The sequence below is a fragment of the Phyllostomus discolor genome, chromosome 13 (assembly GCF_004126475.2).
Source record: "Phyllostomus discolor isolate MPI-MPIP mPhyDis1 chromosome 13, mPhyDis1.pri.v3, whole genome shotgun sequence".
Classification (NCBI taxonomy): domain Eukaryota; kingdom Metazoa; phylum Chordata; class Mammalia; order Chiroptera; family Phyllostomidae; genus Phyllostomus; species Phyllostomus discolor.
The window spans coordinates 42,211,085-42,487,737 of record NC_040915.2 but is presented as its reverse complement, the minus strand read 5'-3'; the positions used below and the strand labels follow the sequence as shown (position 1 = coordinate 42,487,737).

General features: G+C 64.2%; 4 protein-coding genes across 4 annotated transcripts; 2 read left to right on the top strand and 2 right to left on the bottom strand.

Annotated features, from left to right (window-relative positions):
• Positions 1-46,366: 46,366 nt before the first annotated feature.
• TMEM132C (transmembrane protein 132C) lies at positions 46,367-176,431 on the top strand. The gene is made up of 9 exons (XM_036014931.1): positions 46,367-46,666; positions 108,406-109,300; positions 126,955-127,101; positions 144,871-145,054; positions 162,828-162,971; positions 168,225-168,430; positions 170,224-170,500; positions 171,554-171,745; positions 173,685-176,431. Exons 1-9 carry the CDS (start codon positions 46,582-46,584, stop codon positions 174,867-174,869), a joined length of 3,315 nt encoding a protein of 1,104 aa, XP_035870824.1. The 5' UTR covers positions 46,367-46,581; the 3' UTR covers positions 174,870-176,431.
• Positions 176,432-188,107: 11,676 nt separating this feature from the next.
• SLC15A4 (solute carrier family 15 member 4) lies at positions 188,108-199,324 on the bottom strand. The gene is made up of 8 exons (XM_028503654.2): positions 198,754-199,324; positions 193,887-194,182; positions 191,748-191,919; positions 191,253-191,330; positions 190,974-191,142; positions 189,644-189,799; positions 188,765-188,923; positions 188,108-188,541 (listed from the first exon to the last, which is right to left on the bottom strand). Exons 1-8 carry the CDS (start codon positions 199,285-199,287, stop codon positions 188,384-188,386), a joined length of 1,722 nt encoding a protein of 573 aa, XP_028359455.1. The 5' UTR covers positions 199,288-199,324; the 3' UTR covers positions 188,108-188,383.
• An 8,674-nt stretch (positions 199,325-207,998) lies between these two features.
• Positions 207,999-238,052, top strand: GLT1D1 (glycosyltransferase 1 domain containing 1). Its single transcript, XM_028503653.2, has 12 exons — positions 207,999-208,223; positions 211,043-211,191; positions 213,081-213,186; positions 214,814-214,865; positions 220,166-220,202; positions 221,771-221,827; positions 224,362-224,457; positions 225,046-225,095; positions 231,987-232,030; positions 233,527-233,647; positions 236,986-237,084; positions 237,784-238,052. The coding sequence occupies exons 1-12, from the start codon at positions 208,156-208,158 to the stop codon at positions 237,952-237,954; spliced, it is 1,050 nt and encodes a 349-aa protein (XP_028359454.1). The 5' UTR covers positions 207,999-208,155; the 3' UTR covers positions 237,955-238,052.
• A 10,323-nt stretch (positions 238,053-248,375) lies between these two features.
• Positions 248,376-274,026, bottom strand: TMEM132D (transmembrane protein 132D). Its single transcript, XM_028503652.2, has 6 exons — positions 273,842-274,026; positions 260,512-260,655; positions 253,616-253,821; positions 251,710-251,983; positions 250,246-250,437; positions 248,376-249,593 (listed from the first exon to the last, which is right to left on the bottom strand). Exons 1-6 carry the CDS (start codon positions 273,998-274,000, stop codon positions 248,418-248,420), a joined length of 2,151 nt encoding a protein of 716 aa, XP_028359453.2. The 5' UTR covers positions 274,001-274,026; the 3' UTR covers positions 248,376-248,417.
• Positions 274,027-276,653: the final 2,627 nt, after the last annotated feature.

Below are 276,653 nucleotides of genomic sequence, written 5' to 3'. Positions count from 1 at the left end.
GCAGCCGTCTCAGACTGCTTTATAGCTCAGGCAGGGTGGCCCAGGGCAGAACACCGGTGGGGGCTGGCCTTGGCCTGCACCACCGAGGAAACCCCAGAGCCTGGGCACCCAGTGGACAGCTGCAGACCATGCCAGAGCACTCCAACCCTGCCCCCGCACAGCTGACCCTCCACGGAAGGCAGAGGGCGGTGGTCAGTGGTCTGGGTCGGCTCCTCCCATAGACTCCCATGGAGCCCTTTCCTTCCCGTCAGACTCAGGTCAAGTTCGTCTGTGAGCGTGACGGCCCAGGGCGCGGGGGACGCAGCTGGGGGGAGGGTGCCTGGGAGGGGGTTGAGATTGGTGTGTCCTGTCTGAGACGGGCGGGGTCACGCAGAGGTGCCCTGCTGTGTGCTTGTCCGGCGTCCCGTGCTGGGGACACAGGGCGATTTCTGGGGGTGAGTCATCCTCCAGGTCGTTTCTCTGGGGTGGGGTGATGCGGCCGTCCCTCCCCGGGGCCGGGTCCTCTGCAACTGTGCCCGCTTTCTTCCTTGTCCGCCCTCGGGGCAAGCCCCCGGTGTCTCAAGATACCTACGCCCCATTGTCTTCTGGTGTTCCTCCTTAGAGAGACATTGTCTTGCTCTGATGAATAAATCATCCCCTTGGGATTGCTATTCCCCTTCCGTTCAATCGGCAGGTGTGGCAAAAAGAAAAATCTCGCCCTGGCTGTCGGCTCCATGTGTTGGAAGGTTGCACACCGGAGGGTTGAGGGTTCGGTTCCTAGTCAGGGCACGTAGGGGAGGCGACCGATGGATGTCTCCCTCCCTCCCTTCCCCCCCTCTAAAAAAATCAAAAAACGCATCCTCCGGTTAGAACTTTTAAAAAAGAACTCGTAGGGGATGTTAGAAAACATGAAATTTTTTCAGACTCTTCATCTCTTCCGATGGGTGGGGATCTCACGCCCCCTCTCCAGTCCGGGAGGAGCCCCGCCCGGTCCCCGCGGCTCAGGGCTGACCCAGACGCACCGCACACCAAGGGCGTGTCCTCTTGGGGTCCCCCTCAGCCGGGATCCGGGCTGAGAGACTGCAGGGTGACAAGTGTCGCTCGCACCTGACCGAGGAGGCAGCCAGGAACGGAGAGACACGCCTGCCCGGGGGAGAAGCACCCGGGGGGCGGGGAAACAGGCCGGCGGGCCCTCCGCCGCCACGCGGACAGCCTCCTGGTGGACACGGTCCCGCGAGCAGGCCTGAAGGGCCGCTCCGAGTCTCCCGCCCAGAAGCGGCACTTCCCAGAAATCACTCCAGCCAATCACGGGGGGCAGGCGCTCCCCCACACTCACGGTATTTCTGCTGCCCTGGCGCGCGAGGGGGGCTCAGGATCTGGTGAGGGAAAAGGCGAGTGAAGGTCTCCCCCCCCGGGGCGGGTGTGTACGTGACTGCGGGAACCCGGGCCCCTGTGAGACCCGTGATCCTCCGGCGGGCGGCAGGGGCGGGGGCCGGGGCCGGTTTCCCGCGGGACGAGGGAGACGAGCCCCGTGAGCCCGAGCCGCCGTCTGTCGCGGAACTCGGACCCAGCGCGGATTTACGGCATCTTCCAGGGGCCGGTCCGCCCCCGGGGGCTCTCGTGGAGAAGTGTCCCCGCTTCCGGCCGTGTCACCGACGCTCGTTACTTTAATTTATTTTCTCCACAAACGAGGAAAGGAATTTGTCGCCGCCTATGGTGTTGCACGCTCCCTGGTGGAACGTCTTTGAAACGGACGCATTTTTCTCGCTGGGACGGGCGTCCTCAGGCCAGCGCACGGCCCACAGGTGCCACCGACCGCCGTTTGGAGGCCCGACGGCCGCTCGGCATCGCGGTGAGTCGTGGGCGCGGCGTGCACGCCCCGTTTCTTCCCCCACCGCGGAGACTAAGCAGGCAGCAGTCGGGGGGCACCTCGGCCGGCGGGAGGCCTCTGCTCCACTCCGAGTGTGTCGTCGGGGCAGGTCGTGTGAGTGCTCGGGTTCGGGGAGGCCGCCGTGGCTGTCGCTGAAGAGACGGTTTGTTTCCCCCAGGAAGGGCCACGCCCGGCTGTGCGGGGCGCTGGGGGGAGGCCTGGGGCCGCCAGGAGCCCAGGGGGTGCAATCAGCGTGGGCAAGGCCCTTCCTCGAGGTTCCCGCAGGGGAGGGGGCGACGGCCGTGAGCAGGACGGGGACTGGCCCGGCGGGAGGGACAGTGTCTGAGGGCTCTCGGGCTCGAGGCTGCCACTAGCTGTCGGGCACCAGGCCTGGGGTGACGCGGGCAGGGATGCCCTCACCCGGACGAGAGAACCCAGGAGGAGGGAGTGGGGTGCGGGCCCTGGTCCCCCTCGTTCAGATAAAAGCTGCGAAGCCCCCGCTACCTCTAGGAGGCAGCGAAGTCTGAGAGGGGCGGGCCCCCTACTCAGCAAAACCCCAGATGCCGTCCCCCCTTTGCCGCCAAATAAAAGCTAATACGAAGGGTCACCCCAGCCGAGCGACCTGGGAAGGGGACTGGCCCACAGCGTCTGTGACTCTGAGACACGCACACGCCCACACCCGGGACAGTCAGGGCACAGAGGTCGGTGGGACAGAACACGGGACACTGTGACAGGCCTCTGGGTGTCCTCCCCGGCCGACGTGGCCGACTCCATGGCCTGCGGGGGCAGGCGGCCGCTCACACCATGACCCGCTGCATCTCAGCCAGGCCCAGGAGCCCCGGAGCCCCGTCCCTGAACCCTGGGGCCTCTCACCGTCGAAAACCTGCCCGTCCTGGGAGACTGGGCCAACAGGGCTGTTCTGGCTCTTCCTCCATGAACCTGTGCGGCCGGTGTGAGTCCCGTGTGCAGGACAGGCTCCGAAATGGGCCGTCGGGCACGGCGAGAAGTCTTACCGGGAAACCCTCTGAATAAGTCACTGGTCTTGAGTGCGAGGCCCTGCCAAGTGGCAGGGTAACGGGCAGCGATAAAGTGACGCATGCTCCTTCCCGACACCGCAGCCCCTCCCGCTCCACCGCCACCCCCTCACTCAGGAGCTCGGCCGTCTCCCGGGTGGGCTTTCCCCTGTGCCCACGGGGGACGGACAGAAGCTTCGGGAGTGGGGGCGGCCGGCACCCGCACTCGGGACCAGGTGGGGGGAGGGCAGGCGGCCTCAGGTGCCCTTCGCCAGGTGAGCACGTGTTTCCGGGTCGTGCAGTGCTGCACACACACACACACACACACGCCAGACACTGAGACTTCACATGATTCTCAGGCATCGCAATGCAGCCAGTGTGCCAGACACCCAGTGTGTGTGTGTGTGCGCGTGTGTGCACAATGCAGTGGTGCAGCCGTCCCCAGCCTTTTTGGCACCGGGGACTGGTTTCACGGAGGACGACTTTTCCACGGACGGGTCCCCGTAGGGGTGGGGGGGGACAGGAGGCGGAGCTCAGGCGATAATGAGAGGAAGCTCTGCTCACTTGTGCCCGCCCCCACCTCCTGCCGTGCAGCCGGGTTCCTAACGGGGCCCACGGGCACCGGTCTGTGGCGTGGGGGGTGGGGACCCCTGCACAGTGGGCTGGACCGCCACCCCTTCACCACCTGTTCTAAAACGAGAGGGCCTGTCCCCAGGGACCCTCAGTCTCATCAAAACGTTCAGACACGCACGGTCGCCCAGGGCGTTGCCTGCCCTCCTGTGGCCCAGCCACCGTGAGGTTAGAGTCTGGGGGCGGTACGTGGGATTTTGTGGGATAAACGGCAGCCCCCGGGGAAAGACCGGGAGCGTAGGTTTGGGGTGGACACGCCCCCTCCGCAGTCCGATTTCCACAGCTACAGGCTTTGTTGAAGCTACGGCTCTGAGCGCGAGCGCTTTGTCTGGATGAGAGTAACAATGCACCACACGCTCACACTCACACTCACAATGCACACACACCCTCTTGTGAGGCCCTCATCAGCCCTGCAGAGCAAACCCTCCCTCACACCAGGAGCCAAACGCTGCGCCTCCCGCGTACACAGCGCCCCTTCCGGTCCCCTGGCGGCAGCCGAACCCCTAACCTGCTGAAGGAGACGTCGTCCTCCGTTTAACCGAGGCTGGACCGCGAGCAGAAGCGCTCCTGGCAGCCGGTTAAGCCGTGTTTATCGCTCCGGAACTCGGGCTTCCTCGCTCCCGCCCCCGCGCAGTCCCTCTGCACGTGCGCGCTGCGTCCGGCGCGCTCCCCGGGACGACGCCGGTGTCTGAGGGTTTGCCAGCCGCGCGGAAGGGTCTGGGGCCCTTCCCCTGTGCTGAGCCTCCTGTCACATGCGTCCCACGCGGCATTCCATGAGCGCCCCGAGAGCGGCGGGGGCAGGCTGCGCCGTCCTCTCCGGGGACGCAGGGACGCACAGGGACCCCGAGGATGAAGGAATGCAGAGAACAGGCCCGCGGCCAAAGCCAGCACCGGCCAGAGGCAGGAGCCGACGGCTGGCTGGAGTCGGCAACACTTTCCCTGTTCGGACGCACATGCAGGAGAGCCACGCGGGGCCTCATCCTGACGCCGTCACACCCTGGCCGTCTCTGGGGGGGCCTTGGTGCGTGTGGCTTCGGTGGGAGGCCCCCGTCCACTCTCCTCCCAGCTTGGCGGCTTGGAGAGGCGGGTCCCTTGCTTGGGACCTAGGAGGGCCTGTTTTTAGCAGTGCGCACGGAACCCAGGCCCTGCGGCCCCAGAGCCCCGGGCGACCCCAGGCCCCATCCCCTCTGGCCCCCTGTGGCCGCGACCCGGCTCAGTGTCTCTGAGGCGGAGTGATTTCTCCCCGCAGTGGGCACTCAGCGAGGTGTGGAGGTGCGTGAGGCTGTCACACGCAGAGGGGACGCTGCGAAACACCCTCCCGTGGACAGGACGGCCCCCACCACGAAGAGCTGCGTGGGCCGTGATGTCGATAAAGCCCAGATTGATCTAGTGGAAGCATCGCAAACAGACGGACTCCGAATCCCTCTCCTCGGCCCTGATTGGCTGATGCGGTTGCTAGGGAGACCAGGGGATGCACGCGCGGATGCACATTCAGTGACCGCGCGCGCGGAGGCTTCAAGGTCAGCGTGAGGGAGACACACGGAGGGGCCGGCCCTGCGGGTGCTGGCTCCACGGTCCCTCATCCCAGGCGCGGGGCCGGGAGAGGCCCCTCCGGCTCCTGCGGAATCACCTGAGAGCCGCGGGCAGCAGGGACACCGCCTTCCCTTCTCACCGTGCTGGGGGGGGGGGCGGGTCCCCACAGTCAGAGAGCGGGCGGCGGCCCCTCCTCCGGAGCCGGGGCATCACGGTCTGGGGTGGGGGCGGGGCAGGCCGCGGGGAGAGGCGGGCCGGAGACACGGAAGGAGCGTGGCGGTCCTCCAGGCTGACAGCGGGTCGATCCTTGGCTCCTTCTCGCGGGGAGCTGGAGGCTGCAGCCATCGCTCTGACTTTTCTGGTCCCTTTCTGGCTTTCATTTTCTCCGTTTGACTTTCCTGTTACCTTTAAGAAGGCATTTTTAAGAAAACTTGGTATTGATCTCCCTATCAGGGAGAATGAAAAATCGCCTTTAGCACAGGACAACCGAGGCGCAGCTGTGCAGAGAGAGAGCTCGGTCTTCTCCAACGATGATGCACTCCCGTCCCTCTCCCCCTCCCCCACCTCCCCCTTTAGCTCCAGTGTCTGTCTCCCTGCCTTTCTCTGTCCGAAAGCTCCCACCAAGGGCTCCCCCAGCTGCCGTCCTTTCTCGACCCGAGGGACAGGTAGGTGAGCACCCCTGGGGCGGGTGTTCAGTCACCCAGACCCCACCCGGTGTCCTGGGAGGGATTCCACCAACGCGGTCTGACTGCTTGAGCAGCTGTCACCGCTGAACAGGATCTCACAGGGGCGCATGTCCAACAACCCCGGCACGCTTTGGAACACAGTCAGCCACCGACGCCTTGAAACCATTATTCCCCCTCGGAGTCCGTGTTTCACCCGGAAGAACACAGCCTAAGGGAACGCCGTCGGCAGTGCAGAAAGCTCTACTTCCCATCCGACGGGCAGTGGGCACCTCGGCCCCATGTGGGCGGCCAGCCACGTGCACCGGGGTGTCCCTGCTGCCACTGGGAGGGGGACGCGGGAGGCCGTGCCACCGTGGCAACGGGTCTGAAAAGTGTCGCTCTCACAACACATGTGCTAGGAACAGAATGCAATTAAATTAGCATTCGCTGACAGAAAGTCTTCAGAAAATATGCAAATGTTAGACAATTAAATCGCTCCTTCTGAATGACCTCGGGGTCAGAGGAGAAGCCAAGGGGAGAGAGGGAAGACTCCTGAACCGAATGAAAATGGAAGGCGGACGGCGTTCCAAAGCCTGAGGGTGCTGTCGTTGCAAGACTTTTAAAAGAACTTGGACCTGAATGTGTGCCGTTACTGCGTATGTGAAATACCACAGCCATCTCCAAACACACCTGGAGTGTTTATCAAAGGGCAAAGACGAACCAGTGGGGAAACGAGAGTTCCCTCGGCCAGCGGCCCCAGAAAGGGCAGACACCTGCGTGTGAGGAGCAGCCACAACCAAGGCGAGGCCTTGACCTGCACCTCATGCCGTACGCAGAGGTGACCTTGAACCAGATCGGAGGTCTGGAGGCAGAGCAGGGGACATGCAAGAAGCGCTTCAGGGTTGAAAGGTTAGACCGCGCTTGGGGACCTCGGGCAGAGCGGGCTCCGCAAAAACAAGTCGATACACTGCGCCTCGTTATAATGATTAATTTGTGCTTTTCCCTGAGACATTCCCGGGAGAGTGTGAATGCCAGCCACAGCCTGGGCGGGCACATTTGCAGGTCACATGTCTGACAAAGGGTTTGCACCTAGAATGCACAGCCGGGTCCTCCAGACTCGGTGAGAAAGTGAGCCGTTTGATTCAAAACAAGCAGAGACAGGAACAGTGCTCCACCCACAAGGACCTGTCGGCAGCGGGGGCACCGGAAGACAGCCGGCACTGTCAGTCACCAGGAAAAGTGAAGATGATGCCGCTCTCCATCCTCCCCAACAGCCGGAGTCGGCCTCCTGGCCGCAGTGAGGGGAGGCGGCGACCGGGAGTCTGATGTGTGGCCATGGGTGTGGGACGCCTTGCAACCATTTCCAGCTCACGCTGGGACAGTCTGGGGAGGGGCAGGGGGAAGGGACGGATTATACAGTGGCCGGGGGGAGGTGTGTCTTTTGGATGTGATGGGCATTTTCATTGTGGCGGCGAGGTCACGGTGCACACATGTCCCGACACCCGCCAACGGTGCGGTGTCAATGTGCTCGGTTTGTGGCATGTTGGTGATCTCCTCGTAAGGCTGTTTCACAAAGCCCACAGTTTCTCTGCCTCTCCCGCTGAGGAATGGGAGCCACGGAAAATGCTTGCGAGGAGCGACATGAGTCACTCACACAGCCAAGCGTCCCCTCCGACAGCGTCCTGGCCAAGTGCCTTGAGGGGCCCCCGGGAGAAGAGGACAGTCTGGACGTTGTCCCCTGGAGGCCCGGAGTCCAGTGCCCGGGCTTTGGAGGAGGTGCCACTTCATCCCAGCCACGCACGAACAACGCACAGACCCGTGAGCACGGCTGGGTCCCGATAAAGCTTTATTGACACCACCGGCAGCAACCGTGCTCGGCCTGAGGGCCAGCGGCAGCTCTGGATGAATGGCAGCTGTCACGGGGCCGTGTGGACGTCCAGACGGTCCCTATGCGGAGTGCCCGGAGTGGTCCACACGGGTCAGTCATTAGTGAAGATGGACACTGTCCGGGGGGACCTGGAAGGTGACGCGTGGCTTTGTCCGGACCTGTCACGGGTCCCTCCGCCCTCGTTTCTGTTGCTTAACTTTCAGGCATTGCGGAGGCAGAAGCAGAGGTCACAGAGATGCAGCCACGAGCCAAGGGCTGTGAGAAGGTTCTAGAAGCTGAAAAGAGGTGAAGCCACAAACCCTCCCCTAGATCCTCCAGAAGCGAACGGGCCTCCAGCCCCGACCACACCCTGATTTTAGCCCGGGGAGGTCCGTGGTGGACCGACCGGCAGAGCTGGGCGTCACAGAAAACCGTGTCGCTTTGCGAGGGAGTCAGTGGCGGTGGAGTCCAGCAGCCGAGGGAGGGAGCGCAGTCGGGAGCGAACCTGGAACATTCTCTGTTGGTCACACGCAGGTTCCTGCGCTCGCCGGCTGCCTCTCAGGGGGCCGACGCCTGCTCGGGCTTCCTTCCCCGGTGTCCTTCCCCAGATGACACTGTTCCCACCACACAGCGTGCCCCTGCAGCGTGGGCCCCAGAGCACGGGAAACGCTCAGCCTGTGTGTGTGACATGAACTCCGTGAGCACGTTACAAACCGCAGAGAAAAGTGCTCATTTCCCCGGACAGGGAGCAAGATGCATCATCCTTTGCTCTGCTCGGGAAAGCGAGTGAGAAGTGTCCACTCCGTCCCTCCCTGGCCATGTGGGGCTCCCGGGGTCCCACCCTATCCTCTAAGCCCCGCCAGGCACGCCTCTGCCTTCTCACTATGGGGCCAAGCGAGACCCGAGAGGGTGGCTGCCCGAGGGCCCAGGACCTGGCGCGCAGCCTTGGGGCCCGGGACCGCCTGCGTGTGCCGGCTCAGCTCCCACAGCCTTGGCTTTCGGCTCCAGTTCCTCCATGTGCAGTGTCTGCCGCCCTGCTCTAGGCTGGGAGGGCTGTTTGGGGGGCAGCCTGGGAGCGTGGGGAGCGTCTCACACCCAGCGAGCGCTGGCACAAGGTGGGCAATGACGTGACGCGGTCACCACTGTCCTGGGGCTCCGCCCCTGTGGTTTCAGAGCCTGTGGCAGAGCCGCCGCTGCTGCAGTTGGTGTCGGTGACGATGGTCTGTCTTCCGTTTACGGCCGTGATGCCCGTCGGGCGTGACTTCCATGCTGGGAGACTCGGGTCCGTCCCCGCCAGAACTCCGACACCTCGTCGTGTCCTGGGGCCACCTATGGGCCACCTGGCGGTGAGGATGGGGCTCCGGGGACAGGTGGGGCGCGGTCCCTGACGCCCGGGGAGCGAGGTCTGCCGAGGGGCCCTGTGGGGAAGCAGGTCTGCAGTGTCCGTGAGGAGCGCCCGACACCTGCTGGCCGCTCTGCGCCCGGCCCTGTGCTGCCTGCGGCTCGGAGGCCCCTGTGCGACGCTGAGCCGGCCCGAGGAGGCCCCCAGGGCGGCCCAGCCGGCGGCTGGCTGCTCCGGAAGCTGCCCCGCAAGCCGATGGACAGGGAAGGGAGCTGGAACCTGGAGGAGAAAAGCTAAGGGTGGGCCAGCGGAGTGGCCGTGCACCCGGATGTTGGAGCCCGTCCCACAAGCAGGGTTCACCCCCCAGTGGCTCCAAAAAGCCGTTTAATCAGTCCGATCTGCTGCCCTGTACACGTCACAGGCACAGAGCTGGATTCCCGAGTGGCGCCGGGAGGGGGGGGGGCTCTGCCGAGAGGGACGCCCCTGCAGTTTGGGGCGATGCCCCAGTGCAGGGCCCCTGGTGGCTGAGCCTCCAGCTCCCTCCCCAGAGCCCTGTGCTGGGATGGAGCAGAGTGACTGCCAGGTGAGGACACCTGCGGGGCCGTCTGTGTCACTGGCGGGGCTGCGTGCGGAAGGTCAGAGGGAGGGAAGGACAGGACAGGAGGTCGGTCAGGCAGCCACGAGCCGCACGCTCAGATATCGTCACACGAGAGAGGGTGTCACTGCTGCCCCATGTCCGCCTGAGCGCCAGGAGGTCACGGAATGCGAAGGCTCGTTTTCATCCCCCCCCCCACCCCACGAACCTCACGCCAGCATCTCCTCGGCCCGCCAGGCGGGCTCCCCGCAGAGGCCGCCTCCCTGGGACACCGGCCAGGGCGGCCCCTCTGCAGGCCGGCCCTGGGCTCACACCTGGGAACCCCACGCCCCCCGTCTCCGGGGCGTAGGCCTTGCAGGAGCCGCCCCCATTCCTGAACCGATATTCCCCCCGCCGGCCGCCTCACCACAGAACTTGCAGCCCCTCTGGGTCTGAACCCGAAGGACATCCAGGTGGACGAGGGTTTGGAGGATGCCCCGTGCAGGCTGGCACACCACCCTGAGGACCGAAGCCCCTCCGTCGGCCCTGGACTTGCCCCCCCCCCCCCCCCCCCGCCACCGGCCTCTCTTCTCCTCTGGGCTGGGTGCTGCCGTCTCTCTCTGAGTCTCTCCCGAGAGTGTGTGTGCATGTGTGCGTGTGGGCATGTGTGTGCACACACATGCATGTGCATGCACATGCTAAGTGCATTGTGTGCACATGTGTATGTGTATGTGTGTATGCAAACAAAATATTTTGGATGACGTCCAGAAAATCCTCTGGAGAGTGAGCGCTTTGGTGGCAGAAAGATGTACATGCCGATGAAAAATACTTTAAATCCTCACATCCTGCATTTCTATACTTTAAAAAAAGATGTTGTTTCTTCATTTCTAGAGAGAGGATACGGGAGGGAAAAGAGAGGGGGGGAAACATGGATCGGCTGCCTCCTGCACACACGTCCCGGGGACCGGGGACTGAGCCTGCAGCCCAGAATGTGTCCCAGCCGGGAATTGAACCGGCAACCTTTCACTTTGCGGGATGACCCCCATTCACTTGAGCCCCAGTGGTCAGGGCATTGCTACGCTTTTCTTGCACAAAACCGTCGTGCTGCCCAGTCGGCAGGGGGCCAGCCTCGGCCTCGGTGACAACACCCGTGTATCCCGCCGGAGGTGTCTCCAGCCACTGCGACCGAGCGCCTGGGCCGAGGGGCGAATGGCGGGATTTAGCAGCAGCGCTGGGAGCCGTGAACACGGCTGCACGTGACACTGTCTTCCTCACACGGAGGAGGCTCCCGGCAGCTGAAGCCCCTGATCGATCTGGTACCGTCTGCGCTCTGTTATTTTCTACAACAACGACAATGCTCAGATAAAGAAATCATTTCGACGGATGGAAATGCCACTTGTGACGAACAGCGATGACAAGTGGCCGATCTGTCCTGTTTTCTGCACCACGTATGCTCGCGGTTCGAAATGGCAGAGGTCCGCGTGACCAACAGAACCACCACGTGACCCAGCACTTCCGTTCCCGGGCATGTGTCCACAGACACCCGGGCCACTGGTTCAAACACACGCGTCCCAACGTTCCCTGCGGCTGTGCTCACAGCGGCCGAGACGCAGAGGCCCCGCCGGCGTCCGCCGACAGGTGAGCGCACGAAGCAGGTGTGGTGTGTGCACCTGCACTGGAATGCTGTCGGCCGCGAGACGAGACCGTACCGTGTGGGACGACGCGGGCGGACCGGCCGAGAGGGGGTTACGCTGCGTGAAAGGAGTCAGGCAGAGGAGGGCGCGTGGCGCACGGTTCCAGGTGTGCGCGGAACCTGAAGCCACGAGGTAAGTGAAGAAATGAAACAGGAACAGACTGGCCGGGGCGGGAACAGCAGACGAGAGGGGCTCTGGGGACGTGGAGAAGGGGGAGGGGCTGAGAAGCACGGACTGGCGGTTCCGGAACAGTCTCGGGGACGCGAGGTCCGTCACAGGGAGTGTTACCCACAACACGGTCGTGACTGCGTGTGGTGCCGGGTGGGGCTGGGCTGACCGGGGCATCGCTGCCTAAGGTATATAAATGTCCAGTCACACTGTGTGCGCACCTGAAGCTAATGCAATCTGCAATGTCAGCCATCACTGAAAATGTTAAAAAGAAGAGGACCCTGAATCCTAATGATTATCATCCTCAGCGGGAGCTGGCGTTTGAGCAACGTCGGAAGCGGAACCTGGAAACACCTCCGTCTGCACTTCGTTGCTCCGCATGGCTGTGTCCTGGCGGCGGGGCGGAAGCCAGCTGGACCCCCGGCTGTGGTCCCCCCACCGCGCCGCCCGGCTCTCCTCCCCCGCAGGGACTCGGGCCAGCCCTGCTCTGGGATGGGGCCACACCCACGGGCAGAAGCCCCCCACAGAGAAGGCCGGAGCCTCCCCGAGTTTGGGTCAACAACGCACCCCAGACCACCTTCGGGGAAACCCTTGGGTGGGGGGGCGAGGGTGTGGGCGGGAGTGAGGGTCTGAAAAGTGCCGTGGAGGGTGTGGACCTCTGGTGCGAAGGGGGGGGCCAGCCCCTCTCCGGCTCCCCTCTCTGCTCCTGGGGGGCAGTTATTTGACGGGGTCAGGGGTCAGCACCGCCCCTCGAATTCACCGCCACTAACCTCCTGCCTCGTGGGCTCCAAGGGCTCTGCCCCTGCGATTCTCGTTCTGCTCGTTTCCTCCAGCCGAGCTCCGGAGATAAAGGCCTTTTAGTTCCCACAAATGAAGTCATTCCGTGAGCCCGTGGCGTGTCTGAACGGCTCGCTTTCGGGCGAGCGTTATGAGAACTCAGCGCAAACCTTATTAGATGTTCCTGTTTCTTTTCAAATCTCCGTAAATCACCCTCCTGGGGCCATTAGCCTTCGCGATCAGACGGAGCGGATTTTGCAGGCTTAGGAAAACACATTTGCCCAGACCCACAAATGTGGGGCCTGTAAAAGAAGCCAAATATTTGAAATTGCTCATGGGAACTCGGGAGCATTGGTCTGAGAGGGCGGGGCTCCCCCCAGGACTCGGGGGTCTCGGGAATCTGACAGTGCGGCCGAGGCAGGAGCGGGGGGGACAGAGCGGGGGGCCGGGCCAGCTTTGCCCCCTCGCAGGGGCCTCTCGGTCGGTCCAGCAGGGCGGGGTCCCGATGGCCACTGTGCCTTTCCATCCCATGCACTGTGCTCGGCTGGAGCGAGAGCCTGTCGGGGGGTCACGATATGATTGAAATGAGATGACCCTGCACCCCAGACTCCGTCCCCAGACACCCTCTTGGGGAGGCTCAGAGAGCAGGCCTCGGCGGGCGGCGGGCTGGAGCTCAGGTCCGGCCTCGGTGTCCGTGCCCAGGAGGCCTCAGCCTGCCGGCCCCCGATTCCGATTTTATTTCTGAAGCGATGACATCCCCCTGCCAGCCCGGCCACGGAGGGTCCCTGGCCCTGCCTGCAGATTTAGCCCTGGGCCTGGCACCTAGGAGGCGCTCCGTCTGTGGCCCCATCCTCACCCCTGCTCCGGCGTGGTTTCTGAAAGGCCTGGGAAACGGGAGCACCGGGGAGCCCCCCAACCCCCCATTGGGAGGTGGAGAGTTACAGGCTACGTCCTCCGATTAAATGGCCCCTGCCCTGTTTCCGGGGGGGCCAGCGAACCAGGGACGGCTTGTCATCATTAAGGAGTTACAAGGCAGGGGAGGTAGACAGTGGGACAGAAACAGGCCCTGGACCACAGGGTGTAAAGTTTCGACCAGCCAGCCAGCCCTGTGTGGACAGCGGGGAGCTGGCCGCCGGGGGGGGGGGGGAGGGTTTCCATGAAGCCCCCCCCGCCAACAGACATAGGGCTCCTGGCCACGCCCCGAAGTCCTTCCCTCTGAGTCTAGGAAAGGCAGGAGCTCCCTGCCAGGAATGTTTTTAAATTTAAAAAAGATATCAGGAGTGTAAAAACCAAACAAGCATTCTGTTCATGTTATATTTGTATACACACACACGTGAAAAAAATCTATAAGCATCTATCGGAAAACTATTAGGATCCAGAAGTAAATTCGTCTGAGCAGCTGCTATTATCGAATCGGCCCAGAAAAGTCGATTGAGAATCCGTGTATCCGTAATACACCACGGCTGACGGTGCTGTCGAGATTTATTCGTTCGTCTGGAAGTGATTTCTAAATGCCACCACAACGGCATAAAAATGAAACAGCTAGGAATAAATTTAGAGAGAGAGGTGTCCGACTTTCACATGCAAACGACAAAACGTTACTACGAGAAATTTAAAAAATACGCAAACGGGTACGCGGCGCTCCCGTACTGACCTGGGTGACGGGACACAGGTGTCAGCAGCCCCAGATGACGGTCGGCGTTGATGACACACCCAGTCGCACCCAGTAGGTGCTTCTGGTCAAAATTCACACGTTGGTTCAGAAACGCCCACGAACATCAAAACGCCCACCAAGGAAGAACATTCCGAAGAAGCCGTACAAGTCGGGTGACGCTGTCCCCTGAGAGGGAGGCGTGTGAGTGTGGCCGGGACTGAGACGGTGTGACGGTGGCGTGAGACGGGCCGGGCCGGCCGAGCGGGGAGCCTGGTGGCGTGCTCGCACAGGGCACCGGCGCTCGGTTCCGACAGAGCCGTCGGCACAGAGACGCGGGGAGAGCTCCCCTCTTCACCGCACGATGCCGGCCCGTGGGCGCGCTGCAGGGAGGACTAACCCCACACTCGGTGGTGAACTGCAGCCGGACTCTCGAGCTGGGGGGCCCAGCGGGCCAGCCGGGCTTCTCAGAGGGAGCAGCGGGGGCCAGCGGCTCGCCCTCCGTGTGCGCAGAGACCCCTTTAGGAGGACCCCAGAGCGGCAGCTGGAACATTAAAGATTCACACGTCAGACCGTGTTAAACCTAGCTTCTACACGGAAGCCGGAGAGTGGGAGAAGCTCCTTTTGGTGCATCCGTTCACTAACTGGCTTGTTTCCAGAATGCAGAAGAACTCTGAAGTCAATGAGAAGTGGCATGCAGCCCCACGGGGAGAAGAAGGCAGTGAATGGGGACCGTCATTTCACAAGGCGCCCACATGTGCTGTCACTGAGCCCATGTGTGCTCATCCCCTCCCACCGTGGGGACAGTGGAAATGGAAGCCACAGCGGACAGCCCCCGGACCCACCTCTGGGGCTGAGGTTCCAACGCAGGGAGGAGACCTTCGATGCCCAGGTTGTTTCTTCTGGGAAGTGGGGTCGGTGTGACCGCCCCCGCATGGTGGCGAGAGTGAACCAGTGGCGCGTTCCCGGACCCCGCTGGCCGGGAGAGAACGCGCATCTCACAGGCTGACAACGTCTCGCCCGCCCAGGGAGAGCGGGAGGGTGGTTCCCCCCCCCCCCCCCTGCCCCGTGAGCCGGTGCCTGAGACGTAGCTCTGGTTGTTTTATTCCGGGCAAGGCCGCGTGTCCATGAAAGGGAAGCCGTAACTCAGGCCCACACTGTTAAAGGCGCTGACCTGCTCGTAGTGGGTCCGGACAATAACGTTCGCAGGACGCGTGGCGTCTTCATCGCGAGGCTGTGGCCGGGAGACACGCCGCCCTGTTTCCCAGGGGCCCTCGGAGAAGCCCCTCCCGTAGCCGGGGCTGGTGTAAGGTCGCTCTCCGGCGGCCGGCGTGTCCTGCCTCCACTGTCCCCACGGCCGACAAGGGCGCTCCTTTCCACTTCCAGGCGAGCTGTCCCGGGGACACGGGCTGACTTCTGCTGCTGTTTGCAGAGTGTTCCGATGGGCTCGTTGTATCTGTCTTCGAGAACAGTAGCGGGGGGTGGGGTAGAAGGCACCACAACGCTGATTTCCAGTTCGTCTGCGTGCCGAAGCCTCGATTTTCTCAGCGATCCAATGCGTACTGTGAGCGGGCACACGTACCGTGAGATGGTGCACATGCATGTCCATCTGTGCTGGTGCATGCACCCTAGTGCACACATGTGTGTCCATCTGTGCTGTGCATGCACCCCAGTGCACACATGAGTGTTTATCTGTGCTGGTGCATGCACCCCCAGTGCACACATGCATGTCCATCTGTGCTGTGCATGCACCCCAGTGCACACGTGTGTGTCCATCTGTGCTGGTGCATGCACCCCAGTGCACACGTGTGTGTCCACCTGTGCTGTGCACGCACCCCAGTGCACACATGCATGTCCATCTGTGCTGTGCATGCACCCCAGTGCACACGTGTGTGTCCATCTGTGCTGTGCATGCACCCCAGTGCACACGTGAGTGTTCATCTGTGCTGTGCACGCACCCTAGTACACATGTGTCCATCTGTGCTGCACATGCACCCCCAGTGCACACGTGAGTGTCCATCTGTGCTGGTGCACGCACCCCAGTGCACACGTGTGTGTCCATCTGTGCTGTGCACGCACCCCAGTGCACACGTGTGTGTCCATCTGTGCTGTGCACGCACCCCAGTGCACACGTGAGTGTCCATCTGTGCTGGTGCACGCACCCCAGTGCACACGTGTGTGTCCATCTGTGCTCACCGGCACCGAGTGTGGGGGAGGACAGGCCCGGTTCCCATGACAAGCACCGGGGATGGGGCGTGTTGTCCACGCACTGTGACACGTGATGTCAGAGGCCCGCGTGGACGGACGGGGCCCGAGGGTGGGAGCCTCAGCACGTCCCCAGGGACGACGGGAACCTGCAGATCTGAAGGACGTGGGTGTGAGGCCGGGTCCTGAGGGATGTTCTTATGAGGAAGGGAACGGAATTCGCCCTTGGCTGACGGAACCGGGAACTCGTCCTTCGATCCAGAACTCCACCCAGGAGCAAGTGCCCTTCCTCCGCGGGAGGGGGCGGGGGCTGCTTCTGAGCCGCCTTGGCGCCCTGGGCCGCCCGAGGCAGGGAGGGGAGACGGACGTTTCTACCTGCCCGAGGGCCCAGGTGAGGGCCCTGCTTCTCCCAGGCCTCACCCACGGTTCAGGACAGACTTTGTGCCGGAGTCTGAGACACCCGGGCGTTCTATTTGGGTTAAAGTAGACTCAGGCAGCGCCCCCCCCCCCCCCCAGTAAAGCCCTGGGTGGACACACCCACGTCATGCAGTGTCGGTGCCGGCAAGGGGTTCACGTGGCGGAGTCCCACGCAGGCCCCGTGGGAAGAGGTTGGAGGGACCAGGCATGGAGGCGGAGACTTTCCTCGGGCAGCGTGCGGTTGGTCATGAGCGACGGAGGCTGCTCCGTCGTCCTGGTGAAGTGTCGTTAGGGGTTAAAGCGGGCTTCGCCTGTGTGGGCTCCACGGGTCAGAGCCAAGGCCGCGGGACCCCACAGGTGTGTGTGGGACTGGCTGCTGTGGGGCCCGCGTGCGGCCTCCAGACAACAGATCTGAATGTGGTCGGAGGACCGCACTCCGCGTCGGGTGTGGTTTTTCTAAGAAGGCGGTTCTCGGTCCCCAGAGTCCAGGCGGAGTCTCGCTGAGAAGCCGGGGCAAAGTGGCGACGGGACACCTGAGAGAGTTTTCAGGTGCTTACTGGTTTCGGCAGAAGCTGGCGGGTGGCTGCTGCCTTGGCGTTGACCTTGGGGACGTCACGTGACAGGGGACATCATCATCATCATCACTCTCTGCTCCAGAGAGAGCAGGCCCCTGGACTTCCTGCTCCCTTACGGCCACAGGGTACACCGGACCCCAAGTCCCAACTCAGATGCGAAGTTAAAGGGCGTGACATGGTGGGAAACGCCAGGGGCGGGGAATGTGCCCACCGTGGGCGGGGGAGACTGAGGTTGTACCCTTGCACACCGTTGCACACCGTTGCACACGCACACCAGAACTACAGTCTGAAAAGGACTCAACCTCTGTCATTTCAAAATTCAAGCCAGGCATCCAGGGAGGCGTTTTAGACACTTCACATTTCCCCGAGCACTAAAAGCCAACCACTTGTTTCATATAAAATGCGTTTCGGCGTGTGCGTGTCCGTCACTGAGCCCGGGGAGAACGGCAGCTCACAGCCAAGAAGCGCGGGGCGGACTCAGATTCACTCCGGGCCATAGACACCCGACTGGAGCCGCGGCGAAGGGACGCGAAGTGGCGGAAGAAGACCGTGGGGCCCGCGTCTCAGTTACCCGGGCCGGCCGCAGTTTGCCGTGCAATAACGCACACTTTTCTGCCCAGGTTTCTGCGGGGAAATAAGGACGCACATTATACAGGGGTATGGCAGTGGGTGTAACGATCCCGTGTATAAGGCACACAAAATGTGGGTGGGCATCATACACAGCAAAATGCGGCATTTCTAGCGCACCGAACAGACATCGAACGCACTGCTTATCGAGCGGGTGACGGAGCGACTGCCGTGTCGCAAAGCGCCTGCGTGAACCGGGGCACAGGAGAGCCGCGCTGTGAGCAAAGACTCGGAAGCTTGCGGTGGGTGACCCCTGAGGGCGCAGGCTCCGCCCCGGGTCGTGTGACCACGTCACCTCACTACACTGTCCGAGGGTCGTCGGTGAGGCCTGCTCCTCCGGGCGGGGCAGGGACAGGCGTGCGGAAGTGCCCTGGGAGGGCCACCAGCACAGATGGGCGGGCCGGGCACCGAGCCACGGGGGATGTCATGCACGCCACACCGCCGTCACCGCGGAAGTGTGCCCTTACCACGACACTGGTCTCGCAGGGGGTCTAAGGAGGGAGTGGCTGACCCTTATACACACTTAGCAATGCTGTTTGGGGGGGGGCCGCGCTGGACTGGGGAAGTCAAGTGACATATAATAGCATCGAAAGTTCTACTTGTTTATTTTCAGGTCGCTCAGAGCAGAGCCGCCCGGGACCACCCCTTGGAGGCGAGGGAGAGCGGCTTCCCCGAGAGGGTCGGCTGGGGGTGGGGGGGCGCTGCTCACGGGCGGCTTTTCAGCTCATGTGTGAGGTGCTACCTTTACCACAAAGAAGTCGCGATGCCTCACACTTCACAAGGGCCTGAGTGAAGGGACTCCGTAGTCACAAACACACAGGGTCTCCACAGGGTCTCCGAGACAGGAAGGTGGGGTCCGATGTTGCACCCGTGAGCTCACGGGCCCCAAGTGCTTCCCCAGCTTCTGCCGCCGGTGCCGCCGCCATACGCTGGGGAGCATCCGTGGGCCTGCGGTGGGCTCGGTGGGTGGGGCCTGCCGCTCGGCCGAGTGCTGGCTACGTCTCGTCCCCGAGCCTCAAGCGCCGGCGCCCTCTCTCACTCTCCCATTCGCCGGTGGTGACGGTGCAGGGCCGGCCACCGTCCCCATGGGGTCATGTGGGGACACACAGCAGGTCAGGGGGACAGACAGCACCCTTTTCAGATCCACGTCCCCCCACCATGGGCCCTCGTTAGCTGTGAGGAAGGAGCCCCCAGCCCACCGAGCCCACGCTCCGCCTCCCCAGTGGCGCCTAACGAGCGAGATCCCGCTCAGGGACCCGGCACGGGCTCCGGCTGGGAGGAGCGTGTGCTGCGTCTCCATATCAATCCCCAGGCTCTCCCGGACCCGCCTGGAGAGGGAAGTAATGGAGACAAATTGTTTTAAGTCCAACTTCAGAAATGGGATTAGGAACGACCTTGGGCAGCTGTGGCTTTGTTTTTTTTTAATCCTCACCTGAGGCCTTTTTTTTTTTTTTTTTTTTACTGCTTTTAGAAAGAAAGGAAAGGGGGAGAGAGGGAAAGAGAGAGAGAGAGAGAAATGTTGAAGCGAGAGGAGCAGCGATTGGCTGCCTTCCTTACAAGCCCGGCCCGGGGCAGCAGAGCGCACCCCAGGGATTGCACGCACCGGGGTCAGAGATCCAACCCGCAGCCCAGGTGTGTGCCCCGACCGGGAATTGAACCCACAACCTTCCGGTGATGGGATGACATTCCAACCCACTGAGCCGCAAGGGCCGGGGCCGCTGTGGCATTTTATGTGCAGCTGGAAGGCACGGTCGAACAGAGCTCGGAACTGTTGGCCGGATCTGCGAAGTCTCTTTCTCCCCCTCAAAAGCTGTTCGCTCACATTCTTTGTCCTTTTCCGCAAGGGTCCAGAATTAACCGGGGGTGGGGGGGAGGGGGGAGGGAGCGTGGGCCCCTTTGTGCTGGAACGTGGGCTGTGTCCCTCCTGGCACACGGACGTGAGCACCTGCCTCTCCCGTCTCACAGACAAACAGGCGAGAAGGAAATCTTTCTTCCAGGAAAAGAGAGAGGGGGTTTAGGGAAATGCTTGCCCCTGGAAGGGAAAAGCTGTTGGCCACTTCACAGAGAAAAAGCTGTTCCTATCCCGCCACCCCTCCAGAGAGCTGCAGAGGGAAGACGCCTTCGTTAAACGTGGGCATGGCTTCTGAAGGCAGCGCCTGATCGCCTTCCAGGACCCAGTCCAGCCAGGCGTGGCCGCCGGCCACCCGATCCAGCCCGCGCGCGGCCGCCGAGTGCATGATTAATTACCTCCCGGGAGGCGCGGGCGCTGGACGGCGGCGCAGGTAATAAACACCGGGAACAAATTAATTACCGTGGCCGCGGCTCTCCGCGGGACTCCCAGGCCGCTCAGGGGCGGGGGCGGGGGCTGGTCCTTGGGCCTTGAAAGGAAAAATGTTTTGAATGTCACTTGGAAGGAACGGTGCGTCTGACTGCTGCCCACGGATGGCTTCCAGCCACGGGCAGGGAGGAGAGCCCCCCCCCCCCCCCCCCCCGCCTCCCTGAACTTTCTTCAGTTCTGCGCAGGCACCAAAGCGAGGCCGCGCACTCCACGGGCACGGAGGCAGAGCCGGTTCCTGGTTCGTAGACTCCTGGGGAACAAAGACGGCCCGAGAGAGGGGGGTGCGACTCGGGACACCGGATGCTCTGCTGGGACGTGAGCCCCGCCGGGAGCTCACAGGCTGGGTCCGGGGAGTCCCAGAGCATTCGCAAAGCGGCGTGGACCCCCAAACTTCTCCCTGAACGTGGCTGTTTTGGGGATGTGGGTGTTGTCGACGAAGCCGCCGTGAGCATATCCACCCCATCAGTGTCACACCTGGAGTGGAGTACGAGGCATGGGCGTCGCTCGTGGGCTCTCACCACAGGCCCTTCGGTCGGGGTCTGCGGGCGGGCGGCACCCCAGTGAACCCGGAGCAACGCCACCCCGTGGGCCCTGACGGAAGGGGCTGTGACTGCACTTCACGCGTGTCACCGTTGTCATCACGTGTTTCCCTGCCTCCACCCTGCGGCGGGAACTGAGTGACAAGGCCCCCCGCCCCCGCCGAGGCTCGGGGGAAGGTGTGGACGTCCCCCCCCCCCCCCGTCCTCATGCCGGGGCCCGAGCAGCGCCAGCCCGCGCCTCCGAGCTCACGTGGACACCGGCCACTTCCCGTCTGTGGGCCGCGGGCGCAGTCTGGGTTCGGCACTCGCTGGGGAGCGGCCGGGAGCCAGAGCGCTCGGCCCTGGGCGGGGCTCCCGCGTCTCTGCCTCATTCCTGTCTCCGCCACCAGGTCTTCGAACCCAGAGAAATGGGGCGCTCTTCCCGTCAGCAGATCGTGAACCGCCTTAGGAAGGCTCAGGGGATCGTTCCCAGAGAGGGGGACCCCAATATTGACTGCTCCTGTAAGGAGGGGGCGCGGAGACCCCGAGGGCTGGCCCCCCGCAAGCCTCAGGGACCTCGGTGCCCCTGTGGAAAGTCTGCAGGGGGCGCGGTGATGGCATCCTAGACGCCGGGGTAGACCAGCCGGCCGGGAGTTAGTGGCAGGGCCCAGGGCTCCAGGTGTGCCCAGCTTGCTTTATCTTTAAACACCTGAGCTAATCCCAAAGACACTTCCCCGGGGCCCTCCACGCCCCACCTGTCCGGGGTCCAGGGGCTCCCACAGAGACCCCCAGTGTCCACCGTGCGGAGCAAACAGCCGGTGCACACGCCGCCTCTTCCTTCCTGCGTGCTCACGTGAGTGTGTCTGTCACTCTGTCACGCCCAAAGGGGAACCAGGGTCGCCCAGGGGAGCACCTGCAGCCACCTCTACCTGGTCTCACTAATCACACTTCCGACGGCCCTCAGATAATTGTGCAAGTCGATGAATGTTCTCAAACACTAAGTGGTGACGTTCCCATGTGCCGTGTTTGCTTCTGCTGGAGCCCTCACAGGCGTGACATAAAAGCTTGCACAAAAATACCGTTGTTCACACAAAAATAAAACGTCTCATTAGCTCTCTCCGCCTGTGCTGGTCCACCGTTTGGGGCCCCCGGGACGGTGAGGTGGGGGGCATCGGCACTCAACCAGGGAAAGCCCAGGCGGGCCAGCACGAGCCCCTCACCCTGTTGTGACATCAGCTGCAACTCATTCTAAAGCTTCGATTCGTGGGCAGGAATTCATTTCATCGTGATTTCTTCTTAAAATATTTTATTTTTATTTATTTTTAGAGAGAGGGGAAGGGAGGGAGAAAGAGAGGGGGAGAAACATCGATTGACTGCCTCTCGCACGCCCCCAACTGGGGGCCCTGGCCTGCAACCCAGGTGTGTGCCCTGACCGGGAGTTGAACCGGCGACCTTTCAGTTTGCAGGCTGGCGCTCACTCCACTGAGCCACACCTGCCAGGGCTCGTCATTATTTCTAATCTTGACTTTAAGACTATTTTTATAAGCAGCTGTGTGATTGATAGAAGAAACGAACCCACTACTCATTAAAACAAGCAAAATGTTATACGTGTTCTCCCTTTGTATCTCTGAAGGACTTAACACTTCCACAAACCACAACTGTTGTTATTATTTAGTTGTTGCTCGAGATCTCTGCAGCTGGCAGAAGCTGTGGGAGTTGGAGCCAAGACCCACAGACCCTGGCACCCCCCTCCCAGTGGAAGGAGCCCCCCCTCCCCCCTCCGGGAGAATCCAGGTGGCCCTTGTTGACATGCTCACGCCCCACAGATGGAGGAGGACGGGGCCCTGCACGATTTGGGGGGCTCCATGAAAGAAGCGCCGGCTTCCACCTCGCTCGCGGGAGCAAACGCGCCGGAGCCCACACCACCTGGCGAGCGGAAGCCCCGCTGGCCCTGAGGCGGCCATACCGCGAGGGAGCCCAGGCCGCGGGGTCCCACCGTCTCCAGCTGCGGCCCCAGCCGACGGTGGATGGGGGGATGGGGAGCAGGGGGGTGGTTCCAGCCCCCGGCGCTCGGCTCCTCCCGGGGTGGGGGGGGGGCCCCGCACTTCCCGGGGCAGAGACCAGCTGTTCCAAGGCGCTCCGTCTGAGCCCCTGACCCTGAGACGCCCCGGGGAAAGTAAAATGGTCGTTGTCCGCCACGAAGTATCGGGGTGCTTGGTAACGGGAAACGATTTAAAATCTCCAGAAATGGTGAAACGAGTGTGGATTCACAGAAAAGTGGGAAAACCGGCACAGAGGGGCACGTGTGTCCTCCAGCCAGTGTCCCCCGGGGGGGGGTCGCACTGTGGAAGCACAGTCCGCTCTCAAACCAACGAGGGTCACGCGCGGCTCAGACCTGGTTCCCTGGCTTCTCCGTCCCACGTCGTGTCCTGGGACACAGCCTGCCGCCCTGTGCACGCAGGAGGCTTCCTGCTGCCCCTGCACCCGCTTCCCTGGAACCCCCGCCCCCAGCCCGACCTCTCCCCCTCCCTGGGGCCACGTCTGAGGGGCTGGCGTGGTCACCACCTCCACCGAGTCCTCGGTGTTCCCATGGTGCCTGCACACTCCCCGCCGGTTCCCCCCACACCATCTGGCCCCCACGTCTGTCTGCATGTCTGTTTCTCCTGCCGCCACGGCGTGGGGGCCTCGGGGCGTGAGGGCGGGGTTGGGACCCCTGCATCCCTGAGCCCCCACCTCCTGTGTGACTTACTCCACAGCGTAGAACACACACCGAGGAACCCCGTTTCTAATTTATTCTGGAGAGAGACGAGTGGGGTGCTAGAGGGAGCCATGCAAACCCACGCATCCCTCCTCAGCGAGCTCAGAAGGCCGGCAGCTCCGCTGGACTCGGCCCGGGGGGGGAAGAAAGCTGTGTTCCCGACGCAAGCCACGTGTGAGCGGCGAGCCTCGAAGCCACGAGCTCGATTGGGTCAACGAAGACCTCAGGAAAAAGAAAAAACAACCGTGTAATTTACCCAAAACACAGCGCACGCATCCCTCACGGCCCAAGGCACTTAGAATGCAGAGCTGGTTCGGCCTGGCAGACGGGGCGTTGGGACGCGCCTGAGTCGTTCAAACCGAGGGGCCCCGGCTCGCTCTCCGCCCGGACGGGGAGCACGACGTCCCCGACAAGTAGAAAAACGTGTTCTGAGCTTCACCTCCAAAGAGGCACGACAGCAACTTGAAAAAATTGTTTGTTTGTACAACCCGAGGGGAACACAGGCCAGGAGAGCGAGGGCTGTGTGAAGAGGGAAATTCTGTCTGGGTTTGAAAAGCGACCTGTTTTGGGGCTGCTTAAGCAAAGCGAAGGAGGAGGAAGGAAACTATTAGCAGGGAGGGAGGGGAGGAGGGAGGAGGAGGGAGGGAGGGGGAGGGGAGGGGAAGAGGAGGGAATGAAGGGGGGAGGGAGGGAAGGAGGAAGGAAGGGGGAGGGAGAAGGGGGAGGGAGAAGGGGGAGGGAGAGAGGGAGGGGAGGGAAGGAGGGAGGGAGGGGGAGGGAAGGGGAGAGACTGGGAGGGAGGGGAGGAAGGGAGGAGGGAATGAAGGGGGGAGGGAGGGAAGGAAGAAGGGAAGGAGGGAGGGATGAGGAAAGGAGGGAGGGGAGGGGCAGGGAGGCCTACCCAGGGAGCACCTCCCTGGTGGAAGCAGAGGGGACATTCTCCTGGGGACAGTGACTGCACGAAACTCACTGTCTTTCATCGATGTCACTGGAATTAGAGAGGAACTTGGGGGAGTTTGGATACACACACGGGTGATAGCCAGGAAATTTAAACCACTTTCAATCCAAGTGCTTCACAGGAATTGCACAAAAGCTCCTCCCATACTTCTCTGTTTCCAGGGGGCCCTTTCCCGGGGTCACCCGGGGTCCCCTGGGTCTGCCTTGTGTGACCAGTGTCCTCCATGTCCCCCTGGAATCCGTGTTGCCTGCCAAGTCAGCACGTGACCGCACGTGGACGTGAGAGTGGTGAAACCGAGGCCGGGCCGGAGCAGGGTGCGCCTGGGCAGGGCGAGGGGGGTGCCCGTGAAGAGGGGCACAGAGACGCGGAGATGCAGGGGGCAAGGCCGGATGTCCGGGAGACGCGGCCACAGGCCGGGGGGCCCCAGGCGCTCCCAGAGCCTGGACGGGAGTGGGAGAATCCTTCATCTGGACCGCGGTGGGGGGGGAGCATGGCCTGCCTGTGTCTTCCCGCGGACCCCCGGCCTGGAGAACGTGAGAGGGTGAGCTCCCGCGGTGTCCGCTGCCCGGTTCACCGTGACCTGGCCGGTGAGAGCGGCCACACGAGACTCACGCCCGCTGGTGGTAGGGGTTTCTGGGGACCCGGGGGCACCGAGGTCGGGAACGGGGACAGCACGTCCCCTTGTCAATTACTCTCCCGTAGTCCCACCCTTGGATGCCAACCAGGAGGGGACGACGTCTCCCTTCCCTGAGAATACTGGGGGGCGGGGGGGGCCTCTCTCGCACAGGAAAAGGGGAGCACATGTGTCTTCAGGGCAGGTCCGTCCTAAATCCTCTCCGCTCTGGGCCCGACCCCGCCTGCTGAGAACAGAGACGAGCCGGGAACGAGGCCGACCCTTGCACTGTCCCCCGACGGCCCTTTGCCCCACGGGGGCACGCAGCCCGGAGCCCCTGCCGGGGGGGGGGGGGGGGGCGGGGTCCATGTCTGCCCGAGGAGCCCGGGGAAGGACGCAGCTGCCCCCCACCCCTGCGTGTGTGCGGGGCGGGTATCGACAGGGGCCCCAGGGGCGCATGGACCAGGTGCACCCACCAGGTGGGGGCGCGGCAGAACCAGGAGGGAGGGGAGAAGGGGAAAAGAGGGGTCTCTCCCACTGAAGTTGTAACAACACATGAAAACAAGGAATTGGGGACCGAGGTCCACGTCCAGGGCCAGACACACAGTCTGCCACGAGGTCGACAGCTCTCTGAGGTTCCACGGGCCGCGCCGGGGTGACGAGCGCACCCCTGGGGACTTGACCCACCCGTCTAGCCTTCGACTGCACGTGCCTGGTGTTCGATGCGCTGAGCGAGGGTTGGGAACCTTCAAGTTCAGGCTCCAGCCCCCGCTCAAGGACGCCAGCCAAGTTCTGCAGGTGGCCTGCCTCCTGTCACCTGGGAAGCGCCCCCACCTGGCCAGCGAACAGAGCTGGGAATGTGTGAACCTTCAGAAAGCAGCGACACCCCCGTCTTCGTGGCCCGTAAAAACGGGGTGTCTCCTAGTTCTCCCATCAGCCAGACCTCCTTGCTTCTCGTGCGTGGCCCTGGAGGCTGCCGGGGGGTCTGTCCTGCTTGGCGACCCCGGCACTCGCATCTGTCACTGCCACGTGGGCAAACTTGCTTTCTTCAGTGTCCAAAACCTCCCGCAGCGCCTTGGACCTGCAGCCCCGCTGTGCGGTGAGAGCAACCCCTCCGCCCCGGGGCGCAGGGGTTCGTGAGGCCGGGCCGCGTCTGGCGCTGGCGTGCGGCCGGGCGGGCAGGGAGGATGGAGAGACGAGCGGACAAGGCGCCCCTGTTTTAAAGCAGAACATTCTCTCCCCCGTAGCAGCCACGCGCGGAGCGGGGAGAGAGGCCAAGGAACGCAGGCTGAAGATGGATCTTTGTTGACAGCCAGGCCGGGCCACTGCGCGTCTATTTTTGGCCGGAGCTGAAAACAAGGTCTGGCGCTGGGGAGAGGGGGCGGGGGTTGCCTTCGCCCTTTGTCTTGCGCTCAGGCGTCTCCGGCAGGAAGGGGGGGTGGGCTGGTTTCGTCTGTTTGTGCCCGCGCTCCGCTCTTGCCTTCGCTCTCTGAGACCCAGACCCAAAGCTCCGGCAGCGCTGCGCCTGCCCCGGGGGCCAGGGGACAAAGGAGGCAGCAGGTTCCCAGGTTCCCAGAGGGCCGTCCTCGGCCACTGGGTCCCGCCCTCTGGGGAGCTGTCACCTGCAAGGCCTCGTGCTCACCACTAGCACCCATACCGGCTAAGGTCTTGCCCCAGGTAAGACCCCTGGGAGAAACCACGCAAAGGGTGCAGGGGGCCTCTGTGCACCTCTCCATGTGCCCCAGGGCCACCGCTGACAGCAAGGAGACATGGAGGCCGCCTCGGTGGTCTCCGGCCACGGCGGGGTCCTGGAGGCTCGTCACTGCGCAAACCCGTAGTCTCGCTCCGGACGCAGGAGGGCGATAGGGCCTGTGCCCGCCGAGGGCCTGTGTGTCTGTGACCCCGGACGGCGGAGGGCCCAGGCGTGGCCGGCACTCGCTAACTGTCTCGGACACAGTCCGTCCTTCCTGCCTGACCTCAGGGGCTGCACAGTGTGCCCGCTCACCTCTGGGCCCCCTCTCTCGGCAGACCCTCTTTTTCCCAGCGTGCTTTGCAGCTGGGGTGGTCATAGGACCCCTGGGTATAAGGCCACCATTCTGCCAGAAGGCTTTGGGTGAAAAGCTCCGGCGACAGGGATGTCCATTTATTCTCCTCACTCCCTTTGTCCTGATTGTCACAGTGTCAGGGGGACCCACTGCCTGGGGCCACTTCTGCTCACTCGGGACCGCGGCCGAGGCCGGGAGGGCAGGACACCAGTGGGCAGACGGAGAGGGGGCAGGGGGGAGGGGCTGGGTGGCCGGAGTCAGAGTCCTTCTCTGACAACCCTTTTCTTGAAAACCAGACCGCTCGTGTTCACTGCGAAACCGTCACAAAACACGGAGAAGGGAAGGCAAAACCGTTCATCACCTGCAACCTCACGACACTGTTTTTCTACGTTTTACTCTTGACCCCGCGACCAGGGAACAGGGTCCCATCTCTCCCACACACGCCAGCCCTCCAATTCCCACGTGAGAAAAACCATCCCCTCGAGAAAACCCCCAGAGCTGAACGCCGCCCAGGCCCTCCCGGGGCCGGCCTCCGGGGGGCACTGTGTCCCTGGGGGCGGGAGGAGCCGCGCCAGGGGCCGGAGGACGCTGGAGACAGCCGCTCCTGAGCCCCCTGTCCGAGACAGACTCCGAGAGGGAGGAGGGGGAGGCTCAGCGGGCAGGGTGCCGGGAAAAGCACCCCCTCCCACATCCCCTTTCTTTGTTGGGATTTGGAAACGCAGGCCTCCATTGAGTTCAACCACAGCGATGTCTCTGGGAAAAATATCTCGTTTTCATTGCTTAACTAGGAAATAAAAAAAAAATCAATCTACATGACAAGGGCATTTTTAAAGTCTAATTTACCGAAATTATATGAAAAACGTAGAAAGTCATTTTTTCCCTCCTAGTATGGATCTTAGTTCTATTTATATGCAAATGTCGGCAGCCTGAACCTATTTCATGTTTTACAGGTTTGCAATAGGGCCTGTTCCGTGAGCCCCAGATTAATGAGGCCCCGATAAAGGACGGAGGCCGCTTTGGAAGATAACATCCCTGCCAGTGCCTTTCCCTACAGGTGTTTCTTTCCCCGGCGTCTCGCCGCCATGAGTAACGTTCAGATGTAATCTCGTCTGGTTTTTTTCCACATGACTGTACGAATGTGTTGATCCTTTAAGAAAAACAAATGTTAAGTTTGAAAAAATAAACACCAGCCGTGTTTGTAGCCGCCTATCCAAGCCCCCCGCGCCCCGCCCCTGCCTGGCGTTTCTCTGAAGAGTCGAGGAGTGGCGGGGTTCTGTTCAGAGTCTTGCTTTAGCTCCTCAGCACTCCCCTGGGTGCTCGTGGGTTCCCCGGGTGTGACCCGCACTCAGGTTCCCCCCCCGACCCCGGCCCCTGGGAGAGGGGCGTGTGGTGAGCATGAACCAGACTTTCTGTTTTCAGTCCACAGACGCGTGGGGAGAAAGGGGCGTGTGCTTGGGGGTGGTGCAGAGAGAAACATTTCCGTGGCTCTACCTTCCATTCCGACGGCAGAGTTCCCCATCAGCATCCCCGGTGGGGGGTGGACGGGGGGGATCCGCTGCCCTGTCGGACAGAGACGGCAGGCATGCCGCAGGAAAAATCGGTCCCCGGTGTCAAGAAGGTTGGGGGCCGCCGCTTCAGGATCCCAAAGAGAAGCCCCTGCCTGCTGGCTGCCTGCCCACCTGCCAGGGCCGGTCCACCTTGGGCCCATGGCCCGTGTCAGGCTCTGCGTGTAGCACCCCCTGCAGGAGGATCGAGTCCCTCACCGGCTGCAAATCTCTGAGCTTCCCTTGGTCCCCCACTGCGGTCTGCTTGCTGTAAGGGCTGGGGTGACGCCGATCATTCCGCCTCCCTCTGCCTTAAGGCCCTTAGGTGACCCTTCAACCCTGGTTACCGGTGGGCCCTCTGGCTCTGGACAACCGTTCCTTCATTCACAGGCTCCAAGGGCCAGGGCCTGGATGTCCCTGGGAGCCGTCCCGCCGCCTCCCGCCCAGGAGCTGCCTTGGTGTCTCTCGGAAGAGCCCTGGTGGTTCGAATGAGGCGTGAACCACGCAGACTTGTCCCCAGGAGACACCCTGCTCAGGGGCCGGGGCCAGGCCCACGGGGGGGAGGACCGGCCCTGGGCTCTGACGTCCCAGGGGTCCCGGCACCCACCGAGGTTGGAGAACCACCGGTGTGGTGCGGCCTGGCCTGCTCCCCAGGGGCCCCATGGGGCCTGCCCGCCCCAGCCCCAGGCCCGCCCCTCGCAGCTTTCCCGCGCGCCCGGGGAGCTGTGCTCCGAGGGGTCGGGGAGCAGAGCAGCAAGTGCCTGCCCCCAGGGAGTGGTCACAGTCAGTCAGTGAGTCAGTCAGCACAGGAACCCCCCTGAAAGGCCACCAAACCCTTCCTGCCGGGGCGTTGCAACAAATATTTCAGGTGTCAAGCGGCATATAACGTCTCTATCATTTTTACAACCTTTGAACGTGGAACCTTGTTGCACAGGAGGTAGGACGGTGGCCCCTCGTTTTCCAGGTGAGGACACTGAGGCGCGGGGAAGCCCGTGTGATTCCCAGCGAGGACCAACACCCAGCCGGTCTGGCTCCCGAGGCCACGCACGCCGTCTGCACGTGGCGCCCACAACACGCGTGCAAAGGACAGTTATCACGATGCAAAAAGCCACGCTTCCTGGCCACGTGTGGGCGCCGCCTCGGCGTGACGGGCACCAGGTCTAAGGCCGTCCTCACGGCGACCTCCTGAGTTGTTCCCATGTCCCTGAAGGACACCGAGGCACGGAGAATTCATGGGACTCATCCAAAGCCACACGGCTGGAGGGGACAGTGCAGTGCCCCCGGCCCAGACCCTGCCGGGCGCCAGAACCTTCCCCCGACGTGCACGTGTCTCTTCTCCCTGCCACCGTCTCCTGGATACAGAGTGGCCCCCGACGCCCAGGCCGGCCCGGGCACCGCAGCCCCGGCCCAGCCCCTGCTTGCAGAACAGCCTCGCTGGTGGGGAGGAGAGACAGAGGGACCACGACCGGCTGCCCGGCAGGCTCCGGAAGTGCTTTGCACACATACACACTCACACACCCATGCCCGCACCCATGCACCCACAGGCACGCACGCACACACGGGAGTTTCAGCGGAGATCCCACTTAGGGCACCACACGCCAGACGGGGCTCCACCCCGGGCGGGTCCCTGCTGCCTGGCGCCTCCTTGGGTTCGTCAGCAGACTTGTGAGTCCCTTTCTCCCCGGTCCCTGCTTCCGAAATGCCTGCCGTGATGGAGAGCTCATGAGAGATTCCCCCCGGCCTCTGCGTGGCTGCATGGGTGCCTCTCCCGGAATGCTAAGTAGCCCGTCCCCGACATCTGCCCTGGCGCTGGGTTTTTAAAGATCTGACATTTATTGACAGACAGTAATTAGTCTGGAGACGCTGGCTTCTGCCCAGGCTGACTTCCGAGTCACCGTCCCTCCCCCTCCCCCTCTCCCTCCTTGGCCTCACTCACCGGGAGGCAGACTCTCTCTCCGGGGCCCCCTCTGGGCCGCGTGGGGGAAGGAGGCCCTGCACGCGGTCCTCCGGGATGGTCTCCAGGACGCGACCCTGGAGAAGGAGGCCCAGGCCGCTGGCTCTGAGGACCTGGTCTCGGGGGAAGCCGGCCTGTGAGCCCAGCACCCCTGAGAATCGGGGTGTCCAGAAACCGGGTGCTTGCCGGCACCCCAAGGGGGATTGCTCAAGTTCGAGTCCCAACACGGCAGATCTGAGAAAGCAACAGGACACTGTGAACAAACGGGCTGTGAGTGTGGACGTGAACGGGGCGGCCCTGGGGGCGGGGTGGGGGGCCAGGAGGTCTCAGCTCCGCACGTCAGTGGGCAGTCCATTCCCCCCTCAGGTGACTCCTGTTTCTGTGGGTGCACTGGGGTCCACTCCAGCGCCGCCTCTCCGGCAGAGACTCCCCGAGGTCCGGCCCCGACAACGTCTCCCTCTTCTCGGCCCTCACGCGGGTTCCGTTGGCCCAGCTCGGCCATTCTCAGGGGAACTGAGTGACCTGACCCTGGCTAATGACCACGTGCATTCTAGGTGCACGGCTCTGTCATCCGATGTCTGTGCACCCCATGGCGCACTCGCCACGCCCCCCCCACCCCCGAGGAGTCTGGTTTCCTCCTTCACCCCGTGTGTGCCGTTTCTGGGGGCAGACGGGAGAGACCCACTTTGCCTGGTGATTATTTTCCTTCCCACTTTCTACGCAACCCCACTGACTCGACGCTTTTTAAAGAGCAATTTGCGCAGTCGCCGGTGGCTCCAGAGCAGGGAAAAGGCCGGCACATTTTTTTTTTCCCCTCCACACACTCCTACTTCCGTGTGCCCCCGCCCCCTCCCTTCTGCCCCATGTGACTCTCCCACAGTGTTTTGTCATTGTCCCCGGGTCCCCATTTTACACCTCACTGAGTTTTCTCATCTGGGCCAGCACAGGTGAGCACCCCGATGGGGGCCAGGGGCTCGTCCTCCACCCCCATTGCCCCGGAGAGGGTGTCGCGTGTGGGGCGGTCTGAGAAGCGTCGGCTGGGCTGTCTGGCCCGGCCCCCAAGCCCTGTCACTGGGCTAGATGGTGCCACGGGCGGCGGCCTCAGAGCTTCCCAGGGGCCCATGGCCCGCACGCCGGCACTGACGCCCGCGGCTTCTGGAGCCGCCCCCGTGGGTCGGAACCCCTGGCAGAGGACCATTCCGAAAGGTCCCGCGACCTGATTTCTACCGTCGCTCCCGACATAAGGGAGGGATGCGCCGGAGGAAGGGGTCCACCCGGCTTCCGAGGCCGCCCGGGGACCACAGCCATCGGTCATTACGCGGCGCTGCTGGGGAGTAAGTAACCAGGGCAACGCACCTCGCGTCCTGAGATCGCGACAGCAACAGGCTGGGGGGAACCCAGAGAGCCTCCACGCACGGGTTCGAGCCCTGTGTTCGCACACGCAGCGCGCGGGGACGCTTCCCTTCGCCAAGGCAACCCTCTCCCTGGCCAGCGATTGGCTTAGGGACGCGCACGTGACCCCATTCTGACCAATGTGATGGAAGGAACCTGGGACAAGGGCCCTTGCTGATAAAAGAACCCGGAGTGGTCCTGGACCGTAAAGGGAACCCTGGGGCTTCAGCGGCCGTCCCCCCGAAGTCGGGGACCCCCCCCCACCCCACGAGGCCAGGCTCCCGAGTGGGAGAGAGGGGCGCAGAGAGAAAGAACTTGACTCCCAGGTGCTGTAAATCAACCTGTTCTCAGGCCCCCACCTCAGGACGCCTTGAGATGCTAGGCTTTCCTTACCGTTGAGCTGTTGTCTTTTTTTTTCTTTCTGGAAGGATCTTTACTTAGACCCTGCACTGCCTTAAAAAAATAAATGCCCTCGGTCGGACGTACGAGAGATCTCCCCAACGCCCAGCTGGAACAGCCACGTGATTCCCGAGGACATTCGGAGGGTCCTCCTCTCTCTCCCCTTCGCTGCAGCCCCCGCGCCAGGGCGCGCCAGTCGCCAGAGTTCTCTGCCCCGTCCCCGCCTGCTCTGTCCGTGCACCCCTGCCCTGTGCGGTGGGCGTCCCGCCCCGGGGCGCACGTGGAAGACACCCGGAGAAGCGCCGGGCCTGCAGGAACGTCACCGGAGGCTTCGCAGAGGCTCTGCACGCAGGGCTTAGGTGGTGACACCTGCCACCTCTGGAAGGGGAGAAGCAGGCGCTGGGCTTCGAGGCTGCCTGGGTCCCCACCTGAGAACCAGTGGCCAGCTTCCCACGGTGGGAGGAAATCCTCCCTGTGGAGAGAAGAATTAGGATTTTTTTGTTTTGTTTTCAACACAGAGCGTGAACATGTTAAGACTGGATACAAATATTTTACAAATTCGAGCTTTGTCAGCACAGCCAGAGGAGGTCCGAATTATTGGAAGGACTTTGGGAGGAAAAAGAACATTTATATTTGTGTGTTGTTTGAGCTTTCCTTTGTGTGTGAGTGTGTGTCCATATAGAGAGGGGAAGGGAGGGAGGAAGAGAGGGAGAGAAACATCAGTGTGTGGTTGCCTCTCACACGCCCCCTACTGGGGACCTGGCCACAACCCAGGCCTGTGCCCTGACCGGGAATCGAACCTGCAACCCTTTGGCTTGCAGGCCGGCATTCAATGCACTGAGCCACACCAGCCAGGGCTGAGCTGTCCTCTTTGAGAGGGGCTCAGGGACTGTCTGCGGTGCTGAGGGGGAGGGAGGCGTGTGCCTCTGGAGAGGGCCAGTCCCATGTGCCCACCGGGAGCCCACCCCGGCCCCGCACACAGTGGGAGGCACTTGAGGACCCAGGGGGACGAGGGAGGGTGCTCCCCTGCAGGGCCAGTGCCGGCAGGGGCAGGACTCGGATCTTCCCCAGGAAAGCCGAAAGCCACGTGCTCTTCCGGAAGATGAAACGCCAGTTCGGAGCACGTAGTTCGGGAAATTGAGGTCCTTGGCGTCCCTGTCAAATGTGTGGCCTCGGGCTCAGAGGGAGAAATTCAGGACACGCAAATGGGCTGCAGATTACCCTCCACACCGTGATGCATGGGTCCCCCTTCCCTATCGGGCTTGGCCACCACCTCCGGCGTGCGGGGACCCGTGTCCTTCTCGGGGTGGCTGATCACCGGGAAAGTGTCTCCCGATGCCGCAGACAGGCTTCTCACCGTGGCCTGGGTCCATCACACCACCTTCCTCCTCATGTGGGGCCGCCCTGGGAGAGATGAGGCCATCGGTTACGCGCCGGTGCTCGGGAAGTTCACGGCTGAGCCGGAGCGTCAGGGTGTCCTGCGTGGCCGGGTGATGAAAGGGGAGTATTGATTTTCCTCCAGAGAGGGAAGGGGAGAGAGGGCCCGAGTTACAGAGAGCACCTCGGAATATCAGTCTGCTGTCGCGGCCATGCAAGGGGGCTGCGGTGAAAGCAGGAGGAGTCCTGCTTCCCCGAGATGACCGCCACCCGCCTTCCCCATGGGCCACCGCCCAGGCCGCCCCCAGCTGGGCTGCCCGGTGACGCCCATGTCAGCAGCGGTGACAGTTCCGACCCCCAGACTGTAAGAGGATAAACGTGCTGCCTCCGGCCAACAGAGGGACGGCAGTTTGCTCAGTAGCGTTGGGAACCTGACCCAGGCGTCATGCTGCCAGTTTGCCGCAGTCCCCGCCGCTCCCTGTTACCACCCGCTACCCACTTCGGTTTTCCATTCTCTGTCCAGCTCCGGGAGGCGCACACACATGTTCGAACCCCACCCCCAGCCACACCCCTCTCCCTGGAACCTCGGCGGCTCCGTGCTCTCTGACGGTCAGAGCAGTCAGTGTATTTCCTTGCAGTCTCCAGTTCCGTTTGGGAGCAAAGGGATTCTCAGAAAACGCGCGCTGACCGACCACATTATCTCTCTCTGCCTCCGTTCTGGCGTCCTGAAGGATTTCCCGATGTGCCACCCCGGCGTCCCAGCACCGCCCCCCCCACCCCCCCAGCTGCTTTGCTCCGCTTGGGTTTTGCCAAATAACGAATCTTTACGGCCAAGGGTCGGGCTGTTTTCCCGGCAGCCGGCCCACGGAGAGGGAAGGGGTGGTTCACAGCATGAGACAGAGGCCCCGGGGGTTGGGCTGGGCTCCCTTAGCTGGCGGCCCTGAGAAGGCCCCTCGGGGGCGGAGGCGGGCGGCTCGGTTCCGCTCCAAAGACATAGCACACAGACACTCCCTGAGGCCACGCAGTGAAGCAACCACAGGCAGAAACCCCTCCCCCCACCCCGGAGTCCCAGAGGCTCCCCGAGTCCCGTCTGGTCTCGCTGCTGTGACGGGGCCCCAACGGCGACACTGCTAACGCCCCTCCGGCGGGGCGCAGCCGCCCACCCGCCCCAGCGTCTTCCTCCGCTGACCAGATCCTCTATCGTATCGTCGGAAACACAGGCGCCGACCGAAAGGCTCCTTAAATAGGAACGGCTTGCGCTTCCTCGACCTGGGGGGGAAATTAAACCTCTCCGCGATGAAGCTGGAAGTGTTACGGGCGCCCAGAGACGGCGCTGCCGGGGCGGAATCCCCAGCCTGGCTTCTCGGGCGGAACGCGCTCGCACCGTGAGGGCCTTAACTGTAAACGAGCTTTGCGGGTGATGCCCCGAGGACGCGGAAGCACCGGAGGAGGCCCCGAGGGCCGTCTCTCCGCGAGTTCACAGCGCAGCCGGCTTCACCGGCTCGCGGAAGACGGTGCGCGCAGCCCGCCGCCTCTCCGGAGACCGCGGCTCGCGGCAGCGGCAGCGGCGTTAGGATCGGTGGCCGGTGCTCGGGAAAGGAAACGCGTCCACTTGAAAATATTTATGAGCCCTGGCTGGCGTAGCTCAGTGGGTTGAGCGTGGGCTGCGAACCAAAGTGTCGCAGGTTCGATTCCCAGTCAGGGCACACACCTGGGTTGCAGGCCACGGCCCCCAGCAACCGCACATTGATGTTTCTCTCTCTCTCTCTCTCTTTCTCCCTCTCTTCCCTCTCTAAAAATAAATAAATAAATATTAAAAAAAGAAAATATTTATGAAACTTCATCATTCAGCACAAACCATCACAGTCCACTGAATTCCCTCTTCACAAAAACACGGGGACTGTCTGACAGGTACCAGGTCCCCTTTGGGGGCAACGGAGAAGTCTGGGAACCCGAGGGGGGTTGGGGGGGTGGGGACGGCGGCACGCCGCCCTGAGTGTGTTCCCAGTGGCCACTTGGACACGGCTCGGGCGCCTGTGTGGCTGCGGCAAAGAAAAACACGTGAAAACCAGGTGCCGAAAAGCGCTGCAAACCTTTCCCACGGAGACAGGTCTCCTGGCGTCGGTGCGCGAGCCCAGTGCCGCTGCGCTGGACTCGGGGACGCAACCCGGCCCGGGACCACAGGGCGGGGCTCTGCGTTGTCAAGTCCCCCGCGTGCCCCTGGGGGACAGCGACAAGCCTTCGGAGTGACGTGGCAACGCCAGGGCCCGGGCAGCGCGGGGCACAACCAGGTGACCTGCGGCCGCTGGAGGGAGGGCGGGAGACGGTGGCGCCGCCGCGGAGGACCCGGCTTCCTTCCCCGCGGCGGAGGGAAGCTCCCGAGGAGGGCGTGTGGGCGGAGAGAGCGCGGGGTGAGGCCCCCTGAAGTGGAGAAGCGGGAGGAGGGAGCGTCCCCGACCCAGAACCCGGAGAGGCCCGTGCGGGGGTGGGGGTGGGGGGAGAGGCAGGACCCCCAAGCCGGTCGTGCCCGGCGGTTCAGCTCTTTCCTTTGGAGGAAAGTGGGCCTCTGACTGGCGACGAGCCCCCCGCCCCACCACGCCCTGCAGACTTCAGGACTGAAGGGTCCCGAGCCCGGACTGGGGGGGGGGTCTCAGCCCCGGGACCCCAGGCCCGGCAGCACCTGCCCCCCCCCCCCCCGCCCGCCTGGCCTCGCTGACCCCATTCCTGCTGAAGCTCAGTCCCACTCACCGCGACCACGGCCCGTGGCCCTTCGCAGCTGCCTCTTGCCAAGCCCATGAATCCTCCCCATAAGCTTATGCGATGGGATGTCCATCCACCCCATTTTACAAGACGGAAGACCGAGGTCCAGAGGCAGCAAGGGGCAGCAGCCTGCCCGGAGTTTCACAGCACGCCAGGGACCGCAGGGGCGGACCAGCCCCAGGCGGTCTCGGCCGCAGCCCTCACTGCCCTCCCCGGCCCTCCATCCCCCACTCCGTCCATTCCCCCCTTCCCTCTGGATGGACAGGAGCCTCCCTGGCCACCGGTAAGGGGCGGCGAGGCGCGGTTAGAAGCAGCGAGGACGAGGGTGGGGGGGGCCGCGCTCGCTCCTGCGAGGTGGCTGATTACAGGGCGCTTCCGGGCGCCCCGCAGCTGTTCCCACAGAAAGGCAGCTCCGCGCTGCACCCCAGCAGGGACGGCTGAGAGGCAATCAAGCGGAGTCTATTCATTCCGGCCTGCCGGTGTAGACACGGCCCGCCCCCTGCACACCGCGTGAGGGAAGGTGCGGGGGGAGGGGAGGAGCCAGCGGATGGCTCTCTCTCAGTGCCGGTCCTCTCCCGGGGTCCCAGACACCCACCAGCCCCCCACTTCTGGAACGTTCGCCTGCCCCTCTACCTGGAGAAGGAGTGGGCACAGGCTGTTGCTGGGGGTGGCCTTGCCCTCAGAGCTGCAGTCACACCTGCGGCTTTCACCTGTCCACCCAAACCCGACCTCCCCCGTGGCCAGTCCGTGAGGGCTGGGAGGCAGCGACGGCCCACAGCCCCGCCTCAGAGCTGGGGTCAGCGAGGGGGGTTGCCCGGCTCGGGCCCACGGCCCTTCCTGGGGCCCTTCCTGGAGTCACTCCTCCACCCCTGGCTCGTGGGCTGCCGGGCTGTGAGCCTGCCGGTGTGGCTCCCCTCCGCCCCGGCCTGCAGGGTGCTCCTCACACTCATGGGTGCTCCACACGGGGCGTGGGGCTCTGCAGGGCCCGCCGTCCCCCGTGGAGACACCTGGCAAGGTGTGGTCTCACCCACTCAGGAGGAGCCGCGCCCACTTGCAGGGTCCCACCCCACGTGCTGCCAGGACCAGTCGGACTGCATTTCCCGCCCACCCGTCCGCCCGCCCTCCCCAGGGTGGGCCCGCGCCCTGCTCCCAGGCCCCGCTGCTGTCTCCAGTCCTGCCGTGCGCGTCCAGTGCTGGTGGCCACTGGTTCACGGGGCCCATGTGAAGATGCTGGACCCATACCCCGGCCGTCCGGGATGGACAGGACGGGACAGTGGGACCTCAGCGAGTCCAAGGAAGCGCACCCGGGGCTCGCCCCTCGTGTCTCCCGGTGTGGAAGGGGGAGGTTCCTTTCCCAGTGGGTGTGCGCAGGGAGAAAGGTGAGGCGCCTGAGGCCGTGAGCTCCTAGTACAGGGCCGTTCGCACCTGGCTGGCGTCCTTCCCGGCCGGCCAGGCAGCGGGACTCTCCGTGCTGGACTCTGTCCGTGTGGCCCTGCGCATCCGCCCCACCCCCCACCCCGGGCTCTGAGTGGGGAGGGGCGGCAGCTCCTTGTGGGCTCCAGGCCCTCGGTGTCTACCTGTCTGCGGGGCACAGCGCCACCCCAGCTCTCTCTCTCACCGAAGGCCATGTCTCCTGTCCAGTGGCCTTACCCCGGGGACCAGGGGGCACAGGAGACAAGAAAGCACCTTACTAGCCCTCCCCCGACCCTGCAGTCAGACCCTTGGCGGCTAAAGCCCCCAAAGCCAGCGTCCACCTGGAGCCTGAGCAGGACGTTGGCTGGAAATCAGGTCTTGGCGGGAGTGACTAAGGTGCCGATGATGCAGGTGAGGCCACTGGGGATGGGGTGGGAGCGCACCCCAGCAAGAACATCCTTATGAGAGGCAGCGAAGGACACGCAGAGCCGTGCAGGGGCGTGGGGCGGCCGCGAGGTGACAGGGGCAGGCCGGAGTGACGGGTCTACCCCTGAGGAGGAAAGGCAGGCCCCTCCCCCTGAGCAGCGTGGGGTCACCTGTCCCAGTAGCCCGAGGACACCCACCCACACAGAACCACACGCCCCCCTAGATGTGGAAGTGGTTCACATGCAGCGGGGAGCCTTGCGCCGGTGAAGGTGGGGCCCCGGGAAATTCTTCTTTCTTCCTCCCACCCCGGGGGCCCCCTCCTTCTCCCACGTCTTGGAAGCGGGGCCCACGAGGTCAGTAGTCCCCCCCGCCTCATACCCCCTCCCCTTCCTCCCACCCCCAGCTCGCACGGCCGGACACAGTTGGCCTGTGGGGACGTCACGGTGGCCGTCCCCCATGCCCCTACCGTGGACGCCTTCGGGAGGGAGGCTGGACCCGGAGCCTGGGTGGATGTCACGGGGAGACACGTTCATTTCCCGTTGCTTCCGTGACACACGCCACACACGCAGCCACTTCCAACCACACGCACTGGTCAGCTCGCCGTCCCGGAGGGCAGCAGGCCCGGCGAGCGCAGCTGGGCTCCGCGCTGAGGCACCTCGGGGCTGGGACCTGGGTGCCAGCCAGCCCGAGTCTGACCTGGCGGCTCTGGGGAACCAGCTGCCTCCAAGCCCAGGCGGTCGGAACACTGTTCCGGGTGGCGGTAGAGCTGCTCTGTCCCCGTCTCCTTGCCCACTGTCGTCCAGGGCCCAGGGGTCACTCCCTCTCAGCGCCCAGAGATGGCCACATCTGATTGGGTCGGACCCACCCGGGAGCCTCCTTCTGATGAAGTCGACTGAGTAAGCAATCTTGGTTACATCTACAAAACTCCATTTATCCTGTAGATGTAATAACCAGTGCTCATCATAGCGACAGCATCTGCGGTCAGAATAAGAATGTTTGGAGGACTATCTCAGAGTGCTGCCTACCACAGAAGGCCTTCTGCCTTTTCCCCTTCCTCCAACCTGGAACACAGACGTGACCCCTGGGAGCACAGCAGCCATTTTGCAACCAAGAGGCAGCCAACGGCTAATGATGGCAGAAAAAATAGAATCTGGGTCTCGTCTCATAAGGTCTTGTCATGTGCTTCAAACGAACTCTTATTTGGTTAAGCTATAGTTAACTGGGGGTTCTGTGACTTGCCCCAAGCACAATCCCCTCTGACACACCAGGACTGGCCCTTTCTGCTTTCCATAGACGGTGCTCTTAACCCAGGATGGAATGGGGTGGTGAGAGCCAGGGGCAGACCTGCTTCTCCTTCAGTCGGCCAGGGCTCCAGGGGCGGCACCCGCCCAAGGCCAGGGGAGAGGGAAGACACCCCCCCAGCCCTGAGTCCAGCCTCGACAGAGGGCACAGTCCAGCCGGGGTCACAGGCGCGTCCCCAGCCCCCTCCACTGCCCCCCCACACACACATCTGAATTCAGAGCACCGGCTCACAGGGCAAATTGCATCATCCCGCTCCATCCATTTGCTAGCAAGGAGCCTAACGAGGCCAGACAGGTAATGTAATTCTCTGCGCTCCGAGCTTGCTCGGGAGAACGGAGCTTGATCTGATTTTTATTTCATAAAGTGGCCTCGGCGTATTGGAGCGAGGGCGCTCACCTTTGGTTTGTTTGTGTAATGAAGTAGCAATCCTGGTCTTTCCGCCGAGCCCGGGACCTTACGCCTCCGCAGCAGGGACTCGGCCCCCGACACAGCCGCAGAGCGTTTGGGGTCTTGGAGCTGGCCTTCTTCACCCGGGGGGACGGGGGCTTCTGCACACACTGGGGCCTCAGGGCAAGGCCCCATGGGCTCAGCCCCTGGAGCGGATCTGCACCTGGTCATCGAGGCGACTGTCGCGATTTCCACGTCGATCTTGTCTCCCTCGGTTGCAGGGCGGCGTGGTCATTGTTAACGCGGACTAAGGGGAGAGAACGCTGTTGAATCCGAGACCCGGGCAGGCTCCGTCCACGCCCACCATTACTGGGGTGCTCACGCTGAAGCCCGTTTCTAATTCCGAGGAGACAGCAGGCCAAGGAGCCCACGCCCAAAGGCACCGACCAGACACCTTTAGTGGCCTGACCACATGGGTGGAGCCACGAATCAGGCATCTGTGGCTTATGAGTGGCCGTCTGGCAGTATCGTCGGCCGGTTGGCTGAATGGCCTAATGGAGCCCAGGGCTGGTGAAAACTTACCAGACAGACGCAGGTTTCTGAGGCAGAGGCCGGGGCAGGGCGGGTCTGCAGGGCGGGTCTGCAGGGCAGGGCTCACTGGTGGTGCGGGCTGACCTCTGAGCTCGCTGAGAAGGAAAATCTCCAGGTGGCAGCCGAGAGCCCGGGCACCTGCTGGCTCCATTCTCTGCTCCCTCTGAGCATCTTGGTTTTACGGTCCTGTGTCCTCCGTGGAAAAGTAACTCAACTCCGCTGAGACCTGGAAGTGTCTGGCGTGGGCGAAACATTCTCCAGGGTCTCCGAGAGGGTGTTTCCCCCTCCCCTTCCTGAGACGGAGGGGATAGCACAGTCACAGGCATGGGCATCTGGGCAGGCCAGGACCCGGTGTCCCGCTCTGCCGCCTTCTGGCTGTGTGATCCTGGGCAAGTGACTCAGCCTCTCTGGGCCTTGGTTTTGTCATCTGTAGAGTGGGCTCAGTCCCCGCCTCGGAGCTGCCTTCAGGGATGGGTGTGGCTCAAAGGGCTCAGCGCGTCCCAGAGATGCACCCCCTCCCCTCTGTGCACTCCGGGTGGTCGCCACAGAGCAGCGCCCCCTGGGGACGCCTCGCTCGTCCATCCCTGAACCCCAGATACTCCACACCATGGAAACTCCCACGTCAGGGGTCCCATGGGCCCTGAGATGGCCTCAGGTGGCGCTGTCACAGGTCAGAGTCCCAGAGGTGTGCCCAAGGTCACCGGCGGGCCGGCCTTTGTTTGGCGTTTTACACAGCATTTTCCGTTGTCCCCTGTGTGACAGTGGCCCCAGGGGGGCATTCACCCAGTCACAGTGGAGGCTGACCCCTGCCACGTGCCCCAGCACTATGCCCTTTGTGGAACCCCGCTCCGGGAGCTGGACTCGGGAGCTGGACACGCCTGCCTCTCCGGACGCCCCGTCCAGGGCTGGCTGGTGGCCTCCCCGAACGCTCAGCCCGTCCCCAAGTCCTCGTCTATTGGCTGCAGGGAGCCAGCGGTGGTGTCTGCTGATCCTCCAACGCCCCCTTCTGGAGCCTGATTGGTCTGCACTCAGGCCCCAAAATTACAGACGGCCTCGCCCGGCTCCAAGTGCCTCTGCCCCCTGCCCCCGGGGCCTCCCCTCACTCAGGAGCCCCCTCGGTACCCATCAGGGCAGCTGGAATGAGTGTGGGGGCAGGGGGATGCGACTCCTCCCCCCCACCCCCACCGGCTCACTCCTGGCCCCCGCCAGCCAGCACTTTGACCTCTGAACTCCCCAGAAAGATCAGGTGTCGGCCTCCTGAGCTCAGTGAAGGTGAGTAGGAACAGTCTGTCTGGAATCTCATCAAAGGTGCCCCCCCCCCAACCCCGGAAGGATCACAACTCTGTCCCGAGGCCAGGGGTGACCCCTGCTGCCGCTTGAGGAGACGGACACCCCTCAGTGTGAAACGCAGCTGAAGTTCATGGTGCGCTTAAGACAGGTCTGCATTTGGCTGACACCCAGGCATCCAAGCCATTTTTCCGGGCCCCCACCGCCAGAAGGAAATGCCGCTTGCCGCCACCAGGGGGCACTGTTTACCCTGCAACCACGTACAGCCGCCGGCGGGTTGGGGAGCAGGGCTGGTTCCCACATAAATTAATAGGACTGGCGGTGCATTGTTCCAAGTGGCAAAACAACGCGGTTCTGGCAGCTTTCCGTTGGAAGCTCAATCTTCTCCTTAACAGGCCATCAGAGAGGTTTCAGACCAACACGCAGAGTCTAGCTGCAACGCTCCCCTGGTTACCCGGCTCGTCTGGGCCCGAGAGACGCGGCCAGAAACAGCCAGTTCCACATAAGGGTTCCACCTGCCTGCCTCCTCCCCAGAAACGGGCAAACCTGCAAGGAACCCCGCACCTCGGGCTGGAGCGCTGACCACAGTGGGCCGGCAGGGGCTTCGAAGGCAGATTAAGGCCCTGGGCGGGTGGCTTTGCTGGTTAGAGCATTGTCCCTGTATGCCAAGGTTGTGGGTTCGATCCCTGGTCCCCAGTCGTGGGGGGGGGGAGGATGAAGATGAGGATGATGATGCAGCGCATACGATTGAGAAAATACCAGTGTGGTTGCTTCCCTTTGCAGCCTCCCCTCAGGCTTTCACAGCTCAGCTCCTGTGCTACTTGGAAGTCACGTGGCAGGTGCTTTGTCGGTGTGGGCTCAGAGCAGACAGGCCCACCAGCGAGACCTCCCTAAGCCAGGGCCCCAGACACCTGGCGCCGGGAGCCAGGGGTGGGCAGGGCTGGGCTCACACAGGCTGGAGGGCGGGCTATAGACGGCCCGGGCCCCGTTGCAGAGTCACCGCTGCCTCGCCGGGGGGCCTGGGGAGGCCGCTTCGCCCCGTGGCACCAGTCTCTTTGTCTGTAAAGTGGGGCCCCGAGGGTGCGCTGGCTCGCAGAACTGTCTGGCAGCTAGCAAGCACCTGGTCAGTGTGATCGCCGTAAGGGTCATCTTTGCTGGCATCGTCGTGACGGTGACTCGTGCCGGTGCGGGGAGCGAAAGCAGCACGTGTGACTCGGTGTCCTCGGTGGTAAGACGGGGCTGGTGATGGACAGCTTCCCCGTGGGTATTCACCAGGCGCCGGTTTGTTCTCGGCGCCCGTACCCGTCGTCGGGGCTGGGCACCGGGGGCAGGCAGGTCAGACCTCACCCCCCCACCCCACGGACGTGGCAGCCAGCACAGAGATGCTTCCGGGCTGCTCCTACCCCCGTAGTCCAGGCCCCCATTATCCCCAGGACGCCTTCCCCCGGGCTCCTGATTGGGCCCCGGGCTCCTGATTGGGCCCCGGGCTTCCTCTGCTGCCCCCTAGAGGCCGCGTTCTCCAGGAGGCCAGTGACCCTGGAAGGAAGGCGAGAAAACGAGACCTTGGCTCCTCCCCCTTCACCCTCCGCAATTTCCCTTCTCTCAGCCGGCAGCGCTCTTCTCCCGCTCACGCCCCCACCCTCCCTGAGGCTGTTCCCCCAAACCAGACCTGCCCCTCACTCCGTGTCATGCTTAGTCTTACGGGGTGCGCTCAGCCGTCTGTTTCCTTTGTGTGTTTTCCAGAACATGAGACGCACAAGGTCACGGCCACCGTCTGCTTGGCTCACCGCTGGGACCCGTGCCTGGGCCCGACGAGTGGGAAGCAGTCACGAGTGTTGGTTGAATGAATGCATGAACACGGTAGCAGGACCCTGCTGGTGTTTGGGGGAGGGTTCGAATGAGGGGGCATAATATATATAATATGAGACCAGCAACGCTGGCATGGAGTGTTAGCACACCCCCTCCTCCGCCCTCTCTTCCTTCTGCCCACCCCCCCCCCCCTTCTCTTCCTCTTCCCGGTCTCCGACAGCAAACGCAACCTCAGACCCGCCCCAGGGCCATAGCTGCCTCCTGAGGCCAACGCGTAGCCCCCGCTCCCCACCCCCTCGGTAACACACACCTGTCACTAGGTGCGCCGGCGGGGGGCAGCCTGCAGGGGAGCTCCTGAGCGGACGTTCACAAGTGGCGCGCCCCCTGCTGGGCAACATTAGGAACTGGGAATCTAAGCATCCTGAACACAAAGGATTCTGGGGTTGCCTCTTGGACTGCGGGGCGCCGGGCACATGGGGAGCAGACGGGTTCCTCTTCCCATAACCCTCCCCTCCCGTAACCCGCGCTAATCAACTCCGTGTGCCGGCGGCCCGCGGGGAGCTCCGAGAGAGAGAGAGCCTTTGAGGGGATTAGCCGTCTCTGATGTTTGTCACGAAGTTCCCAGGAGCATCTGGAAGTAATTCAGGTTCAGGAGTTAATGTTTCGGGGTTAAATAGTACCTGCCTTTAAAAAATAAGTAAGTCCAGGGAGCGGTTAGTCCCCAAGCCTCCAGGTTCACGCCTCTATGTGTGCGGGGTTTCCTTTCAAAAGATGAATTGGCCACATCATCTCTTTGATTGGTTTGGTTTGGGTTGGCAAGCAATTTTTTTTCCCCGGTTGTTGGAGGGTCTGGTGGTAGAGGGTGGAACGGGATCCTGAAGGGAGGTTTGCAGAGGAGAAGGCCGGGTCCCCCGGTCTCCCTGGGGCCGGCGTGGAGGGAGCAGCTGGGGCGCGGAACCCCGAGCACAGCAGACGCCCTCGGCCCGAGAGGGGCAGGTACCCGGCCGCTCCTTCCTTCCCTCTCCTGCTCGGTGGTTACATTTGTCACAGCGGCTCATCCCGTTTTCCTCTTTCTCATTGTTTGAGCCTTGGAGTCCCGGCCTAGGACCTGCCTTTGCTTTGTCCGATGAGAGGGCAATCTTCTGGGCAGAGAGGAAAGGAATTATTGTTTTGAGGGGCGGGGGGGGGGGGAGAGTGGAGGGCGTGATTGGGCATCCTTGTTCCTGTTAGCCGCGGGGAGGGAGGGAGGACGGAGCTGACCCCGCCCCTCCGCCAGGGAGAACAGCTCTGTTGTCTTTCTTGCTACAAACCTGTAAATGGAACATGTTTACTCTCCAGTGACTTCCAGGCTAACAAATAACACTGCAGGGCGGGTGTGCCCTCCGGTTTCGGAGCTGGGCTCTCCTTGAGGGCGGCTTCCCAGGGCCGGGTCCGCCCCGAGGGCCCGCACCGAAGACCGGGCGGTGGGTATGAGCCCAGCTCACCGCCCGAGCCCGGCAGCCCCGGCCTTCCGCCGCCCACTGCGGCCTGGCTGGTGGCCCTCTCCCCACACCAGTCCAGCAGACAGGGGGCCCGTTCCAGCCCTCAAAGTCTTTGTACCCCCCGACCCCGAGGCTCCCCCCTAACCGAGGTGGGGCCTGAGAAACGGGGGTTGCTGGGCTCCAATTATCTGTCACTGTTGTCTCCCGTTACCAGTCAAGTGGTTTTTTCTCTTCCATTTGCAATCCTTCCCGGGTCTAAGCGGCCAGGAGTGACGATGACCCACGGCACAGGTGGGTTTCTCTTCGGGAGGCGATTGAGCCAGCCCCGGGGAGAGCCCGGCCGCTAGACCCTCTCCCTCCTGGGGCCCCACTGCAGAGGTTTTGGGGGAGCCCCAGGTTGCGGGGGAGGGGGGTAAGGGGCGGGGGGCGAGGGCTGGGCTTCCAGGGCGAAGCCTCTGGTCTTGACCGGACCGCCCTTCAGTCGCAGCCCCAGGGGTCCTGCCCGGGTTGTTCGGGTCATCGCGAGGCCACACCAGCCTCGCAGGCGGGTAACCAGGGCCCGGCGGGGAGGGCGGACGCGCCGACCACGTCCGAGGGGAACCACAGAGGCCACCGAGTGGCACGGCCGGTGCGGCCTCGCCCTGTCTGGATTCGCAGGGCGACCCCTAGCGCGGGAGCAGGGCTGGCCCGGAGCGGACACCCCCTAACCCCCATCCCCCCGCAACAGCTAATAAACACACATGGGGAGCACCCCAACACTATGAAACGACACACGGTGACAAAGGAGCCTTCCCTGCGCCCCGGCGTCCCGGCCCCCCTCCCAGGGAGCCCGCTGCTGTCTTCCGCTCCACACGCGCCGACGCGCGCAGGTGGGCACTCGCCTCTCCCAAACCCGGGTCCCGCTGTGCACGGCTCCGCGCTTTGCTCCTCGCCACCCAGGAGCTCTTCCTGCACCAGCTGCCCGGGACTCTTAGTTCCACGCCCCCAGCTCTCCGGGCTAACCAAAAATCGGGGGGACCACCCGAAGTTCAGGCGGCGGGAGGGATGACCGGCGGGCCTCCGCGACCACCAGAGGGCGGGAGGGGGAGGGTCCCGCTCCATCTCGGGCACCTGCGCAGAGATCGCCGGGTCGCGGAGGCGGGGGGCTGGCAACAGCTGCGCGGCCCCGGGGTGCGACCCGCTGGCCTCCCCCCGCGTCCGCTTTCCGGCGCCTCTGCCGCCCAAGCCCGGGGGGACGCCGCACCCCGCCGCTCGCGGCCCGGGGAGCGTCCTTCCTTCTCCGCAGCCGCAAAGGGCCCCGGGCCCGGCCTGGGGGCGGGGCCTGCGACGGCGAGGGCGGGCCCGAGGGCGGGGCCCGAGGTGGCGGGGGCGGGCCCGACCGGGGGCGGGCCGGGGGCGGAGCGGCCGCGGCTGCGGCGGAGGCTGGAGAAAAGTTGTCCCGGCCAGAACGCTCGCTGCCGCGGGATCCGGAGCCGCCGCGGCCCGCACCCGGCAGGGCGGGGCGCCGCCACCCGAGCCGCGCCGCGCCGAGCCGGCCGACTCGCTGCCGGGGTCGCCCCGGGACATGGAACAGCCGGCGGGATCGGCTGGCGGGCGCTGCGCCCCAGGCGGGCGGCGGGCGGCCTGAGCTGCGGGACGCAGGATGCGCTTCGACGGCGCGGCCCCCGGGCCGGCGGCGCCGCTGTGCGGGGCCCTGAGCCTGGTGCTCGGAGCGCTGCTGGGCAGAGGTAAGGCCGCGGCGGGCGTCGGTCCCGGGAGCCGGGACAGGGGAGCCGAAAGGCGAGGTGTCGTGAGCACCTTGGCGAGGGCGCTGGTCCGGCCCCACCGGGAGCGCCTGTGGCAGCGCGGGGCTGCCCCTTCCCCAGCCGCGCACGGTGGACGTGGGTTTGGGGCAGATTCCGGAGCTTCTCGGGGCGGGGGGGGCGTGGCTAAGGGACACTGTGTCTGTCCCCCCTTAGCTCGGCGAGGACTGAACCCAGCTCCGCTCCGCTGCGGACCTGGGGGCTCAGCCGCCGGCACCGGCTGCTTGGCCCCCGCCTCCGCGCCCCAGCCGCGTCTGCGGGGCCTGGCGACCCAGGAGGGCCGAAGGGGCCCGGGCACCCCCTCCCCAGCCCGGGGGGTTGAGGAACCCACCTCGGCCCACGGAGGGACGCGCGCTCGACGCGCAGCACCCGGAGCCCTTGGCTTGGCAGGACGTGGACCCCGCGGCCCCCCGAGTTTGGGGGTACGCGAGGGCGGGGGCGTCTGTGGGACCCAGACCGGCTTCCCCGCCGGGGTCCCGGGTCCCCTCCCTCGGTCTCCTCACGTCTGCAATGGGAATGCCCAGCGCGCTTGACGCTGAGGGGACCCCGTCAGGGACAGCGCGGCCCCGGGAGAACTCACGGAGGCCGCCGTTGCTGTCGTTTCGTCCGGCGGTTTTCTGTGCGTGCGGTCCGGGCGGCCCCCGGGCTGAGGGGCGGGCGCGGTGGCCCCCGAGGCGGGAGCAGTGGCGCGGGGCCGGGTGCAGGGAGACGGGCGGCGCGCGCGGCTGGCAGCGGAGTCCGCTCGGAGACCCCAGAGGGCGCCACCTGCCACCGCAGTCCGCGCCCGCCCTGCGCTCGTCCCCCTCCAGGACCCCCAGGTGAGCCTCCTGCGCCCCGGGCCCACCAGCCACCTCCCCCCGGGAGAGAGCCCGGCCTCTCCCTCCCGGAGCTCAGCGTCGGGCTGGAAGGACGGGGAAGGTCCGGTCCGGAGGGACGAGCTGCCCCAGGAGGTGCCAAGTAGCGTTTGCTTTCCAGAAGTCCTTGCGCGCAGTCTTACATTCCGGAGGAATCCTCTTTGCTCGAAGCTGCAGCTTCTCAGACACACACCGACGGGGCGGAATCGTTCCTTTAAGTAGGGCGCCTGCCCGCCCCCTCCCCCCACCCCTCCCCCCAGAGCCGCAGGTGAGCAGGTGTGTGCGTGTACGCGAGTGTGTGTGTGCACCCGAGTGTGTGCGTGTGTGGGGGATACTTCTCTGCTCGGCTTGAAAGGGCGGCCCTTTCCGGACGCCGGCGCCTTCCATCCGCTGTTGGCTGTGGGTGCCGTCGTGTCCGAGACTCCGTGTCCCCAGACGGAGGGCCGCCGTTCACAAACCCCCTCCCCCCAGTACTTCCCGGCGGTTGTTGGGTGATAACGGTCGAGAGGGCGAACCACTCGCTAGGGGCCGTTGTGGCCCTTGGACGCGACGCCAGGGGTGGCAGCCCCCGCCAGGTGTCCCCCCACCTCTAGGAGGGGGTTTGATCAGCCGGGACCTCTGCAGGCTGACGGTGCTTGTTAAAAGGTAGTTTCAGGCTCTTTGAAATTAAAGCTCACACCCCCACCCCATCTGGAGGATTCTGTGTCTGGTTTATAGGGGTGTCTGGCACACATGCCCGGGAGGGGGGGCGCAGAGTGGTCGGAAAGGGAAGCTGGGAACTGTGTTTATCGGGGGGGGGGGTACTCACACAGCCAGGGTCAGGGGCCCAGAGATAACGGGACCCCGAGGCCTCACCCTGTCCCCAGAGCCACCCCCTCCCGCTGGCTTAGCACAAACCTTGGTGGGGGCGGTGGGGGCGGGGGGGGCAGGGGTTCTCTCCTGCTTTTCCTCACTGTCCTCACCGCATGGTCTGGGGACCCGCCAGTCTGCAGCCTGCCCCCTGCACACCGTTTTCCGAGTTGTCTGTCCCGACCAGACGCCCCGGTCCGGCCCCGCTCCGATGCCCCCACCGGTGAGAGGCGCCCAGTGGGTGGAAGGAGGGCTCTGGCCCTTGTTGAAACTCATGCTGTCTTAAAACAAAACAGGCATCTCTGGCTCTTCCAGCCCGAGGATTAAGTGCTAATTTCTGGAACCCTTGAAACCACTGATCAATTTTTAATGCCGACCGTGTGTTTACTTTTGACTGTGGACTCAGAGGCGCTGCAGTTTCCTGGAGTTCGGGGTGGTCGCCGCTCGTGGGAGGGCTCCTACACCCCCCGGGGAGGAGTCCCGAGGGTGTGGGTGGGCGTGGCGGGTGCACCGACCTGTCCTGGAGGCAGGGGCTGAGCCAGGAGCCCAGACGGAGCGGGGGAAGCGTGGCGTGGGCCCGGAATGCTGGCGGCTGCTCCTTGTCGCACCGGGGACCCCTGGGAGGACGGCTCAGAACCACCACCTCTCTTCCAAAACCCGTGGGGCCACCCGTGTCTGGAGATTTGGCGTTACCGAGGTCTCAAATGGCAAGGTCGGCCGTGGCTAGGTGAGGCAGGTCCAGGCGTGGGGCCACGCACACGTGTCTTATGATGCCCCACGCTGGTCTGGGGTTGTGCCCCGCAATGGCAGACATTGGAATTTTGTGTGAAACATAGGTGTGTTCACACAAAGGAGGGCGAAGGCCCCCAAATAGCCTCATTTTACCCTGGACCAGTGTTGGCCACCCGGCGAGTTAAAAAACAAAGCCACGGTGGGATTGTCCGAGCTCTGGGATTCCGAGTTTCTCACTGGAGGGGACCGGGCCTGCAGCCGGTGTCGTGAGCGGGGGACAGGGTCCTTCCTGGCCCCGCACACGCGCCACCACCCGGGGCGCTGGGGACAGTCTCCTCTTGTCCGTCCTGTGCTCACGGCACACGTCCCCCGCACACGCCCCTCCCTGCCCCTCACCTGGAAACGCCTGCCCCCCCCAAGGCGTCTTCGAGGGACTCCCGTGTCTCAGAGGCCGTCCCGTTAACCCCCGGGCTGGGGGCCTGCCTCGCGCTCCCTCTGTGTGCGCCGCCCGGGCCCCCCCCCCCCCAGGGCCAGGACACGTCACCGCCTGCCCACAAGTACCGTTTTGTCCCCGCAGCGCGCTCGAGAGACAGAAGTGAATGGGAGCCCCCGACGGGGGGCTCATCCACACAGAAAACCCCAGATTTATGACTTCCCTTCCCGGAGCGCGGGTGCTCTGCCAGCCTCGGCGCCCCTGCCCGACGGCGCCACCGCGCCAAAGCAGAGCCTGTGTGCGCCCCGGGGTGGGGCGTATTCAGGGCCCCTCACGCCCCCGCCTTCCCTCCCTGCCCCTTCCTGCCTCCCGCTCTTCTTGGTGGCTCATCTGAGGACTGGCTGTCAGCTGGGGTGGCGGAGCCGGGCGGGGCAGCGCTCAGAACCCCCCCGTCACACTGGGAGTCGGCGCCTCCGCCCGCCCCGCCGAGGTTACAGCCTGGGGGGCTGGGGGGGGCAGGAGACGCTCCCCCATCCATAGTCATGAGCAGCGAGGGCAATGAGAGCGACTCTTCGGCGTGTTAATTGCAGTGCAAGGGAACATTGCGGAATTAATGGAGTCAACGGAACGTCTGATTGATAGAATATTTTTGCAGCAGCCTACTCTGTTTCGAAGTCAGGTTTATGAAGGTGCAATTTGCATTGCAGCCAGAGCGCCCCCGGGCGCCTCGAGTTCCAAGGTTTGACACATGCACCCGGGTGAGTAAGCCCCACTGCGGCTGAGTCACGGAGCATCCCCGTCACCCCTCCCCGGACTCCTCCCCCCGGGCCCTGGCCACCGTGGCCTGGCCCCGTCCTCACGGTTTTGCCTCTCTCCTAATTCCATAAACATGGGGCCGGCCGCCGTGCAGCTCCGGAATCTTCCGTCTGGGACTCAGCGCAGTGCGTTTGGGGCTCCCCCCCGGGGCCCGTGGTGCGTCCCCTTCGAACCCCAGTGATCCCCCTGCCAGCTGTCCCACTGGGCGGGTGCCCCACCCCTGGTTTATCCTCGTCCTGGCTGAAGGGCCTTTGGATTGCTTCTTCTTTTTGGCAATGACGGAAGCAGTGACTATACATACCCGCCCAGAGGCTGCCCTGTGCGTGTGGCTTTTCCTTTGTTTCGGGTGAAACCCCAGGACTGGGGTTCCTGGGCGGCGTTATCAGAAACTGGAGACTCTTTTTCCACGGGGTGGTGCCCTGCGTCCCACCCCCTGCAAGATGAAAGGGGCCCCGCCAGTGCTGACATGCGGACCCTGGAATGTTGACCGCGTTGTTCTGTTTGATTTTTTTAAGCAGTTTTAACAGGTGCCTCGTGGTATTTCTTCGAGGTTTCCACTCCCCCCTTCAGGACGGATGGGAGGAGGACCCTTTATCCTGTGCACTTGCCATTTTATACCTTTGTGGGTGGCACGGCGTTTTCAAGTCTTTGCCAGTTTCTCGCGTTGCCTGTTCCTTTCCCAGCATCGATCTCTGAGGGCACCTCATGTATTATGGATGCGAGTCCTTTAGCGGCCGCGTGTTTGCAGAGGCTTCCTTCCCGGCGTGTGTCTGTGGGAGAGCCGAGTGCTCTGATTTAATGCGGTTTTAATACGTCAAATCTCTTCCTCTTACTCCTTGCCCTTCGCTGCCAGCTCTCACAAGTCCGTGCCTGGCCCGGGGTCCCACGGGCCTCCAGATGCCGACAGTGACGCCCAGGTGCTGCCTGTCCCTGCCGACCGGTCACCGTTGTGCGGGGTCTGTCTCTGGGCGGGGTGTCAAAGTCTCCAGCTAATTCGTGGGTTTGGCTGGTTTTCATCTCAGTTCTGTTTCTCTTCTCCTTCCTGTGCTGTGAAAGCCTGTCTCGGGTGCGTGCATGCTGAGACGTGTATCTCCTTGGGGAAATGACTCCTGTATCGTCACAGAGTGTCCCTCCTGGTTCTGGGAGAGACTTCTAGCCCTGATCAATGTAGCCGCCTCAATGTAGCCGCCTCAGCTTCCTTCCGTCCGGTGCTTGCCTTGTGGTCTCCCTCCTGCCTGTCGTTGGTAACCTTGTGTCTGGTGTTGGTTGTGTGTAAGCAGCGTGTGGCGGACTGCTGCCCGTCGGCCCAGCCCCATAATCTCTCTCCTTTCACCGTTGTGTTTGGGCCACTCACATTTAGTGGAGTCACCGATACAGCTGTGTTCTCCGTGTTCCATCTCTTCTCTGCCCTTGCTTCCCCTCTTCCTGCCTCCTTTTGAATGGAATGCGCTTTTTTTTTTATCATTCGGTTTTATCTCCGCATTGGCTCATTGTGACATCTGCTTACATTGTATTATTATTATCTCTTAAATTATTATTATATTTCTGTAAGTTTTAGTCATTGTCTTAATGGCTGACAAAGTACGTCTTCGATGAACCGAGGCCTGCGTTGGAACTACGTTACACTGCCTTATGTGTGGTGGTAGAGCCGCACACACACACCCGTGTTTTTCCTCTGCCTGTAATGCGTCTCGCACGCAAACATCCTCTACCCTGCGTGTGACTGAGGACGCTTTGCAACGAGACGTTGTCTGGAGGCACTTTGAGGAGGGGTAACAGTTGTTTAATTGGCTCGCGCCGGCTCCTGAGCGGGCGCTTCCGAGAGCCCCGAAGCTGTTGTCTCCGCACGACTGGGTTCTGCCTGTCGCTCACGCGCGGAGCGGCACGGAGCGCCTGTGCCCCTCAGGGGTTTGGAAGTTACCGGCACCGGGAGGACCGAGGGGGAGCACAGCCCGCCGGCGTCTGAGTCCGCACGGCTTCCGCACGGCGCTCCGGCCCCAGCGACGGGTCCCGGGCCCCCCGTGGCGCGCCCATTCCCCCGTCCTCGTCAAGGGTGGGCCTGGGGGGCGGGAGAGGGGTGTGAGGCACGCACCTGCCGGGGTCTGGGGTCCCGGGCCCGCCCCAGACGCGGCGCCGGAGACCACGTGTTCTCGGGGGGCCGTGTTTTCTCTCCTTTCCTCCTCCACACCCTTCGCGTGGCCTGCACCACGGGAGCCGCCACTGCGGATGATGAGGGAGCTCGTTATCACCGAGCCAGAGGCCTGGGCGAGCCCCACCCCGCCGGGTCCCAGAGGCAGCCGCCGCTCAGCCGCCTCTGCTTGGTGGCGGCAGCAGGGCATCAGGCCACCTCTGGAACTCGGGGCTGGGGCTCCTGACCCCGCAGGCCCCCTGAGGGCCCCGGCCCCCCAAGAGCTTCCAGAGGCTCCCCTTCCAGGCCCCCTGCACGTGAGCTGCCGTCTGCCTTCTGGGCGCCACGGTCGGGGTCCAGGGACCCCGGCCTCTTGGTGTGCCTTTGTTTCTGGTCGCCGGTTTCCACTCTAGGAAGGGAGAAGCCCGTGATTTGGGGTGCACTGCAGAATCTCTCGGGGAGACCCCCCAGAAATGTCAGCCCCAAACCAGTCAAACCAGGATGTTTGGTAGCGGTGCCTCGGAGCTGGGGAGGGAGGCAAGGGGGGTGGGTTTTGTATGTTGAAAGCCGCTCAGGGGGTTCTGAGGGGCGGCCATGGGGGAGGACAGGTGTGCTTCTGCCGCCCGTCTGTCTAGGGTGGGGGAGGGTGCGAGGGGCAGCGCCACGGTCTGTACTCAAGGGGAGAGGGTCTCCCTCACTCCCCGAGAAATAGCGGGGGGGCTGTTACAAAAGCAGGCGAGGGGGGGGATGCTGGCAGGAAAACCCACTGGTGTCCGCTCCGCCCGCTCAGACACCCCGTGGAGATCAGAGTGGAGGGCAGCTCTCCCGGCCCCGGTGTTTGTTCTGTGACGGGGCAGGACCACCCCTGCCGCGCAGGGTTGTCAAGAGAACCTGTAATGGAAGAAGCGTGCAGGGTGGGCATTTCCCGAGGCTGCCGGCTGGTCGACCCCCAGCCGGGGAGCTGGCTCCACCAGCAAGCTGCTCCCCCACGGTTCTGAGTCTCTGAAGTCCAGACCCGCAGGCTGCAGAACCGTGCGCTCTCCCGAGACTCTCGGGGAGGCAGGGGCGGGGCGGCCTCCCTGCCAGCTGCCGGAACCCCTGGGCTGGTGGCTGCACCCCTCCCACCTCTGTCTCTGCCTCCCCGTGCCCCCTCCCTCCCCTGGGGGCCTTCCCCCCTTGTCTCACCGGGCCCCGGTCATCGGCTTAGGGCCCACCCTGGTCCAGGACGGTCTCCTCTCAGGATCTCTGATGTCATCGCGGCTGAAACCCGCCCCCCAAGCCCGAGGTGCTCACATCCGCACGCTCTCAGGGGGCCTGTCTCCTGGGCGCCTTTGCACCCGTCGCCGTACAGTGCGACCGGCGTAGTAGCGGCTCAGCGAATCACAGCTGTGACTGCACGTCTCACCACCAAAGCCACGGAGCAGGAGACGCGCACAGTGTCACTGAACAGAAACCGCCCGTCGGAGTTTTAAAATAACCGACGACGAGGAAACCACACAGGCGCCCCGAGGCGTCGACGGGATCAGGGAGTAAGAAAGGCCACCTGGCGGGCGGGAGGCGTCCTGTCATCACCAGCCCGGAGCAGGGAGCTGGGGAGCCCCTCCGGGGACACCCTTCGATGCGCTTCCTGCTTCCACGTGGCTCGGGCCTGGTTCCGCGAGGCGACCCAGCTGTCCTCCCGAGGCTCAGCGCCCCTGTACCCCACCCACCCCGGGTTCGCAGACCCATCAGACCCGCCCGGAGCGGCGCCCGCGTGTCCCCAGGGTGACCGTCTTCCTCCCAGCTCTGCACCCGGCTTCCCCCTCGGGGCCCCTCCTCGCCAGGTTCGCTTTGGGCTGTGTTTCCTTGCTGTCCCTGGGACCCCCAGGCTGAAGGAGCCTGGATGTCACGCCCCTGCCTCCTTGGGCCTCTGCCGGCCGGTGAGCAGCTCTTGGAGGCCCCACGGAGCCCCTCAGTCGCAGAGTGAACTGGGGACCCCAAAGGCAGTCCCCCACCCCCAGCACACGGAACGGAAAGCTGCCCTATCTCGGATTCCAGCGTTGTGATGATTTTAAGCCGAAACGACAGCCACAGAAACTCACACTGTGGACAGAGGGGACGTGGAACCCCGGTTTTGTCTCCGTGGGAAACGGGGGGTTGGAGTTTGGGGCCCCGAGACAGCGCCCCCCACCGGCTGCGAGGAGACGGCCGTGGGACAACGTGCGTGAGAGCGTCCGGCCCGTCAGCCACGGCGGCGCTGGGGCAGGTGCGGAGGAGCCCAGCCCCGGCCGCGGCGTCTGTCGGAGCCGCGGCGTCGGAGGACAGAAAAGAAAAGAAAACGGTGGGCGGGTAAATGCGTTAGGTCGGGTGTTCAGTTACGACGTCAGAATTCTCCTTTTAGTTCTTTTCTCGGCACTGCGTCACTTTTAGGCTCTGTGGGGTGGCTCTGGGCAGCTCCGAGGTCTCGCCCTTGAGGGGTCGGCTGTCCTTCCCCCGAGGCCCCGTGGAAACGCCGTGCTGGGAACACCTGGGCCCGGTTTTGCTTCCTGAGCCTCGTCCGAACCAACCCGCCGGGTCTGTGAGTGCCGGGCTGCTCGGCTCATTCCGGTTGGGAGCCGTGGAGGCGTCGTAAGGGCGGAAAGTGGGGTGCAGGGGAAAACCGGGGCCCCACTCCCAAGAAAAGGGCGAGTGATTGGAGCCAGAGGAGAAAATCAATACCTCTGGGTCTCCGATTCGGGCGCGTGGGCGGCACGGGGGGGGGGGGGGGGGGCAGAGGGCGGCCACGCCCACCGGCCGCCTCTCCCTGCGCCCCGGGACCCGCCCCCCCCGCCCGGGCGCTGCGTGCGCGGCAGGCGATGGAGACACGCTTTCCTAACGGAGTCTGTGCGGTACCTGCCGGAGCCAAGGATAAACAAACACCGTTTATCACTCGCCTGTCAAGCCAGCCCCGTCTGCAGCCTCGGAGGCAGAGCGGGGCGGAGGCAGGTGGGGGAGGCAGAGGCCCCAGGGTGGGGGGCGGGGCTGGATTCACCGAGTCGGGACCGCGGCCTCCCTCAGCAGGTGCCGGCGGGAGGCAGAGGCAGGGAGGAGGCTGGGGGTGCTCGTGCCGCCTGGGTCAGCCCCTGCCCCGGGGTGCCCCTTGGGCTCGCTCGCTCCTGGGCCCCACGGGGCCCCGGGGTGCAGACAGACCTGTGCGGCGGGCCTGGGGAAGCGCGCCTGGCCCTCGGAGCTGCTGAAAAGGCTCCAGGGGGCCGATAGTGTATGTTTGGCCTTTTCCCCCATTCGCCCACATCGCAGATACAGTCTCCGTTCTTCTCCACCCTCGGCGTCCCGGGGCGCCCTCCCCCACGGAGGGCGGGGCCTGGGCTTGCTGGGTCACCCCTGGAGGCAGGCTGTCGGGGTGCTGGCCCGAGGTTGGGGAGCAAGAGAAGGGAGAGGCCGGGGTATTCATTCCCCATTCTGCTGCCCATCGTCCCTCTGTCCCCAATACTAGCTCCTGTCGGGGGTCCCTGGCCGAGACCCCCGCGCTCACTGGGCTCAGTAGCGCCCCCTTCTCTTGCCCCGTCTGGTAGTCACCGTCACCCACGGCTTCTTACCTTCCGACGCCTGGCATCGAGTTTTTTGTTCTCCCCATATGCAGCCACCGTGGAAGGTTCCAGAACCGTCTAAGCCCAGCCCCGTTTCCTGCAGACGCGGCCATGTGCACAGGCACAGCTCACTCGCAGGCAGCAGAGGACACATGGCTGACGCTTGTTGCTCTTGTTTGGAGAGACAGAGACGTTTCCGGAACCAGTGCCTAGTTAGCACCGTCGTCCCCGGGGCCACCCCGGAGTCCCTGATGGAATGGACCGGGACACCCTGAAGACTGGGGGTGTCTCCTTGCCAGCAGCGACCTGCTCCCACAAAGCACAGCCGGGGCGCTGCGCCCTCCCGCCTGCGTCACCTCTGCCGTGCCACCGTCAGCCCCTCCGGCGTGCCCTTGAATTTCATGGCGTCGGCCCTCGGGAAGATTGCGGGCTGGTGGTGGTGTGGCCCGTCCCTCCGTGTGGGCCTGCGTGACGGTCCCTCACGATTGCCGGATCCCGAGGGTGCGCCCCTGGCGGGCGTGTCCCGGGGGCTGCATGCGATCAGGTGACACGTGATTGAACCCGTCACAGTATTGACGAGGGTCCCTTGGGTCACTGGATTCGGGGGTGTCTGCCGGGCTCGTCTGCTGTGGAGTTGCTCTGACTCACGTTGAAATTAGTAAGTATTTTGTGGGAAAAAAAGTGTTTGGAGGTGATGTCAGTATCCGGTTCCTCGGTAGGATTTTAGTGTTTCACTTGTGAGCTGGTGAACAACGGAGCGGGCTCACGCCTCGTGTTCATCCTCTGCGGCTTGTGTTCCGATACTGTTGCTGTTTGTTCCTCCGGTGCTCGGGACACCCCCCCCCCCCCCCCGGCCGGGGGAGCTGTTTTCCCGTGGCCTCGGTCTCTCTGACGGGTCTTTGCGACTCTTCAAGCAATTCCCTCCTTTCTGGGTACGAGGATCACCTTGGAACTCCCCAGCCCCAGGCCTAGAATCAGCTCCGTCCCCTCTAGTGACAACGGTGTTTAGAAACCAAAACCTGGGAGCCAGAGTGCTCACGGCTCTTGGGGACAGAGCCGGGACATCGCCCTTCACATCTTACACACGGAGCGTGCCCGCTGCGGCCCCAGTCCTGCCCCCGAGGCACAAGGCTCGTCCCAGATGTCCCCCTTCTCATATCCGAGGCCCCTGCTCCTGTCTCCTCGCCAGGCCATCCTCCCGCTGTCCCACCCCATCCCTCAGGTTTTAACACCCGGTGGCCGCCTCACACCACAGTGAGGCCGTGACACCTCCGGCTTCCCAACCCGAGCAGCTGCTGTCCCCTCACTATTCCATCTGTGACACTGGACACCGGACAGCAGGACCCATCGCCCCCTTGGTCGCCCCCCCAAGGCCGTCGGACAGAGCTATTCTGAATACAGACGTCTGTGGTCTTACCTGCACGGATTTCACTGCTGCCTTTTTAGGGAAGCCCTGTGCCTCTCCAGCTGCAGGACTGCGCCCCGAGCCGTCTCTGTGTCCGGGTGCCCTTCTCCTCGGGGCAGGGAGCCCCCGGAGCCCCCTCAGCCTGCACTGGCCGCGTGTCACTCGCTAGGGGACTGGCTCCCGTCAGTGGCACTGGAAGGGAGATGACAGACATCTTGCTCCTCCCCACCGCGTCCGCGGCCCCCGGCAAAACCGGCCCTTCTGGGCTGCCTGGCGTCTGGGGGAAGTTCTTGCACACACACACACACACACACACACACATGCACACACGGGCGTGCACACCCTCCGGACTCGACATCGCTTCTCGGGCACAAGGAACCTAAGCCCACAGTTGGAGAGGTGCAAACCCTTCTCTGTGGTAACGGCCCTGTCAGTGCATCCGTTCGCGAGTCCACGGACAGCTCCGTCCTCGAAGGGGACTCCCCACTTTCCTCCGGGGACAGAGGCGCTTGGTTTGCGGGTGCAGCCACACTCACACTCACACTCACACAGTCCTCTGAAATCTCTCCACGTCCCGGAAGGGGCCTGCCCATCTTCAAAGACAGAAGCACGGCCTGCAACCTGGAAGCCGGCGTTCTGTGGGGTGCAGCCTGCCCCGTGACGGATCTCCCTAATCTCTGCCGCACGTCAGAGCGTTATCTGCTCCTCCGCCTCTTCTCGGGCGCCGCCCCGTCTCAGGTCTCGCCTCTCAGTCCAAGCTCTGCCCCGAGCCGTCCTCTCTCTGAAAGTCGCTGCTTTCCATGCTAATCGCATTCCTCTGCCAAATATTTAAATAAGCACACAGCCGATAAGGCGCTTGCACGCCCTTGTGTGTTCACCCTGATCCCCTCGTCGTTGCTCTGGGGCGCACGCTGGCCCGGGGTGTGGCTGCCACGGGGCGGGGGGAGAGGATGGGGGAGGGGGCACGGCAGGAAGGGCTGGTACCCGGCCGGGGTTTGGCTCTTGTGATTTCCGTCCCTTCCTCGCACCCTCTGCTCGGTGACTCGGAAGGAGGGCGTCTGGACGAGGGGGAAGACCGATTCCTTAACCGTGGACAGAGCAGGGACCGTGGTTTGCAGCCACGTGAGCTGGCGTGGCACGTGACAACACAGCCCCACCCAGTTATCGGGGTGGCGGCCTCCAAAATCGGGTGCTGGGTGGCTCCGGACCAGGACATCTCCGGGCTCTATTCCGCAAACCCATGCCTCAGGCAGCATTTCCCATACCGGAACGGAAATGCTCCTTTGAAATAAGCCCACAAGCCCCCAGGTGTTTCTCCGCCCCCCCAGAGGGGAGACCCTTCCTCAAGAACCCTAGTCCGTCTTCCAAAGCCAGGAGGACGAGGGAGGTTTGAACGTTGTCTCCTGGGAGTCATCCGACAAGACAGATGTCACGTTCCCCTTCCCCAGCAGGAAGCACTAAGCAGCGCTGGGAACGGCCCAGGGCCCCGGGGTTCTGGGGAGCGCACCCAATGCCCCCCCCCCCACCCCGGGAGGGGATCTGAGCTTCCCTCCTTTCCAACTAGAACCTGCGCAAGTGGCGTGTGCTGTGGGTGGGCACGCCGCCCTGCTGGTGGGGCCCAGAACTGCAGCCTTCAGGCCCGGAAAACAGCCTGCGGACCCGAGCAGGAATTGGGGTCCCAGAGGGAGCTGGGGCGCTGAAGGGGTGTCGCACCAGTGGAGCCAGCCGCCAGGGGGGGATCTAGAATTCTTCAGTTTCTCAGCTCTTGTGTCCCCGTGGCCTCCAGTCCTGGGTTCAAGCCCCAGTAAGGGTTCAGCCTCAGACCCTTCTGTTTTTCTCTCCAAATCTTGACGAAATAGCCTCCCTCTGCCCCAGGCACGTTCAAGGTCACGTTCTGCCTCTGTAGTCAAGACTCCTGACCCAAAGAGGCAAGAGGAAGCACTTGGGTGGAGGCCCCGGGACGCGGGCCCGGCTCCCCCGACCGCGGCTCCTCCCGGCTCTGACCCCGAGTGAGTTTGTGAGCCTCTGCCCGACGCCCCCCACCACGGGCGCCGTGCGGGGCGGGCCAGCGGGCGCTGCGGGTCCGGCTCTTCCGCTGCAGCGGGAGCCGCGCCCGAGCAGGGGTCTCGTCTCTGTCGGCTGCGCTGAGACCTCCGTCCCCAGAGCAGTCGGGGCTCACAGTCAGCACTTCAGCACACAGTAGGCACTTCACAGGTGTCTGTTGAACGAATGTGTAAGAATGCGGTAAAATCAGTTAGTGGGTTTCCACCAGCGTTTCTTTCTTTTTTTTTTTTTTGGTGATAATTAAAACATTTTCACGACTGTGCACACTTGGTGCTGTGTGAGTTTCAGGCGCACACCGCGCTGACCGGACACGTGCACGCCTTACACACTGGCCCCCGAAGTCTGCTCTCCTGCTGACCACGTGCACGGCCTTCCCCTCGGTGAGCAGACAGGATGAAACCCTCGGGTGCCCGCCACGTGGCGGGTTCCTGTGTGTGGTGCGCTGCCTCGCCGTGTCCGACACGTGCTGGTGGGTCTTTGCAGACAGTGTAAAGACCAGGGAGCGAGACCCCGGCTGGCGCTCCACAGAGCGTGAGAAGCTGGCTGTGCCGCTGCATGTCTGTGAGCGCAGGGCGTCCCCCCAATTCCAGGCCTCACCCCGGTCTGGCCTCACCGTCCCCCTCTCCCCCGTGTAAGCCCCTCGGCCTGGCGGTTCCAAACGACAGATTCCCGGGGCAGCCCCGCCGAACTGTCGCTTGCTCACAACTTAGCCGTGCATTGAAACAAAAAAAACCAAAATGACTTTCGGTGATAGGTGAGGAAAGTCACAGGGAAAGGGGGTTTTATTTTTTCTTTAGTGCAAAGGAGAGTCTCCCTCCTCTGTCTGCTTCTGCAGGTCGGGGCACAGCACCCACGGGTGGGGGCAGAAAACCTGTGTGCCCTCCTGCAGCCCGCCCGCCCACGCCCTCCAGAGTGCCGAGGCTCTGGGCGCTCTTGCGTGCGGGCAGCTGCTTGTGCGGTAAAACGGGACCGGCCATTCCTCCTCCTTCCTCGTCAAGGACTTGGGTCTGCTGGTGGGCGGGGACAGAGCGTGAGCGGGCTGCGTGCAGTCGGTCCGGGCGGGAGCATCTGTCTCGTGTGAGCTCGTGCCCAGACCTCAGGCTCTTGCCGGCTCTGTCCCTGCACCGGCGGAGGTCAAGGACATGTCCCTGCACCGGCGGAGGTCAAGGACAGCTCCTGATGCCAGGAGGGCCCGCCCTGGTGACAGCGCGGCCTCCCTCCCAACCAACCGGAGTGAGCGTCCCGTGCCGTCTCCCTGTCACCTCCCCGGGTTTTATTGAATTGCTCTGCTCTCGAAAAGCGAGGCTCCTCTTCAGTTATTCATGGTGGTGTGACGTTTCTGTGATTGGCGTGATTGTTGTGAGTTTTCATAATGGATGGCCTCAGTCCGACTCCATTTGGCACACAGCGGCTCCCGGAGGGCCCCGGGTGACCGGGTCTCCGGGGGACGTGCCGGGAAGTCCAGGGGGGACCCATCCTGGGCTTTGCTCCTTGGGGGGGGACCTCCGGGAGTTCACCTCCAGGAGTGGGGGCGGGGGCAGCTTGCAGAATGGAAGGGGTGGGGTCCGCCTCTTGGAGGGCCCGGGAGGCTCCTAGCTCAGCCTCTCTCTCAGGGCACCCCCTGTGTGGACTGCACAGCAGCACCTGTCACAACGGGCTGGCGGGGCAGGAAGGGGACGGACGGGCTCAGACACACAGTGGGCGCCTTTCCCGGGATGCTTTCCACCGGGACTGGGCCCTTCTGGGGTGGGGGGCCGCCGGAGAGGAACAGGACACAAAACCCCCTGACCGCCTTGCCCAGTGGTCGCCAGACGTCATCTGGCCACCGAGGTCAGTGTTGAGTGACAAACCCGGTTCCCCCCACCTCCTTCCTCTGTCTGGGGTTCCAGTGCTTCCCGGGTCAGACTCAGTGGCCCCGGCCGCCGCGTCTCTCTGAATTCCTGAAGCCGCGGACTTGGCCACGTTCTCCCCCCGACTCCAGGGGCGCTGCGAGGTCTCCAGCCCAGAACCAGAGTCAGACACGTCTGCAAACCGCGGACGAACCTGGCTTCCCTCAGTCCCTCCCGACGCCCCCCTTCCTGCCTCGCCTCCGAGTCTCTCCATCGCCTTTATCTGCCGACACAGCAGAGCGTTTTGGGGGATGTTTGCTGGTTGGACCCACAAAGCTGGGGGCCCAGAGTCTGAGCCTATGAGAGGGGACACGGGGCTGACCCAACACGTGGGCCGGAGTTCCCCGATCACCGGCCGTCCCCGCCACGGCGCTTCTGCTGCCCCGGTGGTCCCCGTTGTTCTGTCTCTCCCGCGGCACCCTTGGGGCTGCCTCACCCTGAAACCTCGGCCCGCATGGTCACAGGCGTGTCGTCCGTGGCATTCAGGGTGCACGGTATGTTCTCGAGGCCGGAAGGAGACACGCACTTTGCACGGCTTCCTTTCACGCGTGGCCGGGGCACTGGCCGGGACGTCCCCTCCCTTCCTGCGCTGCCCACCGTCCGGATGCCGCACAGGCGTCCCAGGAAAGGGAGCCGGGTCAGCCTTCGCCCAGAACCGACCCCGGGAGCGGAGAGCGGACGTGAACTTCAGTTTGGGTCCCGGCCGTGAGGCTGGTGGAGAAGGGGGCGCATCCGACCGTGCAAACAGTTTGTGATTGTCTCTCGCCTGACTCACCTGTCTACCTGGGCAGTCCTATATGCTACTGCTCGGGGCTTACTGCACCTGTCATCCTTTCTCCTAGCGGGCGTCAAAACAAATATTGGATGATGCAGATGAAAGGTATCGGCCTGCGTGCTGTTTGGGGGCCCCTGGACTTCCCCACCTGGACGTCCCTCGGAAACTCATCTGTCCCCTTTGGACTGAACGAACCCCATGTTTTCACGGACAGGGTTGGGAGGGGGAGATACCTGTAATTTTTCCAGGTGGTTTTTTTTCTTTTCTGATTGCTGTGGACGGCTTCTCGTCTTCGCCGGTTTAAACTTTCATGACCGAACAGAGCGAGGCCAGAGGTGATTCTCAGAGGTCAGACTGGCCGACTCGGCACGTGGCGCTGGCGGGGAATGCAAAGTGGCCACCCGAGGAAGCAGCCGCCGGGAAGGAGGTGAGGTAGTGCCCACCACTCCCCCCCCAGCCTCCACTCCCCCCGCAGCCCCCACTCCCCCGGTGCATTTTCAGAGCGCCCAGGCTGCCGCGCAGGAGCGGGGCCGGCGCCCCGGCCCCCAGTGGACGTGGGGCCAGCGGCTGCAAATGTCACAGGTTCATCAACTCGGAAGGGCCCTCATGTGGGGCCGGATCCATCTAGAGCCATAAACAGGTTATTAGATGGTGCTCCTCGGTCTCGCCTCTGAGCGGCTCACGGCCGCGAGGCTGGCTCCCGGCTTTAATGAGCTTCGCCTCCCCGGGGAGTGGGGGGGGGGGGCAACCGTCTTCCCTTAATTAACTCTGTCGCTCCCCACGATGGCCCTCCTGGGCCGGATGGACACTGACCGGGGCCAGGGGACGCTGGCTCAGGGGCGGCGTGGACTTCAGTCCTTAGCCCTCCCTCTCTCTCTCTCTCACCGTCCTTTAGGAGAGCAGAAATACGTGCCCACTAGCACAGTTGTTATTATCATCATTATTTTTGATTCCGTGTCTCGTCTGACCTTTTGTCTTGGGACACCTACGTGAGCCGACAGGAACACTGTGAGTGCGGTGACCTGCTGTGATTGTAAAGCGTAACCCTGAGGCAGAGAGTGGGGTGCTGGGCGCTCAGGGCTGGGGGCAGGTGGGGGAGACGGGAGCTGCGGCCCCAGGGCACACGTCTCCGGCTGTAGGTGCGAGCGTCCTGGGGGTCTCCCAGGCGGCCTGGTGGCCGTGGTTCACAGCACAGCACCGCAGGCACACTTGCAAGGGGCCAGCGAGCGGACCTCACGCCCCTGCAGACCCTTGGCCGTCTGGAGCCTGCGTGCCCCCCGACCCCCCAGGTCTGGACTCCACGAGCCCTGGCCCCCGCCTAGATCATGTTCTTGGGTTTCCATGGCACTATCTGGCTGTTCCCCATCCTGTGACGGAGGTGGGTTCTCATAACTCCAAGGCGTCCACTTGGGGCCGGGTTGGCAAAGCGCAAACCAGCACCAGAGTAGGAGCTGGGTGACGGAGCCGGCGTACACGGGGGCTGCATGTGCAGGGCTGACCCCAGGGGAGCGTGCAGCCCCAGCACAGAGGGAGCTTTGTTGAGGAGACTCCCCTCTGTCTCCCTTGTGGGGACCCCGGAGTCCCCCCGCCATGCCTGAGCCTGGAGAACTGGCTGGAAGATGGAGACAAGGGAGGAACCTCGCCAGCTGAGGTCATGTTTTTATTCTTATTGTTAAAAAGTCCCCGCTGAAGGATATGTCTGCTGATGTTAGAGAGAGCGGACTGGGGAGGGAGAGGAGCGTCGAGGTGAGAGAGAAGCAGCGGTCACTCACCTGCCGCACGCCCCCCGGCTGGGGACCGAACCCGCAGCTGCGTGGTGCATGGGACGAGGGTCCCCCCGGCTGAGCCACCGGCCAGGGCCCCGAGGTCACGTGCGATCTTACAAGGTTGGCAGCAGTCATGGCAGACACACGCATGACCCCAGCCCTGGGAGCTCATCACACGGCGATTGTTCTAATCCAAACAGGCAAAAGCTGGCTGATAGATAAAGTTGGTGCCACCAGAGTGCCGAGTGACAGATGATTAGGTAACTAAAAAACACCTCTGAGGACACACGCACATCCTTTCCCTTCCTCCCACGATGGGTCATGTGTTTTCTCCTCCTGGGGACAGATGCAGGATGGCCGAGCCTCCTTGGCACCCGCAGTCGGCATTTGCTAGAGCCGCAGGAGCGAGCACGTGGGCGTGCGTGTGTGCATGTGTGTATGTGTGCGAGCTGAGCTTCGGGCCGCCCCGGGTACGGCCTGAGGAGAAAGGGTCAGCACATGTGAAACCATGGGGGGGAAATTGCATTGCAGACTTCAGAAGCTGGACCTTCAACCGTTTCCAAGGAAAGACCCTACAGTTTGGACCACTCACCCGTGGACAAAGGGGAGGCTGGCCGGCGCCTTCGGAACAGCTCGCTGGGTGGGCCGGCATGGGTGGGAAGGAAGGTGGGTTTGGACGTGGTGGTGGGGGGCCAGTTAGAGGGGCAAAGCTTAATCTGGCAACCACCCGAACCCACCTACGGGAAGGAGGGCGGAGTGGCCATAGACCGAGGCTGAGGCCGGCGTCCAGGCCGGCGGGTGCCCAGGGGTGCCCTGTTGGCAGAGGAGGCAGATGGGACCCCCATCTTCCCAAGCTTCCCAGCAGCCTTTTCTCGGGAGCGTCGCATGGTGCAGCTCGCACAAGAGCTCGGGTTTTATTTGTAAGGAGAGAGGGGCTTCCCGTGCCAACGATCGGGATGCCTGCCCCACCGTGGCGGTTAATCCTCGGTTCCTGGAGACCTCGGTCCTGAGGTCGCCCTCCAGCCCGGGAACCGGGTGCGTCCCTCCAAAGGCACACGGCTCCGCGGCTTCACGGCGTGGTTCCGCGTCTTGCCTTCCTTTTCGATTCAAAATGAAATTATCTGGGATGACGAAGCCGCAGCAGCCGTGACACAGTGGGCACTCGGTGACATTTAAACATCATTATCTTGCTCTCTAATGGAAAGATTGGCCGGCGATTCAAAACAAGGCTTCCCTGTCGCCATCCGAAGACCTGCCATTCGCAAATTGCCTCCTTTAAGAAGACCGTGCCCGCCCCCCCCATGGCCCCCGCATCTATTACTTGGTCTTCCCGAGAAAGTGCAATGCAAGCGAGTCCGCGGCTGGGCCTTTGAAGGCCGCCCTGATCGCCGGCAGCATTTTCCAGGGCGACCCTGCAGGGCCTGGCGCCCGTACAGACGGAGCCTCAGACGGACAGGAGTGGGGCGATGTTTACAGCCCGACGTGACCCTGACGAGAGAGGTCGTCTCCGGACGTCGGTAATCCAGCCTCAGGGTGTACGGGACACTCACTTCGGGCACTCGGGGCCGTTCACACGGCGCAATTAGCGAGCTCCGTCTGAGCCCGAGTCTGTCCCGACAGTGTCTTGCGTGACACCAGGGACGGGAGGTCGCTGTTAGCCCAGAATGCAAATTCCTCATTCCAGGAAAGGCTTTCATCCTGTTGGCTTGGGTTTCAAGTGCTCACGAGTGCGGGTCTCGGGTGAGCTGTCGGCACTCCAGGGGAGAGAGGCTGCCGTGCCGTTTGGGGGCTCAGGGTTTTCGAGCCAGCGCGGTATTTTTAGAAAGGCTATGGGGAGAGTCTAAGGATCGGCCGAGGTGTGGGCGTGTGACACCAGGGTCTGTGTGTGGCAGGTGTGCAGCTGGCTCATTGTCCTGGTTCCTGGAGCTGTTAAGCAGGGCCTGTTCAAAAAGGGGGCCTTTTGCCCTGGCTGGTGTGGCTCAGTGGATTGAGTGCCGGCCTGTGAACCAAAGGGTCACCAGTTCGATTCCCAGTCCGGGCACATGCCTGGGTTGCGGGCCAGGTTCCCAGTAGGGGGCGCTTGAGAGTCAACCACACATGGATTTTTCTCTCCCTGTCTCTCTCCCTTCCCCTGTGTCTAAAAATAAACAAATAAAAAGTCTTTAAAAAGCGGGGGGGGGGGGCTCTCTGTCCGTTAGTTGCCCCAAACCCGTTGTCCCGTCTATGAGGCGGGTTGTGGCCCAGGCCTGGGGGAGGAGGAGAAACGGAAGACGGAAGGAGCGTTGCTCTGGTCCTGATGTTTCCTTCCTCCCAAGTTCAAACGTGGAAGCCCTGCCTGCCGTGGCGAGGCAGTCAGGAGGCGGGGCCTTTGGGAGGTCATGGGGTCATGAGGGTGGGGCCCCAGGATGGGATCAGCGCCCTCTGTAACTGACCCCCGAGAACTCCCGCCCCACCCACCTGTGAGGGCGCAGCGGGAAGGCAGCCCTCCACGGCCTGGAAGAGGGGGCTCCCCCTGGACCCCGACCCCACGGGCACCCAGACCCTGGGCACCAGCCCCCGGGGGCATGAGAACTGAATGTCCACTGTGCACAGGCTCTCCCATCGGTGGGGTTCGTGCTGGCAGCCCGACGAGGGCCCTCAGGACACTCCACGACGGCAGAGACACGAGGCAGGCTTTGTCTGCTCGAGCCCTCCCCCGCCCCCTGCCCACCCACGGGCAGCCATCTGATCGGAACGCTGGCACCCGCGGCCGCCACGGTGTGGGTAACCGTCGGGCGAGCTGGGGCTTGGGGCTGTCGGCCCAGGAACAGCCGTGGCCCCTGTGAGCACCGAGGAGATGGGCCGGCCGCCGCCAGCATGAGGAGACGCCGGGACCCCGACGTGTCCGACCTGGAAGGGCAGGAAGGGGACTCCCCGAGGCTCTCGCCGTCGCTGTTGTGAGCAGCCCCCTTCCTCCCGGCTCCCTGGGGGTCTGCGTCGCTGGGTTCCCTACACGGGACTGTGGCACCCGTGGTGTGTGGTCCTTGCACCCGTGTGCAATGCGCACCCTTGCTTTCCCCGCAGAAACGTGGGCAGCGCGGCACGCCCGGCGCACGGTGACACCTGGTGCTTCTCCCCTGAGTCTGGACAAGGGGGGGGGGCACCGCCCACAACTCGGGGTGCTGGCAGGGAGGGACAAGGACCCCGACTTGTCAAAACATGCAAGTGTTCGCCCCAGCGGAGGGCCACGCTGTGTCGGGGGCACTTCGGAAAGCTTGAGCCCGGGTGTTCCCGATCGTCCGCGTGTGCAGCTGTGAGCCCCGGGTCCCCGAATCCGGGGGGGGGGCGGGGAGGGGGGTAGAAGAAGCAAAGCCTCTGAAGGCCTGTAGGTGCACGTGCGGTGCCGCGTCTTACCGCCGTTCTGCGGGACTCACTCCCGCCAGGTGACGCGGAAACGAGGCCAGGTATCTCCACGCTCTCCTGTGACCCAGATGTGCTCTGAGTCCCTTCCTCCGGGTTTAATATCGCCTGAATGACTCCTCCTCGCCCGTGAATAATTAAGGGAAGCAAAAGCTCTGCTCTCTCTTAATGGCATTTTGACTTTCGAGTTTCTCTTTGGAACGAATGTGTCCCCCGCGCTGCCGCCAGGATTCGGGGGAACGGCGGGCTGGTCTCCCCCCTCCCTCCCTGCGGTCGGCCACACGTGACGCGCTCCCGACAGCGTCCCCAGCCACCCAGGGGATCCTGCTCACCTGGGGGGCCCCCCGTCCAGTGGGTCATCACCCCCTTTTCTTAGGGGCACGTCCCCCCGCCACTCGGAGCCCCTCAGCGTCGAGGTTCCAACCCCCCCCCCCCCCCCCAGCTCCAGAGAAGGCCACCTGGCCCAGGCCCGGCCAGCGGGGCTCAGTGCCTGGCCAAGGGGCCAGCAGATCTTCAAAGTGGGGTCACGCAGAGGCGAGGCAAGACCACCCTGGACCTCTGCCGCTGCTCCATGGAGTGGGCTCTCTTGCCTGGCTTGTGAGTCCTGGAGCTCGCGGTGGCTGCGGCGCCCCCACACACGGCGCCCCCACACGACGCCCCCCGAGAAGGAAGCAGCCCACCCAGAGGGCTGGACCTCACCTGAGCCCTGAGAGCCGGTGTCGTCTGGACCAGCACTTCCCCGGACTCCTCGGGCCCGGATGGCGAGCACGGCGGTGGGCGGGTGTCACCGAGTCTCACCGAGTCCACCGCCTGCCACGGTGGGAGCGGGTCCGGTTAGGGAAATTCGTTGCGCTTTTCACGCTCGGAAGCACGCTGCTGGGGTCACGCTGCTGGGACAGCAGAGAGTCCCCAGGGAGGCGGTCGAAGGGGCACGGGGCCAGCGCCCCAGAGGGAAGCTGTCACCGTGTCAGGGGGCCACTGTCCCTGAGGCGGCTTCCTGGAATGAAAGGGCGGGGCCGGGTGTCTCAGTGGGTCCTCAGTGCAGGGCCGGGGGGTTGCAGGGTCACCCAGGGCGGGCAGGGGGTGGACCTGTGTCTCCGGCTCTCTTCTCTACCTGTTTTCAGGGGTAAAAGTTCAAAACTGGTTGCCATGGCGACAGGCGCCGCTAGGCCTGGATCGAGCCTGTTAGACCGGCCCAGAGGTGCGTCCCCTAGGCCTCAGAGTTCTCAGGGTCATTCCCCCACTCCCACTGTCCCGTGTGGGACGGCCCGGCCACGCCGACCGACCCCCATGTCTTGTGTGTCCATCGCCTCATTCCATGGCCTCCCCCGAGGAGGGCCCAGAGCAGCCCAGTGACCAGGCCAGGCCCCCCCGCCCCCGGTGACCCTGACCCGAAGCACTTGAGCCCACGCTGGGCTCTCGGTCTCCGTGCCGGAACCCCCATGCCCTCCGCCGTGCTACACTCGGGGACCGACCCGGCCGGCCGGGCCCCCAAGGTCGGGCCCCCAAGGCTGCAGAGGCCGGCACGGTGCAGTCGTCACAGCCGGTTCTCCGTCTGCCGTCCCCATGAGCTGTGCGCATTCCCGATGGCCGGGCTGTGGATGCTCGGGGGCCACCCTCACGCACACACAGAGGCTGAGGGCCCCGAGTTTCTGTTCGCTGTGGTTGGTTCAGACCCATGAGACCAGCCCCGGGGCAGTGGAGGGGCCGGCAGAGGAGAGGGGGACCCTCCAGGAGGGAGGAGAGGGCGGGTGACCGTGGCCTGGGACACGCCTGTGGCCCGGGCGACCCCTCAGCCCCAGGCGCCGGGGGCCGAGTCGCAGTGAGGACGCAGAGGCAGGAGCGGCGGGAGCCGGCGGGGCGTGCCCGGGGCGCCCAGGAATGGTGGGGCGCGTGGGGATTCATCTATTCTATCGCGTCTCTCCCCCCTGAGAGGACCCACGAGTTCCCACAGGGAAAAGGCGCCCCGCCCCCTTGTTGGAGGCCGGGTACCCTCTCCCTGCCGCTGGTTGTCTGAGAAGTTGATTAAACCCATCAGTCACAGCTGAGAAGAAAGGGTGGGAAACCCCAGAAACGGTTCGGGTTCCTGGGAGACACTTGAACTTGGAGTCTGTTTAATAGCTCTTGGCACGGAAAGCAAACAGGAGTCTCCCGGAGATCAAAGGACTTTTATCTCGCTCAGTGGAGAAATCCGTTACTTCGGTCGCTTATTGTCGGAGCCAAAAATATCCCCGGGGCGAGGAGAGAAGGGACTTGTTGCCGACACGTTCCTGTCTTTATTGCCGGCCCGAGGGGCTCGGTTTTCAGGTGATTTCTGATCTTTATTAAAAAAAAAAATTGATTGGCGACGGCAGGAGTGAGGAGCTGAGTGTCGCACCTCCTGTTTGGGGACCGTCTGAAGGCACGGCCGAGGGTGGCGCTGGCAGACACTCGCGTGCGGATGCCCCAGTGTCTGATTAAGGACCTACTATGTGCCGTCCGCCTTTGGGAAATTCAGGGGTGGAGTGGGTTGAGTCGTGTGTCCCCGACCTCCCCCCCAAAAGTGTGTGTGCCTTGAGCTTCAGCCTGTGGCTGTATCTGGAAACGGCCCTTGTAGGTGTAGTTAGTCTGTTCCAGGAGGTGGTTCTGGGTTAGGACGGGCCCTGAATGCCGTGACTGGTGTTACGGGAGGGAACGGGCGCACAGAGACACGGCCGCAGATGAGGAGGCCACGGGTGGACCGAGATAGCTGGAGTTCGGGGCTGCGAGCCCAGCAGGGGCACGGGGGGGCTGCCGACCCCCAGAGCCGTGGGGGGATGCATCCCCAGAGTCCCCGTCCTCCAGGGCCAGGGCTGCGGTCCGAGCAGCAGACAAAGGCCCCAGGCAGGGGACAGGAATGCTCTCTGCATTTTTGTTTTGTTGCTGTGGCCTTGTGGTCACTTGAGCACCCTGTCCCGTGGCTGAGGATGCAGCGACCCTGCTCTGTCATGGGAGCCCCGGGGGGGGGGTCCTGCTGGTGGCACTGTCGGGACAGCTCTGAGGGTCTGGGGTCTGAGGCGGTCTGCCCCCTTCAGTGCCACCGGTGAAGCCCCGGGGGGCCAGCTTCCATGTGTCATTGTCCTCAGTTTTCACGGTTTCCTCTTTTGGCAGGAACACGGACCCGGCAGGCTTCCTGGGGGAGTTTTGGAGGATTTGGGGTGGATTTTGGGGCTGCGCCTTCCTCATGCCCGGGAAGGGAGGCCGACCCGCAGGCCCATCTAGGTGTGTCCAAGCCCCGCTCAGCTGTGCCCCCTGCGGAGGAGGCCGGGGGGGGGGGGGGGGGGGGGGGGGGGTTCCCTTCAAGGTCGCATCCTTGACCCCTGGGCGGGCGGGCGTGCAAGGCCATGACCCAAAGTGAGATTCAGCCCCTCACAGCCTCTGGTGGGGGGGGCGGCGCGTAGGGGGTGCAGGGAGAAGAAACCGTTTGTCTCTTGTCAACAATTCTTCACTAGCTTGTTTTATTTAAACAGTTTAATGTTACACCATCTTGGTTTAATGTCTTTGTTGCTTATTGTAATTATTTTTTAACGCGGGCGCCGGCTGGGCTTACCCATAACTCGCGTTCTCTGCACGGCGTTCCCGCAGCTGTCTTTGTGCGAACGAGCACCCGGGAGCCCTCGGCCCTGAACAAAACCCAGGAGCTGGACATGCTCCCCTTGAACTTGAACTTGAACTTGGGGAGTAGCGACCGCCCCCCAGCGCTGCAAAAGGGGGTTACATAAGCGCTCTGAAGGCTTGTTTTATTTTTTTTGTTTGTTTTTAACGTTTGCTCCAACAGCCGAGTCTGTGGCAGGCGTGTCTTTACTTTGCAGGCAGGAGTTTTCATTGTTCGAAACCGAGCATTTCTCCATTGTCTCCCGAGGCGGCGCGGCTCTTCGCCGCCGACCCGCGCCCACGGCCGCCCGCGCTCCTTTTTCTCTTCTCCCAAGCCGAACTTTCTCCTCCCTTAACTGGTTTCTTGAAGGAACAAAGCCAGCAGTGACCTGGGTTCCCGTGGGCTTATATAAGACAGAGAAATAATACCAGCCGGCGAGGTAAACCGCACCGCTAACAAATGTATCTTTTCAGGCCAGAAGTGTTTACGAAACGCAGGCGGTTGGGACAGCGGCGCCAGCCACTCGACAAGGCGCGGAGAAAGCGCGGGAGGGGAGAGAGAGGAACATGTGTCAGGAAACAAACTAACCAGCAGACAAAAGAGGAGCCAATTAGCCTAAGAAAGTTTGACAAACTCTGCTTCTCTCCTGTTTCCTTTGTGCATAATTTCCTCCAGGCTCCTCAGAAAGGCGGTCGGAGCACTGGAGGAGGAACATGGAGATTATAAATCAGTGGAGATTGTAGGTGTTTCAAGTGGAGTCTGGCTCTGTCATTTATTTATTCTGCCATCGCGGATAGGGTGTAAAGAACACAGACCGGGGTGGAGAGTGTGCAGGTGTCTGTATGCAAGCGATGCGGCTGGAGGCGGCGGACGGCGCCACGCTGGTGCGTGGCTTCAAGGTCATGAATGACATGGACACAGTTGCAGCCCCAAGGCTCCGGGAGGGTGAGTGAATGAGTGTCAGAAGTTGGGAAGAGACGCTGGACTCGACTTGGTGTTTGAACATAAATTTCTACAGGACCTCTTCGGAGCGTCCTCTGTTGTTACATTATTCCACAGTGGCTCTTTATCACCAATTAATAATAATAAAAATAATAACAAATTCCAAATTTCTTGCTCCGGAAGTCCCTGGGGGGGGGGGGCGGATGCTTGAACCTGTATGTCGCTCGCGTGTCCCTGGCACTGCAGACGCCACCAACCCGTGGGCGGATGCCCGCCAGGACTTGTTTCGTGTACTTGAGTGGTGAGTAACACCGCGCCCTCCTGGAGGGCCCCTTCAGCCTGCCCGGGGGTTTTGCCAGGAGACAAGGGTCATTACACGTCCCTGGGGCAGACGGCGTCCGTAGGGCTCTGGGAGTTAATTACCTTCTTAATTCCAGCTTTTTATTGAATTAGGGGGCGATCATCCACCGCGTAATTGAAACCCTGCTGGGGCGGCGGCTGTCGGCAGCTAATTGCACGCCTTTTTTTTTTTTTTTTTTAGAAAACTGAGCTTTAAATAAAAGCCAGTAGTTCATTTGTCTGAGGCTTCGTTCGCTGGCGGGCCAGAGTAAACAGGGGCGGCGAGGGGCTCGGTGGGGTGGGGAGGGGGAGGGGGTGAGGTCTCGGTGGCCGCTGGGGGCCGGGCTGCGTGCTAGCGCCGCAGCCCTCAGAGAGCAGGCCGAGGGGGCGCTCACGTGAAGTTCAGAAAAGAGACGCAAATAAAAGTAATCCGTTTTGCTCTGAGAGCCAGCGATGTGGGGGTGGGGGAGGGCTTTACCTAAGAATCGGACGTTCGGGGTTCACGCCCTGCAGGGGACCCTTCCTCACGACTCACGACCCACCAAAGCATCCATTTCTCCTCTAGAGTGGACAGTGTCTCCCTCGCAAGAGGGACAGCTGGGTGGGTGTTAACAGCCCCTGTGACTCGGGTGCCCTTTGCGTGCGACTCAGGGTGAGACACCTGAGTTGCGGGGGGGGGGGGGGCGGAGGGAGATAGGGTGCCAGTCATCGGACAGAATCTTCTTTGGGGCTGTGCGTCCCTGCCGCTCCTTGGAGAGCAGGGTCCCCTGGTGGTCAGCAGCAGGGGCTCCGGCCTTAGAGAAGGGACGCAGGAGAGAGGGCGAGTGGTCGGCCCCGCAGAGGCCAGACGGGGAACCCGGCCCTGGTCCGGGGAACAGGACCCTCGGGGAGCGCGGTCGGTGGGGGGCCCGCGGGCCCCTGCGCCTTCCCTGCATGCCTTGGGAGCCAGGACTCCTTGGGAGCGGCTCTGGGTCCACCCACGGCTCCCAGCTCTGTCTGGGCCAGGGGAGGACGGGACCCTCCCCGGACAGCCCTACCGCATCTCTCACAGCGGGAGAGCGGCAGTTCCTGCGACAGGAAGGCAGGGTGCGGTCACCAGCCGTGCAGGATCCCGGGCAGCCGCGCCCCGCTGACCTCACTGTCCTCTCCCGTCGTCTTAAACCCCCTGGAACAAACACGTGGTGGGCGCCTGCCTTGGGGCCCGGGAAGCCCCGCCGTGCGTGGGATCTCGGACGTCTCCGGGTGGTCAGACCGTCGGCAGCAGTGTTTAGAGAGAGAGGGAAGAAAGACTGTGGGTCTCAAGGACGTTGAGAAAGAAAAAACGTTACTTTCTTTGATTGTCTTGCCCACCAGTCTGACGAGACTCAGCCCGGGTCTGGAGGAGCGATCCTGAGGAGCCCTTCCACCCACGCGTGTCTTTCTGGGAAGAGTCGCCCTCGTCATAAAATCAACTCGTTTCCCTCCCTGAGTCGGGCTGCGGCGAGCGGGGAGCGGAGCGACAGTCCTGCCCTGATGCATCTCTCCCTTCCTGCTGCCACGGTCGGTCGGGTCGCGTGAGGGTTGGGTGTGCGCTTGCTGCCCTTGGTGGGCGTGGGGGCGTGGCTTCAGTTATTACACCCGCTGTGCCCGTGTCCGTTCAGGGTCTGCGTGGGCCTCTTGGCTTCCCGTGACTTGGCTGGCGGCCGCCTCCAGTCCGGCCGAGGGGAACACGGGGGAGAGAGCACGGTGGAGCAAAGAGGGGCCGGAGAACAGGTTTCTGAGCAGCTGGGGGCCGTGACCGCTGCCTGTTTCTCCGATGGTTGACGTGGAGGTCCCGGGTCCAGGGTGCGTCCGGTGGGGCTCGCTGGGTGCCTGCAGTGGGAACCGGCTCGGGCCCCGGCTGAGCAGCTGTGTTGGTCTGAGTGTCGTGCCGATGCCCCAAGGTTGTGGGTTCGATCCTCGGTCAGGGAACATGCAGAAATCATGCAGTGGGTGAATGACTGAGAGAAACAACACATCAATGTCTTTCTTGCTTTCTCGGTCTCTCTCTCTCTCTCTAAAATCAATGAGAAAGAAAGAAAGAAAGAAAGAAAGAAGAAAGAAAGAAAGAAAGAAAGAAGAAGAAAGAAAAGAAAGAAAAGAAAGAAAGAAGAAGGAAAGAAGGAAGGAAGGAAGGAAGGAAGGAAGGAAGGAAGGAAGGAAGGAAGGAAAGAAGGAAGAAGGAAAGAAAGAAAGAGAGAAAGAGAGAAAGAGAGAGAGAGAGGAGGGAGGGAGGGGAGGGGAGGGAGGGAGGGAGGGTTGGTTTGGATCATCGACACGAAAGCACGCCTGTCGGAAGCCTGTCGGAGAGAGACCCCTGCGGGTCCGGCCGTGACCCGCACGCAGTGGGGCCGCGCTCCTGGGCCCCCTTCTTGAGAAGCGGACAAACAGACCAGCGAGCCCAGCCTTCCCTCGGCCCCTGGGTCACCGTGTGCCGTGAACATCTCTGGGAGAGGGCGCTTCCCAGCAGGGGAGAGGTCGACGGAGCGGCGGGGCGCCCACGCAGCCGGGAGGAGGGACGGGCTGCAGGTGGCCGCCCGGACGGGTCCCCGAGGAAACGCTCCGAGCGGCGGGACGCCCCTCTCGGCGGGCCACGCAGGGCGGCGTTGCTCCGCCTGCGTCTCGAGTTCGGAAACCCGCAGTCGTGGGTGCGGAGGGCGGCTTCGGGGTGGGCGGGGCTGGGGCGTGGGGGCGGGTGTTGGGGGGCAGGTGGGGTCCTGGAGGGGCAACCTCGGGCTGCCTCTTGAGGAGCCTCCTCAGGGTGGCCCCGGGCACGCGCAGGTGCGGCTAACACCGCGGGCAGCGGAGCGAGGACCCGCACAGATGACCACGGCCGGGACTTCTGACCGGCACGAGGTCACCGTGCGGCTGTGGCCTTGCAGGGCTGCTGCCGCAGGGGACCGGGCAGTGTGCGCGGTTCTGGAAGATTCCCCACGGCGACGTGACACCTGCCGTTGTCCCCACCGACCTTTCTGGGGGTGGGGGGAGATGTTCCAGGACAGAGTAGTCTGAGGGGCTGGGCCAGGTGGACGGCCCGTGGGAGATGCTCAGCCTGGGTTGGGGGAACCGGGACTGGACCCACGGACCCCTGGAATGGGGCAGGAGGTGCTCCCAGCCCTGGCTCTTCCAGAACCTTGCCGCTCCCCCAAAGTGGTGTGCCTCGCTGCTGAGCGGTGATGTGTGTGACACATGGGACGGGGGACTGTGCCGTGTGACAGGAGACAGATCACCGGAGGGGGCGTGGCTCCTGCCTCTCCGTCCCTCTTGAGCCACTGTCCCCCGGAACCCTCCGTGTTCCGAGGACACTCAAGCCACCTGGAGAGGCCACCCAGAGAGACCACCCGTGACCGTTCTGCCCGGTGGGTCCAGGTGACACGCCGGCCACGTGAGCGAGGCTCCCGATGATTCCCGCCCCTGGCGTGGGAGCCGCGTCAGCTGACATCAGGGGACCCCGGGATAAGGTGGCCTGGCTGAGCCGTGCCCGAGTCACAGGCTCCTGAGCAAAATCAATGCTGTCTTAGAAATTTGGGGGATGGTTTGGAGCCCAGAAATAAGGAATTGGCCACCTTCTCTCCAAACACAGCACCCGGCAGGCAACGGGGACCCTCCCGGTGGGACAGTACCAGAGGACAGAGAACAGCCGGGGTTCACTTCGCACAGGGCGGTCCCTTGTACCAGCTCGCTTCCAGGGCTCGGGGGCGTTTGGAGGGCAGCGGCGACTGGAAGACATCAGGACCAAGAAAGTGCTCCCTGAAGACCCTGCTGAAGCACCTAGGGGTGCTGTTTTATCAGGACTTCGTGCGTGAGCCATGTGTGAGCCTCGAATGACCTCTAGCCAGAACGTCCCAGTGTTCTGGAAGCTTTCTTGGCTTCCCCCCAGACTGTTTGGCCCGCCGCCCCGCCCGCCTTGAAGGAGAGGTGCCCGCTAACGTGACAAGCAGGAGCGACAGACTCGGGGAAGCCACAGTGTGCAGAACGGTGGTGCACGCTGAGCTGAGCAGAGCCGAGCCACTCCCCCAGCCTGTGTTTGCCGGCGCCTGCTCCCCCGGGGGCGGGAGGGGCGGCCACACACCAGGCAGGCGGGGCCTGCGCTCCTGCTGGCCTCTTTGCGGAGCGGCGAGACCGCATCACGCAGACAGACAAGCACACGAGCTGATACCCGCCTCTCCCGGTGAGGCCTGGAGAGCATCAGGGAAGACAGCTTCGAGAAGACCGCAGAACTCAGACACCAGCTCTGGGAGAACTACTCCCATCAGACCCCAGCTCCCAACAAGCAGCGTGAAATAGGGGCCAAGAATTCCATCCATTAGGAGTAGAGACGTTTCCCGGGCGCTCGGGCTGCTCGGGAACTCGGAAGACGGAGCGCGAGGACCTCGGGCCGGGGTCGGCCGGCCCGGAGCCCACAGGAGGCTCGCAGAGCGGGGAGCCCACCGGGCCCCGGGGAACGTGGGGGTGTTCATCTCCTCTTCAGAGCCTTGCTGGCCCGGGGGCCGGCCGTCCTGTGTTGCTAACATAAAAACCAATACAGTCAGGAGGAGAGTCTTAGCGGCCGTGATCCTGGCCCCTTCACTGGGCGGGCGGGTGGAGTTAGATGACGGGTGGCTGCTCCCTGTCACCTGGGCAGCCTCCAGGTACAACCCGAGGTGGCGTCTGCCAACCAGCAAGCGCAGCCTGTGGGTGGGGCCAGCGGCGGCCAGGTGTGGAGGAGAAATGTGACTCCCTCTCAGGACACCGTTCTGGACGGAGCGGGTGAGGCCCGTCTGGTCACTCACACCCGGCCACTCCGAGAAGCCTGCTGCCTGTGTGCAGGGACAGTCACCTGCAGGGCGGGTGGTGCCGATGCGGGTGGTGCCGATGCAGGGGGGCGGGGCGACGAAGCAGGAAGGGACGGGACGGAGAGGAGAGGGAGGGAGGGAGGGAGGGATCCAGGGGGAAGGACGGGTCCGAAGCAGAGTTTCCAGAGACTTGTCCGAGGACCGAGCGTTGACACGCAGACCTTTCAGTAGAGGGGCGGGTCCCACACGTGTCTGCCCAGACGTGCGGCCTACCACACGGGAAGTCACCTGTCGGCACGCGTGGTCGGCCGGGAGCAGACCCGTGGGCCCGGGCCCCTTGCCCAGCTGCCCGCGCTCAGCTGGTCTTCCCTGTGGTGACAGAGGCGCGAGTGGGGACGGGGCCCCGGGGGACTCCAGAGGGGACCCTGCCGGCGGCGTCTCTCTTCAGACGGGCAAAGGAGTGAGGGGACGCACGTGTTTTCCCGAGGAGTTAGTGCAGTGCCAGCTGTCACACTGTGATGTTTCTGGTAACTGTAAGGGGTTGTACACAACGTGACAAATTCCACAGGAAGCTTTAAGGCAAAGCTTCGTGTCCACCCGGTTTTTCATGCCCATCCGTCCCCGCTGCCTCACCCAGCACAGCATCCGGCCGCCAGGACCCCGCCTGGGTCCGGTTCTTGGGTCATTTTCCTGCCGGGCAGAGCGGTACCTTCCAGACCCCCCCACGCGCTCGAAACGACTAAAAAGGTGCTTTTCTCAGAGCTCTCGGCCGAGGCTCGGCCACCTGGGAGTCCCGCGTCCTTCCAGACACAGATTCACAGGACACCATGGTCCCACCCAGGGGTCTTGGTCTCCCACCGCGCCGAGTGCGGTGTGCGCTTCAACAGTCCGCCCCCCCCCCCCCCCCGCAGCTGGGCTTGGAGCCTGGGCCGGAGCGGGGAGTGTGCCGGAGGCTCCTGCCGAGACCCGTCCCTGGCCCGGGGACGAGTCTGCGACTTCGGGGGCGGGAGAGTGGGGCGGGACCTCTGCCGCCACCCCCCACCCCCGGGAGACCCGTGCCCACTCCCCCCGACACGGAGGCCTCGGAGACAGGGAGCAGGGGAGCGCCAACAAGGTGCAGCCGGCGTCTCCGCGGCATCAGCGGCGTCTCATCGCTTCTCAGCGTTTTCCTTCTCTTTTCCCTCGAGAACAGAGTGGAGCAGCCCTCGGGGGAGGGGGGCAGCGCTGTCCTCAGAGCGCAGCCTCCTTGTATGTTTTTATTGATTTTTAACCACGAACTTGCGTCCTCCTGGGAAGGTCAAGATGAGCTGTGTCGTCAGAAAAACATGTCAGAAAATGTGAAGGTTAGAGCAGAAAGGGTAGTGACCTTCTTCATCCCTTGAGGTCGCCTTATTCCCGTGTGCCCTGTGCCTGTGTCACAGACCACACGGCAGGGCAGGTTGAATCCGCGTCTTAACGCACCACTCATCAATTCACTCACTCCCTCAATTCATTCACTCACTCATTCACTCATTCCCTCACTCACTCATTCACTCACTCCCTCAATTTATTCACTCATTCATTCAGTCACTCGCTCACTTACTCATTCACTCACTCCCTGAATTCATTCACTCACTCATTCATTCCCTCACTCATTCACTCACTCCCTCAATTCATTCACTCATTCATTCACTCACTCACTGATTTACTCAATTCATTCATTCACTCATTCATTCATTCACTCATTCATTCATTCCCTCACTCGCTCACTCACTCATTCACTCCCTCAATTCATTCACTCACTCATTCACTCAGCCAATTCATTAATTCACTCATTCACTCACTCCTTCACTCACTCATTCCCTCACTCATTCCCTCACTCTCTCACTCACTCTCTCATCCACGAGTTCATTCACAGACTCACAGTTCACTCCTTCATTCACCCGGCAGACCCGGACAGACTGACATTAATGGGCTACCCGTCCCAGCGTCAGGGCCACCCAGCGGGGGGGACGGGGAGAAATAACCGAAGGCCTGAACGAGAAAACACCAGGTGGGATGAAAACTGAACCAGGAAGGACAGCTGTTTCTTCAACTGTATTCGGGCTGAAGTAGTTCATCGTGAGTAGCTCGTCCAAGCCTGAGCACCACAGGTGCGCCTGCCGAAAACGAGGCTGGTTTTCAGATGAGCCGGTGGGAGCAATGGTAACTTGCGTGAGAAATCCGGGTCCTGTGCAGCTGAGGCCGGGCTGGGACTGCGGGTCTCCAAGGACCACGGGGAAGGGGCTGCCGCAGCGGGAGCTCGTGCACACCCTCCAGCCCACGGAGGGGCCCGGCCCCGACCAGCCCTGCGCGTCCCCGGCGCCGAGGGGCGGGGCTGCCCGGACCCCTCCTGCCCACGCCTGCCCTCCACACCCGGGAAGCAGAGACTTGGCAACCGCTGGGATGTGTCCCTTGCTACGCATTTTGCTCTTTGCTTTTCTTCCCATTTCCCTCCCCGGTGGTTTCCATGGAAACTTCCAAGGCCGTGTCCCGGAGTTCTCTGCCGTGGGCCCTGGGACTTCGAGAGGACAAGAGGTGGGGCTGGTGAAGGCCCTGCCGGCCAGGGGGAAGCTCTGGTGGCCCCGAGTTCTGAGGGGCGTTTACTGGGTGTTGTTTCACCCGAGTCACTCAGTATTTCCCTCTCGAAGACCCCCGCTTGGTTGAACATGGGCATTATTTTGGAAATGAACACTCTTATAATAGCATAGTTGGATCATTTTTTCCCGTTCTGTTTAAAAAAAGGTTTTTTTAGGGCCGTGACCTCAGTGAAGCCCACTGGGCAGTCGGGAAGAAGAGGGAGTCGTGGGGAGGCTGAAGGTGACCCGCCACCCCCCTCCCCGCCCCACCCCCGGGGGGAAGGGCGGCCCGGCCTGGCCCCGGGTCTGCCCTGCGTGGGCAGGCGCCCTGCGAGGGAGGGTCCCCCTTGTTCGTCTGTGGAGAGTGGCGCAGAGTTGTGTCTCCCCCGGGACCGGGGGCCGCCCCGTGCCGCCTCCGCTCTGTCCTCCGGGCTCAGACGCAGGGCGACGGTTTAAACTCTCTTCCCGCCGAGGCAGGCCCCTTGATCGTCGGACGGTATGGGGGGGTCTGGCCACCCCCAGTGTCCGCCACAGCCTCCCGCTGGTTCCTAACGCCTGGGGGGGGGCGGGGGAGGGGCGGGGCCGGCAGCAGCGGGGCAGCGAAGGCACGTGGAGGCCGTCAGGCTGGTGCCCAGATGTCTGGGCTGCTCGACGAGAATGAGGAAGAATGTCCTCAAAGACGTGAAGCCAAATGTTTGGTTAAGCTCGTCCTCGGTGAAGGTGCCGGGGCGTGATTTGTCCCGTTGGGTGGACACTTGTGAACCTGGAAGGTGACGGAGTTTCTGGTGAAGGTGTGTGTGCGTGTGCGTGTGTGCATGTGTGCGTGTGCGTGTGCATGTGTGTGTGTTCACCATCCACAGTACGAGGCACGGAATGCGCTGTGTCACCGAGACCCTCTCTCGTGTGTCACCGAGGAGAAGCGAGGGCCCGCGCAGCCAGTGGGTTAGACAGTGAAGCGTCACCCAGCCCCTGCCACTGCCCAGGCCCCGGGAAGGCCTCCCGCCCGCTCACCCGAGTGCCCCCCTGTCCTGTGGGGAGCAAGCACCTCACGGGGGAGGGGGCAGCTGCAGCTCTCGGGTGTGTCTCTCTCTGGGCGTCCCTTCAGCTTTCCAGACGCCAAGGCACGTGGGTGCATGCGTGTGCAGTGTGCCTGATACACGGATACCACCAGTGGGTGCTTCTGGGGGGGTGTCCAGTCCCCAAGGCCCACTTTGTGGTCCTGTTCCCACGTCCATGGCTGACGGCAGACGGTGTGATTGGAGAATCTGGTGACTCTTGCTGCGTGTCACTGTCATGTTGTGCGAATACGAAGTGTTTGAAAAGCCTTTCTCTAGCTGGGCCTGCATGGCTCAGTGGGTTGGGTGTCGTCCTGCAAAGACAAAGGTCGCCGGTTCGATTCCCGGTCAGGGCACCTGCCTGGGTTGTGGGTTCGGTCCTCGGTCTATGAGGGGCAACCAATCGATGTTTCTCTGTCACGTTGATGTTTCCCCCCCTCTCTTTCTTCCTCCCTTCCCCTCTCTCTACAAATAAAAAAAATAAAGTCATATTTTTAGAAAACCTACCTCTAATATATCGATGTCAAGAAGTTCACTTTATAGATCATTTCCCGACTGCTCTGTTTGATTAGAAATCGCCTGCTTTCTTTCCTGAGTCCCCCTGCCCCCCGTGTGCCGGCCGTCACTCCCATCTCATGCCCCCACCCTGCGTCCCTCGTAGGAAAAAAAAATCTCCCGTTGGCAGAAAGTGTCATCTGCTGGTTTTCAGTTAGGAGGGGAGCCTCGGAACAGGGCCGTGATAAGCTCCAGATGTCCCTGTGCACAGCCGATAACGTGTTTCTGTTGTGGGGAGGAGAGAGGCCTTTCTGGGACGTGGCAAGGAAAACACAGCGAACCGTACGGCGAAGGACAGAAGGAACATTTTTAATCCTTCCAGTGTTAATCCAATGGTAATTTTGGGATGAATTGGTACACAAAATTCATGCTTGTCGTGTACCAATTCACAAACCCCAGCATGCTTGCTTCAGATTTTTTTTTCCTAACAACAACAACAACAAAAAAAACACGGGGAGAAATCAGACATTACTGATAAAGTTGAAATCTTCTCGCACAAGACCCAGGACACGGCCCCCTGTCCCTCCCACTGTCTGTCTCCAGAACCCACCACGAGCGTGACTTTGCCACTCGTTTTCAGTCCCTGTCTTTGAACTTTTCGCACCCTGGGCGTGTGCACAGGTAACACAGTTTCTTAGCTCGTTTGGCAGCTGGGCTAGCAGGCCGTCACAATGTATCTGTCTGCGCTTGGCTCTGTTCACGCAGCCTGACGCTTGCAGGCTGGAGTCCGAAGGATACACGCGGGCCGAGCTCCTGCTTTCTGTTCTTGAGTTTAACTCCAGCCCACGCCGGTGCCACGGGCGGGCCGCCGGCTCTTTGGTGATGGGCACGGAGACATTTCCAGCTTCCCGGGATGGCGCTGAACGATGCTCCAGGTTCTCAGGGAGATCATTTCACATGTTTTCTCAGCGTCTCCCCGACAGCCGAGCCCCGTCCCGTTCTCCTGCTCCTTGGCAGGCGGAACGAGATCTGTACGAGGCGGGGCGGGGCGGTGTCCTTGAACCTCTGCTGTGCTTTTCCGGCTGTGGGAGACGCCGTCCCTTCCCCCAGCCCCGCCGCGGTCCTCTGGAAGCCTGGAGAGCCGTGTCACTCGGCCGTCTTCTGTTCCAGAGTTGTTAGCAGCTCTTCCCCGAACAAGAATTTTCTCTCCCTGACTGCTCTGCGGCGCTGCCCTTGGAAGTGAGAGACCAGCTAATTCGCACATGTCAAGTTCTCAGCCCGGGCCCACCGCCGGCACTGCCTCGGACTTCCCCGAGGATTAACAGTGAAAGCCAGAGCCTTCTTGGCGCCGCCCCCACAGCAGCCCCTCTGGGTCCCTGTCCACGAGGCACGCAGAGGGAAGCCCCTGTGCCCTGCACTGTGGGGACACGCCGGTCCCCGAGGACAGCCCTCCCTCCCTGGCCCAGCCCCTGGGGAAACTCATGGGTGTGTCTGAGCCCCGGATGGCTCCCCATTTCCCCCAGAAGAGGGGTCGGTGCTCCCACACCGACAGAGGTAACCCCCAGTCATCTCTGGGGTTACCATTACTCTTCGAGGAGCTACAGCTGCCTGAGCCCCTGCAGGGCTTGCCCAGGGGCCTGGGATCTTGGGAGTCTACCCCGGGGGGCTCTGGGGGCCCCGCCCTCGGGACGGCACAGAGTCCGCAGAGGCCGCAGGTCTCTGCACCGGCCGGAAACCACCGTGAGGTGCGTGCACAGTGTCACGCTCTGGAAAGTCGGGTTTGCAGGGTGGGGGCTGTTTGTGTGTGCATGCATGTGCACATGTATGTGAGGGGGCGTGTGGTGGAATGTGTGTGTCGTGTTGTACGCATGGCAGATTGTGTGTGGGGGTTATGACCGTGTATTTGTGTGTGTATGTATGAATGAGTGTGTGTTGTCTGAATGCGTGACTGTGAGACAGTGTGCGCTGTGTGTGTGTTCATGTTGTATGTGTTTTGTGTGACTGTGACAGTACGTCCTATGTGGATTATGTTTGAGTATGTTTGTGTGTGTGATTGTGCTGTGTGCATGCGTGTCAGTGTTGTGTGTGGGTCACATCTGTGTGTGTCTGCACTGCGTGTGTGAGTTGTGTGTCTGGCTGTGTGGCTGTGTGTGGGAAAGGGGACGCGGGAGAAGGAAATTGCCGCCCTTTGCCCTGGTTTTCACGACCGCCCCGGCCCCGCCCTCCGCAGCAGGAGTGGGAAACCCCACGCAAAGCTGGAGGCATCTTGAAGGCCCTCTGACCTTTGCATGCAGTCACCTGCTCTGCCCTGGAAAGGTGGCCGTGGTTACGGACACACCGAAGTGGCCACAGCCCATCGTCAGCTCAGCCTGTCTCCGGGGACCGCCACTACCACCCGTGTCCCCGAGATTCAAGGCGTCCAGATGCCCAGCAGGTGGGGCTCAGCAGCTGCCCCCGCCACGGCCAGTGTGCCTCCGGCGCCTGGCAGACGCCAAGAATTCTCTCCGCCTTCCTCCGGAGCCTAAGGCTTTGCACCTGTTCCACAGACACATCTAACTGCCTTTCCAGGACACCTGACTCTTTACCTCTAGTTTCATTGGCAAACATCCTTTTTAAATCTAGGCGTGGTTTCTTGACATTAAGTGTTATCAGTTTATTTACATTTTCCTTCATTGTCTTCAATACACACCCCAAGGCTACGAATTTTCCTTCCGTTGCTGCTCTGGCTGCATCTCACTGTGCTGCCACTTAGTTCCGAATCCGTGTAGGGTTCCATGGTGAGTTTAGTTTCTTTCTCCCATTTAACTCAGGAGTTATTGGGGTGTCTCCTGATTGCTCGAGCTATAGGACTGAAGCAGAATTTCTGTAAATTCACATTAAATCCATGTAGAATTCTGAGTGAGTCCCACCCTGTCTGTACTCTCAGCCGAGTGCTGGGCACCCCCACGTGCCGCTGGCTGCCGACAGATGATCTGCTCTGTGAGAGTGTTTTGATGGGGGGTCGTTGTGTGTGACTTTGTGGCTAACACTCGACTTTCTGACTTTTGCAGAGGAACTTCAGCTACGTGTCTGCTCACTAAAATAGCCTCGCCCTTTTCACGGATTAACCCTAATAAAGCACCTTATCACCTTGAACTTAGACGACACACCCACGTTGCCTTTTTGAGTGTGTTGCGCAGTGGCGTTGAGAGGTCTGCCGCCGGGAAAGGCCGGCGATCTCTGAGGGGTCCTCACGTCCCACCGTTGTGTTGCATGGGGCTGAGAAGGACCAGTGGCAGCTGACCTTTTCAAATGCGATGCAGAGCTGCCCTCGCCCGTAGATAATCCCATTCAGCAGTAATTGTAGCCTGTGCAAGGGGTGGTCCTCATTTTTACAAGGGACAGAAACAAAAACCAACCCATTAGTTAACTTGTCACCCAGTGGCGAAGGGACAAAGCCCGGAGTAACTTGTCGGTGCACGCCACAGGGCCCCCACCCCGGCGAGGTGCTTGCACTATCCCATTCTACAGACGGGGGTACTGAGGCACCGAGAAGGTAGGAGACCCCCGTAGTAAGGGGCTGGGGGGCTAGGGTTCATAGCGAAGTGACTGGGCCGTGGACACGTGGGCTGCTAACCCTTCCCCTGGGCGTTGACGGTGAGAAGCCAGAACTACAGCTCTCGCCTGCCACACGTGACTTCTGTCCGCCACACTGAACCGCCTCCCCTGGAATTATTTTGTTGGCAACACGGATCTGGCCCTTAATTACCCGAGCTGCGTTCTCCCGGCTCATTCAATTAGATCGATGTCGGGGGGCGGGGGGGTGTTATGTTGGCTGCATAGTATTGGAGTCTAAGTGATTAGGGTAATTTTCCGTGATAATTTCGTGTTTTAAATACGCAGAGTCAGACTCATTGTGCAGACGCCTGCCTGATGCGGGGCAATAAATGTTTAAGTGGTTTGGGGTTTAATTACCACTCACACGGCAGCCCTGGTGACACACAATGGTGGTGGAGTGTGTTCGTTAGCTGCGGAGGGGCAGGGCTCACAGGACAATGGGCGTGGAAGCTGAGTCACCCCCACACCCACCGCGGGGCGTGGGGAGGGGAGGGAGTTTCTCCACTCAGTCTGCAGTTCCCCGGGGCGGGGGGGCGGCAGTGGGGGGACCAGGGCTGGGGCTGCCGCCGGGTACCCGGTCCACCCGTCCCGTCTCCAGTGAGTGGCGAGAGGAGGGCGTCCCAGCTGCGACTCTATATTTGAAACCCGGTCACTAATTCCAGCAGGGCCGTCCCTTCGAAGGGTTGGAGAGTCAGGTGTCCCTTTTGTCTGGCCCCGCACCCGAAACGCCCGGTTTGCGTCCTGTCCCCTCAGCAGGCGGCCGAGCGTCTCCTGTCGCCGCCCTGCTGGGGGCTGAACTGACCCGCCGTGACGAGGAGCCCTCTTGCCCGGCCGCCGCTCTGTCCCTGAGCGGCAGGGGCGTTTCCTCTGTCTGGCGGCGGGTGATGGACGCTGACGTCATGTATCCATTTATCGTGCCACCGCCCCCGACCCAGCTCGTTGAGAGCGCTGTGTAGACCCCGCGTCTCCACTGGCGGTCGCCTTCCTCTCTGCCCCAGGAGCCTGCAGAGAGCACCTCCCAGTCCAGTGTCCGTTCAGTCCAGGGGGGCTTCCTGGAGGAGGCGGCGGTGGCACAGAGCAACGTGTGTACCCCCCTCTGCTCCGGCGCCTGCGGTCGGAGGCTCCACGGCTTTCAGGCGGGAAGTTCCTGTTTCACCTGCGGTCCTGCCTCTTTCCGAGTCGGCGTGACGAACCTCGGTCTGAAGCCGTCGGTCGGCTCAGAAACCACTCAGCCCTGAAGGGGAGGCTTCGAGGCGGCCAGGGCCAGGGTGACGGGCGGTGCCGCGGTCCAGCTTGCAGGGGAGGTGGGCGGGGGCGAGGGGGCCTGTCCGTCTCTTCTCCGCCTGCGTCTCTCGGGCTGCCCCGGGTGTCAGGTCTCCCTCACGACCGGCCGTCGTCCCTGCAGCGAGCGCTCTGCCTGAAGACCACAGTGTCTGCTTCTGTGCAGTCGGGCGGGGGGCAGGGGGCCGGGCCACCGGGCAATGGCGGGGTCCGTCCGTGTGCCGGGGGTTGACGCCGTGACTAGGTTTCTCCCTCGTGCCCACCGCTCAGGCTCGTGGCTCCCCGCCGGGCCCCTCGTCCAGGCGGAGGAGTCGGGGGGAAAGGAGGCTTCTGGCTGCAGTGTGGGCGTTCCCACGGGGGGCTTCCCATCCCGCCCCCTCCCCGCCCTGGCTCTCCGGTCGGGCGGCCCTGAGGAGACCGTCTCAGGGCTACACGGCCTTCCCTGGAGCTCAGGCCTCGGGTTCCGACGCCCGTGCGGGGCGGACGGGGGGACGCCAGCTCTCCCGGCTCCTTGCAGCTCCTGCTCCCGGAGCCCTGGGGGGGGGGGGCCGCTTTGCCGTTTGTTTTCTCCCGAGGGGGGGGGTCCATCACACCCATCTCTGACGTCCAACACCCCCGCCAGACGTTTTATCCGTGTGTGGATGACTTCCTGCCCGCCTGACTCCGTCCTCTCGTGGAGCTCTGGAAAGGGATGCCCTCACGTGACGGGGGATTGTGCTTTTAATCCCGCCCCCGAGCACGCGGGAGCCGGAGGCCGTGATAACACAGAGCGAGGGAGCCCGCCCCAGGGAGGCCCCGCGGGCGGCAGCCCCTCGTCCCGGCTGCACCCTCCCAGTCTCCGCAACGGAGTCCCTGCTCCGCCCCTGCCTGCCGTGCCTTCCCCTCTGACCTGCGGAGGCCGTCACAGCCTCGGGCTGCTTTGCAGAAGGGGCGGGCCTGGGCTCTCCCCCGAACAGGTGGCCCAGCATCCGGGGCAGCGGGCTGGGCCTGGGCTTGGCGTCTCTGGGAGCCGCCCGAGGGGCCGCCCATACAGGCGGAGGGAGAGCCCGTGCCGGCGGGACCCCTGCATACGCCCCCTCTGACCGAGGGACGTTTGTGGCACCAGCGTCATCACTCAGAGTGGCCCCTGGAAGGGAGCTTCTTCGCCACCTGCGTGGAAGGCGAGGAGTGTGCTCAGGGGACCGTGTCCTGTCCCGGGGACCGCGAGCAGCGTGAGCACCCAGGGCGCCCCCTGGATAGCGTGGGGTGGGCGGTGGGCTTGTTGCTCGGTACAGAAGTGGCCTCACAGGACTCGGCCGTGGGAGGAGTCCAGGCAGCTGTCTGCCCTCCCATGTCCTCTTCGGTGACATGTCCCACTTCCCCCACTGTCCTTCAGTTGACGCCGCGGCCTCCTGGCTTTGCCAACCTCCCCCCCCCCCCAACATCAGAGTGGCCCGTTTCAGCGAACCTGGTCCTTGAAACATGAACCCACCAGGCTCGTCCGAATTGCCCGGGAAAGGTAAGCATTAGACAGGGGTGTGCCTTCTCTTCCCGGGGGTTTCTTCAGGGAACCCAGCCGGATGCTCAGCTAAACGGTTTTGTCGGATGCCCTCACCTGGGACAGGACAGAACGCAGCTGACGAAGCCCGTGGACTAGAGAGCCAACCCCAGGGCGGACCGTGGGCTGTAATGACGGTGCCGCGATGCTGCCGCATCAGCCATGACGGCGCAGGGAGCCCACGCACACCATGGCAGGTAGTGGCAGGAGAAACCCTGCCCGCATGTGTGCCATGCTCGCTGACACAGCTTGCGTGCCCGGCATGGTGCTTGGTGCCCGGCGGGGCTCCCGTTCCTGCCTCTCCCGGTGGAGGGCCCGGCGGAATCACAGGGGAAATTCTCACCGGAGCCAGAGCCTGTGGGGACAGAGCCTTCCGATCAGCGAGCTGATGAACTCAGACCCTGTTCTTCCTTATTTTCCCTTCTTGAGATCTGTGTTCTCCTCCTTTATTTTATTCTTTTTCTGCACAGAAGATGAAATCCATCCCCCGGTCCTGAGATTTATTAGCTGTTGCCTGAGCCAACGCACATGGTGTCAGGGGGAGGGGCGGGGGGAGGCCTGCGGGGTCCCTGCTCAGGCATCGCCCCCCGCGAGGGGGGCTCTGGGTAATCCCCTCGGTTCTGTAAAGATGTTGGCTGGCTCGAGTGACTAGCAGGAGGTCCTTCAGGGGGACTTAAATGAAGCGTTTCAGGATCTTCCCAGGCCCTCCGAGCGCCCCTGCTGGGTTGCATGTCTGCAAGGCAAGTGCAGATGGGGTTTCCAGCTCTCTGCCTCTCTGCCTCTCTTCCGAGCCCCGTTTGAGGGTGCGGCTGCGTTGGAAGGGGCTCCCTGCCCTCAGAGCACGGGAGGCCCACCTCCCCGGCAGGCCTTTGGGTATTTCCGTGGGAAGGACATGAGTGTCTATCCACTTTATAAAGCACTGGTTGTCCTCAGCTGTGTCTGTGTGTCTTATTTCCTGTGTGCGTCTCTGTCTGTCGGGTGTCAGCACCGCCCAGCCCACGCCCTGTGTGCTGCGGGAGGGCCAGCCGGCCACGCTGGTCTGAGGCTACTCAGTGAGAAGATGGAAGGAAAGAAAAGCCCCTTCCTGGCCCCCACGGGGTTGGGGGGGGGGGGCACGTGAGGCCAGGAGTCCAGACAGAAACACCTCGAGACCCGCCAGAAGCAGGAGAAAGGCGGTTCCTAGTGGGTCCCTGGGCGGAAGCGTCGCTCCCCGGCCTCAGAGTGCTGGTCACCAGCCGCCGTCTCCCGAGGCGGTCCCGTGACTCTCGGTCACCGGGAAACGGGAACGCATGGCGGCCGGTGAGCCTGACGAGCGAGCGGCACCCTGAGCTGCCTTAGGCGTCAACATGGATCTGTCCAAGCTGCCCCTCCTCTGACCTCGTTTAGGGCCCCCCCAGCCCCGTGCCTGTGGGAGGGGAAGCGGCCATGTGCCCCCGATTGCAAGGACCCGGCTCTCCCGGGGGGCCCAGCCAGGCCGTTGGAAGCGAAGCCGTCCCTCCGGGGACTCTTGCGTGGAGAAGCCCTTTCCTCTGCTCATGTCTCTCTCTGGGGAGGACAGGCTGCCTTTTCTCCCATCAGGGGGCCAAGGCGAACCACACGGAGGCCGCAAACCCCCGGACCGTGGGGGCTCGGCGGGTTGGAGTCGTGGGGAGTTCGTGTGTTGGAGGGAGAGACGACGGAGAAAAGTACAGAGCAGGAGCCTGCAGGGCCGGGGACACACATGGGGCTCCGTCTGATCTGTGTGTCTCCAGGAAAGGCACCTGGGCTCTGGCCCCCAGAGCTGGCCCGTCCCCTCCTGGGGGTGCTGCTTTCTGGGTCCACGTGCCACCCGCTTGCTTGTGAGGTGACCAGGTCGGGGGAGCAGCAGGCGCAGCTCAGTGCAAAACCAGCCCCGAGCCTTTGCCCAAAGCAACATGCAAAAACCACGGAAGCTTGTCGTGAGCAAAGGGGGCCGGAAACTCAGGAAAGGGGTACACATGGCCTGAAGGTGAGGGGGGATGGGGGGCCTCACCCCCACGAGGCCTTTCACCTTCTTTCAGAGCCTCCTGGCAGCCTCTTGCATGGGGTCTGGTGGCCTGGCCTGAGGTCGTCGTAGGAAAAGGCGGACTTCCTGTCTCAGGACGAGATTCTCTAACTTGGCGCAGTGACAAGTTAGAGACCCGGGGAAGTGCAGTGGGCATCCCCTGTCCGAGCCTTTTCCCGAGCCCTCTCTGATCCGGGGTGCTGAGGTGCTGCCCCGCCGTGTAATGCCCCACCATGCGGAGTTCTACAAAGGGACTCGAGAGAAAGAGGCAGGGTTTCTGGGAATCCCTGAAAATGATTTTGTTGGTGAGCCTCGACACCACTGGGAACAAAGCCGCAGAGCATCCGGTGGGGTCCCACCAGCTCTCGAGCGTGTCCAAGCGTGTCCAAGGGTGTCCAGGCGTGTCCGCCGGCCAGCTGTGTGTGAGTCCCCAGGGAAACCGATACCTGTTGCTGCCGCCGTCCTCACTGCTGTCCTCGGACACTGTTCCTGTTCTTAATTCACCGGTGACCTCTTCGCTATTAACCCGCAAGTGACGGCACTAATTCAGGGAGCACTGCGATGATCATCCTCAGGGTTCTCTGCCACCGAGCCCACGCACCCCCGCCCCCGTTTCTCAGGCCCCGGCATTGTGTGGCACCCGGGACCCAGGAGTGTCCGGGCGCGCTCTGATCTGGCTGCTGGGCTCGGAGCCTGCGCCAGCAGGCCCGGGACCTCCCTGGGGCTCTCAAACCAAATAAGATGCAAATCTCCCAGGACGGCTTCTCTCCCGGCCTTTCCTCGCCCCCCACCCCCAGCCCCCATCCAGCTCCAAATAGTGCCTGAGTCTCGCTTTTACAAGGGGCCTTTACAAAGCCCCCAGGGCCCCTCGCAAAGCCCCAGCCGGCTTTGTGCCGACGGGGAGGGAGGTGGCCGGGGCCCCGGCAGGGCTGTGATTTATACGCGAAGGCTTGTCACGCGGTGAAAGGGAAGGGCCACTTTTTCATGTTGATCCAGTGTCAGGCTTGAAAGCCTCCCGCTGCTGCAGGCTCAGCTGGACCGCCGGCCTCGGTGCGGCACATTGCCCGCTTTGTTGCCGGGACCCGACAGCCGCTGGGAAGCCGCCCCGGGTCCCGGGCCCACGGAGGCGGGATGCGTGCTCCAGGACCGGCCCGGCTCCCGAGCCCTCCCTGCGCTGGGGGGCAGAGGGCGCTCTCCGTGGTCAGCTGGTTTTCCGACAGACTCGCACCTCTCCTCCCGGGGTGGGGGGGTCCCAGCCTCGCAGCCCCCCCCAGGCCAGCCTCAGGGGGAGGAATGGGGGGCTGTGGGTGCTGGCTGTCCCACCCTTCCCCAGGACAGCCGAGCGCCCAGCGCCAGCTGCCCTGCTTCCCTTGTCCAGCCTGCGGGACGGGGTTTAAAAAAAGAGGCACCAGGGTGTCACCAGAACACGCAGTCACCCTCAGTGGCATTCCAGCTTCCCAGCCCGATGGCGTTTCTGGGGTCTCTGCCGCCTGTCCCACTGTTCAGTGAGCAGGACATGGAGGTGGCCCGGGTCTCCCCGCTGCCGGCCAGGGTGAGCTGGCGTGACTGGCTGCCCCGGCCTGGGACCGCGGCAGGGGGCACTCAGGGAACGGCCTGGGTGCGCCCCTCCTTCCAGACCTCAGAACCCTGGTCTGTGAAGCCCGCCGACCGCACTAGACGCGTTCTCAGACCCTCTCTCGGCTCTGTTCATCCGGCCCACACGCATTCACTCGGCCCCTGGGACAGGCGGGCTGCTGCGTCACAGAATGGGGGCGCGTACCTGGAACAAGAAAGGCAGGGTCTCGTGTGACATCTCTGTGGACCGACACAGCGAGGAGCTGTGTTCGTAAATGGCCCGGGTGACGGCGGGAGAGGGAGGCCCAGGGAACGCCAGCAGAGCGCTGACGGACAGAGAGCCCCCCCCCCCCCCCCGGGGGAGCGGGATGCACTGAACGCGCCGTCGACAGCAGCGACCGCGCACGGCTTTGCGCGGACGTGACGCTAGAGCTCAGACCACAGCGGAGCCACGCAGCGGGTCCTGGGCAGGGGATGCTGGACGGGAAGGCAGGATGTGCAATCGCCCTGAGGCAGGAGGGGGAAATCCACGGGCCACACAGAAACCAGGCCGCGTGACTGGGGCAGGAGCCGGAGTCCCGCGGCGGTGCCGGAAGGCCCACGCCCCCCTGCATCGACAATCCGACCTGTGCGGGTCTGAACCGGTCCCAATCCAGCTACCGTCGCTGGAACGAGCTCGTGGCGCCGTGCACGCCGCACCCGCACGGTCAGGGCGTGCTCCAGGATCGGACTGCACCCCCCTCCCCCATTCAAGGAAGAGAGGTGCCCCCCCCCCCCCCCTGGCTCCAGTGCCGCGTCTCTGCAGAAGGGGCTGTTGACGTGCACGGCGAGCGGGGTGAAGCGAGCGCGGCGTCCTCCTGGGGGCCGAGGAGTCTGGGTGCGCGGACGCTGTTGCTCCGCCCACTTGCGGTTGATTCCCGCTCCTCGGGGGGCGGCCCCTGGACCTTCTTCCGGGACCTGCCCCTCCCCACCCCTCCGCCACGTAACTCACGGGCAGCTCAGCCTTGGCTCCAGGGAAAGACCTGGGACCCAAACCCGTCAATCAAAAACGTTCATCTCCCTGGCCCAAGGGATTGGTCCAGAGGTGAGCGTGTAACACCGATTAGACCAATCAGAGGCCGGGAGGCTCATCCTGGGCTTTCATTGGCTCTGTGGGGGGTGGGACTTGATCTTCCCTCTGGGAAGGCCCAGGTGATGGTGCGACGTCCAACGGCTGGCGTCGTTTTCTTTTCTTTTCTTTCTTTCTTTTTTTTTTTTTTCCATGTGAACAACCTCGTTGAAGCATAATTTACGTCCTCTGAAACTCACTCGTTTAAGCAGACAGTGCGATGCTTTTCAGCCACTGCGTGTGTGCGCTCGCGCGCGTGTGCGCAGCTACATCTGGGAGCTGCTCGGGCTCACGTTTCCGTGTAATGTAACGAGCGCCTTGACTGCCGTCCAAATGGTGCATGGCGCTCCCGCGGGGGGGGGGGAGAAGAGATGCAGGGAGACGGAGGAGGGGGGAGACCTCGCGAGGAGGGTTGGGCGCGCTGGGGACAAAAGCCCAGACGCGATGCGTGTGAGTGATGATCCCGGCGACGCTGGTCATGTGCTGCCCACCCTCCGCACAGTAAATATCTGAGTGCCCATTTATTAATTTCTTACACTCTGCCTTGCTCAAAAAAAAAAAAAAAATAAGGCGTACAAAAATGCTGACAAGACAGGAAGATTAAATAAGGTAAAATAAGAAAAATGAAACCCGGGGAGCTGTGGGCTGGGAAGGAAGCGGAACAGAAAAGCTTCGTAAACAAAACGCTCACGGGAGGCCGTGGGCGCGGGTCCTGATGACCAGGGACGGCCGGACCCCCGGCTGCACAGCCACCAAAATGAACGGGGGTGGGGGTGGGGGGGCTTCATTTCTCAAACGTGGTGTTTATGAGTTCAAAAAACCGCCCACTGCCACATTTCTCCTTCGAGCCACCCACACCACAGTGCGGTTCGCTAAAAGCCATTTTACAGGGGTCAGTGTGTCATGTGAGTTAGGAGGTGGCAGTGACAAGCCAGCGGAGGCCCGGTTCATGTGGGGGACTGCGGCACTGACAGATGTGTGTGTGAGTGTGAGTGTGAGTGTGTGTGTGTGTGTGTGTGTGTGGTCCAGGAGAGGTGATGGATGCCTTCGAGGCGGGAGCCACTCAGATGTGGCCCGGGAGGTGACGGTGGCCGCCAGGTGTGGGGTGGCGGGACCAAGGGGCAGACGCAGAAGGGGAGCTCCCGGAACTCGACAAAGGCGGATCGTGCTGGGCCTTTGTGGCCGAGAGGAGAAGTTAGGACTCTGTTCAGTGTTTGAAGCTGGGTTGTAGGTTTTTTTTTTTTTTTTTTTCCTGCTTTTCCTTTTTCCCTGTGGAGAAAGCCTGTGACGGTCTGCATGACTGGCTTCGCAGCTGCTAATCATCAGGAAGCTGTAATCACTAAGAGAATGTTTGAAATCACCAGTTAAGGATTTTTAGAAGGAAGCGAAGAAACACTGCAGCCGTCTGCCCTAATTATTTCCTGGGCCCCGAGTAACCAGGTGCATTGGAGAAGGGACTTCTTCCCTTCTGATTTATGAAGGTCTCGGGGTCCGCACGGTGAAACTGCTGATGGAGTGTGTTCCGGAATGCTTTCCTAGGAGTCTGGAACTTTTCTACTGGACTCACAATACAATTTTTCATTATTCACTCAAAAATCTTGATGGGGGGTGGGGGGAAAGAGCCTTCAGAATATCGCTTATGGTAAAATACTGACCTACATATCCAAAGAACCATGTTGATACTTGCTACTCTAAAAGGGAAAATAAGGGACGTGGACTTGGAGAGTTAAGGGACTGAAGAAGTCATGAACTTGGAGCATTAGATAAGCCGGTTCGATTCCCGGTCAGGGCACACGTCTGCGTTGCAGGTTCAGTCCTCACTGAGGGTGCATATAAGAGGCAACTGATCGATGTTTCCCTCTCACATAGATGTTTCTCTCCCTCTCTCTCGCTCCCTTCCTCTCTGTCTAAAATCAATAAGTAGCCCTGGCTGGTGTGGCTCAGTGGATTGAGCTCCTACCTGGGAACCAAAGGGTCACTGGTTCAATTCCCAGTCAGGGCACATGCCTGGGTTGCAGCCCAAGTCTCCAGTAGGGGGCATGATAGAGGCAACTACACATCAATGTTTCTCTCCCTCTCTTTCTTCCCTTCCTCTCTCTCTAACAATGAATAAATAAAATCTTTTAAAAAAAAACCTAATGAGGTGTTGGCATTTGGTTCTTTTCAATAGTAAAGTTTAAAAAAAAAAAAACAAAATCAATAAGCATGTCCTCAGATGAGAGTTAAGAAGAAAGGGACGGGGCCTGTCCCTTCCCTGCTCTGGCCGCTGGAGGCACGAGGGTGGCTCTGAGCTCTAACGTCCCCACTTTGTGCCCCCCCACCCGCGTCCTTACCCCCGGAAGCACCATCCACACCGTGCAGCGTGCAGAACTGGGCTCGGGGGACAAGAACGCTGGGAGACGGGGCAGCCAGGACTTGAGGGGTGTCCTGGACCTTTCGGACACATCGCCTGGAGAACTGAGCAGACAACAGATGTGTTGGTTTGTGTGTCTGTAAAACCTTAGGTTCAACTACTCATCGGCTCCTTCCTCACCCAGCGGGGAGATGATGAGCACTCACTAGAACACACGCACTTAACACCACTCACCGTGTCTGACAGGAACCCACATGCGTGGGCTCTATTGCACACTCTCCTGGCTGGCGGGAGGGGTTGTCGGGGTCACACGGGCTCCTCCAGCCCAGCAGGTGGGACAGGGACCAGGCCGGGAGGCACAGAGGCTGGTGGGTCCCCTGTGCCCGGGGCCGCGGGGCAGCCAGGGGAGGCAGCGCTGGGCCCATCCTTGGGGCCCTGCATCACGTGCCCAGCATGCACCGCGCCGCCCTGTGGGGTGGGGTTCTCGGGGGTCGGGGAGCAGGAAGGTGTGGCCTGAGGGGGAGGGTGTCGGGGAGAAGGTGAGGAGGTGACCTGGGTGACGCCCGCACAAGGCAGCGGAGCAGCTGTCTGCTGAGCCCCCGCCCCGTCGCTCTGGCGAACCGGCCCTCGAGGGTGGTCCCAGCACGTCGGCTCGGGGGGGCTTGTCCAGCCTGCGTTCCTTCCCGGGGCCGTGACCGACCCCTCGCGGGGCTGACAACCGGGCAGGGTTGGGGAAGGCGAGCCCGCCCTCCTCCTGCCCTCGCCTCCTGCCGCCTTCTCCGCAGAAGGTCCTCAAAGCCTGGGGTGTCATCGCTCACCGCGGGAAACAGGCTGAGGCGAGGGTTTGAACCCATGGTGCACCTCCGTGCATTACTCAAACCCGCACCTTCTCCGGGCGGACGGACCAGCGAGCAGGCCGGCCGCGTCTCACTGTCCTCCGGGGCCGTGGTGATGGTGTTCGCCAGCGTCTCTGAGAACACAGACTCGGTAAAAACTGCCATGTCGCTCCAGGGACGACACACAGAGCGGGGTCTCCAGGAGCCCCTGGGACCACGTTTCCATCCCCTGGTGGACGCGGAGCCTGGTCCCCCTGTGTTCCCGTTTGAAGACAGACAGCTGGTTCCTCCTCTCGCCTTGGTTCACGGCCCTGAGCGGCGCCGTGACTCAGGCCCGAGGGACGCCCGTCTGTCAGGCGTGGCTTTCCCAGACGGCGCACCGCGGCCACCTGGGCCCTCCGGGCTGAGACTCCGCACTGGGCCACATTGGACAGAAAACCAGCGGCCGACGGCACAAGGAAGGGGAAGACGGGACCTGAGGTCGACCGCTCAAAGGACGCCTGTTTACCGGCGGTCCAGGGGCTGCGACGAGAGCAGAGGGCGTCCTGTTGTGTGACCGTGGCGGGGACGGAGCGTGGGCCACACCACGGCTCCCCCGCCCTGCCTGCCTGAGGGACATGGAGGCACCGCCAGCGCCGATGGGACTGGACCGACAAGCCTCAGCCAGTGGGGGGGCTCTCGAGGGGCGAGGATCAGCCGTGGGTCTGTCCAGCCCCGCTGAGGCAGCGACCGTGCCCTGCACGCTGGACACCTCTCCAGGGAATGGATGCAGCGCCGAACGCTGGACATGAGGGCCGAGGGCAGGCCTCGGACCGCGGAGAAGCAGCTCCGGCCGGGGCTCTGTCGAAGGGGCTTACAGTAGTGACAGCGCGAACACCCGTGGGTGTGCGGGAGGTGGCCTCTCTATTCCGGTCCCTCCGGGGGGTAAATCCCAGGGCCTCCTGCCCCCCCCCACTCTGGGAGGCGCTGTTCGGAGCCCCCATCTGCTGTGGTCCCCGGGCCACCTCCGCAGATGGGAGGAGGCGCCCTCTGCCCCGCCAGGAGGCCGCCGGGGACCTGATCCAGGACAAAGAGCAGCCCCAGGGGAGGGGACATCTGTCAGCTGTGAGAGCACCGGCGGCAAGGCCCCAACTTCGGGGCTCACGGAGCCGCCCCTCTGGGCCCCCCACTGCTTCTTGTCTGAGTGAGGGTGGTGGGGCTGCCCCCCTGGAGGCGGAAAGGGGGCCCTCCCTGCACAGGAGGGTGGTCACAAGGAGGGCTGACCGCCCCCCTCTGGTCGGCTCTCCAACCGCCCTCTCTTCGCACACGTCCCGGAGACCACCCCCGCCCGCCGTGCCCGGGGCGTTGCTCTGTGCTCTGCAGCCACCTGTGTCCGCGGCCCTCGGCCCCTCCTCCTGCAGACAAGTCCGGCCTTGCCGCCGACCCCTGACCCCCTGACACTTCCCCTCGAAGACACGGTGAACGCAGGAGGGAGTCAGAGCCGGGACGGGGAAGGCGGAGCCTCTCCGGCAGCTCCCCAGGGTCCGCTTGGCTTTGGGGCGCCTGGTGCCGTGCCTCCTCCTTGTCACGGGGCGCCGCCTCAGAATGGGGGTGCGACGGGTTGTCCCAGGGACTGCTGTTTGAACTGCTGAGGGCACGGTCATCTGCGTGGCTGGCACACCGGGGCCCACGGCTGACACCCAGGGGGCATGGAGCTAAGTGGATCCGTTAACAACCGTTATAAAGAAAGAAGGAATGTTTTTTAAAAACCCTGTGAAACAAAAGGGGGAGCCAGGTTCTGGAAAAGGGGGACGAGGGAAAATTTCAGCGAGTGCCCTGCATCAGTACTGGGGCGGGGGGGGGGGGGGGGGGGGGCGGGGTCTGGCCTTTTCCTTCCTGGAAGACAAAGGAAACCCTTTAGAGAGTGAATTCCTCTTTGATTAGCTCAAGCGATTGATCTCAGGGGCGTGGGACAGGCCGTGGGACAGGCCGTGGGACAGGTCGCAGGCCGAGGGCTGGCGGGGGAGCGGGGTGCTGGCAGGTGGGCAGCCCCGGGTGGGGGGCGGGGTGCTGTGGGCTCTCCGCAGGGCCTGCCCCGGCCGTGGTCCCGGCCCTGTGACCGTGTGACCGTGTGACCATGTGAGGCCGGACTTGACTCTGTGGCCTCCGTCAGACGAGGAGGGGCCGGCGCCTTGAAGGACCCCGTTCAGGGTTAAGGGGGGGCAGTCTGCATGTCAGAGATCAGACATGGGCTTCCGTGACTCGGAGTGAGTGGGGCCTGGCGACCAGGAGTCTGTGAGGCCGCCGAGTGGGGACGCGTGTCCTGGTTCCCGGTCGCAGGGGTCCCCCGAGGTCAGAGCTGGGGTGGGAGGCCTTTGTTCCCGTGAGCGCATCTCACTCAGTGTGGGTTTTTTCATGTACTTTAGGGGTTTGGGGGTTCGCTTCATCAGGCCTCATTTCGTAGGTCACTGTTCGGTCCCCAACAGCACCCCACCCCCACTGTGGCGGCCCCAAAGACTGGCCCCGTGAGGGGACCCCACCCGCCCCCCTTCCCCGACACACACACAACCGGCTTACCCAGCTTTGCAAACAGGGCCCCGGCACCCCTCCCGACAGGATGGGACTGCCCCGCTCCCAGTGCCCAGCCCTGCCTCAGGACTCCGCCTCCAGTGCCGACATTTGTCACCTTGGAAAAGGCTGAGGACCCTCCGGCTGCTGCCTGCCCCCATCCGCCCCCCACACAGCAGAGCGTTGTAAAGCGGGCGGAGCCCGTGAGCCTGCAAAGTGACGCGCTGGCCTCTCACCTCCCCCCACCCCCGCCGGTGGCGTGGAGCCCCCCAGACCCCGGAGGGCCGTCTCTTTCCTGACACGGAAGTGACGTGTGGCATTCCTTTCGAGTGTGGAACAGCACGATGATGTTTCCATCTGTTGCAAAACCGTCCCCGCGATGTCTCCATGTTCCCACCCGTCCCTGCACACAGTTACAATGTCTCTCCTGTGGAGCAGTCAGCCTCATCCCGCCCCAGATCCAGTTTTCTCAAGAGAAAGCGAGAAGCCGCACGTATGGGTACTCACTCTCGTTTCAAAGAATGGGAAACCCGCCCCCCCCGCCCCGCCGTGTCATGACCCCGAGGGCCCTGAGGGCCCCGTGGGGAGCTAGGTGGAGAGCCCTCCGCTCCAGCAGCTCCCTGTCTGGGGGCTCTCGGGGGGTGACGTGCACACCACCGGTGGACGTCCCCAGAGCCTCGTTACCACGGCTCCCCAGGCTGCCGGGCGGCCGCCCCGGAAGGAGGTTTAACGGTCCTGTGGCCGCCCGGCCCCTCCCCCACCCCGCGTGGGCTGCCTCCGCCCGCTCTCCGCTCGCCCAGGTGGACGCAGCCTGGAGGAATAGCTTGTTTCCACTTCCTAATAGAGTGCGGCCCCCCCGCAGCGCGAGGGAAAAGCAGCGGCAGCTGCCCGAACACGTCCCGGCGGTGAACTCGTGGGAGGCAGCTCTAAGGAAGTCCGTGCAGGCAGCGGTGGCGGGTGTGACAAGGGGGTGCTGTCGGGCCCCGAGGCCCGCCCCCCCGCACCAGCCACCAGAGTCCCGGGGGCGGGGGGACCGAGGCCAGAGGTGCTGGCAGGTGCAAATTAGTTCTGGGGGCTCGGGGCGCGGGCCACCTGTGGTTCGGGGGGCACTGACTGGGGTGCACTGCTCACTCGCTCATTCACTCCGTGAATACGCACTGAGTGCCCCCCCCGCCGTGTTCCGGATGCTGACCTTGACATTGGAGGAGAGGACTTGCCCCCCCGCCCTGGGTCTCCCTGTCTAGCAGGGGAAGCGAGCCACCTGAGCGAGGAAACCAGCAGATGGACCACGGTCCTTCTGGGCAGAGCGGGAGGGGCGGTGACGGCGGGGACACGGGGTGGGCCGGTGGGGGCCGACGCAGGGTCTCTGTCGGAGCCGGGCCGTCCTCCGGCCCCCCCGGGTAGAAGTCACCGCTGTGGGCAGACGTAGCTACGTGTGTCCCGCCCCCTTGATGTGGGGTCCCAGCTTCTGGAGCACGGGCGGCTCTCAGAGTGGGGTCCTGGGCCGGCAGCACCCCCGAGAGCCGGTCAGAAATGCGCGTTCCCACCCTGTCCCCAACAATGACACACCCCCCGGGGGTCCCATGCACACACACGCCACCTACATACGTGAGTGTGTGTGTGTGGGGGAGGGCATCGTGTTGCCGTTCATCTTGCCGCTCCTGTTATGTTAGCATGATCATGTTGCATGAATTAATAGTTATTGACTTTCACCCACACGGATACTGTTATTATTTTTCACGCAATTGTTTCAACGTGAATGACGCGGCCCTGGTGTGATGAGCGTGTGATCACGCTAACTGTCTGCTCCCTGCCTGTCCTCCTCGCCTTCCTCGCGATGACAGGGTGCCGGCTTTGCTGGGGTGGCAGCGAGCCCAGGGAGAAGTAATCGCCTCCCCGGGCCGCCTGCAGCTGTGCGATTAGGCACTCGTCCTGGCCAGAGCGCACAAGCGCCAGTTCCTGGGAGAGCCTTCTGGGCAAGCCGGGGGGGAGCTGGTATTAAGTAATGCACTCACCTGGCACGGCATTTTGTCCTTCATTTCGTTCTCCCTGGAACGCAGATGCAATGGCTGGATGGCTCACAGCCTCCTTGCAGCCAGGAGCAAAATAAAGGCCTGTGCTGGAGAAGGCGGTGCAGAGAGGTAGGCGGAGCCTGTGCAGACTCCTCCCCCAGGGCATTGGCGCCACCACACCCTGGACCGCACCAACCCCGCACAGCCGCCTTGTCACTGCCTCTCCTTCTAGACAGTTATGGGGGCACAGGTCTTACCTGACCCTGTTGACCATGTTTGCATGGTTACTTCTCCCCATCTTTTTTTTAATACTCACGCGAGGACAGGTTTATCAGTTTTTCAGAGCGAAGGGAAGGGAGAGGGAGCGAGTGAGTGAGAGACAGAGGGGCATCGGTGTGCCAGAGAAACGTCAGTCAGTCGCCACCCACCTGCACCCCGACCGGGGGCTGCACCTACAGCCTTTCGGAGTACGGGGTGGTGCTCCCCGGAACTGAGCCACCCAGCCGGGGCTGTTTCTGTGTCTCTGGAGTCCTCCCTTCTGTGGCCAGCCTTCTCCCCCCTCCTCTTTGGGTCCGGGAACTCGACAGAGAGTCCGGGAAACCCAACAGAGACGGCTGATCTGTCCGTGCGTCCCCAGCAGTCCTGTGTGGGACGCAGGTGGTCTGGCGATGCCTCTTCATAAAACGGGGAGGCACTTCTCACAGTTACCCCGCACGGGGTTTGCTCCGTGGGAGGTTAGCGTGAAGACCGAGATGGACGCCTCGGCCCTGTGGTGTCGCACACGAACCGTTGTGAGCTCGGCGGGCTCATCGGTCACCCGTGGGTGGGTGAGTGTCCGCCGTGCACTGGGCCCGCCGGGAAGGGGGGCGTGCCCACAACCCCGGCTTGGGGCACCGCCGGGGGCAGGGGCTCCCTCTCGTGCCCTTTCCTTCCTCAAGGCTGGCTGGACTTTCGGGCCGGAATTCAGCATCTCCGGACGAACGCAGCGTTAGACGGTCATGGCACCCGGTTACTGTCGCCCTGCACAGGTGCACCGTCTCGGTCCCATTCGCTCCGGGAAGGACCTGGCTGGAAAGGGCACGTCCTTGAAGCCACACGCTGAAACGGCACCGAACAAAGGCACCTGGGTCCTGTTGTCACACCGGCGGGCCTAGCTGGGTGACCTCGGGCGAGTCACTTAGCCTCCCTGGGCTTTAGTCCCCGTACGTGTAAGACACGGGTGCCCAGGGGACTGCACGCACAGGGCTGTTGAAAGTGGGGGCCTGGTGCGTGGGAGGCGGGCGCTACCGTTGCCCCCCCCACCCCGAGAACGCCGGCGTCCGGGAGGCTGCAGCATCCCCTTGCGCTAGAGGGGGGGGTCTGTCCCCGGAGCGTTGCATAGTCCACCCCCCCCCCCCACCGCTGTGCTCCATCCTTCTCGGGGGGCGCGGTGTCCGGGCCCTGTCTCACCGTGCACGTGTCCAGGCCCGCTTCGGGACAGAAACGAGTGACCCTCATCTCCACACGTGTCCGTCCGTTCCTCGTTCCGTTGGCTCCGCCATTGGGAAAGCGTTTTCTGCCTCGCGCCCCGAGACGACCCATTACCGTAATCACCCTAAATGCCAGTGCACCCAAACAAGGCTGCAGGTGCAGACTCGAGGGCAGATGAGGCTCGCGTGTGGGGAGAAATGGGGACGGCTCGACGGGAGGTGGGGGTTTCCTTGTTGTTTTTTAAAATTATCTGTAGTGAGTGGGAAAGTATGTGGGCCGTGTTAAGGTCTTTATTAACCAGAAATTGTAATTTTGGGTTTGTTTGTGACAAGCTACCAATTTTGTGGTGCCGTGTTTGAACAGTAATAGGAACTCATATGTCCCCTCATAGGTGGGGGGACTCTCCCTGGTGGGGGGACCCTCCCTGGTGGGGCAACCCTGCCAAGGCCCATGGGAGCCCCTTGTGGACTTGGGCCCAGAGCCCACCGCGGGGAGGGGGGCGTGCAGGGGTCAGCCGTGTGGCCACCACGGGGGCTGTGTGCCACGCTCCGTGGCGGGAATCGCAGACCCAGCGCCCTCGAAACATGGCGTTTTAGAGCCGCGGCTCGGCCCCAGGGGTGTTTCCCTGCGCGCCCACCCCGGGCCCCGCTCTCCTGCCGATGGCGTCTGAGATTTTGGCGACTCCAAGAATGTGTCTTTGGAAGGCGTGGCTGCCGGGCTCGTTTTCCAGGGGCCTGAGGGAGACTTGGGGGTTCTCCCAGGTAAGGGGGGCATCTCCACCCAGGGTTCAGAGGGGACGCCCGTACTACCTGCTCTTTTAATGGAGCTCGTGACCGCCCTGAGACCGCAAGCCGCGCCGGGGAGTGTCCGCCGGGGCGGGGGGGTCCGCCGGGGGGCCTGGCAGCTTGCTCAGGAGAGGTGCTGAAGTGAAACCGCCCATTCATCAAGGTGCCTCTAGCGCCAAGGAAAAGAAACGACGAGGCACTTCTCGCAGAGAGAGGCGCGCCGCGCCTGGCGAGCGCTCATAAATCACAGGCGGGGGGAGGGAGCACCCTCTCAGGCACTCGGCCGGCCGGCGTGCGCGGATGCTGCAGACTGGGGGCGTGAGGACATGGGACCGAGACCCCCCCCTCGGCACGTGCCCCTGGGACCTGGGGCCCGAGTCATCAGTTCAGACTTTTCCCACCCGATTTTTTCCACGGGTCGTGGGCAGCACCCACGTTTCACGTTCCCGTGCCCTTGAAAACTTTCAGTGATGACATAGTAGCACCATTAAAATAATGGGAGTAATAATGAGTATTGTAAGTAGGTAAGTAATATATGCATATAGTATTATTATTACCATTATTTGTATGGTCATTAGCATTTATTATTATTGTGATTATTACTATGGTTATTTATTATTGTTGTTGTCATTGTTACCAGAGGGACAGGAATGTCTCTCAATTACTGGGCACGGCGTTGCCCACCTGCTGGGTCTCTTTTGCTTCTGGCTGTACTGGAGGTGGTATTGGTGTGATTTCCAGGATAAAGATGAGGGTTCTGAAGCTTAGTGAGTTTAAGGTGTTTGTAAAAGTAAATAAATATTAATAAACACCCCAGCACACAGGAAAACCTTACCTAGCTGGTTGGAGACGTGGATTCATTGTATTTTATTAAGTGTCTTGGGGCGGCGTCGATTAAACACGGGACCGGAGCTGCACACGCACCGTCCCGTGACGCGCCCGCTGACCACGGCGTCGGCGCTCACCACCTGCAGGGGGCCTCCTCCTGTCACCGTGGGTTACAGGGCCCCTCCATGCCCTCTGACCTCCCCAGCCCCTCCCCTCCGGTGACCGGCGTTCTGTCTGCGTCTGTGAGTGTGAGTGTGTGTGTGTGTGTGTTTGCTGCTCTGTCTCACAGCCCACGTGCGCGGGAGACCACGTCGCTCTCGTCCTTCCCCGTCGGACGCGACTCGCTCAGCACGAAGCCCCCGAGGCCCATCCGCGTCCTCATAGGTGGCCGGACGCCCCCTTTCTGTGGCTCCGCCTCTTCTCCCTTCCGCCTTTGCCTGATGCAGGGTCACCCTGAACTGCAGTGACACACCCCGGCTCCTGGGCCCTGCAGTTTGGTCAGAGCCCCTCCTCTGTGGCTGCTGTGCCTCTGACAAACCCCCAGGCCCCTCTGACGCTCGGGGGCGGGGGGACACCTCCTGGTGGTGGGCCCCGTCCTGGGTGCTGCGGGGTGTCAGCTGTCTCAGTGACCTGTGCCCTGTGGATGTCTGGGGTCCCCCTCCCCCACTTGTGAGGCTCACGAGTGTCTCCAGACGGTCCCGGGGGACATCTCCGGGGGGCAGAGTCACCCTTCGCTGAGAACCCTGGGCTTGGCTGTTCTTTGGGAAAGCCCCCCGGCACCCCAACACAGCACCCTGACACAGCACCCCGACATAGCATCCCGACACAGCACCCTTGCGAATGTGTCCACATTGCTCCAGGAGTGTTTGTTTTTATTGTATCCAGTTGAAGTGGAAAGCGTTATTGTATCCAGTTGAAGAGGGAAACGTGATTGTATCCAGTTGAAGAGGGAAGCGTGATTGTATCCAGTTGAAGAGGGAAGTGTTATTGTATCCAGTTGAAGAGGGAAGTGTTATTGTATCCAGTTGAAGAGGGAAGCGGGACCTCCTGTTTCCATCAGGGCCTTCCTGGGCACGTACTGCTGACCCCGTTTAGGGCAAGGCCGGCCCCGGCCCAGCCCCCTGAGGCCGACTCCCTCCCCACACAGCCCAGGGCCCCCGTTACCCGCCTCCCACCGACCCCCTGCTCAGGCTCCCAGGCCCCCAAGCCCTTTCCCCAGGCCGCTTGCTGCCCTGTCTGCCCCTTCCTTCCTGCCCCAGCTCAGGGAGGACCAGCCCTGAGCCCCATCCTGGGCACACACCCCAAAGGAGCTTCGTGACGGTGGTGGCGCACGCCCTTGGCTGGAAGGGTCAGTCCCCTGTGTCACTCTGTCTGGCTGCTAAGAGGCACCGAGGAGACGGCTCCTGGGTGCACTATCTTGCAATCCCGAAATCTCCGTCTCCGGCAGCGGCTGCACCGTCGGGCTCCCGGAGGAGCCGCTGATGGAGGATGCAGTGTCCCCGCCCCCGACAGCAGCTCCGATAAGGACAGTGGACTCGCGGCAGGGAGACGGCAGAGGAGCCTGCTGTCGGCTGGTGGCCAATGGGAAGGGACAGCCGTCAGCGGGCACCCTGGCCCCCTCTCCCGGGGCCTTAGGGAACCAGAATTGGACTTTTCCGGATCAATAACAGTTACCCGGCAATCCTGTCTTTCCGGGAGACGTGGTGGGAGCCGGTGGAGCCCAGTGAGCGGGCGGATGTTCGTCGGTGCTTGCTGCACCGTGACCCCCGAGAACGCCTCCCCGTAGTCGGGCGATGAGTTGTCGGGGGACAAGGACAGCGCACTCCCTCTGCTTCCTGCAGCTGCCCGCTTGGGGCTCCCCAACACTCGGGGCGAGTACAGGTGACACACGCAGTGCTGTGGAAGGTGGGGGTGCAGAGGGGCCCCGAGCGGCCCCCGGAGAGCCGTCCCCGTGAGCAGCCACGGGACTGGTGTTGGAGGAACGCGGATGAGGTGCGGAACCCTGGAGGCTCACCGAGCAGCAGGCCGGGAGAGCTCCGCCCCCCTCCGCTGTGTGCTCCCCGTGCCCAGGAGGCTGGCCCGGGCCGGTTCTCTCTGGGGATGGCAGGAGCCCACGGGAGAGGTCGTGGGAGAGTGCGGGGCGGCCCCTGGAGAGCAGGCTTGGGACCAGCCCGTCGGCACTCCTGCCATGTTCTGTCTGCCGAAGCAAATTACGAGGCCAGCCTGTGTTCAAGGAGGGAGTCCGAGGGCTCTTTCTGCTGAAGGGAGGACTGTGAAGGGACACACCAGGGGTGTGGGGGGAGGGGGAGAAACAGGACCGTTCTGTCCTTGCTCCACAAAGCTGCTGTCGTATCCTGGATGTCCAGCGCTGGCTGCCTCGCTACCACTCTGTCTGCATATGTGTCCATCCATCCACCCATCATCCATCCATCATCCATCCATCCATCCATCCTCCATCCATCATCCATCCATCCATCCATCCATCATCCACCATCCATCATCCATCCATCATCCATCATCCATCCATCCATCATCCACCATCCATCCACCCATCATTCATCCATCCACTCACCTGTCTGTCATCCATCCATCCATCCATCATCCATCCACCATCCATCATCCATCCGTCATCCATCCATCATCCATCCATCCATCCATCATCCACCATCCATCCACCATCCATCCATTCATCCATCCACTCACCTGTCTATCATCCATCCATTCATTGATCATTTATTCATCCATCATTCATGTATGTATCCATCCACCCACCAATCACCCATTTATTTATCCATGTATCATCTATTTGTTCATCCATCGATCATTTATTCATTCATCCACTGATCATCCATCCATCCATCCATCCATCCATCATCCGTCCACGGAACCTGAAGCTCCAAGAAGGCACGTACTTGCCCGACATCACACGGCTGTTGCGTAGACCAACCCTAGATCTCTCTGTGGTCAAACTTCGTGTCCAGAACCTCTGCCCCAGACCCCACTGTCTTCTTGGTAATGCCTGCCCCTTCTAGCTCAAATTAGCTCTCCCTCGAACTGGAAAACCTCAGAACTGGGTTCAGCCAGCAAGTGTGACCTGGGCACCCGTTGCTTCCTGGGAAGGGTGGAGACCAGCCTGCTCGAGTGACGGGAGACTCCAGAGAGGAACCAGCAGGCCCGTCCGGCTTTACTGTGCAGGAAACAAACCCCACTTCTGCTTCAAAGCAAGCGATTGTTCCGTAGGCATCTTTCTTCCCTCTTGGAAACAGACAAGAAAGCAGCAGGAAGGAAGCCGACCGTGCAGGCAGAGCGGGATGAGAAAGCACGTTGAGGAACGCCCCCGGGATGGAGTGTTCCCCGCACAGAGGGACCCTAGCTTTCTCTCTCTGTTCCTCCAGAGAGCCCTCGCCCACAGCTCTCCCCCAGGGAACGAGGCTCTGGGTCTCTGCACGCCAAGACTTAAGAGCTTTCGGGGAGAGGGACGAAGACGTAGGGAGAAAAGCATCTCATGTGGCAATTAGTCCGTTGGTTTTTGCAAAGTATGACAAGTTGCTTAAATCGTGAGTGACTGTCTCAGGGCTTTGCGGCCGGGCCCCTTCTGGGATGCAGTGCCGGGGCAGGACCTCGGGGCAGGGCCTCCGGGCAGAGACTGGGGGTGAGTGTCTCGTCGTTGAAAAGCCGCTGTGCCCGCCCGCATCCCTTTGGCTGCAGCCGGACAGACAGCTCTGATCCTGCGGCCGGCCGGCGTCCCTGAGGCAGGATCGGGGGACCGCCCAGGGGAGAGGTGCACGGGGCTGCCCGCCTGCCACTGGGCCTCGTGGGCCTCGGGCGGGGTGGGGGGTGCGTCCTCGTGGTCCGTGACCGGTTGGGTCTCCAGTGTGGGTTTCAGGTCTCGCAAGGCAAGGGCAAGGTGACGGGCTTTTTTGGGCTCTTGCAGACGCAGCCCAGGGACACACTGACCCCTGTGCCCTCGGGGTGTGGGGGGGTCCTCCCTTGGTGGGACCCCCAACGGGGGACACACCAGCTCACAGGAGCTCTTCAGCGAGGACACCGTGCCAACGGCAAGGACCCCGCTGGCTGCACTGCCGTCGGGGTCTGTGGCGGACAGGGGCGGAGGAAGGCGAGTTGGGGTCTTTCCTGCCTTGGCCCTGACCTCCGCCCCCAGCGTCCATCGACTTCCCGTCCCGGAAGTTCCTGGTGGGGGTGGGGGGCGTCAAGCTCAATGGCCCCAGAAGGTCACGCCGGTCGCTGAGCGAGGTGGGCTGCTGGGGGGCTCCTCCTGCTCCTGCTCCAGGGGCGTGGGGCCTTGGTACCGCCTGTCCCTCCGTGTGTAAGGGGAAGCTGGACCCCCAGGCACCCCTGGGGTCAAACATGGTTCCCACTCCTGGCGACCCCCCGACATCCGGTGGGCGGCCGTGGACCCGCCTGCGGGCTGGGGTGGACGGCGCACGTCAGCAGCTTGTGCCGTCTCCTAACGGGCTGTTTTTCTTCCGACTTGATGATACCTTGTGTATCTTTCAGCTCTGTGAAAGACATTTTAAAAAATTCTTACAGGCCAATTTGCCGTTTTTAAATTGCGTTTGGCGGTGGAGTCACACTTAGAAGCTTTTCCCGCGCCCGGGCTGGGAAGGAGCCGTCCGTCTTTCGGCACAGAGAGCCCGGAGCTTGCTCGCTCGCCCACCGGGAGCCCGCGGACCCGTCTGAAGGGTGTTGTCGGGTGCGGTGCACGGTGTGGGTCCAAGTTCGTGGGCGGTCTTTCCCCCAAACGGCCGATGGTCCCAGCGCCGTTTACTCGCCCACGAAACTCCCAGGGGCACGTGGCTTTAGTGAGGGACCGTTCCGGCCCCTCGGTCTGCTTGCGGACCCTGCGCCGTCAGAAGGGTGTTCGGCTGCAATGTGTGAACGAACACATTCACCGCACGCCCATCGGAACCTTGCCCGGTTCTCTTCGGTCAAACCGTGCAAAATCACCGGCGTGCAATTTCAGAAATCTCAGTTCCCCAGGTGTCCCCCTAACACACGACGTGCGAGGTTTGGGGGGCATGCAGAGCCCCTTCTCGGCTGGCTCCAGAGGGATCACGAGAGCTATAGGCACCTGCATACCAGAAAGCGTGTGCTCCTTTCTAGCCTGCTGGCGGACCCCAGACTTCTAAGGAGCCCAGCGGTCACCTCCCCTCTCTCTCTGTCTTTCTCTGCCCCCTGCAGTGACCGAGGGCCGCGGGGCCCCCGACGGCGGCCAGCAGTTCTCCTCGCTGCCCCCCTACCTGCCCGTGAGCTACCGCGTCCTAGGGGCCGAGACCGCCTTCTTCCTGCAGGAGGCCCGCCGGGACCCCTCGCGCAACTGCAGCCTGCGTGCCAGGGCGGAGTCCTTCTTCACCTACCGCGCCCGGGGGCCGCCGCGGCTGAGCGCCAGCTATGGGCCCTTCTCCGTGGAGAAGGCCGTGCCGCTGGACTGGACGTCGGCCTCCAACTCACTGGGCCCCGCCGATCAGCTGGGTTTCGGCTGGACGCTGAAGGCCCACGTGCTGCAGGACAGGATCTACCCGGCCCGGCCCACCGTGCAGGTCCTGTTCCACGTCGTGGGCCGCGACTGGGCCGAGGGCAGCCCCGCGGAGCAGCTGCCCTGCCTGAGGGTGTTCGCCTTCCGGGAGACGCGGGCCGTGCGGGGCGGCTGCCGGCCAAGCGGCGAGCTGGGGCTGTGCGTGGCCGAGCTGCGGCTGCCGGCCGGCTGGTTCGGCGCCCCCGCGGTGGTGGCCGGCCGGAGGAAGCCGGGGCCGGCGGCCGAGGGCAGCACGGTGGAGCTGTACTACGCCGTGCACGCGGGCGAGGAGCCCGGGGACTGCGCCAGCGGGGACGCCGGGAAGGGCAATGCCATCCGCCCCGGGAAGGGCGGCCTGGGGGACAGCCTGTCCCACCTGCAGAGGGTCGGCGCCGTGGGCCTCTGCCAGGCCCCGGACAGCAGCGACCACCAGCTCAGTGAGCTGCGTCTGGATGGCAACGTGGCCGTCTGGCTGCCCTCCCGTCAGGTCAGACCAGGGGACGTGGTCACGGCCTACGTCACCGTCGCCGGCAACGCCACCGTGGACCTCTTCATCTTGAGGTAGGTGCCCAGAGTGGCCCACGGGAGGCCTGGCCGCCCCGTGCGGGACGGTGGGACTGGGTGCTTGGGGGTGTCTGTTCCAGAGCGGTCCAGGGTCCCAACCTTCAGGGACCCGCCTCCTTCAGGTGGAAGCCAATCCTTCACCTGCCCACAGGCTCACCTGTGTGCTGGGCGTGGGGGGAGAGGGCAGGCGCCGGGCCCAAGAGAGGAGAGACGAAACTAACCGCTCTCTTTCGAACTTGAGTTACCCTCGGACTGCAGAGGGCTGTGGGTTTTCTCGAGCTCTGAAGGGTCTGGAAGACGCGCAGACCCCGAGTGGGGGAGGGAAAGCCCGTGGGGGGCGGGGCTCCGAGCTGACGTGCACGCAGTGTGGCCTCTCGCGCCGGGTGAGTCTGCAGCACAAGCCCCTTCTGCCGCGTGGGTGGGTGGGTGGGCGGCGGGGAAGACCCAGGTTCGGGAGGGTAGTTTGGCAGTGATCTAAGGAGCCTGCCCGACAGACAGTTGTCCGGCAGGGGTATCCCATCTCGTAACGAGAGAAAAAGAAACAAAAACTCATGGACAACGGAGGAGCCCGCCTGCCGCCGGTGCCGCCGGCTCAGCAGACTGCTCGGCGTTTCCGGGGCGCGGCCCTGCCGTCCCCACGGCGGCTGAGCCTGGCATTCGGGGCGGAAGGCCTCCTGTCTGAGAGTCGTCTATATGGGGGGCGGGGGAGCCGTGTGGAGCAAATCCTCTTAAGTGGGGACCAGACTCTCATCATCACGGAAGAGAGTATTTGATTGAGATTTGTTCCAAAGATAAAGGCGATAGAAGTCAGTGCGTTTTGGTTTTTTTCCTGGTATCGTTAAGAGGGACTTAGGTTAGGATCGCAGCTGCGCTCGGTGCTCGTTAGAATAAAAATCAATCCCGGGAGGAGGGGCTGCTCGCTCGGGCACATCTCGGCGGCAGAGCCCGACGGCTGGGGGTGGCGGGCCGCGGTTTCGGGGGGCGCCCCGTGTCGTGGCCGTGAGCACAGTCTGCTGAAGGCTTCACTGTTCCTCGAAGGGTGGGGGGGGGACCGTGGGTTCCTCCGGGCGTGTCTCGTCTCGTTCCCAAGGATTCCGGGCGTTCTCCCAGAACGGCCGGTTGTCGGCAGCGTCCGAGTTTTCACGGTTGAACGGCCTGCCTGCAGCCGACCCCCCCCCCTGCACGGTGTGTTCGGGGTGTGCTGCGGGGGGGGGGGGGGGTTACAGCATCACGTTTGACAGCCTTATGAAACCCCACCTCCTCTGGAAGAGGTCAGGTCGCCCCTCCTGTGGGCATCCTCAGCCCTGGTGGTCAGCCCGCCCCCCGTCCCCCAGTGCTGTGTGCCAGGGGGTCAGCTCCCAGTCGGCGTGCCGGCGACTTTCTCAGAGTGTCTTTGCTTTACAGCCCCACGATTTGCCGTCCCACTCACCGACGCGCTCACCAGTGGGTTCTCGTATGGGCCCCGTCTGGTCCGGGGATCGAACCTGCGACCGTTTGGATGAGGGAGCCGGGGTTTCTTCCTCCTGCCTCGATGGGAAACGCGCTGGTCCGGAGAGTCTTTCTGTCCCCACTCTGTCCCTCCGCTCCGCACTCTTGGGTCCACGTCATCCCGTCCCTAAACGAAGAGGCCGGCCCTGGACGGGGAAGGAAAGCCGGAGAACTGGGGACCAGGGGCACAGCCATCGCGTCGGAGAACTCCGGAGTCCCGGCGACCTTCCCGTCCGCCCTCGTCCGGGACTTCCTCTGCAGACGCGCGGGCTCCGCCCCCACGGGGTGCGTGTGGACGAACCAGCCGCCGCGCCGCCGTGTCTACGGTGCTTCAGCCGGGCACGCGGACCCGGTGCGTTGGAGGGAATCGCTGTTCCTCTGTAGTTTCCGTCACACAGACAAGCACACGGGGGCCACACCGCCCGCCCCCAGCGGCTCTGGTTCCGCAGTCTGGCCAGGGACTGCAGGCAGCTCACCTGACCCCCGTGGGCCCCCGTGGGCCCCCGTGTCCCCATCGCCACACCAGATGCCGAGACTGTCGCAGCAGCCACTGGCCCAGGGGCGGGAGGACGCCGTGGGCCAGCGTTCGTCCGGGTGCAAGGTGCCCCCGCGTGTCGGGCACCCAACAGTGCTTTCTGGAAGGCTGTTGCTACAATGTAGCTTTCTGTGAGCTCTGATGCACACTGTCATGGTCCCAAGACACTGTGCCACGTGAAACAGCAGCCACGCAGCTTGTGCTCGGGGCTGCGTCAATTCTCGCCGAGCCGTGGCTCTGTTCCAAGAGGAAACACGTGCTTTGGAACGACCCGAGCTTCCGGAGCGCAGAGGCCCCGAGGTTCTGGGCCGGCGCCGCTGAGCGCCGTGCGGGCAGCAGCCCTGCCTCAGCCGTCCGAGCCCCCTGCTGCGGGCCACAGTCCGGGGGACAGAGGGAGAAGCGGCGGGGGGGCCAGGGGGGCAGTGGTGCTGCCTCCCGGTGTCGGGTGTGCAGGGAGGGCAGCTGCCGGGACTGTGGCGGGGGCGCACTGGGAGAAGTGGGTCCCCCCTTTCAGAGAGTGGGTTTCATTGTCATTTAATTAATTTTAACTTTTAATTTTTCCGTGTGTTAATTTTGAGAGAGAGAGAGATCAATGTGTTGCTCCACTTACTTACGTATTCACTGGTTGCTTCTTGTACGTGCCCTGACCGGGGATCGAACCTGTAACCTCGGTGTCTTGGGACCATGCTCTACCCAACTGAGCGAGCTGGCCACGGCCTTCACTTTTAATGGGAGTGTTTTAAGGGAAAATCACTCAGCACGCCACCACAGGGCATGTCCGCAGATGCGGCCACGGTAGCGGCCTCTGTGCCAGGCCCCCGGCGGCTCGGGGAGCACCGATCTCTCCTCCCTGACACACGGCGGCCTCCGTGCACGGCTGCCGGTCAGTTCCCGGCAGGAGCCGGTGTGGCCCGTCCCCGGAACCTGACCCCTGGGGAACTTGCGAGGGGGCCCGTGGACAGTCCTCCAAAGATGTCTCCGGGCCGTGAAACCCGCGGACACCCTCTGTGGCCGCCCGGCCCTGCGGCCTGCTACCCAGCTGCGGCGGCCGGAGTGAGCCGGGACCTTGTATAGGTCCCTGCCGTCTACACGGCCCGAGCCCCCCCCGCCCCGATAAGGTCGTTTCCAGGAACGTCCCTCTCTCCCCCGGGGCACGAAGCTGCAGCGGACACTCCGTTCGAAGGCCGCCTGATGTGTGGTCATTCCCTGAGACGAGGATGCAGCCTCCTGTGGTGACCGACCAGCAGCCCTGCAGCCCCGTGACGGTCGTTAGGGATGCTGAGAGGGTCGTGAAGGGTCTCTTCCCGCCACACCCGGCGATGCCGCCCCGAGGTGACGCGCACTCAGTGGTCCCTCGCACGACCGGTGTCTGGTGACCCGGCGCAGAACTCTGGGCCCCGCTTGGACGCTGCCTCCGGAAGCAGGCGCTTCTCCCCTCCTCCCTCCGTGTCCGAGGACAGGAGAGGCCCCTGAAGGCAATTTCCAGGGCTCTGGCTCATCCCTGCCTCCTGGTTTCCACCCCGGCCACCGCTGCCCGGAGGGTCAAGCGCGGCCCACAGGAGTGACCCGACTGTCCCCAGACTGGTCATCCGGACAGAACCCTAAGGAGCCATCGAGTTTGCCTGGACTGCAGCCTGGGAGCTAATTTGGAAGGTTCTGGAAATTCATTTTCCCGCCCTCCGTCCCATGCTCCTTTCCCCGCCGCGTGTCTCCGAAGGAGAGGTTTGCCTTCCTTCTCGTCAGATCGTCCCTTTGAAGGGATTCTTCCGGAACCGAGGAGAGAAACCGTTTTCCTTCTGCTGGGGAGGAAGGGGAGACGTCTGGTCTCTGCCCTGCGCCCCTCCTCCCGCTCCCCACCGCACACGTCCCGGTTGCCAGGCAGCCGCTTCCCGGCCACGGGAGCACCATCCGACTGTGGGGGGGTGTGGGGGACCGCCTCCCGGAGCAGTCGGCTCCAGCTGTGTGGGAGGAGGAGGCCGGTGGAGCCCACCACCCCCATGCCGCACTCTTCAACCCATTTACGAGTCCCCTTCGTTTCCGTGTCCCCAGATCCCAGCTTCGTCTGCTGCAAACAGTTCAACGCAGGCATCGGGAGGGAGGCGCCTGGGACGCACAGCCCCTCGGCCCCTGGACCTTTCTGGGGCGGGCCGCGGGGGGCTGAGCGAGGATGGCGGGGAGGGCGCAGGGTTCCGGCACGCTGGGGTTGGGAAGCGCCCGTCTGCTGTTGCTGCTCGATTGGGGGCCACGCCGCTCCTCCAGGGTGCCTCAGTGTCGGGAATTCGAACCATTAATGTCTTGCAGCCCTGAGTGCTATTAATTGATTCAAAACTCCAGGAGAGGGCAAAGCAAGCGTTGCTGTTTTCAAAAGCATTCCGATTGCACCCCCTGGTTCCAACCCAGTCTCGGACACTCACTGTTTCCTGCATCTCCCGCAGCCTGTGTTCCTGGAGAGTGTGATTTTTAGTGTCCTTGGTCCTTTGTGCCGTCCCCAGGGCCCGCTGGGCGCAGCCTCCCCGCGGCAGGAGGGGCCCTGCAGTGCGGCCGGCGAGGTGCTCGGGGTGGGGGTGTGTGTAGGAGGGAGGAGGTGGCGGGCTGGGATGCGAAGGCCCAGCCTCCAGCCGTCTCCCTGGTTCAGCCCAGCGACCCCACTGCCCCCGTGGCGGAGTCCCCTCGGCCCCTGTTCCCTCCAGGGTGGGACCCGTGTTCTCAGGAAGGTTCTCCGTGACCTTACCGCCTCCAAGGTGCGTCAACCGGCCTTTCTTCCCCCGCCACCTGATCTCAAGAGCATCCTCAGACCTGGAAGGGGCCGTCACTCGGGGCGGACCCACGGTGGGAACAATGCGTGGGAGACGGTGGAGACCGCATCTCACATTTACCCCGAACACCAGCATCCACTGGCGTGTCGCTCTGTGTTCGAGGTCACTGTGGACGCACTGTCCTGAAGAAAGCTGCGCTTCCTGGGAGGTCATCAGAGGGATCTTTAACACACAGAATGCACCCTGGCTGGGTGGCTCAGTGGACTGAGTGCCAGCCTTTGAACCAAAGGTCCGCCGGTTCGATTCCCAGCCAGGGCACATGCCTGGGTTTCAGGCCAGGTCTCCAGTAGGGGGCGCAGGAGAAGCAACCACACATGGATGTTTCTTTCCCTCTCTTTCTCCCTCCCTTCCCCTCTGTCTAAAAGTAAATAAATAAAATCTTTAAAAAAAAATGACAACACAGAATACACCCTCTTGTCGGTGGCTCTTACCCGGGGCTGCCAGGGTCAGACCGGGGGCTCCGGAGCCCCAACTCCGGCTCCCTCTGGTGGCACCAGGGGCTGGCTGGTCCCAGTGCCCGGCTTGGGGCGTGGTGCCCTGAGGACGTGGTTTGTGGGGCCCGTGCAGTATTGCGAGCACTAACACATTTTATTTAAGAGCCTGGTTTTCTGTGTTCTCTCAGACACCAGAAGGTCTGAAAAGTAGGCTCACTTTCCTGCTTCAGTGCTTGGAGCCGACTTGTGGCTGCTCTGGGGGAGAGAGGGGCGCTCTGTTCCCTGCTGTCTCCCCCTCCCCCCCTCCCCCTCCCCCTCCCCGGCTCCCTTAAGTGCTCTCCTGACCCCTGGAGGATTTGCCTTTCCTTCCCCGCATCCATCCAAGGCTGGGAGCTGAGTGGGCTCCCGTCTCGCTGCCCCCAGGTAATCGCGTTAACCTGTTTTGCCGCTAGAGCCGGACCAGAGAGATGCTCATTAGTCCGGGCTCCGGGCCTGTTCGCGGCGAATTAGGAGGACTTCTCCATCTGGCCCCGAGCCAGCATGAAATCTCACTCTCGGTGGATGTTATCACGGTCCCATTAGGGAGGCGGGGAGGGCCGTGCCCCCAGGGCGGTGGCGGGGGGAGGTGCCTCTTCCCGGGCTGGGCACCTGGGAGCACAGGCTCCGCCCAGCGTCCCAACTCAGCAGGTGTCTTCTCGGCCGGCCGTGTGGCCAGCGAGGGGGACCGAGGAGCAGCTTCCTGCCGAAGGGCCCGGAAGCTTCCTCCTGGCAGCTCTGCCGGGAGGCGGAGGTGCGTGCGCCGTGCACAGGCAGAGAAGAGGCAGCTTCCTCAAGAACGGAGAAGAGTGTAGTACTCAGCGGATTCCGGAACATTCCCATGACATGGCCACCGTGCCCAGGAGGATTTGGGGACCCCCGAGTGCCCAGAGAGGGGCGTGGGGGCCTGGGTGGTCCGAGCCAGTTTCTGAAAGCAGCCCAGGGTGTGGCGGGCATGGCCCGAGGGACCTGGGTGGGGACGGGGGCGGCCCGGGGGGCGCGCTGGGCCGTGGGGCAGCCTCTGGGGGGGCTGGTTCAAAGGCGCCTGGGTGCGGCAGGCAAGATGGGGGTCTGGAGGTCTGAGTTGTGTTTAATTGTAACCCATGTTCACTTAAAGAGCCACATGTGGCTGCTGGCTGCCATGCTGGTTGGCACGGAGCATCGGGGGGTGTATAGAGGGGGGAGGCTGACCTTGACCCCTGACCCCCTGACTCTGGGCTTGTCCCAGGTCTGGAATAAGCAGGGAGCTGAGCCCGGCTCCCAGTGGAGGCGGAGACTCACCAAGGACGAGGCTTTGAGCTCAGGCCGGGTCTCGGCAGCGCTGTGCCCCCCACCCCACCACCCCACCCCTTGGCAGGTGGGGCCGCCTCACAGGACCGTGGTGTGGAGGTGAAAGGTCACTGAGATGCCCGTCGTCCAGGTGGAGAACACCTGGTCCAGGTGCGGTCAGCAGGCCCCTGGCCACTTGCCCGATTCCAGTTACTACGGGGAGACCTGACTTTTATTTTATGAATTGTCATTTGTTTTAATATGTGTAAGGAAATTAGGACCAGCTCATCGAACTGCTGATGTCATACAGATGAGGCCTGAAGCTGAGTGCCTGGAGAGGTCAGGAGGAATCCACTCCAGAAACGGGCGGTGCCCCGGGCGGCGAACGCGGTGGCCGCCACTCCGGTCCGGCGTCAACGAGGAAGGGACTGAGATTCACGCCCTGGTGGCGTGGACACTGGCACGGCTTCCACTCTGGTGGCTGGGCCTTCTTTTTCTTCTTCTTTTTTCTCATTTTTTTTTTTTTTACAGATACACTGTCTGCAAACACAAAATCTCGCCCTTCGAACCTTTGTTGCGGCTGAGTGAGCTCGGTTCTTTCTCTCCTTGTCTCTCGCGCTCCTGTTGTTTTTGTTGGGAGGGGAGCCGAGGGCATGCATATGCATGGCTCCGTGGAGCACGGTTTTTACTGGAGACAAAGACGGATCTGAAGTTTCCCGTTGCCGGGGCTGCCGGGTGCTGGCCACTCGCGTCTGCATCTGCGTCTGCGGGGAGGGTGGGTCCGGGGCTCCTGAGGCGTCCGTCCCTCGTCCCTCTCGGAGGAAACACTCTGAGAAGAGCGTTGTGTTTACGCAGTCCCACCCTCTGTCTGGGTCACGGGGACGCGGCGATTAATGGGAACGAATGGGGTGGGGTTCGGTCCCGGTCCCCGAAACGAGGGAAACAAAGACGAACGGGCCTGAAGGGCTACAAACGTGCCTATGACGTCTCTCGGGCTCCCCGCGCCTCCGGGTTCCCGGGACATCGATCCCCTTCCTCCGTGTTAATTTGCGTGTGTCGCCCGCCCACCCCCGCCACCCCCCCGCCACCCTCCGCCCTCCACGGGGAAGGGGGGCTGCGTGTGTCCCGGGTCTCATTAATCAGGCATTTTTCTTCCTCGCGCATTCCAGCCGTCCGGGGCACGCATTTGTCATCCGACCCACCGTTCCCCGGCAGAAAATAAACACAGCATCCAGAGCGCACGGCGACGCCCGCCGGAATGGGAAGGCCTCTCGCGCTGGGTGTGCGCACACGGTATTGATTTATGGGAAAGAAGTTCCCCGGGAGAGACTTCATGAGCAAACAAGTGTATTCCTGATGGGTGGGGCCGCGAGCCATGCGCGGGTTCGTCGGCTCCTTCCGTGAACGTTCACGAGGCACCTACTAAGTGCACAATCCCTCCACCCCAAGCAGACCAGACCTGGAGGGGCTCCGAGGGCGCTGGGGGTCTGTGGGCAGGCCGGCGCCTCAGCGAGCAGTGAAACACGGTGACTTAAAAGTGTGGTGATGTGTAGGAAGAACGAAAATTAAGACAAAAGTGAGCCTTTCTCAAGTAGTCCTCGCCGTGTCCGATACCCAGAAGTGCACTGCAGAGCGAAGGGAGGCCGGGCAGAGGGGGCGCGGTTTTCCCAGGCACCCCACCCGCGGCGTCCCGGGGTGTGGTCCGTGTGTCTCGGATCGTCCCGTTGGCCGGTCAGTGACTGCCAACGGCCGTGACCCCGAGGGTGGGACGCCTTCCCTCTCCACCCAGCGACGCCAGCCTTCCGTCCCTAACAGCGGCGTCAAATTCCCTTTCCTGGTGAATGCGTACGCGACAAAGGCGTGTGGTTGTGAAGAGAAGGATCCGGTACGTTAGGGAGCTTTCGTGCGTGGGTGTGAGACCGTTCGGGGCGAGACTGTACCCGCCCGTGCGGTGGGCCGGGCACTCGCCCCCTTGACCGAAGGTGATCCCCGAGGGAGACATGCCGGACAAGACACATCGGCCCTTCCTCCCCGCAGCGCGGCCGCGCACCTCCCCGAGCAGGCTCAGCCGGCTGCGTGTGCTGCTGCCACTGCCCCCTGGGCCACGGGGACGGGGCTCGGCCAGGACGCCGGTGCCCGCGTCCTGTGTCCAGGGCCAGGCTCTCTCGGGCGTCTCTGCTTCCCCTCCCTGCTCTCCGACGCCCGCAGCGCCCTCGCTCAGGACGCCCGGGGCTCCCAGGCGACGAGGCACCGTGGACGTGTGTGTGTGGTCATCGTCCTCCAGCACTTGCCCCCGGGGGTGAGTGGTGCTCCTGGGAGGCACATGTGGGTCGCCGGGTGGAAGAGGACAGTTACGGTGAGGCGGTGAAAGCCCGCGGGCCGCACGGCTTCTCACACTGTGTCGCCCGGTGAGCCCTGTCCGCTCCGTCCCTACCCCGCCCCCCCCCCGGCGTCCCCCACCCTCCCTCACGCCCGGGCCCGGCCTCCACCGCTTCACCCCTGTCCCGTAACCTGTCCTCCACACGGCCGTGGGCGGGGGGGGGGGTTCTGAACAGCGCACCTCAGCCTCGGGGGGGCCCCTCCTGCCCCGGGCTCTCCGAGTCTGCCCGCCACGCTGGGGACACGGCTGTGACTGTACACGTCTCCCCTGAGAGTCCACTCCACCCTTTGGCGGCGATGGTGGGGGGCTGACCCCCGCTCCTCTCCCCTCCGCGGCCCCTAGCGCAGTGCCCGGCGCACAGTAGGTGGCCAACAAACACCTGTCCGGCGACTTGTCTCCCAGAGTCACGGGGGGTCTCAGACGAAGTGACTCAGTGATTGGTGTCGCCGAGCCCACTCTGTCAGAATGTTCTGGAACCGGGGGCCCGGCGTGCTGGCGTCTCCGCGATTCCTCCAGTGCTGGGGTCCTGGGCAGAGGCCTCGTGGGTCTGAGGGCAGGGAAGGGCGGCGTCCGGGGGACAATGGACGTGACCCCGGGGACACAGCCCTGATCCCGGACTTTCTGGTCCTCCCCGCCCGAGGGCGCCCCGTCTCCCCGTGTGGGGCCGCAGGTTCCTTCCTGGTCCCCCCAGCGCCGTTCGTGACGTGGGTGTGAGAGCTCCCGTGTGTGCGAGGGCGAGCCCTTGCCGCAGCGAAAACGTGGGGGCCGGCCGGCCCGCCCTGCGGGGCTCTGCCGCTGGAGGACACACCCCTTTCCTGCTTCTCTTCCTCGTGTTTCTTCTCTCCCATCGGGGGGCTCCTGACGGCGGGGTAACTCACATACGGGCACACTGGGTCAGAACCGATGGACGGCCCGGCCGTTCCGGACACATCATCCCCTGCCCGCAGGCCGCCGTCACTGTCCGGACGGGACAGAGGGACAGAGCCAGGAGCCACGGCGGGGCCGCCCCTCCTGGTGGCCTGGTCAGGGTGGGTGTGGCTGACCGGCTGCAGTGCCACCCGTTCGGCGTTCCTCTCCGCTGTCTGCCCCGCGGGCCGGGACTCGAGAGAGCATTCGTGGCCATGTTTGAAGGCTCACAAATGACGGCCGACCGGATCCGCAGCTCATGATGATGAGGTCGGCCACAGCAGGACACTCTCATCCGGGGCTCAGAGATGGAGCTGGCCTCCCTCACGTGGACATCTGTGGGCGGGACGGGGGCGGGGTGGGTGCCGCCACTGCCCCCCGTCCTAGCAGCTGCCGAAGCCCCCCACCCGACCGGGCGTGTGCTGCCTGCCTGCGTGCTGCCAGCACCGGACACGTCCTGCTAATTTGGAAGGAACACGCTCCCGGGGAACTATTTTTACCCCCCTCGGCTCGGCCCCCCCGGGCCTGTCTGGGTGGCTTCTCCCGGAATCGCTTTGTCCGGGAGGTCTGCGGAGATGCCGCGGGCAGGCCGGCGCGGCGCGGCGCGGCGGGGGGGAGGACAGCTGCCCGGGAGCGTCTGCTCCGCAGCAGCAGGGAACTCTCGCTCGTAATGAGAACGCCAGATTGCCACGCCGAGCAGCGCGCGTGGGGCGCGGGGCCTCTGAAGGCAGCCGCGCTGCCGGCTCGGGCTGCCGCCTAAATGATGGGATTAGATCAGTCGGCGCTGTAACGAGGCGGGTAATCAGGGGCAGGCTGTTCGGGACAGGCAGGGACCCCGCTTCAAGAGGAGGTGACCCTGAGGCCACCCTGTCTCTCTGACATAGTGGTTCTTGGCGGGGGGAGTGTGGGGGGAGCAATGTCACCTCCTCTAGGAGAATTTTGGAATGCCTGGGGACGTTTGGGGTCGTCCCAACGGGAGGACAAGCTGCTAAACGCCCGCAGTCCCCAGCACGGGCCGTGCCTGTCCCCAGCGTCAGAGTGGCCTGGGGGGAGAAACCTGCTCTCAGACGATGGAGCCCCCGGGTCCGTAAGACGAACAGGAGAATGTTGGTCGCGTGGCTGCCCTCCACCCATCCGCCCCCCCCCCCAGGCAGATCCTAACGAGGCGCTCTCGACGGGGACGGGAAGTGTCTCCCCTTCCTGCCGCCTCCTCACTCTGATCTCCGCCCACACGTCGTTGGATAGCAGCTGGGCGTCGTATTTATAGCCACGCTTCAAGGGTAGGCTCCGAGATGTGGAAGCAAAAAAAAAAAAAAAATGGCCTTCCTCTTGATGGGCAGAGATTTCTCTTCATATCTGGGAGACGGGCGTGGACACGCCGTGGGTTGATTCCATTTCAGAGACGGGACGACGGCGTAACTCAGGGACGTGTCGGCGAAACGCGGCCGTGCGCCCGCCGAACCTCCCAGACCCAGAACACCGCCAGGCGGGCGTCTGCCAGCGCGGCTGCCGGCTTTCCTGCCCGCGGCCTCGTGTGCAGGCGCCGCCCCGGCGGGGCGCCTCGTCCGCTTTGTCCGGAGCCCCGGGCGAGGCCGCCGGCCCCGGGAAGTGGCCGCGGCACCTGGACGCGGTCCCGTCCCCGCGCCGCCGAGACGGGCGCCCCGCTGAGCGAGGCGAGATGTGGGGAAATCTCATGTTTCTCCGGGATGAGAAAAGTAATTACGGGAACGCTCGGAATTGGACACCGAGGAGGAAAATAAATTGGGTGGAAATTGGCCCGGCGAGTGTGTGCACGCTCCGAGACGGAGAGCCGTGCCGTGCCCGCTCGCCGGGCCCCACCCCCGCCAACGCCGACCCTGCGGAGTGGGCGGAAGGACTCCGCAGCCTCGCCCATGCCCCCCTTCTTTCCTCCCCACTCCCCCCTTGCTTCTCCGTGTTCCAGCCACCTTGGAAGACACAAGGACGAGTCCCGCAGACTGTGGCGGGGGCCGGGGGGTGGTGGCTGGACGCTTGGACACTGTCACGCCTCACGGTCCACGCGGCACGGACCCGGCCTGAGTGGAGAGCGTGCTGCACCTGCCGGACGGGCTGCGGCGTCTCGGGAACGGGGTTTTAGGTCTGGGCCTGCGCGTGCGTGGCCCGGGCACCCGGCTCAGCACTTCCTGAGCCGCCGTGAGTGGGAAATCTGGGGGGCTGGGGGGGAACAATGCCAGGGAGTCACGGCATTCCCACGTGGGGGGATTCTGCTCGAGTCTGCAGACTCGCTGCCTGACCCAGTGGACGGCAGCATCACAGGAGTGGGGATCGGGACATTGGGGGTGCAGGCGGCCCAGGCCAGCACGGAGCTTCCTCCTCTCCCTGCCCTACCTGCCCGGTTCCAGCGAGTCCCCAAAGCCACCCTTGTGAGCACCGCGGTCCCCTCCTCGTCCCATCCCCTTCGCTGTGCTGTGCTCCCTGGGGTGGAGGAGCGGACCACGATCCACCCACTTCCTGGCAGCTTTCCCCGAGAGCCATCTGCTCTGGGCCCCGTCTGGGCCGCAGTCGCCTGTTTAAGAAACGGACGTGAGAAGGACAGCGAGACGCATGGCTCTGAAGCGCCTCATCCCATCAGATTCGACAACTGCCGGCCGAGGCACAGACCCTGCCCGTCTGTCCCCCTAGAACGCTCTCCTCTGCCCCTCGGACAGTGCGCCGCCCCCCAGGGGTCATCAGACTGGTCCCATGGGCCCCTGTCGCCCGTCCGGGAACTCTGTGCCCGTGGGAGCTGTCTCTCCCCACAGTGTTGCGATGGCCGTGGTGCCACGTGGATCGGCACTTCACCCTGCTCGCTGCAGGCCCGGGGACCCCGGGAGGGGCTGAGCTGCCAGCCGCCCTGCCCCAATCTGCCTGCAGCAGCACCTTCGTGGCCATCACCAGCTGACCGGGCCCGGCGCGGTGAGGGCCAGCTGGCCACGGGTCCTCGTGTGACCTCTGTGGCCCCCTCGGGCTCGAGAGTCAACGGCCAGCACCCCGTGCGCTTCCTGAGAGTTGCAGGTGCTCAAAAGGCTTTCTGCCTGCTCTCGGTCCAGCCCAGGGCCTGTGCTCTTGACCTTGGCCGCCCCGCCTCCCAGGCCGCCATTGCCTCCTCCTCCTCGGGGGCCATGGGCTGTGCTGGGGTCACCAGCTCTCCCTTCGGGCGCCTCCAGCTGTCTGCCCAGCCCTGGCGCCCGGCTGCTGGCTCCCCGCCCATGACGTTTTGGGCTCCACGGACCCCTCTCAGGGGATGGTGGGTGGTGCTTCAGGTGGATTCTCTCAGACCAGCGGCTCTCAGTCCTCAGTCGTTCTTATGGGCAACCCACTGGGCTTTGTGTGTTCTGGGAGGGTCCAAAACTTTTGCTACATTTCAACTCCCATTCAGTGATCCCCTTGCACAGCTGCGGCCTGCACAAAAGCAGGAACCTTCGCGAGCATCGCTCAGCACCGTCTGTGAAATAGAGTTGGGCGAACGGGAAGGAGACGAGCAGGTCCACTCCTGTGAGGTCCACTCTGCACGGCGCTGGGGGTCTCCGCCACGCCCCTCGGGTGGGGACAGGTGATGCCGGGTGCCCAGTTGGAAAGGAGGGAGCAGAAGTCTCCCCGCCTGCAGGCGGCGTGCTGGCGAGCTCAGAGGCCCCGAGGAAGCGACTCGGAGCTGGCACAGCCGATACGACACTTCAGCGGGGTTGCAGGCCGGAAGGTCGATACGAAAACGCATTTCTGCACGCGAGCAGTGCGCGTCGGAAATAAAAGGAAGGAGACGGTTCCGTCTCCAGCAGCCTGTGAGAGGATAAGGCACTTAGAAATGAATTCACAACAGGGAGGGCAGGACGCGGCCCCTGGGGGCTGCCACCAGGTAGGGGTGAGAGAAGCGTGAGAATGCCCACGTGCGAGGGAAGTTGTGTTCGGAGGCCGGGAGACCTCCTCTCGTAGAGAGGGGTGTCCGGACCCCCCAGATTAGCCTGTAGATGCAGTGCAGTCCCGGGGGGGCATCCCTACCGCCCCTTCTGCGGACGTTTTCAAGGTGACCCCGAAGCTCACATGGAAATGCGAGGGGCCCGGAATAGCCAAAACGGTTTCGGAAAAGGAGAACTGATTTGGGGGCAGTTCGCACCTCCCGACTGGAAAAAATTACCGCAAAGCACCGTGGGTCGTGTTCACACGGAGACCGTGTCCCCGGCACAGAGATGGACACTTGGATCGACGGGATCAGACCGAGTCCGGAAATAAACCCCTAGGTGGACGGTCAGTGAGCGGCCACTGGGCAGGTCAGTGGGGAGGGCGGCGGTCTCTGTGCAGACGGAGCTGGGAAGCCGGTGACCTTCGCGCAGAAGAGCCCCCTCTCGTCGGGGACACAGGTGGGGTCATTCACATGCTCGAGTATTTCGGGGTGGATCGCACCGCAATGCTTAGAGAGGCCCCCCAAACACGGCTGATCGGTGGATGGTAGCGGGGCGGGTGGCTGGACGGAGGGGTTTCTGGTGACGTGTAATGAAGTGCTGGCGGTGGAGCCCAAGTAGCGGCGGGACGTGATCGCCCCCCACCCGATACTGGTAATGCCCCCGTGTGTTGGAACTTCTCAGGAGAAGATGGGGGGGGCGTTGATGCAGGCACAGCCGAGTTGTTGTGGCTGACACGTCTCACCGTGTCCCCGGCAGCCGCGCCCCTCCGCCGTGGTGGCGGGGGAGGCGGCACCATGGAAATGGGGTTTGGATCTCGGAGTCTGGGTGGGCCAGAGCGGGGCCGGCCCTCTGGGGGCTGGATGGCTTCCACGCCGCTTCGGGTAAATGCCGAGGACGCCGCCTCCGCCAGACACGGGAGGGGCATGTCTGCTGCCCCCCGGGGAGCCTAGCCTCCGAGCCCAGAGTAAACCTGCACGCCAGGGACCGCCGGATGCGGTTGCCTTGGAAGCTCCTGCGAGCGGCGTTGAAATTCGGGGCCCAGACGTGCTACCCCTCGGGGACCTGTGGGGGGAGCCGCAGCCTCCCCTCTGTTATTAGAGTCTACGGCTTCGGTGGCGCAAGCCGATGCCCGCGGAAGGCTCCGGAGCTCAGCCCTGCCCTCTCCGGGCCCTGGGCTCACAGAGGTGGTGTCTGCGGAGCCCTGGCTTCGTTGTGCGGAACACGGAACCACGAGGTGACAATGACAATGACGCTGAGACGGAAAGCCCCTGAGCGTGCATTCCGGGAGCTTGGGTTCTGGGCCGGAGCCGCTCTGCGGTGCACCCACAGGTGGTGCCGACGGCGGCTTAGACAGGACGGCAGAGGCTCACCCCCCGGCGTCTGTCTGGGTTGGCCGGCTTCCGGGGGCCGTCCCCCTCATCCCGTCGCTGGGGCACGCGGTCCTCAGACTGCGGGGAGCAGGGGCGCCGTCCCTCGGAAGCCCATGAGCTCCCCCACCCCGCCCGGTGGGCAGAGCTGGACCTGACGCCACCAGCGAGGTGTCACCGAGACCCAGCTCCTCCTCCCAGCGGGATTAAGAAGCTCCGCCCTCGCGTTCTCGTGATGACAGCGGCGCAGCGGCGCCTGTTCTAGAACAGTCTGAAATGTTCCGGATAGAAGTAGTATTTCCTCCTGTCTCCATCCTCCGTCCAGATCTGCAGCTCAGTTCCTCCCTCCCTCCTCCACGCACCCGCCCCACGTCTAGTTTTTTTCCTGAGATGCGGGACCCCGGACCGAGCAAAGGCGGGGAGGAAGGACTGTGTGTGTTTGTGGGTGTTCTCTGGGACTTCGGGGTCTCAAGGAACACATTAAGTCATTACTCTAAGTCTGCGCAAACTCTGAATAAATAATTCCTTTCCTTTTCACACACAACAAAAAAAACCACGGGGACGCCCGTCACACTGGGTGGGGGCCCGCCCTACCAGCCTCACTTGAACTTGACCACCTCTGTGCACGTGAGGTCCCATCCTGAGGTCCGGGGGGCTGGGAGCCCAGCGCAGGAACTGGGAGGGGACGGCAGTTCAGCCCGTCACAGCGGCTGACTCTGTTTCCCCTCGTGCACCTGTTCCGAGGGTCAGACGGAGCCTCTGGGCAGACGCAGACCCACAGGCCCCTCCCCCGCCCCCTCTCCAGGACCCCCAAATGCCCACACACCCCCGCAGCGGCCACCTCAATGGCTCCAGGACGCCCAGGGGCTTTGAGAAGCGTCCGGAGAGAGCATTTCACGCGGGGACCAGAGGGGACCCCGAGACAGACGCTGGCAGGGTGGAAATGAGGCTTCTGTGTTCGAGATTTGTACTGAGCATCGATTTTCTGTAAGAGCACTTAATCACGCCCGCGGCGCGCTGGAGTGGAGCGCGGTTTGGGAAGGGGGGGGAGGTCCGGGGGCTTTAACCACTGGAAACCGAGTAGGGATGTCGGCTCCACGTGGGTGCTGTGGAGGGGGGGGCATGAGCCCACTTGGGTGCCCCAGACAGGACTGGAAGCACCCACGCGGGCCCACAACTGAACCCCGTGTGGACGCAGCCCCACACTCAGCCCGGTGGGAGCCGGGGGCGGCCGCTGCCTGGCACTGGCCTGGGGAGTGGGAAGGTGGCGTCGGCCTCACGTGCTGCCGCCCCATCTCTGGGAGCCCCCCACCGGCTCCCCGGCCACCAGCAACGGCGGCCTCACAAGTGAGGGGCCCCTGCCCTGAGGCCACGCCCTGGTGACCCAGCATGAAAGAGGGCAAAGGTCGAAAGAGCGACTTTACCAAGGTCACAGAGCCCATCCCGGCAGGGGGGAGGCGGGCTGTCACCCAGCCCAGCTGCACCGGCTCCGCCCCCAGAACCCGGCGCGCAGTAGGTTGTGTTTGACCTCCGTGTGTCAGCGTCACCTGTCCTTGCAGAATTTCCGGTCCTGTGCCCGCATCCCTGCCACGGCTGCTTCCTCAGCGCGGTCGGGGACCCCCACAGTGCCCCCCCCCGGAGGACACCTGGTTAACAGAGTCGGCCTTTGACACCCACACATCTCGGCGGCTGGCTGTGCCATCCCACAGGGAGCTGACGCCAGCCACGGCGTGGAGCCACGGGAGTCCACGTGTGGGGGGGGACCCGCCGCCTGCGGAGAGCCGGCTGTGGCGCCCGTGGGGCCTGCACCCTCCCGAGCGAAGTCCAAGTGCAGCAAAGCCCAGCTCCGAGCGAAGTCCCACTCCGTGACCTTCCTCACGGGCGGTGCGGGCGAAGGTCTCCACGCTGGGGGAGCGTGGGGGTCAGGACACACGGGGCTCCCACGTGCTGGTGTGTCTCGGACCTTCGTCCCTCCGGCAGACCTGGGCTCCTTGGGGCCAGGGGGCCGGTATGTGTAGCGAATCACTTTAACGTAAGACTTGGGAGGGGGCACCAAGAATGCGAGTGTGCCACCCTCGATCCGTTCTCGCCCGTCCTGGGGGGCTCCCAGAGCACACCCACGGGTGAGAGGGAGGTGGGCAGTGGCCCCCACCGCCTCCCTCGTAGTGACCGCCTGCCCGCTCGTCCCGTGTTTGCTCAGCCGTGTCCAGCCTCCAGGCCTCTCTCCAGGATTTGGGTGCTGCACTGCAGGCGGTCAGCAGGACATGCAGTGTTTTAAGCTGTTTCCTTCCTGAGCTGTAGCTCCCCTTGCGTGTCAGTGAGAGACAAGCAGCCGTGCGTGTGCGTCGGTGACAACCGTCCAGGACAGTCTGAGAGTGGCCGCACCCGCGTGCGAGCGAGCAAGCGAGCAGACCGGGGTTTGCCGGGCCGCCAGCTGCTCGGGCCCCCGGGGGAAGCCCTGGCCGCTGACCTGGCCCCCCTCTCTCTCCCCCGTCTCCCGCAGGGCCAAGGTGAGGAAGGGCGTGAGCATCCTGAGCGCCCGGACCAGCGAGCCTCAGCAGTGGGACGTGCGGCAGGAGGTGGGAGACGCCGGGAAGCACGCCACGGCCACCGTGGTGTGCCGGCGCCTGGGGCCCAGCACACGCGACAGGTAAGCGCGCCTCCCTCTGTGGCCGCCACGCGGGGTCCCCCGTGACCCAGGCAGGGTGTCCCCCTGAGAAGCTTGGTTGACACTCATGTTTGCTGCTGCTTAGCCAGGCTGCTGACCCTCAGCCCTCACACCTGGGCAGCCCCAGGTGGCCCTGGCTGCCGTGGCTCAGTTGGTTGGAGCGTCGTCCCGTAAACCACAAGGTTGCAGGTTCGAATCCCGGCCAGGGCGCATGCCTGTTGTCCCTGTTCCAGGTGCATATGGGAGTCAACCGATCAGTGCCCCACCACTCTAAAAGCAGCGGGGAGCCTGCCCTTGGGAGAGGGTCACCGAGGGGGCGGCACCATCTGGCAGGTCAGCCGGAGGGCAGGGCCCTGTTCGGAAGGCCCGTGGCCCAGGTGTTGGAGCGGAGCTGAGTCAGCGGGACTCCACTCTGCTTCGCTGAGGCTCCCGCGCCCTCTCCACCGACACCCGTGTCCCTGGGGGCCGTGTCACCTCCCGGTGCCCTCCCTGCGGGGCCAGAGGCGGGCAGCTTGCTTACCAAGTGCGAGTTCTTGGTGCACAGGGCTGGGCTCGTCCTCACTGGGGACGGCTCTACGGGCAGGAGGTGGCGGTCGGTGGCAGTGATGCACCGGGGCGTGCGGTGACAGGGGGTCCCGGACAGACATCCGACGGTCATTTACAGCGACCGCCTCCTGTGCCCAGCAGCAGCTCGCGCTCACGGCGGACTGTTGGGGAGACGCGGTGACGGGGGCCCGGACGTCGGACCCTGGGTGCCTGTGCCTGCCCCCCGGGGCCCTGCCGCCGCTGCTGGGGGGCTGGGCTGCTGCATCTCCCTCCCACGCCTCACACACCTGCAGCGTCGGGGTGCAGTGGCTGGGCCGTGGAGTGATTCGTTTACTCTGCAAATTTGGGGTCGCAACCTGGGTACAGACTTTTAAACCCTTGCGCTGTCATCTGGCTTCTGTGGACGACACCTCTCCTGGCAGCCCTGTCCCCGCAGCACTTCTGACGGCGGCGTGATGGGCATCCCGTCGTGGGGACGTCCCGCAAGGTGAACCACCCTGTCTGCATCGTGGGACGTTCACGCAGTTTTCACGCTCTGCCCGCGTGGACAGGAAACTCCTTTCTGTGTCAACCTCGGTCCACTTCTCGTCTTGCTCCGGGCTCCTTCTTTTTTTTAAGGTTTTATTTATTTACTTTCAGAGAGGGAAGGGAGGGAGATAGAGAGAGAGAGAGAGAGAAACATCCATGTGCGGTCACTGGGGGTCATGGCCTGCAACCCAGGCATGTGCCCTGGCTGGGAATTGAACCTGCGACGCTTTGGTTCCCAGCCCGCGCTCAATCCACTGAGCCACACCAGCCAGGGCTGGGCTCCTTCTTAGAATCAGAGAGTTCCGCCATTTCCCGGCTCTGGGTATGCTCGGTCAGGGCGTTTTCCTGAAGGGAGTAGCCACGGGGACGGAGGGACGGACAGACGGACCCTTCCTGGGACACGTTTCCCCCTGTGAGCCCCGCTGCTCGGCTGCAGAGAGAGACTCCGCCCCTTCTCGCTTGGCTGCAACGCCCCCTCCTCCCTTCCTTTCCTGAGTGGCCGACGAAACCCCTGGTGTCCCGAACAGCCAAACCCAGCCTCCACCTTTGTCAGCCCCGAGCACCGTTCGGACACCTACGGGCGAGGACTGGGTGCCCAAAGGCGTGCCCGGTCCCCCTTCTATAAGCAAGAGATGAAGCCACATTAAGTCTGTGTCAAATGCACGGGGCTCTAATTAGCCCGCCCGACGCGGGTGGGTTTTGCCAATAAAAGGGAGCGTGTGAATTAACAGGCGGCGGACTTATGTAAACAGTTCCTCGTGTCACACCCAGAAGGTGTCTCTCGGGGGGGGCGGGTGCCTTGCTGACGAGCCCTGAACAGCCCCGAGAGTCGCCCGTTGGCTCTGAGCTCTTTCCAGAAACGGCGCTGGGCAGGGCTGTGCTTTTGGAGATCGTCAGCACGCCGTCAGCCACGGCAGGACGGCCGTCGGGGTGCGGTGACACGGGTCCAGAGCCGGCTGTGAGGGCCGGTTAGACGGGCCTTTTCTGTCCCTGGCTCCCGTGCAGTGACACCGGCCGCGGGGCAGGATTTACGCCACGGAAACCGGCAGGCGCCCGGAGTCAGGGCTGTCTGGCGCCGTCGGAAAAGCCGGCTTGGGGCACCCCGGTGCACGCCCACCGCTCGCTCCCTTGCCCACGGGATCTGCAGACCCCACTGGCCGTCCCCCACGTGTGGGGTGCTGTGCCCCGTGCCAGGAGGGACAGCACCGGGCCAGAGCCGGGAACGCGCCCCACACCGCACCTCGCCCCGTCCGGCAAGGGCTGCTGCTGGCTGCGGTTTCCTGGGAACCAGCGTTCAATTGCCCTGGTGTTTAAAAATCCACCTTCATGTTTAGTACTAACATCTTCGGAATCATTGCATCTGAGGTGCTTTTATTACGTTCTAATGTGCACTGCGTTCAGGACAGGACTGTGAGAGCTATTTTAGAGAATTATCCTCGGGGCTTAGAGCGGGGACATGGCTCCCGCGTGGGTGTTCTCGTCGCGGCAACCGAGTGGGCGTCCCTGCAAAGCCGGCGGGGACGCGGGGGCTGCCGGCTGCGCGGCCCCAGCTGACACCGGCTCCCCAGGGAGGGCCCACCTGCCCCCTGCCCCGGCCCGGCCTCACCCCACCGGCCACTGAGCCTCACCAAACGCCTGCACCGGCGCTGGGTCACGCACGCCGCCTTCTTACGTTTTCCTTTCGGGCGTCGGTATCGAACTGTCGGGGTTACAGCCCCTGCCGGGCGGTGGGTGTGGCGCCTGGGAAACAGGAACTTAAACGACGGCCGTGCGGCGCGTGCCTTTTTGCGCCCGGCGCGCCACAACATGCCCTGTTCACGCTGTTTCCGTGCAGCTCCCGCGGGCGTCTGCGAAGGGGCGGGGGGAGGGGGTCTTGCGACCCGGGAGATGGAGGGGAGAGGTGGGACATTCAGAAGGAGGAATCGTCCAACCGAACGTGGGTGCAAATGTCTACAAACCGTGTTAGGAAATAACTTCCACCTCTCCGGGGAGATGGAGACGCTGGCACGCCCTGCAGGCGGCAGCGGCGAGCGCAGTGTGACCACAGAGGCCCGGCCGAGGTCCGGCGCGCTGCCCGCGGAGGCGGGGGTCTGAGGGTGAGACCGGTGACACGCCGGCCGCACGCTGAGACGTCCCGGCTTTCGCTCCCTCCCTTGTCCTTTTCTTCAGCTTGTTTTCCTTAACGCTCGAGTTTCACTTTTATACTCGGAGAGACACGTTCTCGAGCACAGTGGTGGGCCCGTACAGCACAGAGCGGGTAACCGGCCCCATCGCGGCGCCCGCAGGGCGGGGGCCGTGCCCACCAGGCACGCGCAGTAAATCAGCCTGACGCGGCCCCGAGGGGGGACAACGGGAGCCCCCTTCCTGCCGCCACCCGTCTTCCGCGCCCGTCCGTCTCCCAGAGACCAGGGCCCGCCCCCGCCCCTGCCGCGGCCCCCACGCCGCCGGGCAGCCGGCGTTTCACAGGACAGCGCACCCCCCCCCCCCCACCGCGTGGCAGAGCCCTCCAGGGTTTGTGCGGGAGAAACCACAGCGACACGCATTAGGACATTTTCAGAGAGAGAGCAGGCCCCTGAGCGCAGGGAGATTATTCTAATAACTTCAAATTAGTGCTCGCACTCCCCGGCCGCGCGGCTCCACGGCACGGTGACAGGTTGCTCCGCGGCTGCGCCGCCACCCGTCCCGGCTAACCCAATAAGGCCCCTCTCCCCGTTTCACCCGTCACATTAACTCCTCATAACGGGCCCTTGTTATTCGCCACCCGTCCCCGCGCGGCCCGGCGCCTTCTCCGCAGCGGCGGGGGAGCCGGGCCGGCTAAGTGGCCGGGACGTCTCATCCATCACGCCGGTAATTTTCAGCCCTGGGAGGCGGAGCGGGCGCTGCCGTTCGGGGCACGGGCAAGTCCCTTGACTGCGCGCGGCTGGCTCCCGGCTGCGGGGGCCACTGCCCCGCCTGGGCGGGGGGGGGCTCTCCTCCGGGACCCGTGGTGGTCACCAGGGAGGGGTGCGTGCGTCTGGGGGAACGGGCCAGCTGCCGTGACAGCCCCCCGCCCCCCCCAGTCCCTGATTCAGCCAGAAAGAAGCTGGTTTCTGCTTTGGTTCCTGCGTGAGTCCGTGAGGCAGGTCCACTCTGCAGAGGCAGGGGGCCCCGACTCTTCCCCGTTTGTCATGGCAACGCCCGGGGATGCTGCTGCGGTGGGCAGAGGCCAGGATGGCTTGTCTCCAGGGCAACGTCCAGCCCATAACCAGGGACCAGGGGAAAGTGGGGGGCCGGCCTCTGCTGCTGAAGGCGGGACCCAGAAGCTATGCGGGCCCCTTCCACTCCCGTCCCGTGGACAGAGCACGGCCCCAGGGCCACACCTAGCTGCAAGGGAAGCAGGGATGGGTCATTACTCGTCCTAATTAGTCGGGTCTCACGCTGCAAGGGCGTGCTGCCAGACGGGGACGGCGAGCCATCTCTGACCCACGCAGGAGTGTAAACAGGTTGGCAAGTGGAGGGGAAGGGGCAACCGAGGTGGGGGCAGGTGACCCGGGGTGGGGGGAGCGCTCTGACCCGGGAGAGGGCTCACTCATCAGACAGAGTCTGAGGCTCCGAGATCCCCAGAGCCCAGTCTGGTGGGACGACCCCCCAACGGGAAGGAGGGGGCTCGAGGGCAGAGGGCAACCTGGGCGGGGTCTTCAGACAGCCCAGACGCACGAGTGGGAACCAGGAGGGCCCAGGGGAGCCGGCCGGCAGGACAGGGGCTGAAGAATTAAGGCCGCTCCGCCTCCGGCCAGAGCCTCCCCCGGGCTCCCGCGATAATGGCAGTAATGACATAAAAGCCAGACGTCCCTCTCCACAGAGCAGCTGCTCTGCTGCTGTCAGAGCTGCTCGGGGCCTGCGTGCCGGCCCCCCGCCACCATGGAAGTCGCCCCCAGGCCTCGGGCTCTCCTCTGTAAGACCCGGCCGGGGTAGGATCTGCAGGACTGAACAGCAAGTTCAGTGCAACCTCCGAGCGCTGCGGTGGTTACTTCGTAAGGCTCGCTAAACGGCACTGTGTGATTCTTGTCGCTTCCCGCACGCAGCCTTGCTGGGAGCTCCCCACGCCGCCTAGAGGCTAGCCCCCGCCCAGCAGGGCCCCGCATGCACCCTCCACGGCCAGCGGCTGCCCTCGGCTGCTTCCGTGCAGAAATGCCCGTCCAGCGCGGTGACCTCCGAGTCTTACGATAACCCCGCGCGGCTGCGAGGGCAGGGCCTGCCGTTGGGAATCAGCTGCGCCCTGCGCCTGCTGCGCATCGCCGGGGAGGACGCATAACATCTCTGAGCCTCCGCGTCCCTCTCTCTGAAAGGGAGGCTGGGTCTCCCGCCCCCTGAGGTCGCCCTCGGGAGCAAACGAGTCCTCGTGCGTCCCCTCCGTGGCGCTGCATGGCCCCGGTGTTCCCGGGGAGGCCCAGGTTCTGCGTTTGGGGCCAGCGGCGTCTGCTGCAGCCCTCCCCCACCCTCCTCCGGGCCTCCGCGGTTCCGTAAGACCGCTGCCTGGCGTGTCCCTGAGGCCGGAGGGGGCGCGGGGGCCCGACTCCCTCACCACCCCCTCTCCGTAGTGCGGCTTCCACTCCCTCACAAACACAGACACGGTGAAGGGCACTGGCGGGCCCTCCAGTGGGGCCGAAGGAGACAGGGCTGGCTTCTGCCCGCTCACGGGCACACGCGTGTTTCTAAACAACACATGTGGAAGGAGCGAGGGCTCCTCGCCCAGGGGGTGAGGGGTGCGGGACGGGCGGGCGGCGGGAAACAGTGCACACCACCGGCTTTTCATCCGCCGGGCGGCACCGAGGCAGAGCCGGCGCCTGGAGCAGCGCGTGCCCATGGTGGCGGAACGCAGCAGGTAAGTGGGTAAATCCAGACAGTCGGCCAGCAGACAGCTGCTGGGCGATAGCATTCAGGGGTTCCTTTTCCTCCTGCAAAAACTTGGCTGCGCTGGGCTCGGATTAGTGCTTCACGTGTCTTCACGCCGCAGATAGGACCCCAGCTGCGCGGCGTCGTGAGCCAAAACCACGAACGACAAAGAAGAGAAAAAAGTCAATCACCGTCCGAGGACGACTTCAGAGGCACGGACGTCGCTGCCGCCCCCCTCAAGCCCCTGGGCTCGCTCTGTCTGACCCATCCCGGTGGTGGTCTGACCCATCCCGGTGGTGGTTTCAGGCCGCCGACGTGAGTCGGGAAGGAGGATGGAGAACGAGCTCCGGCCGCGCCCGGGGGCAGGAGCCAGGAGCCCGGAAGCGGGGGCGGCCTCGGCCAGGGCTCCCTTCTCCCTGGAAAGTCTCTCGGCACCAGGGAGGGATGGGAACAGAACGGGAGGAAAACTCGAGGACGGGAACACGCATGCACACGCATGCACGCCTGTCACACGCTGTCACGGCTGTCACGCCGAGAAGAGACGGGGGACGCACTCGGACGTCTCCCCGGAGCTCAGCCACACGGGACGCGCTTCCGGCTGTCGGATAATTCACCACCCGAGCGCAAGCGTGGGCCTTCGCAAATCTCCCTCGGGCGGGCGTGTCGGGGAGGGCCGCTCCGGTGGGTGAGCCTCGGGTTCGAGGTCCGTCCTGAACCCGGCCGGGTGTCTGCCGCCTGTGTGCGGGCGGCGTGGCGTGCAGAGGCTGGGGCTGGGGCTGGCACCGGGCCGGTGGGGAGGCTCCGCCAGAGACCCGGCTGCGACTTCCTGCTCCACAGTCTTCGGCACAGGGTCCCCTCCCTCCCGCTCCCAGGACCGCGTCTTGCCTGCTCGTGCTCCCGGTAGGACAGATGGGGAGAGACGGTGGCCCTTGGGACGGATGAAGGCTGGCCAGGCCTGTGTGTCTTGGTCGGAAACGCAGGAGCGTTCTGGCGAGCTGTGACAAAGGTCAGACAGGGAGGCAGCTTCTCGCACGCCCCTCCTGTCCCCTGAAGGACACGCCTCCCTCTGTTGTCCTGTTTGGGGACAGCGGACAGCCCTGGGCTCCGGTATTATTTACTGTTATTATTATTATTATTATTTAAGGAGTGATAACTTTTTAAAAATATTTTATTTATTTACTTTCAGAGAGGGAAGGGAGGGAGAAAGAGAGAGAGAGAGAACCATCAATGTGTGGTTGCTGGGGGCCGTGGCCTGCAACCCAGGCATGTGCCCTGACTGGGAATCGAACCTGCGACACTGGTTCGCAGCCCGCGCTCAATCCACTGAGCTATGCCAGCCAGGGCTAGGAGTGATAACTTTGACCAGCTTTTACTTTGGTACAGGATACCTTTCCAAAAAATAGGAAACCTGGGACAGTCACGACTCTCTCACAAAAGAATGAACGTGTCCAAACTTCTGGTTAACCGGTGATTAATGAGGGAGCCGGAGAAAGGTTGTAGCCACTCAGGGGAGGGTTTAGGCAGCAGGCGCATGCAGGCCACGAAACAAAGTTACACATTGGCGAAAAACTCCCTGCATCCGGGCGAGACGAGAAATCAATTGTCCCTCCGCTGGGCACCGTTTATTTGCACGTCTGCCGACAAGAATTATGCACATTGTTACAATTTATCTACAACTTATTGAATTGTAACATAAATCAAATGTGACAGAAACCACAGACGCTGCAGCATCGGACAATAGGAATGAGACGTTCTTTCTCTTTCCTCTTTGTTTTTTTTTTCTTTTTTTATTCAAATTTTTTTCTTTTTTAATTTTTTTGTTCAGTTTTTGTTTCGTTGTTTATGTATTTTTCTCTTGGAAAAATGTGCTCCGCACACGTGTTACTTCGCGTCCCAGACACTCAGCAGCTCACGGTGCAGTTCAGCCGCCATCACGGCGGCTCCCCACGCCACGTGACCTCCGGACTCTCAGAGGCTGAGACCGACCTCCCCTGCCGTCAGCTGGCCTTAGGGGAGGGGTCACAGAATCCGCTGAGCCCCTGCATCTGCGAGGGTGGGGCCAGGGCCCTCTCTTCTGAAATTGTTTGGGGTGAAGAAGAGGGCGCCATTGAACGGGGAGGGGGCGGGTCTGTGGGGTGCGGTGCTGGGTGCTCGGTGGGCTAACGGGACCCGGCGGTGGCGGCGTGCTCTTCTGTTCGGCAGCTGCCTTCTCTGAGTCCCGTCCCTCGGGTGAGACTCGCCTCTGCCTCCGCGGGTGGCCGGGGGACCAGAGGCCTTGCAGCCCTCTGCCCCTGCGTGCTGGGGACTCCACCGCCCCTCTGCGTCCCGTAACCGCCCCGTGCTCCCCTGGGCAGTGCCGGCCGTGGCACACGTGAGGATGCGCAGACGGGGGGAGCCGCGGAGCTCCCAGGCCGGCCGCCTGATTCCCAGAGCTCAGCTTCCGTGGCTGCCATCGCTGATGTGACCACGGTGGAGCTAAAATGCATGTTTTCTATTGTGAGGGGAGAAGTCCGGTCCGAACACCTAAAGGTGCTTTAAAAATTAACCTCTCTTGTGCTCTTACACAGTTTTCTCATTGAGATGCAATTTCCATACCGCAAAACCCACCCTCTTCAAGTGCAGAATTTTTCCAGCACGTGACAGACTCATCCTGCCCTCAGTCTTCCAGAACATTCTCCTCGCCCTGAAAGGGAACCCCCCCTCGGCCCCCTGGACATCCCATGTCAACAGGACCACACGCCATGTGGCCTCTGTGTCCGGGGTCTCCCACTCAGCATCGCATCTCAAGGTTCCTCCACGCGGCAGCTGGTGTCAGAGCCGCCGCGTTCCTGCCGGCGGCCAAGCCACAGCCCGCTGTGTGGATGGGCCACGTGGGCCTCTGGGCCCCCCGCCCGCCCACCTGTGTTGTGGTGGAACTGCAGACGAGAGTGAGTGCACAGGGTCCAGCACAAACAACGCCCCTGTTGCATTACACAGTCCTGAGCATGTCACTCGGCCTCACAATGACAGCTCGCTCCAGCACGCCCTGTGACGCTGTGGGGGAACTGCTCCCATCAGAACTGTAGCTCATCGCACCCCTACTGTTGCCCTGCCCGCCGCCCTCTGGCAGGCGTCACTGCTGCCGGACCCTGCACTTGAGCAGGCGGGGGGATGGGGTGACACACTTACCCGGTGGGAAGTGGTCCCCACGGTCAAGTGCACTGACCCGCTCTCACCTGCACAGGTGCGTGCTCACGGCCCGCTCCGAGCAGGTCCCGCCCACTCACATGAGGCAGCGTTATCACCGCAGGCCCCGCACCACGCATGGCATGCCCACCACACGCCGGCATCGTAACAGAAGCCCGCACCCGGGACCAGCGACCCTGCACTCCTGGGAGATCACACCCCGAGGCCCCCAGTGAGCCTTGCCCGGGGGACCGTCCCACAGAGGAGTCGGCCGGCCCAGGGCGTGAACCGGCCGGGGGACGCTGCCGGCACACGCCTCGCGCCCTGCTCCCGCTCCGCCCTCCCGAACTGGCCGCTGGTCTGTTTCGGGTTCTGTGCTCCTGTGTTGAGGTCGCAAAGCGAGCCGTGGCCCTCGGGTCCCGCCCCCACCGCCTGTTAGAATCTGGGGAGCCCACCCTCCTGGCTGCAGACCCCGGGGGTGCTCGGTGGGGACTTCAGGTGCCCGTGGCAGGGTCTCCTAGGTGCCACGCGTGACGTCTGCCGTAGCCTCGGGACACACGTGCTGTCACGGTTCAGTCGGTATCTTACACTGAAATCATCTTTGTCTCCCACTTCAGTGAACGCCTTCCAGGAGGAAACTTGTATCAGTCCCCGCCGGGGGACAGCCGGTGCCAGGGCCGCGAGCAAGAGGCAAACGGAGAAACAAATGCAATCGCGTTCTCCGCCTGGGGCCCCAGCTCCGCGCTCCCCGGCAGCCCGGGGACCCCATGAGGCCGCCCCTCCCTGGACCGCCCGGGGAGAGCTCTCGTCTTAATCCTGTCTTTTGTAGCAGCAGAAGGGCGCATTTGAAGTTGGAATGTAGGTCATGCCTTGAAGCCGGTGAGCTGCCTGCCCCCCGCCTCCCGCCTCCCGCCCGGGGAGCCCCTCTTCGAGTCATCTTGAGAGCTCCCGGCCGGGTGCCGCTGTTGGGGGAGCAGCTGGGCGAGCAGAAGGGGGGGGTGTTTACCCCACCTGGCACGCAAGACCTCAGCGAAGGTCACTGTCGCCGTGAATTCCTCTCCTCGGCCAGCGCCCCCTCCCCCCTGGTCGTCAGAGCTCCTCGGTGCCCCCTCCCCACTCGCCCGTCCTGGCGCCCCCCCCAGCCACACCTCCTTTCTCATTCCCCCCCCCAACCAAACCCCTTCCTGCCTTCAAAACCTGCTTCCACCTGATCGTGAATAATCAGGTGCAAAGGGGCTCCCAAATAGATTCTTTCCTCCTCTGTGGTGGCCGGGAAATTTTGTTTCTCTTTCTGTCTTTTTAAATAATCCAGACAGCTATTTAGAAAGCGAATGTGTCGTAGAAAGCATTACTCCGAATAGAAATGAGGGGGGAGGGTTTATTTTTAGGGGATTATTAGTACCCACCCCTCCCCCCCACCTGCCTTCCTGAAGCAGTTCGGCCAGTTTCCCGGAGTCTCGAACCAGGGAACCCACGCAGCAGGGAACGCCGCAGAGGAGACGCGATCCCGGACAGAGGGCGTGGTGTGGCGAGGGGGTGTGGCCTCCGCCCGGGCGGCTGCGGACTGGGCGCACGTGAGCGCCTGTCCCTTCGTGCCGCCGCCGCCGCCGCCGCCCTCGGGTGCGGTCTCCGGGGGCAGAGTTCAGTGCCCTGCACCCACGACCCCGCGGGGTGTGTGTGAGAACGCAGCCCGCGGCCCGTGGGCCTCCCTGCTCAAACATTTTTCTCAGCATGGCCCGTGATGGACCGAAACAACCGGTTGGATAAGCCCGGGCACTTCCCTCCCACGGAATATTATAGAGCCATTTAAAATGAGTTATATCTGCAGCCACTGGTCTGGAACGCTCTCTGAGAAATATTGCTAAGGGGGGAAAAATGCCGGGGACCCAGCCGTGCGTGTGGCTGGGCCCGAACGCTTCAGGGTAAAATATGACGCGAGGGTTCGGCGTCCAATTTCACGGGTGAGCCGCGAGGCCGCTGCGCGGAGGAACAGGCGGGCGCAGTGGGGCGCACGGGTCCCCGGAGCTGCCCGGCTCCCAGCGACAGGAAGTGCAGTGTGTGCGGGCTCCAGGGCTGGGGGAGGGGACTTCAGGTCTAGGGGGGACCCGGCTGGGATTTTTTCCGGATGGAAGAGTCCGGGGACCACCAGCGGGGACGGTTGCCCGAGAGCGAATGTGCTTCATGCCGCCGGACTGTGGGCTCGGTGGCCGAGAGGGTCCACTGTACGTTAGGTGCCTTTTACCAGCATTAAAAATGAAACAAAGGAGCACATTTGTAACAGGGTAGCAGGCCCCCCGAAGGCTCTGCGGTGGGAGGGGACCTGGGAAATGAAGGGCCAGGGATGGGAGAGAAACTTTGTTTCACCGAATTCTTTTCTGCAGCGTTCGGACTGGTACTGTGTATGTGGTGCATCGCACTAGATCTCTTCAAGTGTCCAAAAGACGGCAAATAGCGAAAATAGCCAAATGTACTTCAGCAGCATATGTTATAAATACACGGTGCACACTCATATGTAATTTATATCACATATTTTTTATTAATGCATTGTTTATACAGTGTGTGTCTTAAAGACCTGTTTAGCGGAATATATTTAGCAATCTCTGACCTACTTTGCAAGACCAGACTTGGGCTGTGTCGTGGCTAAAAAGGATTATTAGCTGCAGGGAGAGAAGGGACTGGACTTGTATTTTTCCACTGTTACATAAGCTAATAAAACCACCCAAGTGCCGTCTTGACTTAACTGCCCCTCAGGGATGCGTGAGACTGGACCAGGGCATCTTCCGAGGGTCTCTCCCCCTTTCTCTTCCATCCGTCCCTTGTGGCAAGACCGTTGTGGCGAGTGTTAAAGAGGAACTGGCCTGAAAGAGGACGGGAAGGCGGATTGGAGGGCACGCGGCCGTGGGCGGGGCAGGCAGACCCAGCTGCAAGCATGCTGTGGGGACGGTCCTGGGACCCTCCACCCCCGTCTCCTCCTGAGGGTGTCTCTGCAGCCACGTTTGGGTCCCGTCCCAGTGGCCTGTCCACACCCCAGTGACTTTGGCATCCCTCCAAGTGTCCGGGGCAGCCACTCATCTGCCCATGGGCGCAGAGACGGGGGGTAGGGGTGGAGAGAGGTGCAGAGCCGGGGACATGGGTCTCTGCCCCCCATTTCACTCACTCAGACAACACTCGCGGATTCTTTAGCCCCGGGAGGGGGGAGAGGGTGGACGTGGCCTTTCTCAAGACCAAGACCGTTTCTGGCAGCGGTGGCGTTTGCAGTGGGTCCTGGCAACAGTGACCGCTGCTGGCCGAGCACACCTCAGAGCAGTGTCCCCGAAGTCCCATGGCCGACGACCTCATTGGGATGGAGCCCACGGTGACATCCCGTCACCGAGCCTCGCTCTTCAGGGACCATTTAGCATGCGGGGCCCGGCCCTGCCATCTGTCACCATCGGGCGGTGCGAGGGCCGGGCCCTCGGGGACTCGGGGGACCCAGAGTCTTCCCGGCTGGAGCCTGGCCCTGCGGCAGGGCACGCCGATGCGCCGGCCGCAACGCCGCCGCAGTTCTCCTGTTTGCCGCATCCCTTCCCTACAGGAGGCAAGCTCCCCTCCCCTCCCCTCCTCCCCCCTCCCCCCCTCCTGTCTGTCTCCTTTTCTCTCTTCAATTAACCCGAGAGAAAGCTCTCTGCCCTTGCCGGGCCGGAAGCCTGGTGCTTCTCATTTTCGAGCCAGTCCCGTGAGGGACACACGGGACCCCGTCACCACACGGACCCCGGCAAAGAGAGGGTATCTCACCGCCGGCACGCGGGGTTCAGGACCCCACCTGGGTGTGTCTGGTGCCTGCGTGGGGGCCGGACTGGACCGGATCTGGGCTCGGGTCTGGGTTCCCAGATGAGTCAGGTCCGTCCCGACTCCTCCCCGTGGGCCCAGTGGAGCCACACTGCAGGGTCACCGTGTGTCAGCCCCCAGCACAGTGTGCACACACGCCACCACAGACCCAGGCCCGTGGCTCTCCCCCCCACCCCACGTCACCAGCCATTGTCCAGCTCGCTGCACGGTCGTCAGGACGGGGACAGGACGGGGACAGGCCAGTGCAAACCACTGTTCACTGTCCCCGGGCTGCACCCCGAGGGCCTGAGTCGGGGGGGGTGGTGGTCTCAGTTCTGTCTCAGCTGAGCCGGGAGGGGGCAAACCTCCCACCTCGCTCCCTGCACACACAGGCCCCGAGGGCGGGGCGGCGGAGATGGGGGCAGGCCCTTGGGGCCCCGTGCTCCCCCCGCACCCCAGCCGGTTCTCCCCGCCTCGGCCACGTCCTGGCAAAGTCGGCAAGGGCCCTGGGACCCCGCAGGACTCGGGCGGAGGGCCGTGTTGGCCAGAGCCGTCGTGAGTCACCTGCTGCCGCGTGACCAAGGGTCCCAAGCTTACTGTCTTCCAACGACTGTGATTCCTCACAGTGAACAGGGCGATTTCTCCACTGGTTTCCCCGGGCTCCCCCGTGTGGAGCTGAACTTACCTGGTGCAGCAGCTGGGGCTGGGGCGGATGGACAGTCCCCTCTCTCCCCACGCGGCCTTGCTCTGAGGGTCTTCACGGCCAGTCGGACCCGAGGGGAGGGACTCAGTGCTCCCCCTGCTGTGGGGACCACCGAGGCCACCGCCGTGGACACCGTGGATAACCCCACGGAGCGGCGTCCGAGGCCACGCCTCCCGCACCCGACAGTGAGGGTCCTTCGGCAGCTGCGCTTCCTGGAGCGCGACCCAACTCGGTAAAACGTCAGCTCCTCGAGAAGGGACCCCCCACACCCTGCTGGTGCGTTCGGTCCCAGGGAGCCCGGGCTCCGCCCCAGCAAACTGCAGCCCGAGTGGAAAGACAAAGCCAGCAGGAGCGCCTGACAGAGCCCCTGCCTCATGGCTAAGGGACCCCTGGGACTGTGGTTGGGGTGGGCGCACAGAGGGGTCATCTAGGAGGACCGGAAGCTTCCACGAACTTGGGCCCCACCTGGCAGTAGTGCCACTTCCCGAGTCGGGGACGGAGGAGAATCCGCCCTGGCGTCGGCCGGAGTGTCCCGTCCAGCACCACGCCTGCCGCCCCAGGTGTCCGTCTCGAGACTCTCCTAGGGGCTCACCTGCGCTCCGCCCCCTTCCCCCCAGGAAGGCCCAGGCTCCGTTAAATTCCCCCTGGCGTCGCGGCAAGGAGAGGTGCCTGTGGCTTATCACGGGTGGGGCAGGCAGACCTGCTTCGGCACCACGGACAGCTCTGGGCAAGCAGGAGCGTGGGGGGGACCCGCGGCCCGGGGAGGGTCCGAGGAAACCCTTCCCAGGGACACCTGTGTCCTTCACCTCATGAAGTAAACGGGAAGTAGGGGCCCTGGCTGGCGTACCTCAGTGGATTGAGCGCGGGCTGCGAACCAAAGTGTGGCAGGTTCGATTCCCAGTCAGGGCACATGCCCGGGTTGCAGGCCACGGCCCCCAGCAACCGCACATTGATGTCTCTCTCTCTCCCTCTCTCTCTCCCTCCCTTCCCTCTCTAAAAGTAAATAAATACAATCTTTTTTTAAAAAAAAGAAATGGACAGGGAGTGGGACAAATAAAACCACGCCTGGCCCAAACAGTGCCGTCCCCGGAGCGGCCTCCCCTCATGAGGGCGGTTTCTCCACCTTGTGAGCCCCACTTCCGTCCGCAGTCAGCCGGGGGTGGTGACTGGAGCTGGGCCCCCCGACATGCCGTGGTGGGGGGTGGGGACGCCCTGGTGCCTCCTCCCCAGACCCCCACACCCCCAGACCCCGTCCCTTTCCCGGATCCAGCCCGCCCGCCGAGACGCCCGCCCGGTGAGCCGGGTTTCCAGCACTCCAGGTTTTACTGTGGCCATTGGCAGGATTTATTTGCTCTGGAGTAAGAGCCTTTTCTTTTTTAAGACACTTTTGGAAAAACATTTTTGCGGCAATAAGTCTACACTATTGATTCCGCAAGCGGTGGTCCCGAGCGGTGCTCCGGAGTCACTTCAGGGTTTAAGTTCCCCCCTTTTTCACTCCGGCGTCGCGGCCCCTTCCAGGCTGCGCAGAGCGCCCGGTCCCCTCCCGGCAGAGGCTCGGCCGCGACCCCAGCAGCCCGGAGCGCGAGGGAGGGCACCACCCACCGACGGAACCCCGGACCCTCGTCTGCTCCTCCGCCGGCACAGCGCCCTCGTTGTGCCGCGGCGTCCTGCCCGCCGGGGGCAGCTGTGGAGCGACAGTCCTGAATGAGTCCCAGTTCCCGGGGGACGGCGCAGAACCCGCACCCTCCTGGGGCTCGTGCGCGGGGAGGGGGCGCCCGGCCCGGCCCCAAGGGGCCGCGTTCCGAAGGAGGCTTTAGGCAGCCCGCCCTGCGGCCCCGGAGAGCGAGGCAGGGCCAGACCTGGGAGAAAGGAGCGGGGCTGGCCTCCTGGACGTGACCCCCCTCCCCGGCCCCCCGGGGCCGAGCTCTGTCTTCCCTCGGTGCCTGAGACTCCGCCTCCTCGCTCCCGCTCCGTGGAGCGGGGAGCGCTGGTGCCCCCACTTTGCACATCGAGGGAGGGGGGTGGACGGTCCAGGTGCCCCTCCCTCGCGTTCCGAGGCGAATCCTTCTCTCTTGAGCTTGCGCTGGGTGCGTCTCCCCCAGGGGTGCGCCTGGTGTCCCCTAAATCACGCTCCTCGGGGCCGCACGCCCCACGCAGAGGACGTGAGGAAGACGCATGGGCCCCAGGGCTGGGGGGGGCGCAAGGGGACGTCCCCGTCACCTCCCGCGCCAGCCGCCGAGCAGAGCGGAGACGACAGGCGAGAAGCGGGTGTCCCGGCTGCTGAGGAGGCCCCGGGCCTGCGTGGGCCCGCGCTTCCGCGACCCCGCCCCAGCCGAGGACGGGGTTTCTGCACCACGCGTCACAGCGGTGGCAGCACAACATGCTTAGGACACGGTTCCCAAGTGCCTGTGGTGTCTCTCTCTTCACACGCTGCGGAGAGGGCCCCACCTTCCCCTGCACACAGCGGCCTTCCCGGCGGGTGCCCGCTGAGATGTGGGGGCCGCTGCCCCCCCCCGAGACCCCTGCCGTGTGCCGGGAAGCCTTCCCTCCCCTGCTCCCCAGCGCCGACTCCTCTGAGTCAGCAGGTCCGGAAGCGTCCCCGGCGGCCCCGTCTCCGGCCCCGTCTCTGGCCCCCTGCACACGCCGGCCCCCTGCACACGCCGGCCCCTGCACACGCCGGCCCCCTGCACACGCCGGCCCCCTGCACACGCCGGCCCCTGCACACGCCGGCCCCCTGCACACGCCGGCCCCTGCACACGCCGGCCCCCTGCACACACCGGCCCCTGCACACCCCGGCCCGTGGTGTCGAAGCTCCAGGTTGTCCACTGCCCGGAGCAGTCACTCCCTTGGGGCCCGGAACAGGGAAGCAGCCCCCCAGGACCAAGTGCAGATAGATGGGCAGGGCCAGCCCCCCCAAACCCCTCCCCCGATGCTGTTGGCAGACACGGGCAGCCGGCCGGGTGCAGCCCCCAGAGCCCCATCTAAGGAGCTTGCCGGGGGTCTCGGGGTCTCAGGACTGACCGCCAGCTGTCACAGGGGAGGACACTGAGAGCACGGGACCGGGCGTCGGGAAGTGCCGCCCTCAGTTCGCCGCCACCACCCTCCGTCTCTGTGGCTCCTCCGAGCAGCCCCCCGGTCTCCCCGCCCCTGAGTCTGCGCATGAATGTCACCGTCTGAGAAAAACGCGAGGTTTGGACCGTGAGCAGCTCCCGAAGCCGCAGGGTTGCTGGGGAGAGCCTGCTGGGAACGCGTCTGTCCGGCCCACCTTGAACCGAGGGGAGGTGCAGGTCAGGACCTTCAACGGCCGGCGGCAGAGCCCCCCTGGCGGACGAGCCCCTGAGACAGAAGGGGTTTCACCAGGAGCCTCCACAGGGCAGTTCGGTGGGGACCCAGCGGACCGAGTGCACTCACGGCCCGGCCAGGGCCCCAGCGTCGGGGGTGACGGGCAGACAGAGCCATGGCCAAGTCCAGGGGGCTGCGGCCGCTGACACGCCGTCACTCAGAGCAGGTGTGAGCGCCACCAGGGCTCCCTGGAGGGACCAGGGGACGCTGACTCCCTCCCCTGCTCCCGCCTCGTCGCCCGTGTGAACACCCAAGCCCCGCGGGGCGGCTGTGACCGGTGGGACCCTGCCCGGGGCCCGCCTCCGGCCGGGAGGCAGCCTGGACGTGGCGTGTGGTGCTCTGAGCCCCTGCAGGGGAGCCAGGGAGGGGCCGCCCGCGCGCCCGCCTCACCCGCTGCACAGAACCGAGCCGGAAGCACGTCCACTTGGTTCGGAGGTCAGCCCAGTTCACAGGTCACGGGCGAGGCGGCCGAACCCGCTCCCCGCCTGAAGAGTGGGCACACGTCCGTCCGAGAGACTCAGCACAGACGGGGGGCTCAGGGCCGAGGACTCTATGCCCAGAGCCCTGCTCTGTGGGTGCCCCCCGTTGCACCCTGCTGTACCCCGCTGCCCGGGCACCGGCGCGTGGCGGGTGCCGGGCCACAGGAGCCATCCCTGCGGGGTGCTCCCTGCCCACACGCTCCAGTGGCAGTGGTGACCGGCGGGGCGGGGGGCCGGGGGCCGGGGCGGGGGAGGGTCTCCCCCGAGCAGGGTCAGCGCCAGCCCCTCTCTCTCGCCCCCTTGCAGAGGCAACGCCTCGCCCCGCGAGGTCGTGCAGGTGGACTTCCAGGTAGCCAGCGCCAGCGGCCTGTCGGGGACACAGCCCGTCAGCTGGCAGGTGGAGTACCCGCTCCAGGGGGCCACGGCCGTCGCCGCGTCCGAGATCTTCGTCAGCCAGAGGGACCTGGTGGGCATCGTGCCCTTGGCCATGGTAAGCAAGCCTGGGGGGTGGGGGTCGCGGGCGCGCCTGCCCTCCGCTCCCGGTGTCCTCCTGTCCTTCCCGTCGTCCCCCAGGAGGTCGCTGTGGTTTTCTTACAGGTGTTGGCGTGAACACTTTCCCACCTCCCCCCACCCCCGGCCCGGGAAGGTGCTGCGTTCCGTTAGCCCAGCCTTTCTCAACTTCTGGTTATTTCAGACCAGCTTCGTGACGCTCGCCGCGTCCCCTAATCATTGTCTTACTTTTTCTTCTCTACGTCTGTTCCAGTTCTTTTTTGTAAGGCAACTAGGTTGCCATGCACGTTAGTCAGGAGAGGCACGTGTCCGCTGCTGTAACAAACGACCCCCAAGCGCAGGCGCCCAACGCAACACAGTGTCCCTGCCTGCGTGGCCTGTGGGGCCGCTCACAGCCCCGCCCCGATGGGTGCATCGCCCCCTTGTGGCTCCAGCCTCGGGACCCTGCTCGGTCTCCGTGGCAGGGAAATAAACCGCTGCAGAGTCCCGTGCGAAGTCTCCTAAACGGTGACCTAGAAGTGACGGGAGACACTGTCCCACACACACCTGGCCGGTCCGAAGGGCTCCCAGAGCCCGTCTGTCGGGTTTCGGGAGGGCTGGGCGGTGGGTACAGGGGAGCGCTGGGCGAACACCCTGAGGATGCTCGGACACGGTGGGCATTCCTCCCCTCCCCCACAGGCAGACCTCGGAAATCGGGAACGAACAGCCCAGTCTGGCTCTTGGTGGGGGGGGGGCCCTCCGCTCTGGGGACGGCAAACAGGCAGCCACCCCCTCAGCCCAGACCAGGTCACGGTGAGACGCTGCCATGAAAGCTGGTGACACGGGCGAGCGGGGAGGAGCATGACTCGTGTCTGTCTGTGCCTCTCTCCTAGTACCTCACGAGAGAGTTTGTCTTTAAATAAAAACCCAAACGTCGGGCCACGTCTGGGAAGGCAGGGGGCGCCAGAGGCCCCTTGCCCCAGGGCTGACCGACTTTGTCCCCGATGGAATTTCCGGAGATGCAGTGGGATTTACCTGGAATTCTGAGGCTTTGCCACAGTGTGGCTTTTTTGCCTTTGCACGTTTAAGACGACAGCATGGTCCCTGAGACACCACGGGAACTTGGCGGGGGGGGGGGTTCTTGTATGAAGCTTGAAGATGTCTAGAAGGCGTCCCTACCTCTCTGTATGAGATCAAACTTTATAAAATACGGCCACTGTATAAAACGCGGTGGCCGACACTGGGCTGTTGGAGGAGAGGTTGCTGCGTGCTCTCTAGCGTGCAGAATGATGGTGTTCACCCTCACCTCTCGGGGTGTCGGGGAGATTTATCACTGAGGTCCGGGGGACCCCAGAGCCTCCCACACCCCGTGCAAATAGGCAGCAGGAGAGGGCTGTGGGATTCTGGCCTCTGGTGTGGTTTAGCCGAGGGAGGCGCGAGCAGGGGTCGGACAGAGCCAGGGGAGACCGAGTCATCTGCGGTGGCTGGAATTGTGTGCCCCCAAGAAGGCATGCGGATGCCCTAACTCCCCCTCCTACGCCACCCCACCCCCCTTCCTGTCCCCCACCCCCACCCCCACGGCTAAGGGTGGGACCTGGTGTGGGCGTGGGGCCTTTGGGACTGTGGTTCCGGTGAGGCTCTAACCCCCGAGACTGGGGGCAGGACTGGCGGGAGGAGATGTGGGGGGATGGTGGCAGGGGCTGGAGGGATGCACCTACAAGCCAAGGACTTCACGGGGCTGCCAGCCGCCCTCAGAATCCAGGGGCGACGCGAGGACGGAGAACCCCCAGGCCTTCCGAGGGGGCACAGCCCAGCTGACGCCCTGATCTGGGACTTCCGACCAGCAGAACCACTAGGGTTGCGTCCGGTTGCTATCAGTCACCAAGCGAGTGGCAGGCGGCACAGCCGCCCTGGACGCCAGCACAAGCCTTCCCCACCCCGGCTGCACATTGTCTGCCCGGGGCTCCTGAGCTGGCGGGGACTCGGCTCCCCGGGGTCCTCCTCCCTGCCTGCCAGCCACCAGCCACAGGGCCGCCTTGCGTGGCCCCTGGGCTCCCGGCCAGATGGGTGTCTGGCTGCTGCTCCTCCTTGCTGCCTCCCGGGGTCCTGCCCTCCATCCACCCACGGCCTTCCTCACACGGCCTCCAGTTCAGCCCGGACCTGAGCGCTACTGAGGGACAAGCCACGTGCCCCCTCTCGTCTCTCCTGCCACGGCTCCCCCCCCCCCGACGATTGTCCTCAGTAAAGGACAGAGTCACGGGAGTGGCCTTTCCTCCTTGCGCCTCCAGGACACTCCCGCTGAAGGGGGGGAGGGGAGGGCGTCCGGGTGGGCGCCTGAGCCCGCCGTGGGCTTCCCACCAGTGCCCTGTGGCTATTCTTCCGCTGCTGACACCCACGCAGCCACGGGAGAGGCGCTAACAGGCCGGCAGCACCCCGGAGAGGCCGGGTCGGCCTGCCTGTCTGTGAGTGGTGGATGACTCTCTGTGGCCTTGGGGTCCTCGGGGAAGCCGGCTGGCAGCATCCCCTGGGTTCCAGGACGGCGAGGCAGGCGTTTCCGAGTGCGGGGGGTGGGGGGCTCTCCTCTGACGGGGGCTGGAGAAGGTTGCTTCCAAGGAGACAATGGAAAAACCATGGGTTACGGTTTCCCCAACAACATCTCCCCCCCCCCCCGTATCCCCCCGGGCTCCTTCCCCAAACAGAGCGTTTTACCTTCGTGACTTTCGAGGAGCGTGTCGAGGCCGGCTTTGGTGGTCCGGAGCAATCGAGCGCCGTTCGCTCGGTGGGAAAACCACCAGGCGAGCACGGGAAGAGCGTCCTTGTCGCGGCTGGAGATTAACTTGGGGGTTAAACCTCCAAGCGGCCCTCGCTCCCGCTGACCCGCACAGAGTCGTCTCCGAAGCAAGCCTGTGGCTCGCCTGCGGCTGTTCGACTCCGAGGTCCGGTTCTCAGGGTGGCCCTGCCCGCGTCCTCCAAGCGATGCCCGGCCGCTGCCTGCCCTCGGGTCAGGGGTCAGGAAAATGGGGGCGTCATCGGGTCCTTCGTGTCACGAGTGACCTTCTCCGAACTTGGGTCTCCCCTTCGTAAAGGAAGGGGTGGATTCTGGGACGGCCCCGGGCGCCCCAAGATCCTCCTCTCCGTTATGTTACTTAGGAAATAAAAGCTGTGCCCTCGTTTTAAATATTATGTAACTTGGGGGGCGCGGAGGTGGATGACATGTAGACAAGAAAAAACCCTCTTTCGTTAGACGGAGGGGCGGGCGCTGCTTCTGAATCCCGGCGACTGTGGGAAGGCGGCCGTGAACATGGGGGGAGGGGGTGTGTTCTCTCGAACGGGCGTTTGGGGGTTTTCCTGACACACTCGCAGAGTGGGCTTGCTTGGCCGTAAGGAAGCTCCGTCTTTAATTTTGGGGGGTCTGTCCATGCTGCATCCCACAGCAGCTGCACCCTGCTGCGTCCCACCAGCAGTGCACGGGGGTCCCCTTTCCTCACGTCCTTGCCGGCACTTGCTGTCTGTGGGTTTGCTGGCGGCAGCCGTTCTGACGGGCGTGAGGCAGGGGGAGGTGCTGTCTCCTTGTGGCTTTCATTTGCGTCTCTCTCTGACGGTTGGTGACGTTGACCATCTTTTCACATGTCCCTGGGCCACCCTCTGTGTGTCCTCGCTGGGGAAGTGTCTGCTCAGGTCCTCTGCCCGTTTTCTAATTGGATTGTCTGTTTGTTTTTGGTGTGGGGGGGGGGGGTGTGAGGTTTTTATAAATTGTGGGCGTTAACCTCTCCTGGGATGTGTCGTCCACTGATTGGATAAAGAGGATGTGGCCCCGCCCTGGCCGGGGGCTCGGCTGGTTGGACCGTCGGCCGTACACCCAAGGATTCCAGGTCCTGTCCTTGGGGCGCACGCGGGAGGCAGCAGCCTGCCACCAATGTTTCTCTCTCACACCAACGTTTCTCCCTCTTCCTTCCCTCACTCTCTCTCTCTGAAATCAGTAAACGTATCCCTGGGGGAGGGTTATTTTTTTTAAAAAAGAGAGATGTTTGTGGAACACCAAACCCCAGATTCTCGCCCAGGAATGGAGTTTCCCCGCCCAAACAAATGTGGGGGTTCATCGTGAGCGGGGGCTTTTATTGATGTATTGGCCTCTTCATCTAGGATTCTCTTCATCTCTCCTTAGGGGGGAAATGATTATTTCCTCCTTCGGACGACCTGCCACCCTCCGCCCCCCCTCCCCGCCCCGAATCACAGTCCGCAGTTCACACCGCCAGGTCCACAGCACAGAGCTGAGGGCGGGCCTCGGGCTGGGCTGAGCGGGGAGGCAGCGCGTGTGCGGAGCGACCCCCGAGCGTGCTCCCGGGACAGACGGTGCCGGGGGGCGCTCGCCTGCTCCGTGAGTCCGCCCGCCCCGCGCTCACAGAACCGGAGCGTCCGGGGGCCGGGCCAAGTTCAGGAACCAGCCTCTCCGTGTCTTAGGGGAGCAGGAGTGACAACCTCCGGGGACAGGCTCCCCCCAGTGAGTGACCCTGGCGTCCCCAGGGCGGGTCCCGGAGAACCGCCTGTCCGAGTGTCGTCTCCTCGCACCCTTGAGAGCCATGCCCCTCGGCGGCTTCCCGTGTGAAGGACCCCCCTCCCCCCGTGTGCGCCCGGTGAGCCCGCAGCCCCTGGCCGGAGCACAGCCTGCCCCGCCGCAGCGGCGGCCCTGCCTGGACTGACCGGTGCACCGAGTGCACCCGCCGTCCTGAGTGGCAGGGAGAGAGGCCGTCTGCGTGAGGAGTGTGTTCCCTTGTCCCTCTCCCTCCCTCCCTCAGCTCAGCGCTCCGTGCCGGGGACTGTGACTCTGGTTCCCTGTGTCCCTCTGATCCACGGCGTCCCCTTACCTCCTTCTGGCAGGTGCACGACGAGGCAGGGTCTGCTGGACAACCAGGAGGGATGCGTATTCAACTCCCTCTCCGGTGCCCAGGCGGGCATCTGTGCCTCCAGGGCGGGCGGTCCCCGTCCTGGCTGAGAACACACCTCTCCCCGCCCACCCTGACCCTGATCGCGACCAGAGGCTCAGAACGAGGCGTATCAATCTCGGGCTGCAATCAGACCTAAACCCACGCACAAAGGTGTTCCTGGTGTTATCTCGGCGGCGGCTGGCCTGCAGCCCATTACGAGATTTAAATAACAAATGTTCTGAGATGCTGCGTTGTGTCCTGTGACGGGCAGAAAAACTCGTTTTCCGGTGCTCCCCCCCACCCCCCGCCCGCCCGCACGGAAATTCTTGAACAGAAAAATGAGAGAGAACTGTTAATGGAATGCCATTGTCGAGGGCCCTCGGCGGGTGCCCGTTTGAATGAGAATTAATCTCGCTGTTTTGCTTTATAAATTAACAGGAGAACGCTGAGATGAAATGAGATTTCTCTTCTCGGCCTCCATCTGGATCTTGCCACGCCGCTTACAAAGGTCAGGCCGGCGCGTCCATTTATTTCATTGAGAAGTGTTTCTTTGGCCTCCCACGCAGGCGTGTGGGAGAGTCCCGGGTTTCGCTTCAAGGGGCCGCCTGGCAGCGGGGCCCCGTGAACCCCGGAAACACGTCTCCGTGAACCAGAAACCCCCTGCAGCCAAGTGCTGGGGCTGTGGTGGAGACGGGACGTGCCGTGGGCCACGCGTGGGCCTGGTCCTGAGTCCAGAGAGGACTTCTGGGTGGCGCGGCTGGCCCCAGGGGTCACTCAGTCACTCATGCGGTGCGAGCGTCCTGAGCGGAGCGCGCTGTGCCTTCGAGGAGCCCCAGGAGCGGGTCTGGCCCCCGCCCGCCCGCTGGTCCCCGACGGCACCACTGCCCTCACTGTGCCCCCTCCTCTGGGTCCCTCGTCCCCTCCTGGGGCGGCCAAGCCCTGTCGCTTCCGCTGACGCGCCGATTCCTCTATGGTCCCCTCCCTAATGTTCTTCCAGTCACAGCCGACACCCGGGGTCACAGGGGTCGGGGCACAGCGCAGGGACCGAGCACGCGGTTCCTGACTCCCGCCTCTGAGGGGCTGCGCGCTCCACGGCTCGGGAAAGACCTCTCACTCGGGGCCCCGCTGCCTGCCTGTGGGTGTCAGTCCCGGAAACCCTCCCCTGGGGCGAACGCCAGCGTTCCCCCAAAAGTGGGGTGTGTGGTCCCGGGGACCCGGGAGGAAAACCTGGGAAGAACGTTCAGAAGGCAGAGCTGCCCGGCCCGGTGGACCTGGGGCGTCGGGTTGGCTGGGTCTCTCTGGGTCCCGTGAAGACGCATTTGCATGACGACGACGAGGAACGTTCACTGAGCGCGTGGCGTGGTGCTCCGGCCTGTGTGCTCGCCGCCTCACGGGGCCCTCCCGGCAGCCGCCTCGCAGAGTCCGAGCCGGCCGTGTCGGCACCGTAGGCCGGCGCGCCCCGCGGTCACACGGCATGGAAACGACACCAGGGACCATGCTGAACCCCAGATTCCGTCGTCTTCACCCCCACACCTTCTGCTGGGAAATTCTGACAGTGACGGGGGGCGGGGGAGGGGTGGGTGAGGAGGAAGGTGCTGATGATGGTGAAGGTGGTGGTGGTGAAGATGGTGATGATCTTGAGGATGAAGATGGTGATGTTGAGGATGGTGATGGCGATACCACCTTCTCTGAGAACAGCCCCATCGGAGCGGACGAGCGTGGAGGCCGGAGGGACCGGCATCCCTGGTCCAGAGGCAGGCGTCTGCGGACACCACGGCAGTCACACTTGCAGTGGGTGAAGGGCGCGGCGTGTGGAGACGGTGGACCCGTTCCCAGTCGGAACACAGACTGCAGACGCAACCCGCCCGGCGGGGAGCCCTGACACCCCGCTCCTCCAGGCCACACTGATCCCGGGCCCAGCACCTCCCCACATTTCACCTCCGGCCCTGCGGCATGCTGGGCCCCTGCACACAGCTGCGTCCGTCCGGCCTGCAGGCCTCGACCCCACCGCTGACCCTGCCGCTGTCCCCGTCCAAGCACGCCCTGCACCGACGTCCTCGCTGAGCCGTTTCCACGGCGTCTCCTTCAGTGGCAGTAATGTCATCACAGTGACCACAGACAGCCGTCCCAGCATCCCCGTGGGCTCGGTGCCGAGGTGGGTGGAACCCCCAAAAGAGACATTTCTGAGTCCAGACCCCTGGTGACCATCAGCGTCACCGTACGCAGAAATGGGGTCTTTGCAGGGGTGACTAAGGCAAGGGTCAGATGAGGTCATCCTGGATTTGGGGCGGGACCTGACCCGTGAGAGTGTCCGAGTAAGAGCTGGAAAAGCAGACATTGGCACCGGGAAGACGCCGTGTGGAGACAGGGGCGGAGACTGAGCAGAGCGGCCACAAGCCGAGGCAGGCCAGGGCCGCGGCCACCCCGCGAAGCCGGAAGAAGCTGGACGGCCCCTTCCCCACCCCCGGAGCCCTCGGGGGAGCCTGCCTGCGCCCTGCCATCGGACCTCCAGCCCCCGGAGCGGGGAGAGGCACAGCGCTGTGGTTTTAAGTCACCCGGTTGGTGGCGGCTCCTGACAGCAGCCCCAGGAGAAACCGAGACCCGGTCGCCGCTATTATCCCCCTTTTTAAAGGAGGACGCCGAGGCCCAGAAAGGTGGAGTCGCTTGCCACAGACACACAGCGAACAGGCAGCCGCCTGTGGAGAAGCAGGTGGTTGGCTGCCAGTCCCCCCCCGCCCCCCGATCCCCGGACAGCTGGCCAGAGACCCAGCAGGGCTCCGGCGGGCGTCCCACGAGCAGGGGCAGCAGATGGTCGCATCTGCCGAGAGCAGCCCCTGTCCCAGCTGCTGCCATCGTGGCTCACAGACCCTCGGAGAACTCTTCCTCCTGGGGTGCGCCCGGGAAACCGTCGGGGGGGGGGGGGGACAAGTTTGCTCTCTGTCCCTTAACCACTGAAAAGCGAGGTGAGCTTCTCCCTCCCCCCACCCAGACTCGTGTGCTGTGCCCAGCGTGTCAGGGACCCCGCGCGGGACAAGGGACTTGACGACCGGATTGCCACCGCTTCTGCATCTGTAAATTGTGTCTGCGGAGCTGGCCAGGGCAGGGGAACCTGGGTCACCGTTTCCCTCGTTTGCACAAGATTGGCATTCATCGGAGAGGTCAGCCCGGGGGGAGGTGGGGACCCCGTGGCTGCGGCCGTCTGGGGACATCCCTGAGGGGCACCTCCCATTCCAGTGGGGTCTCCGGACTCCCCAGCAGACCCCTGTCAGCCTGCAGGAGGAGGCGGCGGCCCCTTGGCTGAGGAGGAGCTGGGCTGCCCGGGGCGGGCGGAGAGCAGCTGCCCAGCCGGCAGCCGCAGGGCTCGGAGCTGACAGCCACCCGACCTGGCACCAGCACCCTGACATGTCACCGCTCCACTGCGGGCAGACTGTTGAAAACCCCAGCCTTACAAGGCAGCCTGACACGGCGAAGTGGGAAGCCCTCCTAATTATCTGCATGTTGGTAATTAATTGGTGCGGCGGGTGGCACAGATGACGGTGAGGTTTGCCACTTCAAGCTGCTTCCAGCGACCCTTGTCACTGGCTTCGGATTTTTCTTCCTTTTTTTCCTTCAGCGGTGATGAGCCAACATGGCCTTCCCGCCACCCCATCATTTGCTTGTTTTCAAATCCCGTTAACGTCAAGATGACAGCCGGTGTCAGAGCCGCGCCGCGACGGATGCGTGCCAGGACTCCCTGCAGCGACTCGTTTACATCTGAGATGTGGGGGAGTTCAAACGCTCCATGTCGCCCGTCACCAGGAGACGCCAGCTGAAGCACCCGGGGTCTCGCCGCGCTCCCTCGCGCGGCCCCACGGGGAAGACGGGCCGTCTCGGGCGCGGCTGTGGGTGCGGGGCCGGCCCGGGTCGGCGTGGGGGCTGTGGGATGGTCCGTAGGTCGTCGGGGAGTGGCGCAGCGGTGTGTCGGCACGTTGAACACACGCTCCCCCCCACGCCACGCGGCAGCACGTCTGCCCCAAGGTCTGCGGGGCGCTGAGACACCGCCCCACCTGCAGACCCTGGGGGCGGGGGGCGCTGAAGTTGCTGGGCAGGGTTATCATCATCGCCCCAAACCGGGCTCCTCCTCCCCCGAGTGGCCCTGCGCCGGCACACGAGGCAGGGGATGGAGGCACAGCCGGACACGAGAGCGCTACTTGGCAGTGAGAAAGGACAAAGTTACAGGAGGCGCCACCGTGGGCCGCGGTGAGCCGTGGGGGGCGTCCCGTGGCTTGTTTCAGTGAGGGGCAGCCATAGGGAGCCGCGCATGAGACTTCTTACGGGCGGGCCCGGGGCGACGGAGGGCCGATCAGAGCGGCCGCGCCGGGTGGGCAGGGGGTGCCCCGGAGCAGAGACGAAATACAAGTGTCACGAGGGAACCTTGGGGCGACAGGAGCCTCTCAAAGTCACCAGGCTGGACAGGGAAAGCGGCTAAGTGTATTTTACGTTGGCAGTGCCCCCGAGCGGCCGGCAGTATTGGGGAGTCCTCTCCGCTCTGCCCGCAGTGCGGGGGGGCCGTGGCTGGCGTCGCTTCGGAAAAACCCAGAATAAGGTTGGCCAGCCATCGCGTGCAAGGGATGTCATGTGTCGCCTGTGTCGGCCACCAGGGGGCAGTATCAACCACCACTTCTGCGGCAGACGGTCATTTTCCTTCTGTAATTTTGGCCAGTTAGGTTCCTGGGGGTCTGGGGTGGGTGTGAGCGGGCCGCCTTGAAGGGGAGCAGGGGTCCCCCGTGCCAACACCTAGGATGCGATGACCCGGCCCGGGAGGCAGGGACTTCCTGGTCTCCATTCATCCGCATCTCCCTGCATGGACACTGCCCAGGTTGGTCACAGGCCCACCCCATGCCTCCAGCCCGACCCTCGACCCCCAGGACCCAGAGGCCAGCCTCCTCTTGCGCCATCCGGAGTTCACGCCTGTGCTCACAACCCCGCACCCCCTCCATACAAGCGCTCCGTAGGATCTGACGGACACCAAGAAAGCCCGCCTCCCCAGCCCTGCCCCCTGAGGGCCCGAAGCTTTGGGCTCAGGAGGTCGGCGTTGGTGACGCGGTCTCAGAGTGTCTCCCTCTCTTGGGGGTCCCTCCGAGGGCGCAGGGCCTCCTGCCTGGTCCAGTCACCGAGCCCGGATGGGAGCGTGGGTGCCGGAGGGTCCTCTCATGTCCAGGCGGGCCCCACGGCTGGCGGCTGTGGGTAACGTGCCAGCCTTGGGGTTCGAGCAGTCACACGCAGCACGGTGCCGGTCAGCCAGACGCCGTGCGGCTCCCAGCAGCCTGCGCCACGCCCCCGGGCGGCCCCGCCAGGGAGAGAGGAAGCAGGGGGCTGACCCATGGGTCCTGACGGGGTCACTGGAAGGGACACATGTCACCTGGTGTCCCATTTCAACGGCTGCGGAGAGCCGGGGCCGGGGGCCCGGGGAGGAGAGGAAGGCGGCCCAGGTGCGGAGGCTCCGGAAATGCCTCCACGCTGTGCGTGTGCTGTCGGTGGCAGAGGGGCCCACGGGCCGCTGCTGTCCCTGCGGAGGGGGGCCGGAGCCGGCTCTGCCCGCAGAACTGGCCTTGGAAACAGCCCGGATTCTGAGCGGCGGCGGCACCGGGACGACCCCCGCGGGACCTAGAGGCACCCGGGCTTCGGAGGCAGGAAGGACGCGCCGGGTGGGGCAGAGGCAGGGTCCCAGCTGCTCAGGTGGGAAATACGACAACAGTGAAGAAATGACGGCACGGAACGAACCCTGCGTCTCACTCCTCACCACTGTGACCCCACCCTGTCCGTCCCTGGGGTCTCCCGAGCTGGGGAAGGGCCCAAGGAACGGGGAGATGGCCGGAAAAGAGGGTGCCGTTTGCCGGTGGAGAAGGTGGCAAAAACGGGGCATTTCTCGGGGAGCCCGACGCCGCACACTCCGCCAGCCGTCCCCAGGGACGCCCCAGGTAATAACTCACTCCCCGTGCCGCGCGGCGCGGCGACGCGGGCCTCCTTCAGTGGAATTGCTTTCTCGTCCTAAATGAGCAGCGTTTGGAGCAGCATCTCCATCTCGCATTAGAGGCAAATTGACGGGCGCCCGCGCCCCGGTTCGCGCCGAGAGCGAGTGGGAAGTAAATGAAGTGGGAGTCGAGTTCCCCGTCGCGACGGGGCCCAGAGTGATGGGCCCGTCCCCGCGAGCCCGCGGAGCTGTCAGCGTGCGCGCGCCCTCGGGGAGGGAGGCGGCGTGCTCGGCCGCGCGGGAGACCCGCCGCCTCTCCCCGGGCGGATCTGCCGAGTGGTGCGCGGTCGGTCGGTCGTGCGCCTGGGTTTCTGCGGCGGGAACGGCGGCGGGGGCGGGGGGCGCGGCGGGGGCGGGAACAGCCGGCAGGGGGCGCAGCGCGGCGGTGGAAAAAAGGGCCGAGGCGCGCATTGAACTCCGCGTGGGTGACGCGGCGGGCAGAGGTCTGTGCGGTCGAAATCCCGCAGGCTGGGCGTCTGGAGGTCACTTCCGTCAGTCCGGCTGCCTGTGTGTCTGACCGTCCGGGCACCCTGCCCCCCCCCCCCCCCCATGAAGACACCAGGAGAGCCTCATCACACATCACTGCTCCACCCGAAACCGACGCCGTTGTGTTAACCAGCGTCGCCCCAATCAGATGAATGTTTAGAAGGTCAGAAAAGGTCATCGCTGGACCACCCCAGACAGGAGATTCAGGCACCTTCGTGGCCGCCACGGGCAGCCCAGGAAAGTGCCAGAAAATCTCATTCGTGGCCCTCCATTCCCAGTGGCAGTCGGAGGAAACAGGCCCGAAAAGGCAAGCTGAGTGTGACTCTCACTGCCTGTGCCTGGAGCCGTCTCTGGGAGCAGGGTCTTTCTGATCACGGCAGGTGGGCTGAGGTCTCGGGGGCGGCCCTAGCCCAGTGCGGGGGGGGGGGGGGGGTCCTTAGGACAGGGGACACGTGGACACAGACGCACACGGAGGAGAAAAGGCCATGAGATGAATAGGGGCCGGGTGTCTACAAGCCGAGGGACACCCAAGGTGGTCAGCCACCGCCCGACACCAGAAGATGCGAGGAAAGATCTCTCTCTGTGGGTTTCAGAGGGAGCTGGGCCCTGGCTGCCGACACCGTGGTTTCGGGCTCCCAGCCTCCAGGACCGAGAGAGAACAAATCTGTGTTGTTTCAAGCCCCCCCGGTCTGCGGTGCTTTATAGCTGCAGCCCTGGAACACGAACAGACAGAAACATCAGTTGCCGTAATGATGATGACCGGCGTGAGTTCGAGTGCCAGCCGCCCGGGGCCTCGCGGGCAGTAAATTGGAGCCGCAGCGATGCGTCAGAGGCGGCCCCCCGGGACGTCTGAGTGGCTCTCCAGCTCTCTCTGCTCGGAGCGCCAAGTGCTTTCTGCTGCTAGAGCGGCACCCTGATGGGTGCGCTGCGGTCCGTGCTGAGGTTTCCGGGGGGAGTTTCCAACAGACGGAGGAGGAGGAGGGGAGAGTGGCCCGGAGAAGGGCCACAGTGACCTCCAGGCCACTGCTGGAGGTCTTTGCTCGGGCTCCCTGTCATGTGAGGAAGGGAGGGGGTTCCTCAGGGACGGTCCCCTCCCCTCGTCCCCCTGCCTCTCCACACCCCAGTCCCCGCTGTTCCCGCAGAGCCCACAGCTCTGGCAGCCAGGAGGTGACAGGCTGCCGGTTTCCACACCCCCATCGGTGGCACACATCCCCACGGGCGTTTTTAAGTTAGTTCCACCCAAACAAACACACGGAATTCTTGCAGACCCTTTCGTTAGGAGATGGGGAAGGAGGAGGCAGTGTGGCCAGGTAAGTGGGCCCAATGCGCCTGCTGCTGGCGGGTGACAAAGTTTCCCTCTCCCCCCACCCTGCCGACGAGACAGATCGTTAGCCCGAGCCGTGCGGCGGGGCTGGCAGTCTGCGCACGGCCTGGTGGGCGGGGAAGCCACATTAGCGGGTGGAATTCCAAGGGGCCGCCCCCCAGCGCCCGCGTGTGCGCACAGGATACATTCTTAATCACAGGATTATGGAAATGGCTGGTGGAGACCTCACGAAGTCAGCTTGTTAATCAGCTGGCGCTGCTCTGGGCTCATCTGCCCCGAATCCGGAACCCCCCTCGCAAGCCTCTCGTTCCTCAGCACGCCAGTGGGCTGCCTGGCGACCCCCACCTCCTTTTAACGAGGATGCCTGGAACCGGGAAAGCAGAGCGCCTTCTGAGAGCTGTTTTTCTGCTGCTATAAATCCGGCTGAATTGTCATTCTCTGCTTGGCTCCGCTGACAGCCTTGCTCAACAGAAGCTCCCGCCACGACCCCCAGCCAAGAACAACGGGATAACCGCCACTCCCTGACATTCCCAAACGCAAGTGGCCTTGCGGCATCCTGGCCGTGGAGCTGTCATCTCAGTTCCAAACCTGGAAATGCTGCACGCCATTCCACCAAGTTTCAGTCTTCACCCACTGTCTCCAGCACGCCAAGAAAGAGCCACAGGAGTTACAGAAAACCCTGGTGTAACCAGTGGCCGAAACACAAAGGAAGCTTATCTCACAAATGTAAATAAATCCACGAGCATCCCTTAGTTGTCAAAGACGTAGGCTTCTCCTCTCTCTCTACCCCACCATCCTCAGGAAGTGCCTTTCATTTCCAAGTTTGCCTCATGGTCCAAAATGGCTGCTGGGTTCCAGCCATTGTATCTGTATTCCAGGTGGCCAGAGAGGGGGAAATAACATCCCCACCCACTGAATCCAGCTCCCATTAAGCCGATTTCCTAAAGGGCTGCATACTATTTCTGCTTATATTTGGGCTGACCGCAGTCCCTAACCGTTCAGCATCAGAATCCAGGAGAGAGTGTTAAAACAGAGGTGAACGGGCCCCACCTCCGTCCTTGCCGACTCCGTGGGTCCGGGCTGGGGCCCAAGAATGTGCATTTGTAACCAGCTGCCCGGCGATGCTTCTGGGTCCGGTACCACACTCTGAGAGCCGTTGTCCCAGATCTTCGTCACACGTAGCTGCAAAGGAGCCTGGGAAGTTTAGTCTTTGAGCTGGGTACCCCTCCACCCCACCCCTCCCCAAAACGTCCCGGCTCGGTTACTGAGGAAAAGGGAGAGAATCCGCACTGAGTTGGCAGCCAGCTGCTCCTTGCTGCGACAGCCTGAGTCTTTATTCCCTGCAAACCAGTAGCTTTCTTTTCCATTCCCTGGCCTCTTCCGGGCCACCTCTGGGACTTGGAGACCTTGGTCATTGCTGGGTAGACCCAGAGCAGCCACCTGCTCTGGCCTCTTCAGAGGTGCCACCCTGGACACTTGTCTCCCTGTCTGAGAGTCCAAAGTCAGCTTCCTTCCGCCGAGGACAGGAGGGCACTTTCTGCTTGGGGGGATGGGTACGAGGGACCCCCATTTTCTCTGCCGGTGTTGGTCAAGGTGCTTTGGCCATGCGTGAACCTGCTCCCCTCTCGGAATGGGTGGCGTGCTTGCCTCCTTCCTGCTCCCCCCCTCCAGACTCAGGGCTGCCTCCCAGGCCCCGGGGGAGGGAGGGAGGACCCCCGGGGGGGCTGGAGTGCTCTCTGTTGCAGAGTGTCCTTCTGCAGAGCCGGCCTCCCCGTGGGGTGCAGGCAGGGACTGGGGGAGCTCTTCTCCTCCGCATCAGGAAGGGGCCTTTATCACCCCCTCCCTGGAGGGTGGTCGGAGACCCCCGCTCCCGAGGGGCCAGCACCAGCCCACGCTCCCCCCGGCTACATAGCCTGGGGCTCAGGTTCCGGGCCCGGAGGCCACAGCGAGCCCGTCCCCGCCGCCCGCAGAGCCCTGCAGCGGTGCCTCCTGATCGACCGGGAAGTTTAATTAAATGACTCCTGCATCGACTTCCGAGCGACGCCAAATTAGCTTCCCAATGAGTGACCGTCGGGCGCTCCGCTCCTGAGGGCCGAGAGAGAGCAGCCGTGTGGGGACGGGGACGTTGAGACTGCAGTCCAGGGCTGTGGCTCTCGGGCCCCGTTTCCGGACTGAGGACGTCGGGGCCGGTGGCTGTGGAGTGGCCACGTCCGTGCCAGGCACTGAGCGGGGGGCGTCCTCATGGGCTCTCTCATCTGTTCCCAGAGGGCCCCTCGGGGGGTGGGCACACCCACCGCTCCTATGGCGACCCCAGCCCCAGAGTGGGCAGGGCTGGAGGACGAGGAGCAGGGTGCAGGTGGTGGACGGGCTGCCCGAGGCCTCCAGGATCTCGGCCCCCGGGGGCCCAGCGGCCGGGCCCTCCTGTCCCTAGGACCCGACAGGCCCTCCGAGGTCAGCCCCAGCTTCTGCACCCCACCCACGGCCAGGCGCCCCTGTGGGTGCTGCTTCTGCGGTGCTGGCCCCTGGCTGTGACCCGTCGCCCTGCCTGTAACGGGGCGGGGGGGAAGCTGGAGGGCACCACCCAGCCCAGACGCGGCTCACCCCACATCTCGGCAGGCGGCCACAGCTCCTCACCGTCCGGTGTCTCCAGCGCCACACGGCTCGTCACGGCGGCTGGGGCTCCTCCTTGGTGGTGACCCAACCCCAGGGCCAGTCCCCTGACCCGTGCCGCCCTTGGGGGTCGTCCTCTCTCTCCCGCTCCGGGTCCCTAGACTCTCGCCCCCTGAGTCCCCGAGCACAGCGTTCCCCACACACACCAGGACGGCTGCCTCCCTACTGCCAGTCGCCCATGTCTTCGTGCCGACGGGCCCTCCGTGGCGCCAAACACCCGCCAGCTGCTGACAGAGTCCCCGTGAGCACCGCGTTGGGACCGCCCGCGTGCTCAAGCCTGCCCGCCGTGCTGTCCCTCGGCCTGAGCGGGGACCCGTCACCCCCCTCATTGCTGCTTTGTGACCCAGCGACAAGAACACACTGGGAACACGGGAAGAACTCACGAAATGGCAGGTGATGCTTCGTGGACATCGAGGACTTGACAGCTGGCCAGAGGGCGTGGCCCGGTCCCCAGCTGGTCAGAGGAAGAGAGGAAGGTTCTGGAAGAGAAGATGGGACCAGGGTCACACAGAAGCTGACGGCTCAGCCCCGAGTGGAAGCTGGGGTCCCGGGGCCCTGGTGCTCACGGGGACGCAGGCCCAGCACAACCGGATCAGGACACCGCGGGGGCCATCCCCCAGGTCCTCAGCTGGTCGGCCCTGGAGGCCACGCTCCCCTGCACCCAGTCCCCTGCGCTGACAGTGTCCAGGGAAGCATGACCGTGGTGTCACCAGCGTAGGGCCAGGCCGTGTTAGAGGAAGAGGGAGTGTGTGTGTGTGTGTGTGTGTGTGTGAGACAGACAGAGGCTGCGGCCGCCGCTGAAGAGCTCATCATTGACCCAGGAGGGAGCGTGGGGCTCTAATGAAGCCATTAGCCGCAGGCCATTCCGCGGGAGAAAGTGGGAGGGCTGAGCCCCGAGCCGCTGCCGGTAATGAGCCTGAGCCTGGACTCGGACGTGGGGGACTTCCCGGTATTCTTGGCACCGGTGATCGCCGGCGTGGGAGCGGCCCAGACCTCGGCCCCCGCTGCAGGCGCCCCTCGTGCCCGAGACAGCGCCTGGCAGAGACTCGCTCCCTGCTGGGGGCCGAGACTCCCTGGGGACAGACGGACAGACGGACAGCCAGTCCGGGTGAGCGCGTGTTTAACCCTAAAGGCCGGTCCTGAGCCGATAGCGCCCTTGGGGAAAGAACGGAGACGCCCTCTCTCCTCGCGTCTCCTACTTCGGAGTCATGCGGTGTTTCCGGGTCAGGTTTTGAGAGGCATAAGCCCCAGGGTCAGAGGGGCCCTAAGTGTCTCAAGGCCACAGACCCTCTGTCACCCTCCCCGGGCCCAGAGGAAGGGTTTCCAAGGAGCAAGCAGGCAGCGCCTGGGGAGTCTGTCCGTCTGTCCGTCTTCTCCCAGCATCCCTTCTGTCTTCCCCTGTCTTCTCCCAGAGGGGCAGCCTCCTCGGGGGACCTGTCAGCCAGGGGCCCCATGCTCCCCGGACGAGGGAGGGGCCCGGGCCCCAGGGAGCCGGCCAGACCCGGGGAACTTCAGTGGCCAGCCCAGTGCCTCGGGGGCCGGGCGGCGAGCGGGCCCCTCTTTCCCAGGTTCGGGGTCCCAGACGCCGTGCTATGGCCGGCCTCCCCAGGGCTCCTCTGGCGTCAGCTCTGGTCCTGGAGCAGGACCCGGCCCCTGAGGAGCTGCCCCGGGTCCACACGAGGCTGTGACAGTCCTCAGGGCAGGCGGCAGGGGTGGGTTTTGTGGGGCCAAAGTCAAGGCGTCCAGGGGCTGTGTTCCTTCGAGGGACCCGGAGAAATCTGTCCCTGTTCCAGCTCCCAGCGGCCACCCACGCCTCCTGGCTCCTTATGGTCCCCCCTGACCCCCATTTCCCTCACGGCGGCGTCTTCTCTTCCACTGACCCTCACGGTTGCACGCTCCGAGAGCTCTGTGGTTCCGCCAGGCCCGCCCCCGATACGCCAGGGCAGTTCCCCACCTCCAGGCCCTGAATCACGCTGCCGAGTCCCTCTGACCACGCCGGGGACACAGCCCCAGGTTCTGGAGCTGCAAACACGGGCATTCTGGGAGGAGTGCCCCTCCACCGGCCACAGGGCCTTCCCGCTCACACCAGCCATGGCACACTTCTGTGGCTCACACCCAGACCCCGCTGACGTGGGGCTCTGCAAAGACAGCCAGGGTTTCATTGTTACTGTGGGAACCAGGAAGGCAACCACAGGTAAACCCCAGGTGCGCCACTCGGCCTGCCTGGGAAGCCGTCCCGGAGGGTGGCCCTGCGGCCCAGGCCCCTCCCTCAGGTGGGCGTCTCGTCTCCGTGCCTGCAAAGGTGCCCCGAGAGGCCCGCCCCCTGACCCTGCCCCGGCTGCTTGCTTCCCCTCAGGACACCGAGCTCCTGAACACGGCCATCCTCACGGGGAAGACGGTCACCTTGCCCGTCAAGGTGGTGTCCGTGGAGGAGAACGGCGCGGTGGCCGACATCTCGGAGTCCGTGGAGTGCAGGTCCGCAGACGAGGACATCGTCAAAGTAAGTGGCTCTTCCCCCATGTGCTCGGCCGTGCCCCGGGCGTGCTGGACCATGCACAGAGGGGAGGGGGCAAGGTAAAGGGGGACCAGTGGGGCCGAGGGGGGAGGGACAGGAAAGCTGCCCAGAGTTCCACTCAGGGTCCCCCTTCCCAGAGGGCTTGTGCCGCGGGACAAATGACCCGGCGTTCAGTGTGGTTGACACGAAGGTCACTGGTTCTCGCTCGGGCACCGGCAGGTGGTCGGCGTCTGCGGGCTGAGCTGGGCTGGGCCCCTGCCTCCTTCCAGGGCTGGGCTGAGAGGGGTCCTGAAGGGCAAAGGCCATGGAGGCGGCAGAAACGCAGGAGGCCGCTGAATCCCGAGGTTGGACTGGCCGGCTGTCGCTCTGTCCACGTTCTTTGGGCCAAAGCTGGTCGCGTGGTCGGGTCCACGGCTGACGGGAGGGGAGCAGAGGGCGTCCACGGTTGAGGGGATGGGAGGGAATCAACAGTGACCCACCCACGCCGGGCCGAGGGCGGGCACCACAGCCCAGAGCGGAGCCCTGGGGCGGGCGGACAACCGTGTGACCTCAGACACGTGACACCACCACTCTGCACCCTCGACCCCTCGCTTGGAACCTGGACGACACAGAGACGCAGCCCCTCCCGCCCACGGTGGGCGTTCCGGGAGACGGTCCCCGTGACCCGGCCCGTGCCCCTGGCTGACCTCGAGCCCTCGGCGAAGGGCTGTGTTGTGTCTGAGGGAGTCTCTCCTCCCGTGTGTGTGCGGGTGCCCTTCCACGCGTGTGCCGTGGGGGCTGCGGGGAGACCGGCACCTGAGCACCTTTGTCCTCGCTGAGGCCGCCGGCTGCGGTTGCCTTGGCAACTCTCCGCCCTGGGGATGTTGAGACCGTTGCTGCCCTCTCAGTTCTCTGTGGAGGGACCGCGTGTCGTTTGCGTGAAGGAGCCCTCCGCCCGGCAGGCTCCCGGGCTGGGCTCTCCGGCGGCCCCAGCAGCCCCTCCCCGCCCCCCGGATGATAGCTCAGGCCCTTCCCGACAGGGCAAGTTCGCAGTTTGCACGCCGTCGGCTGGGAACACCCTGCAAACTCGGGAACCAAGAGAAGGGTGACACAGGCCATCAGTAAAGGCCAGCCCTCGGCTGTGGCCAGCAGTGACAGTGGACAGCAGGGAGGGAGCAGCCCGAGGCAGCTGGCCGGCAGGTGGGGGCGCCCCGGGGCCTCTCTCAGCCCCTCCACAGCCAGTGGCCAGCCCCTGTCCGTCCCGCCAGGGCTCCCCCCCCCACCCGCACCCCAGCCCGGTCTCCGACGCCAGCAGGACGCCAGGGCAGAACACACAGCTGCGTCCAGGGCTCAGGCTGGTGCCCAGATGGAAGGCGATGGCTTTTCAGCGCCAGGAATGAATCTGACATTCTCAGAACTCCAGGGGGGCCGGCGGGACCCAGGGCCCCGTTTATAAGCTCCGGTTCATCCGTTCCTTGTCAGCGTGCGTTTCTGGGACCTCCCGTGTGCCGGGTTTCGGTCACGGGGGCGGGGGGCGGGGGGCGGGCACAGCACTGAGGAGAGCAGCGCGAACCCTCGTCCGGAGGACAGGTATCAGCCGAAATCACAGGTCGCCTGGACAGGGTGGAAGGAGACCGGCAGCCGACAGGGACAGTAAAGCCAGGGGAGGGGCGGGGTGGGGTGGGGGGGCTGCTGTTTGAAACAGAAACGCCAGAGAAAGGCTCTCTGAGGTGTCCGCACCTGAGCGAACTCCGGGGGGCCCTCGGGCGAGAGGAGGGGGAGCCCCCGCTGCAGGCGCAGAGCGAGGAGCCGGCCGCACTGAGCGCAGAGAGAGGGTGGGTTTGCGGGGCGGACCCAGGCCCGGCCCACGAGCCACGGGATCCGGGCCACTCTGTCCCTGAAGCTGGTTTCTCTCCCCAGCCCCCGCCCCCCAGGGGCGGGAAGGGAACTCCAGCAGGGGTCTGACTTCTGGACGTAGGGAGGGTGGGACCTCGTCAGAGCTCCCCCGGGGGGGGCGGGTGCGTCGGCCACAGCTGGGAGCCGGGAGGCGGGTCTGGGGGCCATGGGCGCCCCCCAGCGGAAAGCAGAGCTGCAGAACGACCGAGTGCAGCAATGACCCCGGGGACGGGCTGCGGCCCAAACATCTGTGTGACCCCCAGTTCCCGCGCTGAGGTCCCAGCCCCCAAGCTGCCGGTGGGAGGTGGGGCCTTAGGGAAGCGCTGAGGCCGTGAGGGCGGGGCCCTCGTGGGGGGCATCAGTACCCTGAGGAGAAGGACCCCTGGGCTCCCGGGCCCCTCCCAGAGGGCGGGCTCAGTGAGCAGGTGCCACTGGGACCCAGAGAGCAGGCTGTCGTCAGGAGGCTCGGGATCTGCTGGCGCCTCCACCTGGGACCCCCGGCCTCTAGGACTTTGAGAAACAACTGCAAGCTGTGTAGGGCCCCCCCCAAGTCCGTGGCGTCCGGTCAGAGCGGCCCGGGCTGGCCAGAGGGAGGCCTCGGTTGCCGTGGAAACGCCACGCACCTCAGACGGGGCCGCTGTGTTGTGGCGAGAGCACGTCTCCAGGTGTGGCCCCGGAACCCCGCAGCAGCAGCACCCGGGGCCTCGTCGGAAATGCAGCTGAGGGCCCCCCCAGGCTGCTCCGTCTGAGACCCGGGGGGCGGGGTCTGTGCTGACAGGCCCCCCCCGCATGCTCCCTGGGGTCCGGGACCCTGCTCGGAGGACACGAGTCACCATGGCCGTCTGCAGCCTCTCCCCCAGGAGGCAGGCAGTGTCCTCTGGGAGTTGCCGGAGCCTGAGTGACAACAGTCCACTGACCACACGCTGCTCAACCGGACCCCACGCGACCCACCGCGGCCCTCCAGGTCCTTAAGAGCCGACGGTGCAGCCGGGTCAGTGTCCACCGCGTGCTCAGGCCAAGGGCAGAGTCCGCAGAGGGCAGCACTCCCCGGGCGGCCCTCCCACGGCAACGGGCGAGGGGGGTCCCCAGGACCCAGGCCGAGGGTGGGAAGGGACACTCCTGGAGGCTTCCGGCTCCTTTGTGCCGACGGGCCGGCCCTGGGGCGGTGCCGCCGTCTCCACTCCCGCCTCTTCGGAGATGACGGACGCACGCAGCCACTTCCCGGGACAGTTACGGCACCGCCGGGGGCAGCGGGGACCGCGGCTCCTCGTGCTCAGCGGCTCCGTACCCTCCGAGTTCCTCTCGATCACATACGGATTCTGGGGCGGCCGCCATCCCACCCCCAGAGCTCAGAAAGGGATAACCGAGGAGAGTCAATGGTCTGGAAATCGCCACGTTGATCCAAGAAGTGATTACCGATGCGACTCTGGCCCGACTGTCACGCTGGTGCCCGCCCAGATCCGGGACAGCGCGGGCACGCTAACGACCAGCCTGGGACAGTGGCCACGATTGGTTCCCTCCCCCCATCAGCACGCCAGCGTTTGTAAACCGCTCTCAGCGGTCAGGGAGAAGCTGGGTCCGCGGGCTCCCCTCCCCACGGCTCCCTGCCGCGGTCCCCAGCAGGTGGGGGGCGGCTCTGAGCCCGGCCCTCCCAGCTGCCCCTGCAAACACAAGCGCGAGTGAGGACGAGAATGGGGCCCAGGGCAGCCGTCACGTCCCGGAAGCCGGGGAAGGGCAGGGCGAGGAGAGAGCTATGCTATGTGGTGCCAGGTGGTGGTGGTGGTGGTGGGGGCTCAGGCAGGAGGCTCAGACGGGAAGCAGAGGAGCAAACCGGCAGTTACCGCCCAGGGTTGGGAAGCACCGTGCAGGGACTCCGTGAGCGGCTGCGTTAGCTCGGACGCATTGACACAGAACTCTGTGGCCTGCATTTCTCCCACCACAGTCAGCTCCCTGCGTGTGTGTGAGCTCCAAGGGGTCAGGGACCCCAAAAAGTTAGGAGACTCGGTTTGAGTGCTTTCTAGATGTTTTCAAGTTATCTTTTTATGGTTCTGCTGCTCCTGGCTTCGTCTTACCGCAGTCTCACCCTATGACCCTTGACCCCAAGGTTTTGGTTGTTTGGAAGTGGGCATGCCCATGAAGAAAGGGTCTGTTCATCCACCAAATCCAGCTGTCCGTCATTTACCCATCCATCATCTTCCCATCCTCATCCATCCATCAACCCACCCATCCATCATCCATCCACCATCCACCCATCATCCATTCATTCATGCATCCATCATTCATCCACTTATCTATCCACTTATTATCCTCTCATCCTTCCATCCATCCAACCATCCATCCCCCATTCATCCATCCATCATCCATCCATCATCCATCCATCATCCATCCCCCATCCATCCATCATCCCCCATCCCCCATCCACCCACCCCTTCAGCATCCACCTTGCTGAGCTCCTCCCAAGCAACTGACACGAGGAACCCAGAGGTCAGAGGTGAGCCAGATGCACACCTTGCCTTCAGGGATCTCAGAGTCTGGCAGTCAGTGCGGTCACATGGTCAGTGTCAGTCACGCCTCAGAAACTCGGCCGTGCAGGATGGGCCGTGCTGTTTCTCCACAACCCACCCTGATTTCTGTGTCCACTTTTCAGTTCATTAGGGTGGAAGGACAGAACCCCGGCTAATTTCCAGGGACGTAACTATTGCCAAGGTGTGCAGGGGCGGGGGTGGGAGTGGGGTGCTTCTAATCTCCAGGTCTCCCGGGAGGCTGCCCTGGTGGGGGGACATGGTGGGCACTCACTCGCTGAGCAGACAGTGGCCCGGACAGCAGCCACTCTGGTGTCCCCGGCACATTCCCTTAGCCAGGCGGTTCTGTGCAGTTCAAGGTCACTTGGTGGCTGCAGCAAACCCCTCCAGCTGCCTTCTGCTTGCTGCCCCAGGGGCTTCTCAGGTGCCCGGGGCCATGTCTCGGCCTGAGAGGGCAGGGTTGCTAACCCACCGGGTGGCCCGCAGCCCTCAGCCGGCAAGAGAGCGGGGCTGGGGGTAGCGCCCCTGCCTCCGGTTTGTCAGGGGCCAGTTCTGTAGCTGGCCCGCACGTCCCTGGTGGAACAGCCCCGTGGTCACCGCGGCAAACGCAGAAACACACCTTCTGTGGGCTTTCCCTCCCGCTCCGTCTCCCCCTCACTGCGCCCTGGCCGTCGCCCCCCAGGGTCACCTCCCGGTCAGCCAGCCGCACTGAGCCCTCGTCACCGGCTCCTCGCTGGGAGGCAGCCGGTTCCAGCGCATGGGCTCTGCACGCACAAGGACAAGTGGGAGGATGGGCCTCAGGCCCGTGGACTTGGCCTGCACCCCCTCTGTCTCTGCACAGGTGTCCGACCGCTGCGACTGCGTCTTCGTCAACGGCAAGGAGGTGAAGGGCAAGGTGGACGCGGTGGTGACCTTCACCTACCAGCACCTGCGCGCGCCCCTGCACGTCACGGTGTGGGCGCCCCGGCTGCCCCTGCAGATCGAGGTCTCGGACACGGAGCTGAGCCAGGTCAAGGGCTGGCGGGTCCCCCTGGTGGCCAGCAGGAGGTGAGCCCGGTGGGGAGGGGCTCCCCGGCCTGACCATGGCCTCGATCACCCAGCGTCGCGTGAAAGGAGCCAGTGCGGGGCCCGGCACACAGTAGGCGCTGCCGTCGTCTCAGTGATTCCACGTCCTGCAGCCCCACACCAGCCCTCCCGGGGGATGGAGGCCGGGAGGAGCCAGCCGGGCGGGGAGGCTGCCGCACCCGGGTCAGCCTCTGACCCCCGGGGCCAGTTGCCCCTGCCCGTGGCCTTGCAGTGGGCTGTCTTCTGAACATGCCCCCCTAAAGACAGCGAGGTGGAGGTTACACTTATTTTAAGATTTTATTCGTTTGTACAGCGAGGGGAGTGGAGGGAGAAGGAGGGAGAGGAACACCACTCAGTTGCCTCTCGCACACCCCCCGGGGGCCGAACCTGTAGCCAGACCCGAGCCCAGACCAGGGACCCCGCCGGCGACCCTTGAATTCGCGGGACAGCGCCCGACCCACCGGGCCACACCGGTCCGGGCCGGAAGTTACACGGTTTTCTAGCCCCGCGGCCCCCAGGGACGTTTAAGTTTTGATGTATTTTCCTTGAGTGAAACCGGGATTCCCTTTTCTCTGGTTTGAGGACGTCTCTAAGCTTGCAAAGCTCTGAGCCTAGGGAATCGCTGCATAAAATCTAATTGCCTGTGTACTGGGCCGCGGGGTCACCGTTTGCTCTCGCGCTAACGAATAAACAAAAAAGGCCTTTAACGTATGCCGTGTGACTCCGGATTGTCGTATGTACGTGGGCGTTCGGGGTCCTGTTTCCCAACTCCGAGGCCGCTCTCAGCCAACTCGAGTCCCGGCTGTCGGCCTGGAGCCCTCCCTCCGTGACCCCCGGGGCCTCTCCCCACCGCCTCCCGGGCGCCGGCCGGCCGGTGTCTCCCTCACAGCTCTAAACCGGAGTGCGCCACAAGGGGGCGCTGGCCGGGCAGGATGCACACTCCACGTCGGCCAGGAAAACCTGGCCTGGCTCAGGGAGGGCAGCCGTGAATGCAGCCAACACTTCAGGGGGCTTAGTGGTCGTGCGTGGCCAAGGGGCCAGGTCCGTGGACGTGGCGAGGAAGGCGCACGTGTCCCCGCTGAGGGCACAGCCGAGACTTGCTCCACAGCCAACCTAAGCTCCACCACCGCCCTGCTGTGTGACCTCGGGCAGCCGCCTAACCTCTCTGTGCCCCAGTTTTCTCACCTGCAACCCGAGACTCGTCAGTTAGCACTTGGCTCAGAGTTCCATGAGGCGGGAACAGGTTGTGCGCGTGGAGCTCAGAAGGGCGTTGCTCCTCCAAAGTGTCACGTGGCTCCGTCCCAGTAGAACTTTCTGCAGTGCCGGAATGTTCCAGAAACAGGCTGTCCAGAGGGGTGGCCACTGGCCCACGGGGTGACGGAGCCCTCAGAACACAGCCCGTGTCACCGAGAAACTTAGCTTCTTCACGTATTTAATTTTTATCCATTACAATTTTACGATTTGAATTAAATTATAATGGCAATGTACAGTTTTATCCGTTACAATTCGTTTTATAATTTCAGTTAAATTATAAATGACCGTCTGTGGCTACGAGCTACTAACGGGACGGTGGAGGCTCAGGGAAGACTGGCCCTCAGGTCTCTCCGGGTCACTAATTGTCTTCAAGGAGGGGTGTCCGAGGCTCTGTGCTCCAGTGGGGTCCACGTGGGGGCCCCTGCCCGGGAGGCCGTCTGCGGGAGGCCGAGGCAGGCGCCTGGCACCTGCCCGGCTCCGGGCCTGAGGACGCCGCCCCCCTCCCCCCTCCCCCCGCGCAGGCCGGCTCCGGACAGCGAGGACGAGGAGGAGGAGGAGCGGCGGGGCCGGGGCTGTGCCCTGCAGTACCAGCGCGCCACCGTGAGGGTCCTCACCCAGTTCGTGTCCGAGGGCGCCGGCCCGTGGGGACAGCCGAGCCACCTGCTGGGCCCTGACTGGCAGGTGGACGTCACACACCTGGTGGCCGACTTCATGAAGGTGGAGGAGCCCCATGTGGCCGCCCTGCAGGACGGCGGCCGGGTCCTGGTGGGGCGGGAGGTCGGCATGACCACCATCCAGGTAGGAGGCGGAGCTGGGAACACCCGTTCGTCCAGCCCTGAGCGCCGTGGGCAAAGGGGGGGCAGGGGGGGCTCGCCAGGTTGGCGGGGCCCTGGGGCCAGTGCCTTGGTGGAGCAGTGGCCTCCTGGGGACACCAGACCGTGAGCTGGACCAGCTCTCTGAGTCCCAGCCTCCTTCCAAACGGATTGGAGAAGGCGGTGGCTCTTCGCTCCCCGTGTGACCCCTCTCCCTGCGGCACCCTGCTGCCCCGCCGCCCCCCAGGACCCCCGACCCGACCCTGAGCCTCCCCCATGCGTCGGAGCCTCCTCCGACGGCCAGCAAGACGCACCTGCCCCTCCTTCTCTAAGTCCCTCCCTCGTTTCGCCGCGTATTCACCCAACAACCCCGCCCCCAGGGGGCGCCACCCTCCTGCCGCCTGCGCCCAAGGCTGTGTCTTGAAGGGCGGGTCTCCGAACCAGCCCTTTTCCTCAAGCCCTGGATTCCCACCCCACTTGCCCCTCCGTTTGGGAAGCCATCCCGGGTCCTTCCACAGCCGCCGTGCGGGAAAACGGCCGTGTGCACCTCTCCCTTCACCCGGACGTCTGCCGCCCCACCCTGGGCTCGAGTGCAGGGGCCGTGGGGGGGGGCGAGTCTCAGTGCCCCCAGTTGGTCCTGTAGTTCCCTTGGAACGGGATTCGAGCGGCCCCCTGCGGGGGTCAGCCGGCAGGATCTCCGAGCGCTGACTCCAGGCTGTGCTTGTATGAGCGTGCCTCGTCCCCCAGCCCGTGGGGGGGTCGCCTCCCCGCTCCCCGCAGAGCAGGCGTGGTGGTTCAGTGCCGGGTCGGTTTTCCCACGGGCAGAGCTGAAGTGTCCCGGGAGGGGCACTCCCTCTGATTCTCACGGAGGCTCCTCCTGGGCACGTGTGGGGCGAGGAAGGTGCACACGCCCTTCCCCCCCGTCCTCCGGACCCCTGGCCCCTGGGGGACGCAGGAATGCAGCCGGGGGGGTGGGGGGGAGGCTCCCAGCCCCCGAAACCAGTGTGACGGGTTTGTCTCCTGTGCTGCGCACCCGCAGGTGCTGTCCCCGCTGTCCGACTCCATCCTGGCGGAGAAGACGGTCACCGTGCTGGACGACAGAGTGTCGCTGGCAGACTTGGCCCTGCAGCTCGTGGCGGGGCTGTCTGTCACCCTGCACCCCGGCGCGGACAGCCGCGGGGCCGTCACCGCGGTGGCCACGGCCGAGGAGCGGCTGCGGGCCCCCAAACAGGTGGGAGCCCGGGGGCCGGGCGCGGAGAGGGGCGGCCGGGCACCGGTCACCGTCCCTGACTCCGCAGAAGGGTGGCGGGGTGGGGGGGGGCAGGGTGGGTGGCCCCGACTCAGGGACTTGCAGACCCCGTTCACCTGTGACAGGGCGGGACCCCAAACCACTCTGGGTTGAGTGTTGTAAGTCGCTCAGGGCCCCTCCTCTTTGGGGACACGCACTGGTGTGCCCCCCGCCCCCAGAAGACGCCCCACTGCAGCCTCTGAGGTTCACTGATGGGAAGGGGGTCTCGGCACCGTCATGCCGCAGGGGTGGTGGGTCCGTGGGGACAGACGGACGGAAGAGACAGGGCGGGAAGCAGGATTCCGCAGCTGGGGCGTCTGTATCGGCTTTGGTTTCCCAGACGCTGGGCCTCACGAGGGGACCCACGACCGCGCTTTATCTGGGTGAAGGGGACCCATCAGGTGGGGGAGAGGGGGCCGGGAGGCAGGAAGCAACGCGGGAAGGAGGGGTCGGTGCAGACAGCCAGCCAGGAGCGTGCTCCGGGCCTCACCCGCACCACGGGCCCCAGGCTACTAGTAAGCCATCAGCCAGCACAGAAAGGGCTGGAGGGTCCTTGTTCCTGTGGGGGGGGGGGGGGGCTGGGGGCCTGGGTCTGGCTGTGGACGTGGGTGTGGGTGTGAATACAGACAGGGGTATGGGCTCGGATACAGGTGATGCAGGTGATACAGGTGATATGGTGATACAGGTGATGATACAGGTGATGCAGGTGATGATACAGGTGATATGGTGATACAGGTGATGATATAGGTGATGCAGGTGATGCAGGTGATATGGTGATGCAGGTGATTCAGGTGATGATACAGGTGATGCAGGTGATACAGGTGATATGATGATGCAGGTGATACAGGTGATATGATGATGCAGGTGATACAGGTGATATGATGATGCAGGTGATTCAGGTGATGATACAGGTGATTCAGGTGATGATACAGGTGATACAGGTGATGATACAGGTATGTAGATACAAGCGCCCGCCCGCCCTCAGCTGAGAGCTGCCCGGCACTGCTGGCCCTGAGCCCGCCCACCTGCGTTCCGGGGGCGGAGCTCGCCCTCCAGCAAACCACACAGGCAAACAAGAGACCCCGGCCGGGCAGACCCCATGTCTCAGAGCAGGCAGCCCCGGGGGAGTGGCTGCGCCAGCAGGGAGGCCCCGCCCATCCGGGCTCCTGCAGTCCCGGTCCTGTCACGGGCGGCCGGTGTCGGCCCGGGGCACAGTGACCAGTGGAGACGTGCCCTGGTGACTGTTTTCGTCCACCCCAAGCGCCCCTGCAGCTGAGGCTCCTGGTCTCCCTGCCGTGTCCCTGGCAGGGGACCCGCATGCCCGCGTGCCTGGCACCTGGGACGGTGGCTGCCGCCCAGGAAGTGCCGCGGCCTCCTGGCCAGCTGCTCCCCAAAGGGGCCACATCCTGGTTCCGGCCGCCTGGGACCGGGTCACCGTGTGTGGCAGAGGGGACTGTGCAGATGGGATTGAGCGTGAGACGCAGAGGTCACGGCGGATGACCGGCGATGTGACCTGCTGGCCCCGGTGTCCCCCCGCGGGTCCCGATCAGAGGGACGTGGGAGCGTCGGGCTAGCAGCAGGACCCTCGAGGGTGTGGCCTTGCGCTCGGGGGTCTTTGTCCACAAAACCAGTGGGGTGTCGTGGCGTTTGGGGGTTCTGTGGGGCTTTAGCCTGGGGCGGATTACGCGGGAGCCGTCGCCTCCTGTCCGCATCTGCTCTGGTTTAATTACGGAGGTTTTCTCCCCGGATCTATCGGCCGTCCCGTCTGGGCCTGGGGCCCTGCCCCCGTCACAGCAGCACTGGGCAGGGAGGGGCCTCAGTGAGCAGGTAGCCCCCCCCCCCCCGCCGTCCCGGGGCCCCCTGACAGGCTGTCTCTCCACAGGAGGCCGTGGTCAGCACTTGGCTCCAGTTCAGCGACGGCGCTGCGACGCCCCTGGACATCTACGACCCCGAGGACTTCACCCTGACGGCCACCTCCCTGGACGAGGCCGTGGTGTCGGTCCCCCAGGCCCGCTCTCCCTGGCGGCCCGTTGTGGTGGCCGAGGGGGAGGGCCAGGGGCCGCTGCTCCGCGTGGACCTGGCCATCGGGGAGAGCTGCCAGAAATCCAAGCGCAAGAGCGTCCTGGCGGCAGGTGTCGCCAACGTCAGGGTCAAGTTTGGCCAGAACGACGTGGACCCCAGCCCCGGAGGGGGAGGGGACGGCAGCGAGGCCGAGGTCGAGAACCATGCCAGTGACCGGCGCCCCGAGGGCCAGGACCCCGAGCGCGCGGGCCAGGGCGGGCTCCTCCCGGGCAGCCCGTCCCTGGGGCGTGAGGAGGGGGCCCGCAGGGGCGGCCCCACGGCCAGGTCGCTGCTGGACAACCCGGTGGCCGAGAACAGCCGGCTGGACGGGGGCTGGCCGCCCAGGGAGGCCCCGCTGCCGAACATCCCCATCGACGTCAGCGACTTCCCGGCGCCCGCGGACCTCCCGCGGGCCGGGGCGGGGCCGGGCGCCCGCGGCCTGAGCGACCTGCAGATCGGCATGTACGCGCTGCTGGGCGTCTTCTGCCTGGCCATCCTGGTCTTCCTCGCCAACTGCGCCGCCTTCGCCCTCAGGTACCGGCACAAGCAGGCGCCCCTGGAGGGCCCGGCCTCCGTGACCCACTCGCACGACTGGGTGTGGCTGGGCAACGAGGCCGAGCTGCTGGAGGCCGTGGGCCAGGGGCCGCCGCCGCCGGACGAGCACACGACCGTGCTGGACCGCGGGCCGGGGGCCTGCGCGGACGGCAGCCGCCTCCTGCTCAACGGCGGCTCCTCCCCGAGCCAGGGGCCCCGGCCCCCGGCCGAGTCGGGGGGCCGGCGGGGCCGGGACCAGAAGCAGGAGCCGCTGCGCTCCCCCGCCTGCAGGAGGAAGAAGGTGAAGTTCGCCTCCTTCCCTGCCGCGCCCCCCGACGATGGCTGCCCCAACGCAAACTGCGTCCTCGGCGGCCACGACGAGGACATCAAGTGGGTGTGCCGGGACCTGGGCCTGGGCGCGCCCGGGGAACCCAGGAACTGCCTCCTGGAGAAGCTCAAGGACAAAGTGTAGGCCCCTCAGCCCGAGGGCCCCGTGCCAGCCCCCCCCACATCACTCCCAGGGTGGACCTGGGCCCCTGGCATGGAGGTCGAGGGTCAGGGGGTGGTGAGTGGGGGCCCGCGGGGCCCCTTATAGACCCTCTGGGGGGTTGGAAGCCACGGAGGGACCTTTTTTGTAATCAGAGGTTTTTTAGCAGAGGATGAGGGCAGAGCCGCGTGCGTCGGCAGAGGGACGCCGGGGACACGGGTGACCGAGACACGGGGCCGTGTCAGGCCCCCCGCGGGAGCCTGTGTCACGAGTCACAGTGCGACACGGTCAAGCCACCAAAGGCGACTGGTGGGAAAACGCCAAGAGACCAATAAAAAGGGACAGACATCACGTTGGTTTGTATTTCTAACGAAGGAGCGTAATTGAGAACCAGGGCCCACAAAAAGACAGCCCCATCCCAGCTCAACGCCCCCTCCCCGGGGACAGTCCACACGGGGCTGGGGGGTCAGGGGTCCAGGGGTCCGTCCCCTCTGGGGACAGCCCCCGCGTTCCCAGACCTCACTCGCTCGCCTTCCCTTTTTCTGTGTTTCCGTTTCCCTTTTTTCTTTGGGTGTCCTGGACGTCCTCTTGATTTCGATTTAATGTTGATTTTCTGAGGATCAGATGGTGTGTTTTCCATAGATTAAACATCAATCACATTCCTATACATTAGACGGACTCTCAGAAACGGTCGCTTTTAATTCATCCTTTAAGTATGTTGGACCCCTCCCTCCACCACGGCCTCGTCGCTGGTTGCTGGGCATTTCCACGTAAACGGAGTTCCCGGAGCGTCCAGGGGCCTGGCTGGACCCACAGGCACCGGCAGTCACGGGTGGCACGGGGCACAGCCGCCCTGGGGACACTGTCAGAGGCTGCTCACAGGGCGCACAGCCAGCAACATAAGCCCAGTGGGGCCCTGACCCCCGGCCACTACATGGCCCCTGCCATGGGGGCCCTCCTCATTCGGGGATGTGGGGTCAGAGCCCCAAGGGGGCCCACCCCCAAGGGTGCTCGATGTCCCCTCGCACGGTGGCTCTGTCGGGATCGGGGCACCCACTGACACCAAGCGTGAACACAGATGAAAACGGAGCGTTTTTAAGCTGCGTTCCCAGCTCTGCTGGGCGGGGGGCACCCGCACAGGCTGAAAAGGCAGAGGTCCGTGTGGGGTGCCAGCCAGTGGCGACGCGTGACCGCCAACCTGTGTGCAGCGCCCAGAGAACGCCTTCACCCGGAGGAGCGGCGCGTCCCGGGCCGAGGGGCCGCACCGGGGGCGAGGCAGCCCCTCCAGGACCCCGGCTCCGTGCGTCGTGGCCGCCGCCAGCACACCTGGTGGTCGGCAGGTGGTGCTCATGGTCCCCAGGATGTGTCTTGGTTTTATTTTTGTAACCACTAGAATCGATGGCTAAGACAGAGTCCTCCAAGCCTCACCACGTTGGCTGGGCCGTTCAAGGAGATATTTCTAGCACATACTGTAGACGAGGGAGGGAAAGGAGCTATTTATTTATACCTGTGATGTCAGTTGTCATTAAAACGCGTTCCTGGCTTGACGAACCCGAGTCTCCTGGGGTGTCCCTTCTTCCATTCGCCTCTCGGTGTCTGTCCCCGACAAGCGTAGCCCATGTGGAAGAAGTGACCCGCCTGCGGAAGGAAAACACGACCCCTCCCCCCAAACTTCCTTTCCTCTTCGGACAGACCCAGGGTGACTCCCGACGAGGAAACCCTCGGTCCCTTGCCCGCGCCATCAACACAGCAGTGACCTTGAGTGTGCGCGGAACCGCCGGGGCGGCTGGCGAAACACAGCCCGGGGAGCTGGGGCCCGAGAACCGAAACACGGAAGGGCCGCAGCGAGAGGCCGCAAACGTTTGTGGAGATATACATGCGTGTGCACACACACACACGCACACGCACACACACGCACACACACACACGCACACACACGGCAGCCATGCAGGAAGCACTGATCCGGGCAGAAGCCCCAACAGGGTTTCGGCGAAGAGGCCGGGGCGGGGACGGCGCCGTGAGACAGGGAGGGGAACAGGAGCCCCCGTGGGAGGGCAGGCGGCGCCACCGCGCCAGCAGCCGAGGTAACGTCGAGTCACTGGCTCTCGGCAGGGCGGCCCACACTCGGTCTGGGGGTCCCAGTTCAGCAGTTACGGGGCCTGTGCCCTCCATGTCTTTGAGGATGGTTATCTGGGGCCCGCTGTTGCTTCGGGCACAGTCCAGAGGTTCCTTTGTCCTGTTTCAACGCCCACAGGTTTCAGGGAGCGAACCCCCGCCCGGCGGCTCCTCTGGGCGGCAGCTCTGGCTCCGTTTTAAAACAGCTCTGTTTATGTTGCTTTTTTACAGGCCAAAAAGGGCATTTCTCACCAGTTCCGGGGTGTTTCCCACACTGCCGACCCACCTTAGAGTGACCCCCACCTCCCTTGTGGGGGGGGGGGGTGGCCATGACCTTTGGTGGAGAACTGCCTGGATGTTGCCCCGGGAAAAAGGTTCCCTTTTGCGTGTCTTGGTTCTGTGTTTTCTTTGTTACACTTGGGGGTTTCGGTGGCATCGTCGTTGCTGTTGGTTAGTTGGGGAAAGAGAGGTTTTTGGTGGAAGGTGGTGGTGCTTTAAAAAAAAAAAGCTTTATTGAGATGTGATTCGCATGCTATAAAAACTGACCCAGATGAAGCGTCCGAGCCAGTGGTCGCTGGTGCATTTACAGGGTTGGCGCCCTCGTCCCAGCAGGTGCAGAGAGTTTCCATCGCCCTGAGGAAACTCCACTTGTACCACGCCCACTGCCGGTCTGCCCCCCAAACCCCCAGCCCCAGGCCACCACCGGTCTGCGCTCGGTCTCCATGGCTCTGCCCAGAGGTGCCTGTGTCCACAGGAGAGATTTCCCTGGGAGTCCCCCACCTCCGTCACAGCATGATTCTCCCTGGAGACTCGGAGGGGGTCCATACACTGGGACCGTTTTCCTGATCACGGCGCCAGGAGGCCCCTGCCGTCCCGTGGCCGGCTGCCGTGGACAGGGGCGGGTGAAGGGGGAGGACCGGCCTTCACGACCTGCTGTGTGATACCGTGTCCCCCCTAAGTCTCACTCCCAGCCCCCCGAGAGCCCACCTATTTCTTCCCAAGATTCAGGCTCCAAGTGAGGGCGAGGAGACCATGGTTGGGTGTAGGGCCGGGTGGTGACCCTCTGCCCTGAGGTGAACTATAGAAACGGTACTTCTGTGGCCCCCTCCGGTCAGCTGAGACCTGCGTCGGCTCTGAGACCTGGGGCCGTGCAGACAGCGGGAGGAGGACCGTGAGGACCTCCTCCGTCACCGGCAGGCGGTGCCCATGTTATTTGCTCACGCCGCCGCTGACCGAGGGAAGTATGTGGTGCACACGGCCCCTGCCCCTGGTTACAGAGGAGGGGACGCACCCCTCAAACCCGCTCCAGGGTCACGCCCGGGCAGGGGCGGGGCGGGACTCGGACCCACGCTCGCGTCTCCGGAGACCACGGCTCAGTTATTGCACCGACACAGGCTTTTCGTCCGTTGCCTTGTGTTAAAAAATGTAATAAGACGGACCGAAAAGAAAAAAAAAAGAACAGAAAAGCAATTCAGACTTATTGCACAGAACCTGGAGAGTGAAGAAAAGGGGGGGGGGGTGACGTGTTTTGAGAAAGCCCGGAGCCCCGCTTCCCGGAGATGAAAACGAAGAGCTCGCCGTCCCCACCCTCCCCGTCCGGCCTCAGTGCCGCCCGTGATTTCTGCTCACGGCCGTGCGCACAGTGTCAAAGGGCGCCATTAGAAATACGACGTCTAAATTATTTTTCCAATTTTGAAAGCAGCCCAGGAGCACCGTAAAAACTTATTAAAACGACCAAGTTCACCTCGCGTGGGCGCCTTGCATCCGTGCGTACAAGGTCTTGCGGGTTCTCTCCCCTGCAGTGGAGAGCAAAGGGCCCGGGTTGGCTTTTACGTGCAATTAACAGGGGGCTCCCCGACAGCAGGGAGGGCGGCCTGGGTGCGGGGCCACCCGCGAGAGCGTGGGGGCCCCCAGGGGAGCGGCTGAGGGGCGAGCACGCAGCCAGACCCACTCCTCGGGGCGTGTCCGTCCGGAGGACCGCCGCTCGACCGCACTGATTTCAGCGACAGCAGCTCTGGCTTGCCCGGCAAGGCCCCCAGCTGCCCCCTCCCCGGAGAAGCCAGGTGCGCTCCCACGGGCAGGGAGAGTGCAGGAAGCCAGTGGGGCAGGTGTCGGAGCCAGAGGCCCGTGCTCAGCCCGGGCTGTGGCTGGTGGTAGAGCATCAGTCCCATTGGCCGACTCTCCCATCGACACTGGGGCACGCAGCAAGCAGACTGGGGGCGAAGACGGGGGTCGGGGGTGGGTGGAGGGGAGCCCCGCATCAGTCCCCTGGGGGCATTGCTGACTCGCACCTCGGAGCTCAGAGTCGGGGCTGGCGGTGGCGCCAGGCGCGCTGGGCTGGACAGACAGCGTGGCATCCATACGAAGGCGGCAGGGACCCAGACGGTGGGAGGGGTTGAGCGCTTGGCTGAGACTCGGGGGTTTCTTGGGGGGCTTCACAGGCAGGCGCTGCCCCTGGTGGTGGGCGCCCCAGGCACTTGGCGGCTCTGGGCGAGGGGGGGTGTCCCTTTGGGGAAGAGCCACAGGTGCAAGGGATTGGAGAGGACGGACAGGAAGTCGGGCAGATGGGGGCAGGAGGCACAGGAGGAGTGGTGTCCGGAGGGCTGGACCTGGGCGGAACCCAGGTGCCCCCCTTACAGATGCCCCCCCTCGCCACAGCTTCCCGTGGTGCAGCGGACACTTCCGCTGGGACAGCCGCTGCAGGGAGGGTGCTGAGCCGGGTCAGCCTCAGACAGGTACACGTGCGTGTCCCAGAGGCCCACAAAGGCCACTCGTTGGGGGTGTGGGGGGGAATGGCTTGTCCCGAGCACAGGACGCCTCAGAGGCCGGGACAGTCTGGACAGCAGAGCGAGCAGACGGGGACTTGGCTGTGTCAGGGGCAGAGCCCCACGCCCTGCACCCGTCTCCACACGGCACCCTCCCGAGCCCTTCACAGCGGCGCCCACGGTGGCGGCGGGGGGACGGGTCGGGGCCGTGGGACCGACGGCAGACACTTCATGCCGCCCTCACCCCACCTCGGCCCATAAAAGTGTGTGTGTCATTTTTAATTTCCTGGAAGCTGCGTTTTTTAAAGGAAAAAAATTGATTTTAATGTTCCTGTATTCAATCCAATGTACCTGAAATATTGCCCTTTGGACGTGCAGTCGATGGAACTCTTACTGGTGGAGGTGGGGCGCCCTTGGGCCGTCTTCAGAGCCCAGGAGATACTGCATGAGCACCTAAAGTCCACTGTGACTGCTGGGAACACCGCCCGCCGAGGCCCCGCCCCCCGAGCGCTGGTGGGGGGGGTCTCTGCAGGGGCCCAGGCGCACCGTCGGGGCGCACTGCACCGAGGACCGAGTCGAGGAGCAAACCCAGAGAAGCCGCCGGCCAACCCTGTCTCCACCAGGAAGGGCAGGCAAGTCTTCCTTTGTTTTTATTCTGGAATGCAAATCTCTTTTTAATTCAAGTGTTACTGGCATGCAGCATCATATTTGTTTCTGGTACAGCACGGTGGTTTGACATGTATATGCCTTACCCCGTGGTCACCACGGGGAGTCACCGTTTGAAGCTGTTGCGACACTGTGACAGTTCTCCATCGCAGGGCCCACGCACTCCGGGTGCGACTCGGGCCGGGAGACGCCAGGGGACCGACACGCCCCGCCCCCGAGTCGCTTCTCAGCCCTCATCTCCCGACCACAAACTGCCACCCAGGTGGCCCGAGTCCCTGTCCTTTGTCAGGTCCCTTCTCCACAAAGTCACTGTCCTTTCGTGAAGATGCGGCATGGGCTCAAATGGTGACCACCCCTTTGGGGTGCTCATCGCCGACGGGACACGTGGGCAAGCTTCTGTAGCTTCTGTCCAGGTTTCTCTCGTTAAGCCGCCTTCTCCCTGCCTGGTGTGGAGAAACCGCGGGAAGGTCAGTACACTGGGGGCCCCAGGGCTCTGAGTCACATCCCTTTGCCTCAGCCCCCAATCTGTGCCCACAGGCCTGAATTTTTTTTTTAAATGCACCCAAATAGTGAGGGGTTTTTGTCTGATTCAGCCTGTGCCTGCATTTCCAAAGAGCTTGCTCTGGGACTTCCGAGGAGGCGCCCCTGGGGCGGGGGAGGGGGTGGTTCTCCGCCCTGGGAGCAACTCAGGGAGGAAGGAGGCGGAAACTCCCAGTGCGGGGTCAAGGGTCGGGTGGCCGGAGGGAGTGAGTGGCCCCGGGCGGCTGAGCGCATGCTGTAGCCGGTAGAGGCCATGCCCTGTCCGGCCTTGACTAACCTCCCTCCCGTCCCAGGCGGACAGGGCCGCTCTTCCTCCCGGCCGGGACTCGTCCCCGAGGGGGGGACCCAGCTTGGCGGGTCTGCAATGCAGGGTGAGCCCCGGAGCGAACGTTCCGTCTGGTGCCTGCGGAGGGCGCTGTGAACCTAAACTCTTTAAGGCAGCGCCTCTTGGGCAAGTGTTACTGCCACAGACACAGTAATAATAATAATAATAGTAATAGTAATAATAATAATAGTAATAGTAATAATAATAGTAATAATAATAATAATAATAATAATAGTCATACTGGGGGCGGGGGAAAGGCCGGCAGGCCACGGCCATGCGACGGGGCTGAGGGCAGCGGTGGTCTCACGGGCGTCTGGGTGGCCTTCGGGCGTCTCCGGGCCACCCTGGGAGAAGCAGCATTGTCCCGGGCCACACGTTAAATACACCGCGACGCGTAGTCACAAAAAGATCTCATCGTGTTTTGAGTAAGTTTGCGATTTTTGTGCTGGGCCGCGCTCACAGCCCTCCGGGGCCACGGGCTGGACACCGCGCTGACCCCCAAGGTCAATGAACTGCAGCCACGGAAGACGCACCGCTTTTCGCATGTCCGTCGCGCGGCCACACAGTGACTTTTGTGAAAAAGGAATGGAAACAGGCCATCCCTGAAGAACCTGTACGCGAATGTGCGCCTGGCGACCACGGCCGCAGGGTGGACAGAGGCGAAGGCCGGAGCAGGGAGGGGAGGCCGAAGGACCCGTCTCCGCCCACATCCCAGTCCAGCAGGCCCCGCCCACCCCGCAGTCCAGCAGGCCCCGCCCACCTCACAGCCTGGCGGGGCCGCCCCCCAGCTCCCCGTCCGGGGCCCCGCCCCAGGCCAACCCCCCTCCCAGGACAGGACTTCCCGCAGCTGTGCCTGCAGAGAGGTGACCTTGACCGTGGTGACTAGAGGAAAGGCCGCCGCCGCCGCCGCGGCCGCCACGCTCGCCCCGCTCTTCATCGGAGGAAAGAAAATACACGGTTTCTCGTTCGGGAGGGTTATGGGCCGTGCACGCTCACCTCCCGTCTGTCAGGAGCCCATAAAACCTGTCGGACGAGGAAAGTGAATAACGCGAGGCCTGCGCCCAACGAAGGATTTTATTTTTCATTACGAAGGGGTGGTGTGGAGGTGACAGAGACGTTCATGCACCAGGGGGGCCGGGCGTCCCCTCTGTCCAGGGCGGTGACAGGCTGGGGGGCCGCGGGAGGCCGCTGGCTCCCCTCCGCGGGGGCTGGGCCGGGCCGCGACCCTGCGTGAGGACCTCCCCGAGTCCGCACGACCAGGGGCTGTTCCCTGAGGTCGTGCGCTCACGACCACCACTGAGCTGCTGTGTGCACACGCATGCACACGCATGGCCCCGCACACACACACCCAGATGCACATGTCCAGACACAGGAGCACACGCCCACCGGACCCCCTGGTAACCGCAGGCCTGCCTCCGTCTCGGGAGTCACCCACTGTGGGCGTTTCACAGACACGCAGTCACACGGGATGTCGGAAGGGGGCGCCCACGGCCTGAGGACGGGCGGGGTCCAGCCACCGGGCCCTCGCGTTCAGGGTCCTCCCAGGGTCACCCAACTCCAAGTGGCTCGGACAACAACAACAAAAAGACCGCATTCTTGCCCATCCCAGAAGACCCGGGGTGCGAGTGCCTCGGGCCGCCCACCACGCCGTGGAGGGCGCGGGTTCCGTGAGGCCGTGCGTCTCAGAAAGGCCCCCGGGGCAGGGGGGGTGGGTTCCAGCGGGCGCCGCCGGTGGGAACCCCCGGTAGAGGGAGCAGCCGAGCCCGGGCCGCCCGTCCCGCCCCCTGCCGGCAGCCCCGCCGGCCTCCCCTTCTCAGGCCCGAGCCCACCTGCCGCCCCAGGTGGGACCCATGCCCGGTTTCAGGAGGCAGCCGCTCTGCGCAGAGAGGGGCTCCCGCCCGCAGCAGCGAGGCTCCCCTGACCAGGAGGGAGGCAGGTGAGCCGGGGGGAGGCTCCCTGCGCACCTGAGACGCGGGCGGGGCTGAGCGGAGCCCAGCCCGCTGGGGGCTTGGAAGGCTGCGGCTGGCCTGGTCCTGCATCCTGAGCAGCCTGTGAACCCGCCCCCCCCCCGCCCCCGCCTGCTCAGCGCCCCCCCCCCACAGACGCCCCACCAGACGCCCAGCTCCTCGGCTGTGTCCCTGAAGCACCCAGGTGGTGACACTTTCCCATCCACTGGCTTCCTCCGCGGGGCTGGGGGACGGGGGAGAAGATGGAATTTCCCATCAGCCCTGAGCCTCTTCACCCTCGAGGTCACCGGCTCCCGGGGAGAGAGATCGATGGAGCGGTCATTCGGGGTCACACAGTATCGAGGAAATAATTAGGGGGGAGCGGGCCCCGCCGCAGCTGTCAGCAGTGGCAGCTGGCCGGCGACGGGTTGGCGAGGTTGAGAAGAGTCCGTGGTGGGGAGGGGGGAGGGCCGGGGGGAGGGAGGTGGGCCTCCGGCCCCCAGCAGGCGCAGGCAATCTCCCGGCTTCACTCCCTGGGGGGAGAGTGAGGGTGGGGCGGGGCTGAGGGTCTCTGACTTTGGCCGAAAACCATCCACAACGCGCTGAGGTTATTTCACACGGGTCCACAGCCGGGGGGGGGGGGGGGCCTGGCCTGGAGTCTGCCTCCAGTCTGAAAACAGAGAGAGGGGGGAGCCCTGGTGGGCCGGAGTGGCATCCTGTAAACTGAAAGGTCTCGGGTTCAGTCCCCAGTCAGGGCACGAGGCCCCTGAGTGGCGAGTGCGGCCCTCGGCCCGGGGGCGTGTGAGGGGTGGGCAACCGACGGGTGTTTCTCTCTCGCACTGGCTTCTCTCTCTCTCCTGCCCTTTCTGTCTCTCTAAAATCAATTGGGTGGGATAAAAATTGATAATGAAATAGGTGGGCAGGTAGAGAGAGAGGGGGACAGACGGACAGACAGATAAATGAGAAGGCTGAAGGCCAAGTTGGGGCCCCAAACCCAGATGGAGAGGAAGGCTGCGAGAATCCAGTGTCAGGGTCCCGCTTTCCCAGGGTTCGTTCCCCTTTCTGCCAGCAGGTGGCGCTGCTTCAGCAGGTGGCTCCCACGGCAGGCCCGCCAGCTCCGGGCCAGCAGCACCTGGCTCACCCTGGGCTCAACCTGGGCCCTAGGGTGCTCACGTGGTCCGAGAAGCCCTCAGGCCAGCATCCCGCCTCCCGCAGGAGCACCTGCGAGGAAACCCTGGTCTCTTCCCGGCTCGGGGAGCAGGAGGCCGGGCAGAGCCGGCTCTGGGAGGGCGAGGCAGAGGCCGCCAGCCAGAGGCCTCTGCAGGGCAGGTCCCGAACCCCCGCAGGCGAGCCTGAGGGCCGTGAGCAGGCGGGTCCAGGTTCGTGGGGCCTGCCAGGAGGGGCGCCAGGTAGGGCACCTGGAGGTCAGACTGAGACGGCCACACAGCCTCAAGCTAGCCTCGCTCGGACCCTGAGTGGAGTACGGAACAAGCTGGGAAAATTGAAAACTGCCTAAAGCATTTTGCTGGCTTTGAGACAGGGGCGGGGGCCCCGTAGGAGGGCTGCCTCCTGACACTGGAAAAGGCTGGGACCCTGGAGCCTCTCGGAGGGACACGCACCCGGCATCAGCCCAGAGAGGCCAGGGCTGGCTGTCGGACCTGCAGGACTGGCCCAGGCCGCGGCTGTGCTGGTCCAGGGCCCACTCTAGTCCGGGATGACTTCCACCTGTGGAGGTTCTGTTGCCAGCAAGGGCACACACGTGCAGGTTCCGAAGGACACGAACTGGGGGGGGGGCACCCTCGGACCCCGCCCACCGCTTTCTCATGGCCGTGATGAACCCACGCAGATCCCGGAATTGTGTAAAGCTGAGTTTTCACTCTTTTTTTTTTAAAGATTTTATTTATTTTTTGAGAGGGAGAAAAGGAAACAGCAACGTATTGTTGGCGCTCGCACGCCCCCTGCTGGGGACCTGGCCCACAACCCAGGCATGTGCCCTGACTGGGAATCGAACTGGTGACTCTGTGGTTCACAGGCTGGCGCTCAATCCACTGAGCCACACCAGCCAGGGCGTCACTTCTGCTTCTTTTAAAAAAGGCGTGAACTCCTCCCTTGCCCTGCACAGCCTCTGGTGATGATCCCTCTCCTCTGGGCCCCTTCGGGGCGAGCTCAGCAGTGTGTCCCTGGGTGCCTGTCCTCTCCCCTCGTCTGTGGGTGGTCTGTCCATGGTCCCTCCCGTCCCGCCCACCACCCCAGGCCCCCACAACTAACTCCTGGAGACACCTCCACCCCACGTGTCCTCAGCCCTGGAACCTGGAGCACTGGGGTCAGACCCTTCCCTGACCACAGCCTGCTTGCAGGGACGCAGGCTCCAGGCCCCACCTGCTGCCCGAGGCCCCACACTGCATCCCTAGCCCGGGTGCATCCCCAGCCCGGGTGTACCCTTTGAGGGTGTGTCTCAGCAAGACCGGGAGGTCTGGCTGTGGCAGGAATGACTCATTCACGCCTGGGTGTATCCAAAGAGGATGGCAGTAGTGGTCCACTTTTAAGAACCACCAATGACAGGAGCCCCGGCTGCCCAGCAGGGCGGGGTCAGACCAGAGAGGCTGCAGGGAAGGTCCTGGCGACTGCCGGCCTCCTGCTCCCACCACTGGGACCCCAGGGTCCGAGGGCGCCTGTGGGTGACGGTCTGCGGCCCCTTGCCCCTCCCCTGACCCACTTTGCCGGGTCCCGAGGCCATGAGAGAAGCAGGCAGCACCGAGGCAGCCCCTGTCCTGTCTGCACCACCTGGGAGCTGTGACGGGAGCCACGGCCCCCACCCCCCGTGGGACAGACGGCTGCCGGTGTGGAGCATGAGGCAGACCAGCCCAGCGGGCGGACACGCTGGGTGGCTTCCCTCCCAAACAGCGAGTGCCGCTTCTGCACGCGGTCAGCCGGGCAGCCTTGAGCCGCCTGCCTCCCTTCTCCCTGCTTCCTTCACGTTTGTGACTTTTATTTGATGTGCTGGTTCGACAGAGCACGTCCTGTGTGTCATTTCCTCCAAAGGCCCCACTTCCCAAGGAGCAGGTGTTCACGGCACATGGGCCTCTCACAACGCAGACTCGAGCGGCTGCACGGGACTCAGCCGGGGCCCTGCAGCACCGGCCTGTTTGAACAGTGCTGCTCCGAGGGCCACAGCGGCTCGTGCCACTGGACCCCCACCCTGACGGGCCTGGGCTCCCGGGGGTGGGGCTGTTCTGCGCCAGGTGCGGCAGTCTGTTGATATTGAAGGTCATCCACTTCTAATGACCTAGAACTTAGAAGCGGTCCAGGTTTCCTGTGGGCCCCTGTGACTGTGAAAGGACTCACTGATGTGAAGTTTGCAATGTTACGTCAAGAATCCGGTAACGGCCGTGGCTGGTGTGGCTCAGTGGATTGTTGCGTCAAGAACCCCGTGACGGCCGTGGCTGGTGTGGCTCAGCGGATCCAGCGCCGGCCTGCGAACCAGGTTTCCAGTGCAGCTGTGCGAGAGGCAGCCGGTGGATTGATTTCTCTCTCCCACGTCCACGCACCCAGAACGCAGGACCCAGCCTTAAAGGGGGGTACCCAGGTAAGTGGGGCGGGCGTCAGCACCACAGCCTGCACGAGGGGGTGCTGTAGGTTCCCTGTCACCCCACCTCCTCCTCCCCCAACCCCCACCTCCTTACCCTCCTCCCTGCCCCTGGCTACTTCCTCAGGGGAAGCCTGTTTTCACAGCCTGGGTCCCTGGTTCCATCCTGCAGTGTGTCCTGGAGGCAGACCCTCACCCCTGGTGGTTAATGCACCCTCGGGCCTGTCAGCCTTTTCACTGCATCGTTTTCAAGCACACACACGCCCCCCCACTCTGAGTGCCGGGGCAACAGGTTTTCGGGGGAGTTGAACCCCACCCATCGAGGTTGGCTTGTAGTTTTCTGTGCTTCGTACTAGCAAGAGAGAAAAGGAAGGAAGGAAAGGAGGAAGACTTGGGTTTTTGTGTGTGTCATCTCTCAGTGTGATCCTGTCATTCTGTTCGTCACCACGGAGCCGGCTCCAGAACCGCTCGCGGAGGGTCGCCGAGCCAGGAACGGGGCTTTCCCGGAGTTCCGTGAGCGGCTGTCGGCCGGCTCTGGGATCAGCACCCCCGCCACACCCCAGCGCTCAGGCCCCAACGCACACGCCACCCAGACGGGGGCTGTGGGCAGACCACGAAGGGAGCCAGTTAATGGGTCTCCATTTCAGGGGGGGGGTTTATTTTTTTTTAAGATTTTATTTATTTATTTTTTAGAGAGGGAAGGGAGGTAGAGGGAGAGAGAGAGAGAGAAACATCAATGTGCAGTTGCTGGGGGTCATGGCCTGTAACCCCAGGCATGTGCCCTGACTGGGAATCAAACCTGTGACGCTTTGGTTCGCAGCCTGTGCTCAATCCACTGAGCTACGCCAGCCAGGCTCGGGTGTTTTTAGTAATAAGCTTAGAGCAAAAGTCAGTGACAAGAAAAGAATAGTTTATTTAACAAAATCGGAACGCTGACCTATGTGTAAAACAACTGTACAAACGGCAACGACTAGGCAAACAGTTCAAGTTCACATTCAAGCATCACTTCAGTCTCCTTCACGAGGTCCTTCCTTCGCAGCTCCCCGGGCCGGGCCGCCTCCAGCCTCAGCCCCCGACGGACTCACACAGGAGCGGACTCACACGGGAGCGCGCGGGCGAGGCTGGAACCCCTGCAGCTGGCGTCCTGGCCAGAGGCGGGAGGACAGCAGTGCCGGCGGCCGCAGAGAAGCACCGGAGCAGCGATGGGCTCACCGGGCGCCGGCCCGCACCGAGGCCCACCGCGGACCCCAGCACTCGGCCCTGACCGGGTCCCCGAGGCGAGCCCCCGTCTCGGCAGGGGCAGACGTTGGTTCATCAGGAAGCACCCAGCCGGAGCACACGGCTGCGCAGGGACCACGTGACGTGTGTGAGGCACGAAGATGCCCGCGAACACGCGTGCAGTGGCCGGGCGGGCCGCGTCGGAGCCTGCTGCAGACGGACCCACAGACGTGCCCAGCACCAGCCGCTCGGGGAAGGCACCTGCCGGTCCGTCGGGGCTCAGCACGCGGCCAGTGCCTCCCGGAACGCCGGCCTCCGGGCCACGAGGACTGGAGACGTCAGGCCCTCCTGCTGGCGGGCGTGGTCGCGGCCCCGGCGGCCAGCGCGCGCTGCCGGTCGTACCTCACGGACACGACGAGGAAGAGCAGGAGCGTGGCGCCCTGGACGGCGGCCAGGAGGAAGAAGTAGTAGTTGAGGTGGCAGCCGTTGATGTTGCCTGTGGGGGGGGAAAGGGCCGTGAGCGGCGCGTGCGGGCAGCCGGGGGGCCTCTCCGCTGCGCCTGGGCCCCCCCGTGCTTGGGCTGCCCCCCCCCCCCAGGCCTCAAGGGGAGGCACAGCTGCGGTTCGCAGCACATCAGCACCACCAGCACCTGCTCTCCGACCACGCAGGAACCTGAGCCCCGGCCCCCCGCCCCGGCCGAGAGCAGCACCCGTCCTCACCGGAGTCGGAGTGGTTGCTCATCCAGCCGATGGCCTTGAGGGACACCAGGGCCAGCAGGCCCGAGCCCACGAAGGAGCCGACGCCGGAGAAGAAGAAGAACAGGCCCATGACGGCGCTCTGCATGGACCTGGGCGCGGCCGCGTACGCGAACTCCAGGCCTGGGGGGGGGCGGGAGGGGGGGCGTGTCTGTGAGCGGCGGCGGCGGCCGGCGCTCCGCCCGACGGGGCTGCGTGTGCGACGCTTTTCTCCCCGACTCGTGGGGGGGAGCCGCGTCCCAGCTCTCAAGCAGCAGCGGCCCCCGCGAGCGCGAGTAACCCCCCCCCCTTCTCGGAAAGGACGGCTGAGAGCAGCTTCTCCCCTCGTCCTGACCAACGGGGGTCATCGGGTCACACGGCACGCACAGGGCACGCCCCCAGAGGTCGGCCCCGCGGGCCCAGCGGGCCCCTGGAGGGCCGCAGTGGGTCCGCAGCAGAGGGCCGCGGGGGCGATGGCTCCGAGCCGTCCCGTCCGTCAGCGGGGTCGCTCTGCTCGTTCCCCGGGCAGCTGGGGCTCTCCAGGGACGGAGCAGCCCAGGGGGCAAAGCCCAGGCCGCTGCCCTGGGGTCTGGCCCCAGCTCCGGTGGGGGAGGAGGGTCTGCGCCCTCCGGGGGACGGATGGTGGGGTCGGGCCGGATGCCCGCAGGGTCTCCCCGGCTCCGCCCCCTCCCGCGCGCCATCGAGGTGGGGGAGGGACCTGGCGGCGATGTGTCTGGGCCGCGGTTTCCAGGCCACGACAGGGGAGCCTCAGCCAGCACCTCCGTCTCCCGCCCCGCTCTGTCCGGAGCCGGCCCCGCGGAAGGACACGCCCCGACGCCCCGACGCCCCGGGCCCGGCCCTCACCTGCTATGCTTGCGAATATCTCGCTGACGCCGATGAGCACGTACTGCGGCACCTGCCACCATATGGGCAGGTCGGCCGCGAAGTACAGGACCTTCCCGATGGTCTGGTTGATGGTCTTCTCCTTCACGAGGTCCAGCCGCTTGCTCTCCAGGATCCCTGCAATCCACAAGGGCAGCCGCCTTCACGCCCCGCCGCCACTGCACCGGGGAGCAGGGCGTCTGCCGCGAGCTGCTCGGGGCGTGTCCGAGGGACCCACGCGGGCCCACGGGCAGCACCGCCGTGCGAACTCTGCGTGGGGCCGGCGGGCGCCAGGCTCGCCAGCAGGCCGCTCCGTACGGTGAGAGTCCGGTCACGGTGCAGTGCCCCGGAACTGACACGGTGCTGCACATCAGCCGCCACCAAGAGACAACCCTCATTTCAGGGAGGGGACGGCACCCGGTGACGGCTGCCCCAGGGGCCCGGGGCCCGGGGGGCCACCGAGGTGCAGTCGCCGGTGCAGCCGCGCCCCACACACCTCGTCTGGCGTCTCTGAAACAGACGTCAGTGTGCCCACTCAACCCCTCGAGTGTCTCGACGCTCTCTTGCACGATTTTTGTTTGTTTAAAAAGGGGAGTAGGGAGCCCTGGCTGGCGCGGCCCAGTGGATTGAGCACAGGCCTGTGAACCAAAGGGTCACAGGTTCGATTCCCAGGAGGGGCCCAACCTGGGTTGTGGGCCAGGCCCCCAGTGGGGGGCACTTGAGAGGCAACCACACGTGGATGTTTCCCTCCCTCCCTCCCTCCCTCCCCTCTGTCTAGAATAAACAAACGACAGGGAGGAGGGAGCCACGCGGCGCAGTGGCAGAGCGCGGATCGCCACGCCTCATCAGCACACAGAGCACTGAGGCTCCGCCCCACAGGCCCGGGGCGAGAGCCGACCCGCAGCTACGGCCAGTGAGGGCGGCCTCGGCCCCCACAGTGCAGGGACTGAGCCTCCAGGTCAGCTGCTCCACACAGCACGGCGACCCCCTGAGCGCCGCCCCCGCCGCTGGGTGAGATAGGAAGGGCCTGAGGGACCAGCAGGAGCAGGCGCAGCTGCCTCCTCCCCGGAACCCGGGGCGACCACCCAAATGCTCGAGACGGCGGTCTGCGGGCCTGAGGCCTCGGGTCGGCGCCCCCGACCAGAGCGTCTGAGACCCCATGCCCACTGTGCGTCTGAACGCGGTCCAGGAGACCCTCCCCCCTCACAAAGTGCACGTGGACCCCCGCGTGAGTGAGCATGGGGGACCCCTGAGGCCCGTGGATGCACCTGGTGTTAGGGCTCCCCAGGTAGGGGGCGGGGGCAGCGCTCACCGGCGGCGAAGGCGGAGCACATGACGAAGAACATGCCCACGGCGACCCTCTTCAGGGAGGACGGCAGCAGGCCACGCCGCCGCAGCGCGGGGTCCACCAGCCGGTCCTTGAGCGGCACCAGCAGTACGATGAGCACCGCGTCGAACATGGTCAGCCAGGCGGCCGGCACCTGCGGGGGGCACGCGGTCACCCCTTTGCAGCCGCCTGGCTGGAAGGGAGGAACCACGCGCCCCAGGCACAGGAACCGGGCCCCGTCCCGGACCGCCACCCCGTCCTCACCGTGTGCGTGGTGGCCGTGAGGCTGGAGATCTCAGGGATCCGCAGGTGCAGGCTTTGCAGCACGTAGGTGGTCTGCATCTGGGGGGAGAAGCGGCGGCGTCACCGGCGGGCGGGCACAGCCCAGCCCTCGGACGCCCGCAGCAGCGGCCCAGCCACTCCGTGGCCGCACGCTCGGGGTGGAAACAGACAAGTCTGCCGTCCCGTCGGCACGGGTCTGCCTGGGGGCCTGGCCTGGAAAAGGACTGGGGTCCCCAGAGGAGACCTCCATGGCTGGAGAGGTGGGGCTAGGAGAAGCACAGGAGACCGTCTCCCGGCTTCCTCTTGGGAAACCACCTCGAAACACTTCAGTCAGCAGAAATGAGGTCGCAACCGAAACCGAGACCGGAGACCCGAGGGTCCCGGGGAAAGGCCCCTGGGACCCCCGAGTCCAGGGGCGGCCGAGGCCGGTGCCCGGCCCGCGCCCGCAGGGGGGAGGGGCCCGCCGCCGCCACTCACTTGGAAGTACACGGTCCAGTAGGGCACCAGGGCCAAGAACACGGGCACGGTCTTGACCAGGGCCCTCACGTCGTCCACCCGGTCCTCTGTGAAGGGCCCGCCGTGGGACATCTTACAGGAACCAAACAGACTGTGTTTAGGGGAGGGGGGCGGGGAGCCTCCGCTGCCTTCGCTTCAGAGACAAAACAGGGAGTTAGTCTCGGCCCGCCCGCCCCCACAGCGCCCTCAGCCACACCCTGACTCTGCCAGCGGCGGCTGGCCCTGCTGAGCCCGCTCCGTCCAGCAGGACGCGGAGCCCCCGAGGCCGGTGGCAAAGGGCCAGGGCGGCTCCCACCCTGAGCAGCTGCGGCTGCTCTGTCCCGGCACCGCCCACGCCAGCCGCACCGCGCTACACCGTTTGGACTTCCCGTCAGGTAACCTGTCACGGGTCAGCCTGACCGCCTGACCGCAGTGACAAACGGACACACCACGCAGGTGCGTTTGCAGCTCGGCCCCTGAGCACCCGAGGGCTGCCCTGGCAGCCACGCTGGGCCTCCCACTGTCAGGGAGCACGGAGAGGAGAGGGACCAGCCCCGGGCGGCCCGGGCAGCTCCCGCCAGCCCCCTGCACTGGGGGGAGCCGGGGTGCAGACAGGGAAGCAGTGGGCCGGGCAGTGGGGCTGAGCTGGGCGGGGCTCTGAGCCCACCCAGGGAAGGACGTCAGCCGCCCCTGGGCACCAGCCCTCAGGTGTCGCCCTGGGCTCGGGTGTGCTGGCCGGTCGGCGGCTCAGGACCCCCGGTCCCGGCTCCTGGGTGAGGGCTGCCCTCCCTCACCCGCCCTGGGTCTGTTTCTTTACAAAATGACGGGGTCCCGGCGGACGGTGCTGAGACCTTCGCTGGCTCCCAGACACTAATGTGGGGACGTGCTCTACGGGCCTCAGGGGTGGGAGAGAGAAAACCAATAGTTCTAACTGCACGGCAGTCTGCACGCCAGGGGAAGCCGGAGACACCCAGCCAGGGAGCTGCCGGCTGTCTCAGGGGCTGCGTCTTGGAGCGTGTCCAGGTTACGGGCACCCCCCCCACAACTTCAGTGTCTCATCCTGCAGCACCCAAGGGTGCCCCGAGGAGCCGCAGCTCCCGCCAGAACAGGACACAGCCAAGGGCTGCACGCACCCACGCACACGCTCTCCCAGGACACTGACGGCCACGCCGGGCAGGCAGCCGACGGGACTCCTCGCTCGGCCCCAGCACAGGGCCGTCTGCCACACAGGGCCCCAGGCCGGGGCTGGGGGAAAGGCCCCGCACATGGGGGGGTGCGTGAGGGCACCCTCCGGACCCCCAGCTTTTCTCAGGTGGGGCTGCTGCCTCTCGGTGCATGGAGGAGGCCTCCACAGTCAGACTGGAGGAGGGGCGATAGCCGGACCCTCTCCCTGGCGTCACTGCGCACTGAACCCTGAAACGCCTGTGAGGCCGTGGGGTCCTCCGAGGAAGGTCTGCCGGGGAACAGCCTCGAGGCCCTCCCAGTCCGCCCCGGGGAGAACAAAGTCAGACCCACGCCGAGGCGGTGGGGGAGGGGCCGGCCCGCGGAACCTGGCCAAGCCATCTGCTCGGGCTCGGGGACCCCCGCCCCAGGAACACCCACCTCGGCCGGAACACTCCCTGCGGGGACTGACAGAGCAAGTCCCTGGGACTTCCCTGGAGCGATGACACAGGCGAGGCCCCAACCACACTGTGGTGACACTGCGATGACACTGTGGTGACACAGTGGAGCGGGCCTGTCACGTGCCCGGAGACTGAGTGCCCGAAAGGGCTGCATTTTACTGCATGCAAATCACACTCCAACAGGTGACCAGAGAGAGATATTCTGAGGGCTCCCCTGGGGCCGAGTTCCTGGCTTTTTTTCTTCATGAATCTGCACTTGGGTGGCTGGCCCGCCTGCCCCTGCCCCTGCCCCTGCACCCCGGGACTTCCCCAGGACCCGGGTTTCCAGCTTTAAAACCCCAGCAGCGCTCGGGGCTTTCGGAGCTCCCGCCAGAAAGCCCCGTGCCGAGGGGACAGGCTGCCCCCCCAGCGGCTCCGGCCAGCCGCAGGGACGCCGGGGAAGGTGCCGCCCCCGGGGAGGCAGCGGCGGACAGCGGGACGGCGGGGGCCGGGCACTCACCCCCCGCGATCGCCTTCCGCCGCGCGCCTCCGCGGGCGGCAGGCGTAGGCCAGGATCCGGACCACGTCGGTGAAGGCGCTGCCGTCGGGGGGCTTGCTGACGAAGACGCGCTGGCCGCAGAGGAAGAGGAGGAAGGCGACGCCGATGCAGACGGCCGGCACAGTGTAGCCGGCCACGAAGCCCACGTTCTGCTGGGTGTAGGCGACGCCGCCCAGCGAGAGGATGGCGCCCAGGTTGATGCTCCAGTAGAACCAGTTGAAGAACCTGCGCGTGGCCTCGGGGCCCCGGTCCTTGACCTGCGGGAGGGGGGGGGGGGGGCATGGGCCGTGTGACCCTCTCCGGGGGCGGACTCGCGCAGGTGCACGCAGCGACTGTGCTCACAGAGCGCCGCCGTCGGCACGGCCGCACGCTCACACACCCTTCGCCCTCCTGGGCCCTCGGGGGAAGGCGCGCCCGCCCACCCACTCGTGGTCACCGCGCAGCCCGGCCACGTTCCCCTCGGCCTCGCCCAAGTCCAGCAAACCCTGGGGAGTCTCAGCCACCAGCCACGACCACCAGCCCGGGGGACGCCTGCCGCCCCTTACAAACGCCAGCTCCTGGCCCACAGCCCCAGCCCATGGCCACGCCCCACTGGTGACCGTGGGGCCCGGGAGTCTGCCTGGTAGTCCGCTCTCTGGGCGCTCCTGCCCGCAGCCCCATGCGTCTGGAGCCGAGAGGGGACCATGGGCTGACACGGGGACCTCAGCTGCTTCGAGGCTGGCAGGGCTGGCACCCAGGCCAGAGATGCCGACAGCAGGCGGGGGAGACCCCGGAACCCCGCCCATGAGCTCAGACGGACACGGGCAGGCCCCACGGGGCCAGGGACTCAACCGGGCTCCAAGTGCCAGACGTGGTGCGGGCCCTGCCACTCCCTCCCCACACGGACCCCACGACCACGCGCCACTGCTGGGACAGGCTCCGTGCCCACACGGTCCGCTCCAGCCGGCGTCCCAGGTGGAGGCCGGGGTGGACCGCACACGGGCCGGGCCGGGCCGCTGTCCAGGCAGGCCCTTCCCTGTCACCCTCACATCACTCATCCCGCGAGGTCGGGCAGCCTCCGCTCCAGGACAGACCTGACTCTGGTCCTCATTATAAACGCCTCTTGTAAACAACAAGTGGGGTTTGTAACAGGGCTCCAGCAACCACTCATAATACCCAAAAAGCAGCTTTTTCGCAGCCCTGTTACTTGATACACTACTTTAAGCTCTATTTGTCACAGTACTGGCAAGCGCTACAAATAACTATAAAGTGGCCGCCGTCTCAACCTGGAAATCCAGGCTCTAAAGAAACAGCTGCAGGGAGGAAGTCCTCGGTCGGAAAGGTGCCGAGGCCCCGGCCAGCGGCCGGGCGACCCCCGAGGACTCGGTGTGGTGGGGGCTGCCCGGGACGCCGAGGCGGACAGCTCTCCGTGGGGGCGGGGTGCACTTCAGCACGCTGAGCGGCGGCCGCCCCACAGACAGGCCGGGGGAGAGGGGGAGGGCGGAGGGGGGAGGACCACAGGCAGAGGGAGGGCCCAGAGAAGACACGGCCACGGGAACACAAACAGGCAGTTTTCCGCGGGGAGCGGGGCCGGTAGAGGCCCGGGAACGGGAAGCTGAAATCATGGCACACGCAGTCACGTCTCGCTGGGCCACAGTGGGGGCCGCCCCACCGCACCCGACGGCCTCTCTGGACAGAGCAGGAGCCAGTGGGCCCTCTGGCGGCCTAGCGCGCTCCCAGCCTGAAGATCCCACTCACCCTCACACCCTGTGCAAACCTGCCGGTCCACCTACGTATCTTTTTCATTTCACTGACTTTAGAGGAGGAGGGAGAAAGAGGAAACAAACACCAACGTGCCGGCCCGCTCACCGGTGCGCTCACTGGCTGAGCCTCGTGTGTGCCCGGACTGGGGGGTCGAACCTGCAGCCTCGGGGTACCAGAGCGACGCTCTAACCAACTGCGCTACCCAGCCAGGTGTCTAAACTTCCAGGTGTGATTCACCAGAAGCACTTCAGAAACCCAGGCCTGTGACTAGGGCCCCAAATCAGCACGCACCAGCCGCTGCGGGCAACGCAGGGGAAGCTGGCTCCTCGGAACTGGGAGGCTGAGTCACGGCCTCGAGCCTTGCAGCCCCGGGCTGACTGACCACAGCCCTCCCTGCCCGTCCGTCCTGTGCGTCACCACCCCCGCCCTCCAGCCAGGGCGGACACACGCCCCGTGAGGGCGGAAGAAACCACAACCACCAGTTCACGGGAGCTCGGGAGAAGGCTGGGACCGCCCGCAGCGAGTGAGCTGGCCGATCTGGAAACACTCCTTAAAGTGCGCAAGAGCGTGACTGTCCCCCCTCCAGAAGAAAAAACGTTTCGTTTGCTCTTCCCTGGTAAAGTCAGGCTCCCTTCGTCCAGGTCACAATCTCAAGGCCTCAGTCTGTGTGTGCAGAACAGCTGTGACCGAGAAGAAAGTCAGGCACTGGCGGGGAGCCGGGGCCGGTGTCTCCCCTCAAAACCTAACAGCCTTGGAGTCTGGCCCCTGTCTTCCCTCCAAAGTCAGCGGAGCCCAGAGGGCTGCCCGAGGCCCTACGCAGGAGACAATGACATACACCAGCACAAAAAGCACCTCGATGAAACAAGAGCTGTCCTCATCCTCACGGAGAGGCGGCCACAGGTGACAAAATGGCCTGTCCTGAGGAACCGCCTGGCTCGCTTCATGCCCCCAACCACGCCCCTGTCCCCAAGCAGCCAGCACCTCCGGCGGGTGGGGGACCCTCTGAGACGCCCTCCAGACCCCCCGCGCAGAGCGAGGACACGACTCCCTCCTGCTAGGAGGCTCTGAACGGAGCCCGCGCTATCGTGGGGAGCCGCCCCCCAGAACGCACAGCAGCGCTCTGCTCTGTTCCCAGAGCCTCGGGGGCCCCGCCGCCACCCAACACCCCCCTCATCCCACCTGCAGGGAGCCGGGTCCCTCTGCAGCCCCCAGCCCCCGCCAGTCTTCCCGAGTCTGCACACGCTGCTGCTCCGCCCAGCACACACCCGCGGGACCACGCACTGCGTGGCCTCCATGGCCGTCACATCGGCCGTTTTATCCAATGTGGGTCCATGACCAAATCATCCCGGTTGTCCAGAGAATGTGCTTTTGCACAACCTGGGCTCTCGCCCCGAGCACACTCGGCAGCCGTGTGTCTGGCAGGGTCCTGTCCCCCTCGACCGTGTCGGGCCGAAGCGGCAGGCCCGCCGTCCCGCGGGAGAGCATGCCTCTCTCCTTAGTGCCCACGCTCAGTTCCACGTCAGGCGAGGGCGAGTCCTGCCGTGCACTCCGGGTCGCCTCTGCAGGGCCGTCCGTCTACGCTTTTAAGAAGCCGTTCGCTTCTCGCCTGCTGTCCACTGGGGGCACTGACCGTGAGCCCAGGCCCGCTGTGTCTTGCCCACCAGGCACCAGGACAGGCATCAGGCGCTGGCGGGCTGGCACAGGCAGCATGGGAAGAGAGCCCGCCAAGCAGTAAGGGGCAGGCACGTGATATACACTGCAGTCATGTGACAGGGCCTTCTGCAACAGATGGTGACTGTGCACACAGCTCCGTGCCCTCGCTGCTGGCCCCGGAGACCAAAGCCACAAGCCTGGGCCTCGAGGCCCAGCCCCACACCGACCATCACAACTACCCACCCCCCCCCCATTATAAGGTGTCGCCTTCCTGTGACTGGGAGCGCCACACAAGTGTGGTTCAAGCTCCGATCCGCAGCAGAGGCTCTGGGGTCCTGGCTGTGTCGCTTGGGGCAACGGAGCTGACCTCTCAGGCCTCACGTTTCCCCACCTGGAACAGGGCGGCTCCTGGACGGGGAATGCCCAGCACAGGGCCTGCTGCGCAGCACGCCCCCTGTGAGCGTGACCAAGCACAGGGCCACTCAGCACCAAACTGGCCGTGTTCTTCCCTGTTGCTCACCCCTCCTCCCCAACCTGCCCTGGCCCCTCCCACGGCGCGGCCACGCCTCTCTCCCACCTGCCCAGGTAAGCCTCCTACCAGGTTCCCTCCCTCCCACACAGCCTCGTCTGAATACCAGGCCTCCGCAAGCTCTTCCTGAGAAGGGGAAGGGAGAAACACTTCAGGTTTCGAGAGACCTACACTGCCTGTCGCTACTGAACCTGCTGCAGGGGCCGGGCAGCAGCCCCTCTGCACAGGCCCGACAGGCCGGGCTGGGCTGCTCCCATACGGCTTTGTCCACGGAGGCTGAAACCCGAGCCTCACAACTTTCGCTGTCACAAAACACTCCTTTTCTTCCCCTACCACTGACACGCTCAAGACCCAGTTTTATTCTTAGCCCCAAAAACAGGAAGTAGCCAGATTTGGCTGCCAGGCCACAGCTGCCAGGCCCCCGGGGCTGCAGAGGCCAAATCTGTTAGGAACGCAAATCAGATCAGATCACTCCCGATGGAATCCACGCGGGCGTGCACCGTGCTGAACTCAGACCTCAAGCTCCTTGGCACGCCCTGCCTACCACCCTATTCCCACTTAAAAAAATAACATTTAACATGTAACCTTGTGTAAGTTTAAGGAGCAAGAAGTGTTGACTTGATACACTTATGCGATGCAACACGGTTGCTACTGTAGCTTCAACAGCAACAAGGGCTTCCTCTCTTCCAGGCGGCCGGCGTGCGCTCTTGCTGGTGATACCCTGCCGGTGTCCGCCCCCACGGCCCCTCTGGAGACGGGCGGTCCCACCACTTGCAGCCGCCCTCGCCAGCACTCCCAAGTGGCACTTCCTAGGAAGCAGGCCGCTTCCACGCGCAGCCCCCTCTCGCAGCCCACCCGCGCGCACCCCTGTTCCGCCCCTCCGCCGGCCGCACCTGCGCTCACCTGGTCGGCGCCGAAGGGCGTGATGTTGGCCTTGACAGCGCCCACGCCCAGACCGACCACGGCGAGCGCCCCGAGCGCGGCGGGCGCGCAGTAGCGGGAGGGCGGGTCCAGGCAGGACGGCGCCGAGCAGTTGCGGACGCGCGTGGGCTGCGGGGTCCCGCAGAGCGCGGGGCGCGTGCTGGGCGCGGCCAGCAGCGGGAAGGCCAGCATGCCGAGCAGGTAGAGCGCCAGGCTGAGCAGGATGGCGCGCGCCCGGCCGAGCCGCGCGTCGGCCAGCCAGCCGCCGAAGGGCGACACCAGGTAGGTGAGGCCCATGAAGAGCAGCAGCGCCTGGCTGGCCTGCGCGCCCTCCCAGTGGAAGGGCGCGCCGTTCAGGAACAGCACCAGGTTGGCCGTGACGCCGTAGAAGGCGGCGCGCTCCAGCAGCTCGGTCAGCAGCACCGCGGCGCAGGCCAGCCGCCGGCCCTCGAACGCCGCCCGCCGCGCGCCCAGCAGCGGCGCCCGCTCCCCCGCCCTCCCGTCCGCGCCCTCCATGAACCCGCCGGTCCGCTCCGCCGCTCGGCCGGCGCCGCCGGCTTGGGGTCTCGCGAGACCCGCCCCGCCGGCCGCCTCGGCCCGCCCCTCGAGCGTTCTCATTGGGCGGGCTCGCTGCCGCGCAGTCCGCCGGGAACTTCCGGTGCCGCCCCGGAAGCTTGTCAGGGCGGGGCTGTCAGTTCAGCTGCTGTTGGGGCGAGCGGGCGGAGGTGCCTGCAGACCCCGGGCTCGGCGAGCGGCTTCTCAGCCGGCCGCTCCGAGGTCCCAAAGCCCCTCCTGTCCCACCGCTGCCCCTGCGCCCCCTCCTGGCGCTCCTGCCGGAGGACGGGGTCTCGGTCTGCGCTCCCGCCCCGTGCGCGGCTGCTGCTTGCGCGCGGGCGCTGTGCGGAGCCCGGTGGCCCCGGAGCGCCCCCTACCCCCCCCCCCCCCCCCGCCCCCGGCCTCTGCTCTCCGCTGGATGCCATTGCACCCCAGCTGCTCAGTCGTCACAACCAAACATGTCCCCGGACCCCCCCCCCCCCCCCCCCAGTGGCCCCCGGGCAGCCAAGGCGCCCCCATTGAGATCCACGGTCCTGGAACGAGTCCAGCCTGGAGCCCGTTTCCTTGCCGCGTGCCTGGCACCCTGCTGCGCTCCGCGTCTGCGGCGTTGACTGCTCAGAGCATTTCCTTTTCTTTTTCTTGTCTTTTCACCGGTCCGTCTAAAGCCGACCCCGCTGGGTCCCATTACCCTGCTTCGCTTTCTCCATGGGACCCGTCGTGTTTTCTGTTCATTCCTTTGTCTGCCCAGCTTGTCCCTGGTCCCCACAGGTACAGGGGGCAGGGCCCTGCTCTCTCTTGCTCCTCCCCGTGCGCCCCTGGAACCCCCAGTGGTGCAGGCCGGGCCCACGGTGGGACGACCGCTAGAGGGTCCGGGGCTTCTGTAGCAACGGAACTTTCTAAAGTGGATTGTGCTGATGGTGGCGCAAATCTGTGAATGTTCTAAAACCCATCGTATTGAGCACTTTCAGTGGATGAGCTGTGAGGTGCATGAATTATGTCTCAGTGAGGCTGCTGTCCCTGAAAACGTGAGTTCATGCCTAAGAAGTGGGAGGTCTCACTTGAGTACCTGCATGCCCTGCGGTTGAGAGAACCAACGTGAGCTCTAGCAACACGGGGGCTTGTGGCCGCCTTACCCCAGCGACCAGCCAGTGAATCCCTGCGCAGGGCCGGGCCTGGGACCTGCCTGGTGGACTGTATGGTGGAAGTTCCCCGGGGCCAGGTGCGGGCCCAGCCTGAAGAAGGTCTGGCAGCTCCTGGTGGTGAGCCTTTGAGGGCCCCGAACCGTGGGAGGAGAGCCCGGCTGTGTTGCTGCCGTCTCCGGTGGAGGGACAGTCAGCAGCTACATGGTGCGGGGTGCCTGCGTCTGCAGACCCCCAGTGGAGCGAAGGCAACCACCGGCCACAGCAACCTGGAGCTCGGCCCCCCTCGGCCTCATTCCCTGTCACAGGATCTCGAAGAAGTAAAATAGTGGTTATTTTAAACCAGTGAGTGCTGGGGGCGTTGCTGCCCAGCTTCAGATCATGCAGATGCACCTGCCCCCCCACCCCCCACGCCTAGACTGGCACGTGGCTTCCAGCTCACCTGCATCCTCCCCTCTCCCTTCTGTCTGGTCTTTCTTACAATAAAGAAATTATTCTCTACGTCCACACTGTCCAGAGCCTCAGGCCCCCTGTGGCTGTTTGCCCTGACGCCACTTCATGGTTAATGAAGTAGAAACCCCGCCCCTCCGGCACACCAGCCCTATCGCAGGTGCTCAGGGGACACAGGTGACTGGTGACTGCCATGCTGGACACTGTTCCACCAGCGCAGAGGCCTGTCGGACGGCCCCGCTCTCTGCCGATGTGCATGGCTGGCCACTTGCCCCGAGTCCACACCCCTCTTCTCCTTCCCACGGGAATCCCGACGCCACTTGGGTGTTTGTCAACTGCTGTCCTCACCTCGCCCTGCCCCCCACCAGCCGCCCGTGCAGGCAGGGAGAAACGGACTTCACCTTTGTCTCCGGATCTGACTGGGAAGACCGGCGCTGGTCTCTCCGGCCTCTTGACAGTGACAAGTTCGGGGACCCAGGCTCGAACCATTCAGGGGGTGAACTTCCCCTGGGGCCCGGTCAGGCTACAGGGACGGCCTGCAGGGGAGACGCACCCTTCTGCACAGGCAGGAGGCAGGGCGCCCGCGGCCCTGGCGGCTCCTGGCGGCGGTCCCCCGAACTGGCTCAGGACGGGGCTACCTTGGTGGCCGGCAGGGCAGAGGCTCAGGGAGAAGCTGGATGATAAACTTTGGCTGTGTTACCCACTGTGTTGGATTTCCTTAGAGTGACAAGCCACCCGCTGTGACTCCATCAAAAAAGCGGGAAAGTAAAAGAAAGAATGGGAGGGTGACTGGATTCCCCCCCCCCTCCCGCCCACCGGGTGCGGTTTGCTCTCTGGGTGTCCTGCCCGGGCCCTGTCATTGGTGACGGGTGGCCCCTGGGCTAAGCCTCAGAGGTCGTATCACTCAAGACTCAGTGTACGTTGACACCTGCCACTTCGTTGGGCACGCCTGTGCCCGGGAGTAGTGTACGAGTCTCTCCTGTGTACAAATCACCAAGTACATACGTGACCTTGCACACACAGCAGGTGTCCCCGGGATGGGCCACATCACATGACAAACTACGGCTCCGTGGGAGGACTCCGGAGCCCTCGGAGAAGGAGGGCCTGCCTGCCAGGGTGCCCGGGGCGTGAATGGAAATCAGGAGCGCTCGGCCCTTCCTTGCCGGTCGCCGCCTGTCCCCTGTGCCCTGCTCAGTGCAGAGCGTAGAGGAGGTGACAGCCTGATTCGGGAGCCACCCGAGACCCAGGACGCCTCAGGGGCCGGCAGGTTTCTCCGACACTTGCCGCGACACTTCTGCTTCTCCTTCCGCAGCTGCGCCTCCGGCCCTGCGGTCCCATCTGCTCCCTCAGTTTCAGCTTCCTCAAAACGCTGCTCTTCCAGCCGCCGCCGCCGCCGCCGCCGCCGCCGCCGCGGACTCCACGCCTCCCAACGCCGCTCACTCACCTGCTCCCCACGCCGTGATGGCTCCACACCACACACACGGCCCACGCTTCTGCTGTCTGGTCCCCAGTTCCCCACAGAGCTCGCCCGCGGGCGCCAGGGCGTGGCCCGTGTCCTTGGCCACATCACAGTTGCAGGCCCTGCCTCGGAGCTGTTGGCTCTTCAGAGGTGCAGCCTTGTCCTGGGTCCAGTTTCCTCCAAGGAGCCCCTGCTGCCACACTTCTGCCTGGCTCCAGGGGACCCAGGTGGGAGCAGGAAATGAAAGGACTAGGACAGAGGCAACCGACGCAATGGAACCTGACATTCATGCGCACGGGCTGTGGCCGCACGAGCCCCCTGCTCCACCCCCCGATGCCAGGTCGTCCAGCTCTCGGGGTGACTCGAGTTTGAGGCTCACAGAGGGTGTGAGAGCGTGAGGGGGTGTGGCCAGGACGATGGCTCTGGACGTGGCCTTTTCTCAAGCTCTCATTTTATTGGACTCACATGAACGGCAACCTCTCACTTCTTGGGTTCCTTCAAGCCTGCGTTTTAAGGGCCCACAAGACACCTGCAAGAGTCGGGGGATTGCCGGTAGAGAGGGAGGGAGGCGAGGGGGCAGCGAAAGTGAAAGACCTCAGACTCCTGCTTCCTCCTGCCCGAAGAAGTGAGGGCGTCAGCCAGCGCGGGCCCACGCCCGCCTGGGCCTACAACGGGCACTTTCGTAATTCCTCACGCGTGTCCGAATCCATACTGCAATCACGAAATGACAGCCGGTGGTTGGTTATAAGTGTATTTGATTTTTAGATCAGGACGTACAGGAAAGATCAATAGAGACGAATATAGGGGCTGAGGGTGGAACTGAGTGCTACACAATCCAGCCCATAACGACAGAGGCCGCGTGGGCCCGCGGGGAAGGGTGTGGGGTGCAGTGGATTCCAAGGAACACGCGTGCATGGAAGCAGGGCGGGGGGCTGTTGGGAAACAGAAGGTCTCAGGGCGGGGTGCCCTCCCCAGCCTGGAAAGTGAAAGCCGTAAAGGAGAAGTCTGTCGATTCAGTTACAGAAAGTCTTAAAACGAATGTGCATAAAAAATCATTTCCGTTAGCAGCAAACTGAAAAATAAATTTGAAATGCACATGACAAAAGGGGACGTCCTTATTTGCAAGGAGTTCTTAGGAATCGTGCACAGTGCAGGGGACGAACAATCGAATCCAACGTCGTCACAGTGAACGGGCAGACGGCAGGGACAGCCGGCCCCGGGCCCTCAGCACCTCTTCCTCCTCCTCCGGGAGCAGCACTGTGATTTCCTGCTTAATTTGATGGTTCAGGTAGGGCAGGCGGGGCCCCTAGGCTAGGGGTCCTCAGGTGACCACGCCTGTCCACTCAGCAGCAGTCCTCTGTTGATTCTGCGTGATTGGCTCAACAATGAGCATGGGACCCAACTTGATCCCTGACTTACTCTGGAGTGACCAGGAAAAAACCCAATTTCTCTTTCTGGTGGGTTTGTCATTGCAAAGATACGAGCCTGGAGTCCCCAGGCCCACGGCGTGAAAGCCAGGAGTGACGCAACCCCGAGGAAGGTGGAGGTGAGGAGAGAAAGACCTTGTTTCTAAATGACATTTGCTAGGCCTTGGGTCTGACTGTGGCGTAAAGAACCCTTTTTTCCTCTGTGGGCATGTCATGTGCGAGCCCCGGCGTTCTCTTTCTGACGAGGAAGTGTGGCTCTCTGTCACTTGGGACTGACAAGTCCCAACTCATGCAAGCAACACATACAGGTGCAGGCACGCAGAGAAAAGAAAAAAGGCACATGCCCCCTGGAAAAAAAAAAACAGTCCAAATTACACCAGTAATTTAAAAATGCAAAGAGAGGGGACATGTTTTGTCACTTGAACTAGAAAACTCCCAGTGTCGCCAGTGCTTTGGGAAACGAGTGAGCTTGTAAGCGGTCAATGAAAAGTAAACATTTCTAAAGGGCAGTAGTCATTTGCGGCGGAACCACATTCGGCCACACTGGGTGCAACTCCCCTTCCAGGGACCCGAGGATGTGCCCGGAGCCTTGGCTATAAAGCGCTCACCACAATGTTGCCTAAAGTAGCAGGAAGACCGGGAGCAGCAAAGGTGTGCGATCAGAGGGCACAGGGCGCCGTTCCCTGGGATACTGTGTAGCTGTTCCAGTCGCTTTGTGGAAGCGGACTCTGGGGAGGAAGGGAAAGGCACTCCTGGTGTGTAACTGTATCAGTTTCCCACTGCTGTGTAACGAGTTGCCACACCGCTGCCATTTGCCCAACACCCGGCGATCAGCTCACAGGACCAGGGGCCCGAGGTGGGCGTGGCTGACCCGGTGCCCAGCGCGGGGTCTCTGAAAGCCAAGATCCCACCTGGGCTCCTCCCAGGCTGTGAGGGGTCCGGTTCTTGGAGGCAGGGGTCGAGGTGCCCGTCACCTGCTGGCTGCCAGCTGGGGGCTGCCCTCTGCCCCTGGACCCTGCCAGCGTCCCCTTGCCATGCAGCCCCGTCACGCCCACAGCCAGCAACAGGGAATGACCCTCGCCAAATCCCTGTCGCGCGTTGACTTCTGACGTCAGGAGATGCCCAGTCTCTTGAAAGGGACCGCTTCCGGGTGGGACTCGCCCTGCTTTCCGGGCAACTCATCCGGGCCCGCGGTCCCACCGGCGGAGCCCCTTCCGACCAGCGCCCGGGCCGGTGTTTGACTGAGTGATGGGGAGGGCATCAGACAGGAGGCGGGGCGTCCTGGGGGCACGGTTACAATTTTGCCCACCACACTTAGTAAGTAAAAAAGAGCCGATTAAAAATAAAGTATGTATAGAGTGTTCCTATTTTTGCAACCACAAACCAAAAAAGACTACAAACCACCAACAAAAAAATACCGTGTCCCTAAAGCAGAGCCAGAGAAACACGGTGGGATCCACACTGCTCCTCGTGCCTTGGTCTCCCCCTCTGTGAGGTCCGCAATGCTGCGGGGCGCTCAGGACCCCACGCGGCCCTGGGGCAGTGCCCGGCATCCACCTGTTTTATATGACGGCTGGAGGAGCCTGAGGCCCCAGTGTGAACAGTGCTTGTCTCAGCGCAGCGGGGTTCTGGGCAGTTTAAAATCCCGCTCTGTTCACCGGTGTGTGTTAAACACGGGCTGTTCACCAGACAAAAGTGAGCGAACAACGTACAAGAGTAAACGTGGACCTCGGGATGGCCCGGTGGCTGCTGGGGGGGCAGGCAAAGCGCCTGCCCCCCCAGCAGCCCTCCCCCACCGGTGCAGGCTCGGACCGTGTCCCTGGCGTGATCAGAGGCACGCCCCAGGCTGCCGGGCCCTCTGTCTCCTCGGGCAGAGAGAGGTGGCAGCCCCTGGGGTGAGCGTCCCCTTGCGGGAAAGTGAGGAGTCCGCCGGTCTGCGGTCAGCGGTCAGCGGGTGGCGGAGGTCCGCTTTCTCACGGAGTCACCTAGTCTGGGGGACTTCCTCATGCTCACCAAGCAACCCAAGAAGGAACTAATTACCAACAGCTTTTTTGGGGGGTGGGGGCTGGGGGGAGAGTATCGCTTTCCAGATCTGCCAGGGAGAGGCAGGAAAAGGAAACACAAGCAGGACTTTCAGACCACAGTTCCGCCCGGACCTTCTCCTCCGCGAGGAGAGAGCGCTGCCCCCTCCCCCCACGGACGTGCACCGCATCCGTGGTCCTGGCCGCCCCAGGGAGGGCCGGGGTGGCGGGGGGAGCCTCCTGTGGAAAGGAAGAAGGAGCCCCCCCCCCCCGTGGATGCCTCGAAGGCGCAGCCGGGGGAGAGGGTGTCGAGGGCTGATTTTGATCACAGAACCGTCCCCGCAGGCCACATGCCCGCGGCACTCTCCCTGGGAAACACTATCACTTTCCTGCAGGGCAGATGACAAAGTCCCCTTCTCCCTGGCGCCCGAAACCGGAGGACTAATCTGAGCAAACGCCACGATCAAAGGGGAGGCAGGCTCTCCTGGCCTGTGTTTTCACACCCTTGTTCTGGAGAGCTCTCCTTAGTCTGGAGAACTCTCGGGTGCCCGGCCTCCCCCCTCCCCTCCCCCGGCGACTGTGTCCACGTCCTTCCACGAGGACACCTTCGTCTTTGTCCCCTGTCCCGTCTCCCCCCTGGGAGGATCGTGAAGGGCTTCGTCAGGATGAGCTAATTCGTTAGGATTCTGTTTGTAGCTCTTCTCATGCTACAGACAGTGAGGGGGAGCGGCGAGTGGATCGAGAACAGGTCCCGGAAGACACACCAGTGGCCCCTAACTCACGGAACGGGTGTGTTCCCGAAAAAGGGGGCATCTGCCCCTCAGCCCAGCGAGCCCCACTCCGCCACGGGCTCCGAGGAGGGTCAGGAGTGCAGTCTCGCCGGAATAAGGCCCCCCTAGGCTGCTGGCTCGGAGACGTTAATTCAGCACACTGCTGTTGAGTGCCGGTTCTCGGAACGCTGCCCCAGGCGAGCACACGGGAGCCGGTGAGCTCGGCACCCAGGGGAGAGGGAGGGGCCGGCTGCGTGGTGACTACAGAGCAGGCCGGCGACAGGACAGAAGAGACCTCGGGAGGCGGGGACAGGAGGGGAGAGTCCCAGACGAGGCCACGGAGCCAGAGTGAAATGGGGCCTCCTCCGTGGGCTGAATGGGGACCCCAAAAGGGTGTGTCCCCATCCTGGTTCCTGTTCCTGGAGCCGTGCCATCTCTCGGTGAGCGCCGTTCGATTCGGTGGCAACGCGCCCAGGTGAGGGCCTGCGTCTCCCAGCTGCCGTGGATGGCGGAGGTGCTCACGTGGCCAAGAAGATAAACAGCATAAGGGCTGCGTGACATTCCAGAAGGAGCCCAGAAAATAAAACGCGCCGTTTGGGGTGCACTTCCTTCCCACTGCGTGGCATGGGGACAGACGGAGGGGTGGGGCCCCACAGCCGTGCGGCACCTCGAGGCCACCCTGAGACCAGGGGCCCAGCCCCGGGAGGCCGGGGTGCGAGGAGAGGCGCCCGCCCCCCCGTCCCCAGTTCCGGCAGAGGCAAGAAATGAACTGTGATTTCTGAAGGCCGAGCTGGCTTTCGGCAAAGCCAGAGCATCACGTCCCGCCCCTGCCTCTTCCGTGTACCCGTCTCTCCCCAGCACCTGTTGCGGTGTGTGGTGGTGGGGGGGGGTCCCCCAGCTGCTTTGGCGTGGTGCTGCCACACTGGAACTGATTTTTGCTCAACTTGAACATTTTTAAGACAACTCAGTTTATCCTTTAACACATCCAAAGGGGGCGGGGCTATTTGGTGCTGGTCCTCGGTGGGAAGGATGGCTTCCCAGTTTTCAAGACGTAGCAGAAATCCCGGTGCCGGTGCCCTGGGAGGGGACCACGGCCGCCCTGGCCCCTGATGGAGGGAACTGGCAATCACCCCCATATTCCGACCCGTGAGGTGGGGGCCGTGGGCCCCTGGTCCCCTTGGGAGCAAGCAGCAGCCACCCCCAGTGCCTGTGTGTGTCCGGGCAGTGGCGGATGGGAGGCCTACCCCTGGTCTCCGTGGGAAGGGACCCGAGGTCATCATCGGGGCAGACCCACGGCCACGCCTGGTCTCCTGGGACCCGATGGAGTCCATCCACAGTCCCCTGTGGTTCCTCGGGTCCGCCCCCACCCCCAGCAGGCGCCCCCTCGCGGCCCCGCGCCCCCGGACCCCCGGCGCAGGAACCGGCGAGCGCGGGCACGGCCTCGGGAGCCGCGGGCCGGACTAACCGAGCCCCGCGTCGCCGCCCGGGTCCGCAACCCGTCCCCGCCCCCGCCCCCGCCCCCGGGCCAGGTGGCGGCGGGGCGGTCGATGGCGGGGCGGCGGCATGCGGCTCCTGTTCCTGGCGGTGCTGCGGCCGCACACCGGCAACGCGGTCACGGCCCAGCGCATCCGGTAGGCACCGCGGTGCCCGGCATCGCCGAGCGGCGGGGGTGGGGGCGGGGGCGGGGGCGCGGGGTTCGGCCTGGCCTCCGCGATCCGCGCGCGCCAACGGCCGGCCGGCGGGGCTGCGGGGACGCGGAGGGCTGGAGAGAAGCCCCGCCCAGGGCCCTGCCCCCATCCGGGCCGAGCTGCTCGGGGACGGCGGTGGGCAGGTCCGCCCGGGGGCGCGGAGGCTGCTCGCGAGCCGCCCGCGCGCCGCCCGCGCCGGCCTTCGCGTGCCCGGCCTGCCCGCGGCTTTCTGCGCACGGCGAGCTCCCTGGCTGCGGGCCTCGGTGACGCTTACCTTCCCCGGGGGACAGGAGAGTCGGCATAAAGACACGTGGGCTGCCCGGTGACAGAGGGATACTGTAACCGGGCCAGGGCTGCGCGTGCGCAGGTGCCATTTCAGGCAGGGTGCCCGGGTGGCCCGCGGGCTAGCAAAGGGGGACCCCTGCGGCTGCGCGCGGGAGGCGGGGGCTGGGGAGGGCAGCGAGGGCGCGGGGCCTCCCGTGTCCTCCTCCGCGGGCCGCCCCGGGCCGGTGTCCGGGGTTCCAGGTGCCAGAGCGCCCCTCCCCCTCCCCTGCGCCTGGGACTCCCTGTTTTCATCATCCTGGCTGTTTTTTGTTTTGTTTTGTTTAATTTTTAATTTTATTCTTAAATTTTAAAAAAATTTTCAATTACAGTTAACATTCAATTGTATATTCGTTTCAGGTATAGGGCATAGTGGTCAGCTGACTGGTTATCTTCTTAACAGTTACTTTTTCTGCAAGGATTTCTGTTCTGTGTCCACCCCCCCCCCTCCCCCCCGCTCTTTCGCTTCTCCTCTGGGAAGGTGGGCGGCCCCCAGGGCAGGGGGCTGCAGGGGGAGGGCTGCCCAGACACCAGAAGCTCTTCTCTCTCTCTCTCTCTCCCTCTCTCTCTCTGTCTCTCACTAACGAACTGCCTGGCTCCTCGGTGGAGTTTCTCAATTTTCTTCCTGCTGTGCATCCGCTGGCTCCCTCATCACTGAAATGAGCAGCGGGGGCCAGCAAGGCCCGTCTCGCCCCTTCCGCCCACACCTGCCCGTCCCCTCGAGTCCCCTGGGGACCCCTCGTGGGACCGGCCGGCAGGGTCCTCGCAGTCCGGTGGCGGGGTCCAGCGGGGGCACATCCTCAGGCCACCCCAGCGGCACTGCCCGTGGGAGGGGGACTCGGCCTGAGGGGCCGGAGTGGAGGAGGCGATTTCAGGCAGCGCTGGAGACGTCCCAGCCGGGACCTTGGTGACAAAGGGAGGCAGCCAGTCGGAGATCGATCGGGGGTGATGGAGTATAGCAATTTGGGGGGCCCGGTGTTAGGGGGGCAGTCAGGGAGAGAGAGGGCAGGCCCAGCGGGGCCTGGGCCCCTGGTGGGGGTGTGGCAAGTCCAGGAGCCTGCACGGCCCCCTGCTCACCCGCCTCGAGGGGCAGGCTGCGGGGGCTGGGGGGCAGAGCGGGGTCCACCCGCCCGGGCTGCACCCGGTTCCGGGAGAAGGTCCCGTTTCCGACCAGCCTCCGCCAGCCAGGCACACGGCTCAGGTGGGAGTGAAGGTCGGTTAGAAGCGGCCCCGGTGGGTTACAACACCGGGGCACAACCCTGGAAGACAAAGTTCATTTCACACGCGGCGGAGGGAGAAGCACGTTGCACAAGTCTCGGGTGCAGAAGGAACACCCACACCCGGGCTGCTGCAGCGGCCAGGTGGGGGGCCGCCCAGGGCGCCCCCTGCTGCCCGAGCTAGGCGGCGGGACCGGCGGCTGCCAGAGGGTAAACCCAGGCTGCAGGGTCCCAGGTGGCAACTTCCAGCAGGGGGTGCGGCGGGCGGCGCCACAAAGGCAGGTGCAAGCACACCCCACAGAGACGCCACCCCGAGTGTTGTCGTCCCGCTGAACCCACCGGAGCCGTGCGCCCCCAGTGCACCCAGAGAGGACCCTCGGGCTCAGGGGCCGGGCGGCTTCACCCCGCTCTTTCTCTCGTGGGTCAGAAATTCCTGAAACACTGTCCAGACACAACGTTTTACAGCCCGGCTCAGCCAGCGTCCCCCCCACCCCGCCCCACCAATGAGAGAGCAAGCACATCGCCGCGGCCACAGGTGCTGGGCCCCGAGGGCCCACGGGGCGGGGCGCCCACCACGAGTGTTGGCCTCCTGTCTCCCTGTGCGGGGGTCACACGGGGTCTTACTGAGAAACAGTGGGAAACAGCTCCGGCCAGCGGCTCCGTTGGTGGGAGCATTGCCCCGCACACCAAAGGGCTGTGGGTTCGATCCCCGGTGGCAACCTGTCGACGTTTCTCTCTCTCTCCCCCAACCCCTTCTTCTCTCTCTTAAATCAATAAAAAATAAAATTTAAAAAAAAGGAAATGAGTAACAGATGCCAAAAACCAAACGGGGTGTCCCTCGTCACGAAGGGGCAGGAGAAGACAGCGGCACACAGCCCGCCAAGAGGGGGCCTGCTGGCCAGGCAGATGCCGCTGACAAGTAGCCCTGAGGGTCTGTGTCTGTGATGACCAGAGCTCCCCAAAGTGGCCGTCACCCCACTGGCCCGGCCCCGGGTGCAGCCCGGGGTCCCCGAGGCCGGGCGGTGCGTGGCGGCTGTCCTGGACCATGGGCCCTGTCACGGGTGATCTGGGCGGAGGGCCGCAGCGGGGCCGCCCGCGGACGCACCCTGCCGGCCCTTGGATTGGGATCATCTTCCGATTCGGAGCCTCCGTCACGGCAGCGGCCCGAGGCGTGCGCCGTGCCCGCCCACCGATTCCTCTCTCCGCTCCTCTGTCTCCGTCCAGGGACCATCTCGAAGCCGCGGGCCACGTGTGCCTCCTGAAGGACGCCCTGGACTATGACAGCCGGTTGGAGGTGGCGGAGCTCATCCGGGCCGCGGGCGCGGAGGCGGCCCTGGCGCTGCACGCCTACCGGGCCGGCCGGCTCTTGCGAGGTGGGCGACCCTTCGTCTCCCCCCCGGGGCAGCGCCTGTGCCGTCCAATAACACATGGACGGATAAAGGGCTCGCCCTGCTTATCCGATCTCCGAGGGGGAGGAGCTCCGTGAGCTTTCTGCTGTGCTTTTCCTCCCGGGGGAGTTTTCTAGAATGCGTGGCTGTAACTACTGAGAGCGGACTCGCTCGGAAGGTGTTCGCACAGCTGGGGAGTGGCACCCAAGCATCTGGATGCAGACCCCCCCTAGGCCGCAGGGCCGTCCTCAGAGGCTGCCACCCCAGGGGACGTGAGGCGGGTCTCTCGGGAACCAGCAGCCCGAACCCTCAGGTTCTTTAATACATCACTTACCTAACTTCCGGTCGGTCAAACGCCCCGCAACCCGGCTTCCGCATCGCGGCGGTTCCCTCCTCCGAGAACCAGGCGACCCCGTCCTTCTCAGGTGCCCAATCTAACGTGTAAATGTGGTGCCGAGGGCGTCCCTTCCGGGGAGCTGGTCAGCGACCTCCGCTGTGTCCGCCTCGGTTCCCCTTCCCTGTAACTCAGTCCCAGCCGCTGAGAACCAGGGCCTGGGCATCGCTGGGGGCCAGCGCAGTGCCCGCCACGGATGTCCCTGTGGGCCACGTGCTGGAACAGTGCACCCTGTCTCCACACCCATCCCCCCCCAGTCTAACCCCCCGCAGAGCCAGAGCCGCCCGTGCTGGGTGGTCTCCACGCCCGTCCGTGTGGATGGGGGGAAGGTCCCACTCATCCGTAGGAAGGAACGCCACCAGCGTGAAGTGTCACTGAGCAGAAACTACGTTTCTCCCTGGTCCCAGCGCTCTGGTCCTCCAGGTCCCTTCCCCAGAGGCACCAGCAGCCAGTCTGTGTGTGCGTGTGCACACACGTGCGTGTGTGCGTGTCCTTGCACTGAGGCCCTGTGTCCCCGGCAGTGTGTGTCTGTCCTGTTTGCACACACACCGTGTTGGCCTGGAGGCACTTGGTTTCTTCCCTTCGCAGGAGGTTTTGTCCCCCTTGCTGCACGAGTGTCGGCGTGTGCGTGTGTGCGCACACTCTCTCTCTCACACTCTCTCTCTCACACTCTCTCTCTCACACACACTCTCACACACTCTCTCTCTCACACACACTCTCTCTCACACACACTCTCACACACACACTGGTTAACAGTGTTGAGTTGTCCCTTGTCTTCTGCTGCTTCCGGCAGCCATGCTGCCCCCCCCCCCCATGAGGCACCGTTGTGTGCAGCACCCTTAGCTCGGACGTGCTGGGGGAGGGGGGGAGCACCCCCAGCAGAGTGACAGGCGGGGACACTCTGCTCGCTGGTGGCAGGTGATGGCGCGGAAGGTCGGCCTCTTGTCCCTCGCACTGAATCCTGGGAGCTGTGGCTCGTTGGACGAACCCCCGCAGCGGGGACCCGAGTCAGATCTGGTCTCTCCGGCGCCTTGCAGGCCATCGCCGGCTTGAAGTGTTTAGGTGACCTTCAGGAGTCCTTGAGGGAGTCTCTCTGGCGGGGCGCCCCACTTGACGGGGCCTGCCGTCGTGAGCCGCAGCCTGAAGCCCTCTGTTTCCACCGTGAACCCTGACGGTCCTGGAGCCCCCGCTGCCTGGGAAGGGTCGGCTCCGTAGGTGGTGGGGCCACGCGTGCTCACGTGCTCACGCGTGAAGCAGACCACCTTCCAATGGTCCCGACCACGGGGCCAGCGTCTCCCCTGGCCAGTCCCATGTCCTGCCTGTCACAGTCACACCCGCCCCCGCCCCCGGTCAGGGGAGTGGGGTGCAGCCCAGCTGGCGGCCAGTCTCCGTCCCTGAGCCCTGGTGTCTCGTGCCACCGCGTTGGGGCGGGTGGGCGGGGCCGTCCCCACAGTGCTGCCCCCTCCTCCCCGCCCCGCAGGTCACGGGATCCCGTTCGGAATCGTCTTCGGCGGAACCGACCTAAACGAAGACGTGAACCAGGGGGAGAAACACCGAGTGATGGGGAAGGTCCTCGAAGAGGCCAGGTACCCCGGTGGCAGGGGGGCATCTCTGGGGCGGACACAGGGCCGGGTGGGTGGAGCTCGTGGGAACTCAGAGACCGGGGGGGCCTGAGAGTCCCGGAGGTTTCCCTCCGCCCGGGGGAGGCCCTCCTCCTCCTCCCCCTCCTGTCGGTTTCCTTTCACGCGGCGCCTGTTTCCCTGTTCTGCCCTGACGCGTCCCCCTAAACCGGTCGCTGCCGTTGAGCGACTCCTCAACTGCAGGTGACAACTGGACGAGTCTCTCGGGACTCACCGCGTGGTCGGGCCGCGTGAGCTGCAGTGTTCGGACCTCAAGAGGCCGGCGGGCCCTGGACCGCCCCCGCCCCCCTGCCAGGTGCTGCCACAGTCCGGCACACCTGTGGCCCCCCGGGCAGGCGCGCTCCCTGCCCTGCACGCACGTGCGGCGACCCCACCTTCCTCAGATAGAGCGCACTCCGTGTGCACGTGGGGTACACGAGACGACAGCGGGAACACAGCCGGGCTCGCCTCCAACGGTGGTCTGTCCTCACGGGCGTCCCCTCGGGGTTCCCACCCTCTCGGAGTGGGCGGCCTTCGCGCCCGCCCGGGCAGCCTGGGCGCTGCCGGCCTGCAGACCGGAAAGAACCCTGCCTGGGAGGCGCGGAGTGGAACGGGCCCCCCACCCGCAACACTATTATCATCAGCGCCGCCCGCCGGCCCGTGGGGGGGGGGGGGGCGGTTGGGGTTTGTGGGCAGGAGGGTGCCGCCCTGCTCCGGGAATCACCGTCACATTTTCCTGTCCTGTGTCCTGTCCTGTGTCCCCGAACGCAGTGTATCCGCCTTCCCGTCCCTGTCCAGGGGCCTGGGAGGGCCTCGCAGGCTGACCCCGCTGCCCCGACCCGGTTCTGCGCCACCCGTGCGTGGGGCTCAGGTGCCCAAGCCACTGGCGTCTGTCCTCCTCGCCCGGCCACACGGTCCCCCAGGGGAGACTGTTTGTGTCCCCGTCGGTGGGGCGTGTCTGGATTGGCGGCCGAGGGGCAGGAGGGCGGGACGAGGGGAAGACAGGGCAGAGGGGTGGGGAGGACGGCTGCGCCCTCTCGGTCACAGTGCTGGGAGGACCGTACACTCACGGTCCTAGGCCCCAACCCCCTCCCCCCGTGGGCCTCGTGGTGACGGTGACCAGCTGTCTCCCTCACCGCCAGGCTGACCAACGGGAGCTCTGCTGTGGCGGGGGCTGTCTGCGGGGTGTACACGGGTAACCCCTGGGTGTGCACCCAGGAGGCCTTGCACGCGTGCCAGGGGCTTCCTTTGGCCCAGCTACTGGGCAGGGCCGTCCGCCCTTGGGGGGTCTCCGTAGACTCAGTGGTCCCAGCCCCCCGCTCCCCGTTCCTGGCCCTCTGGCGCCTTCCTTGTTCCCCTGACCTCGTGCGGCAGCCACAGGACGGTAGGGCGCTTCGAGCCTCGTGAGCCTCTTTCTGGCACGTGCCCGTTTCCTGGGGGCGCACCCAGATGCACGCTGGTGGCCCGTGCCTGGACGGCCTGCCCGGTGGGGCTTCTAACCCGGTCCCCAACACCCTGCCCCCGGAGCCGCTCCCGGCCGTGCTCCCTGGGTCCCCCCTGACCTCCTCTCCCTCCCTTGTCTTCCTCTCGCCAGGTTCGCCGTGGCGTTCACCGAGTCCATGAGGGCAGCCGCGGGCCTGCAGTGGGTACGTGTCTGCGTGCGCCGAGCTCCGGTCGCGGCCGTGGGCGGGGACGTGGCGGGGACGTGGCGGGACTCGGACCGGAGAGGCCGCTCTGTGGCGACTGACAGCGCCCCCGCCCCCACTGCCGGTGGGGCAGTCTCGGGGGGGGCGGGGTGTGCTGCCCCGGGGTCGCCATGCATCTCAGAGGGAAGCGGGCCCTTCACCGGCCGCGTCTGTCTGCTCGGCCACAGGCACCGTCCCGGGCCCCGCAGCCGTCCCTGTGGGCAGAGAGATGCCCCCCCCTTCCCAGCCGCCGGGCAGCTGGCGGGGACCGAGAGCAGCCCGGACAGACGGACGGTGCACTCCCAGGGGAGTGACGTCAGAGTCCTCCTAACAAAAACCTAATGAAACACGGGGTGGGTTCGTTCTGTAGTTCAAAGCAGTGGAGTTAGTTATTAAATTCAAGTGTGGGCCTGCTTTTTAATACAGTTCTTTTTTGTGGGGGGGCGGGGCGGGTGATTTTTCAATAAAGTTCAGCTCAATGCCTTCATTGGATTAGTTCTTGCCAATAAAAACTATGCATAAATAATATGTAGGTTTATTATTCAGCCTTACTTACGTAGGTATTTCAGATGGGTTTTTTTCTCTTGTAGAGACACTGATTTTATTTGTGTATCCTGAACAGCGGCCCCGCGTCTGAGTAATTAAGTTCCGCTCTTCGTTATCGAGCCACTGGCTGCTGTTTTCAATTTCTCGTTCTCGATTTCGGGGAGCAGGGTGGTTCGGGCGGCATGTTGGCTGGTCCTGCCTCATTATTATCAAACCACATTCAGGCTCCAATAATCTCAGACGAGGAAGATCCGTGGCGTCGGCTTCTTATTGCTTCCTCGACTTCCAAAGGCGGAGTATATGTGTGATGTGGCGTTGATGAGGAGAGAGGGAGCTTAGGGCACAAGGGCGGGTCTGAAGCTGGTGTTTCCTCGAACCTCACTGAGGCGAGAGCACTCGCCAGCCCATCGGTGCGGCTGAGAGACAGAACACGCAGCCCGCAGAAGCGGGCTGTGGGTGTGCCTGGACACGTTCCAGTGGCCCCGTTTTTAAAAAGCGAGTGGCAACAAGTAAAACCAGTTCCAACAGCACATTTTATTTTCACTGCCAAGTGTAAGGGCTCTGTCTCCAAGACCGCCCTCGCTTGGACGCCAACTGCAAGTTCAGGCGGTTCCCAGAGCCCCCCAAGTTTGAAGATTGGCCGGAAGAGCTCACAGGACCGGAGGCACGTTGTGCTCTTGGCTGCTTCCCGGGGAAGGGTGCCGAGTGCACCGGGCCCCAAGGGGGGGCACCCAGGGGTGAGCTTCCGGGGCTTCTCCCCAACGGACACAGAGGCGTCCCGCCCTCCGGTTATTGATCTGGTACAATAAGCCTGGAGTGTTGCTCCCCAAGATTGGTGCCCCAAATCCTTATTGGAGCTTCATTACCCATGCTTGATGGATTGGCTGATCCAGTGCCCGCCTGCTGGAGTGCAGTCTGCATCTGCCCGTCCTGCTGGACCTGAGGTCCCCACCTAGAATCATGGGGGTGGGCTTCCTGGCACGGCCGGCCCCGCCCTAAACAAAGACGTGCCTCTCGGGCGTCACATCTATTCCTTCCCAGAAGCCAAGGGCTTTTTGCCGGACCCCTCCCTGGCCGAGGCCGGGTCCTGCCCTCTCACCCAGGAGATCCAAAATCTCACCATCAGAACACGAAGGCCACACACACACACGGGACTGGGAGCTCTGGCCCTAGTCAGTGATTCGGCATCCTTCGGCCCTAAGTCTTGGAAACCCGCGTGCACTTGACCCTCAGGGCCCTGCTCTGCTCGGACCAGCTCCTGTTCAGAGGCCCCACGAGGCTGGCGGCTGCTTTGCAGGGCTGCACCTGCGTTCAAGTGGGGGGTGCCCCCCAGTTCCAAGAAGGCTCCGCCACGATGGCAGAGGTGTGCTGGGGGTGGGGAGCTTAATCTGCACGCAGCGGGGGAGGCCAGCCGTCTGGGATCGCTCTGACAGCGTGATTTCGGAGGCCACACTTGCACCAGTCTGTCTCAGACTGATGCCACACTGATTAGCTCGACTGGGTTTCAGAGAGGATGGCCTTGCTTTATCTCTTTAGTTGGAAACCCCTTTGAGGGGCTCCGGTCGTGATGCTGGAAGTGACGCTGATGTCACAGGTCACTCAACAGGACAGCACGCCTCCCCCCCACCCCCGCTCCATGGGGCGCGCCATCGCCCTGGGCCCTGCCCACCCAGGGCGCACCCACCGCGCGGGGAGCACTCACCACGCAGGCCCAGCCGCGGGCGCTCAGCATCCCTCCGGCGTGCGATATTACAAGCTCCATTTGTCAATCGTGGGGACTGGACTCGCTGCCCCTGCCTGACCGTGATACGGCGGACTCCGAGGAAAAGCAAGCGCCGTCGGCACCGAGTTTGGGTTTCCTGCTGGAGGGTGCAGTCGGCACGCCCCGTGCAAACCCAGGCGCTTCCAGGCCCGGTCCAGATTTACAGTGCTCTCCCCGAATTCACCAGGCACTCCCCGGAAAATGGAAACATTTAAATATTTCTGCAGAACGTTAAAGAAACAAGTTCGTTGTGTATTAAAGCTCTTGGCTGCGTAGAAGCTGTTTAGATTGTCTCTCTGTCGGGTCCAGAACCCCGAAGGCCTGTGAAGGCTTCACCGCACCATCCTCACGCTTTCCCCGTAACGACCCATCAGAGGGCGTGACCTAACATTGTTTGCTTGTGAACTATATTCTTAGACAATCTCGAGCCGGAGGAGATACTGCTTGAGGACCAAAGTGACGCCTCGGTCCCCTGGCCTGCGTCGGCCCTGAGCCGCGCACCCTGGCGGGGTGATGTTTCGGTGATCTTCTTTTTAAGTTCAGGAACTCTGAGTCACCCCCTTCCCAGCCTGGTTTACCGCCCTTGCCTGGGCCCTTGTTACAGAAAAACCACTTTGTCGCAGCAGTGGGAACGGCACAGAGAACAAGACAGGTTTCCCGGGCCGTCCCCTGCGTGGCCTGAGGCCCAGCCGAGCCCCGATGCTGAACCCAGGGGCTAGCGCCAGCCTCCTGGGGCTGAGCTGCCCGTTCGCGCGTTGCTGAGTGTCCAGCAAACCCATCTTCTCCTGCGGACCACTTAACCACTTCCTCCTGTGTGGTCCGTCGTCACTTTGTATCTGATTGTCTCGGAAAACCGCCTGGCAGGACCTTGCCTTTTGTTACAGTTTCCACCACGGCGGATGGAACCTTGAAAGCGTATGTCTCCTCGTTTCATCTCCAGACTCTGGGGTTTGCAGCCCGGCCCCGCCCCGCCGCCCACACCTGAGAGGGAAACTCCAGAGCCGGCTCAGAGCCCGCGAAGCTCATCATTTTTAATAACTTCCATGAAGATGGGCTTCTCCTCAGAGGCGTCTTGACGGAGCCGCAACTGTTCTCTGCAGCGCTTTTCCCCGCGCAATGTCCCCGGGGAGGGGACAGTTCTGAAATACCCCGAGGGGGTGGAAAACTCATCGGCACCTGTGATCCGGGGGCTCCCACGCTGGGCACCAGCCACGGCGTCCCCTCCGAGTCCCCGAGCCAGAGGCGGACGGGGCCGGAGGAGCTTTGAGTGAAACCAGCAATGATTCTCAGCTGTGGACACCACAGATTCCACTGGGTTTTTTTTTGTTTGTTTCTTTGTTTTGTTTTCACTTCTCTCGGAACTGGCCAGCTGGCGCTCCTATTTCCCGAGCCACTGGCCCGGGTCAGCTCTTCCTCCCCACCGCCAGCCCCGCCCGGGGACTTTGCCAGGATCACCCCGGCCTCAGTCCCCTGCCTCCGGGCTGCTCCCCGGGGGATGGCAGGGGCCCGGGCCCCAAGCCGGGCTTCTGGTCCCTCCCCACGTTCTCCTTGGGCACCTTCTTTTCTGCAAAAGTCTCTCTTTGTCCGGTTCCACTGTCGGAGGCCAGGGACCAGGCTGTGCCCCCTCCTTTTAAAAGGTCGTTATTTCCTCTCCTTGCTGGAAAACAGCTTTCTGCAGGAACAGAGCAGGGGGAGAGAGGAGAGACCCGTGTGCCCCCAGCGGTGCCGACCCCTGGTCACTGGTTTTCCTGGAGGGTGTGTGTTCTGAGGGCCCCCCCCCTGGGGCCAGGGCCCCCGTTCAGAGATCTGGGCACCTCTGAAGGTGCTGCCAGCGAGGCCGTCACCACACTTGCAACTTCAGAGTAAAAGTTAATCTTTTTTTTCCACGTGGGAAGCATGAGCTCGCGCGTAGATTTCAAGAGTGATAGCAGTTGTGGCTTGCGCCTGCAGAAAGTTTGATTTGGGAAGCGGGCGTTAATGGAAGCATGGGAACCCGCCGAGTTGTTGCCGGCTGGCGGCTCGCCGGCGCAGACAGGCCCGACCCGGCACCCGGTCCGTCGTCCCGGGTCGCAGGCCCCGGGGGCTGCAGGGGTCAGGCCCAAGGTACCTGGGCTCCTCCGGCCTCGGGAAGGGGCAGACGGGGCAGTGTTCCTCCCAGACACAGATAGTGGAGGCCCCTCCCCCCCCGCCGACACACCGACACCCACACACCCGTGCGGCGGACCCCTCCCTCCAGACACACACGCCTCCCCGCAGCTCTGTGAGGGCCCCAGGACGGGGAGCCCCTGTCTGGGTACCAACGTCTAGGCCGGTCCTGCAGGTGTGGCCCTTCTGGATGCCACTGAGGCATTCGGGGCGTCCCCCCAGGGTCCCCGAGAAAGAGTCCGCTCGCAGGCCGGGACGGGTCAGGCCCCGGTGGCTACTTTCTTGTCTCCGACACACTGTGTCCCCTCCCTCCCTCCTCCTCCTCCCCTCCCCGTCTCTCCCCCCACCCCCTCTTCTTCCTTCTCCAAGGTAGGGGGGTGTCCTCTCCCCACTCAAGGGTGTGCACCCCCAAAGCCCGGTTCCCCAAATGCCTGCCTTCGGCGTCAGCACAGGCGGGCTCCGTCACCAGCACGCCCTCGCGGGAGCGTCAGTAACTTCGCTGCAAACACGGTGACGGTGACGGGGAGACCCACACCGCAGCGTCACGCCCGGTTCCCGGGGCCGAGTTCCCCGCGCTCCTCACCGTCCAGACGCCGAGTTCTTGGCGAGCGAACCGCCGCTGGGCCCAGGGGCCGCGCTCTGCTCTCGCAGGCAGACCGGCTGGTCCGCGAGGGGCTGTGCAATCCGTGCTCTGGGGCACTTTCCACCGAAATGTTTTGCGACTCTCGTCCATTCTAACGGGAAAAGCAGTTGTGGCAAAGAGACTACGGCATTTACTTGCTTTTTCTTTCTCCCCTCTTTCCCAAAGCCGCACGCCAAGGGCAAGATCTACGTCCAGACTCAAGGTGAGCATTTTTACACGGATCTGAAAAAACTCGGCCCCTCTGTCTGAGAGACACACGCTGACAGGTGTGTGGAGGGATGGATACGATACCGGAGGTTCCCCTAGAAAACGGTTCATAGGATGGATACACTTTTATTATTTTCCTGAGCTTCATCTATAAGATAAACAGGGAAAACCATGAAATAATAGGTTAAAACGCAGCTCACTCAACATCCCAACCAGTGGAAGTACCACCCCCCCCCCCCCGAACTCCTTTCCCGGGCCCCTGGGGCCACCTGCCCACGGCGGGGAACCCCCGCCCGCCTGGCAGCAGTGGGGGAGGGGCCGTTCCCGAGAGGAACACAGAACCGATTCCAGCCTGAGGTTAGCACAGGTGCCGAGGCCGGGGTCTCGGGTTCAGGTTCCTCTTACACCCGGCTCAGGGGCACCTCGTGATCAGGGGGCTTTCGTGACATCTGCCTCCGGGCCCCTCATCCACGGGGCTGTTGTCGCTCAGAGACCTCAGGTGAGGAGGACCTGCCGACCCGGGGCGCAGGAAGGCGTGTGAGGGTCGGGGGAGGGGGAGTGGCACCCCCTCTCCTCCTCCGCCGGGGCCTGAGCCACAGCGAGGGACACGCTGGTCAGCGGGGAGGCCTCGGCTCCTTGGGGGTTTGAACACGGCCCCCGCCCACTCCACACAGTTTCTGAGGGGAACTCGGCCAGCGGGGTGCCCGGGGGGGGCCGCCTCGGATGGAAATAAAGAGTCGTCCCAGCTGTAACCTCGTTGCTCTGGCGGGAAAAGGGGGTGGTGACTCCCTCTAGTGGGGAACGCCCCCAGCCCTTCCCCCACACGGCTTTTACTGGGGTTGGGGAGTGCACAGCTTAGCAATCCGTGTGCAACAGGCTACAGTCATAAGAAACGGACACTATTACAGAAAACAGTTGAGGAGACACGGAAATATTCTCAGGCGGGGTCTGAGAGACAGGCAGGCGCCAGGTGGCCATCAGGATGTGTCTCATGACATGGGGAGTTTCACTCCTCATGCCCTGAACTCAGGCATCCGGGTGATGCCGACAGGGTTTTTTCGCTGAGCAGGGCCGGCCTCCGAGGGCACAAATGTGCATTTCAGGCCTGGTTCCCACGGGCCCTCGGTGACAGAATCGAGTCACGCCTGTCCCCTGCATTATGGCCTGGTTTTCCAGGGGGACTCAGCAGCCCCTTTCAGAGCTTGCTCTCGCAGGGGGGCTGCAGTCTCCGAAACCACACCTCGAGGTCCCCGGCCGTTTTCAACACCACCAAAGCTCTTCGAACCTCAGTCTCCAGCCAGATGAACCCCCCCCGGGGGTCCCCCCGCTCAGCAGGCTGTAGGGCCGGGGGGCCCTGCGGCACCCGCACCCCCGAAGCCCGTGCCCGGGGACCCCACTCCCCCTCAGAAACTGTCTGGGGTTCTCTGCTCCTGACGTGATCTGTTACCAAGGACCAAAGTGGCCTCAAGGGACCACGTGTGGCCGCCCTTTCATGTCAACACCAAACCACTGGTCACGTCCCAGCAACCTGAACTTTCTCTTTCTCTCTTTCCTCCGGCCCAGGAATCGCGACCTCGCCCAGCACCGAGTTTCGCTGGGACACCTTCCTCCAGCGCGCAGGTGAGAGGGGGGCCTGGGGGGTTCTGGCCACACTGCGCTCCCAGGGTGTGGGCACAGAGGCTGCCCCCCGAGTCCTTGGCCGGTGCAGGTAGAAAGAGGGACAGGAGCCACCAGGCGGAACAAGGCGAGGTCAGGGGGGCGGCCTGGTTGCTCTGCTCTGGGGGATGCCCTGCGGGAGGGAGGCAGCCGGACACTGGGCCCCCCGACGCCTGTCCCGACACCTGTGCTAGCACGCAGTGCCCGGGCGGGCACCGTCACTGACTCCAGGTGACATTCGAGCTGCTGGGTGCCACCCCTCCCCCGGGCTCATTGCCTGGAACTCGGTCAGTGAGACGCCGAATAAACGGCCTTTGCAGAGCAGCGGGAACGAGGTCGGGTGGACAAACTCGCAAAGACCTGAGCCCCTGGACCCGGCACCAACAGGGGCCCACTGTTGGAGGGTTCGGGTGGTCTCTCTCCGCCGAGTTAGGTGCACGGGGGTTCTTGACGGACTTACATATAATTTTAATGACATTCATTATGGTAGCTCTTACCTATTATATTTCTGTCTTTACAATCATTATCTACATAATTTTTAAAAAGGAATTGAACAATAAAATAATTAAAAAATAAAAAATCACGGTCTATAAAACATCTATAATGCAATTATAATTTTTATGATGCATAACTATATAGTTTATGACATACAAAATTATATTTTTGTAAAATATAAAATTATATGGTCATATCTATACATATATTTAAAATATATTATGACCTTATTTGGGGGATTTGATCTGGGTGGTATTACACATGTTGCTTTTTTTTTTTAACCTTACACGTGTTTCCGTGCCCTACATACACGGGGGTGGAGGCTCGTGCACGGGAGCCGGCTGGACCAGAGGCTGGCTGTGGGGTCAGAGGTTGTAGAGTAGTCGGTGCCCCGGGTTTTGCGATCAGGCGTGAGCACTCACTCGTGTGGTTGTGCATCTCTGTGGTGTCCCAGCCTCCACAGGGGGACCCACCCCACTCGTCCCCCCCACCCCCCATCTCCAGCTTCCCTGGGAGCCCCATAAGCCAGCAGCTGCCACTTGTCACTTGCAGTTTGAGCTGCAGACGGTGACACTCTGCTACCCACTCTTAGCGATCCCGTAATCCTCGGCAGCCGCGAACCCAGTGACTCGGAGGGGCGCTCCCGAGTAGTGGGTGGGGCCGGTGGGCGGGGCCTTGGGGGGTCAAGTCCTGGCAGGGCGTCCCACCCGGGAACCGGGGGACTTTTACATTTGGCCTGGCCACTCTCGCCTCTTCTTCTCCTTCGCATTTTACTTCTGTTGCTGTTCGGATTGTTTATCCAGTGTCCTCCCTCTTTCCAAAGGCCGTGTGTTGTTCAGTGCGGGGGGGGGGGGGGGGGGCCCCTTGCCCGAGTCAGGCGGTGGGGCTGTTCTCCCTCAGGCTACTCCCGGGCAAGTCACGAGCCTCTCATGAGAAAATTCCAGGGTTCTCACTGGCCCCGGGAGGCAGCGAGCGGCTGAAATTCACCAAGTCAAATGCGCCCATCTGACGGTCTTGCGCTTTTCTCTTTATAATACCGTGAAAAAAAAATAAACAGCAGCTAGAATAGAAAAGTGGGGACAGAATGTGGTTTCTTGTGGATCGATGTGGGCACAGAAGCAGCCAACGAGTCCCTAGGTAGTCGGGCCGTCTGTGCCAGAGAATGAAAACGACGCTTTTCATTTTGGAGATAAAAGCGCCGTCCTCCAGGGAGTGGTGACCTCGGAAAGACAGCTGACATGCTCGTGTGTGAACAAGGGGTTCACGTTGCTCCTGGCCTCACCTTGGGGTCAGGCGGGGACTCACGAAAGTCTGTGCCTCTCAGATGCGTTCCAGGGTGTCGGGGACAGACTTAAAACTCTGCACACAGCTCCCGGAGAGCGCCCACAGTTAACTCAGAGACCTCGATGGTTTCCAGGGCTTTTCTAAGGGCGGGGGCGTCTGGACCTTTACGTCCCAGCAAGGATGCTCTCCGGAGCTGGCCAGGCACCCGGGCTCTTGCTCAGCTTCTGTGCCCGAGCGAGGTCCGCATGTCTGCTGCATTCAGACTGGTCACGGCCCCATCTGAGACGTGCAGAAGCACAGGAAAGTGAGACCGTCTGCCCCAAGTTGTGGCGGGATGGGACGAACGGATAAGTGACAGCATTTTACGTGCGTGCTGTTACATCTCTCTATGCAAATTTGCAGACAACGAAGTTTTAGGTCAGCTCTCGTGAGTGGTAGTAACCATTTCTGTGGAATCCACGACCTGGTTCTGTGTAACAAGCCACCCTGACACTCGGTGGCCTGAGACAACCGCCGTGTGATTCCACGTGGCTTCGTGGGAGTGTGGGCGAGTCCGGGTGGGGAGGCTTGTCCTCGCTTTCCCCGTGCCTGCCTGCTGGGCTGGGTCCAGGTGCACCGGCGGGGAGGGAACTAGGAAAGGTGAGGGGCAGGGCTTCCGAGCTGCCCCGTCCCAGGGCCCAGTGCCAGCCACTGAGGGGCCCTGGCCTGTGCTGTTGCAGAGATCGCCCCGCGTGCTGGGGACGTGCGTGTGTTCCTGCTGGTGTGCGGGCTCCGGCAGGTCAAGGACCCCCTGTATCTGGTGGACGCGTTCTCAGGTACGTCTCCAAGGCTCCCCTGTTTGCGGAACCCCCGTCGGGTGGCCATCTGAGCATCACTCTCGGTAGGGGTGGGGCCTTCATCTTCTCTTCCTTGCGTGTCCGCAGGACTGCGCCTAGGTTGTTACTTTGGAAAAGCCAGGAAAAACAATAGTGCTTGTCGTCATTTTAGTTGCTTTCCCGTGCCCTCGGCTTCTGAGGAAAGCATAAAATCCGGCTATTTACTCTAAGGCTGAAATAACTGTATCTGAAAATGCCTCACGCGTGTCATCTGCATGATGCACTTGGGAGTTTGCTGCCCACAAGACTCTGGATGCTCTGCAGTCTGTTCCCGAGTTTCAGTGGCATGTCAGCTCTCGCTGCCTAATACATCTGGATAATGCGGAATGTCCTAGAACAGCACTGCTTACCTAGAAGCGAGAGAAAGGCAAACATTTATGTTTTAAAATACGTATAAATTAAACGGACTACTGTGAATGGAAGCGAAGCATGAAATAATTTATATCACAGTGAAAGTCGTAGTGGCTCTGTGTTTGCCGCTGTGACGTTCAGCCATGGTAAAGTGTCTTCCCTTTTCTTCCCCCCAAGAGTGGCACCGACAGGACCCGGGCGTCTACCTGGTGATCGCGGGCCCCGAGGTGAGCTGGCCGACGCCGTGCGCGTTCCCTCATCTGGTTTGTTCCGTGTTGTCCGAACCCTGCTCACGGTACTTCTCTAGCCAAGTTACTTCGTCCTTGTGAAGTGAGGACAAAGCCTGCGTGCCTTTTTAACGATGAAAACCAGACCGTGGTTCTGGGTTAGGAGGCTTTCGTGCATCTTTACGATGGGTGTGTTGCCCCCAGGGGTGACAGGCAGGTCCTCAGGGGGGGACGCAGAGGGGCCCCAAGAAGAGACAGTCTCGTGCAGCGAAGGCGAACCGTGCAGAAGACGAGCCCCGGGTGTGGTCCAGGCTGCCTCAGACCCTCCCCGGAAGGGCGCAGCAAACAGACGGAAGGCTGGTGTCCCCTCAACGCTTGGTTCTGCGGGACTCGCACCCAAGCGGCACTGATAAGCCTCTGCCAGCAGGGGGCGCTCACCTGGGGGGATGTGTTCATCCCCGACCTTGGGGGTTGCCTGAGAAACGAGGAGCGTGGGGATGGGGGAGGGGCAGGGTTTCCACTTGTGTGTGTGCATGTGTTCCCTCCTAAACGTATTCCCTCCGTGAGACCAGGGCATTGGCTGTTTCCTGGGTGCCGCGGTCTCCCCAGATCTTGTTCCGGCTCAGCCGCGACCTTGGCAGACCTGCCTCGACTGTCCACTCGGCTGCAACCAGCTCCAGCCGTGCTCACGCTCAGGCTCCCGGACGTCCGTCCATTTCCGGAGTCGGACCCGGGGCTGCGCCTCTGGGCACGCAGGACGAGCAGCCGCCCCGGACGACCTCGGGGTGGATTCTGAGCCCTGGGTCGCGCCGTGCAGGGCAACGGGCCGGCGACTGGGAAGTAGGGCTGAGGCGCGGGCCAGAGGTCGAATCGGGGGGCGCACAGAAACCCGCATGTGACCGGATATTGCACATTGCACACAGCCGGGTTGGAGCGTGGAGTGAGGGCGCTGTTCTGCGCGCGCATCTTTCTCCGGGGCCGGAAGCTCCGCGGCGCCCAAACTCTGCGCGAACCACGCGCTTCTGGAGGCGGTGCCGCGCCTGCGCAGGTGCGCGGCTCAGAGCGCAGATCGCGTCACCCGGCCAATCGATGCCTCTGGAAGAAGAGCGGGGACCGGCCCCGCGGGCAACCGGGGGGCGCACAGCCCCTTCTTGCCCCTCCCTCTCCATCAAGAGACCCCAGTGAGGGACCCACGTTGTGGGAGGCCGACACGCCTTCACGGCCTCGTTCGTGACCTGAACATGCATATTGTTGTATGTATACATATATACACGCTATGTGCATGTGTATGTGTGTGCATGCATGTACATACCTATGAGCCTCATGTCCTTCCTGGCCCACTTCTTCATGGAACGCTTGGTGGGGCCGCTGCGGACGCAGCCCCGGGGGTGGAGCAGACCCCTCGCCGGCTGGGCTCTCCTCTCCCCGTCATCCGTGGCACCGCAGGGTGGTGCTCTTCGGCGGCGTGAGAGAGCGTCCACTTGTCTAGACGCCACTCATCTGTGCACTTCCGTGGGGACCCTCAGAGCGAGCCCCTCCATGGAGCCGGACCCTGGCCCCCTACGGAGCCGCCCAAGTCACGCAGCGCCGCTCACCGCTGCCAAGTCGGTTGTTGCTTTTGGATGCCGGCGGCATCCTGTGCGTCCTGCAGAGAGGGGTTACGTGTGGCTGGGTGCAATTCCGCTCTGCGTGCCTCGGTTTCCCCTCATGTCAAGCAGGCCTGACTAAGGAAGCACTCCCAGCCTCCCAGGTGTTGGGAAACCACGGCAGGGCCCCCACCCGTGCCCGGCCCGTGGGCGCTGTCCTGCGGATGTGCATAAAGGTCTCGCCCACCGTGTGCATGTTCTGGGGTCCGTTGCAGCTGCAGGAGGGTTTGACTCCAGCTCTGGTGCCCCTTAAAGCTTCCTGGCTCGCTCAGCTCAGCAGTGCTGGCAAGCCTGTGTCCCGGGCTTGCGGGGGTCTGGGGGGGGGCGGACTTTTCCGGTGGTCTTTGATAAGGAAGGAGCGTGGCCCCAACAGCTGGTACGAGCGGGACGGCTTAATGCCTTTCCTCGATTACTTCTCATACCAGAGATTGTTTTCCTTGAGCCTGGAGTTGACACAATCTGTGTTTGCTAGAAAATAAATAAGCTTAGAAGGGGGGATGGGACTTCTCCCGGCCGTCCACGGGGCCTCTGCTTTTTAAAATTTCATCACATGTGCCTTCATTACATGAAAATGCCTGCCCTTCCCGCCTCCCCGGCCTTGTCTTTCGTTCCACTCGGCTTCACTAAGAGATTTGAAATGAGCTGATGTGGAAGGTAAATCCAGAAAAATTGAATGCAGTTTTTACTTTTCTCTTGGAAGTTGCCGTTTTCCCTTTAGTTAAAGTATTATGTATTGCAGCAGTCTGTAGAATTTGATTTTTTTTTTCCTCCTTGGCATTATTTTTACCTAAATAACCACCAGAGCAGAAGCATGCTAATAAAATTTGCAACAAGAGGAATTTCTATCCAGGAGTGAGCATAAGTAAAATATGGACTCGGAAACTAAAATGTAGAGTCAAAATAAGGCTTTCGGTGGATAGTTTAGCTTTAGTGATAAAATGTTAGGGGTGTGATGTAACTCAGTTGCTGAGGATAATTCGAACAAGAAGAATCAGCAGTGGGTGAGGGAAGGCCAGTGGGAAAGTCTTCATCTAGCAAATGTGGAGGACCGTGTGCAGGCCCCGGGCATGGCTTGGGGGGGACCTGGGCACTGTAAGGAGATGAGGTGGACAGATGGCGAAAAGGCAGGGCCGGGTTTGGGAGGTGGAGGTAGAAAGATGGCAGGGAGGGTTGGATGGGGCAGGTTCCTCAGACAGGGGCAGGTGCCTGTCTCCCTGTGGGGAACCAGTGGGTCATAGGGACAGAGGGGGGCCTTGCTGGGGGACAGAATGGTGTACCCTTTGGAGAGAAGCAGAGACAGGAGGTGCACGTGGACGGCAGTGGGCGGGAGGCAGGGAGCAGGCGGGTGCTCCCTCATCTGCGTTGGCTTCTGACGAGCTGCCGTAGGAAGCTCCTGAGTGCAAAGGGGAGAGGCAGGAGAACGCAGCTTCGAGAGTTTAGCCCCAGAGTCGGGCTGCCAGCCCGTGAGCTCTGCCCAGCACCCGGCCTGCCCACGGGATGAACCCGGCTGAGCCACAGCAGCGCTCTGAGCTCCAGGGCCCTCTCACTGTGTTAACACAGATGTTAACAGGCCGCAGGCAAGAAGCGCGGCAATGCATGTGCGGGCCCAGCATGGGCTAGGCAAGAGCGAGCCGCAGCTAAATACGGGCTCTTCACAGCAACAGGAATAAACAATCAACCGGGCGCAGCCTCGAGTTTTTTTCAAGGTCTTACTAGTGTCTAGATGGCTGTTGGCGCCAATTCAGTGCCAACAGGGGTCCCCACTTTGGGGTGCGGCGAAGAAGAAAAGTCTATTCAGTGCAGCACAGCTCTGTTGTGACACAGCAGGACTGTGAAATAGCTCGACGGTATTACACTCCGGATACAAGACAGCACGCCTGCATGGTCCCTGGACACGGCCTCTCTGGCTCCGCTCCACGCCAGCAAGTTCTCCGCATCCCGCCTGCAGCCAGGAACGCGTGTCTTCAGTCTTCTGGGCAAGCACGGGAGCTGGCTTATATAGACAGAAGCCCCACCCCTGGACGCTGATTGGCTCATCCTCATGCAAATGAACTCCAAATCCTCACAGTTTGATTGGCCCAAAAGGCACTGCCCTGATTGGTCAGAATGGAGCCACACTAATGGGCAGGTGGAGATGCATATGGGGGGGTGGGGAGACATAGCTGCACAGCTCCTATTGGACAAGGAAAGCCTCAGTCCTATTGGCTGAAATAGGATTCCAGGCGCTCCCTTATAAGGGCCGGCTCTTGGGGCAGGAGCCCAGTGCAGGTGAGCAGTTCAAGGCAGGCTTCTGCCTGGAGTGCCCTTTGCACAAGAGGCCCCTGTGTAGGAATGGCTGCTGCGCTCTGTTTTTGTTTTAATTTGAGCCCAGTGAGTCGCCAGGAGCCCTGGTTGGTAGGGACCTTCTTTCTCAGGCCCACACCAGGAATAGCATGGTCTCTACAGCCTCCATGTGGCCTTCTGGGGCCCCAGCACGGCCCCCAGCCCACCGGGGGCACCAGCGGAGACAGGGGAAGAGGGCAGGGCCACACCGCGGCTCCCCCAGGGCCGACAGCGCCCCAGGGATGCTTCCCCCACCGGGTGCCGTGTGCATGATTTCCGCTGGAAAATTGGAGGTGGAAATCGCACATTGGCAATCCTTCCTTTTTACTCTGTATGCGCATTTTTAATACAAAAGCAGAGAATTAAGGCAGCAACACGGGTCAGAACATCTCGGCAATCAGGTCCCAGCGGCGGACTTTTGTAACGGTTATAAATAAGCCTGTTACCTCTTTCTGAACAATGCCTGGCCTGAGGGTCCCTTCACACGGGCCAGTTTCTTACCGACAGAAACACAACGGCCTCCGCTGCTCCTTTGCCCGACAGCAGATTCTGTCCATGTGCAGCGCTGCTGAGCCCTCCTGCGTGCAATTAATTTCCCGGTTTCGGGGCTGCCTGTCTCCTGTGCCGTTCCTCCGAGTTTGCTCTGAAAATATGTTAAACCGTAAGAAATCCTACCCGGGAATAATTTCCTTTTCTCATGCACCCACATCTGCTGGTTCAGCCTTCAAGGGGATCTTGAGGGTGACAATGAACAGCGTTCCCATTTTCGGGGGTATGTCTCGGTCATACCAGTGGTCTGAAGGGTTTGGGGTTCCCCCCCCACACACACAGGGTTTTCCGGGAAACAGAATGGTTTCAGTGAACGGTGAGCATGATGAGCGTCAGGGCTATTGTCACCTCCGCCGGTCACCTCCACCGGTCACCTCCACCGCACTGTCGGGGACTGCATTCGTCATCGCTAACACCTCCGGGCAGAGTGTGAATGAGAAGAGAAATTGCGCCAGCCCTCACTCCAGGCTCATCCGGAGTGGCAGGATGACGCCGACTTAGTCAAATGTGTTTACACGGTGTTTCACACTCTGCATTGTACTTGCATGCATTTAAGAACGTTTTGTCCATTCTTTCTAAACGGTGTCATTGTTAGTAACACCGGGGGAGCTAGTGCAGGGCGAAACCGGCCTCTCGGCGGCTCTGCGGGAGCCTGCAGTCCGGGGAACCGGTAGTGAGAAGCATGTGCAGCAGCCTCATCCTGAGCAGGCTTGTGGGATCCCAGTCACAGCCAGAGGAGTGTCCCCTGAGGTCCTCCTGGTACCCAGCAAGGGGACATCTCTGAGGAGAGGTCACTGTGACCACACAGTCCCGGGGTTTGGTCTGTGGTCAGGAGGGTGGCGGGTGCCCCCATCCGGGTGCATTGAATAGTGTCGCGATGTCCCCTCGCACGCGCACACACTCGAGGTGGAGCTCGGAAACGTGTGAATCGGTCGTGCAAACGGCAGCCCCCGCTCTCGCCCTGTGCAGCAGGGTCCAAGAGCCAGTGGGCTCCCTTCCAGGCTCCCACGGAAGCCCCCCGTGTCCCGTGCAGCTCCTCCCACCGAGTGGGTTTGGGCTGATTGGACCCCCCGTGAGCCCAGGGTACATGCAGTTCCTCATGCTGCAGAAGGGGAAAGTGGGGCCCAGGGCCGCCCGTCAGTATGAGCGGCACACGGGGCTCACTCCGGGGTCGTCTCTGGGGCCTGCTTAGTCCCTACCGCCCTCTGTGCCTCTACATGCGAGTTTGCTTTAAAAACCACGTGAAGTGAACATCCTGGCACAGCAGGTAGGCTCGCAAACACTGCTGCTGATTTTTGCGTTGGTTCAGCAAACAGATTCATCCCCGGGGACGGGAGGGGAGGAAGCGCGGGGCCTGGCGTCCCCGGGGGCCGGGGCCTGCAGCTGTGAAGGTGGCTGAGGCACCGAGGACAGCGGGTCGTGACGGCAAAGCCGCACGTGGCTTTTCAAAGAGTCGAGACATAGTTCACACGCCCCAAAAACCTCCCTGCAAAGCGTACGACGACCCAGTGGGTGTCGGTAGTTGCACGAAGTTCTGCAGCCCCCTGCCCCCCCCCCCCCCCCCACAGGTCAGCCCGAGGGAAACCCCGCCCACGGCTCCGAACAGCCGCTCCCCCTCCCCCACCCTCATGCCCCGCCCCCCGCCCCCGGCAACCACGAATCTGCCCTCTGTCTCCGGGGACTTGCCTGGTCTGAACGCCTCCCAGATGCGGGATCGCTGCCCGTGGGGCCTCTGTGTCAGGGCCTCCCACTCAGCGTCGTGTCTGGGTTCATCCGAGTCACGGCGGGCGTGGAGCGCTGTTCTTTGTTGCGGCCTAGTGACTCTCCCCTGTGTGGGGGGGCTGCCCTGTAGTTATCGGTTCCCCAGCGGGTGGGGGCGCCCTCGGCTTCACATCTGTGTCTCTGGGGGGGGGGGGCTCCCCGTTAAAAATAATATTTAGTTCTCTCGTGTCCTTTGTCACAGGCCGTTAACGGTTCCAGCTCACGCGGTCTCAAAGACCCCACAGCAAAACCCACGCCCTAATGACCCAGGCCTGCCTTTTGGAGGATGGGAGGAGGGGCCAGGTCCCTGAGGGGTGGCGGTGTCAGTGTCCCCTGTGCCCAGGGTTCCCGCAGCCCCACGGAGGGGGGGAGAGAGAGGGGGGGGGAGAGAGAGAGAGAGTGTGTGTGTGTGCATGTTTGCTCCGTTCGGACCCTCTCTCCGTTCTCCTCTCCCCCTCGCTGTGAGGGTGGACAGCTGGGCTCGGGCACGCCCGCCGATTGGACTTGTTTCCTTTGTAAACCGTCCGGGGTGGCCTTGTTGTCATGGCACCATTCTCCGGCGACGCAGGCTGGTCTCAGGCTTTTCCTAACGTGTGTCTGCGTCTCTTGGCAGGTGGACCCAGTGTTTACAAGGGAAGTGAAGGCCAAGGTGAAGAGGTAAGCATCCGCGGCGGCAAGCAGATGTTTTGCGGGAGAGGAAACCCGGTGGCCAGTGCATTACCCTGGTGGGGGGACCCAGGGGGGTCCCACAATTACGCAGCAACGTCTGTGTCCCGGCTCCGTCCCCAACACTTCCCCAGGGGCTCCTCCTCTAACGCTTCCCATGGTCCTGGGCGACCCCAGGCAGCGCTACCGCCCATGCATGAGCTGGAAACTGTGTCCTCGGAGCACGAGCCGCACCGGAGCGGCAGGGACAGTGCACGTGGGAGGATGCCAGCCTCGCTGGTTCCGGTGGTTCCAGGGAGCAGCCGGGAAAAGCACTTTGACACCTAACATCCATGGGACACCGGCGAACACCAAAAAGACCTCAAATGTCTGGGGTTTGAGGCAGTGGAGGGACGTGGCACCCCTCGTCACCTCTCAGGAGCACTGTTTGTTGGAGCATCTGTTATAAATGGCCCGTGTCCGCCCATAACAGAGATACACCAACACTGGCTTAAATGCCTGGGGTGTTTAAGTGGCTCCATAAAAAATCTGATGTGGTGGGTCCAGGGCCAGTAAGACTCAGGGACTTGGGCTCCTGTCTCTCCGCCCTGCTGTCCCTCACCTGTGGCTTCCATCCTTGAGATGGCAACGTGGCTGCAGAGCTCCACCCATCTCATCACATTCCCAATTTTAAGAGGAGAGACAGGAAAGGGCAGGCCAGAGGACCATTTCCCATGTGGGTCAGCCCCCTTTAAGGTGACTTCCTCCTGGATCCCCCCCACCCCGGAATCCGCTGTACCTCCCTGGCCGCTCCATCAGCAAAGGGGACCGGGAAATGCTGACTTTGCCCCCACATACAATGGGGGGCCTTTCTACAGCTCACAGATGCACGCACATAAACGCAGGGGTGATTGTGGGAAAGGGTTAGCGTCACGGTCACGAGAGCGGTGCAGAGGGGAGGGGACAGAGACGAGTTGGTAAAGCTGAACGAGAGACAGAACACACACCAGGTGACACCCTCGGGACAGCGTCCTGCCAGCTCGGGGTGCCAGGCGCCTGGGTGCCGCGTGCATTCTCTCTCATCCTGGCACTTCTACTCCCCTCTGCCGGTCCCCCCGTTATTGTCTGCGCCAGCGTCTCAAACACATCTGAGAAGGGCTGAGCTGTGAGGAGGGACTCCCGTCCCAACCCCTGCAGGGAAGACAGCCGTGCACCTATCCCCAACCCGACCCCGACCCCCGGGGTCGGAGATGCCTGCACCCCGGGTGCCACCCGTGTTCACGCCAAGCACGGACGTGTCGGCAGGCTGCCCCCCCTCCCCGTCGGGGCGGACACGGGGGAAACGCTCCCCCCCTCCCCGAGTCACTCCGGTGCTGACCCCTCTCCCTGTAATGCTGCCTCTGTGACAGAGGGGGCATCTCCGGAGCTGTCGTCCGTCGCCCCCCCCCCCGCCCCCCTCCGTGAGGACCCACAGCCCACGCTCCCCGCCGTGTCGTCCTCTGTTGCAGCTCCGCGGGGGTGCGCCTGGTCCGGGAGATGCCGCAGGAGGACCTGCACGCGGCCCTGAGGCACTGCGTCGCTCTGGTCAACAGCTCCGTCTCCGAGGGCATGTCCGCCGCCATTCTGGAGGTAACGGCCCCCCCGGGCCGCCCCCCCCCGAAAGGGTGCAGCGGAGACCGCCTGCTGCCCTCTCCACGTGGACGGAGTGGGCGTCTTGCTCAGCCCGGCCCTGCGCCTCTCGGAGCTTGAGAAAAGCAAATCAGCTTTTCCTTGGGAGCTCAGGAGTCATTCCAAGTCCCACCTGGGGCTCGGGAGCAATCGCTCCACCTGGCACGGCCCTCTCCTGCCGGCCACACGGCGACATCAGCCCAGGACGGCTGGAACCTGGCAGGACTCGCCCTCGGCAGGAGGGCAGGAACGCGGCTCGGGGTGGCTGTGTTTTTGCCAGAAGCCCCCCTTTCCTCGGTTTCTTCTCCCCGTTTTCAGTGTGGCCTGCGCCCCCAGGGTGAGGGGGTGGGGAGGGGAGTGCAGGGGGTAGAGGTGCAGGCAGGTTGGGGGGATGGGCTCCAGGCTCCTCAGAGAGCATCGGCTCCAGAAAATGGCTGGGTCTCCTTTGGCTGGACCCACACAGGCCCCGGCAGAGCCCCGCGGCGGTGGCCCGGTGGCCCGGTGGCCAGTGTCCCGCAGGGAGTGGCCCCAGCAAACAGCCTCTGGTTGGAGTCCTGGTGGCTCTGGCTGGACTGGGTCGGCTGTCCCGGAGACACTCAACCCGGCCGCTCAGCCACCCTGCCATCCCTTGTCTCTCTGGAACGTTCCAGGGGGCGGGGAGTTTCACCCCGATATCCGGGTGAAACCGCTCCGTGCCGGTTACTTAGATCCTCGAGGGGACGGCCAGCGTCTGGCTAACACGGAAGGGTTGTCCTTTGTCCTGTTTGGCTGTTAGTTCATCGCATTCGGGCTCCTTGCAAAGGTGAGCTTAGTGCGGGGGCCGACCGTTCGCGCCGGCCCTGACTGGCCCTGACCAGCCCTGGAACTGGGCCTCCCCCGAACCCTGAGACCCCAGGCTGCCGCACTCACGCCGCGTCTGTGGTTCTCAGCACACGGGAGACACGGCACACGGGGACTGGCCGATTAGCGCAGGACAGGACCTGCTGGGGGGGGAGAGAAAGCTTGTCGCCCTGATCCCGCGGGTCTCTGAGTGGGTTCCTGCTTTCTTCCTCACCCCGTGGGTCTCTCACGCCCGTGTCTCCGTGGGGCGATGCTGTTATTGTGCCGGAAGTGTTTAAAACACCCCTTCATTCCTTGGACACTAGTCGGAACCTCTGAATTTATCGGCTTGAGGTGTAAGTTGTGGCCCCTGCTGTTTCCAGGAACGTAGAAACCGAACCGGGAAAAGGACCGGCCCTCCCTCAATGGAAGACGGGGCCGGGGTTGCCTGCCTGGCGCGCTGCTTTAACGTGGCACCGTTTAAGGAAAGGAAAGCACCCCAAACGGAGGTTGGGGGCGGGGGAGCAGCTCTGCACCGCCCATGCCCAGGAGCCCAGGGCCGGGCGGCGTTCGTGATGCGTCCTGTGGCTCTGTGACGAGTTCGGCCACGTGTCAGCCCCTCCCTCTGTGCTTGCCGATCAGCCGCCACCTCTTCTGAGGCCTGAAACCAGCCTCCCCGTGACGGTCGGACGCGTGTCAGCTGCGACGCTGTGCCCGCCTGCTGATTGCACCTTCCTCCTCATTGCGCCCTCCCCCGTGAACACCCACCTCCCGCCCCGCCCCCCACATCTTGGGAAGCAGCAGAGTGGGGTCCGGGAAGCGTTTCATACCCGGCACTCACGGCCGTTCACGGCAGACAAATTGCTGCCAAGTCTCATCCGCTTCAAAGGCGAGGCCGGGCCGGCAGCTCCCACCGCCGTGGGGGGTGGGCGTGCGTCAGGCCGAGGGTCTGGCATGCACCTGCTTTCCCAGGGGTGCAGAGGGCGTGTTTCGGCAGGGTGGGCTCAGACCCCCGTGTGGTGAGCCTCGGGAGCAGGGGCGCGCGTAGGACGGGAGGGCGGGGCCTTCGGGCGTCTCAGAATCGGGGTGTTTCCTTGTGAGGCACAGGCAAGTCCCGTCCACACACGCCCGCTTCCCACCGGTGGGCCGCAGACACCGGCCCGAGCTGGGCGCTCGGCCCACAGCTGACCTGCCCGCTGGGCCAGGGCTGGGCTCCCCAGGGAGCTGAACTCGGCTGGACCAGGAGGAAAGGAATTCAGAACGAGTCTTTTCTAACCTGGGTCTCCCTCACCGGGGTCTCTCCTCCCACTCCAGAACACACGCATGCACATGCGTGCACACACATGCACACTTGCCCCCCCCACCCGGGGTCACACGGTAGCGCCCGGGGAGAAGGCCGAGTGCTGGAGCGACAGCAGTGGGAAGACCGTCCTGCACTCGGCTCCCAGGGCCGGGCGCGGTGCGGGGTTCTCGGGAGGACAGCCTCGCTGTGCCGTCCGTCGGCCTCGGCTGCCGTGCAGCTGTGCGTGGGGGTGCCGGGCCCACCCACCCGGAGCGGTGAAGGCCTGGTGGGCCGCCACGGTGAGAAGGGGCTCCTCGAACTCACGCGGCGGGGAAGCACGGCAGGAGACCGAAAAGCTCTTTAGGGCGCGGGACAGGGTCTGGGATTGTGCCCACAACGCCGCTGGCTCCCCGGTGGCGTCGGGGTGAGCGCCCTGCAAGGGTGTGCCCGTGTGCCGTCCAGCTGGACACTCTGTCTGTCGAGGCCGCCAGCACGTGAGCGGAGCTTCTCTGCCAGACGCCCTGGTGGAGGTGGCTGGACCCCAGGGATCTCGTCATCCCCCCGGGGCTCGAAAACCCTACACACAGGGGCAGAGCCTCCCTTCTGAGGGTCCCGGGCGCCGTGCTGGCCGGAGCCCGGGCAGCCGTGGGTCTTAAGGCTGCTGTGCTCTGCAGGGTGGACACAGTGTCTCTGTGGACTCTACGCAGGTTTTTAACAAGGTGGAGTGTGAGCCTGGTCACAGGCTGCAGAGCTCATGAGGGTGGTAGAGGGGAGTAGGGGGGCAGCTCAGAACGAAGTGACAGCTGCTCCCAGCCCTTGGGGTCGGAAAGCCGCGCGGTGGTGACCTTGTTCCTTCCGTCGTGTCCTCGCCCGCGTGCCACAGGCACACGCTCAGTCCCACCTGTGCCGGGAGAAAACCGCCTCTCCCAGGGGGTGATATGACCCCAAGCTGTGGCTGAAGCTGTGTCCATGAACGTGCGGAGGGGCGGTTTCTGGTGGCACAGCCGTGACCCTGACCCTCCGTGACAGGGTGTCCTTCCCAGAACTGGCAGATACAGTACACTATGAGAATCCACATGCGGTCTGAAAGCCGGGTGTCTCCACTGGATGTGGCCGTGTGGGTGGGGGTGGGGCCGGGGAGTCTCCGCCCACACACGGGCCCTTCCAACCAGCGCCCTCTCCCCTTCCCGCCCTGCAGGCCATGGAGCTGGAGGTGCCCGTGCTGGCCAGGAACATCCCTGGCAACGCCGCCGTGGTGCGGCACGGGGCCACGGGCCTGCTGTTTTCCGACCCTCAGGTACGGGGCGCCCTGCGTGGGGCGGTGTTCGCGTGCATTTCCCTCCGCGTCCAAGACGTGTGCGTTTTCATCAGCGTTCTGCACCCCCGTCACGGTCAGGGCAGCCCTGTGAGGGTGTCAGCTGTCCCCTGCCGGGCAGGACCCCAGTTGTTCTCAGTTAACATCCTGATTGGGTGGCCACCGGCCTCAGCTGGTCTGCCCCTCCGCGGGGCACCGTCCCGCGAGGACTCGCCAGCACAAAGCTCACAAACCACCTCTGACACGTTCCATCGGCCACAGCGCCTTCTCTGTACACAGTGCAAATCTCTTTGTGCGTTTCAGTGGCGTTTTGACCTTTCTTGGCGTAATAAAGCCTCTTCAGTATTAAAATGGCTACGCAAAAACTGACCAGTTTAGGTGTATTTTCTTAAGTGCATGCTGGCACGACAGCTGTCTCCATGCAACCCAACAAAGTGATTTCGAAGGACATTAAAGACAGCCAAGCACCACCAGGGTCATCTGATGGGGAAACTCCGCCCCAGCCTTTGGCCAACCCACACGTCACGTTTCTCACCCCGTCCCGACGTCTGTGTCCACTCTCGTCCCTCCTGCAGGCCGTTCCCTCCCAAGCGGGACGGGCGATCACGGGGAGACCCGGAGGGGTCTGCTAACCCCTCCACCGCCGACTCACACCCGTGTCTCCCCTCCCTCCCCCCGCAGGAGTTTGTCCAGCTGGCGAAGAGACTGGTCAGCGACCCCACGCTGGGCAGGGACCTGGGGGCCGGCGGCCGGGCATACGTGGGGGCGCACCACGGCTGGCGGGCGGAGAGAGACACCTACCAGCACCTCATCCGGACGCTCCAGGCGGGTGCCAGCCACCAGGCCTGCTGACCGACGTCCCCGCTTCAACGCGTCCGAGGGGCCCCAGGGCCACGCCCCCACCATCCGGGCACCGCGAGGAGAGCGAGGGAGCAGCAGGGCCCTGGGTCGGAATCCGGCTGGAGTGACACCCTGCTTGTGGCCCAGCCAGGTCTCCGGTCTCAGGTCTCAGGCCCCGTCCCAAGCAGCGGCAGGTTGAGAGACGCCGTCGTCTGGGAGTGGCGGGACTCTGCCCCGGTGGAAGGACTGCGCCGCACCCCCCCCCCCCCCCCGTCACCAGTGACTGTCCCCACACCACCACCACGCACGCACCTCGAGCGAGCGCCTGGGGAAGGGTGCGTTTTTTAAGTGAATACAGTGTGTCGCTATCCGTGGTGCAGAAATAACTGCTCTTTGTTCCTGGGAGCGAGACACACACAGACCCCGGTCCCCGCGGACATGGGGGGCGGGGGGGCAGCTCGCGGGCGGGGCTGGAACGCCGTCCCTCCCTCCATATCCGGGCAGCGGCGGGAAGAAGCGCCTTCCCATCGGCACCCCGCCCGCCTGGCGCTGTCTCCCATGCAGTTAACGTTCTGTCCAGACGCTCCGTGCCCCGCACTGCGCTGGTGCGCAGCAGCTCCGACTAATGTCTGGGGCCGTCTCCACGCCGAGCCTGAGGGACCCCTGGTGCCAAGGGGCAGACAATACCGGGGAGGAGGGGGGGGCGTCAGTGGAAGGGAATGACTTCATCTTTGCTTGTGGCTGCAATCTCATGTCGGGGGGTGGGGCGCTGCAGTCCCCGACATGAGGTGCCTGCAAACCTGCGGCCAGGGCGTCCCCTGTGGCGAGAACCTCCCCAAGGAGCTGCCTCCTACTCCCGCACCCTCTCGGTGGGAGTCCCCGACGGCCCCGAGGCCCGACAGGCGAGCAGCCGGGGGCCCCGGCCGGGCCCGAGTCACGGCTGGGCTGGCTAGGGCCTTCTCCCTGTCTCTGTCTCTGTCTGTCTGTCCGTTTGTCCCCTCCCCCAACGCTGCCAGGGCTGTTCCCACGCCCCATGGGGTTAGCGGTCAGCAACACGCTAAAGACTTTAGTCGGCAGGTGGCCGAGACAGACAAGTGACCTTGCCCAGGTCGGGGGGAGCGGACAGGGGTCCGAATACGTGACCCCAAACTCGCCCCTGTGGCGTGCAGACTGTGTTCGGCTGCAGGCCGCCGAGACTCGACAGACGCGGAAAGCAGCCCCTGGACGCCTCCTGGTCCCAGGGCAGACCTCCGAGGGGCACGCTCGCCATGCATCCCGTCCCCGGGGGCTTCTACGGCCCCGAAGAAGCCCCAGAACGGTCGCCCAGGCGGCCCTGCAGACAGACTCCGCTCCCCCACCCTCGTCCCCGGCCGGGTCCCCACGGGCTCGCCCTCCTGCAGTTTGGGGCCCCGAGAAGCTGGGGCCACCGTCCCTCAGCCTTGTCCCCTCTCCACAGCTGCGGTTCTCGGTCACACGGTCTGCGAGTCTCCAGGTGTGACCACCTCCAGGGTCTTCGCTTCCTTCCTCTCCTCCCGGTCACCTGTCTTTGTCGGGCCGCACGGCCCCGGCGCTGGGCGGAGGCCAGGGCGGCAGGCCCCTCGGTTCCAACGTCACCCTTACCCCGAATGAGTTACACACTTAACGAGAATCGTTACCTGTGGGCACATCCGTGGTGCAGGCTGAAACTCTGAGCATCGGATCCTGAGGACAACACGACTTCTTTTGCTCTTTCTAGAACATTTTGTAGCTGCCTGCAGCCGGCTGTGCTTGGGGTCCACCCTGTGGGCCAGGGCTGTCAGACTCATTGTCACCGGGGGCCACATCAGCCTCGCGGTCGCCTCCAAAGGGCCGACTGTGATTCTAGGGCTGTGTACGTGTACCTGCTCCTTAGCTGGGGGCAAGGAGGTCGGCGCTGCCGCGGGGCAGAAACAAGGTGCCGGGCCAGATTCGGGCCTCGTGTTGGCCACCTGGGCTGTAGGCTGGGGCACCGCCTCTGTGCAGCGTTTTCCTGGACCATGTGGTGGCGGAAGCACATGCCACTGCGTGGTCGGAGGAGCGCCTTTCGCACGCGCCCCCAGATGCGCGCACACGACTCCTCGAGGAGGTCGGACAGCTCCAAGCCCCCTGAGCCAGAGGGCGCAGCCCGGCCCCACCGCGGGAGGCTCGGGCTGTGGAAGAACGGGATCCCTGGCTCCCAGCTTCTGAGAAGCGCCGGAATGTCGTGGGGGAACAACAGAGGCCGAGACCAGCAACGCTGCTGAGTCGCCAATCAGGGGCTTCCACGGAGAAGGTCCGAAGGTTCAAATGCAAGGTCCGGAAGCCCGGGCCGGGGACCGAGGTGTCGCGTCTGCTCCAGTGGTGGGGTGGGGACGAGAACAGAGGAGGGGTCGGCCCCCCGCTGGGGATGCAGGTGGAGGAGGCGTGTCGGCCCCGCCCCCGTTCCAAGACACCGTGTGACCTGGGCTTGGCCACCGACGCAGCCGCTCCTCGTGGGGTTCTGGGACGGTGGTGGGCCCGGGCCACACCCGGTCCCCAGTGACGCTGGAGAGGAAGACACGACCTCTGTGGCGTCCTGAATCCGTGCGTCAGTATTTGCCTTGTTCCGGCTGAATCTGGCCCGTTCCGGGCAAGCAGGAGGGGAGTGCGGAGTCGCGGTGCCGGCGGGAGCGCCCTCTGGAGGCCCTAGGAGGACCCTCCCATCTTGCTCGTGCGGCCCCCGGTGGCTCCAGGTGTCCCTTGGCTTGTGGCTGCGTCCCCGGTCCTGGCCTCCATCGCCGCATGGCTTTCCTGGGTCCCTGTATGTTGTGAACTGAGCTGTGCCTTCCCCGACCCCCACACCTCCATGCTGCTGCCCGAACACCTCCCGTGACCGCGTTTGGGGAGGAGGCCTTAGGGAGGTATGGAGGGGTCGGCGAGGTCACGCGGGGGTCCTCCCCCCATAGGACACCAGAGCTCCCCCCACACGTGTACGGAGGAGACGCCAGGCGAGGTCACAGTGAGACGGCGGCCGTGTGAGCACCCCGCGAGAGGCCTCACCAGACAGCGGCCCTGGCGGCTCCTTCACCTTGGACGTCCGCCTCCGGAGCCCTGAGAAGGCGCGGCCAGCAGCCCCAGCCCGGCCTGCGGCTTCCACCGCGGCCCCTGAGCAGCAGGCCAGGCCGGGCCGGGTCTTCTCTTCTGTCTCCTAGCAGGACCCCCGCGGCGGGATTTGGGCCTCGCTCCATCCCGGCGGGTCGCGTCTTGCGCCCTCTGCTGAACTCCATCTGCGAAGGTGCCTGTCGCCACGGGGTCTCCCTCTGAGGTCCAACGGGGTGCGGCTCTGGGACGCCCACGCCCACCCGCTGCACCGCACGCGCGCGCGCGTGGCTTTCAGCTGCAGGCGCCCGCCGGGCCTCCCGCGCACGCGCTCCGGGCTCCAAGGGCCGTTAGAAGCTCAAGAGCGGCTCGGGGGCATGCGCTGGGTGCACGGGGGTCCTTGGGTCTCGGGGTGATCGTGTGCAGTGCGGCCCCAAGTGCAGACGCCAGCCCGCCCCTCCCCGCCCCCGCTTCCCGCCAGCAGCGCTGCCCCGCATGTGCCGGACACACCATTGACCGGACCGTTACGTAAACGTGCGCCGACCACGGTTAAGGACTGTATCGTAATTTGTTAGGATAACTAACTTATGAATATTTATAATTTGGTATTTATTAATTTATACTTAAAATTAAAATGATCTATAAAAGAGACACGTATCGTATGAATGCACTCAGGTGTGGAAATTAAAACACAAGTGAATAAATGAAACAAAACACGAATAGGCCCGTGGATACAGTGGGCTGACGGGGTCCACGGGGGAAGGGGTGCGGGGACGGGAGTTGGAAACAATGTTTTAAAACATAAAATTAATTACTTCTAATTAATTATAATTAAAATAATCTATCACTTAAAATGGTACCCATGGTTATGTTTATAATAACCAAATCTATAAACACAAATACATTTTACTTAATTTTATTAAGTATAATGAAAATTTATCTGTAGTCCAAAAAGTTTTTTCTCTGTAATTATGTATAAAACGCAATACATAATATAACCTTTGACCTGGCCGTTTGACCTTCAGGAGCGTGTCCCAATGGCAGAAGGAGGGCTGATGAACGAGGTTTGCGTAAAAGGCACGTCCGTCTCAGGGTCGGGGTGACGGCCAAACATTTCCAGCGGCGCTGATATCCAGAAGGCGCTGGACAGTTCCCGGGACGCTGTTCCGGCGCGGCCGCAGCACACACGGCCTTTAGTAACTGTGTCGAGAGTGACAGGCCTTGACGAAGGGGCCCGGGCGCCGTGGCCCGTGGAGCGTGAGCTCCGTGTGTTTGAGGTTTGTGCTTCTGTGCGCAGAAACCAGAAGTCATAGCAGGGCACGCGTGTGAGTTCGGATGCTGAAGTTATGGGTAGTGTTTATTTTCTGTTTCTTTTTAAAAGATTTCACTTTTTGTTTTTAGAGAGAGGAGAAGGGAAGGAGGAGAGGGAGGGAAACATCCATGGGTGGTCACCTCTCACGCGCCCCCAACCGGGGAGCCGGCCTGCAATGTGGGCATGTGCCCTGACTGGGAATCGAACCCATGACCCTTTGGTTTGCAGGCCAGCATTCAATCCACTGGGCCACAGCAGCCACGGCTATTTTCTTTTGTAAGTGTTTATTTTCATGTGCATTCTGCTGTGGCTTTCAGGTTTCTCCAAAGTGAGCATGCATTACGTTTTACAGGTGAACAGCGGTATTTTAGAGATAACCAAGCAGGGAAATCATCACCGAGCCCTGACTCCTCCGCCCCTGCAGGGACGGTTTCTCCAGCCTCCGCTGGGGCCGAACCCTAACACGAGTGCTCCCGTGTTTCTGGGACGAACTAGCTGAGGGCAGGGGGCGCAGCGAGGCGGGCCCCCCCTCCTTCCCTGGGCAGGGGTCGCCCGCTGTGCCCGTCAGCTGTGAGCCGTGCACGCGGAGGCTGCTCCGTGTGGGGTGCCAACACTCAGTCGCGGTCGAGCTCAGCGCATTAAGTACAGACCTTTGGGACGCCGGCTTCCATGCCAAGGGGACCGGGACGCCGAATTAGCCACAGGGGCTCCACGCCGGACCCTCTTGCCCGACCCTGAAAACCTCCCCCCCGGGAAGGGGCTCTATTTTTCCTGGCGGAAGGAAGGCAGGGGCAGTGAGCCGCTTTGGAAAAGGAAAGTGGCCCTCTTTCGCTGTGAGCGATTTGTAACTCGGGGCGACCACATAACGAGCCCCTCCCTGGAACGGGACTTGGGAGCACCGGCCTCCTCTGCACCTCGCCCCTGCCTCTGGCGGGGTTTCCTCAGCCGAGCGGCGGTGCTCGAAGCCGAGGCTGCGGCTCGAGGGGCATCTTTGAGGTTCATCTTTTGCACCCATAACATTTCCCAGAAAATATAGAAAGAAACGCTGTGTCACGAGCTTGGCACGGGCGATGGGCGCTTCCGTGCGGAAACCAGCTACTGAACGCCTCGGCAGGAGCCAAGGGTTTTCCATCGCGTTGCCCCGGGTGAGCCCACCCCTCTCCGGTGGTGCTGGGTGGGACGGGAGCCAGGTGCGGGCTGCCGAGGCCGCAGCGCCCTGCGCCCCACCGCGTGGGCGAGCGGCGAGCTCTCAGGATTCATCGCGACCCACGAGGATGTCTTTCCGTGGTCCCCCCCATTCTCGCTATGCTAACAACGGTGGACTTTTCTGGACCGACCTCGTCCGTGGTGCAGAGTCTCCCCCAGTGTCCAGAAGGCAAAGGCCCTGGCGTGGGGTGGGGGCAGGGACGGGGGGAAAAGGCGAGACGGAGCCGTGGGAGCCGCCACTTTGCAGGACCCGCATCCGCGTTTGTGGTGGAAGTCTCCCCACCTTCTCTCTGACGCCCGCTCCTCCCACTCGAGTCGCTGAGGTTTAGGTGGGGACTCCCCTGCCCCCCGCCCTGGCTCCAGGGCAGACGGAGACTCTGGGGTCAAGGCCCGGGTCTCCCCATCTTGCAGGTGACTGGGGTGGCCAGCGGGGCTCGGTGAGGGACTGATTTCCGGGAGGTGTCAGGACCCTCTGAGACTGTCACTGCCCTCCCCTGAGATGCTGAGCTGGGGGACCCACGAGGCCGGGGCTCCCGGGGGCGCCTCAGGGAAGAGCCTGCCTGGGCGTGAGGTCAGCGAGGCCGACGTGGAGCCCGGAGTCTCGGAGAGGAGGGGACCCTGGGTCCAGCCATTCGGGACGTCAGATGTCACTGCTTGTTCCGAGCTGAGGAGTCGTCGACTCTGTCCCTCCCCCGGTTTTCCCAAAGTCCAGTTGAATTTCGGAGAAACAGGATTTGCATTGTTACCTCTGGAGCAAACATCAAGGAGATGACTATCTCTCTGGAGCGGGTAGAAGTGTGACCCCCCCCAAAAGGTGTGTGGGACCCAGACCCCAGGGCCCGTGAACGTGACCCCTGAGGAAAGAGAGCTGCTACAGATGGGCCCCAGTTAAGACGGAGTCGCAGTTGGCGGGGCGGGGCCTCCTCCCAGTGGGTGGCCTGAGCCGAGGGGGGTGGTGTGGACACAGAGACACCCGGGGAAGGTCGTGCAACTTTGCCACCCAGGTGGGAGGGACGTGTCTCCAAGCCGGTGGACAGTCAGGGGCACCAGAGTCGGGGACAGGCACAGAAGGGATTCCCTTCCCACTCATGCCCCAGGAGGCTGCGCTCCGCTGTCGGCCCCAGAACCCGGGGCCTCCGGGCTCCAGGGGGAGCAGCGCAGCCGTCTGAGCTCCCCGGTCTGCGGCCACCCAGGCCGGCAGAGCTCGGGAACCCGCACACCCCCCGGAATGCACGCAGCCTCTGTGCCTCTGCCCTGTCCGTGACTTTGGGCCACACAGGCTGGCATCTTCCCCATGCCCCCCCACCCCCCAACTCAGACTCCCGCCAGGTGGAGCACTAGAGGAGGGGTTGTCTGGCCAGCGGGCTGCCTCTGCCCCAAGGCAGGCTGGAGTCTGTGGCTCTGGCCGCAGCCCCTTCCCCCTCCTCCTGCCTGCCCCCCTTGGCTGCCCTGGAGCTGTGCAGGGCCTCCGTGCCCGCTGAGCTGGGGACATGGCCGTGGGCGGGGAGGGGGCGTCCCTGGCTTACCTGCGCTCCTGCCAGAACCTGGATGGCCCTCTGGGCAGCCAAGGCCCCCAGAGGGGGAGCAGCCGCACCTGGGCAGTGACGACCAGCAGGGCCCTCGGCTCAGCCGGGAGCTTCCCCGGAGGGAGCTGGAGGAGCGGCTCAGGCGCACAGTCGGGCCGCGTGGGGGGAAGGGGGCAAGGCGCGTTCACGGGGCCACATCCCAGGTGGCCCCCAGACCCACTGGTCCCCGTCACGGCCAGCTGCCCTCAGCCTACTTATACGTTGACCTGCCCGAGACCTTCTGGCCGGCAGCCGCTGCCACGAGGTCCACTGCGTCCCCCGAGTTCCCGTGCGGAGTGCTGACCCTCCTTACCAGAGGCCACCTCATCTGGAAGGGGGGTCCTTGCAGCTGTGATCGGTTAAGAGGAGGCTGCCCTGCACTGGGGCCCCGATGCAACAGGCCTGGCGTCCACGCAGCAGGGGACTCGGACACAGGCTCACACACGCCACACCAGTGGGACCCGCTGTGAAGGCAGAAGTCGGGGTGAAGGCCTACGGCCCGGGACCCCGATGGTCACTGCGGAGAGGTCGGGGACACAGCCCTGCCTGGGCTTCCGGCCTCCAGGGGGGTGTCCTGCCCCGGGGAAGGAACGCAGGGGCCGGGGCTGTCGGAGCTCAGGGCCCTGTGAGTCCATGAGAAGCCACGGCCTCCACCCCTGGGAGGGGGCGCGGACGAGCCGGATTCCCGGGCCTGGGGGGGTCCTGGGCTGAGGTCCCAGGTGGGCGGCTCCGGGGCTGGCGGGCCCCGGGGGGTAGCAGCAAGGAGGACACGGGCCAGGCGCGAGAAAACAAGCAGCATCACTGGCTTTATTCGCACAGGCCCTGCCGACACGGCGGCTGGTGAAGGCTCCCGCGTCCCTCCGCCCCGCGGGGCTGGGCACCGGGTCACGTGACCGGCCGCGGCCCCGCGCTGTGCGCGCACACGCGCGCGCGCTGCGTCCTCTGCACCAGGACGTCCCGCGTTTCCCCGAGTCACGAGGCCGCTCTGTGCCAGCGAGCACGCGCCCGTTCCCGCCGCCGCGGGCACACGCAGATCCCTCCGCCGGCGTGTGTCCTCCCCCCACCCCGACGCTGGGAGACGCGGCCGGGCAGGGCTGTGTCCCTGGTTGCAGGAAAGCGGACTTTGCGCTCTGGGTCGGGGGCACAGTCTGCGCGAGGAGGGGCCGTGGCCGCGCCGGTGACGCCTGTCCTGCCGGGGTGGCAGCAGCAAGCCCACCGCGTCCGGTTGGAGGCCACTGGGTAGGAGCCCCTGCAGCCGCGTGCGGAGTTTCCCGGGGAAGACAGACTTCCAGGCTTTTCAGGTGAGACGGGCCACGTGCGGATGTTGACTCGGCCTTAGTTCCGGAACCTGCGCTGTTGTCCTTTATGAAAACTGTGGCGACTGTGCCGTCTCCCACCCCCTCCGAGAGCAGGCGGCGGCGGGGCCTGGCGTGCTCACCGCTGGGTGTCCAGCGCCTGCAGCACCTCCCGCACACAGTAGGTGCCTCGTGGTCGCCCCTCGAATAGACCAGACACTGTTCACACCCGCTCAAGGATTTCACGCCACCGCCTCCTTCTGTGGAATCGTCCTGGGGCCACACCAGTGGCAGGAAGCTCGGGACCAACCTCTCCAACCCAGCCCACGGTCGCTGTGGCCGCGACACGCCACAGGACTGGACGCCTGAGCATGGGGCAGGCGACCCAGAGGAGGGACGGAGCGAGTCCGGGGCAGCAGGCCCCTGGGAGGCTGGGGACACGCCCACTATTCAGCAGGGGCCGCGCGTGAGCGTCCGCGGACACGTGCAGGTCCCGGAGCCGGACCCTCGCAGCCCAGCGCCTGTCCTGGCCGCCTCGCTGCGGAGCGCGGCAGGCACAGTGTGGGGGCAGCGTCCGTAACTGACGCCGGCCCCTCGGAGGGGTCAGCGTGGGGGGACAGAGGCCGGCTGTAAACGTGCCGGAGGTGGACTCCGCACGCATGGCCGGGAGGTTTACGAGTCCGTGTCACGCCCTCGACCCGCGATGCCGCCTGCTCTCCGAAGGGAAGAGGTGACAGTGAACCACCCAGCGGACAAGGGGAGCCCGCGTGGGCGCAGGAGCGGTGGCCTCTGGGGCGTCTCAGGACAGCAGGGGGCGGCTCGGCTGGAGGGCGTGCCGAGGGTCACAGTGTCAGCGGTGGGGCCACACTCGTCCCCCCAGGGGGATTCGGTGACGTGCAGATGGAGCCGGAGGGCGGTGGGGCAGTGGGGGAGGGAGACACACAGTGGCAGAGGGATGGGAGGAGGGACCCGGGGGGGCGAGCAGGAACCACAGCAGGGCCTCCGGCCCCCCAACCCCTCCCACCCTGGCGAGGGCTCCACCGTGTCTCTGCCTGGGTGTGGGTGGCCGAGAGCCCACTCGGCTCTCCCTGGGTCTCTGTGTCTGCAGGCTTCACCTCTGGGGGGTGTCAGAGGGCTCCCGGGGCCCTTCTGACTTGGGGCCACAGGCCTGACCAGAACCGTGTGCTCACAGAGCTCATTCATGAGCTGGCGTCAGGGTCCCTCCCGCTCTCAGAGGTCATGACCCTTACACTCCGCCCCCCGTCAGTGGAGACAGGCTTCCTTCCAGCCACCCCTCAGACACCCACAGTCTCACCCTGCGCAGGCCCCGCGGGCAGCACGGGACCTCCGTCCCCTCGAGAGAACTGGGGACGAGGGTCGGTCAGTGCCGGCCTCCTTGCGACCACTGTTCACCCTGCGGGGCTTCTCAGTGGCCGTCACTGGGAGAGACACAAACAGCCCGTGGAGGGACACAGTGAAAGCAGAACCTGCCCCCACTGCCCGCAGGGGACCACGGGCCTTTGCAGAGGCGGCAGTGGGCACGAGTGGACGGAACGGGGCGGGCCTGCCAGGAAAAGCCACTCGGCTCTTCGACCCTGACTGGACTCCAGGCCCGTCCCCGGTCCCACGGAGCCGTGTGCCCAGCTGCGCAGAGGGACCCGTCCTCCGCCCTGGTGCCTGACCACGGTCAGCCCTTGCCCGCAGCCCCGACAGGCAGGGCCTCGGGGACTTGGCAGCACCTATCGCTCTGATGGATCTCTGATGGATGGGACGGGGCTGCACTCTCCCGGACACTCGCCGCAGCTCAGGACTCAGCACCCGTCGCCTTCTGGGTTGCAGCAACCCTGCCACATGGGACGGACGCCTCAGTGTCACCACTGGACGGTGGCATGTCCACAGGACCCGGGCTCCCTGGCCAGGCCAGGCCATCTCCTGTGGTCCACCCTCCCCGGGGGCACGGTGCTGCCCGCTGTGGACGGAAGGCAGGAAGGCACGGGAGAGCCACCGTCCATGCCCACCGGCTTACACGCCGTCCCGGAGCCTGGCCGGGGGGCTGTCCCCGGGGGGCAGGGCCGGGCAGACCCAGTCCTCGCGGTCCTCGCCGCCCGACCCCGTGGCGTGCACGGCGGGGCCCCTGTCCTCCGAGGGGGTGGCGGTGAAGGTGGTGAACGTCACCCTTTTCCTCTTGGAGGTGGGGGACGCGGGGGGCTCGCCCCTGGGACGGTCCCTGTCCTCGCCAGTGGGCCCCGAGGGTGCAAACAGCTGCCCGCCCAGGCTGTGCTGGGAGCCGGTGCCCAGCAGGAACTTGCTCTCCTCCAGGTCCAGGCCGCTGTCCACGGCGGCCACGCGCTCGCCCGGGGACGACGGGAAGCCGGTGTGGCTCCCCAGCAGCTCTGCCCGGCCGCTCAGGCCCACCCAGTCGTGGGGGTGGCTCAGCCCCTCCTGCTCCGGGAGGGGCTCCCGCTTGCGCCGGTACTTCCAGGCGAAGGCCACGCAGTTGGACAGGAAGACCAGGATGGCCAGGCAGAAGACGCCCAGCAGCGCGTACATGCCGATCTCCAGGTCGCTCAGCCCCCGGGAGGCCTGCGGGAGGCCGCTCTCCTCCCCGTCCCCAGGGCTTCCGGGGACGCGCCCCCCCTGCGTGGGGACGTGGGCACGGCTGGGGGGCTCGGGCTGCCGGCCGCCGAGGCCGTCGGAGAGGCCCTCCTGCCCGGGCCTCCTCGGGAAGCTGGACCTCTCCGTCGTGGCCCGTCCCCCGCCCATGGTGCCCACGGAGGGGCTGCTGAGGGACGGGCCCTCGCGGCCGCCCCACTCCTGCGAGGGCTGGCGGGGCCTCCCGTCCCTGCCGTCGCCGCCGGGGCGCCCGCCCGCGCCCGCGTGTCCGCTGTCACTGGCGTTGGGGCTGGCGTCGCTCTGGCTGAACCTCACCCGGATGGGGGCGGTCCCGGCGGCCAGCACGCTCTTCCGCTGGGACTTCTGGCAGGACTCGCTGATGAGCATGTCCACCCTCACCAGCGCGCCCTGCCCCTCGGACTCCGCGGCGGCCACGACGGGCCACCCGGAGCTGGGGTCCCGGCGGACGGAGACCACCTTCTCGTCCAAGGAGGTGGCCACCAAGGCGAAGTCCTTCCCGTCGTAAATGTCCAAGGGCGTGACCGCGCCGTCGCTGAACTGCACCCAGCAGCTGAGGGCCGCCTCCTGCGGAGCGAAGGGGCCGTCCGTCAGCCGGGCCCCACCCGAGCGGGGGACGCCTGGTCTTGGGACGGGCCTGACGAGGTCGGGGCTCTTTGGCTGTGCAGACGTGCCAGCAAGTGGCCCGAAGGGTGTGAAGGGAAATCAACCCCCGCACAGGCTGGAACCCAAAGAGAGTGGCCTGGAGACAGCGCCGCGTGCTCAGGACGGGTCAGCCCCCAGGGTGAGAGCCGCTCGGGCTGAGGGGCTGAGAGGAGGGGGCCTGGGGCCAAGTCCACACAGCGACAGACCCCAGGTCTGCAGATGCAACTGTCAGCGGGACCCCTGCCGCGTCACCCACGGACGTGCAAGACAGCATCACAGTTAAGCTGCAGTGACGCCAGGCCTGAGTCCACGCCCCCACCCAGAGCGGGGCCCCAGGTCTGGAGCGGGACGCCCTGGGCACAGGCGTCCGGGGATGGGCTCTGCGTGTGTGGGAGGGGGTCCCATGCAGGCACAACCTGAGCTTGGGGACCGGGACTGAAACCAGCCAGAGAGGGACCCTGCACACTGCCTGCAGGCTGTCCTCCCCCACCCCCCGCTCCCCTCCTGGGGGAGACAGGGAGCCCCGCCTCCTGGACTAGGACCGCCCGGACCCAGCCCTCTGGCTGGCCCGTACCTGCTGGGGCCTCTGCAGGAGCTCCTGGGCCACGGCGGTGGCGAAGATGGCCCTGTTGCTCCCCGGGCTCAGCTGCAAGGACAGCGTCAGCCCTGAGACCAGCTGCACCCCGAGGTCGGTGATGGTCACCTTCTCGTCCAGCACCGTGATGGTCTTTTCAGCCAGGATGGCGTCCGACAGCGGGGACAGGACCTGAAACGGGACGGCGTGGCAGGGGGAAGCCGCCTGGGCCCCGGAGTCACTCCCGTCGCGTCCAGGAGGCCCGGGCTGGGGGGCAGAGCCGGGTCTCTCCAGGGTCGTCTTCTCCCGACAGCGGGGTCTCGCCTGTGGGAACTCACTGCGTTTGTTAAATCGCAGCAAGACGGGGTCCAGGGCGGGACTGGGCTCTGAGAGGGGAGCCCGCCCCCCGAGCTGGGGGAGCAGGAGCAGCCTGCTGGCTCACCTCCGCACTGACAGCCACTCGCCCCCAGCAGGGCAGCGCCCTGCCAGCCCGCGGTGAGGCCCTGTGTAAAGCCACTCACTTCACTTGCACGCACTGTTCCAAACGTCACAGCACCGAGAGCTGAGGTGTCCCGTGCGTGCGGGGCAGACACTGAGGCCTTCCCGCCCCGCCCCCGACAGCCAGTGCGGCGCCAGAGGGACAGGCCGCGCGGGTCCGCCTGCCGCCTCAGTGTGCACGGGCCCCCGCTCCCCACCGCGGGACACACGGAGCTGCGATGCCCAACCTGCGTCCTCACGAGGGTCCCCGGGCGAGACCCCAACCCTCCTCCTGTCGTGAACAGCGTGTCCACCTGGGGACGGAGCTCCGGGGCTGGCAGGGCCCCTGCGTCCCGCCCCCACTCGCCCTCCCCCGTGACGGAGCCCCGCCCCCGGCCGGCCGAGGAGACAGGCTCCGCCTCCCTCCCGCCCGCTGCCCAGGCGCTGCCCTTTGCAGGCGCTGGCGACGTTTCTGAGGCTGTTGGCCCGGGCGGCCTCTTTGGCAGCCGGTTATCACGGCTCTGGGGCCTCTGCAGGTGCCACCCCGGGGTTCCCAGTCTGAACCCCCTTTGAGGTTCATCACACCGAATGGCAAGAGCACGCCACACGAGTCCACAGGAGACAGCAGACACGCGCGTGTGAAACCCAGGGGGACTGGGAGGGAACGGGAGAAAGGGAAGAAGCGAGGGCCCTGGGAACAGACGACCCACCAGGATATGCCCCACACTGGACGCCCGGGAAGCCGGCCCCGCCCCCGCGCGTCGTCTCTGGGCCCCGAACTGCGCTCAGAGTGCCAGGCCCTGGCCAGGCCCGCACCGCGGGGCGGCTCCAGGCGTCAGCCCTGTGCGTGGTGGTCAATGGGGGGGGGCGGGGGCAGCCAGCCCAGGGCAGGCCCGCTCACTGGGACACGAGGGGCCCTCTCGGGGAGCCTCACGGCCACCCTTCGGGACCAGGAGCGGCGCGCCCCTGCCTGTGAGGGTGCCTCACCTGGATGGTGGTCATCCCGAGCTCCCGGCCAACCAGCACTTGCCCCTCGTGCAGCTGGGCGACCCGCGGCTCCTCCACCTGCATGGAGTCCTTCACCAGCTCCGTGACGTCCACCTGCCAGTCGGAGCCCAGCAGGTGGGCCAGGTGACCCCCGGGCTCGGCGGACTCGGCCACGAACTGCGTCAGCACACGCACCATGGCGTGCTGGTACTGGAGGGCGCAGCCCCGCCCCCGCCGCTCCGCGTCCTCCTCCTCCTCGCTGTCCGGAGCCGGCCTGCAGAGGGTCAGCACGTTAGCAGGGCCGGCTCCTTGGGGCTAGGGTGTGGGGCGGGGCTATGTGGGAAGGGCGGGGCTTGTGAGGGTGGGGCAGCATGTGAGGGGCGGGGCTGCTGTGGGCTCAGACCACGGGACCGTGGGCCTGGCGAGAATACTGAACGGCTGGGGCGCAGGCACAGGTCTTCAGTGCCCCCCCCCCCCCCCGGCTGCCGGCTGCCCCTCTGGGGAATCGGCTCTCCCGGACTGTGGGCCGGACCCAGCGGCTTCCCTCCGACACGAGAGCGGAGCAGAAGGGACCAAATGCCACTGCCACGTGAGGGCCAGCAGGCTGGCTGCCCCTCGCCCGGGGATCCATCCCTGTCTGGTCTCCGGCTCGCTCTGAGGAAGCAGGCGCCATGCTGGGAGCGACCCCATGGACGGACCCGCGTGACCAGATCCCGAGCGAGGCCACGGCCAGTGAGGAACTGGGGGTCCAGTTTCAACCTCCTGGGGGGGCTGAGGCCTGCCAACGACCACACGAGCCCCTCCGCGTGAGCCCCAGCTCGGCCGGGCCCGGACCCCGATGCAGAGGAACTGTGGGCGGCGCCGAGCTCCGGGGCAAGTCCCCGGCCGCTGGAGCGGCAGACTCGGGGTGCAGAGGGCCTGTGCAGGGCCGGTGGGGCGCCAGGCCTGAGGACAGGCGGGCACATACGACCTCCGGGAAGGGGGGAGGGGACGATGCATGTGGGCGGTGACGCTGGAGGCGTGGGGACAGGCGCTGGCCGCCCCATCAGCAGATGCTGCTGTCCGCAGTGGACACCATGGGGGCTTCTTGGGCTCAGCGACTCCATGGGAGTTGCCCAGCAGTTCCTGCCTCAGCCACACCCACACCCACTTCGGGCCCCACCCCCCCAGCCCCGCACCAGCCCCAGGGGTTAAGAGAGGGACCTTTGCTTCAACCGTCACATGGCACCCGCCTTTGTCCTTGAGGCCACCCTGTCCCGCTGACACAAGGGGGGACGTTTGAGGGAAGGACTAGGAAACTGGCCCTCAGAGGACTCCCCACTCCACCCCCTGCTGCGTACGCAGGTTCTCTCTGGCTGCCCGTGCTCCTCTGGGGCGACAGTATCGGCACCCCCACTGGGCTGTGAGCAGGCCTACTGGGTGGCCGGTGTGGCTGATGGGGACTAGCGCCCTCGAACACGGTCAGAAAGATGCCCCAGGGGGAGCGAGCTCAGGGCTCCTGGACCCGGGCGGGCGAGGCCGCCCTCCCACAGCCAGTCCCCCCTTCTCCTGGGATGGACGGACCACCACGCGGGTGAGGCCGGCTGCTCCCGCCAGTCCCCCGGGGTTCCAGCCAGGGGCTCGTGTGCCCCGTCTGTCCCCTCGGCCGCAGGGATGAGACCCGGGATGAGCACACTCTGCAGGAATTACCAGGAAGGAGACGGTGGCCTCTCCTCGGAGGTGCCGAGAAGACGGGGGGGATCTGGAGCCTCTGGACAGGGGCTGCCGGAGCCGCGTGCTGGCGGGGGGGGGGGGTACACTGGGGCCCAGCTGCAGCCCCCCCGGAGGCTGCCCGCCCACCCATCCACCCCTGCGGTTCCCGCGCACAGGACTCGGGCTTCCGACGGGCCCTGACAGACGCACCCACCTGCCGCTGGGGACGACGGGCACCCTCCAGCCCTTGACCTGGTTGAGCTCGGCGTCCGAGACCTCGATGTGCAGCGGCAGCCGGGGCGCCCACACCGTCATCTCCAGGGCCCCGCTGAGGTGCTGGTAGCTGAAGGTCACCACCGCGTCCACCTTGCCCTTCATCTCCTTGCCGTTGACGAAGACGTAGTCACAGCGGTCCGACACCTGCGCAGGGAGACGGGCAGGTGTCCCCCTGGGGTCCCACGGCCCAGAGGTTAGCAGGGCGGGGGAGGGCGGCGGCCCGGCCAGCCCCGGGATGACAGGTGGGGGAAGCTGCCCCCGAGCTCCAGGGCTGAGACAGTGGGGGCGTGCCGAGACACGGGTGGGTGGGTGGGGGGGGGGGCAGTGCGTGTGCCCCAGGGGACGAGAGAGCAGGGCGGGGCTGTGAGGGGGAGCCCGTGGGGACCCGCAGGCTGTGCCGACATTGTTAACGGCAGGTTCGCCAACCATCTGCAGGCCAGGCAGCCAAGGGCACGGCAGGCCCCTCGCTGAAGCCTGGGGGACAGACCGGCTGTCCCCCCACCCCCCACCTGCAGCACAGGGGCGGGACCGGCCCGGGTGACCTCCTCACACCGGGGTCTGGCCGCACCGTCCTCACCCCTGGGGTCCTCTCGCCCTTCTGATTCTGCGTCAGGCTGAACTGTCACAGGTGGGGGGAGTGAGGGGGGCAGTGGAGGGATTACTGCTGAGCTCCCGGGGGGACAGACCTTCCCAAGGGCCCTGGAGCATTTCCGCCCTGGACCCCTGCTCACCAAGCCCCTGCAGGCGGCCAGGTCGGGCTTGGCTCCAGGGAGCCCACAGCTGAGCTGCCCCTCCTCGCTGGGAGGACACCCTAGTGCCCGAGGGCGGCCAGACAGGCACCCAGCGCACCCTGGGCAGGAGACAGCGAGAGCTGGAGCCGGCAATCGGAATGCCCCCTCTGTCCCCTGGTCACCGCGTGCACTCGAGGTGACCCGCAGCAACGCGGGGTCTGGGGAGCCGGCGGGCACAGTCTGCCCGCCTCGGTCAAATGTGCCTAGCGGTCCACGCCGGCCGGTTTGTGGATGCCCACTCTGCCACGCAGATGGGGGGAGGAGCGGCCCATCACAGCTCCCTACCCCCCCCCCCACCCAAATCACAGCGAGGAGGCTAGGACCTCCGATTCCGCTGCTCGCAGCCTGGCACTGGCGTGGGTCTAATGCTGCTGCTCTTTTTCTGCTGAAATGCTCTGTGAGTATTAATCTTGTTTAAGTACCACTGACATTCGTGGGAAATGTACACTTTTCTCTCGTTTTTCTCTTCCCCCCCATTTTTTTAAGCGTTAGAGCTAAGAGTATTAAAATTCTGCCCGCCCACCCTCCCGTTTAAATTCGGCCTGAAGGAATGTCTGCACCGGTTTCTCCGAGGCACCACCCTCCTCGGATTTAGTTTTATCCTGGACTGAATGGCAAGGGACGCTGGCGACCGCGGGGACCCGAAGAGCCGTGGCCGTGGGGACTGAGTGTGGCGTCAGCCCCCCTCCCCCCCCCTCGCTCCCTTGCATCCCCGCGGAGAGCCGTTTCCTAGGTGACAGGCAGGTGTCCGGTGCCGTCAGGGGACACAGCTCTACCTACCCTGGGGGCAGCTGCTCGCTTTTCTGCTGAAAGACAGGTTTTAAACAACCAGGTGGAGGAGCAAGGTCTGCAGCGGCCCGAGGCCGTGCGTGAACCCTCCTGTCCCAGAGCGTGTGGGCCAACCCGGCCTCGCCGGCGCCCTGCCACCTCTGAAGCCACCTCTGACGCCGCTGTGCGGGGGCAAGAGTGAAGGCCAGCCGTGGGCAGCGCTCCGGTCACCGCGGGGCCACGAGCCTGTCCTTCGAGGCAGGAAAGGCCTGCGGTGCTGCCCGCTGTGCCCCTGGTGCGGGGGAGGGGGGAGAGATGGAGGACACGGGTTCCTGCACCGCCCCCGCCGAACCCCCACCAGGACTCCCGGGCGGCGGTGGGGACGGCGGGGCGGAAGCAGGCGTCACTGTTGTCTAGAGTTCCCGCGGGGACTGTTGGAGGCTGGCGCAGCGAGATCGCGCAGGAACACGCACTGTGAGGCGGCTCAGGAAATCACTCCGAAAAACTCTGTTATTCTCATGTTTTGGGACATTTGCAATGTTTCCTGCCCTTTCCAACTCGTGATTTGTCGTTGCTTTCTTTCCTCAGTCTCCACGAACACTCAGGACTTCCATGCGTGATTCTGCGTGTGCGTCCTGAGACACGCGTCCCCAGCCCGGGTTCCTGCAGAGTCCCAGGGGCCAGGAGGACCCCGTGGCCCATTGCGCGAGTCCCCACCTCCAGAGCAGCAGGCGCCGTGCTCCCTGCCGGGGCCCGCCCCAGCCACCCACGGCAGGACCGCTCCCGGCCCGCGCAGGCACCCCACACCCGCGCCGCGGAGGCCTAACTTTGTGCTCGGGGTCACGTGCATCTTCCGCTCAGTGGGTGTGTGAGCAGGAGGTCGGCATCCAGACACTGCCGCCCCCAAAGCCGCTGGCTCCCTCTCCTCACCACCCCGCCTGTCGGCACTGTCGTACTGGCCACGCACTCCGCAGAGAAGACACCACCCAGCATGTCCCCTCCTGGGCCCAACGTCCTTTCTGCCAAGAAGAGCTTCATGGGTGGACCCTGGGTTTATCTGCTCTCCCATGGTCGGGCCCACGGGTTGCTTCCAACTCTTGGGGCACACGCAGGAAGCCACCGTGCACGGTCGTGGTGGTCACGTTTGAGGACGTGAGCCCTGGGGTCTCTCGGGGCGGAGCCGCCCAGTCCTTAAAGAGGCATGCCCCCTCCCCCCGCACTTGGGAGGTCTCTGCCCCTCGCCCCCCCCCCCCCCAGGACAGCCAGCTCGGCGCCCCAGCGGCGGAGGACCTCGCTGAGGCTGTTACTGTAATTTTGTTTCCTCGCCTCGCAGGAGGAAGACATGGAGAAAACGGAGTGCGTGCCTTGGCGGTGAGGCACATGCCACCGACACGTTTATTAACCACACCCGCGTCCCTCTGCGCCTGCGCTGGCGGCAACAATGCGGACGACTCCGACACCGCACAAGTATTCCCGGAGGTGGGGGCGCCACGCACGCAGGCGCCTGACAAGCCTGCGCCCGCTGCGGCGCACCCTCTGGGGCGCTGTCTCCTCCGAGAAACTAACTGGGGGTGGACAGGCGGCCTGGAAAGCCGCCACTCGCACCCTTTCCGAACGCAGCCTGGGTGGTGCCCGCGGAAGGCCCGGTCCTCCTAGCTCAGGGCCGGCCGACCTTTCTAGGATAAAGTCATTTCTTCGATTTCCACCCGGCGGGGACGGCCATTAGTGATGCAGGACAAAGCTGCGTCTGGGGGAGTGGCGAAGGCACGCTGCTAGGAACACCCGTAACTGCCGAGGACCAGCGGTGCCGACCCCAGCCAGCGCGCACGCACGCCACCCTCTGCGGAGCGCTGGACGCGGTCTGCCGCCGGCCAGAAAGCCCCCTCGCAGCGCGGCCGGCGCGCTCCCGGGGTCCCTGCGCACTTCCGCGTGGAGGGGCAGCTCATCCCCGGGGGCCGGGCCACGGCGGCCCACCGTGCGCGCCCCGCACGTGCCTCCGAGAGAGCGTGGAGCTCGGGGCACCGTCTGCTGCTGCTCCACACGCACGAGCACGTGAGTGCGTGAATGCGTGCATGCGCGCACTCTCCCGAGCACCGGTGCGTGCAGACGGGGACCAGCGGACCCATCCGCACCGAGCGCAGAGCGAGCTCCCCAGGAGCAGCGCCTCCTGCTGAGTTTGGGGCTGAAGGCGTCCGTTTGCGGAGAAAGCAAGCCCCCGCATGCAAGGTCTCCTAAGAAACTGCTGGTCACTGCTAGTGTCACAGCGCACAGCCCGCTCAGCATGTTTACCGAAAGGCGGAAAACCACGACAAAATAATCCCCAAGCAGAACCCGAGACTCCATGCTTCCCGGACACCGGCGCCATGTGTCCGAGTCTCAGTGGCGTCCTCGGACCCCAGGGACGACTCCTAATTAGTTCCCGCTGAAGGCACGCAATCCGGCTCTTGGAAACTTTCAGAGAAAGAACCAAAATTAAAAGCAAATATTTTCTTAAGATTTCCAAGCTGCTGCAGGAGCACGAACACTGAGAACTTGGCCGGGCCTCACTCCAGCAGTTTCAGAGTCAAGAGTGCCCTGTAACCGCCGAGATTCATCCGCACGAGGTGATCGCCCTGCGCTGCTGACAAAGGAGTTCCACCTTCGGTCCCGCAGCGGACCGCCGCTTTTGGTGTGGGCGGGGAGGCATATGCCAAGCGTTCTTAAAGGAAGGAGAAGCTGTGCAATCCATTGTTCCAAAAAGGAAAACAATTTCCTTTCCATATGTTTACCAGGAATGTTCGTGAAACAACAGAAAAATGTATGCACATATATGCTTGTATGTGTGTCCATGTGCAATACGTTACACATAAAATACATAATTACGTGCTGTAAGTTATACACGTAGAATTGTACAATATGTAACCATAATATAGTCATACGGTACATAATCATAATTAGGCAGTGTTGTAATCCGTCCTACAGGGATGCATCTTAAATTCCTAAATTCCCCGGGCGGGGGCGCTGACGACCCTCAGACTCAGCCCCCTCCCCGGGGTCAGCCCTGTGTCTGGTCACCACTGCAGGGAGAACGCGGCCCTCCTCGGGACAGCGCCGGACGGACCTCCAGAGCTCGCCCAGCGCGCGTGACCGGAATGCTCACGCGTCCTCGATGACCCCCCGGGGCACCTGTGCACACTGGCCTTTGAGAGGATGCTTGGGGCTCACAGACAGCCGGTGGCGGTCAGCCCTGGAGGAGGGGTGCCCCCTGCCCCGTGCAGTGAGCCCCGGCTCGCGGAGGGCGTGCGCTCGCCTGCGTCTGGGTCTGGCCACACCTCTCTTTGCCCCACCAGCCCGTTTGTCCTCCACAGGCTTTGTTCCCAATAAATGGCTTAACGGGGCAATTCCGTGCTGGTGTCCACATCAGGAAGACCTCACCAGGCAGGTGGCATGGCGGCCGGTGCTGTGTCACTTCCCTGCCCAGACGGAGGTGGCCCCGCTGTCTCCACATGAGCACAGGCCTCAGGCCTCCGCGTAAAACCCCTCCCCCCACACTGCCCAGTGAACTCAGCGGTGGGCGTATGGTGCCAGTGGCCAGTGACGGCTCTGTCCGAGACAGCTGGGGAGCCGTGGGCACACAGGTGTGCCCTCTCCTCTGGGGCTCCGAAGCTGGCTGAGCACCAACTGGGAGGTGCTGGGGACCGGCTCCACCCCTCACCTGGGAGCCTGCCCCAGAGGGCTGCTGGCACACAGGGGAGCAGAGCCAAGGCGTGGAGACAGATCCATGGGGAACTCCTTGAGCCCCTGGAGACAGCCGTACCTGAAGCTCACAGGATTTTGAAGTTACAGGAGCCAACGCAGTATTTTTATGGGCACGTGTGTAAACAAGTTGGAGCTGGGTTCTTGTCACTTGCAAAGGCTCGAGTCATAAGAACCCGAATTATGGACACCACGACCCCATGTGACTGGGCGTCCCCGCCCAGCTCTGGGGTGCCCGCTGTCCTCAAGGACAAGGCGCCGTGGCCGGGTGATTCACGGCTCTCCTTCCGCCCCCTCCCCTTGTGACTCTTCCTCCTCCTGGTGTCAGTGTCGTCAGCTCGCTGCGGGGCCTCCCGGGCCCGGTCAGGGCCGGGATGATTCAGAGCCCTGGCCCCAGGCCAGCACCGTTCCAAGGACCTCGTGTACCTGATCGAAGGACACCACAGATGACACCCACCACCGTGCCCCCAGCAGAGAGCCGACGCTCCAGGCGGACACCCTGTCTGCTGCCGGCAGCAGGCCCTGGGCGGCGCCCGCTCCATCTCAGCGGTCCACCTCCAGGGCCCGCGCTCCTCGTCATCACCATCGGGTCATACCATGTGCAGGCCGTGCTGCCGGACTTCACCAGGCTGCTTCCCAGGGACTGGCGGTGGGGGGGGGGGGACCTTGGGACCCAGCGGGTGAGCATGGGCTGCTGGCGGCTGACAGCCTACGGTTTGTGACAGGCGTACTGGATTCCAGCACCAGCGCCCCCACTGGGTGTGGGCACTTGACCAGAGACCGAGACGGTGCCTCTCACGGCCGTCCACTTCTTCCTGGAGAGACCTCCTCTGGCCTTGGGCACCCCCCTGGGGCTGGGCCCACAGCACCCAGCCACGGTGTGCGCCCCAACTCATGCTGGCCCGACAGAGCCCCGACGGGATGTTCCGTCTCCACCTCAAGTCCGTGGAGAGTGGCCGTGGCTACGTGATGCCTTCCACATAACAGGCAACAAGTGACGGGTTCTGGGAACACTTTGCTTTCCTGATCTCGTCTGTGCCCTTTCCCACTTCCTTCTTTACCCTGCGTGGACTATAAACCTGTGGCTGGAGGTGTGGCAGCCATGTTGCAACCATGAGGCAACAGACAGGGGCAAGAGGATCGACCTGCTGAAGACGATGCTGCAAAAGTCCAGGCAGCGCCTGGCCGGCTGTCACTGCTGCGCGGCTACAGCAGGGCTGGACCCCCACCACAGTCACAACCAGTCTCACCCACCTGTCAGCCAGGGTTCCTGCAGCCCACCCTCCCCTCCCGACCTGCTGCGTGGGCACAGGGCCCTCCACCAGTGGCTGGGAAGACGCCACCAGCCCCGGCAAACACACTAGGTCCGGGGCCCCCGGGCCAGGTCCCTCCCCACTGGCCTGTTTTGCATCCTCTTCTATGGACGTAGTAGCAGGACAAGCAGGTAGGGGGGTCCTGGGGGCTCAGGGACCCTCGCCGCTGGCCGCGCCTGCATGCAGACGCGGGGCAGGTCTGTGGGGCGGGGGAGGGGGGGACTTGCCTTGATCACGTCTTCGTCCGACGACCTGCACTCCACCGACTGCGGCAGGGCCGCCACGGCGCCGTCCTCCTCCACGGACACCACCTTCACCGGGACGGCCACCGCCCTGCCCGTGAGGACGGCCGTGTTCAGGATGTCCGCCTCCTGCAAGACCAAGCACAGCCACCATCACGTGCCCCCGGGGCTCGGCCGCCTCCCCCACCTCCCCCGCCTCCCCAGCCTCCCTGCATGCCTCCAGCCACCACTCACACCGGCCCCGGGGTCACAGTGGCCGAGGGGAGACACATAAGCTATAACCTGTCACCAGCATCGCACTCGACAAGCCTGACAAGCAGCGCCCTCCGTGTGGGGGCACAGAGAGGCCACTCGGCCCCTGGGTCTGCGTGCCCGTCTGGCCGGCAGGCCTGAGCTCCCACAGAGTGAGTCCGAGGTGGCGTCCCGCCGCTGGCTGGGGAGTGAGGGCCGAGCAAGTGGCTCAGGTGAGCCCCCCGTGGGGTGCGTGAGGGGCGCACAGCCCGGCACCCTCTCCCTGTCTGCACTCCCCTGGCTTTCTTCCATTTCCTGCACCTTCCCGATGGCTTTCGGGTCCAGGCTCCCTGGAGCTGGGTCTGCCCCTGCTCACCAGGACCCAGAGGTGCCCAGCCACGCCCACTGGTCCCACAAGTGGGTGCATGAACACGGACCCACCCGAGAAGCAACCGCAGCCCACTCTGCTGTCCCCTGGCCCTGCAGCACTGGACACTGTACATGGGACCATTCTTCTTGGCCTCACCTGGCCCCCCCAGACCTTGGGCTCAGGCCTTACGCCGCCCACCCCCGTCCCTCTTCAGTTCCAGTTGCAGAGGCCCCACGGTGTGGGGGGTGTTCCCGGGCCCATTTTTCAGATGAGAGCACTGAGCCCCAGGACCCAGACCTGGGTCTCATTTGTCCCTGCAGGGCTGTCCCCTCCAACTACAGGGCCAGGGGCCCTGTGTGACCCACACTTATGACACAACTCCGAGTGCCAGCTTCCAGCATCCACAGTTCCAGTCCCGCTCACCCCACACCCACGTGGGACCAGCCAGTGTCTGGGCGGTCCCCGGTGAGCCTCCACCACACGCTGGGCAGAGGCTGGTGCTGCAGGGCAGCCGCCCTGTCTGCCGTGGGAGCGCCTGAGGCCCTCCTGGTGGACTGCCTATGCATCGAGGCTCCGGGAAGGACCTTTGCGCCCTCCCATCACCACGCCATCCCCCTCAAGTTGACTGTGTATCCCTGAGTGTGACCTCACTCTCCCTGAGAGGCTGGGCCCACGACCGGCACAGCAGGCGCAGCCTGTGGCCGTGGCGACACCCGTGTTCTCATGGCTTCCATCCTGACAGCCGGAGTGCGGCTCGGAAGGTGCCGAGTTTCACAGAGCCTGCCTTCTCCCGTCTGAAGGTCCGCGGCCCCGGCAGCCGTTTTAACTTTTCTCCTCTGCGGGCTTCCAAGGCGACTCCGTTCTCTTCGGGGCACAGACACAGTGAAAGAGAAAAGGCGATGTCTGGATGTGGGGCCGCTTCCCGCGGCCTCTGGGGGGCAAAGGTCACTCATGGTCCCCAGCTGGGGACCCAGGGTGGCGGCTGAGAGGGGCTCCCAATGGTCTGGGAAGAAGGGCGAGCCTGCTGTTTCCTGCTCCGGCCCCGCCTGTCCCCGGCCCCCGGGGAAGGGCCCGGGCAGCCCTCACCCTGCTGCGCCTGCCTACAGTGGAATGAGAGCCCCAGCCCAGTGCTGCCCCGGCGGGGGGCGGGGGGGAGCATTGGCCAGGTTCGCAGGGTTCCTGGTTCTTCAAGAGAGGCTGCGAGTCGGTATTTTTTAGGTGAAATCCCGTGGTCTGTACAGGTGGCGCGGTCACCTTCCTCAAGAGCCACGGGGCACCTGCGTGGGATGCACGCACGGGCTGCCCTGACCTGTGGCTCCCGTCCGGTCTGTGGCCTCGGCCCTGGCAGAAAGCCGCCCCCCGTGGTGAGGCCCCTTTGGAGAAAACGGTGGGGGTGGGTTTCTCAACTCTTGCCTCCTCGTCTGCCTCCCCAGCGAGGCGAGCATCCCCCAGGGCCCTGGCCCCTCTCCGCAGGCCACCCCGGCCCCCGCATCCTGGGCGCAGGGCCACCTGAGGAAATCTCCCGGAGCCACAAGGAGCCACAGAGCCCCGCCGTGGCTCCGCACAACTAATTTCCAATCTTGTTTAGCGTCGCGTTGCAGAGTTTAGGAAGTTAAGTGACAGCTGTTTAATTAACTCCTTAAGCTGATTAGACAGCATTACAGAAATTCCCCCAAGGAGGAATTAATCGCCACGGGGCGATAAATCGCCTAAGGCCATGTTTGCTTTCTAAATTTATTATTCACTGTCACTTTTTAAACGCAGTGGGTGGCTGAACCCGCTCACCCAGCGGTCCTGACGCCCTCAAGGATGAGGCTGTGGCCCGAAACCAACTTTTACGGGCTCCACCCGCTGCTGGGAGGCTCCCACGGACGGGCGCACCCCCGTCTCCAACGTGCTCAGCACGGGTGTCAGACAGAGGGACACCGTGCCCCAGTCCCACGTGCTTCAGGGGAGGGCGTGGGTTACCCACGGGCAGTGTCTCCCGTGGGGCACGTGCTGCCATGGAGGCTCTGGAAGCCCTGCTGTCCTGCCTGAGGATGTGGCAGCGGCTTTGGGCAGGGCCGGGAGTGAGCCCGGGAAACCCACCCACCCCCGGTGTGTGGAAGGAGCTCGGACACACACGCACACATGTCCGTGTGACTCGGGCGAGGAGGCCGGAACGAGAAACTGACCCAGTGGAGTTTGTTTGCCTGATTAAGTCCCTGTATTTCCCAGGGTCAGTGGGTTCAAATAAAAAACAGTGAAGCATACATTTTAAGAATCAAAACCTGGCCCGTTGCTGGGATGGACATTCCAAATACGCAGGGAGAGAGAGAACCACCCGGAACGTGGAAATAGTGTCTCCTGACTTTGAGGCCACACCGTGCCCCGGGGGCCATGCCAACCAGGCTGCTCTCCTGGCCCGGCGCCGGGTACGTGCACACACACAGGTTCGAAATGTGGGTTCTGGGAACCTGTGGCAGCATGCGCCTTAGGAGTGGGGTCGCTGAGAAGCGTTCATGAAACGACGGCAGAAGGGAGAAGGAACACACTCCCAGCCTCGTCCGGGCCGAGCCGGAGGGCGCCCTGAGGGGTTCAGGAGTGGAAGTCCCAGTAAGGGAGTGGAAATCGGGCTGCCGGTCGCTGCTTGCAGCTCAGCGGGGGTTCTCCCACGTGGAGGCCAAGGAGCTCCGGTGAAAGCCACGACCGGCCTCAGAACCACGGTGCTCCTGGAAACCACGCCCAGGGGCTCCGACCGCACCGGCCGGCAGCCGCCGCCAGGCAGCCCCTCCGTCCCGGCCGCCCCAGGGCAGGGGCGCTGACGCCGCGCCCTCTGCTCCAGAGGGTAAGTCTGTGTGCGGCTTTGACCCCCAAGCCTGCGCCCCGAAACACCCGCGTTTCCCCGTCACTCCGGGCCTCCTATTGTCTGCGGGGAGACTTGACTCCAACCCTCGTAGAGGTGAGCTTAATGCGAAGTAAATTAGGTTCCTTAATGGGGTTTTATTCAGCGTGAGTGAGAAGTGTGAAACGTCGATATCAAATAGATTATCGCTGCCTAACTTCTGTGCGGGTTCAGCCACCGCCGGCCGAACGCACCTGAGATGACGATGACTTCTCGCACGGCCTGCTGCCCGCGGGCGTGGGCTGACCGCCGGAACCTTCTCCGGTCGGCCGACTGGGCTTCGCTGAGCACCCAGTGCAGGTGCCCGGCCAGGTCTCCGTCTGGAATCGGAGCCCCCGGCCAGCGGCCAGGTGCCGGGTGGCCCTCTGGTCACAGCCGCTCCTCCCACGAGGACGGGGACCCCGGTGTGCAGCTCACAGCCAGCCGCTGACCACCGGGCAGAGGAGAGACGTTCCTCACGGCTGCACGCACTCCAAGTGCCTGAGGGACACTGGACACTGGGGGACATGCAGAAGGCGCGCTGAGGACGACGGGCTTATTACGCCAGAAAATCAGAATTAAGGGCCAATCAGTGACTCTCCCAAGCTCAGGACAGTGTCCGCCTGTCCGGAGAGACCGTGGTTCACTTGCCTCCTGGCGGCACCGCGGTCGCTGCTGATCGGAGGGCAAGTCCGATGAGGCCACAGCCCACCTCGGGGACGCGGGGGTCTGGGGCTCTGACCCCGCGTGGGCGGAAGTCTGTGTGTGGCTTCGGGCTCCCTGGAGACTCGGCTGCCCTTTGGTGCCCACCCAGGACTGGGGCCGGGGCCCACGCAGACCCCAAACAAAATCCCCCAAATAAAACGCCCGCAGTCAGCCCGCTGCGTGCACGGACTCACACCCGAGGACGGAAAATGCAGGGACTGACTGAAAAGGCTCCTCATCTACATGGGCCTGGGCAGTTCACAGGTCAACAGCGCTCCAAGAATCTGGGTGCAGCCGACTCTAAAACGTAGACCGGACCGTTTGTCCGAGCAGCCCCTGGCTGTGCACCCCCTCCTGAGAGGCCACCGGCAGGCAGGAGGCGCTGGAGCAGGGAGGGGGCGGCCCAGGCACGGCGGCAGCCTCTGTGTGATGGGCCTGCGGCTGGTCCGGTGCCCGCCTCCTCCTGGCTGCCCGCCCGGCTTCCTCCCACTCACCGCCCCCCCCCAGGGGATCGCCCTCACTGTCCACGTGGGGACTGGGTGGTGGCTGGGGTCCATCCCGCCGGGTGCCGGCGTCGATGGCGGGAGGGGGGCCAGTCTAATGGGCCAGGCACCTGGTCGAGTCCCTGCGGGGTCCCCCGAGGGCTGCGTCCCTTTCACGGAAGGTCTCGGCACCGCCAGCTCAGCCTGCTCCTCGCGGCCCTGCCTCTGGCTCCCGGGGCCTGTTTCCTCTTCCTCCTCGCCCCGTCGCGCCTCAGGAGCCGGCCGTCACTGTCCTCGTCACACCCTGCCGGCACCCTTGCTCAGCCGTGAAATCTGCTCCAAATCACCCTCATTAGCCGCTCCCCTGCCAGGGCTGCCCCGCAGGGCGGAGTGCGGAGCCCGGAGGGGCCAGAGAGCCAGCGCCAGCAGAACGAGCCTGTGGCCCCCCCGGCAGTGCCCATCTGATGTGTGTACTTGTGGTTCGCCTCTTCCCAGAACAGGGTTCCGGAACATGATTAGCCGGTCGAGTGAGACATCGGAGACCGCACTCCGTGGGGGTCCCCAGGGGGACGGTGGGGCTGGGAGGCCAGGGCCCTGCGGACACACAGGTCTGCTGGGGACACGCTGGCCAAGAGGGTCACACCGCAGGGGCCACGGGGAGGGCACTGGGAAACTCGAGGTCACGAGTGCAGCCACGGCGGCGTCTCCGTCCGGCACTGAGGCAGGCACGGAGTGTCCGGCGGGCCGGGACGAGGCGCCGCAGACAGAGGGCCAGCGGGAGCGCAGGCACACCCGGAAGGGCCCAGGTCCCCGGCCGCAGCGAACCTGTCACTCAAGTGACACTGCACGTCCTTTAACGCCGGCCGCCGGGACGCCGCGGAGAACGAGAACGCAGCCTGGCCGGGGGTTGTTTTCTCCCGAGCGAATTTAGCCATGCTAAATGCAGCTTGGGACGTTCTCGGAGAGACTATTTAAGTTTGTTTTAAAATTAGTGCTGCGAGTTGGAGCTCGGCCGTGTGTGTTAGTGCAGATTTTCCGGAGTTTCAAGAGGAATCCAAGGACAACGTGAAAACCCCCTGGAAAGGGTGTAATTCGTATAGACAGCAGCAACTATGAAGCGCCTGCTGTTTACCCGACAGAGCGGCACTGGATGAACAGCTCCCTGGCCCCTTACTCTGGTTACCGGCACTACTCTGACACACCCTGTGGGGAGACCTGGGCTGGAGCTCCGACATGGTCCTTAAGGGAAGCCTAGAGGTTTCTTTGGGGGGGGGGGCAATGATACTATGTGACCTCCAGGACGTTCATGACCTTCACCCTCCTTTGTGTTTCCCAGGAGTCTCCAAACCCACCCCGCCCACCCCGTCCCCCGCTCTGGGCACAGAGCCGCCTGTGAAATCAGTGCGAGGTCAGACCGACCCCCCCCCCCGCCACCCCCTTCCTCCCCGCAGAGCCCACGTGCCCGTCCACCTGCGGCTCAGCTCCTCCCCACGGTCGTCACCCCCGGCGCCTGCTGTGTGCCCACCTCCTGGAGGTCCCATGGCTCTGGGAACCGGACTTGGGGGGGCAAAGAGCGAGCCGTCGTGATTCGGCCACCCCTCCCGGCTGGCTCTCCTCTGCTCCGCAGGGAGGGGAACCTCCGGGGCCACGAGAACATCGGGGCTAGAGGTCTCTGCCCGCCCGGCGGGAGGGGAGAGCAGCGAGCAGCGCGCTCTCGGCGGGCAGCGGTCACTCTGCCGTGTTAGGTGCTGACCTAAATCACGTGCTCACGGGTGCTTGGAGACGGGCGTGGGTGCCGGAAGGGAGAGACTCACTGGAGGTTTTGCTCAGAGCACCGACAGGTCAGCTGCTGCCGGTGGCGGGAAGTCAAAGAGCCTTGGTCTCCGGGCGCTGGGGACACCCCCGTACACCCACCCACCCTCCCCGGCCCCCCTGCCATGGGGTCAGGGCCGTCTTCCCTTCGGGGGTCTCCCAGGCGCCCTCCCACGCACACGCTCTCTCAGCTCCTGTGGAACATCCACCGGTTTCTGACGTTTTTCTTATGGTTGTGGCGACGTGCTGTTGGTAAGTGCAGAGGAGATGAACTGCCCCAGCCCCAGTCTGATTACTAGTTCGGTGACTGGGTCATCACAACGTTATCCCATGGCTTTTCCTCCACGCCCCTCTCGGCTGGGGCCTCCGTGCGCGCCTGCCCTCTCCTGGCGCTGTGACACCGTCTGCAGCAGGGCTGTCCTGCAGCTGGGGGGGGGGGGGGCGTCTGGACTGGGGGTGCCCTGCTTCCCGTTCTGGGGAAAGGTGACCCAACGCCGCCCCACTGTCGGCCCCTGATCAGCCGGCTGCCACCACCTGGGGCCGGGGCGTGTGGGACAGATCTCTCGTTGGGACGCAGCCAGGGCACTCCCCGCCCACCGAGGGGAAGGCGGTGGACCACCGAACCAAGGAGTCCAGAAAGGAAAGGAAAGTGAAGCCAGGTCTCACGAGCTGTAGGGACGCCCCCAAAAGGGCAGAAAGAAAAAGCCCCTCGTGGAACCCGGCAGGCCCCACCTAACGGGACAGCTGACAGTGGTGGGGATGGGTCGTCCCCCACAAGGCAGGGTCACCGGAGGGAGCCAGGGTGCTCCCAGGTTGGAGAAGAGAAACAAACCCTCGCAGGCGAGGCCCTGGTGCCCTCACTGTTCGCAGGCTGGACGAGGCCGACACGCGGCATGCGGGGCTCAGGGGGCCCCGTGGGGAGGCAGCGACCGTGGGGCTGCAGTGCCGGCAGCGTGCTCTTCCCGTGTGGCGGGCAGGGGGGCTGCGGGGTGAGCTGCACCCCCCCAGGGTGGGTGTCATCCCAACCACGTGCTAGGGAAGGGTGCAACCTCACTGACACCCCCGTGCACACCCACGCTGGATGGAGCTGGACGGGGTCTCGAAACGACCTGGCTCCCGAGGGTTCCCCAAATTCCGAGTCTGGGGTCCAGAGGGAGGAGACTCGGTGCCCCCGACACCAGAGAGGATGCGGCTGGGCTGTCGGGGCACCCGAGGGTCCTGCATGCCACTCAGCTCCTGGGAGGTGTTCGCCTCCCCGAGCTGCAGCCGAAATCCCGGGGGCGGCAGCAAGCACCGGCCTTCGGAAAGCGTTCCGAGATGCGAGGAGGACACACCGGCCCTGAGCCCATCGGCCCTGAGGCTGTGCTGCCAACAGGCGCACACGCCAGTTCCCAGGCATCCTTCCGTGCTGCCCCACCCCCCACCTCTGCCCCCTCGACAGTGGGCCAGGGCGGCCGGCAGGCTGAGGGCTTGGGCACAGCTGGGCGGCCGCATGGGTGGTTTTGGTGTCTGGCGGGGTCGGGCCCAGGGGAAGGCGGTGCTGTTTTCGGTCCCAGCGGGTAAGCAGCAGCAGGGTTTGCCCAGAGAGGAGCCCACCGGCGCGGGGCTGAGTCACGAGGCCCGAGGTACGACCCCGGCCAAGGGAGGGGCTACTCCCACCCCTGGCCCTCGGAGGCCCAGCTCCGGGGGGCGGGCGGGGGGGGGGGATGGCCTGTGGAGAGGAACGCCGTGCGAGACGCATCCCTGCGGCCACAGGAAACCCGCTGTTCTCATAAACGTGTCCTTTCTGAAACTGTTTTCACATGTGGGGGCCCCTGCCTTCCAGGTCACACCCCCCACCCTGACTGGGCCGTGAGGAGGGTGGTCCCTGCTCCAGGAGAGAGAGGAGGAGGGGAAGGCACGGCCACCCCCACCGGGGTCACACCTGCTGCAGGAGCCCTGGCGAAGCCGATGGCCGTCGGTGGCTGGAGAAAACCCAAACACAGCATTCTGTGTTGTGACACGTGTCGGTGACATGAACCGTGGACCTTGATGTCCAGGAGCCACTCCCCGGAGCCCTGGGCCCACAAGTGGCTTCGGAGCCTCGGGAACGAGGCGGCCGTGGACGGAGCCGGCCGTGGGCGGAGCCAGCCTGGAAGCACCTCCCTCCTGAGCCCCCCGGGTGGGGCCGAGCCCCCTGCCTCCAGCCCGGCCTGAGAGAACCGTGTAAGGCATTACTATGGCGCGGGCTTCATTATCCTGAAATGAGAGCCATAATGAAAACGATCTACCAGCTCCCGCGCTTTAAAAATCGATACGGAGTCTGGACTGAGCTATAAAGGAGGAACAAAAGTGAAGGGTTTATAATAAAATAACGTGAGCTGGACACAGAAATCTGGGGCAGGAGCCATCTGCAGGACGTCATGGTGCCTCTGGAAGCTTCTGCAGACGCCCGGGAGGGTGAGACAGGCCTCAGGCGGGCAGGCAGCACCAAACGGGGCTGGTGCTGGTGCTGCCGCTCCCGCTCCTGAGACCGGCGGCACCGGGGGCTGGGCTTCTGAGAAACCTCGACGGACCCGCGGGGAGGCAGCCCTCTCCCCACCCACTGACCGCGACCACTGCCCGCCACGGACGGCCCACCCAGGGCCCGGGACGAGGCTGCCCACTCGAGGGGATGGGCACAGGCAAGGGCCCACAGGACGGGGCTCAACACCAACCACCCTGCACCTGTCGGGGGTGGGGGACCACCCTCCACAGAGGCGCAAACAGCCAGCGCTGGCGAGGATGTGGATGGAGGACAGACCCCTCGGTCACCGCCCGTGGGAGGGCAGACCGGGGCGGCCACAGCAGGACGCGGTACAGCTCCCTAAAGAAACTAAGAATAGTGCCACTACACGACCCACCCACTCCGCTTTGGGGTCTGTGTCTGAAGGAGACAAAAGCACCAACGTGGAAAGACACGTGCACCCCCGTGTCCCCTGCGGCATTATGGACAGCAGCCACGGTGCAGGAGCAACCTACGTGCCCACGGCAGACGGTCAGGTAAAGATCGGCATGCTCAGGATGGAGCATTCCTCGGCCGTGAACAAGAACGGCGTCTCGCCATGTGTGATGGCGTGGGTGGACACGTGTTGTGCCGAGGGAAGCAAGTCAAACAAGAGACACTGCACTATCTCACCAGCCTGGGGGCTCTGGAACCAAAGTGGGTGAACAAAAGGGAAACCGGCCCACAGACATGACCACAAGCCGACAGCCATCAGAGAGCTGGTTGAGGGGGGTCCCAAACCAGCGGGATGCGAGCACCGGGGCTCACACACCCTGCCGCACCCGCCCCGGCCGACCGGCACCCAACCGCCCCCTCGAGGCCCAGTGGCACGGGGCTCCCCCACTCCCACGATCGCCGAGGCAGCCCACACCGGCCTCGGCACCATGTGCCCTCACGCCTGAAAAGCCAGCTCCTCTGGGACGCCCCACACGGGACCACCCCCTGGGGCTCTGTCCGAGGGCACACGCATGTCACCGCTCGGCGGTGCCGGGCTCAGAGGCCTCCCCCCTCCCCCACAGCCGCTGTTGTCCACAGCGCCCTGCTCGGCGTCCTTCCGAGCCCACACGGACTCTCCGCGCTGCTCCTGCTCAGCCAGGCTGTGCTCGTCTGCCAGCCGCCCCCCAAGAAGGTGGGCGGGGAGCTCGGTCACCCCTCAGCACGGAGGGCAGAGCCCACACGTGGGGGCAGCCCCACGGCCCTGGACCGGCCGCCCTTCTCCGGCGCCTCGCAGTGGCCACAGCATGAGCACGTGTCACACCGATGCAGCTGGCTGCGCCGTGGCTGGGCCGCGAGAGCCGTGCGTCAGGCCGCGGCAGGGCCGCTCCCGACCCGCTCTGTGCTCTGTGCTCTATACCAGCACCTTTGGAAGCTCCGAGGCGGGGCCGCCGCCGCCTCCCATCATAAATCACCGCCGGAAGACAGCTCATTCCGGCGAACCGGCGGCGGCAGGGGGCGGGGAGGGAACCACAGTGGCTTTGTGCATAATACATAATTCATCTCCAGACGACTTTCCCTACTGCGGGAGGACGTCTCAGTTTCATGTTTTCACCAGCGTGCCTTCCTGCGTTTGCATTGGCGGAAGATCTTCCTGCACACCGAGCTCATCGGCAGCCGACGCTGTTCCCACCGCGAGTGGCTGGCTGCGCGCACGGACCCCAGGGCCCCGCCGTCCGGGCTCCCAGCCCAGCTCCTCAGCTGCGTCGCTGGGGCCGCTCTGAGGCCATGCGTGCCCCTGTTGCCTGGGCAGCGGCCCCGGGAAGTGTGGTCCCCTGTGCAGGGAGGCACAGGAGCCCCGCCTGGTGCTGCCACAGGGGACATGCAGGCGTCGTTGCCGTGAGCACGGTGCCGTGAGCCTCGGCCCCGGCCCAGGGCAGGGCCACCCGGCACAGACGCTGCATCTTCCAAAGGGCTGCTGAGCGGCACCCAGTGGAGAAGCACGCGGTGTGTGCACCGCAGGGTGACCGAGTCCTCAGGACGTCCACACGACGACCAGGAGGGGATTGGGCATGGCGGTCAGTGTGTGGAGAGCCAGTGAGGAAGCGGCTTCCACGCTGAGAAGGGAGAGGCACCCCGACCCCCGCAGAGGGACCCCCCGACCCAGGCCTGGGGCCCTTTCTCCCGGTGTGACGTCCCCTGGCCGTGCTGCCTTCTCGACTGACAGAGACATGTGACTCGGTGCCGCCCCGTCCCTGAGACCCCCACGAGTCCCACCGACAGCAGGCCGTTCCCTGGGCGTCTGACGTGGGGTGGGGGGGGGGGGGGCCAGGAGAGGAGATCCTGAAGCCCAGGGAGTCTCCCCGCAGACGCGTCTGCACAGCGACCAGTGCCCAGTGCGCGCTCCACCTGGATGGGGACTCGGGGGCGGGGCACGAGCCTCCCGCCCGAGCTGACGCCGTCGCCCACGGCCGCTCTGCTCCGCAGCAGCTAAGGCGCATCCCTGCTCGCTCTGCCCGGCCCGTGCGCCGGGCGGTCCTACAGCGACCCCCAGGCCAGCCACCGCCCCGAGTGACAGGTGAGGGGACTGAGCTTGGGGGTAAGTGGAGGCGGGTGGAGTCACTCGGCTGCCCCGGCGGCTCAGGAACGTGAGTGGACTCGCACAGAGACCACGATGAGGGCCGCTCGGAGCCCGGGCTCCCTCACGTGGCCGTGCAGGGGCGGCTGCAACACCATGGACTGCCCCGCGCCCTCTCGTCTCCTCATTGTCTCCTCACAGCACCTTCTCGCCGGGCAGAGGCCACCAGAACTGGGTTCTTGTGAGGGCTTCTCCAACAGGGAGAGGGACTGACCCTGTTTCCTCTGTCTCCCTCGCTTTTTCTGGTCTGCGGGATGTTGGGACATGCTGGCTGGCATCCCAGCAGCCACTCTGGGCCATGAGGTAACTGGGAGGATGGAACCCAGGCCCTCGGCCACTGGAGCAGAAGACGAGACGCAGCCTGGTCTCCGGCAGCACCGCACCAGCCCCAGGCCCCCCACCTTGGGGTCCCTTCACACGAAAGCAGCAGCCAATCGTCCTGGGGTCATGGTGGGCCGAGTGGAGTGGGGGGGGGTGGGCACGGAGCCCTCATGCCCTCAGGCTGATGCGGCTCCTCACCAGCACGGGGTTGGAGAACCCTCGCAGAAGCTGCCCCAGACGGTCCTGCAGTCCCCCCACATTGCAGCGGGGAAGGGGGCGTGAGATGGGCGTGGTCCCTGACCCATGGGGTACGGCGGGGCTCTGTGAGAACAGGGGTTCCCGTGGGGGCGCGGCCCGGAGACTCAGAGACTGGTCTGCTCAGAGCCGGGCTCAGGCTTCCGCTGAGAGCGCGTCGAGCACAGGTGCTGAAAAGCAGCGAGTTCACACGCTGACGGATACGAGACACACGCCCACTTCCCCGGTCGCTGGGGATGGGGCCGCCACACGCAGGGTGCTGCTGCCGCCACCGGGAGGCGCTGGTCGGGGGCTCCGTGCCTTCAAAGGGGGGAACTGTCCGCGGGACGAGCAACGTGGGGACGCACCCAAACTCTGCAGGTTCCCTGACGAGCAGCATGGGGACGCACTGCTGTTGCAGGCAACCGTCCGCCTCCCTCCCACCGCGGCAGGGACCCTGCAGTCCCTTCGCCACCGGCTGGTCACACTGCCCACGCTCCCCGACCACGGACGCTGGGGGCGGGGCTCCAGGCAGTCCCCCACCTCCGGGGCTGTGCACCCCCCACCTCCCCGCACAGGCGCTGCCGAAAGCGCAGACCGGGCCGGAGACGCACAGCCTCGCGCCCCTGCACTGTGACACTCTCGCTGGAACCACCGTCCACCCTTCAGAGGGGCTCCGGGGCCGTGCGTGCTCCCCAGGGGGCGAGGGTGGCCGCTGGCCCTCCCAGACCGCGGGTCACCGACAGGGACCTGCGCGTGCAGCATGGTCGGCTCCTCCCCCTGTGGCGCTGTGTTTAGGAAGATCTGTTCCAGCACCAGCCGGGGGGGGGGGGGGGCACCCCCGCTGAGTCAGCCCCCACCTGCCGGTCTCGCACGCCCCAACTACTCGGGCTCTCGGGGGCTGTGTCCGAGGTGCCGGGACACTGAGGTCACGCTGCGTGGCAGAGGCACCCGTGTGAAATCACCGACACTCTTCACATCACGGGAGACCCCGTCTAACCCCGGGGGTCCGGCCCCTTTCTCAACAGTGCCCCAGTGTTCCGTCTTAGAATGCAGGGAGCCCCAGAGCAGGCACTTCGCAGGAGACCTCCCGGGCCCACCCCGGCTCTCCCCAGCACCTCCCCACCACGCCGGGTCCTGCCGCCGTGCCTCCTCTGTCCCCGCGCCCCGGGTGGCGGGCCCGGGGCAGGGCTGTCCTTACCATGGCCAGAGGGATGACGCCGATCAAGTCCTTCTGCCTCACGTAGATCTCGGAGACCCCCAGGTCGGACGTGACGTCACCCGGGTACTCCACCTGCCAGGTGACCAGCTGGGCGGCCGGCGGGTCGCCGGGCTCCTCCACCTCCACGTCGATCTGCATGACCTCCTCGGAGGTGCCGCCGTCGGCCCTGCGGGGGCAGAGGACCACAGCCCTGAGGGTCGTTGTGCGCTCCCCGGGGGTGGCCATGCCGACCAGCTCCCGCGTGCTCACATCACCCCGCCGCGAGCTCACGGACACACCGGCCCGAAGGAGGGGGCCTCCGGCACCAAGACCCCGAGCTCACGCTCCCCAACGGCTGCATCTGTGAGCTGCGCGCTCCCTGGTGGGTGGCGGTGGAGGGTGATGGGAGAGTGGGTCCCCTCACCCGCCAGGGGACAGGGTTCTGGGCCTCCCCCCCAGGCACCCACACTCTGCCTGTGCTGGGGTGTCCAAAGGCACGTCCCTGCGAGACCAGGCCCCCACAGCGTCCTGAGGGTGGCGGAGGGCAGGGTGGCCCTGGTGTCAGTGGGTGAGCTGGGCCGCAGAGCTCGGGGTGAGGCGTGAACGGGGGAGCGGGGTGGCGGGTCCGGGCTGTGGGGCAGGGGGACGGGGCCAGCTAGACGACCTCGTGTTTGCAGACACTGTGCCCTCCCCTCCCCACACACCCCCGGAGACGACTCCACGCTGGTCGCCAGGGCGGGAGCACCCACAGCCGCTGTGCTGGCGTGACGGCCCGGCCCCTCGCCGCCTGCCCCAGCCAGCCGCTCTCAGCGGTCGTCTCTCCGGGACACGACAGGGGCCACAGCAACAGGGGCCACAGCGACAGGGGCCACAGCCACAGGTGCGGGGCAGCTTCCCAAGGAGGACGGGAAGACCGTCTTTACCGCCCAGCCCTTGCGAGTTTTCCACGAGGGGCTCCACAGGAAGGGGCTTCCAGGGGCTGCGCCTGGTAGTGAGGGTGACTCGGGGGCCGTGGAGACCGAGGGTTGGCAACTCGGCCATGGGTGCGGGGGGAGGAGGGCAGGGACAAAAATGAGACAACGGCGGCAGAGGCCAGCCCTGCCTGCCCCGCCCTCGCTCCCATGGAGCCGGGGCATCCAGGTCCTGCCGCCTCCCTCTGGCTCGGCCGCCGACAGGAGGAAGTTCTGTCCCTGAGGGCCTGGCGGGGCTGTGCCGGGGAGGAGCCGCCACAGCCTCCAAGGGCAGCAGGCCAGGGCTGGAGAGGCGAACAGAACCCTTACCATGCGCACCCCGGTAAGAGGGAGACCTCACGGAGGAGCCGCCCTGCCCCTGCCGGCCGGCCCCAGCCTTCCATCACCCCGAGCCCTGCGAGCACCCTGCGTCTGACTCCGCCTCCTCTCCATGGCTACATAAATCAGCGTTAATGCCGTGCCTTCAAAACCTGCCTTCTTCCAGATGGAAACAGATGTTTCACATTCTCCTTTTTTTTACTTATTTTTTAAAATTTATTTTTCATTCACTGCTGTCATGCCCCATTCCTGCAGGTCCCAGATGTTCTGCTGTCTCGGGGGCGTCTGTCTCCGTGTGGCGTTCCGGGAACAGGGCCACGCTCGCCGACACCGAGCTCCACGCCGCCCGGCACCCAGCGTGCGGCGTGAACAACCGCTTCCTCCCAGACTTCACGGAGGACGCTGGCTCACAGACGTGGGCCCTTGGGTCCGAGAGGCCGAGCGCGGCTGCTGCCTGGGAGACGCAGCCGTGCAGAGCTCAGGGCGCGCCGGGCAGTGTCCCGGTGACGAGCAGACCCGCACCCCGCCTCCAGCCCCAAGACTAGCGACAGAGGGGCCTGTGTGCAGGAGGCACACATGTACTGGAGTCTGGAGACATTGCACGCTAGTGCCCTGGCCGGCCGCAGCGCCGCCCCGCACGCCAGAGGCTGCAGGGCCAGCCAACCCCTGCTCGGGGCGCGTCCCGAGGGGGCGGGGTCGACCCTGCTCAGGCTGCGTGTGGCAGGCAACCAACCGATGCTCCCCTCTCACCCCTGTCCCCCTTCCTGTCTCTCCAAAATCAATAACATATTTTACAAAAGCAATTAAGGGGATGAACTGTGGGTGACGGCGGATGTCAAGGCGTGCTCCCAGCATCCCCTGGGGACTTCCGAGAAACGCACCTTCTCCGGACCCACGGGGCCAAAATCCGGGAGGGCGCTGCCGGTGCCTGCCACACCGCCCGGGGAGCTCACGGGGCAGCGTCCGTTCAAATCAGCACCGCATGCAGCTTCGCCCATGGGCGGCTGCCTGTCGGTAGCCCCCGACGCCCCGTTTCTCCCAGCGTTCACGCCACTCTGCACCCCTCCCCCCCACACCCAGGGCTGGACCGGGGGCCTGTCCCTGGCTGACGGAGGAAGGTTCAACCTTAACGCAAAGTCTGGTGCAGACTCGCCGCTCTGCTTGCCCAGTCACTTTGGATGCGGCGGCCACACAGTGCACGGGCTCACTCGGCGGCATCTACCGCCCCCGCTGACCAGCGCAGTGAGGTCGTCCCTGGTCACGCTCATGTGTGCGTCCCAGTCCACTCCCCTCGGCTGCCAGGTCACACCCGTGTCGCAGGAACCCGTCTCCTTATGTCAACATCGGAGGGCGGTTTCCAGACAGGCCTCGCACACACGGTGGAGTGTCACTCAGCCGCAGACCGTGAGGAGACCCCGCCGTTGGTGACAACACGGGCGGACCCCGAGGGCACTGTCCTCAGTGTGAGAAGCACAAACACCGTGCGATCTCTCTCCTGGGCGGAGTCTCAAGAAACCAAATAA

Coding starts and splice junctions, on each gene's coding strand:
- GLT1D1 (XM_028503653.2), top strand. CDS start 208,156: ATGCGGCTCCTGTTCCTGGCGGTGCTGCGGCCGCACACCGGCAACGCG. Junction 208,224..211,042: donor GTCACGGCCCAGCGCATCCG/GTAGGCACCGCG, acceptor GTCTCCGTCCAG/GGACCATCTCGAAGCCGCGG. Junction 220,203..221,770: donor GATCTACGTCCAGACTCAAG/GTGAGCATTTTT, acceptor CCTCCGGCCCAG/GAATCGCGACCTCGCCCAGC.
- TMEM132C (XM_036014931.1), top strand. CDS start 46,582: ATGCGCTTCGACGGCGCGGCCCCCGGGCCGGCGGCGCCGCTGTGCGGG. Junction 145,055..162,827: donor GCATCGTGCCCTTGGCCATG/GTAAGCAAGCCT, acceptor GCTTCCCCTCAG/GACACCGAGCTCCTGAACAC. Junction 170,501..171,553: donor TCGGCATGACCACCATCCAG/GTAGGAGGCGGA, acceptor GCGCACCCGCAG/GTGCTGTCCCCGCTGTCCGA.
- SLC15A4 (XM_028503654.2), bottom strand. CDS start 199,287: ATGGAGGGCGCGGACGGGAGGGCGGGGGAGCGGGCGCCGCTGCTGGGC. Junction 189,800..190,973: donor GTGCTCCGCCTTCGCCGCCG/GTGAGCGCTGCC, acceptor TGTGGATTGCAG/GGATCCTGGAGAGCAAGCGG. Junction 188,924..189,643: donor GATATTCGCAAGCATAGCAG/GTGAGGGCCGGG, acceptor GCCCCCCCCCAG/GCCTGGAGTTCGCGTACGCG.
- TMEM132D (XM_028503652.2), bottom strand. CDS start 274,000: ATGCAGATCGACGTGGAGGTGGAGGAGCCCGGCGACCCGCCGGCCGCC. Junction 253,822..260,511: donor CGGACGAAGACGTGATCAAG/GCAAGTCCCCCC, acceptor CTCCCTGCGCAG/GTGTCGGACCGCTGTGACTA. Junction 250,438..251,709: donor TCGGGATGACCACCATCCAG/GTGAGGCACCCT, acceptor GTCCCGTTTCAG/GTCCTGTCCCCGCTGTCGGA.